The 279,833-nt window shown below is 36.0% G+C and overlaps 33 protein-coding genes, 1 long non-coding RNA gene, 1 other non-coding gene and 1 pseudogene across 51 annotated transcripts; 15 read left to right on the top strand and 21 right to left on the bottom strand.

The window, feature by feature from the left end:
* Positions 1-15,411: 15,411 nt before the first annotated feature.
* LOC130739922 (TORTIFOLIA1-like protein 4) lies at positions 15,412-19,403 on the bottom strand. Its single transcript, XM_057592394.1, has 5 exons — positions 18,409-19,403; positions 18,165-18,273; positions 17,191-17,759; positions 15,902-16,419; positions 15,412-15,808 (listed from the first exon to the last, which is right to left on the bottom strand). Exons 1-5 carry the CDS (start codon positions 19,240-19,242, stop codon positions 15,796-15,798), a joined length of 2,043 nt encoding a protein of 680 aa, XP_057448377.1. The 5' UTR covers positions 19,243-19,403; the 3' UTR covers positions 15,412-15,795.
* Positions 19,404-29,832: 10,429 nt separating this feature from the next.
* Positions 29,833-32,548, bottom strand: LOC130739921 (CLAVATA3/ESR (CLE)-related protein 25-like). Its single transcript, XM_057592392.1, has 2 exons — positions 31,969-32,548; positions 29,833-30,544 (listed from the first exon to the last, which is right to left on the bottom strand). The coding sequence occupies exons 1-2, from the start codon at positions 32,223-32,225 to the stop codon at positions 30,505-30,507; spliced, it is 297 nt and encodes a 98-aa protein (XP_057448375.1). The 5' UTR covers positions 32,226-32,548; the 3' UTR covers positions 29,833-30,504.
* A 6,827-nt stretch (positions 32,549-39,375) lies between these two features.
* On the top strand, positions 39,376-46,484 carry LOC130739920 (disease resistance protein RPV1-like). 2 transcript variants are annotated; one of them, XM_057592391.1, is made up of 5 exons: positions 39,376-40,201; positions 40,581-41,688; positions 42,971-43,288; positions 43,748-45,364; positions 45,670-46,484. In XM_057592391.1, exons 1-5 carry the CDS (start codon positions 39,714-39,716, stop codon positions 46,198-46,200), a joined length of 4,062 nt encoding a protein of 1,353 aa, XP_057448374.1. In that variant the 5' UTR covers positions 39,376-39,713; the 3' UTR covers positions 46,201-46,484. The 2 variants fall into 2 exon arrangements, with proteins under 2 accessions (XP_057448374.1, XP_057448373.1); XM_057592390.1 differs by having other exon boundaries at positions 39,381-40,201; positions 42,869-43,288.
* Positions 46,485-47,275: 791 nt separating this feature from the next.
* On the bottom strand, positions 47,276-63,300 carry LOC130739918 (phospholipid-transporting ATPase 3-like). The gene is made up of 27 exons (XM_057592389.1): positions 62,955-63,300; positions 62,262-62,327; positions 61,151-61,212; positions 60,366-60,447; positions 59,783-59,893; positions 59,416-59,493; positions 59,226-59,322; positions 58,249-58,355; positions 57,990-58,055; positions 56,789-56,910; positions 56,480-56,570; positions 56,307-56,384; positions 56,108-56,224; positions 54,827-54,973; positions 54,653-54,757; positions 53,329-53,471; positions 52,953-53,054; positions 52,813-52,876; positions 52,514-52,726; positions 50,248-50,413; positions 50,060-50,139; positions 49,725-49,964; positions 49,353-49,574; positions 49,104-49,271; positions 48,539-48,901; positions 48,336-48,442; positions 47,276-47,791 (listed from the first exon to the last, which is right to left on the bottom strand). Exons 1-27 carry the CDS (start codon positions 63,132-63,134, stop codon positions 47,485-47,487), a joined length of 3,684 nt encoding a protein of 1,227 aa, XP_057448372.1. The 5' UTR covers positions 63,135-63,300; the 3' UTR covers positions 47,276-47,484.
* A 1,616-nt stretch (positions 63,301-64,916) lies between these two features.
* LOC130739917 (disease resistance protein RPV1-like) lies at positions 64,917-72,064 on the bottom strand. Its single transcript, XM_057592388.1, has 5 exons — positions 71,237-72,064; positions 69,692-70,814; positions 67,678-68,094; positions 65,948-67,552; positions 64,917-65,743 (listed from the first exon to the last, which is right to left on the bottom strand). The coding sequence occupies exons 1-5, from the start codon at positions 71,737-71,739 to the stop codon at positions 65,090-65,092; spliced, it is 4,302 nt and encodes a 1,433-aa protein (XP_057448371.1). The 5' UTR covers positions 71,740-72,064; the 3' UTR covers positions 64,917-65,089.
* A 4,064-nt stretch (positions 72,065-76,128) lies between these two features.
* On the top strand, positions 76,129-79,122 carry LOC130739916 (protein SHORT HYPOCOTYL IN WHITE LIGHT 1-like). Of its 2 annotated transcripts, none has more exons than XM_057592387.1 (5): positions 76,129-76,373; positions 76,460-76,672; positions 77,119-77,184; positions 77,910-78,010; positions 78,774-79,122. In XM_057592387.1, the coding sequence occupies exons 1-4, from the start codon at positions 76,209-76,211 to the stop codon at positions 77,970-77,972; spliced, it is 507 nt and encodes a 168-aa protein (XP_057448370.1). In that variant the 5' UTR covers positions 76,129-76,208; the 3' UTR covers positions 77,973-78,010; positions 78,774-79,122. The 2 variants fall into 2 exon arrangements, with proteins under 2 accessions (XP_057448370.1, XP_057448369.1); XM_057592386.1 differs by having other exon boundaries at positions 76,148-76,373; positions 77,843-78,010.
* Positions 79,123-80,624: 1,502 nt separating this feature from the next.
* LOC130739915 (transcription factor BHLH089) lies at positions 80,625-83,915 on the bottom strand. Its single transcript, XM_057592385.1, has 6 exons — positions 83,381-83,915; positions 83,008-83,208; positions 82,357-82,422; positions 81,865-81,933; positions 81,705-81,776; positions 80,625-81,090 (listed from the first exon to the last, which is right to left on the bottom strand). Exons 1-6 carry the CDS (start codon positions 83,681-83,683, stop codon positions 80,962-80,964), a joined length of 840 nt encoding a protein of 279 aa, XP_057448368.1. The 5' UTR covers positions 83,684-83,915; the 3' UTR covers positions 80,625-80,961.
* Positions 83,916-86,338: 2,423 nt separating this feature from the next.
* Positions 86,339-87,846, bottom strand: LOC130737075 (uncharacterized). The gene is made up of 2 exons (XM_057588845.1): positions 87,780-87,846; positions 86,339-86,724 (listed from the first exon to the last, which is right to left on the bottom strand). Exons 1-2 carry the CDS (start codon positions 87,844-87,846, stop codon positions 86,339-86,341), a joined length of 453 nt encoding a protein of 150 aa, XP_057444828.1.
* Positions 87,847-95,314: 7,468 nt separating this feature from the next.
* LOC130739914 (uncharacterized) lies at positions 95,315-99,559 on the top strand. 2 transcript variants are annotated; one of them, XM_057592384.1, is made up of 13 exons: positions 95,315-95,333; positions 95,889-95,973; positions 96,049-96,093; positions 96,172-96,270; positions 96,348-96,458; positions 97,061-97,235; positions 97,346-97,402; positions 97,537-97,673; positions 97,769-97,828; positions 97,915-97,992; positions 98,650-98,723; positions 99,020-99,099; positions 99,221-99,559. In XM_057592384.1, the coding sequence occupies exons 2-12, from the start codon at positions 95,902-95,904 to the stop codon at positions 99,069-99,071; spliced, it is 960 nt and encodes a 319-aa protein (XP_057448367.1). In that variant the 5' UTR covers positions 95,315-95,333; positions 95,889-95,901; the 3' UTR covers positions 99,072-99,099; positions 99,221-99,559. The 2 variants fall into 2 exon arrangements, with proteins under 2 accessions (XP_057448367.1, XP_057448366.1); XM_057592383.1 differs by lacking the exon at positions 95,315-95,333 and having other exon boundaries at positions 95,649-95,973.
* Positions 99,560-105,283: 5,724 nt separating this feature from the next.
* Positions 105,284-110,047, top strand: LOC130739913 (uncharacterized). 3 transcript variants are annotated; one of them, XM_057592382.1, is made up of 10 exons: positions 105,284-105,413; positions 105,523-105,788; positions 106,501-106,587; positions 106,769-107,224; positions 107,494-107,629; positions 107,740-107,902; positions 108,116-108,244; positions 108,529-108,723; positions 109,644-109,766; positions 109,865-110,047. In XM_057592382.1, exons 2-10 carry the CDS (start codon positions 105,593-105,595, stop codon positions 109,973-109,975), a joined length of 1,596 nt encoding a protein of 531 aa, XP_057448365.1. In that variant the 5' UTR covers positions 105,284-105,413; positions 105,523-105,592; the 3' UTR covers positions 109,976-110,047. The 3 variants fall into 3 exon arrangements, with proteins under 3 accessions (XP_057448365.1, XP_057448362.1, XP_057448363.1); XM_057592379.1 differs by having other exon boundaries at positions 105,290-105,413; positions 105,518-105,788; XM_057592380.1 differs by having other exon boundaries at positions 105,297-105,413; positions 105,515-105,788.
* A 928-nt stretch (positions 110,048-110,975) lies between these two features.
* Positions 110,976-113,206, bottom strand: LOC130739912 (LRR receptor-like serine/threonine-protein kinase FLS2). The gene has a single exon (XM_057592378.1). The coding sequence runs from the start codon at positions 112,998-113,000 to the stop codon at positions 111,075-111,077; it is 1,926 nt and encodes a 641-aa protein (XP_057448361.1). The 5' UTR covers positions 113,001-113,206; the 3' UTR covers positions 110,976-111,074.
* A 711-nt stretch (positions 113,207-113,917) lies between these two features.
* On the bottom strand, positions 113,918-119,462 carry LOC130739910 (exocyst complex component EXO84A). The gene is made up of 7 exons (XM_057592377.1): positions 119,212-119,462; positions 118,395-118,492; positions 116,601-117,654; positions 115,651-116,154; positions 115,285-115,473; positions 114,733-114,869; positions 113,918-114,577 (listed from the first exon to the last, which is right to left on the bottom strand). Exons 1-7 carry the CDS (start codon positions 119,380-119,382, stop codon positions 114,457-114,459), a joined length of 2,274 nt encoding a protein of 757 aa, XP_057448360.1. The 5' UTR covers positions 119,383-119,462; the 3' UTR covers positions 113,918-114,456.
* Positions 119,463-122,685: 3,223 nt separating this feature from the next.
* LOC130739908 (hydroxyproline O-galactosyltransferase GALT6-like) lies at positions 122,686-127,479 on the top strand. The gene is made up of 7 exons (XM_057592375.1): positions 122,686-123,889; positions 124,489-124,721; positions 124,803-125,093; positions 125,194-125,322; positions 125,440-125,613; positions 126,372-126,479; positions 126,805-127,479. The coding sequence occupies exons 1-7, from the start codon at positions 123,118-123,120 to the stop codon at positions 127,012-127,014; spliced, it is 1,917 nt and encodes a 638-aa protein (XP_057448358.1). The 5' UTR covers positions 122,686-123,117; the 3' UTR covers positions 127,015-127,479.
* Positions 127,480-129,025: 1,546 nt separating this feature from the next.
* Positions 129,026-130,402, bottom strand: LOC130739909 (uncharacterized). Its single transcript, XM_057592376.1, has 2 exons — positions 129,462-130,402; positions 129,026-129,245 (listed from the first exon to the last, which is right to left on the bottom strand). The coding sequence occupies exons 1-2, from the start codon at positions 130,288-130,290 to the stop codon at positions 129,190-129,192; spliced, it is 885 nt and encodes a 294-aa protein (XP_057448359.1). The 5' UTR covers positions 130,291-130,402; the 3' UTR covers positions 129,026-129,189.
* A 1,439-nt stretch (positions 130,403-131,841) lies between these two features.
* On the top strand, positions 131,842-131,912 carry TRNAG-GCC (transfer RNA glycine (anticodon GCC)). The gene has a single exon. It is a non-coding gene; the product is annotated as a tRNA-Gly (tRNA).
* A 1,788-nt stretch (positions 131,913-133,700) lies between these two features.
* Positions 133,701-137,068, top strand: LOC130739907 (glutathione S-transferase U17-like). Its single transcript, XM_057592374.1, has 2 exons — positions 133,701-134,100; positions 136,468-137,068. Exons 1-2 carry the CDS (start codon positions 133,780-133,782, stop codon positions 136,846-136,848), a joined length of 702 nt encoding a protein of 233 aa, XP_057448357.1. The 5' UTR covers positions 133,701-133,779; the 3' UTR covers positions 136,849-137,068.
* A 753-nt stretch (positions 137,069-137,821) lies between these two features.
* On the top strand, positions 137,822-143,328 carry LOC130739906 (uncharacterized). Of its 2 annotated transcripts, none has more exons than XM_057592373.1 (15): positions 137,822-137,987; positions 138,085-138,205; positions 138,328-138,480; positions 138,593-138,691; positions 140,205-140,306; positions 140,825-140,968; positions 141,358-141,452; positions 141,528-141,657; positions 141,749-141,853; positions 142,186-142,292; positions 142,370-142,421; positions 142,531-142,620; positions 142,697-142,781; positions 142,863-142,927; positions 143,037-143,328. In XM_057592373.1, the coding sequence occupies exons 2-15, from the start codon at positions 138,098-138,100 to the stop codon at positions 143,121-143,123; spliced, it is 1,422 nt and encodes a 473-aa protein (XP_057448356.1). In that variant the 5' UTR covers positions 137,822-137,987; positions 138,085-138,097; the 3' UTR covers positions 143,124-143,328. The 2 variants fall into 2 exon arrangements, with proteins under 2 accessions (XP_057448356.1, XP_057448355.1); XM_057592372.1 differs by having other exon boundaries at positions 137,823-137,987; positions 138,074-138,205.
* Positions 143,329-143,791: 463 nt separating this feature from the next.
* LOC130739905 (LEAF RUST 10 DISEASE-RESISTANCE LOCUS RECEPTOR-LIKE PROTEIN KINASE-like 1.5) lies at positions 143,792-146,254 on the bottom strand. Its single transcript, XM_057592371.1, has one exon. The coding sequence runs from the start codon at positions 146,081-146,083 to the stop codon at positions 144,176-144,178; it is 1,908 nt and encodes a 635-aa protein (XP_057448354.1). The 5' UTR covers positions 146,084-146,254; the 3' UTR covers positions 143,792-144,175.
* Positions 146,255-150,684: 4,430 nt separating this feature from the next.
* On the top strand, positions 150,685-156,451 carry LOC130739904 (uncharacterized). The gene is made up of 4 exons (XM_057592370.1): positions 150,685-151,434; positions 154,953-155,543; positions 155,667-155,961; positions 156,092-156,451. Exons 1-4 carry the CDS (start codon positions 150,844-150,846, stop codon positions 156,124-156,126), a joined length of 1,512 nt encoding a protein of 503 aa, XP_057448353.1. The 5' UTR covers positions 150,685-150,843; the 3' UTR covers positions 156,127-156,451.
* Positions 156,452-158,718: 2,267 nt separating this feature from the next.
* On the top strand, positions 158,719-160,610 carry LOC130739899 (uncharacterized). Its single transcript, XM_057592365.1, has 2 exons — positions 158,719-159,626; positions 160,134-160,610. Exons 1-2 carry the CDS (start codon positions 159,091-159,093, stop codon positions 160,546-160,548), a joined length of 951 nt encoding a protein of 316 aa, XP_057448348.1. The 5' UTR covers positions 158,719-159,090; the 3' UTR covers positions 160,549-160,610.
* Positions 160,611-162,258: 1,648 nt separating this feature from the next.
* LOC130739901 (TMV resistance protein N-like) lies at positions 162,259-164,462 on the bottom strand. Its single transcript, XM_057592366.1, has 2 exons — positions 163,284-164,462; positions 162,259-162,662 (listed from the first exon to the last, which is right to left on the bottom strand). The coding sequence occupies exons 1-2, from the start codon at positions 163,778-163,780 to the stop codon at positions 162,368-162,370; spliced, it is 792 nt and encodes a 263-aa protein (XP_057448349.1). The 5' UTR covers positions 163,781-164,462; the 3' UTR covers positions 162,259-162,367.
* A 129-nt stretch (positions 164,463-164,591) lies between these two features.
* LOC130739902 (TMV resistance protein N-like) lies at positions 164,592-168,031 on the bottom strand. Its single transcript, XM_057592367.1, has 2 exons — positions 167,323-168,031; positions 164,592-166,991 (listed from the first exon to the last, which is right to left on the bottom strand). Exons 1-2 carry the CDS (start codon positions 167,820-167,822, stop codon positions 166,712-166,714), a joined length of 780 nt encoding a protein of 259 aa, XP_057448350.1. The 5' UTR covers positions 167,823-168,031; the 3' UTR covers positions 164,592-166,711.
* Positions 164,880-165,859, top strand: LOC130739903 (disease resistance protein RPV1-like). The gene is made up of 2 exons (XM_057592368.1): positions 164,880-165,346; positions 165,495-165,859. The coding sequence occupies exons 1-2, from the start codon at positions 164,880-164,882 to the stop codon at positions 165,775-165,777; spliced, it is 750 nt and encodes a 249-aa protein (XP_057448351.1). The 3' UTR covers positions 165,778-165,859.
* A 1,731-nt stretch (positions 168,032-169,762) lies between the features above and the next one.
* LOC130739897 (disease resistance protein RPV1-like) lies at positions 169,763-170,866 on the bottom strand. Its single transcript, XM_057592363.1, has 2 exons — positions 170,330-170,866; positions 169,763-170,129 (listed from the first exon to the last, which is right to left on the bottom strand). The coding sequence occupies exons 1-2, from the start codon at positions 170,797-170,799 to the stop codon at positions 169,856-169,858; spliced, it is 744 nt and encodes a 247-aa protein (XP_057448346.1). The 5' UTR covers positions 170,800-170,866; the 3' UTR covers positions 169,763-169,855.
* Positions 170,867-175,165: 4,299 nt separating this feature from the next.
* On the top strand, positions 175,166-176,582 carry LOC130739896 (uncharacterized). The gene is made up of 2 exons (XM_057592362.1): positions 175,166-175,680; positions 175,863-176,582. The coding sequence occupies exons 1-2, from the start codon at positions 175,286-175,288 to the stop codon at positions 176,308-176,310; spliced, it is 843 nt and encodes a 280-aa protein (XP_057448345.1). The 5' UTR covers positions 175,166-175,285; the 3' UTR covers positions 176,311-176,582.
* A 205-nt stretch (positions 176,583-176,787) lies between these two features.
* LOC130739898 (thioredoxin H2-like) lies at positions 176,788-177,797 on the bottom strand. The gene is made up of 3 exons (XM_057592364.1): positions 177,577-177,797; positions 177,374-177,496; positions 176,788-177,240 (listed from the first exon to the last, which is right to left on the bottom strand). Exons 1-3 carry the CDS (start codon positions 177,700-177,702, stop codon positions 177,001-177,003), a joined length of 489 nt encoding a protein of 162 aa, XP_057448347.1. The 5' UTR covers positions 177,703-177,797; the 3' UTR covers positions 176,788-177,000.
* A 1,729-nt stretch (positions 177,798-179,526) lies between these two features.
* LOC130739894 (thioredoxin H2-like) lies at positions 179,527-180,711 on the bottom strand. Its single transcript, XM_057592360.1, has 3 exons — positions 180,477-180,711; positions 180,262-180,384; positions 179,527-180,154 (listed from the first exon to the last, which is right to left on the bottom strand). Exons 1-3 carry the CDS (start codon positions 180,600-180,602, stop codon positions 179,915-179,917), a joined length of 489 nt encoding a protein of 162 aa, XP_057448343.1. The 5' UTR covers positions 180,603-180,711; the 3' UTR covers positions 179,527-179,914.
* A 3,196-nt stretch (positions 180,712-183,907) lies between these two features.
* Positions 183,908-184,919, bottom strand: LOC130739895 (thioredoxin H2-like). The gene is made up of 3 exons (XM_057592361.1): positions 184,695-184,919; positions 184,488-184,610; positions 183,908-184,389 (listed from the first exon to the last, which is right to left on the bottom strand). The coding sequence occupies exons 1-3, from the start codon at positions 184,818-184,820 to the stop codon at positions 184,258-184,260; spliced, it is 381 nt and encodes a 126-aa protein (XP_057448344.1). The 5' UTR covers positions 184,821-184,919; the 3' UTR covers positions 183,908-184,257.
* Positions 184,920-199,034: 14,115 nt separating this feature from the next.
* LOC130739892 (uncharacterized) lies at positions 199,035-204,326 on the top strand. Of its 8 annotated transcripts, none has more exons than XR_009019976.1 (9): positions 199,035-199,483; positions 199,700-199,837; positions 199,998-200,097; positions 200,285-200,341; positions 201,114-201,159; positions 201,263-201,379; positions 201,726-201,950; positions 202,252-202,367; positions 203,972-204,326. It is a non-coding gene; the product is annotated as an uncharacterized LOC130739892 (long non-coding RNA). The 8 variants fall into 8 exon arrangements; XR_009019974.1 differs by lacking the exon at positions 201,726-201,950 and adding an exon at positions 200,700-200,835 and having other exon boundaries at positions 199,040-199,483; XR_009019977.1 differs by lacking the exon at positions 201,726-201,950 and adding an exon at positions 200,700-200,835 and having other exon boundaries at positions 199,038-199,483; positions 199,998-200,072; positions 201,114-201,379.
* Positions 204,327-206,157: 1,831 nt separating this feature from the next.
* On the bottom strand, positions 206,158-207,030 carry LOC130735723 (thioredoxin H2-like). Its single transcript, XM_057587629.1, has 3 exons — positions 206,816-207,030; positions 206,577-206,699; positions 206,158-206,465 (listed from the first exon to the last, which is right to left on the bottom strand). The coding sequence occupies exons 1-3, from the start codon at positions 206,942-206,944 to the stop codon at positions 206,334-206,336; spliced, it is 384 nt and encodes a 127-aa protein (XP_057443612.1). The 5' UTR covers positions 206,945-207,030; the 3' UTR covers positions 206,158-206,333.
* Positions 207,031-208,870: 1,840 nt separating this feature from the next.
* Positions 208,871-214,287, bottom strand: LOC130739891 (uncharacterized). The gene is made up of 4 exons (XM_057592359.1): positions 213,482-214,287; positions 213,221-213,408; positions 209,531-209,605; positions 208,871-209,457 (listed from the first exon to the last, which is right to left on the bottom strand). The coding sequence occupies exons 1-4, from the start codon at positions 214,107-214,109 to the stop codon at positions 209,083-209,085; spliced, it is 1,266 nt and encodes a 421-aa protein (XP_057448342.1). The 5' UTR covers positions 214,110-214,287; the 3' UTR covers positions 208,871-209,082.
* Positions 214,288-223,942: 9,655 nt separating this feature from the next.
* On the bottom strand, positions 223,943-227,696 carry LOC130739890 (protein NRT1/ PTR FAMILY 2.13-like). The gene is made up of 5 exons (XM_057592358.1): positions 227,356-227,696; positions 226,849-227,066; positions 226,115-226,271; positions 225,613-226,030; positions 223,943-224,975 (listed from the first exon to the last, which is right to left on the bottom strand). The coding sequence occupies exons 1-5, from the start codon at positions 227,561-227,563 to the stop codon at positions 224,069-224,071; spliced, it is 1,908 nt and encodes a 635-aa protein (XP_057448341.1). The 5' UTR covers positions 227,564-227,696; the 3' UTR covers positions 223,943-224,068.
* A 4,946-nt stretch (positions 227,697-232,642) lies between these two features.
* On the top strand, positions 232,643-237,163 carry LOC130739888 (protein PTST homolog 2, chloroplastic). 2 transcript variants are annotated; one of them, XM_057592355.1, is made up of 8 exons: positions 232,643-233,443; positions 233,707-233,869; positions 234,460-234,580; positions 234,670-234,914; positions 235,782-235,921; positions 236,010-236,157; positions 236,597-236,665; positions 236,761-237,163. In XM_057592355.1, exons 1-8 carry the CDS (start codon positions 232,905-232,907, stop codon positions 236,869-236,871), a joined length of 1,536 nt encoding a protein of 511 aa, XP_057448338.1. In that variant the 5' UTR covers positions 232,643-232,904; the 3' UTR covers positions 236,872-237,163. The 2 variants fall into 2 exon arrangements, with proteins under 2 accessions (XP_057448338.1, XP_057448337.1); XM_057592354.1 differs by having other exon boundaries at positions 232,645-233,443; positions 235,776-235,921.
* A 138-nt stretch (positions 237,164-237,301) lies between these two features.
* LOC130739889 (ultraviolet-B receptor UVR8) lies at positions 237,302-239,807 on the bottom strand. 2 transcript variants are annotated; one of them, XM_057592357.1, is made up of 7 exons: positions 239,379-239,807; positions 239,134-239,292; positions 238,871-239,038; positions 238,629-238,760; positions 238,439-238,525; positions 238,124-238,219; positions 237,302-238,039 (listed from the first exon to the last, which is right to left on the bottom strand). In XM_057592357.1, exons 1-7 carry the CDS (start codon positions 239,746-239,748, stop codon positions 237,867-237,869), a joined length of 1,185 nt encoding a protein of 394 aa, XP_057448340.1. In that variant the 5' UTR covers positions 239,749-239,807; the 3' UTR covers positions 237,302-237,866. The 2 variants fall into 2 exon arrangements, with proteins under 2 accessions (XP_057448340.1, XP_057448339.1); XM_057592356.1 differs by having other exon boundaries at positions 238,124-238,222; positions 239,379-239,806.
* An 11,513-nt stretch (positions 239,808-251,320) lies between these two features.
* On the bottom strand, positions 251,321-253,489 carry LOC130739887 (homeobox-leucine zipper protein HAT5-like; annotated as a pseudogene). The gene is made up of 3 exons (XR_009019969.1): positions 252,882-253,489; positions 252,189-252,583; positions 251,321-252,032 (listed from the first exon to the last, which is right to left on the bottom strand). The product of XR_009019969.1 is annotated as a homeobox-leucine zipper protein HAT5-like (transcript).
* A 19,351-nt stretch (positions 253,490-272,840) lies between these two features.
* On the top strand, positions 272,841-273,617 carry LOC130737074 (uncharacterized). The gene has a single exon (XM_057588844.1). The coding sequence runs from the start codon at positions 272,841-272,843 to the stop codon at positions 273,615-273,617; it is 777 nt and encodes a 258-aa protein (XP_057444827.1).
* Positions 273,618-279,833: the final 6,216 nt, after the last annotated feature.

Genomic DNA, 279,833 nt, shown 5'->3' with positions numbered 1-279,833 from the left:
CCTAAGGTGAATCATTAGCTCACATCTTGTTTCAATTTGCTTCCTTTTCCTCTTTCTCAATCATTTTTACTTTGATTCTTCAGAGGGTTGGCATGTCTAAAATGGCTGTACCTCGGGCCACGTGGTTTTCTTCTAAACCTCCACCAATTGCCCTATCTAGTTCTTCGAGCGGTTTAGAGTCCTCTAGCTCGAGTTTAGACTCTACTGAGTCAGACCCTGTGTGGGACAAACTGACATTCTATTTTAACTCGAAACCAATTGCTTGGCAACATCCTGGTTGTGAACCCTATTATACCAAAGAATGTCGAGATAACCTTTCTAATTTTCCTCCACAGGATATGCAGAACCTGCCTTCCCCTGCTCGTGAAGAAAGCATGCCGCATGATGAAGTGCAGGGTGGTGAGGATCCAATCATTCAGCCTGACCAAGTGATTGGCGTAATGCCCCCACCCAAGGCTGATGTTCTGGCCTCTACTCATTCCGAACCTTCTCCTCGACAGCTTCAAACTTCCCCTCAACAGCCTCGACTTTCTCCTCAGCGATTTCAACAAGATGCTAGAGCCGCTTTGATCTCACCTCATGCTAAGGGAGGTTCAGCTTCTTCTAAGACGGCTGCTTCTTCTCATACTTCTAGTGAAAGGCTCAGTGCTCTTTTGGTCGAGGATCCTCTTTCTATCTTCCAGAGCTTCTTTGATGGTACTTTGGATCTCGAGTCTCCGCCGCGCCAAGCTAAAATTGCTGAGACTGCTCAGTCTGGTGGAGTGCCCGATGATAGCCGGATTGAAGCGGCTCTTGTTAAGTTAAAAGGGCTGGTTTTCGATACTGGCTTTATTGGCAGTGTCCGAGTCACTCCTCAATTAGGCCAAGAAGTGAAAGAACTGCTTGCCTTCCTCTTAAGCCAACAACTTGATCAAATTCAGGCAGATGCTCTCGTCGAATTGCAAACTCTCGTGGTCGATGTTGTGGCCACGCTTGACAAAGCCATTGCAGTGGAGCAATCTATTGAAACTAAAAAGGCACAAGTGGTTTCCAATACCAATGGCCTATTGCCCGCAAAAGAAGAGGCTCTCAAGCTGACTGCTAGGAGGACTCTCATTGCAGCTGAGTTGTCGAGTGTTGATGCTCGACTGGATGAGCTTCACAGGGAGGTAGCCAGACTCGAGAAGCAAAAGGCTATGTTGATTGATGAAGGCCCAGCTGTGAATTCTCGACTGAATGCGCTGGCTGCTGAGTGCATGGGCGTGATGCTCTCGACATCTCAACTTTCTAAAGAAGTAGCAGCGGAACAGCGTATGAAGCAAAGCTTGGATTGTAGGATTGCTGCTGCTGGGGTTCAGCTTGAAGCCTTCAAGTCGAGAATTTAGGCTTCATAATTGTTGCTTTATTGTAATGGCCATGGATCTATTATGGCCTTTGTTGCCAACTTTATCATTCCCGTCTTGTAACTCTATTCGATTCTAATTAATGAATGACTTTGTATTGGCAATGCTCGACATGCTTTATTTCTCGATTTGCATTTTATCGTTGAATCAGCTTTCGCTACATTACTCCTTGCATTGAATTGCTAAGCCTCACCTTTTAACTTGGTGCTTAATCTAACCTTTCAGCTTCCAAGTTTCTTGGGAAACCACGATAATTTATAACGCTTTTATCACGTTTCTGTTCAACGACTCAAGAACTTCCTTCACTTGTGGTAGTGGTTGACGTGGCTTGCCGTGTTTGGCTGACGCTTTGGTAACTGCATGCTTGCATTAATACGTCTGTTTGTTACTTCCCTACTATAAATGAAGCAGTTTTCTACTCGTCTTTCAACAGCAACTCTTTTCTTTCCATTCTTCCCTTCTTTCTGCGATCCAAGAACCTTTCATTCTTCACCATGGATAGCAGACTAATTCTTCGTCGTATCAAGGACTTGGCTTTCCAAGAGAACCTTTTCCAGAACCTGTATGACTCCTCTGCTGGCCTTGATGAGCTTTTAGGGCTCATTGATCAACTACTTCATAGGCCAATCGTTGCGCGCGTTAGAATTCCTCTTCAGGAGTTCCAGGGGCTTCTCTTGGAGGCCAAGCCTCTGTTTGAAGAGTTCCGGGAACTTTCAGTAATGGTGTTCTTTCAAGAACACCAAATAGATGAGTGGAGGGATAAATTCGATTTTCTCCAGACCTCTTTGGATCAGCAAGATCCTGAAGGTCTTGTTCAGTCAGTTGTCGCGATTCTTGCAGCCTCCCTTGAAGACCTGGTTGCTCGTCAAAAGAAGGCTCGACTTGAGGGCCAGATGGTGGCGCTGGTGGGTCGATTAGCACCCATGCAAGCTAAATATGACGGATACAGAGCCATTTTTCCTTTTTAGGTTTCTAGTTTTACTTGTATTTTGCCATACTTGTAACGTTTTTCGATTAATGAATATAATTTGGCAATTTTATCGTTCATGTTTCATTCGATTTTACATTCGTGCAACATTGGCTTATATGCTTTTAAATACTTGCCATTTATCGTAACACATTGACTCTGATTGCCCAATTCCTTGATCACGTAAGCATTATTGGGTAACGTTTTCTCGACTGTAAATGGCCCTTCCCAACTGGGGGTCCATTTTCCATAAACTCTATCCTTTTTATCCATTGGGAGAATAACTTTCCACACATAATCCCCTGTAATAAAAGATCGATCTCTAACCTTTTTGTTGTATGCTTTAGCTATGCGATCCTTTTGCCTTGTTAAGACGTCTAGTGCCAAGAGCCTTTCTTCGTCGAGGTTGACCATTTCATCTAGCATCATATTCCAGTAAACGTCGCTTGGGATTTCTTCTTGCCTTTGAATTCGACATGATTGCAAGTATACCTCTGCGGGCAATACGGCTTCTTGGCCATAGGCCAGTCGAAAAGGCGTCGTTCCTGTCGCTTCCCTTGGTGAATTCCGGTAAGCCCATAGGACTTGGCTTAAAGATTCATGCCAGCTTTTTGGTTTTCGACCCACATGCTTCTTGATCAAGCTTATTAGGACTTTGTTGGCTGCTTCTACTTGGCCATTAGCCTGAGCGTAGTAAGGGGTCGAGGTCAAAAGCTTGATGCCCCAAGATTCTGCGAAGGCTGCCACTTTGCGTCCCACAAACACCGTGCCTTGGTCCGTTGTAATGGACTCTGGCAATCCAAATCAATATACAATGTGGTTTTGTATGAACTCGATCACCGTTTCCTGTGTTACGTTTTGTAGTGGGATGGCTTCGACCCATTTAGTGAAATAGTCGACTGCCACAATGATATACTTGTGCTGCTTTGATGAAGCTGGGTGAATTTCGCCAATTAAGTCTATTGCCCATCCCCTAAAAGGCCATGGCTTGATAATAGAGTGCAATTCACTAGCTGGCACATGCTGGATTCCTGAGTGTTTTTGGCAATCTTGACAACCTTTTGCGTACTCGATGCAATTTTTCATGATAGTTGGCCAATACAAACCTTGTCTAAATAGAATCCATTTCATTTTGGCCCTTGCTTGGTGAGCACCACACAGGCCATCGTGAGCAGCTGATACTGCTATAAATGCGTCGTCTTCGCTTAAGCATTTCAACAGTGTGCCGTCGACGTTCTTTTTAAACAACTCGTTGCCTAAAATGGTGTAACTTAGAGCTCTATACTTGACTTTTCTATCAGTTGACCCCACTGGGTTCTGCAGGTATTCGACAATTGGCTTTCTCCAATCGTCAGGAGTTAGATTATCAATGACCATAATGTCGAGATCTGAAGGACTCAGTTTTTCTTTGATCTTGATTAACTCTGTTAACTTTAGTCTATCTATCATATACCCAGAAGCAATCTGCGCCAATTCATTGGCTTCTTGGTTCTCTATTCTAGGAACGTGTCCTATTCCAGCTTCGTCGAATTTAGCCAACAAATTGCTTGCTTTCACATAATATTTGGCTAGATGCTCACTAACGCACTTGTATTCTTTGGTAAGCTGCTTTACTACCAACTCAGAATCCCCTTTCACGACAACATTCTTTGCCCCGAGAGCTAGCAAGATCTCGAGGCCTGATATCAGTGCCTCATACTCGACCTCATTGTTCGAGCAATTACTCTTGATCCTAAATTTGAATTTAGTGGGGATGCCCTGCGGGGACATGATAAACATCCCGATTCCAGTTCCATTCTTATGGCTGGAACCGTCGAAATATAACTTCCAAGGCTGTATGCCCACATAGGTTATGATCTCTCTAGGCATGGTGTGATCTGCCAAGAAATCAGCAACCGCCTGCCCTTTAATCGCTTTTAATGGGGTGTAAGTTAATGAATATTCGGTTAGGGCCAAAGCCCATTTACCAATTCGACTATGCAAGATTGGTTTGGATAACATGTGCTTTATTATATCATAATGAGAAAAAACCATTACATCGATTGGCTTTATATAATATTTCAACTTTACACAAGAGAAGTACAGGCATAGACACAATTTCTCGATCATAGTGTATCGAGTTTCTGCGCTATTTAACACCCTACTTAAATAAAATATGGCTCTTTCGTTGCCATCTTCATCTTCCTGAGCCAGCATGCTCCCGATGGTTTCATCTGTGGCAGAAATATACAGCTTCATTGGCCTCCCCTTGATGGGTGGTACCATTACAGGTGGATTGGACAAGTACTTCTTGAGTTCATCGAATGCCTTTTGGTGCTCTGCCTCCCAGCGGAACACATCTTCCTTTTTTAGTCGAAGAAGCGGAGAAAATGACTTGGTCTTTTCACTGAGGTTGGTAATGAATCTCCTTAGGAAGTTAATCTTCCCCAATAACGATTGTAGTTGCTTCTTGCTGGTTGGTGGACTTGTGTCGAGAATGGCTTTAGCTTTATTTTTGTTGATTTCGATGCCCTTTTTGTGCACCACAAAACCCAAAAAATCACCTGCAATAACACCAAAAGCACATTTAAGGGGATTCATCTTTAAGCCATATTTCCTCATCCTCTCAAAGGATTTCCTCAGATGAGATAAATGGTCATCCCTTGATGGGGACTTTACCACAATATCATCAATGTAAACCTGCATGAAAGTTTCAATAAAATCATGAAAAATGGTATTCATTACCCTTTGGTAGGTCGCGCCAGCGTTTTTCAATCCGAATGGCATGACCACCTTCTCGTATGTCCCTAAGGCACCAGGACATCGAAAAGCTGTTTTCGACACATCCTCTTCTGCTATGAAGATTTGATTGTAGCCTGAGTAACCATCCAGCAAGCTTAAGTATTCATGACCAGCAGCTGAATCCACCATCATTTCAGCAATAGGCATGTGATACTCGTCTTTTGGAGTGACAGCGTTAAGATCTCGAAAATCAATGCAAACTCTCATCTTGCCGTTCTTTTTTATCACTGGAACCACGTTGGCTAACCAGTCCACATATCGAGCCGTTCTGATAAACTTACACCTAAGGAGCCTTTCAATTTCTCCCTTGATTTTTACCAACACATCTGGATGGAACCTCCTGGGTAATTGCTTGACTGGTTTCTTGTCTTCTTTGATGGGTAACTTCAATTCCACCAATTCTCGACTGAGGCCAGGCATTTCATCGTAATCCCAAGCGAAACAGTCTTTGAATTCCTTGAGTAATTTCACCATCTTATCCTTTAATTCTGGGTCAATAAGAGCACTGATGTATGTTGGCCTCTTTTCTGAGCCATCACCCAGGTCCACTTCTTCTAAAGGGTCTTGTGCTTCCATTTTCTTGGACATGTCGACCACTGGCTTTTCGAAGCCTAATGGGCCGTCATCGTAGATGCAATCTAGCCTCAAATTGCAAAGGTCCTCGAATTCGCATTCATCGACACTCTGCTCGTTTTTCCTTATGCACGTGTTATCCTTCTGTGCTTTTGCCTCCTCCTGAGATGTCATTTCGACAGGAAGAATTGAGGCCTTGGCTTCGTCAGTAGCCATTTCTTTGGCTATTCTTGCGGCCTCTAAGGCCGTCCTTATTCTGTTTTCGGCTGCGTAAGCCGAAATTCGAGCTAGGCTCGAATTAATCATCTTTAACCTCATTTTGCCACTCAGTTGTGGCATCCTTTTCTTCATCGCTGTGCCATCCACTCATGGCATCAGGTTTGTACGCTTCAACGTCACCGAGTACTCCGAATACGGGTTGAAATATTGAGAGGCCACTGTGTCTAGAGGAGCAATTGTGGCTAAACTCTTTTCGAAATTTTTCTTGCTGACGTAACCTGTCTCCGCTAAGTAGTAGCTCTGATCTGCTTGCACGTTCTCGACGACTCCATCTGCTTTCCAAATGGAAATACGTTGGTGCAGAGTTGAGGGCACTGCCCCCACGCCGTGGATCCATTCTCTCCCCAATAGCAGGTTGTAGTTGGCTTTTGAGGGCACCACGATGAACAATGTGGAACGGGCCACCGTTCCTACGGTTATGTTCATCATAATTGCTCCTAAAGAAGAACCTGTCTTCCCTTCATAGTCGGAAAGGACCATGTCGTGAGGGATTAAGTCTGCTTCAGTTTTGCCTAGCTTCTTGAGCATAAACTTAGGCATTAAATTGATCGTGGCCCCTCCATCGACAAGAACTTTATTGACTCCTTTTTCGTCGACTTTGGCCCAAACGAATAACGGCTTCAAGTGGCTTTTCATCTGCTCCGTTGGCCTCTGGAAAATAGCTCTTTCGTCTTCGACGGATCCTTTTTGCATCACGTAGTAGCACAAGGGGTTGTCATCTGGCTCCTCCTCGTCGTAGTAGTCTTCTTCATTCTCGGTGACCTCCGAGATCCTGTCGAATTCAGCGGGTAAGATAGACACTATGCAGATGATGTTGAGATCTTCCCCATCGCTATCATCGAAATCGTCGAGCATGTCTTCATCCTCGTCCTCAGCCACATCTTTCCCTTTTTCTTTGGCCGGGTTTGGGGGCACAACTGTTCCCTGTTTGATAGCATGGTCGAGCTGGTTGATGATTGACCCCACACTAGGTTCCTTGTGAGGGTTGTCTTCTGGCTTTATGTCCCATAATGAACGGAACTTACCGCCTCTTTCTCTCTCAGCTTTTCTTTTCCTCAGGAAACGTCTGAATTGAGTTCTAGTCATTTGCTCAGGAGCATAATAATTCCCAGAGCCATAGGAATAGTTCCGCGACACACGGGAATTGTTGATGTAAGATGACACCTGGCCTAAGTCGATTTTCTGCCACTTGGGGTATGGTTTTGGTCTTGGGGGTGCTGGCCTAAACCATTGATTCTTTGGCAAACCAGCATCAGGGACATAAGTCTTGTCCTTGATTCTTGACCTCTGGCCTTTGTGGCCATCGAGTTCTTGATCCCTCTCAACCCACTCCTCGTGGGGATACTTCAACCTTCTAGACACAGGCATTTTGCTCTGGTAATGCCTCTTCATCTCAGAATCTTGATAAGCTTTAGCTGCTGACTTGTCGAAAACGGCACTACATCGAGGACAAAGCATGACCTCTTTCTCGCTATCTTTGCTTCGTGACAAAAACTCGACAAGAGTTTCCCCTGCCTTGGGGTAAACCTCCTCTAGGCTCACCTCTTTCACGACGTCTGGTTCTTCGACAGCCGTATTTTCCTCCTTTGCCTCCTCGAGTGTCAGGCCCAGATTCAGCTTCTCAGAAATGTCAACCATGCCAATGTAGAAAGGTTCCACGTAATTGGCTTCAGCTACCTGCAGTGGGTCGGAGTCAATCTTCATTTGGCCTTTGGCTTTTTCGTCATACTTGAGCCTTCCCGAGTCCAATGCCCCCTGCACAAGATCCCTGAAACGAACACATTGTGAGGTCCAATGACCAAAAAAGTTGTGATATTTGCAATATTTCTTCCCCTTCCTTTGTTCAGGAGAAGGAAGTTTTTGGTCTTTAGGGACCACAAGCAAACCATCAGACACAAGTATATCATAGATTGCATCACATTTGGTCACATCAAAAGTATAAGTTTTCACAGCAGGAATCGTGTTCTTGGGGTTTTCCTCCCCAAGTTTGTTTTCACGTGGTTTCAATGCTTTACAAACATAAGGATCCCCTGGCTGAAGTTCAGCCAGATTGACATCATTTAAATCGACGTCTGCAGGGACTTCTCGATAGACACATGGATTTTGACATACTGAATCCGCGTCTATGTACGCTACCTTCTCCTTCTTTGGCCACTTAGTAGTCTTGGCCCTTTCCTCGGACTTTTCGGCCTTTAGTAATTCGATGTGCCTCACTCTATCTGCGAGTAAAGACATATCTCGAATATACTGAGTGTCGATTTTCTTTCTAATGGAATACTCTAGACCACCAGCGGCTAAGACAACTAGCTCGTGTTCAGGGACATGGGTGAAACATCGAGATTTAAGCATCCTAAACCTGTTTAGGTAATCATCAATAGACTCTGCTGGCTTTCTTTTAACACTAGCCAGATCCTTCAAACTTACTTTGCACTCTCCCCTAAAGAACTGTTCATGGAAAATTCTTTCCAACTGAGCCCATGTATGGACTGACCTAGGAGCGAGGGTGGTGAACCAGGTAAATGCATTCTTGGTTAAAGAACTCGGGAAGTACTTCATTTTTAAATTTTCATTGATGGCTAGGTCTCCTACTTCGATTTGGTACCTGGCTATGTGTTCTACAGTGGACTCTCCTGAATCCCCCGAGAACTTAGTGAATTTGGGGACCTTCCAGCCTCGAGGAAGTTCTGATTCGAGAACCTCCTCTGTAAAGGCTGACACAAAATGGGGTCTATTCGCGAAACCCACGTTGAAACCATGTTGGTTCAACAGTTGCTCCACCACAGCAGCAACATTTTGTTGCCCCCCAGCGTTCTGGTGTCGAATTCTTTCTAGCACACCATCAGCGTGTTCTTCCCTGTTTACCATATATACATTTTGCAATGGCGGCTGCACTGCCTCGTACAAAGGGTTTGCCCTCATCTCTTGGTGTTGCGGCACCTGATAGCGCACAGGGGCAGGGACATGGTTAGGCAACGGGATTTGGTTGATCCCTGGTGCCGATTGGATCTCGACTGGTGCCCCCAGGGCTGTCGCCAAACGATCCATCTGTCGTGCCAAATGCTGATTATTGGCATTATTATTTTGGAGCACAGGGTTGATTAGCTCACCTATCTGTCGAGATAACATGTTAACCATTTCATGGTTACTATCATCTACTTGCTGCCTAATGGCTTGAAGTGAACCAGTGTTCATACCTGTAGATAAATAAATTTGTGAACTAGATCCAGGAATAGAAGGGCTAACTCGACTCCCCAAATTTAGCATTGTTCCATTTGCCCCAAAAGGGGGTATACCGAATGGAGGAACATTTTCAGGGAACGTCGAATACGTGCCTTGTATGCCTTGCATCATAGACGTAGGCATACCATAAGGCATGTTTTCCCTCGTAACTGTTGGAACAATTTGTGCCTGTACTGATGTAGATACAGGCATTTCTGCAACTGCAGAAATTGCTACATTCTGGGTTGACATAGTGGTGCCATGCCCCATTCCAGTAGACACTTCTTCATTATTATTACCACTACTTCCCCCGGGACTACCCTGATTGCCCACGTTAGACCCTTGGGGGGAAGTCCTCCCTCGATTGCTTGCCATACTTATAGTCTTACCACTTCTCAGGCGCATATAAATCACAATCAAGGCAAGTAGCAAATACCAAATAGCATGCAGCAAACAAAACACACAAAACGCTTCTGTAAAACTTAGTTTTCACAAAAATGGTCCCACTGGGTGTGCCAATTTGTTTACACGGATTTTTGGTAAACAAATATCCTCTTAGTTCGACTAAAGGAAGTTTAGATTTCAGGGTCCTTTTGAGAAAACGCTTTGCCAAAGTGTTGTGTGTACATGAATGTGTTTTAGACAATAACAAGCAGCTCAGATGAAACTGGAATTTATTGAATACGAGTCGATTACAAAACAGTCAAACAAACTAAAATAACATGAAAACTACATGAACTGCAGATTTCGACAAACAAACTGCACAGAAGAACTGGAAATCAACAAACTGAAATGCGGGGAAACTAAAGTGTTGGTTCTGCAACGTACTCCTTCATCATCACGTTTTGCTCCTTGAGTCTCATTGATGCGGACATTAGAGCTTTCTGGTGAATTTTTCAGAGTTTGAGTTGGGAACCTTCTTTCTGAATTGGATTCTCCTATTTATAGAGTTTCGTGTTCTGCGTGTTAGTGGGTCTGGTTTCTCCCACGATCTGATGCTTGCTCCGGAAGTTCTGCGCATGGTGGTGGAGATCGTGTGCTTCAACTGCTCCAACCGTTTCCTGGCCATGTTTTCGACCATCGTGGGGGGAATTTGACTTGGTCAGTGTGGCACGTGTTACATGTGCCTGTGTTTAGCAGTAATTGTTGTTGTCGAGTTTTGCCGCCCCATTAACTTGGTGCAACTTCCTCTTCCTTTCTTTAGTCAGAATTCGACTTCCTCGAGAGTTTTGGGCTGAATGCGTTTTTCTTTCTTGGGCCAAAATATTGGGCCAACAGACATGTTATCAGAAATGGATAAAGCCTATATTAGAATTTGGATATATTTGGAGTGCAGAGTTTATCATCAAAATATCCATAATTACATCGTGCGTACGTAAGATCGATATATATATCTAGCACAATCTAAGATCAAAAGAATTTGGGCTAGATTAATGGATTAACTTAATTTACTTCGAAAGCTAACTCATGAAAAAGAATTATACCTTCTGCTATAAGTAATTCATTAGTCTTATCTAGATAACGTATGATTTATTAATAGCCTATGATAAAACTATTTTCCTCGTTCAAAAGGAATGCCGGTTATGAAACATTAGCAATCAATATCATCATTTTCTTGTGAAATTCTCAACAAATAAGCACTTGGTGGCAATATGTTCTCATCCGGTAAAGAATTGCTTGCCACTTCTCCTTGTGTTTATATAGTGCGCTATTATTATGATTTAGAAATAATGATTTTTAATACTTTTTGTGAAAACTAAGTTACCTTTGCCTACCTTGCAGAAACATGAAATGTCTAATAGGTGAGTTGGAATGTATCACACAATAGCATTAATAGTACTATTTTAACCAAATTAACAAAAGGATGGTTTTGTAGTTGATCACACGTTAGATTAGCTACTTTTTTAATAGGGAATATACAAGAAAGACAATAAGGAATGTCATGCGGCGGTGTCCGTTTTGTTGATACCAAAAATGCAAGTTGTGGCCATGTGCTCTTTTCCCTTTACTAATACACGCATAGATTCTGTAGTGACTATCATCACCAGTTCACCACAATATTACATTTCATTAGGGATTATAATATTAGTTAAAAATATATCATATAACTCAATACAAATAGATTTAAATAGCCATATAATTTAAAACATTATCAACACTTCATTATATATTTAACTTCATTGATATAAAATGATATAATTATGTATATGAGTGGGTAAGTATATGAAACTCAAAAATATGATTTGGTGAAATCTACGTATACTTTCATTTTATGTTGTATCATAAATTCATAATGACAAATATTTCTCATGAAAATATATATATTAAAAAAGAATGTTAGATCAGATCTCAAATACCTTTTCTTTTTACGTCTCAAATACCTTATCATATCATGAATATGAAACAAACTTACGAAAGAAAAGTGGAGCTACCACTACGAGTTTAACTCGTGGCAACTTTTATGTGTGATCCACTTTAATTGAACTTGCTTTTCTTTACTTTTTTTTTTTATAGAGTCAGCTAGGCTTTTGCTTTGTTAGTTTTTAGCAACTAGATTTTTTAAGTGCGGTTGAAGGGATATGACATAGGAGAATGCTAAAAAATGCTGAATTATTTGAAATTTCAACATTTCTAAATATTCTCATGGCCTCCAAAATACAAGATCGAGACTCATAAACAGGTAAAGATAAATTCAGTAATACATTTAAGAAGATTGATGAAGGGAAGAAAAGATAGTGAAAGAAATGACTCCATATTCTCTTGTCCACATGCACTAACCAAAGATATACGTATAGATAATGAATTAATGACATATAGCGACTAAGCGACATAAAGTTGTTATTAAAAAGATTGTACTTATAGTATACTAATCACAACAACTTTCTTAAAAACAAAATTCATAAGCTTTATTGCAGAACAACCAATTAATATTTTGACAGCAAATAGGGATTTTCAGAAACCTTATTGATCCTTAAAAAAAAAACATTTTTTTAAAAGCAAAAATATATTGATAGGATAAGTCAATGGAATATAGATGCATGGTGTGATATATTGGAATAGAAGAGATAGATAGAAATAGAATGTCAGTGAAAATGAAATAAAAGAGAAAATAAAGTGTGAATGAATAAGTACTCCCGCCTTCCAAACCAATTATACAAAAACTATCTCAAAAGATAACGAAACTCGGCAAAAAAAAGTCTAGCAAAAGAGAAAACAACCAAACACCAACAAGGATAAGAAAAAGTAAAATCCTAAAAACAAGCAGAACAAACCAAACCAGCAACAACCCAAAAAAGAGCTAAATACGCACACAACCAAAGTCAGCAAGCGACAAAATGGCTTCCTCATCTGAACAAATGCAGGTTACACCAATTATTTGCTTCCAAACCAAAAAGTGTGCTTAGCTCTAGTCATGACGCTATTAGAATAATGAGCCTCCGACAAGATCAAGGGATTGTGCACAACAGAAAGAGCATATATGTCATCGAAAACTCTGAAACCTCTACGTACTTGCGTGGAGTTTGAAACCTTCTTTAAATGATCTCTAGAGGTAGAACTCATCTCCTAGGAGTTTGTAAGTCCAAACCCTAGAAAGAGAGGTGGAGCATTTTTTTTTTGACCATATTTTCATATTACTAGCTCGCCGTCTTAAACTCCCATAAAGTGGTGGTTTTGACTCTTAGAAATAATTTAATGGAAAAAATCTCTATTTTCACCACCTCATTTTTTTTCTCAATTTTTATAACATCAAACAACTTACTAAATACATTATAGTTCTCACATCTTTCTCTCAACTCATCTTACCTCTTCCTTTCTTCTCTCTTTCTCTCATCAACCAAACAAAGCAGTACGAAACCGAAGAGATAAAAAGTTAAAAGCTTACAAATACACATCACCAAATTTAGGGTTCCTTTGATTACGATTTGTAACACAATTTTCAATTTTTTGAAATAGAAGAAATATGTCGCCCAAACTGTTTTTATTTTTATATTCTAAAAAGTAGATTTTAAATTTTGTTTCTGAAAAACAATTTTTAAACTCATAAAATTGAAAAGACAACCCAAAAAAAAAAAGCGCTTAGTTTCTACCCGTTCATAGTTTTCCAACAACTCACATCCATGATCCATGTTTTTCAATAGACAGCAATTTAATTGGCTCAGAAGTCAGATCGCGATAACTAGCATCACACTGTGGAAAGTTTAATTGTAATGAAACTGTCCTCATAACTCACTTAATTGGGACATGTACTTGAATTTTTTTGAGTAAGAGTTCAATACTTTGAAAGCAATAGAACATCATATATCCTTCTCCTTTTCTTTCCATAGGACAAAGTCACAAAACTCAATTATATCTTATTTTAACTTATTTTAAAAAATTGATCGAGAATTAATCAACGCAAAGGCGACATTTCTCCTTCCTCGTGCCTTTCAACTTTTCAAACACCACAACCAATAAAAAAACGTAGAAATCTTTCACTTCTATCATGGTAGGATTATTTTTCATTAGGCATGGAACGATCGATTATTTGATGATTGTAACTATGAACTTTAAAGATTCAATGAACTACTTGATGAGGATTGGATTTATACTGTTCATCTCTTACTGAAAGCCGAAAGGTACTGAAAATGAGAGTAGATTAATTTGGCCAAACAACTTAATTATTTCTCTCAAGAAATCAAAATCAAAATTTCCAATATGGAAGGTGGTCACGAAGTCAGCTTTCAAATCAAATATGTGATACACAAACATATACAACCGCAACATTCATACAACACTCATACAACACACACTATAGTTGCAGTTTGTAACCTTCGCAAATATTAGTGGTGGTTAAAAATCGTCACTAATGTGTGTGTTGCATTAATGTTAGAAAAATCTTATCCGATCACCTCAAAGAAAGGAAGAGAATTTCCAACCTAAAGATGTGGAACTAGCTAGAGATTGGATACTATACCTATTTTGTTGCTTCAAACTTACGAGTGGATGAGCTTTGTTTTTTGGTGAGTCTTTTTCCAACTCCTACGCAAATGTATATGATTTATCTCATATTCTCATCTGTTTTAATACATTTCATTTTTGTTTCTAATCCCTTTTGGTTGTGAATCCTTTTGCTTTCATCTGAATAAACGATTGTGTTGACTGCACTATTGAAGAGTGCTCATAGATCTAAAGTAGTGCAAATAAATTAAATTAAATATGAATAATTGTGGATAGAATTTATAATCAAGCCCTCCTTATAAAAATAGACTGTCACTACTTGCTTTTTTTTTTTGTGGTCAAAACTGTCACTACTTGCTGAACTATAAAATCTTCAAGTATCTCCAATAAGTGTCTTTTGTTTTGGCGATCCAATGTGTCAAAAAAGAGAATTTTATTTTGGGCTTTCAGATTGTCATCTTTATAGGCCTTTTCAACTCAATGTAATGATCCATCAATTGTTATTGGCCTCTTTATAGAATATCTGACCAGAATCAATAAGAACTGAGATTTGTCCCAAAAAAAGAAAAGATTGTCATCTAAATTTTATCAAATCCCTCCTCTTATATGAGATTTTCCTCCTCAGTGTGGAGACTGGAGTACTACAATGTCTATGTTTATGGCCCATGTATTTTTTTTTACTTTGTTAATACCTCGGGGCTTTTAGTCTATATTACTCTAAATTGATTATTTTGAAAGGGAATTACACTAGATTGGTAAAAAACAAAAGTCATATAGTCCTTAGCCAGCTTAGTCCCATTTATTTATCCCTTCACCCCTTTTAGATTGAATTACCTATTTTGTGCCCGGTGTCGCACAATGGATCTAGCAAAGTCATATGCGAGTACTTGAATTTTTGTTGAATTCAACGTACTTTGTCTTTTCCAATTCATGTTAAACTTAATATGGTAAAATTTAACTTCGTAGTTAAAACCTTTTGATATGTTAAATCACGTTTGCGTTTGCTTCAACATCAAATCAAACATGCATGAAGAAAGTTACAAATTTAGATATCGGCACTGATGAGAAATTATCTCTAAGAATATTTAATGAGTGAAGTCCCTGAGGAATGTTATGGGTTTTCTTTATTATTATACTCCTAAAAAGTGACCTTAAATAAGTTAAACTTTGATTTTCACCCTTGTGGCTACAATAACGAGCTTCCCCTGGATATGCTCAACATGCCAAATACCTCAAAGATTATTTTCAGCGCGCGCACCCCATATGCTCAAATTCAACCAACATAAAGAGGCTTAGAACTCTACTAATATCACAGCACAAGCATTCTTTTCTATTTCTAAAGACGATGGCAAAGACAATATAATTATGATACATATCAAGAAAACTCCTTCGCCTGGAACACATTTCCTCCTTTAAGCTACACATCAAGAAAATTCCTGCGCCTGTTTTACCATCCGAATCCAAACGCTGCTGACTCTGCCTTCATGTGGACAATTTCGGACAAAGTAGCCTGTTCTAATAAGTGCTTTAAAGCAAACAACTCTACTGCATTGAGACCTTGGCCAACAGGCAAGAATATTGATTTTTGTGGGTTCATCTACAAAGAGCCTTTGATGCTTTCTGCAATTAAATAGCCATTGAGACATGCAATCTTCCCTACACGGATGACCTGAATAAAAGTACAACAAAATTGTCAGATTGTCTCTTACATAAACAATTCAGAGTGTTATAATACAAACAATTACTAAATCACACATGTTACCTGATATTCTGGTTCCTCAGTGCTCCACTAGTTGAAGAAATGCCACCAAATCTGCAGGCACTGTTAACTTGTGGTCTCTCGGCATCTTGAACCATGTTTGTAGACATTTTGTACGAATGCTGCCCTAGATGCTCCTTCAAATCGCTCTGAACTTCTGCCAATGGATTTACCAAAAATCTACCCCCGCCCCTACGGTGCTGATTTTTTTTGTTATTTGCAGTTAATACTTCTCTGCTTCCATTTCCATCAGTTGCATTATGCACAGCAGTTGGTGATGCTGAGCTTCCCAAAGAGAACCTCCGTGATGTGGAATACCGACCTTCATTCCTTTTCCAGAATTTAGAACTCAGAAAATCAGTCCCAGGTAGCTTACAACATGTGTCTTCTATGGCATCAGTATTGGGAATCCTGCCACTTGATAATGCCAAATCATGTGATATTTCATCTAGGGCCATCTCTAGACCATATACACGTGTCTCCAGAGAATTCATCCCAGTCTGGGAGCTTCCAATAAATCTCTATTTATTCAAATATGAGGATATAAGTCAGAAATATAAACTTCCACGACTTTCTTTTAATTTTTAGGAGAAAGTAGAAACATCTAACAGATAAGGTTTTAACACCGTAGGGAATTTATCACAATTTGCTAATTGCACTGTTTCTTAGATTTCGGGTCCGGTCTATGTTAGCTCAGGGGTGAGGAATGCTCTACACTTCATAAGAACTTAACATCCCCGTCACGCCCGCGGATGGACACCTAGAGCGTGAAGATTACATGACTGGACATCTGTGGGTGGTCCAATAAACAAGTCTATGATAGACTCTGATACCATCTTACAAATAACAATTCAGGTTATGCCTAAGTTTACCCCAAAAGCTAGCTCAGGGGTCAGGATTGTTATACACTTTCTAAGGACTTAACTTTGTGTGCCCAAAAACACAAGGGGGGGGGGGGGGGGGGGGGTTGAAAAGGACTATATGAGATGGTGAACATATATGGAAATAGCATGTCATCCCTCATATTAAGAGAAAGTAAGAGATGAGCCTTGTTCGTCATATCTTCAAACAGTTAAGCAATGTCTTGTTCATTACACAGGTTATAAATGCCAGAACTAACAAAACGGGGACCAGGGGGAGTATCAATAAATCAAGCATGTCAGACTGTCAGAAAATTAGGAACAGAGAATAGTAGAAAAACACGATATGAATACTTCCAAATTCAAATTACACAGGAACATTACTGGCCTAAAGATGTTGTCATAAAAAAGAAAAGATTCAAGACAATATACCTGGAGGAGTTCTAATAGATTTGATTGCTGGTTTTCAATTTGAATTAGCTGTTCACGGATCAAAGACAAATCCTCAACATCTTGTGAGCTCTCACAAGCTTCACTTACATTGCTGACTCTGACATCTGTGTCAAGATCATCATCGTCATAACATGGAACCACACGCGGTTTCGAACCACCAAATTTCCTCACTTTCTCATCAGACATCTTGCTAAAGAGAACACACTTGATATCTACCCTTGAATTTACCCCATTTTGATATGGAGCTGGCTTAGAAGCTTCAAAATCACACCTTTTAATATCATCTTCCAAAGAGATGTTTGAGGGGGGCAGCTTTAATACTGGAGTATCAAGTTTCTCATCAGAGATTTCACTGTGATTCTGCTGATGCATTGCCCTCACTCGCAAATCCTTGTTGTTACTCTTTAGAGCCCCCTCTCTTTTGATGGAGGATACAAATGAAGCTGTAGATGGAGGGGACCTGCTGGAAGGGACTGTTTTCTTCGATTGAGAAGATTTAGGCCCAATACAAGGTGAACTTTTAGCGACACACTGACCTTTACCATCCTCTGTGCCAATAAGAAAAAGCCAACACAAAGAATCAATAACATTACTTCACCAGCACTTACAAAAGCTTCATTCCTTCAACGGTGAACATATAAACAAAATATAGAAACAATTACATGAAAGAGATGTTAACTTCAAGATTGGAAATGTAAACACTTTTGATCAGCTAGATGTTTTAACAAAGTGAAAAATGCGTTGTAAATAAAATTTACCAACATTCTTAAATCTGGATTCCCAAGTCACAACTATGATAATAATAAGGGGATACCCGATACCGAACTGATTCCCAAGTCACAACTATGATAATTCTCATATCATGAACATTCTTAAATCTAAATCTAAATTCAGCCAAACTGGAACAGTGATACTAATGGTAATGGAATCCCAACATGGATAAAGAACCTTACCAACTGAAGCACATGCGGACTTAACCGGAGCAGGAACATCCTCAGATACATTAGTCACCTCCTTCCACATTTCCAAAGTAAGATTCATAGTCTCCCGAACCACTTTAACCTGCAACAATAGTACCACTATTCATATCAAATTTCAACACTATTACTACTTTTCATGTTTTTCTTGTTCGGTTTCACCATCTTCAGAACTGTATAATCTAACATTGAAAAACTCAGCAAAGGAAGATCAACCCACCTTATCAAACCTTCGATTCTGCAATGAATCCACGCACAGAACCTTATGCTGCGACGCCAAGCCTTTCTCTACAGAAGCCACCTTCCCCAATGCCTCCGCCGAGGCCTTTCTCACCGTCCAATCCTCACTGCTCAGGAACTCAACGAGGGACGGCACCAACCACTCCAATACTCCACGGCTCGCAGCGCCTCCGGCGGCAACCACGCTTCCGACCAGCACCAGCAGCGCCGCCCTCGCCTTACACGTGTCTTTCTTCAAGAGCTTCCCCAGCCTCGGCAGCGCGCTCCGCCGGAGAGACTCAACATCCGGGTCCGGCGCAGCCTCAACCGCCGCAGCAAGGCAGAGCGCGGCACCGATCTGAGAGTTACCGTCCTGCTCCTGCGCCAGGGCGTCCATGAAAGGCTTCAGGAACGAAACGGAGAACGACGGCCGGGTGATCCGCGACGACATGGCGGAGACGGCGTCGACGCATGCGGATCGGACGGCGGAATCGGTGTCCCGGAGGCGGAGGAGGACGGTGGAGATCATCTTGGAGAGGAACGGTGAGAGCGCGTCACCGTGGAAACGCGAGAGGAGGGTCAAGAGGTGAACGCATTGCTTCCGAACCGGCGATTTGGAAGAGGAATCCGTGTTGTGAATGCAGGAGAGGAAGGAGGAGAACGAGTCATGGGTTAGCGTTCGAGCGATGGATTCAAGCTCCGCGGTGGCGCAGGCGAGAGTGTCGCGGTCGGAGAGCTTGTTGAGGCACGCGGTGACTCGTTGCCGGAGCTCCTGAGTCGACCCGGAGCTGATGAGTTGAGGTGGGCCGCTGAGGGAGTGACGCCGGTAGGACATTGTGGTGTTTGAGTTCTGCGGCGGCGAGTCAGTGACTCAGCATTCGCGACACGGCGGTGAAGGAGACGGAAGAGGCTAAACGGTGCGTTTGAGGGTGGATTTTTTGGCGGCAGAGTTTGGAAGAGTTGTTTGGCGTGAAAACGAGTTATCGTTATCAGTGGGTTTTTATATCGAGACGAGACGACACAAGCTATGCGGTGCACATGCTTATTGGATTTATTTATTTATCATTAAGTACTTTCTATTATATATTTAACCAAAATTATTCTCGTTCCCGCTTAGTGCACTGATTGTGTGACCGACAACAGGTTGATCGAATATCTGCGGACATGAGCAGCCAACAAAGAAAATGTCTAGGTGTGTCCCCTCTCTCCTCATTGCTAGGTCACGAACATCGTGTCGAATCATGCAGCCAATGACCAAGTAGGCATTGACTTGAGTGGAACACATGTGGGATGAGTTCAAGCTTATCCCCGACACGACAATAAATATCAGTTAAGGGGATTAATCAAATCTCTCGCCTCATTAATATAATGTACTCGGTAGGATCCTTTTAAGTTTTAATCCCCTGTTATTTCCTTATGTACACTCGTAATCATCACCTCCACGATTGTAAGAATAATTGAACGATACCTCAACTTTATGAGAGGACCTTCTATACTTAATAAGATCATGTTCATCTGCTAAAAAATCTAAAGGCATTGCTTTGTGTTCGACTTACTTATCTTGTTTTAGGATTTCTTTGTAAACAAATTTTCTTTTTAAGGTTTGAAAAAGCAAACTAACAAAACTCTTGTTCACCTGCATCATGATCAGTATGGTTTGCTTGTCTACTTCCGTATGGTGATGGTTCATTTTCTTGTGTTCTCCGGGTTTATATGTCTTTGCGTGTCTACTTCAATTTCTGCATAGTAACATGCCTCAAACGCAAGTAATGGAAGTGGAATAATTAGCAAGAAGTCATATGAAGCTACGTACACATTTAATCTTAATTAACTTTGATAGGTATTTCCCCAACACTAGGGATTGACAATATACCTTCTAATTTATTCTATAATCATATACTAACAATGGTCAGCATGTACAAGAGAATAGGATCACATGTCAAACCACATGTAATGCAAGCCATTGCAGAAGAGCATATATTGCTTCATGTGGGAGTCAAAGATTACTTGGCAGCAAAATGTAAAATAAAAACACTCATTCTTTTTTATAATAATTTTTGTTATATTATAATCAGGAAAGTATCTAGCAATTAATCTAATTAAGGAGGCATAAATGTGGAGCATGTGAAGGATTCAACTTGTGTAGTACTACACGTGACCCTTGAATATGGATATTCACTGAATTGTTCCCATCTTTGTCCTTAATTATAAAAAGCAAAACATTTAATTTGGATTGATTATGGGGGGAAGTGTTTTTTTTCTCCAATTAGTTTCATATAGTAAGTAACTTTGTTGATGCTTCACAGTAAGAGAAAGGGAAAAACTTTTTCTTTGTCTCCATAATAGATTCCTTATGCTTAATATTCACCAATTGAACCGTTATCTTTATCATTAGGGATTGGTAGAACTAGTTTCCAAGTCACACACACTCTGACACTTGTAGTTTGTGGCAATTTATAATACTCACAAATTGTAGAGTTTTTTCTTTATAGTTTGTAGCCATTAGAAACAACCACAAATTACAAGTGTTATGAGTGTCTCAGGCAAATCAGCATCCACAAATCAATTTTTATCTCTGTATAAGCAAGGACCCAGCTCAAGAATTGTTGTGGTGCTGGTGACTAATCAAACCATCCAAAAATTAAGCCAGAGTTATGAAAGGGTGAAAGAAGAATCAGGAAAACCAGTAAAAAGAGGAGGAGGAATCAAGAAGGAGAAAATTAAGAAAAAGGCCAAAAGTGTTATGATTCTATCTACCATCCTAGCTACTTGTAGTGGAAAAGGACTAATTAAAGAGGTCATGCTGCATCTACTAGTCCGTGATTTAAGTTAAGATGCAAGAGTAATAGTTTTTAAAGCATGAAGAGTGACCACAAATAACTCGATTGGTATCTGCTAGAACCTACAAGGACTCTCTCATCATTTTACACAAATTGTGTCAATATCACATACCCCTTAGTCCATGGAATAAGAAAATTGACAAAGATAGGCTGATGAATCCATGTGACCCTTTGTATTAATTTCCATTTTGGTGACAAAGACTTGCCAGTTCTTGGTCTTGTGCTGTAGTTATCACATTGCGGCCACCCTGTTTGGATTATAAAATTAACCATATATAGATTAAGAAGAATATGGCCATCTTAGTTGTTGTTTTAAATTATCAACAACAGTTTTCTGCTCTGTCGGCTGGATTTAATCAGGGGATAAGAATGAAATTTGGTTAAAGAACAGAGGTTCAATGTCCTATAAATCAGAACTACAATTTGCATCTCCTTTGGATTAAATATATTCAAGTTGTGGATTAGGAAGTTGTTATGTGAAAATTCTCTCATATTACCTCAAGTTGAAATTTTAACTGTATCTCAATCCATAGGTATGCATTATATAATTTAAATGTTTGTGAAGAGATAAACATAATATATCTCAACATAGGAAACTTAAGAAAATTTGTCACATGAGAGGATCATGATTCCTAAATTGTTGTTGTTCTTGGTAGATGTTAGTAAATTTCATCCACAATTTATTTTAAAATTAAGGCTTAATTCCATTTTGGGCCCCTGATCTTTCACAAATGAGCGATCGGGGCCCCCCGTGTTTAAACGTAGCGGTCAGACACCCAAACGTTTCAAAAAAGTGCGATCGGGGCCCTTCTGTTATGTTCCGTTAGTTTGACCAAACGGAGCAGTGATGTGGATTTTCTTTTTCATTTTAAGATTAAATTTTTCACCCAAAAATTCCCCCTAATTCACAAACACGCTTCCCCTCAATTTTTTACCCTAATTTCACCCTAATTTAGCAAGAGAAAGAGAAGAGGAGAAGAGGGTGAGTCGTCGGAAATCGCCTCCGGCGGCGGCGCACGGCGGTTCACGGCGGAGGTCATCGGAATCGGAAATTTCTTTGTGGGTTTTGTTGCGGACGAGGAGAGGAGCACAGCGGTGGTGTTGGTTTGTCGAGATCGTGAGCGGTTCGCCGTAGATCGAACTTTGAAGGCGACGGTCCTAGGTTTTCATGGTGGTGATGGCTTCCACGTGGTGGCCATGGTGGCTGCCCTTTAGGTTCGCGCGAGGATGATGAGGAGGTGATGGTGTGACCGGCGGTGGCTCTCATGGAAGAAGAAGAAGGAGGAGGCGCAGTGATGGTGGTGTGGCCAGCGGCGGTGGCTCTCATGGAAGAAGAAGAAGAAGAAGAATGAGGCCCAGTGATGGTGGTGTGGCCAGCGGCGAGCTCGCGTGAGGAAGCTCGCGGTGGTGGCGGCTTGGCCGAAGAGCAGTGGCGGCGACCATGAAGAAGAAGATGAAGTGAGAAAAATGGAGAAGAATGGAGAAGAAAGTGAGAAAGGGAGAGATGTCGAGAGATTGAGAGAGAATTGGGGGGGGGGGATTTTTGGGTAAAAAAATAATTTTAAAATGAAAAACAAAATCCACGTCACTAGTTCCGTTAGTCAAACTAACGACACTTAACAGAAGGGCTTGAAACGCACGTTTTTGAAATGTTGGGGTGCCTGACCGCTACGTTTAAACACGGGGGGCCCCGATCGCTCATTTGTGAAAGATCAGGGGCCCAAAGTGGAATTAAGCCTAAAATTAAAATTAATTTTGGAGAGAAGATTCAATTAGTACATGTTAGAATCGTTTATGAAGAATTTTTTTTACTCCAAAGCATATTTATAATCTGGTTTGAAGATCATTTTTGAAAATCAACCTAATTCAGCATTTGAGCTACGTTGGAACAAACTTTGCATTCCTACTTTTTTTTTTTTTGCTTAAAAGAAGTATTAATTAAACAACTCATTTTGCATATAGATTCAAAGAAAGAAAAATATAACGAAAGCTTCAAAGAATAAAATCTTGTGTGCCCTGCCTTTAGTTTAAATAAAAGTCCTGGAATTGTTGTACGAGGTCAGTGAATATTTGTTTAGTTAAAGCTATTCCCTAGTCCAAAATCTTTCAAAATTTGAAAGGAGAAGGTAGATATGAATTGCTAGGACAAAAATGTCTCTTTCAAGAGATGATAATTAAGGGGATATGGGCCAACAGGAGGGGGTGGATAAACATTAACTACGATGCAATTTGAAGTAAGTGTGTTAATGAGGATGGATCATTGTATTGGTCCATGATGTCAATGTTATTTGACTGAGAGGCAGAGACCCCATCAATAGAACTTGTCCTTGGATTGCAATTGTCCTTAGTTCACATGGGGGGAGGCCAAATTTTAGACCAAAACCATGGAACACATTTCATATCATTGGGTATGCTTCATACTTGAGGCGACACCTCCACATGCAAACTCTGGTTGTGGAGGAAGAAAATTTAACACTGGCCGGCATGGGGTGATGGTACATTATTGCCATTGGATGAAGAGTTTATATATTTTTCATATTCCATATTCATGATCTACAATTCATTTACACTCAGTTTTTTCTTTATAAGAAAATTTTGACAAAATCACACAAACCAAGAAAATTAATATTTTTTATAAAATAAATTATCATGCTTAATTTCAATGATGTCTTTTCCTTTTGACAAGAGCAATCATGCTGATTATCATAAATGTTGACAATACCTATTAGGTGTTTGCAATTTCCTTCTAAATTTTTATATGAGGAATATGTTTCTTTGTATTGGAATAAATTATTTGACTTAATTTTATAAGAGTGTTTCATATAAAAAAGACAAAAAAAATTCCCAAAGTATTTTTTATAAAAATGACTAGAGGGAATATTTTCTATCATACCATATATCATATTACTCAATTTTTTTTTATTTCTATATCTATCTAAAGGTGTAAAATGAAGAAATATCAACAAAATTTTGATGAATCATGAATTGGGGATAGAAATTTGGTGCCAAGGGAGCATCTCCCTCAAAACATTCCCTTGCTTTCACAATGCCCTTTGGACACGTGACAGTTGGCATGTGCCCCATATTATTGGAAAATGTGTCCTTATCACCAACGCTACCTGCTTAAAATTGCACTGGCACAACTTAACACATTCATTAAAATAAATGTTCAATTGTTTATTGATGTTTTCTCATAATTCACAAATAAGTGATTATCTCCTGTAATAATGACATCTATACAAATCAGAGAAGACATGGAAGGGACAATTTTTTTTATAAGCATGGAACAGCTACACTTAGAGCATCTCCAATGCTAGTTCTTATTTCTTAGTTCTTAGCACTATTTATGTGGGTCCGTATTGCCGCATGTGTTTAAGCAACTCTTAAGTAATTTTGCTCCAACCATGAGTTCTTTTAGTTCTTAGTTCTTACCACTATTCATTTGGTCCCACCAACCACATTATTTATACTTTTTATTTTCATAAAGTAATAAAACAAAACTCATAAAGTAATAAAGTAATTTGGATGAGAGAGAAATATTTAATATTTTAAGCTAAGAACTCAAAAAGCAAAACTTCTTATATAAGAACTCAGTTCTTATTTTTAAGAACTAAGGAGTCCATGTCAGCACCTCCAATGGTAAAGTTCTTAGTTCTTAGTTCTTAACTCCAAAATAAGAACTAAGAACCTTGCATTGGAGATGCTCTTATATAGCATCTTTGTTTTGATAAATTTTAAGAGAATCTCAAAGGTTGGGGATTAAGATTGTCTCATGTCATAAAAAAATGTCAGGTGAAACATTTTATTTATATCTCTATTTATAAACATTTAAAGTCTCATTTATTTAATAATATGAAAATAGAGAGAAATGCAAAATTTCAACATGAAACATGAAAGAGTTTCACATGAGATAATACAAGGTCACCATAATACAAAATTCCTTGTATCCAATAGAGAAGTTTAGTAAACTTCTGACATAACCCAGTAAAGTACGAGTAGTGCAACACTCTTTTGAATTATATGGGACATTTGTTTAAAACTATTTACATTAAACTCATTCACACACATATATTTAAAATAGGGTGCCCACTAGGGTGGGCACTTTGCATTTTGGTCCACCCATGGACCATGATTTATAACCATTAGATTTTAGCATCTTGGAATATTCTCTAGTTGAATGGTCAGGATTTAATAGATGAAAAAAGGGTAAAAATGTAAGTATAACCCTTCTTCCCCACCCCTTCCCCTCCTTGCCTGAACTGAATCACATCTCCTTCCCTTCATGTTCACTTTCATAAGAGCACTTCTTCTCGTTCTTGCAATTCTGAGTTTATGGGAAACAGATTACACTATTTAAGAAATTTTCTTTTCTACTGATGAAGAAAAACAACTGAAGTTGAAATTGTCAAGATAGAAAGGTAACCCCAAGTTCCAAAACCCATCTCTCTCCCTCCACCTGACCCGAAATCTCTTCCTCACTCGTCTGGGACACCTTCAAGCGCGATCTCTCCAGGATCGTCGCACAAGAACACGACAACACCACGAATCGCTCTCTTTCTTACCAACAACGAGAAAGGCAAAATCGAAGCCATAAGCAGTGTTGTGTTTTTCTTGCCATTACTGAAAGTGGGTATGGTCCCGTCACCGATGTCGACATCGCCGGAGAGGATGGAGGATTTGGATCTGGTGTGCATAAGGGGGATAAGATCCATATCTGGTGAAGGATCTCTTTCTCCTTGAGCACCTTGGAAGGTTTACGTGCTGGCGCTGCTGTTTGAACTTTGAATAGGTTACACACCATTCTGTAGTAGCTGTTGCTCCTCCAAAGACCCGTAACTCCCAGAAGAACGAATACCCAATGACCCACCACCATTCATACCCACTTCAGCATTTGACACCAAAATCACACAGAATTGAAGTTCTCTGCAATTGAATTGCACTTGAGCAATGCCACTCTCACTTCCAACTCAACCAATATTGAAATCTCTTTTTTTTTTGAAAAGTAATATTGAAATTTCTATGCATGTGTGATATGTGTTTGAACAGAAACGAGAGAAATGAAATTGCAGAAGCAGATTACAAAAAAAAATTAGGGTTTAATTTTTTTAATAAGTAAATTACTAAAGGGGCCCTTGGTCCATGGGTGGACCAAAATGCAAAGTGCCCACCCTAGTGGGCACCTTAAAGTAGTCCAACCTCTTATATTTCGTGGTTGTATTTTAAAACCAAAAAATATTTGTCAAAATTTTATACTATTACTCTAATTACAAGTACATTGGATCATGTTATAATGTAACAAAACCCTGCTTTCACATTTCAATGCACATATGCAATGCTTAATTTATAATTTGTGCGAGTTTACTCTTTGGAAAGTAATTTTCAGATCGAGTATAGTGTAATATTCTTCAGACATACATATCTTGTTAACGTTTATATATCATAATAAATTACTAAGTAAGAAAACATAAGACATAGATATAATTGTGAGGATTCAAAACGTTACAATCGTGTTTTATGATTTTTTCTTACTTCACTGTTTGTGAAGGTTAAAAACCGTGACTGTTGTGTCATTTTGTACTAATTGTTTACTCTTAGTTATTAACTCTTATTCCTTCCACACATAGTCCTATAAATGCTCCATATGGTGTACGGTGTAACAAATCGTTTTCATATAATAAGAACAGAGGAAAATTACAAAGCCTTATTTAGGAAGAGGAGGCATGATGTTTAATGAGCCATGCAAGGTGGAGGCCATAGCTTTGCTTGATTTATACGAGAAAATCAAACTTCTTGCTTGAGTTTGATATACAAACCATTTTAAGTCTTGAAATTGTCCTTTAAAAATGGGAGGAAAAACCTCACTAGCTATGGTAAGAATCAATGTGATCTACTGCTGTCCTTGTGTGTTTTTTTTTTCTCTTCAATAATGCAATGTGATTCTTAAGCTAGATTGTTATACATAAGACTTGGAATGGTTGTAATTTAAAAACAGAATAATGAAATTTGTGGATCACTTGCATCTTTGGAGCTAAGTATTGGTGGTCCTTGGTCTGTCTTACTTAGGTGTTAGCTCTGTCCTTGTTCTGCCAAGAAACATATGATGCTGAATAATTAGTTAGCTAGTATATATTTTATATGTTACGTTATATATCATGCTAACCTTCATAGTTCCACATGGAAGCAGCTGCAATGAAAACAATCATAGGCTTGGCTTTTGTCGTCATCTTTAACCTATAGATGTTTTCGAAATTCAAATCCAGATTGAAAAATATATCATATGTGAGTAGCAATTTTTCTCTATCATTGCTACTCGTAAAGCTGTACACATGATAAGGAAGACAAGCTAATCATTGTATTATTGTTCATGATTGTTTTGGCAGTTGAAAGAATATTAGCCAGCAACAAGCTAGATACTTGTCAACACAAAAATATTGAATCTTGTTTTTTTTTTGGTACATCGGAAAATGTTATTGAATATTGTTTGATGTCTTTATTTATAATAAATTTATTTTAAAATTTGAAATTTTTATAAAAAAATTATTTTGAAATTTTGAATTTAATTAAATTAAATATTTATTTATTAAAAATAATGGTTTTAAAGTAAAATAATGAGATTTCACAAATCATTACAAAAATATTTTCGAATTTAATGATTTTTCACTAACCAATGCAAAAAAAAAAAATTCAAGAAAGTATTGAATGAATTTTCCAATATCGCCGGTGCAAAATATTATCAAGGTTAACGATGAGTTTTCACAAACCATTGCAAAATCATTTTCAAGAAAAAAAATGAAAACAAAGGCCAAACATTTTCAAATAATAAATAATGAGGTTTTAATAGGCAATGCAAAAAAATTTCAAAGAAAAGAATAAGTTTTCAAAACTTTTCAGGGTGAGGAAAGCAAGTATTTCTTCCCCATTTTGGAGAACATTCAAGAGCTGTTGCGGCGTAGTTGGTTGGTGACGCTGGAAAGCATTGGTCGAGAGTGTAACGAACCGGCAAATTAGTTAGCAAAAAGAGGGGCTTCTTCACCGTCTCTTGCTTGGTCTCTGGTGAAAGACCCACCCTGGGAACCGGAGATCCTCATCCTTAGGGATTGTTTAGCTTTTCTGTAGTTTCCCTCCTTTTAGTTTTCCGATATATCAAAAAAGCAAGGCAATAATATTTTTAAGGAAAAATAAAATAGTTTCCATAAATCAATGTAAAAATAGCTTCAAATAAAAAATTGAGTTTTCAAAAACAAACACTAAAATATTTTCAAAGACAAGAATGGTTTTCCACAAAACAATGCAAAAAAAATTTAAGCGTGGGTCAAGCCCAACCCAACCCAACCCAACCAAATTTCAACCAAGTCTGATAGGAACTAGAAATGTCCCTCTATTCCTCTGCCTCACTTCTAGTCTCAATATACAACAAAAATTTCAGACTGAAACCCTAATTGTTTCTCCCAAAAGAGTAATTCTAGTAGTTCTGACAATTTGGGCCAAGCATTTATAATGGGTGATTCCGATAGTCACTTTACAACAATGGCAGTTATATTATTGGTCTTGTTCGTAATGGAGACCATGACCAACGCAACAGGAACATCCAAACTCACAAAGTAAGCACCTTTCTTGGTACTACTAGCATTATATGTAGGCTTTTCTTGTATACATTTCCCATATAAACAGAAAGAAAAATTGCGAGCAATTTTATTCTATAAGCTAGTTGTTAGTAAATTAGTACAATTCTCTCATTTTAGGATTCAAACCCTGGCCTTTCACCTATATGCAATTGGGTTTGTCTGAGTTGTGGGCATAAAAGCCAATGTACTTCTACTTAAAAGCTACGCTATGAAGCTTCTTGCTAACATTTATTTACGCCCAAACAACTCTAAGTTGGTCGAGTGAAACGTGATAGAGTATTTGATGATAGATAAGTTGCAGGTTCGAGTCTCACTCATTCTCTTAGAGTCAAATAACCATAAATCTATTGTAAATGTTCTTTGAGTTCAACAATTTTTTTTTTGCCTTACACTAGTGGATCATCCTCATACCATAAATTTCATTAAACCGAAAAAAACTAAGCCAAACACTTATACATGTGGCTGTTTACTCATCTTCACTCCCAAGAATAAAGGCACAATTTTAAAATTATTTCCTCTTTTTTTCTTTCCCTTTTTGGTACATGACCCATTTGATGCAGTCTCAGTTGCTTTGCGCACATTATTTGCTTCTCAATCCAATCAAAGCAAAATGACAAGAGAAAAAAGATCATAGAAATGCATGAGTTGTGGGCATCCTTTAATTTTCACTTTCAAGGCATTGAGGACAGTATGTTTATTTGTTTCCTACTTTTTCATTTAATTTTATAAGCCATTCTTTTCTTATAAGAATCTAATGCAGTTCAAAATGTTCGAATGGACCAAAGACCAACCAGTTTCTTCACCACCCCCACCAAAGAATCCAGTGAAAAAGACTAACAAAATGCAAACACCCTTCTTTTTACAGGTGCGCCAACACCTTTAAAATGGTGGAATTTACTTTTACTTTAGGAACTCATGCTTAATCTTTTCAATATAGGATCAAAAAAGGAAATTCCAAACTTAGGAGTGAGCAAGCCAAAACCCGAACTAGACTTGTATATAGTGTTTGGATTCAATTTGAGATCAACTTGAAAGCACATTCAATCCAACGAAAGTAAGAAATTCATTTCACGTTTACTACATTGTAATTTGTGTTTTTTCTGTGTAAGTTGTCTTGTAACACATGTGAACTGGAAACCAAACATACATTATAGTCTTCCAAAAGCATGCATTGTTTGTTGCTGCTGTTGCTACAACATCCTGTACATATGTCTTCCTGGCTTTCAGACTTTAAAGTTAAGTTAATTGCTTTACATGCAAGCACTAATTTCCACTCCATTAAGATTTGTAACACTCTCCCTTTCCACCCCATCATCACAAGATAAGTTCAAAATAAATGTATACACTCACTAAATTGAAGCTGTTTCTATAGAAACTGATATTTTTCTTTTGAACTTATTCTCAGTGGGACAAGCTTCCTTTCTCTTTTCCCTCTTTAGGCCATGACTCTTCCCTTAACAAAAATCAATTTCCGCAAGTGACATTAGTCGTTGCATATATGCAAGCTGGAATTCTAAGAAGCTTTGGGATAAATAGGATCACACTCCCAGTTCTCAGAAGTACATGACTAATTAACATCCTCTGCCATCTTCTGCAAGGTTGCTGAGGCTTGTCTCTAACTTTTATAGTTGGCTAAGTCTGGCCAGGAGGTCTACCAGAATTTCCAGCTCTCCTGAATAATAGAGGATTCAAATAATCACATTTTAAGGGTAATCCAAGTTGGTTTAGCTGAATAAAATTGGAAGCAAATACAATATAAATGGGGATGAAAGTCTCTTGTCCCCAATTTATGTTCATTTCCTCGTCCACCAGTTAAATTTCGACATGTCAACTAAATACACACCTGATATAGATGCATGTGGCGGTTACACATTTAGATAGGTGGTTTTTAACTGACTTGACACGATTTAATTGCGGGACAGGAAAATGATACGCCAATTGAGACAAAAGATTTCTATACCACAATGAATATCTAAGCTACCAACAATATTTTTGAAATAGTTTCATAGCAGGACAGTCTTCATGCATGCTTGTGTCTCGTTCTAAAAGAACTAAAGTAAGATTTAAAGAAAGACACCAAGAAAAAGCTTAAAAGCTTCTTAAGGCAGAGAACTGAATGGCACAAGTAACTTTAATTGCTCATGGTTAATTAAGAAGTGAAATAAAGTTGTTAGCTGCATAGTTTATCTTTTTTGTAGCTTTATCTATCCCTGTTAAAAGAACTTAAATGGACAATTCAATGTAACAGTTAAAAGATTGATAATCAGCCGTTGTAGTTGGCTTTTTGTCCTTTTTGGTCAAAGTTCCATTATTGCAGGAACCACTAAACTTGAAATTGATGATCAGTAAGAGGCATAGTACCTGTTTGATGCAAACCAAAGATTATTTATTGAAGCTTATTTAGTGTTTTTTTTTCTAGTAGTTAAGCTTCAATGAGTTCTGATAAGCCTGTTTCCAAACTGATTCATAGTACATTTGAAAATAATCTAATGCAACTTTTAGGTTATGAGTGTTATGCTCTGAGAAGGAAGATCTCATATTCACATGTACACACCAAAAATCAACACCTAATGAGCCAGGAGAGGAGCATAGATAGTTTGACATTAAATTTTGACCCAAAACTTGGTTTTATGGTCTTCCCATTCATATATTCCTTACTTGGTATAATATTTTCTAAGGTGGGTTTCCTCATTTCTTGTTCAATTTTCCTGTCCCACCAGCAGAATTTTGACATATCAATTAAAAAAAAACATGTGTAGATTGCTTACAAACTTACAAGGGTAGTTTTTAATTGACATGATAAAATCTTATTAGTGAGACTAGAGTTGGGGACAGAGGATCTTGATCCATCCTCAACATGTCACTCAAACTTTGAGTTCCCAATAAAAAGAACTTTGAACTATGTTCATATTTCTACACTTGCTATATGACTTGTTCATGTTTACTATAGCAAATTAGCAATGCATACCATGAAAAGTAACACACATCCAACACATGAAAAGTGACATTAATTGAAATTAAAAAGGCATGTAAGACCACAGAACAACATGTACAATTTGCTTATCCTCTTTGAGTTGAGATAAGAGCTAGACAAACCTGTTGTGGATAGGATCTGGCCCATTGGGAACTCTTCTTTTGCTCATATAATTGAAATCCAATTCTGCATGGTTCACAGGCATGTCTCTACCAACCACTTGCTCATGCTTGAGTCCTTCTGAAGACCATTGTGTAGCTAGTTCTCTTGTTGCTCCACCACTACCTAAGCTTCCCAAAACCAGAACACAAACAAGCCACACCACCACGAGTACCCGAAAGAAGAATCTTGGAAGGAAAGAACTACTACTAGTACCCATATGTGAATTTTTTTTTCCCTAGTTATATATAACTTTGTAGGTTTTTATGGCATAGGTCGAACTATGACATATAGATGAAGAGAAAAACAGAAAAGCATATCATTGCATCATGATTGAAGTGGAAACATTGGCGTGCAAGAAGACAAGAGAAAAGGAGAAAACAGAGGAAGGTATAGAAGGGATAGTGAGTGAGGTAAGGCAAGAATTTTTTTTACTACAAAGGATGAAGGGTGTGGTTGGTTTTCTTTATAGGTTGGAGGGAATTATGTTGCACTTTCTCGAACTCAGAGAGAAGAGAGAGAGAGAGGTGTGGTTTCGAGCGTGATATGGAGGCAACACTTTGCTTTATACGGAGAAAGGTTCCATTCCAATACGACACAATTCTTTTGCTTTGATGTGTGTATTTTCATGCAGCTACGGTGTGCCCAAAGAGTACTCCTTATCCTCTCATTCTTTACGTACATGGGTGTAAAAGGAAAATAATAGGTTGCCTTGCCTCTGCTGTCATACTCCTCATGCCTCTGGAATCTTATTCGAGTCGGGAACATCCACTTCAGGACATGCTGATGTCATGTCACCTAAGCTTTCCAATTTTGTTTCTTACATGTGATACATATGTACGTGAGTTGTAGAAACCATTTTGGGCATATCACCTTCTTTGATCTTGCCCCCCACCCTCCTTTGATTTTGGCCCCTAGTCTTAAATTTCTGCGTCTGCCATTGATCCACATCATGGTGAGCCTAGCTCTCACAACTAGAATCTTTTGAAGTGTTTGTGTACACAAATGTGTTAACTTCTTCACTAATTCATCCTTCCATCTTCACAAATTAATCCTTCCTTCAACTACCGATGATAATGTGCGATCGAATAGATGATGTTGCGCGTTAATTACACACCTAAAATGATAAGATGTGTACTAATTATTGAGAAGTCTCACATTGACTAAAGCTATGACCTAATAAGTCTTCATGAATAAGAGGAAAATCCTCACCCTTAAGCTAACTTTTGGGGTAAAGTTAGATCATACTCGAATTTTGATTTAGGATAAGATGTTGTTCACATGTGGATATGAGATAGTGTTCTGAAAAGTCGCATATTTACTAGATATGACCATTTAAATGAACGAAAGTTTGTATTAACTCAAATATTATACTAAAAAAAGCATTCTGAATAAATAAAATAGAGGGAAAAGAAGAATACTAGTAACCAAAGCTGCAATTGGAATATTTGGTTCTCTGTCTTGGACTGAAGTTTGTTAGGCCACACCAAAGTACACTAAAACATGAACATGGGATTGAAAAAGAAGCAATGTATCTATGTCTATTCTAATTTGACTAGTAAAGTAAAGCTAAAAAAAGCAAATTAAGAATAAAACAGTACATAAAACATAAAGGAAATAAATTAGATCATACTGTTAGATTGTGCGGGCATTCAATATTCTTGTCCATGACTGACTAGTTATAAATTTTAGGACTCAAGTCATGGTTTCATTGTGCCTTTCATCCCGTGTACTGATCTTTAATTTTTCTTTAATTTTCTCATAAAACAGAATAGAGACAGTAGGTCTTGGGGCAACCGTAAGATTGCTACCATGGGCGGTATTGCGGTAAGATGTTTGGGTCATTGACTCAGTCTCTTGCAAAAATGTAAGGTAAGGTTGCCTATATCAGATCCACTAAGCGGGGGCTTTATGGCACCAAGTTTGCCCTTTGCCCCTTTTTCTCATAAAACAGAATATTTTCATATTAGGCTAATAATAACATATATCTGATCTTCATTACAATACAAGTACAATGTTTAAGTATTTTAATAAATCCCCTGGTATTCTGTTGGTGATAGTAGCCTGCACAAAAGAATAAAATATTGTCTTCTTTCTCTCAAATTCTCTCACTCTCCCTCTATTTCACTTTTTTCTCCAATCCTGTACTTTGAACATTTCTTCTCAAAGTATGTTGCCATCTTTAATTCCATAAATGCTCTTAGTTTGTTCCTATGCTTTAATATATCTTGTGAACCACTCTTAGCTGCGGCTGCAAATTCTATACGCCTTTGTACTCTCCCAAAGGGTACCAACTTATGGAATCTCTCTACCCAAAATTAAATAGGAAAAGATGAACATATATGAGAGTTGTGATCAAGGGAATATATGAAGCACATTGGCACATCTTAAAACTCTATATGGCCAAAGCATAAGGCACAATTTGTCTTATCCATTGTGCATGAATCTTGCAATAATTAAAAGCCAAAAGTGACATTTTTGGTTGGAGAATCCAATGCTTTTTACTGTAATGGCTTCACCTTGAAGTTACATGGATAACTTTGTTATTCGTAGCAGTGAGAATGTGAGATGCATTGCTCTATGAAGCTTTAGGAATTGATGCCTTGCCTATGGCACATGTTTGGAGTGTGGAATATTACACATATATATTGACACTTGACAGTGATTTATATTTTGAGGCATCTACTGAGCTAATCAGTTCGAGAGTTAATTATAAGCAAGCCGCCATAAGCTTTTTTTTGGTGTTATAATCTACTCTCGCAATTCGACCAAGGTGGGGTGAAGGTCAAAAGTCTCTCTAAGAGTGCGACTCCTAAGGATCGAACTATCGACCTAGGGGTTGAAACAACGATCGACACCTACTGAGTCAAGTTGCATAAGCTGATTTGCCCATTGGAGAGAACTTTTTGGACTGTTTAACAACAGATGGCTAAACTTTATATGGCTTTTCTTCTTTCCACATATGTTTTTGTTAGTATTGATTTGTGACAAATAACTACTAATTCATCTAGAAGATGGGCACATAATATCTGACAAATATTCTTTTTAAAAGGTTTATGAATTAGGATTTGGGTTAGGCAATGCTAGGTTTACTACGTAGTAGCTATTTTATGAATTAGCATTTAGCATTTTCTCTATATCAGGGGATCTTAGGGACTATTTATACTCCTATTCAGGAAAAATGGTTATTTTTAATTTAAAACCAATCAAGTCAAGGAAACTTTTCAATTGATTAAATCATACATTTTACTATGCCTTCTATACGAATCTTTCAGTGTATCTGTTAATGTCAGTAGAACTAGCCACTGATGATATATTGGTCTAACTCTAAAGGAAAATGAATACGTAAGTTATTCGGTGTACAAGTTTCTAGTGACTTAATGTTTATGTATATCCTATATATATAGCAGAGCTACTCTTAATGTCTCCTCTTCTACATGAATATTCACCTCTAAATGCAAGGTTTCCTGTAATATAAGGTTTCATATTCTACTTGTACATATCAGTTTGAATGGAAAAAAAACCTCTAGGGGAGAGCTAGTCCCCCACTATGATATGAATATTCCTGATTCGAACAAGATTTTCTCTTATGTTGCTCCAGGTATGTTCGCAAGTAGCATTAAATGTGATTACTATCTGTGTGAGTTTCTCGTGATAGCATAATGTATGTGATTGTGCGCTATATTTAATAGAACTTAATGTCTTGGAAATTATCTCATCCATACCATAAGCAAGTTTCAAACTTCTACTGCTGTTGAAAACATACATACCCACATTCGTGGAATTGATATTCTATAATGCTATAGGAGTAGGACACATGCCTGAAACATAAATTTGGCTTTACAAAAAGCATGTAGCCTAATTACAAAGCCTCATGGAAAATAGGATCGATGGAAAATGATGTTAAAGAAACAAAGAATAACAAGACCATCCATGAAGTCATATCATAATGAAATGTGAAGCTTCATACATTATAAATTACTATGTGCCTAATCAATACCGTATTAGCATCAAATCAGTTAAACAGTTGCAGGAGGTCGTGCAACTAAAACAAATCAATGCTTTTCTTTTGGAATAGAATCTATCCTGCAAAGGGATATGAAATATATTATATGCAAATCTCAGTTGGTAAACATATGTAAGTAGTGGAAGCGAAAATTTATCATTATGTTTCTGGATTGGTTATGAAAAAGCTAATCATTTTGCATCTATAGCCATATTATTGACAGTGCTGAGTGATAAATCATTGCTTTTATTCTAATGCTTGGATTTGTTAAATGGAACAAATTTGAGTATCCAGCTTCATACTTTTATTTTGTGCAGAAATCTTTATATTTTTTTGCATTTTTAATCTGAAGTAGCTAGGTACTACTATAGGGCTTTATATCCTCTGCATTTGACTTTGCTAAGGGCACATCACATCCTCTGCTTACAAAAGATAGAAGAAAGGAAGGAAAGAATTCCAAATTAATGTGATTGGTCCCTTAAAAATAGTTAATTCTTTCTGTTTTCTTTCACATAGTGATATATATTGTAAACAATAGTCTCATCTAGCATTTTGTTAAGCTTGTTTTTTTTTAACTTTGGGCAATGCTCTTTTTTAATTGGGGAGATAAAGAAGATAAAGGATACAACAGAGTCACAGAGATGTAATTTTTCAAGAATAAATATAACGGTGTAGATGTAAGTGAATATAAAAAGAAGCTTGTAAGAGAATGATGTTCCCAAGTGCTACTTTAGCAATGTAAGCATATTTGAACAAGGGACCATGGAGCGAGATTAAGGACTGAATGCATGCTTTTGCACCCAAAATCTAGTGGTTACTTTACACAGAATCATGCATTTGAGTTCCTTAACAAAATTATTAATGAGATCAAACTGTTGGGAAGCACTCGACAAAGTTGTAGTGTACGAATCCATGAAAGAAGACAAGATTTATCTATGATGTGGAAGATCTGTAGCCTTTCTTTGATTTATTAATGCTGTATAATTGGCAAAAAAAATGTAGAATTGTCAGCTCAAACAGTATTGCTTCCCCTTGAGATACTTGAATGTATTACACTATTTAAAAACAATAAAGATTTGTGAATTGCACAATTTTAAATGACACATGAAACACCAACAGTTCGTGATAGTCTAGAACCTCCACAAAAGATGTCACCTAAATCATGTAGACATGTGGTACATGAATCGCCTTTGATTAAAAATTGCATAGGGTTGTATTACTACTATTATTCTTTTAGTTTAGTTTATTTTTGTTAGACAAGCTTTCCTTTGATCTCATGCACTGTATAGTCAGTCCCCCAGACCCAAAGAAAGAAGAAGGATTGTGTTAACTGTTAACCAATTAATCAACAATTAACCAGGGTAAGGTTAGCTCCTTTATAGTTTAACACTGAGATTGCCTCAAAAGTAAGCAAGTAAAGTTAAAGTAAAGCATCCTAGTCTTAACTCAGAAATTACACCTCCTTACTTTCTTATTTTGCAGACAATTTCAATCTGGAGGAGCTTTTTCTCTGAGGTAAAATATTGATGAATTTTCCGGGGGTGGATAGAACTGTCCCAAGGTAGAGTTAGTAAGATAAAGACTTGTTTTTTTTTTTTTGGTTACAGGAGGAAAAGAGTAAGATAAAGACTTTAAACTCTCCTATACAATATCTTAATTTTGAATCACCAAAAAAAAATTACAAGATCTTAATTTTTATTCAAATGTTATATTTACATGCTAAAATATAAGAGAGTTTAAATAAAACATTTATTATGACTATCTTCTAAAACTAAATCTCAATCAAATAGTTCCTTTATATCTTAATTTAATTAGCTTAATCTCTTAGTAAATTAAGTTCACTTTTGACCTTAATATACATTAAACCATTGAGTTAGACCCAGTTTGGAAGAGCTTATTTGAGCTTATCTGACAGTATAAGCTCTTATGCCAGTGTTTGGGAGAGCTTATGCAAACAGCTTATGGCCTGCCATAAGCTATTTTCAGCTTATTTTCATAAGCTACTCATGACAGCTTATGAAAAACAGCTTATGCTTATATACAGCTTATTTTTAATTTATTTCAATAAATTTTTAAAAGTAGCTTATGTCATAAGCGCTTATGTCATAAGCGCTTATGACCATAAGCGCTTAATTAAACTGTTTTTTCAAACGGGGCCTTAGTCAGGTCAGCTCAACTTATGGATAGATCAACAATATATGATAATCTTTATCTTCTCCACCACAAATATTTCATTTTCAACCCTTGAATATATTGATTTTACCTCGAATGAATATCAGAGAATGATTGATTATAACGTACATTATCCAATTTGACTGAGGCAGACATACAAGAGTGTAATGTTAAAATCTTCTTTCACGATTAATTTTTTGGAAAGCGAGATTGTGAATTTTCATAAATCAAACGTAACTTATACTGATATACAATTATAATCCAAATCTAAGTAGCGTTCGTGCACTCGATCCAAAGAGCATCTCCAATGTAAGGTTCTTAGTTCTTATTTTGGAGTTAAGAACTAAGAACTTTACCATTGGAGGTGCTGACATGGACTCCTTAGTTCTTAAAAATGTTAGATAACTGGTTGTGATAATCCTGGATAAAGTCAAGAATCGTGAGCGTTCACTTTCCGAACAAATTATTTCGACCCTATAATTGCCTGGGTTCACGAAATCTTTGTTGGGATAATACTTGACAATCAATTTGTTTCTTGGCACAAGATAACAGATAAAGAAAGTAGAGATGTTCTGTTTTTCGTATTACTGTTTCTGGTTTTCTGTGTAGATTCCTTAGGCTGCAAGTAACCTTATATAAGAGGTTGTGTTTGCACGAATGATCACAACCGTTCGAAAATAAGTCACAATTTTTCAAACAATTTCAAACTAGGGTCACAACCGTTCAGGAAAAATTTCGAACGGGGCGCTGCCCCGCACTCCGCCCCTTGGACCCCGGTTCGTATTCGCAGTCAATTATGCGTTGACTCACCGAGCGTGCACTCCGCACTAACCTGACTCGATTCCGAGCCTAACGCGTAATTGCATCAGCCTATAGTAGATCACATTACTACTAAAATACATTGATGATTCTAAAATCACCAACAAAAAATAAGAACTCAGTTCTTATATAAGGAGTTTTGCTTTTTGAGTTCTTAGCTTAAAATATTAATTATTTCTCTCTCATTCAAATTACTTTATTACTTTATGAGTTTTGTTTTATTATTTTATGAAAATAAAAAGTATAAATAATGGGGTTGGTGAGACCAAATGAATAGTGGTAAGAAGTAAGAACTAAGAACTCATGGTTTGAGCAAAATTGCTTGAGAGTTGCTTAAACACATTTTTCAATACGAACACACATAAATAGTGTTAAGAACTAAGAAATAAGAACTAGCATTGGAAATGGTATAATAGGCTAAGCCTTTGCGAATTGGCTATTTGTTCATACTTCATATGTTGAATTTACGTGTTTATGAATGATAGTAGAAAAATTAACATAAAAGCAATGAGAGTCAATTAGTGCATAACAACAATGTTCTAAACAAACAAGTTACAAACACACTTGCATTATGAAAGAAAACCCAAGACTCAAGTCAAAGCCTATTCTTCTTCTCTGTGCTCTCCTTCACCACAACGTCTGCATGTGCAGAGCACTGAAGGACCCACGACCGACAAACTGAACCTCAAGTCAAAACAAAGAAACATTGCAATGCCGCCGGAAACTGACGTCACGCCATCGTCGCCACCGCCGGCTTCTTTCAGGCTCCGTTGGGACGTGTTCCTGAGCTTCAGGGGAACCGACACGCGCCACACCTTCACGAAGGACCTCTACAACGCGCTCCACGCCCGCGGGGTTCGGGTCTTCCGTGACGACGACGGGTTGGGCCGCGGCGATGAGATAAAAGCGAGCCTTCTGGAGGCCATTGACGACTCTGCGGCTTCTGTCATCGTTCTCTCGGAGGACTACGCCTCCTCTCGGTGGTGCCTGGAGGAGTTGGCCAAGATTTGCGACTGTGGGAGGTTAATCCTGCCCGTTTTCTACCGGGTTGACCCGTCGGATGTCCGAAAGCAAAAGGGTCCATTTGAAGGGTCTTTCAAGTCCCATGCAGAGAGGTTTGAGGCAGAGAAGGTTCAGCTCTGGAGGGATGCCATGGCCAAAGTGGGTGGAATCGCTGGTTGGGTTTGTCAAGAAAACAGGTGGTTTTTCTTTTACATAGAGAAAAACCAGAACTCGTTTAAATTTCTCTAGATAATTGGTTGGATCACATAACAGAACTCGTTTAGGTTATGCTTTTGAAACAGGAAACTTAATTCTTTCAAATAGATTATCAAAGGTTCAATATAATATTAAATTAACTTTAGCACATGTCTCTTTTGCTGTTTTTTATAATTTATCTTTGTGTTTTTTAGTGATTGTGTATATGTATAATGTACTTCAGATTAAACTATTGGGATTGTTTCTGTTTTCTTTGTTTCTGAGTTATGTTATGGAATATTTGGTTTGTTGTTTTTTGGTTTTGATTTGTGTGATTTACTAATTTTCTATTAATGGTTTGTTTATTGATTTACTTTGCAGTGACAGTGATAAGCTCATTCGAGTTTTGGTGGAAACAGTTATGAAGCAGATGAGGAACACTCCACTGAGTGTGGCTCAGTATACAGTGGGGGTTGATGATAAAGTGGAAGAGTTAAAAAAGTTGCTTGATGTGAAAATCAATGATGTGAGGGTTCTGGGGTTGTATGGGATGGGTGGTGTTGGTAAAACAACTCTGGCCAAGAGCCTCTTCAACACCCTTGTAGTTCATTTTGAGCGCCGCAGCTTCATTTCAAATGTCAGAGAAGTTTCAAGACATGGTGATGGTGGTGGTTTGGTTTCTCTTCAAAACAGAATTCTTGGTGATCTTTCCTCTGGTGGAACAGTCAATGATGTTAATGATGGTGTTTCGGCTATCAAAAGAGTATTACAAGGAAACAAAGTTCTGCTAATCTTGGATGATGTTGATGAGATACAGCAGCTTGATTTTTTGATGGGTAATAGGGAATGGTTTCATAAAGGAAGCCGAGTTGTGATAACAACAAGGAATACACAAGTTTTACCTGAAAGTTATGTTGATATGTTCTATGAGGTGAGGGAATTGGAATTATCTGCAGCTCTAGCATTATTCTGTCACCATGCAATGAGAAGAAAAAAGCCTGCAGAAGGTTTTTCGAATCTATCAAAACAAATTGTAAAAAAAACTGGAGGGTTGCCTTTGGCTTTGGAAGTTATTGGCTCTTTTCTGTTTGATAAGAGGACGAGTAAGGAGTGGAAAGATGCTTTGGAGAGGCTGAAGCAGATTCCTCATCCAGGTGTTCAGGATGTGTTGAAGATCAGTTATGATGCGTTGGATGAACAGGAGCAGTGCATATTCCTTGACATTGCTTGTTTATTTGTGCAAATGGAAATGGAAAGAGATGATGTGGTTGATATATTGAATGGGTGCAATTTTAATGGAGAGATAGCAATAACAGTCCTTACTGCTAAATGTCTGATCAAAATCACTACCCGTAATGTTGTGTGGATGCATGATCAAGTTAGGGACATGGGGAGGCAAATTGTTCAGAATGAAAGCCTTACAGATTATGGTCTGCATAGCAGGCTCTGGGACCGTGATCAAATATTGACTGTTTTGAAGAGTAACAAGGTAAATGTTGTAGGAGGCCTTCCCAATTCATCCCTTGTGATGCTGCTACCAAGAGAGAAACTGAATCAGATTAATATTTCTTCTGGTGTCTTGTTTGTTTCTGGCCTTTTGTATTTGCAACCATATTTCTGTTGCCATCTATTTAGCAAGATGCTTGGAAATATAAGAATATATTTTTCTTATCATAAAGACATAAAATTTCATACCTTCTTATCATCTAAATTTTTTGTGTTGATCTCTTTTTTGGTAATCTTTCACAAAATTCAATAGAGTTCCACCTAAAAAATGTGTGGAGTTTTCAAAATGTAAACTAATCACAGTGAGTGTGTTGGAGTGTGTCTTTAAAAGTGTTTTGGTAGCATTTCTCTTAATATTTATGAAAGTAGAGACAATTATAATTTCTTTTAAATATAATGTTATGTGGAATTTTCACATATTTAATTTCGAGTCTTTTGTATGGAAAATGAAGAGCTAGCCCCACAAGGATGTGGATGTCTAGGGCTTGAACAAGAATGTCTCCAGTGGAGGAGACCTGTATTAGATAAAAAAAAATGTTATGTGAAGTTTTCACATGAGAGAAACTTAAGCATTAATGTAGGATTTTTCCTCTTGCTTGATGCATCATATGTGAGTCTGTATTTGTGTGTGTGTATATCTTGAGTAGGTGTGTTTGGAAGAACTTATTTGAATTTATCGTATAACATAAATAAAGTGTTTGGTTAAGTTTATAAAAGTAGTTTATGAACTACCTATAAGATATTTTGAGTTTATTTTCATAAACTTCTCAAATTAGCGTATGAACAAGCACTTATGTTTACCTATAAGATATTTTGACTTTTTTTAAAATCTTTTTTCAACAAGATTATAAAGAAGCGCTTATTACCTTAAGTACTTATACTTAATTAAGCTATTTATCCCTAGTGAAATTCCCATGAGTCCCATCAGATATAGAATGAGACTCACATAATTAACATGAATTTCATTCAATACTAAAATCATTCCTGATTATTGATTTGAAGAAGCTGGACAGCATTTTGTGGAGACTTCTTGCAATCTGTGTGGAATAAGTTTGCTTTGTGAAATACTGAAGAACCTTAATCCTTCCAAAATAATCACAGTAGTAGTTATAAATTTATTCATTTAGCTCCTTGGAAATTTAATAATGAAACAATACATGTAGGGAACTAGAAGTACTCAAGGGATTGTCCTAGATTGTGTGAAGAAAAACAGCTCAAATCCTAGAAATCGCTCTGCTGATGAAATTACTTGGGATCACTTTCAGCAAAAGCCCAGTTGTAAATCTGCATCAGCATTTATCAAAGAGAAGTGTAAAAAGTATATGCAGGACAGAGAAGAGAAAGCAAAAGAGGTTGTCCTTCAGACAAAGCACTTTCAACCAATGGTTTCCTTGAGATTGCTTCAAATAAATTATTCCAGATTGGAAGGACAATTCAAATGTCTGCCTCCTGGACTAAAGTGGTTGCAGTGGAAACAATGTCCATTAAGGAATTTGCCTTCAAGCTATAATCCTTTGGAGCTTGCTGTGATTGATCTCTCAGAAAGTAAGATTGGAAGGTTATGGGGCAGGCGCAGTAACAAGGTGTGCTTTCTTATTAACTAATGAACTCACTGTTTATTTTTACATCAATGAGTTCTAGAACAGGGCATTTTCTATTTAAATGTAATAGTTATATTGTTTTCTTATAAAGTAACATTCAGTTGAGTCATTTAACAATATATGTGAGATCAATTTGGTCATCCAAATAAAGTTGATATCTATTTAATTCTCCATAAGAAAAAGACTTAAATATCATCTTTGAACATATGGGTTGCAAGATTGAGGAACAAAAGATTAAATTTTGATCAAAGAATTTAAATAAATGCCAACTTTCAACTTTTTTTGAAAGATCAAGTTAAGATTGTTTATGATTGAGAGTTTGAATTAATATAAAAAAGACTAAATTGGTGTCACCTGTATATTTTATTTAAAGAATTTAAATGGATATTTGTCTTTTCTGCATTTATCAATGATTTCAAAACTTGGATGTTTCTTTCCCAGGTGGCTAAGCACTTGATGGTTTTAAAACTCTCCAGATGCCACAGATTGACAGCAACTCCGGATTTAAGTGGCTATCTATCTCTGAAAAAAATAGTTTTGGAAGAATGCTCTCATTTAACTAGGATCCATGAATCACTTGGAAACCTAAGTACCTTGATTCACTTGAACTTGCACCAGTGCTATAACCTTGTTGAAGTACCTGCTGATGTCTCTGGTCTGAAACATCTTGAGGACCTTATTCTTTCTGGCTGCTGGAAGCTGAAAGCATTGCCGACAGACATAAGCTGCATGATTTCTTTAAAACAACTTGTTCTTGATGAAACTGCTATAACTGAGCTACCTGGTTCCATCTTCCACCTGACAAAGCTTGAAAAGCTGAGTGCAGATAAATGCCAGTTTTTGAAGAGGTTACCTACCTGCATTGGGAATCTCTGCTCACTGCAGGAATTGTCTCTTAACAACACAGCATTGGAGGAATTACCTGATTCTGTTGGTTGCTTGGAGAATCTTGAGCTGCTTGGTTTGGTGGGGTGCAGGTCCCTCTCTTTGATTCCTAACTCTGTTGGGAAACTAATTTCATTGAAAAGATTACATTTTGATGTCACTGGAATTAAAGAATTGCCTGATTCTATTGGTTCTTTATCATATTTAAGGAAACTCTCTGTTGCAGGCTGTAGTTCTCTTGACAGGTTGCCTCTGTCAATAGAAGCTTTAGTTTCTATTGCTGAGCTTCAGTTAGATGGCACATCAATCACCAATTTGCCAGATCAAGTTAGGGCCATGAAAATGCTTAAAAAGCTTGAGATGAGAAACTGTCAGCATCTCAGGTTTCTACCAGCATCAATTGGCTTCCTGTCAGCTCTTACGACTTTGGACATGTATAACACTAACATAACTGAATTACCAGACTCAATTGGAATGTTAGAAAATCTTACCAGGTTGAGATTAGACATGTGCAAACAGCTCCAAATGCTTCCAGCTTCCATGGGAAATTTGAAATCCTTGCAAAGGTTACTCATGAAGGAAACAGCAGTTACCCATCTACCTGATAGCTTTCGAATGCTTTCAAGCCTGGTTGAACTACAAATGGAAAGAAGGCCTTATCTTAATGCGGTTGGAAACAACGTGCCTCCAATAGACATAATTTCTAACAAGCAAGAAGAACCTAATTCAGAGTCGATCTTAACCTCTTTCTGCAATCTAACCATGCTGGAACAGCTAAACTTTCATGGATGGAGTATATTTGGAAAAATTCCAGACAATTTTGAAAATCTGTCATCACTGGAAACCTTAAGTTTAGGGCACAACAATATTTGCAGTCTTCCAGCAAGCATGAGAGGCCTCTCCTATCTCAAAAAGCTTTATTTGCAAGATTGCAGGGAGCTGATGCTTCTGCCTCCTCTTCCTTCTAGCTTAGAGGAGCTTAACATTGCAAACTGTACAGCAGTAGAGTACATATCTGATATTTCAAACTTGGACAGGTTAGAGGAGTTCAACCTTATGAATTGCGAAAAGGTGGTGGATATACCAGGCCTTGAACACTTGAAGTCCTTAAGAAGGTTGTACATGAATGGTTGCATTGGATGCTCCCTTGCTGTGAAGAGAAGATTTTCCAAGGTATGTCATTTTTCTATCTAACTTATATTTCCGTCCTCCCCACCCCTTTCAAAGGCTTTTGCAATATGACCAAAATAGTTCTTATATAGGGTAGAGCAGTCCTCACCCCTGATGTAGCTTTCAGGGTAGAGTTATGCCTAATGAACTTGAATTTCAATATGGTATCAAAGATCCCGTAGATGTTCAGTCTTGATAGAAACACTTGTAAATTTTGTATTAGATTTATTATGTCTGGTTCTGTTTATCTTAGATTTGTTTTGTACTTCTTTTCTATATTGTAAGACCACTTGTAAATTTTGTTCCAGGTTCTACTAAAAAAGTTAAAGATTTTGATTATGCCTGGAAGCAGAATTCCAGATTGGTTCTCAGGGGAATCAGTTGTGTTTTCGAAGCGAAGAAACCGTGAGCTTAAAGGTATAATTTGTGCCGGCGTGCTTTCTTTCAACAATATACCAGAAGACCAAAGAGATAAACTGCAGTTAATGGATGTTCAAGGAAAAGTCTTCAATTTGACTGACAATGTTTACAGCACAACGTTTCGCCTTCTAGGAGTACCTAGGACAAATGAACACCACATATTTTTGCGCAGATTTGGAGTTCACACTTCCTTGGTTTTTGAGTTAAAAGATAGGTGTACCTTGCATTTGACAAAGCGAAACCCGCCCTATGTTGAGGGGCTGGAGCTGAAGAATTGTGGAATATATTTAGTGTTTGAAGGTGATGATGATTTTGAGGGAGATGAGGGATCACTAGAAGAAGGTCAATACTCTGTTTCACAAAAATTAGCTAAGTTCTTCAACACTAGTGCAGAAGGTGACCCTGATCTTCGTGTGTGAATAATGGTAATATAATTCTTCATATCAACTCCAAGAGATCGAAAAAAGAATTATATGCACAGTTGGATACCTAGGTGTTAGGTCATCATGCAGATTTCTTACGTGAAATCCTGAGTTTTTAAAACCACAACAAACTCCATACATTATATTTTTCCCTTGATGTTCCATTCTTTCACATTTATCACTTTTTTTCTCTTTGTCATTTGCTTACATTGTCAATGCAATGACTTCCCTATTAAAGCAATGGCACATGGTCTTACAGTTAATTTTTCAAAACAATCAATATTCAAGGTGATGTTCTCTCAAAAAAAAGGTGATGTTAAAAGTATTAAGATTTCGCTTACATTTAAAAGGATTTGTATATTGTTGAACAAACTAAATTAAATATTTTTTAACATTAGATAATATTGTTAATAATATATTAACATAATATATTGATAAATTATGTTAATTGTTAAGTCAAAGTTTTAACTTATATGAAACTATCATTTTGCATATTTTTAAGACAAAAAAAATGAATATTTAACTGACATGAAATCATTAAACTATAGAGGTATCAATAAAAAGATAAGTTATTTATATATGCATTACCTATATTTGAATAAAATAACTTTATTAAATTTTAAAAAAAATTGAATTTTGTTAGGTTCTAACCGGTTTAATATTTTGTTTGGTTACCAACAAGGTCTAACACAACTGATAGATAGCTTGACTTTTTAAGCATCTAGTCCAAGGTTCAACCCCTAGTTGATGTGTATAAAGAATGATTTGTTGAGTGAGACCACCCCACTTAATGTTATCTCTAAGTCTTAAGAGGATTATTCTCAAATAAAAATTATTTTGTTCGGGTTTTACTAGGTTTGACCATTCTTTACCGATTTTCATTGGTTTTAAACCAACTGATTTTTACCTTCAAAAAATCGGTCACATTACTGGTTTCTGGTTGAACATGCCAGTTTGGTCCAGTTTTTATAAGAGAAGGTACTCCATAAACCCTGCTTTTCGCACACACAAAAATCCCTGCTCTACTTGCCCCAGCACAAACAACGGGCTAGGAGGGAAGAAAGACAAAATATGCCTAACTAAAAATTACTAATTTGTACCTAACAGTATTAACAAATATATAATACGGCACACGCTAGCTTTACAAATTTCCTAGGGCTGGCTCTCAAATGAAAAGTTAAAACTAAGTCTATGTACACGATCATCTAATCCAAATTACTTCAACTACTTTCTTGTTAGCTGAACAAAGAAAAAAAATACATTCTCCTGGTTTGAACCAAATTACTTTTTCTGTACAATCTTTGGCCGAGATCTCATACTTGCTCGTCTTGCAACATCCCAGGCCCTTTGTGGGGCATGTACACCAAACTGTGCGGCAAAAAATGACTCATAACCAGGTGAGTCAAAAGTGAACCCAGTGTGCTTTGTTGTCTCACGTGATAGTTGAGATAGGGCATAGCTCCTTCCCTCAGATGGAGAAAGCCGGTCCCCTGTCTCTAGCAGTTGTGCCCTGCCGGTGTCATCATTCTCATGTTTGTGCATCTCTTGAATTATCTGATAATCATAAGGGAAGAACCATCTCTGAACCCTGTAACCAGAGAAACTAAACTGAATAAACATAAACAGGGACCACAAAAACATAGTTATCAATGAATTACATTAATTTTTACACTCATCCTGTCTTCCAAGCTATCTGTTGCAACCATACATGCAGTTATGACATAAGATTCTCATTTAAGAGGCATGCTTCGGTCGCATGTTCATAAAATAAATTGATTATGGCGTTAAAGTGCAAAACATATTATGATTGACGTGAAAGATCATAATACAGCAACAATATTAGCAGTTAAACATCCATGTTAAAAATTAACAAGTTCTTGAAGGTTGAAACTAAGACACTTTTTCTTTTTTAACAAGCTGACTTCCAAAACATGACTCAAGTTGAATATTTAATAAAACGCTTCATGTAAATTCCATACAAAAGTGATTCATCCTTTTCTATGTTCGACCTAATGTCCCATAGAGCGTAATGATATCTCCATAACTAACAAGCAAGGACATAAGAACGAGCCAAGAGTTCATCAAGCGTAGACAAAAAATATTAGCCAAGAGATCTTAAATTTGAACCTCACCCTTGGTACACAAAGTCACCAAAAAGTGCCGCGGCAGGGACAAGAATTAGTGTGAGGTAGAAATATAATGTGTTCATCAAGACATATATGACAAAATACACATTCTCCTGCAGGTAAATGTAATACAGCTCAAGTTAACAGAGTTTCTAAGGCGTAATAAGGAAAGTACTGAAGATTATTTTCGATAGAGAGAGAGAATTCACCTGTCGATCATAAGGAGTGCTGATCACTGAATCTATTAAAACAAAAATAAACCACGCTAATATACTTCCACCAACACTAATGTAGTGCCATCTTGTGATTGAATTACTAATCATAAGAACTCGCAAGTTGACTGTTACTACAACACATGTGAAGGCCATTGTGCTGACATCCCAGAGTCCAAATGTCTTGCCTGCTGAATTTTTAGCACTTAAACTGGACGAACTCACAAAATAGAAGAATATTAAAGACTGGTAGACAGAAAAGAAGGCCCATATAGCCACAATTTTCCATTTGAAAAATACATTTCTTATTCCCTCCCTGTATAGTTCAGGATACTTCTTGGATAGAGATGCATTGACATCCTAGCAAAGGTACAAGCAAATAATTAAAACATGTAATCATCATCTGAAATAAACATCTACTGTAACAAGTGAAGCACTAAAGGGAAATGGTCACAAGTAAATTGTATGTGTTCCCGTCCCGTAGAAAGCAATAAAATCCCTTCTCCCCCTTCCCCCCCAAAAAAAAAGTCGCAAATCCAGATTATTGGAGATAATGTGATACCTTGTCAAATAGTCCAACAATGACCACAGGAAGTGCTGTGAAGATAACATTATATAATGACTGAAACCAATCATCATAAAATCTCTGGCCAGAAAACCCAGTTTGAAAGGTAAACCAAAACTGAGTAAGAGTGAATGTGAGATTCTTGTAAAAGAAGTAAGTCACCACCTGCAATAAATAATTTTAAAGGATGATACAACCAAAAACGGAAGCAATGAAATAATTGTACAGTTCAAAAAAACATGACACCTTGCATATTCGAAGATATGACCACCGGCCATGAACAAGCAGCAAATCTGCAAGGTAACGAAACTGTGCAATGGCAAAATCACTTGCCATCACAGCTTGCATCCCCTCCAATCCACTTATCCCAACGCCAACATGAGCAGCTTGGATCATGCTAACATCATTGGCTCCATCACCAATACTAAGTGTTATTTTTTGTGCACCTTTCTTGACCAAACGCGTGACCTATAAGCATAAGAAGTTATAAGGCAAATAAACCCAAGCACCCCCATCAAAGTAGGCCAAAAATTGATTCAAAATTAGCTTTTTGCTTAACAAATGTCTACATATCAACAAGAATAATAAGGTTAGCAGACAATGGTGCATGAGTTTTACCTGTGCTTTCTGTAAAGGAGAAACGCGGCAGCAAACAACTGTATGACAATTCAAACTCAAATTCAGCAGCATGACTCGCAAACTAGGATCCAATGCATACATTAGACATTTTCCATCAATTACAAGTGCTAATTTTGGTCCAGATAGAGAGCTAAAATGGCTTTTTGCTTCTTCAAAGCACTTCTTCAGTTCTTTCTTCACTTCTTCTTTAATAAACCGTGCAATTTCTACTTGGTCCCCCTAATGAAATTATAGAACAGTAAAACTGTAACAGTCAGAAATAAAAGAATTAAGAATTATGTCAGCAAAACGTGAAAGCTAAAAATGGAGCTCACCCTGTCTTCAACTTCTCTAATTGCATCAGTTTCTGAACTGATAATAAACTGTTTCATCTTATTGTTTATTAAATTGCATGCTGCAGGCAAATAGCAGAAACATTAATTTAAAATGAATGGTAATTTTTCTTATTCTGCACAAGGTTATCAATATACAGAAAAAATGGCTCCATTCAAAGCAGACTCACCACAGGCAATATTAATTGCTGTTTCAATCTTGTCCCCTGTGAGCACCCAAATTTTAATGCCAGCTCTTTGAAGAATATCTATGCAGGCTGGTACTCCATCTTGAAGCTTGTCCTCTATGGCAGTGCTACCAATTAAAATGAGATCAGTTTCTATAAGTTCTGCCACCTGTATTATTTCGGTATGAGTAAGAATACAACATTTCACATTTAGTGAAATAATACAGGTAATCTTACATTTTTTGTACCAAAAAATTATGATTTAGTGCCTAACCTTTGATTAGATCAAGTATGTCTAGTTAGTTTCTTTCATGCAACTCAAGAAAGGAAACCATTGGCATGGAAACTATAATTTCAAAGTTAAATATAGAGTTAAAGCTAACAAGAATAACCTAGTTGTTTTATTGTTTATTTCTGATCTTTATATCATTCTCCACCGTCTAGCTGAGCATGTAATCTAGTGAACAATGAGATGAAAAAGTTATTATCAGCTAGGGAGCAGGTGCAACTATAGAAGTTAAAGACAAGACAAGCTGAATATTGTTGCTTACATGTTTTACTGAAGTATTTTTTAATGCTTTGTTAATTTGTTATCATCATAGACTCTTATGTAACTTTTAGCGAAGCCCAGCAGAAACTGCACAAATCGTTAAGTGGAAAAATTTCTGAACAAGTTCCTTGAGGAAGAAAGGCTATTTTCATGCTCTTCCTGTACTAAGTAGCAAACTAGAAATTGTAATTGATAGGAAGTATCTAATGATTGTAGGCACAGATTACAGTTTAGGAATGAAGCTGATAAACATGAGTTAAACTTGTCATGCTGTTTCTATTGGCTGAAATAGCAGAGCTATTTCTTTCTAACCTTCAGGTTACATCACTCCAGTGAGGCTAGGTTGCAACTTGCAAATATAAATTTAAAGCTAAGATTAATAAATCAGCACAGTTGTATCTATCTACAGCTCTAGATTCCCGTTAGAATTGGTTAACATTTTATTGTTGAAACTTTATTGTCTTACTTGCAATTGTATTCCCAATTTATCACCAAGTTCCAACAAGGAGTAAAGGGAATTTATTTTATAGTTCACGAAATTTACTAACCCACCCAGTCTAGTTGGAGAAAAAATCCCTAAAATTCATCGCAACAAAGAGTTCTTCATCAATGAGACAGGAAACATGTGTCGAAAACTTGGTACCAAACTTCAACACATTAACTAGCTAGTTTAATATAATTCTCAATACATTATTATCAAGAAATTATAGCAAAGTTCAGAAGGAACTATAGTAGCAAATTTAACTAGCTACTAACACCGGAAATTGACATAAGTGTTTAAATGCTGATGTTTGCTTCAGTTAGTTGCTTTCTGTTGAATTATGAAGTGAGTCCTTAAAGTTTAGACTTTAGAGATCTGATTTATTAATATCAATTGATGTTTCCTTGCGTAAGTAGTTTTCTTATTTTGTCGGGAGATTATGAAAGCTGTTTCCTAAAATCTCTCTTGGTTGATTAGTTCTTTGTGTTGTAAATAAGGAATTAATATAAGAATTATTATTAGAAGATTATATTCAGTATTAGGAGATTTATTCTTTTATTAGGAGATTATGTACATAATTAGTTATTTCCTTATGTAGGATTAGTCTTCTTCTATATAATGTAATTACCCTTTGTATTCTGATTAAGAAATAATAATACAATTTCTCCTATTCAAGTCTTTGATTTAGGAGATCTGTTTCTGGTATCAAGGAGATTCACTGGCAGACCCATTGCCACTTTTTCTCCAAATATAAGTGTACATATTTCTCTGTTTTTTATGATCAATTGAAATACGAGAATATCACAATCTTCTTCTCTGAAAAACAATGCTGTCTATGACAAAAAATATACTCCCTCCGTTCCTATTTAACTGTCCATTTTGAAGAAATTTTTTTGTTCCTATTTAACTGTCCACTTAGCATTTCAAGAGAGCATTAAATGATGTTTTTACAACAAACGCCCTTGTCAGTACAATAAATGAGGAGAGATAACACATACTTTAAAGGGTAAAATAGAAAAATAATCCTCACTTTTTCTAAAAATCAACAAAATTAATCACACCCTTAATATGTGTGCCTCCACTCAAAGTGGACAGTTAAATAGGAACGGAGGGAGTATTGGCAAAAAATTGGACTAGTGATGCAAACCAAACACTTACATTTACAAATTTTACCTTGAAAGAAAACTAATTTGATGGTAAATATGCACATAAAGGCCACCAAAGTAGGATAAATGTACCTCATCTAACTTCTTTTCCCGATCACGTAGAGAAGATTTGGCCTGGATGAACTTCTCATTCCAGCTTTCATAAACATCAGGATGTAATTCTTTGTAAGCCAGGCATAATGTGCGTAGTCCAGAAGATCCAAATTGTTCCAAATACTCCCTAGTCACTTTTTTAATATCATTATAACCATCTGCTAATCTTTCATAGATTACAGAATCAGCACCCTGTGAAAAGCAAGTTCCATTAAGGATATTAACTTAGACAAAGTTGTGCAATTTCAATGTCATGGACAAGTCTCAAGAAATTTTACCTTACAGTACAATACAAGCCTCCCATTTGGATAACGGCATAAAACAGATTGACGCTTCCTTGTACTATTAATCGAACAAAGATTACAATTGTCATCCAAAACCTTGAAAATATGTACCAAAAAGGGGGACAAATGGTTACCTGTTAAACTCAAGCACATTCAAAATCTCATACGAGACTTCTTGAATTTTACCAATTTTCTCAACATGAGATTCACGAACATATATCATCGTAGGCGTGCGTCTGGCAAGTAATAATGCTGATTAGAATCAACTCAGACAGCAATTACCTTAAAACTTAGTATCTCTATCAACAAACTGGTAGCAGAACCAAGAGAAAATGAGCATGTTCATGGGTTATAAAGGAATCAGGTAGAACAAATTTTGCTTCAGAGGATAGGGCATTTAAAACTCATACCCTTTTAAATGATAGAATAAATTTTGTTTCATAAAGATAGGTGAGGCACAATGATACAACCATTATACAGAAAACTAGAACATTGTAAAGAAGTCTGAACCTGTAAAAGAAAAAACCGAAGTTCTTCGCAGCAATTACCAAAGCAGACTCATCAGGTGATGCAGCTTGATAGCAGATCTTCTCAGGGGACTCATCCCCCTGGGGAAGCACAGTATGGCATATAGCAAGGCATCTGAAGAATTCCTGCATAGCCATTAACTCCAAATGTTACTTTGGGTTATGTAACAAACTAAACCATAACATAATATTATACCTACACTCCTACAGAATTCAACGTATAAGCATAGTACAAGAAAGCAGCTCAACTGCTTAACTAAAATAGGTAAGCAAGCAAAAGACAAACAAAGGTTACACAAAATGAACCAACTTCTCTTCCAATAACAAAATTCTAAACCCCCTTCTAGGCAGTGGCAACTGTAATTAAAATGTGGCTGCAAATGAACAGAGAGCCTGATTTTGACAAAGCAAGCAGCCCTGTGCTTATTCCTTGTTTTAACAATTAAACAAAAGAAGATCAAAAGATTGTTCAGACACATAAAATTCAGAACAACCTAGAATAGAAATCTAACAAAAATGAACAATAGAAATATGAATGATAAACTATGTATTATTCTTTGTCTAATGATTAAAAGTAAGCTATATTTGTAGCTTGGGTAAGCTTCACCTAGAAGCTTCTAACTGGTATGACTAACGGCCAGCTCAGCATAACAACTTAGCAGACTAGTCACTCGAACAGCATAACTGATTAGCCGGTTCAGCTCTAGCAGCATAACAGCCTAACTTTCACAGGTTTAACAAACTAGCATCCAGTTTACTGGTGCGAGTTTTATCATGAAGTTGTAGGGTATTATGATCATTTACTTCGTGAAAACCATATTAAGAAATCTCCAAGTAAAGAAGTCACAGAGGAAATACACAATGTTTATTGAGATTGAAATTGCACACAAATAACAATATAGAGCCACATAAATGTTGGCATCATGAAACATTATGCATTTATTAAAATCTCAACTGCCTACAGACACTTTTGGGCCTTTGGCCCCCGTATTCAATAAAAAAAAAAACTGCCTACAGCTGCCCATTTCTAGGTACGCAGTCGAGTCATACAAACTTGCATTGAAGTCACTGTACATGGGTGGTGGCAGTAGAGAAATCTTGTTTGTTTAAAGGATACACATGAACCAAAAACTTTTTATATTGTAATGAGAAGCAAACAAGAATATAGTCAACTGATCTGTGTCAACAAACAAAACACATTAAGAAAAGCACATAGATGTAAATAAGATAAAGATCCTTCTAACATAGCTAGATTGAAGCTAGAAATAGATCTCTGCTACTAATTCATGTCAAGAAATATGATTTACCTTGCAGCTATCAGGATTCGGCTCATTCCTCCAAGCTCCTCTCATAAGCCTAGCATCATCAAAATTAAAACCCCTCTCTCGCACTGCATTTGGTGAGACATTTTCCTGCAGAGAAAGAACATTTCTTTTATAAGCATGATCTTTTTATTACTTTCTATTCAACATGTGCTTTACCTTAATTTTAATGCCACTACGCTCTGCTATTCCCTTCTCAATTTCGGTCACGCCATTACCATAGATCTCTCCCCCAATTGAACACTTGAAGAAATCCATTAAGTTTCTTGTTAAAGTTCCAGTCTTGTCAGAGAAAATGTATTCCACCTACTCAAATCAGAAAGTAAAACTTCATAATGCAACTCAGAAGTGACAAAAATAATGCACACAAGCACTTGCAAAATGATAGATTTCAATAGTATCCTTCAGAAATATATATGTAACACCTTTTATAAGATACCACTTCATTACTAGCTTTATTTATATTGAAAACTATATCTATAAAAATTGGTAAGAGTGGAGGATGAGGAAAAAAGAGAAAACAGAAAGAATCAAGCACAGCCATTCCTAACCACCTTAGTTAGAAATGTAGTAGGAGATAATTCAGGAAAGGACAGGATGTAGTAGGAGATAATTCTGGAAAGGACAGGATTAATATATTAAAAACTACTTGAACCAATATGATTTTATGAAATTGATTCTCCAATGTACTAAAAAGGAAGACACCTTAGGATAAAAGTAAGAAGATTCCATACGAAGAAGTAAAATCTTATGCTATTAGGCAATTAAAGTAGTAGTACACAATACACAAAGTTTCATGATTAATTATGCTCAAAATCTTATGACCAATCAAGTAAATTCCGCTGTAGTACACAATACACAAAGTTTCATGATTAATTATGCTCAAAACCATTTGTTCCCTCAGGGAAAGATGTTCAAGACGAATTTTCTCCAAAGAAGGATAGTAGTAAAATGAAGGAAACAGAATATCAGATTTTATTGAATAGAGCAGGGGAAATAATTCTTTTCTGACCAATCAAGTTTTCAGATGGCTTTTGTTAAGTAAAGTAGGTTTTGAAAGGGTTGCGTCAGCCATATTTAGGAGTGTTTCTTCATTATTTCAGAAAGATAAAATTTACTGATCATGGATGAAATTGTGCTTGACTTCGTAGTGATGTCACAGTGCACTAGACAACTTTTTGCTTTTGGTTTTTGAATTTTGAGAAGATCACTCTTCCAGTTTTAGAATCTTCTTTATATTGATTTATTCAGTTTTTTACCAGCAATGACCCACCGAGTGGACCCTAGGAATGCTGAAACTGCGCTCCACAAGGAGGGTGGAAAGGAGGGCTGAGTTCTTTGTGGGAATTTAAATTTCCATGCAATCCTTGCATGTCCCACATCACTACCGAGTTGTCTCAAGTTTCTTTCTGTTAAAAACAAAATATGGTAAGAAATTACCTGCCCAAGCTCTTCATTCAGATTTGATGTTCTGGCCAATGCTGGGGTATTGGTTTCATAATGGTACATGTGCAAGTCCTTGTTAATATATTGAGTGGACTGAATAAATTTGATCATCTGATACAATAACCACAAATAAGATATCCCCTTCAACAAGATGATGGAATTTATAGGACATGTAAATGGCTGAGACACAAACCTCTATCGATACATAAAGTGAAATAGGGATGATTGTTGAGTATAAAGTGAGGAGGGTAAACATAGTCAGAAGGAAAACCTGAAAATATGGTAAGCAGAACCAACAGGCAATAAGTCAACAGGAAATGAGAGAAAGGAGATGGCTATTCATCTCAATAAAGAAATCTGCAGTACCAAAAATCTGTTTCTGGGGTCAAACTGTGCTGAGCCCTCCTCTGATGATTCAAGATGTAAATAAAAGTACTTCTTGTTTACAAAAATAGCACTGCAATTTACAGAAATCCGAAACATATTCACAATCACAATTCAGGACAACAATAGTAGTAGTCATAATAATGTCAATAAATCCAATGTAGTACGCAAATAAAACAAGCCTCATTCTCCTACTAAGACAAGCAGGAGTGCAGGACTACATAGCCCGTAAAATATTAGCATCAATCCAACGGGGTCCACAAAAAGCCAACTACTTTTTTACTCACACACCTGCCTATGGCTCCTATAAAACACATCACAAAGAGAGTTGCAAAAAGAGTGAGTATGAGCTTGTCAAGCTTCCTCTCCAATGTACTTCTTTTGGAAGGAACATTCATAGAATTCATCATCACCTGCAATGTATTCCAAATGTACGTAAAACAGTGTACACAAACAAGCACAGATGTTAAAAATCTTGCAACAAGAGGGGAAAAAAGTAAAACAAAAATTTCTGGGAAATAAATACAGCCCAAAGTAATTTCATACAACTTAATCGAAGAACCTAAGTTAAACCAACTTCCACAAGTATACAACTTTGATGTACTCTCTTGGTCAAAGAAGGATTCTGACACTATCCAGATCTCCTTCGCAGTTGAATAAATCACATTATAACCAACCCACTTTGACAACTATGTTTTGCTAACCCACATTTACGCAAACTCTGTTTTGCAAACTGAAATCCAAACATACACTTTAGCTTTTGGGGTACTTGGTTCATTACATGTATCAAAGCCTTTATAACTAAGTGGTCTAGAGTTCGATCCTTGTTGCCTCCATTATTCTAATTAAAAAAAGTTGAATTTCAGCACAAGGGCCTGTGTGTTGTTCTTGCTTCAAGTCCAATGGACTGTTGCGTGAGGAAGCATGTTAGAAGTATAATATAAACCTATTCATGTATCTTCACCCAACAACTTAAGCACACTTTTAAGTTGTATAATTACTAAAAAGTGACAATTAATGCCCCTAACGGACCCAACTGAACATAGAAGTGACAATTTGGGTGAGTTGAGATGAAAGTTGGTGGGTTGGGTGAATGTGCTCTATAATTTGCCAACCATAATGACACAAAGTTACACAAGACCCAAATGTACTTTTGGAGGTCCAAACTGAAAAACAAACATACTTCTAACATAAACTGTTTGTTAAAGTAATTCCTATATAAGAATACCCCACTAATTCCTAATTAAATTGCAATAACTGTTAATTGATTCTGATTAATTTATCAGAATCAGTATAATCTTCAATGACAAATATGATCACATCAAAAAGCAACCAAAGAATAGGAATATGTCATTGAAACAAATTTCAGCAATCAATGCATTATTGCAATTGAATGTTTCATAACTATATTTGGACTAAATGCAAGACCAAAGACTAGAAAATTGAAAGAGGTATCTATGTATTATCACTAGGCAAAATTTATAGTAGAAACCTTTGTTTCATGTCCTGTAAAAATAACAACCCCAACAATATATTCTGTATTCCTGAGACTGCATCCCTGAATAGGCAAGAAATTTCAATATGTCAATACCAGTCTGGTTGCATCAAAAGGAGCACAAAACATCAGTATCTATCAATGGTAACAAGCAATAAACGATTTTTAAAGCAAATCAACAAAAATCACAAGAAATGTCAACTGCAACAGATATGACTACTTTATGAATGTCAAAGGGAGGAGGAAAATGATATACTCGCAACAACAGTTGATTTGGATTGACAGGAAGAGTTTGGTTTTGAATTATAAGATTCCCAGTGAAGGTATATAATGAGTTGTTTGGTTGTTCACACTGAATTTCACCTGCAAGTAGTGAAAACAACTAGATGTCATGACTTAGTGATAAATGAGCAATAAATCAAATTTTGCTAAAATCGTTAGAGTTGACACCTATCAGCTGATATTGACTGTGCCCTACACAGACACAGCAATAAATCCCTAAAGAAAAAGGAAAGACAACATTTTTGAAAAGTCATACATAAGTTCTAAAAAAATTCTACAGAGCATAGACAATCACAATTCAGGAGTTTCTAATAAAATAGGAAATATGAACCAGGATACTATACAAGTCAATATAAATACTAAATAGTAGGGGGGAACTAGGGTTTTGGCAGCGGAGATGGTGCTAAGCCAATGGGAGGACAGACACCAAGAGAGAGAGTTTCTAGAGAACATGGTTGTACCACAATGATAACATGTTGAAATAAGAATTTGAGAGAAACTGTTTCTCTAAGCTGCAAACTGTTCTCTTTTTTATATTGTGATGGTTATCAATTAAAGAGATTATTAGGAGCAAATCCGTAGCTAACTACATCCAAATTATCACCTAACAATCAGCAATCATAATAATTACAGTTGACAGTATGATAATATTTTAAACATAAAGGGCTAATAATCTAGCAAATTGACAATACTGGTACACCTATACACAAACTAGATCCCACACAAATTAATTGGGAAGCAGAACCAATCAAATCTATAGGTAGTCCATAGTAATGAACGAACGATTCATGCTATGGACTGATTTAAAGGGAACCTTGTACTAAACTGCTCAAATAGATGAGCAATCAAGAATGCTAAAACTTGAATAAAAAATAAATGCACGATGTGAAATCACAGCACACTTAAAAAAGAACATTGACGAGCTGAGAATCGATCAATAAAAAACTAAACCTTTGAACTCAGATGCCTTCTCTGGAGTAAAGTAATCCCAAGTCTTTTCCAATGCTTTCCTAATCTTCAAATTGGTTTCCCCGTCCAAATTAGCTGTCTATCACCCAAAACCCAGGATTAATAAATGGCAAAGACTTCCCTGAGAATGTTAAGACAACACTCATTTTCAGATTGAAATTAATGAATAAACCTCAATGTAGCAGACACCATCAACATTTGTACTAGCCAGGAAAAGCAGATCTGCAGGAAAGAATTCATCCTGCTTAACCTGCAACAATGACCAGAGTTGCACTACAGTAAGTGTCTGCATTGTAAATAGAAACACCCACCAGACCACAATTAAACCATCACAAGCAGCTCAAGAAAACAAATCTCAGAAGATCCCTAGATTAAATGCATCTGCAAACCAAAGTATCAATTATAACCTACAGTTAAAAACAGACTGACAACGGATTTGAAAACTTACAATCCATTTCCAATTTACCATTACAGACACCCTTGTAAGAACCAGTTCAAATGTACGTGTCAAAATTAAATCTCAACATATAGCACATTACCTTGACTAGGTCACCAACTTGCAACTTTTTCCAGGGTATAGACACCCATTCTCGATCTCGCAGTACATCTATCGTACCATTGTTTATTGCCATGTCATTTTGAAAACGCTTCTGTTTTACTCATTCTCAGATAGGTAAGTAAATCAATAAGAGGAATAGGCATACAATACTACAGCCATGATTAAATAAAAAAAGGGTTGATAATATCCAATTAAGAATGCCATCAGAAAATTTTAAGATATGAAACAATAACCAAAATAAAATCACATGAAAAATTTTGGAGGATAAGGGATACCACAAAATGAAAAAAGGGAAAGAAAAATAAAAAGATGACCAAACTAGCAAAGCCACTCCCTCTGCATCTGTTAAGGAAAAGGTTTAATCTTTTACAAACTTTAAAGTAAACATAATAAAATGTTTATTTCTACTTTATAACTATCAATATTCTCCTATAAGATACTCGTTTGGAATTTCCGAAGAAAAACCAATGGAAAGACAAAACTTGAATCTAAGGCTCCCTAAGATTTATGGGAAACATTAGGGAAAAAAAGGAACGTGCAAGGATAATAAATAGCGTTCTCACCCAGTCCTCAAAAGCTTCCTTAATAAGAGAGAGGAGAAGCACCAGAGATAGAGGAAGCACATTAGTTATTGGAGAGACAGGGCTACAACATCAGAAAATATGTAAATACTAATTAGACATTCACTTCTTGATTCAGTAATTAGACTTATGCTTGGTATAAAATTATTAAAAAAACTGTTGAAAAAATTTATATGAATGGTGACCAGCATATCTGTTACATATCACTGATTGTCATCGTCATCGTCACAATAATTAAAGCAAGGAAGAAATGCATAAAGCAAGTCCATGAAAAACAGGATAAAGTAACAAATCATACAAGGGAGGTTTTAATTTGTGGTCTGCAACCGCAATTGCGGCCACAACGTAGAGGCCTTTCAAGTGCCCGTAATGGCATCACGACTGCAAGTGCGGCCATTTCCAACAGCATATGTCCACATTTCCACAATTCAAAACTACAGTATGATAAACTCAAAGTGCAAAGTATGATAAAAATAAATTCAAGCTTAATAGTTGCTAAAAGTTCAATATTTACATGACATCAAGCAAGGCTTCTTATAGAGAATATTTCATTTAGTATGACTTTAGCTGAATTAATAATTAAGGAGCCAGAGTACTCAAGTAAATATTTAGAAACAAAAATAAAAAATAAAAAACAAAAAATGAAGCACATATATGATAAAACCCTTGATGCAGACTGTACTGGCATCAAGAAAGCCCAAGTTTAAAATAAAATGCCTTAATAAAGTGGTTCTTTCTGATAACAACAAACTAACTGGAAAAGCTACCTGATGGGTGTGGTAGACAAGACTGAGATTGTAAGAAAGTAGATATTAGCAACCCTCCTGAACTGCAAAAATAAAAGCAAGATAAGTTGGCAATCAATTGAACTCATCGGCTCATATACAAATATGATTTGCTGATAGGTCTAAGGATAAGCCAGCTATTAAACATGTGTATAAAAGAAGGGCTCAAATGGCTAATTAGATATTGTAAAAGGGCTTAAATGTAATTAGTAATAATTAGGCCAGAGGCAGTTATAAGCCAGCTGGCAATTACAGCTATTACAGGCTGTTAGTATAGTTAGAGCAGTTAGCCTATAAATAGGACTGTATTTGCATTAGAAGCTATCTTTGGAGAATTGAGTGTTTGGCTGGTTGAGGAACCAGAGCTGTTCGTGGGAACAGGCATGTAAATCCTAGATTCTCTGTTCTTCCCCAATTCTATAATTCAATACAATCTCTGTCTAGAATCCTTTGATTCTGCAGAAGTAGTTTCAGTTTCTTCCTAATTCTCTACTCAATTGCATACCAGTGTTATCATTTGCCTTAGATAGGCATAAATTAATTTAAAGACAAAATAGTAATAAATAATTTTGAGCACGTATTTCTCTAACTACACGTGATTGAAAACAAAGACACAAACCATTTTCTCTGAGCACAAAGCAAAAATCAAATAACCATTCGACTTCAGCACCGTGATTTTAGACCAATGTTGATGGGAAGAATGCTAATTTAAGAGCAATGATTAGTTTAATGATGTAATCAGCAATGAATAGAATGCCTTAAAAAAAATTGTCACCATAAAAATGATACTCCTCAACCTGGGTGGTATCCTTAATACACATATCTACTTAGACCCAACCAGATTGATTAAATAATTAAAAAAAAAAATTGTGTAAAGTGCTCAAATATATGATACCATAAAGACAAAAAAAACATGTTATCTGCAAGAATTATCATGCGTACTCCGAAAAAACTTGTTAGGAATACAGGTTCCAAACAGTGACAATTCATATAATGGCAGGTAAAGGTCATATTGTTTAAAAAAAATATGGAAACTAAATGCATCTCACACACTCTCAATTCTCAAGAATCAAAAAGCTTAGAAGTAAGTTACCTGTTCAAACAATCCTTTTGGGAGAAAAGTGAAAACGTTGTACTTTGTAGTCGATATTGAGTTCCCCTAACATAAAGGACATCCATTGATCAAAAACTCAAACTTCTTAAATCAAGCTATGTGACATGTATAATATGAATTCCAATATCTGGAATCATGCAAACAGAATACTAAGGAACCTAGGTGTATATACTCCTTAGACAATTTGTAAGCACAGTGCTAGGCCATCTTCTTTCAATGTATAAGTTCAGTAAAACACAGAAATACTAAAGATGCAAAATATTTCATACAGAATGCCATTACTGTTCAATCATGTTGGTGATCACTAGGAACTTGTTTAATTCATACTTGATAGACATAAAATGGCCTTTGATTCTCACATACAACAATTGATCAGCAATTCAGCATCATCAACAGCATAGTTAGGGTGAGAAATTGTTAAACTCAAGTAACCATGATTTCCTTACACAATAGCATTCCTCAATTTCAAACAAACAGTAAACTTACTTCAATCATCCAGTGATAAACAAATTTCTAGTGAACAGTTGCAGAAACTAAATCATTCGAGATTCAGGAACTAAAATCGAAAATTAAAAACGCAGTGGAGAAACTATCTAGAGTTGCAAGGGTTTTGCTGGTTCGAAAATGGAAGAATGAATAGAAACCAGGAGAGAGGAATGTGAGAGAGCGAACCGTTAATCGGACGGGAAGATTGGCGAGGCGATCGTTGCAGAAGATGGTGCGGTGGCCAGGGGCTTGAGGCTGGACTCGGCCGAGTCGAAACGTTCGAGATGAAGGAACGCTCTGGTCCATTCTGGAAGATGAAGATGAAGATGAAGATGAAGATGACGGTTGAGGCTCCTCCAATGTCATGCGTTTTCCGCTGAAAATGAAATGTGAAAAGTGAGAACCAGAGAGAGGGGTTCAGAATTTCAACCTCCCTCTCTCTAATCCAACCCTTGGCGTCATTGCAAATGCAAATTCTTCGTTCCCACGTTTGGCCTTTCGCGTTCGTGGTGTGCATGTACATGGAGCGTGCGTGCTCACCACTCACTAATCTTTCATTACATTAAGTTTAAATTAATCATTACCTTAACCACTCATCGATTAATTGTAATTTTGGATTTGATGCGGTGGGGTCGAGTACTGTTGAAAACGACGCGATAGGAAAGAGCGTGGAAAGAGCTCAATATTATCTGCCACGTCAGATTTCGGAATCAGAATACGATCAGTGTGAGAGTGATATTGAAAGAGACAAAGAAAAGAAGAATGAATGCATGGGAAAATAATTATCAATGGAAGATTAGTTTCGTTGATAATTATACAAGGGCAGTATTATTTTTGTTAGTACTAAAATTAAAAATAAGACAAGAAACAAAGGATAATTAAGATATACTTCTTCTATCTGAAAAAAGCATAGGCAACAGATTTTGAAAAGAGAGAGATCATTGAAAGAAATCACATTAGTATGCACAAATTCAAAGCAGCTAAATAATCAAGTACAAAATTGTATCTCACGACGAATGTGCTTGAAATAAACTTTCAGGGGCGAATGACAATTAAGATAACCTTTTACAAGACATCAAACAAGCGATAAGACATGGTATGGGCTTAGGCAAACGAATGACATCCAAGAAATTTAGAAAACCTGTCTTCCCCTCAGAGGATGAGTTTCAAATAATGTCTCCATCACCCTGGCAAACGAATGACATCCAAGAAATTTGGAAAACTTGTCTTCCACTCAGATGATGAGTTTCAAGTAATGTCTCCATCACCCATGTAGGGCCATGAGATGCTTAAAACTCACATAGATCTCCACAGTAAAATAAAGGGCAACAAACAAGTGGATCCGGCACCACATTTTTCACCCAAAACCTTAAGACATTTGATGTTTGAGTTACCTCACTTATAAAGTATTCAACACTGTCATTTTCTTCCAATATGAGACTTACTCCTACTTGATATTCCAACAATCTTCCCCTCAAGTGTGAGTCAATCTCAAACGATAACCTCTAAATACTTGTACTGTCGGTGAGATATTTATAAAGGTTTTGCGAATGGCTGAGAAAAGAGTGATAAATCGTGGACCGGTCATCCTGCGTTGCTGCACTTTCAATTCATTCATGTTTCTGAACATGTTTGGAACATAGACCGGAATAAAGTTCTTAAAGGTGATACAAGGAATAAAGTTCTTAAAGGTGATACAAGCACGGGATTCTCATGAGGAAAAACTTATAAACACTGTTCTTGATGGTTGTTTGGTTTCTTGACCTAGCCCATGTTCAAGATGTTCACCCTGATCAACTTGGCAGAGATGCGACAGTTGGTTGGAACGTGATTTGTAAATGGCTCACAAATTAGTTTAAAAAATTAAAACTCCTAAATGTATACAAAAAACCGAAAGTCACCTCAATTGTTCGGGAATCACCAAATCACCTTACTTGGTAACACATACAATTAGACTTGGCCCATTACATTAGCCTAAGAAACAATAACCAAAGAAGCAACAAGTGTAGAAGAACATTATGGAAAAGCGATGTTAAGCAGCACAGAAAGGCGAAAAAACACGATGAAACGGACTGAGACACAATACATTGTTACTTTGCCTAGGATGCCTTAGCAAAGCGAGAATGTAAGGAACCTAAGTAACTTAATTGAGGTTCAATTCCTATTTGGAGCATTTTTCACTTTTTAGTTCAAAAAATAATAATTTAAATGGTGGTGTAAACAGGATTCAAACCTAAGACTAGTGAGGAAGTTATTCATGTACGTACCGCTGTGCCATATAGTGTTATATAATATTGGTTACATGATAATATATATTAAGTTTACCACAGGGGCCAAAAGAAAAATATACATAGTATCCAAATGAAAGTAAAAAAGATGAGGGGCGTGGCGGCACCGGTGAGCCACCCCGATCCCTCCGCCCCTACACAAGGGTCAGGGTTATCTTCCGCACAAGGATCAGGGTTATCTTCTGCAGTAGTGTTGAAGAACTTAGCTAATTTTTGTGAAACAGAATATTGTCCTTCTTCCAGTGATTCTTCATCTCCCTCATAATCATCATCACCTTCAAACACTAAATTTACTCCACAGTCTTTCAGCTTCAGCCCCTCAACATAAGGCGGGTTTCGCTTTGTCAAATGTAAGGTATACTTATCTTTTAACTGATGGACTAAGGAAGTATGAACTCCAAATCTGCGCAAAAAGATGTGGTGTTCGTTTGTCCTAGGTACTCCTAGAAGGCGAAACGTTGTGCTGTAAACATTGTCAGTCAAATTGAAGACTTTTCCTTGAACATCCACTAACTGCAGTTTATCTCTTTGGTCTTCTGGTATTTTGTTGAAAGAAAGCACACCAGCACAAATAATACCTTTAAGCTCACGGTTTCTTTGCTTTGAAAACACAACTGATTCCCCTGAGAACCAGTCTGGAACTCTGCTTCCAGGCATAATCAAAATCTCTAATTTTTTAAGTAGAACCTGAAACAAAATTTGCAAGTGTTCTGACAATTATAGAACTGGACATAATAAATCTAATACAAAAATTCAAGTTAGGCCTAACTCTATTCCGAAAGCTACATGAGGGGTGAGAACTGCTCTACCATGTATAAGAACTATTTTGGCCATATCGCAAAAGGCTTTGAAAGGGAAGGAAGAAAATATATAGATAGAGAAATGACTAACCTTGGAAAATCTTCTCTTCACAGCAAGGGAACATCCAATGCAACCACTCATGTACAACCTTCTTAAGGACTTCAAGTGTTCAAGACCTGGAATATCCTTCACTTTTTCACAATTTGTGAGGTTGAACTCCTCTAACCTGTCCAAGTTTGAAATATCAGATATGTACTCTACTGCTGTGCAGTTTGCAATGTTAAGCTCCTCCAAGCTAGAGGGAAGAGGAGGCAGAAACATGAGCTCCCTGCAATCTTCCAAATAAAGCTTTTTGAGATAGGAGAGGCCTGTCATGCTTGCTGGAAGCTTGCAAATATTGTTGTGGCCTAAACTTAAAGTTTCCAGTGAAGATATCTTTTCAAAATCGTCTGGAATTTTTCCAATTATTCTCCATCCATGAAAATTTAGGTGTTCCAGCATAGTGAGGTTGCAGAAAGAGGTTAAGATTGACTCTGAATTAGGTTCCTCCTGCTCGTTAGCAATTATGTCTGTTGTAGGCATGTTGTTTAGATAAGGCCTTCTTTCCATTTGTAGTTCTACCAGGCTTGAAAGCATTCCAAAGCTATCAGGTAGATGAGTAACTGCTGTTCCTTTCATCATTAACCATTGCAAAGATTTCAATCCTCCCATGGAATTTGGAAGCCTATGGAGCTGTCTACACATGTCTAATCTCAACCGGGTAAGGTTTTCCAACATTCCTATTGACTCTGGCAATTCAGTGATGTTAGTGTTGTACATGTCCAAAGTTGTGAGAGCTGATAGGAGGCCGATTGATGGTGGTAGACATGTTAGGTGCTTACAATTTCCCATGTCAAGCTTTTTAAGCATTTTCATGCCCATAATTTGGTCTGGCAAATTGGTAATTGGTGTCCCATCTAACCGAAGCTCAGCAATACAAACTAAAGCTTCTATTGACACAGGCAACTTGTGAAGAGAAATACAGCCTCCAACAGAGAGTTCCCTTAAATATGATAAAGAACCAATAGAATCAGGCAACTCTTCAATTCCACTGACATTAAGATGTAACCTTTTCAATAAAATTAGTTTCTCAACAGAGTTAGGAATCACAGAGAGTGACTTGCACCCCACCAAACTAAGCAGCTCAAGATTCTCCAAACAACCAACAGAATCAGGCAATTCAGCCAATGCTTTATTGTGGTTGAGAGACAATTCCTCCAGTGAGCACAGTTTCCCAATGCAGGAAGGTAACCTCTTCAATTGACATGAATTTGCACTCAACTTTTTAAGTTTTGTCAGGTGGAAGATGGATTCAGGTAGCTCAGTTATAGCAGTTTCATCAAGAACAAGTTGCCTTAAGGAAACCATGCAGCTTATGCTTATCGGCAATGCTTTCAATTTCCTGCAGCCAGAAAGGATAAGGTCCTCGAGATGTTTCAGCCCGGAGACATCAGCAGGTAATTCGATAAGGTTATTGCACTGATGAAAGTTCAAGTGAACCAAGGTACTTAGATTTCCAAGTGATTCATGAATCCTAGTTAAATGAGAGCATTCCTCCAAAACAATTTTCCTCAGACATAGATAATCAGCTAAATCCGGAATTACAGCTAATTTGTGGCATTTTGAGAGCTTTAAAATCATCAAGTTCTTAGCCACCTAGCAATGAAACATCCATGTTTTGAAATCATTGATAATTATAAAAAAGGCCAATATCCATTTTAGTTATTTAAAAAAATATAAAGGAGATATTGGCTAGTTCATTATGTAATAAGAAAGCAAACCTTGTTACTGCGCCTGCCCCACAATGTTTCAATTTTACTTTCTGAGAGGTCAATCACAGCAAGCTCCAAAGGATTATAACCTGAAGGAAAATTCCTTAATGGACATTGTTTCCACTGCAACCACTTTAGTCCTGGAGGCAGACATCTAAATTGTCCTTCCAATCTTGAATAATTAATTTGAAGCAATCTTAGGGAAACCATTGGTTGAAAGTGGTCTGTCTGAAGGACAACCTCTTTTGCTTTCTCTTCTCTGTCCTGCATATACTTTTTACACTTCTCTTTGATAAATGCTGATGCAGATTTAAAACTGGGCTTTTGATGAAAGTGATCCCATGTAATTTCAGCCGCAGACCGATCTCTAGGTAAATGGTTTCTCTTCACACAATCTAGGACGATCCCTTGAATACTTCTTGTTCCCTGCATGTATTATTCATTGTTAAATTTTCAAGGAATTCTAAATGGACAATTTATAACTACTAATATTATTTTGGAAGACGTTTCTTCAATATTTCACAATGCCAACTTATTCCACATTGATTGCAGAAGTCTCTACAAAATACTGTCTTTGCTTCTTCAAATGAAACAAACGGGGAGGATCATATTATTGAATGAAATTCATGCAGTGTCCCCAAATTATGTACATCTCATTCTATTTTAATGCAACCCATGTGAATTTTACTCAATATTAAAAGAAGTGTGTTGCTCATCCGGAGTGTGTACTTGTTTGATATGGTTTTGGACTTGCTAATGAGTGATACAAAGAAAAACATTCCAAACTACATTTTATTTCCGGATGATCTAGTTCTTATTGAAGAATTAATGGAAGCGATTAAGTCTAAAATTGAGATTTGAAGTAAGACTTTGGAATCAACGTTTTAGATTAAGTAGAAGTAAGAGAGAGTATATGCATTGCAAATTAGTAAGACTAATGTTGGAAGTAGAAAAAATGGAAATGACATTGTGTGCCACAAGTTTCACAGTTTAAGTACCTTGGTTGATTATACAAATGATGAGAAAATTGACAAAGTGGTACACACATAATTCAAGTTGGGTGGTTAAAATTGAGAAAAATATTTATTTGTGACCACATGAGATCCTCTATGATAGCGAATGTTGACTTTAACAGGATAACATGAGAAAAAAGTTGGAGAAACATAAATGAAAATGGTAAGATGAATAGGTGACCACACTAGAAAGGATGAGATACGCAATGAGCGGATAAGAAAAGATAATGGAGTAACACCTATCCATCGTGGAGAAGCAGACTGAAAATAGGTTAAGGTGGTATAGACATGTACAAAGAAGACATTTGGAAATACTAAAGGTAAGAGTTGATAACATGATATTTAGTAATGTAAAAATAGGTAGAAGGATACCGAAAAGAACTTACAAAGATATTGTTAAAAATAATCTCATCATTAATTATATCATCATAATCTAGTTTTTTGAGGTTTTGTTAAAATCTAACCGGTTCAAGAGCACTTCTTATTTTCACCAATTTTGACTTAGTTCAGGCATTTGTCATGTTTTGAGATTTACTTGTTTTTTCATTTAAATGGACCGGTCACTTGATTAGTTCTACAGTTGAACCGATCTAATTTTCAAAACTAATTCTATTTTGGTAAAATAAAGAGTGTGTTTCTTTAAGATTATATAAAAAAACAATTAGTTTTAACTCTCTAAAAAAAGAAAATAATTTTTAAAGATTTTTATGAAAAATATAAATGGGTTTGTGTTTGGTTGCACTAATAAAAAACATTTTTTTATTTTCTCTCACTTTTACATCACAATAGCTTTTTTCATAGACTAATCAAAGTAGCTTATTCAAATAATTCATTTTTCGTTTTTTTTTAATAATAATTATTTATAAAAATGAGACAAACACCTTAAAAGTTAAAAAAATTAAAAAAGTGATTTTTTTAAAGATACCCAAATTCTTTAAACTTTTCAAGGCTATATGAACAAGTTTCAGAAATCGCAAGGGATGACCAGGAATGTCTCCTACAATATTTACCTTCTTACTCATCAAAACAGTCAATATCTGATCTCGATCCCATAGCCTGCTACGCAGACCATAATCTGTAAGGCTTTCATTCTGAACAATTTGTCTTCCCATGTCTCTAACTTGATCATGCATCCACACCACATTACGTGTAGTGATTTTGATCAAACATTTTGCAGCAAGGACTGACATTGCTATCCCTCCATTGAAATTGCACCCATTCAATATATCAACCATATCATCTCTTTCCATTTCCATTTGCACAAACAAACAAGCAATGTCAAGGAAAATGCACTGCTCTTGTTTATCCAATGCATCATAACTGATCTTCAACACATCCTGAACACCTGGATGAGGATCCTGTTTCAGCTTCTCCACCGCATATTCCCACTCCTTGTTGTTCTTCTTATCAGATAGAAGAGAGCCAATAACTTCCAAAGACAAGGGCAATCCTCCAGTTATTTCTACAATCTGTTTTGACAGATTCGAAAAATCCTTTCCTGGCTCCTTTCTTCCCATTGCATGGTGACAGAATAATTCCATTGCTGGAGAGAATTCCAATTCCCTCACCTCATAGAACATATCAACATAACTTTCAGGTAAAACTTGTCTATCCCTTGTGGTTATCACAATACGGCTTCCATTATGAAACCATTCCCTATTACCCATCAAGAAATCAAGCTGCTTTACCTCATCAACATCATCCAAGATTAGCAGAACTTTGCTTCCATTTAATGCTCTTTTGATAGCAGAAACACCACCATTAACATCATTGAAGGGATCCCCTGTTCCACCAGAGGAAAGATCACCAAGAACTCTGTTTTGAAGAGAAACCAAACCACCATCATCGCCATGTCTTGAATTAACTTCTGATCTGACATTTGAAATGAAGCTGCGACGTTCAAAATGAACTACAAGGTTGTTGAAGAGGCTCTTGGCCAGAGTTGTCTTACCAATACCACCCATCCCATACAACCCCAGAACCCTCACATCATTGATTTTCACATCAAGCAACTTTTTTAACTCTTCCACTTTATCATCAACCCCCACTGTGTACTGAGCCACACTCAGTGGAGTGTTCTTCATCTGCTTCATAACTGTTTCCACCAAAACTCGAATCAGCTTATCACTGTCACTGCAAAGTAAATCAATAAACAAACCATTAATAGAAAATTAGTAAATCACACAAAGCAAAACCACAAAACAACAAACCAAATATTCCATAACATAACTCAGAAACAAAGAAAACAGAAACAATTAATCCCTATAGTTTAATCTGCATAAACTGGTGTGATCTTCTGAGTAATTTCTGCATGAATACAGTAAACATATGCACAATCACTAAAAAACAAACACAAGATATATTAAAAAAACAGCAAAAGAGGCATGGGCTAAAGTTATTCTAATATTATATTGAACATTTGATAATCTATGTGAAAGAATCAAGTTTCCTGTTTCAAAAGCTTAATCTAAACAAGTTCTGTTCACGTGATCCAACCAAATATCTAGAGAAATTTAAACAGGTTCTGGTTTTTCTCTATGTATAAGAAAAACCACCTGTTTTCATGGCAAACCCAACCAGCGATTCCACCCACTTTTGCCATAGCATCCCTCCAGAGCTGAACCTTCTCTGGCTCTGCCTCAAACCTCACTGCATGGGACATGAAAGACTCTTCAAAGGGACCCTTTTGTTTTCGGACATCCGACGGGTCAACCCGGTAGAAAACGGGCAGGATTAACCTCCCACAGTCGCAAATCTTGGCCAACTCCTCCAGGCACCACCGAGAGGAGGCATAGTCCTCCGAGAGAACGATGACAGAAGCCGCAGAGTCATCAATGGCCTCCAGAAGGCTCGCGTTTATCTCGTCGCCGCGGCCCAACCCGTCGTCGTCGCGGAAGACACGAACACCGCGGGCGTGGAGCGCGTTGTAGAGGTCATTCGTGAAGGTGTGGCGCGTGTCAGTGCCCCTGAAGCTCAGGAACACGTCCCACTTGAACCTGAAAGAAGCTGGCGGCGGCGGCGGCTTCGACGATGACGTGGCGTCAGTTTCCGGCGTCATTGCAATGCTTCTTTGTTGATGAATGGTTGGTGTTTTTGATGTGGTGGGCAATGGAGAATCTTGTCTTTGCGCTCTTGACTTTTAACTTGAGGTTCTTGCTTGTCGGTGGATCCTGCACTGCTCTGATCTGCACATGCACACGTCTGAACAAAGAAGAAGAAGAAGAAGCATTAATGGCTTTGGAGTCAATGAGTAATGCTGTCTGTGTTTGCTCCCTACGTTTAAAAATGAATATTAGTTGGAATGCATTTAGTAGGGGTTAGTGTATAGTTACATAAGACTACCTGCAATGGTTTTTTCATTCCAACACCCTACTTTTCACTTTTTACACTCCACATCATTTTCTTTCTTTTTCACTTAATTATTCAACACACATTCAACTTTTACTCACTGTTTAATAAAATTCAACACCCTATCTCACCACTTTTATTTCATATTCTTTACTTTTTTGTGAGGGGTTGTCTAAATGACCCATGATAAAGTTTGGGTTAAATAACTCATCATCCAATCACATTGGAGATAAATGAGTTGGAAATAAATTAATAAAATGTATTAATTTATTTCCAACTCACCTATCTCCAATATGATTGGATGATGGGTTATTTAACCCAAACTTTATCATGGGTCATTTAGACAACCCTTTTTGTGATTATATATTAATAATAATTATCAATTTAAATTAAATTAAAATAATTTAGAGTTGATTTTTTTTTTCTTTCTAGTTTAGTAATTTAATATTCTTAATTAATTTTTTCTTAAAAAAACACGAAAGGGAGATTGGTTGAGTTTTGGGGGTTAAAAGGGTTATTGTTGGGATCCATTTCACTTAAAATATGTTTAGAGTTACAAACAAGAGTTTATGGGAGGCTAAATAGAAAAACTAGAGGGAAAAAATGTCGTTTTTTTTCTGTGTCCAAATCAAATGAACCAAGTCTTTATTTTTATAAACAAACAAAAATGATGAGTTTTGGTGAAAAAAAATTAATTTACTACGAAATAATTGACCCCAAATAATTAAGATAAGATAAGAATCGGGAAATTACAATGACCAATGAGATTTTGCCATGTGTGCTGAGTGGGTTCAAGTTACTATTCATTCACCATGTTGAATTTATTCAACATGTTGAACCTTCAACACTCATTTCAACTGGTCCACTGGAGTAGTTCAAGTGTTGAATTGGGTTTTCAACACCCATTGAAGAGGCTCACAGCTCACTAGTCTAACCCGTACTAGATTCTTCTAGCTCCTTTATAGTTTCTGATCTTTCACTATCTAGTAGGGGTTACATCATAATGTGTAGTAGGGGTTACATAGCTAGTAGAGGTTATGTAGATGCTGATAAAAAAAAAAAGTAGAGGTTATGTAGGCTCTAGCTTGGAGGGTTATATGGGGTCGTGTACCAACAAGAGATAAGTTGAGACAACGACATGTTTTACCAGCTGAAGCAGATATCCGATGTCCTCTTTGCTTGCAAACCGAGGAGAGTATCCCCCACCTTTTTCTTGTCAGTTCTCTTGGAGGGTCTGGACAGAGGTTTATAACTGGTGCGGTGTTAGTACAGCTCTACCAATGGAGGTCTCAGTTAATTTTTTACAGTTCATGCAGGGGTGGGGCAACTTGAGAAGAAGGCGTGGAGCTTGGTCCATTTGGGTAGCAGCAATAGGCTAAATTTGGTACAGTAGGAACTCTTTGATTTTCAGAGGAGAGGTGCTTGATTTTCAAAAGCTGGTGGATCAAATTCAAACTAAGTGTCTTGGTCATGGCTCAAAGCAAAGACTAAAGGATTTTCCTATTCCTTAATTGAATGGAAATCGCAGCCTTTGTCTTGCTTGGATATAATATGAAGTTTTGAATTTTTGCTGGTTACTTTGTACTGTTATTTGCTGAGAAAAAGCTCTATCTCCTTGCATCTAGTAGGGGTTACATGTTTAGTAGGTATTATTATGGTTAGTAAATCACAATAAAAACTCATAAAATCTTGAATTAATTAAAAATCTGAAAATTCAATAAAAAATACCATAAAATTTTCAAAATCCACATGTGTTCTTTAATTTCTCCTTTTCATTACTCTTGTTTTCTATCATAATTAATTCAAGTGCCTGTAGAAAAATTCCATTGACATTTGTGTGAATTTAATTGTAACTTTCATTTTTCATATATACGATTGTTACTTTGTTAGAACATTGTTATTGTTATACAGTAATTAGCTAGCTGAGGCCTGAGTGCATGCTTTGATGTCTCAGAATCTGGAAGCTAATTCATTTGACCCATGGGGTATTTTTTTTAAATGGTTGTGTTCAAGAAAAAAAGTATGCAGGTCTCTATTTGACACTCATATTTATAACGGTTTTAGACCGCAAAAAAATGTACTTACAATTTAAAACTGCCACAAAAGTGAGGTATCTCAGAATGGTCGGTATTATTTTAATTTTATTCATGTGAATCATCACTCATCAAATTTTTCCTTTAGCTTTTAACGTTTTTATCCCACAAATTAGCAATGAGAAGATTCACATCAGAAATATGCACCAAATGCATGGTCACAAATTCTCTCTGTCCTCGTAGCAAAGCGCAAAAATTTCATCCACAAATGTACTCTAAACTCATCTTGAAGGACATTCTAGCCCTTCATGATACTCTTACAAACATGTGTCTCTTCTTTACATACATTTTATCTACTATATTTTTTTCTTCAATCTCTCACCTCCATTAGTAGCTCATTTAAATAAATTAAATATAACGACGACAACAACAAAAAACAAATAGTGCACTCATTAACTAGTTTCTAAACAACTTATTCATAAATAATTAATTCGTCCCTCCAACAAGTTAGTTATTCTAAACAACAACTTTTTATTCACATCTTTCATATGCCTACCCCAAAGTAAAAAAAAAAGAGAGAATAAAATGTAATAAAAATTAAGAGAGAAATAAAAAGAGAAAAGAAGTGGAAATAAAATAAAAGAGAAAAATAAGTGCAAATGAATCATAATTTTATTTTAAAATTTAATAAAGATCTGGCATTTGAATTATCACCTACGTAAACTAAGATATTGTCAACTCATGAACGAGGTTTGTATATATGCGTATAATCAACTTGCTGATATTTTTAAACAAGAAAGTTGCATTTGTAAATTCTTTGTCAGTTGCGTCGCTTTCAAGAACTATAGCTTTGATTATGTTCTAAGTTCTAAATAATTATAGTGGGGATTTGATCTCTTTCCACATTCAAAAGTAATTGACCCATCAACTTATCAACTTGAGACAGTGACCCCTTTTTTTTTTAAGATTTCCACTATGAGAAGCTTAATTTTGGATGAGCGTCAAAAAAGATTTGTTAGGAATAACCTACTCATTTAATGTGATCTCAAGGTCTTTAAGTGATCAATGTCATAGTTGTCGATTGTGAAATACGTTAGATTAACAAAGGAATTAGATAGAATGAGTGATTCCAAATAACTAGTGTTTTGAAAACCGGACTGGTTAGTTCATTTCAACTTGGAACCGTTGTGATAGATTGTTTGATGTGTTAAGAAAACCCGGCTAAGACAAAACCAGTTGTTTATGGTCAGAACCGTTGCAGGCACCATGCTTCCCTTCAGGTGACTGAAAGTCACCTACAACTATCTTCAACTCTGGTCTTTCGTTGTTAGATTATGTTGAGGAACCACCTACGTTCACTGATGCTTGTACCTCAAATGATGTTGAAAGGCATGGCAACCTCCTTGTTAGTTGTGACGTGCGCAACTTCTTTGATAACGTAACAAAGATATTCAGGGGAAAGAGAGATTACAAAAGATTGTGTCATGAAAAGTTGAAAAACCATGCCCAAATCTCAGTGTTTTTAAAATCGGTCCGATGATAGAATCGATCGAGGCACTAATTGAAGATGTACACATTTGTTTAGTTGCTAATAGTCAATCGTTATCCTACGTGGCAAAACTAAAAGCCCACATGACATTTCAACTTAACCTTTTTCTAACAGCTTAACTATGCGGTTAAGTCCGCTGGCTAAAGCAATGTAAACAGTAAGCTTAGTTTTCCTTTGCCTACCCTGCAGCTTAATCAAGAAGTTTCGACTTTTGTCTTCCTATGCCCGCCTCATGCCCTCGGCCATGTTTGTTACCAAGTTCAGGCAAGGACTACATAGCTTAAGGACTTTTTCTAAGAGGACCAACATGCAACAACACAACTTTACCAAATTATAATTTCCTATGTAGGTTACAAAGTTTAATCTCTTGTGTACCCTTAAAAGAATGATGTGTGCTTCTAATCCTCTTACAAAAAATTGGTCAAAAATCAAATTATCCATACTCAGGCCCAAACAACAAAGATCCATAAAGAAATAAACTAATTAACTAAGGTTTTGGACAAAAAAAAAACATGAGGTTCATGTTTATGCTCCTCTTCCTGTCTTCTACCACGATAATAACCGAATCCTAAAGACCTTCTTCATGTTTTGTTCCAAATGGCAGGAGCTGCTGCCACTGCTGCAGCACCGTTCATCAATCTCACGCGCCACCCACGCTCCAACCTTCGCCACTTCTCACCAAACAATGTTCCTTGTCTTCGTCACCAACCCTTCCCTTCCGGATTCTACCACAACCATCGTTCAAATCCCTTAATCAGCAAGGTATTCATGTTTTTCTCGTTCAGGTAAACGGTGACACAGTTGATTTTCTGATTCGGCTAACCTTGTTGACTGTCTCTGTTGTGAAGGTGAATAGCTCAATTGGTGGAGAACCCTATGAGATGGATCAAGCTGCTTTCGATGGCTATGGTGGGATTGAAGAAGAGTGTGATGATGACGACGCTGAGAGTAGTGTTGATTTGTTGATCAGATTCTTGCAGAGCATGTTTAGGAAAGTGTCTAAGCGAGCCAAGAAGGCCTCTCGCTCTGTTTTACCTGGTGGAGTAATACCGCCCCAGCTTGTAAGTTCAAAGCTTAATTCATAAGCGAATTTGAGAAATTTATTGAAATAAGCTGAAAATATGTTAGATAAGCATAAACTTTTATTCATAAGCTAATATGAATGGCTTACGAAAATAAGCTCAAAACACTTGCATAAACACTTATAAGTGGGTCATAAACTATTTATATAAGCTGTCCAAAACACTTGCGTAAACGCTTATGCTATAAGTTAAGCTCAAATAAGCTCTTCCAAACAAGGCCTATTAATATCACCAATACTTGGTTGATTAATTTAAGCTAAACCGAACGTGCATTAATCTTGTGGCCTGGTTTCCTTTTGAGTGTTAGATACATAAGCAAGGTAGAATTTGAATGTGTCGCCTGCTACCTTTCTGAAAGTTTATGTGGTTACATTTATCTTTGGCTGCTTTCTCTTATTGCTTTCCATGTGAATGGGATAATTCAGGTTTCTTTTGCTGTTGATGGGACTCTGCTGCTTGCTTCACTTTCTGTTCTCAAAGCATTTCTTGAGGTATTGCTTCCCCTTACTGTGTGGCTTAATGTAGAGTTCATGGCTAGTTGAAACCTTACCTCAGTTTGTTTTACTTCACATTTCTAGTTATCTTTTCAACCACTTTCTCTCCTTATAAACACTACTGGAATTGAATCAAGCCTTTTTCTGAGGTGTAAATGAGAGATGTGAGGAAGGTTTTCCAAATACGTGTGTGCAAATAATATATCTCCTACTCTTTCCAGGAAAACAGATGCATTTCTTTGTTTGGTACACAATTTACTATTCATTTTTGCAGAATTCATGTATTGAAATGCTATTTGCACACTCTAAATGCACAATGCAACCTTCCATGCTCCTATTATTTGCATCGTTTAATTACTACCAACCAATGATATTGATGATGTAACTTGTACGACTATAGGTCGATTAGGTTTTAGATCATTCTTATATTTTGGCTCTTGGAACATATACCTTCAAACTGTGAAAATACCAATTCTGAAGCGTTGTTCGAAACATATCACATGAATTTCTGATCATAGAAGCTACACTCACGCATAGCTGAACTAGGTTCTGTCATATTTCTAATTTCTTCACAATATTTCTTTGCTTTATATTGGAAAATACATTATCAAGTAATAGATAACAGCTGTTGGTGAATATTGACTATGAATCATAGGTCATCTGCACACTTGGGGGCACTGTATTTGCTGCGATTCTAATCCTGCGTGTGATTTGGGCAGCAGTTGCTTACTTCCAGTCAAGTGGGAATAGTTTCAATCAAGGAGGAAATTCCTTTGGTGCTGTAGCCTAGACCTCTCTTCAAGTTTTAACAAAAATGGCTTATGTAAGTTTAGTTTGATGGTAGTTTGCATATGAAGTGGAATTTTCTTGAGGTATATAACTGATTCATACATTTATTCAGAGGATTGGTGGTATTTTCTTAGTTTGCACATAATCCTCCAGCTCTACCACTTGAGCTGTAGGAGGGTGTCATGATTTTTAGTGTTGTGATGCTTCTATCTAGTAACACTGACGACCAAACATGCCATGGGAGATCACTATGCAACATGGGAGGATGTTAAGCGTATCCCAGGGCAGGTCGGGTCGACTTGATCTGGCCCGACCTTCCAGATCCAAAAATGGAGTTATGGAACCTGGCCTTTGAGAGGGCCCTATTAGGCCTTATTGGGTAGGGACAAAAGCATTTTACATTTGATGGTGCTACAAGTCCCACATAAAAGTTTTGTTATTTTATCACCCTCACATTGCTCAAGTGATAGAGTTCGGAGGTCATAAGCTTTAGGTGCATTGTTCTAAACCTATAATCTAGGAAAATACCACCACTTCATTGACAACAGGAAGGCCTTGTTATTTGTAATGTGTTTGGTAAAACAAGAGTTGCTAATGTTCACCAAAAACTTATACTCATAGAAGAACATAAAAACTTAAAGCTGTTGTGACTATGTGTGTGTACATATTTCGGGAGATTGGACCTTATATCCATTGTATGTTAGAACCTGTTTAATATGATATCATATTTTGTATTTTTATTCTGTTTTCAGTAAAATTTACAAAAACATTGTATGATTTGTTGTTTTTCAAAACAGAAATGCTCAGTGGCACAAGAAACTGCAGCACTGACGAATACAAGGAAGACCTTCATCCTTCTTAGCAACAAATTCTTCTACTGTATTATTATCACTTCCTGTATTTACTACACAAGCCATAGACGGTCAATTATATTCATGAGTTTTGCATTGGAGTCGTGACATGTTGGCTACAGTTCTTGTTAAAATTCTGTATAGGTGTTGTTAAACTACAGCACTAGCAGTTCTTGTTGTATGTACATTTCTTTATAAACATACCAAAAAATAGTGATAAATCATAATATATTATATATTCTAAGATTATCATACACAAGGACATGTTATTTGGATTTAATGCATTCTTTGGAAATTCTGATATCCATCAAATGGAATTTTTTATAGAAATTGTTAGCAATTCTCCATGGGCTATTTGACTTATTTCAGATTCGCTTCAATTTGTTTCCATAATTGAGAATGCTCATTCTCACTATCAGGAATTAGGAAGTATGCTACTCTCATTCAGAATATGAAAGAGTTATTAGCAAGATAATGGTTAGCCATTGTTAGTCACATTTTATGGAAAAACGGCTTGTACGGTTTTTTTGGTGAAATTTGGTGCTTAGTGTGATGTATTGTTTGACATATGGTAGGATCCACCGAGTGTGTTAGCAGCTGCCTATTTTTTGTTCGGAGTTTGTATCCATTTTTCCCTTTTTTCTTTTGTCCTTTTTATGTCTTGTACCAAAAAAAATAAGGCATGTCAAACAAGTTATAAGTCTCATTAGTCATTAACATACTTCTTCGTTTAAAAATGGGTGGTAGTTCTCTTGGAAACCCTGGAACAACAGGGGTTGGAGGTCTTGTGAGGGATGTATCTGGCAGTTGGCTTTTGGGGTTTTATGGACGCATTGGTTATTCTGGAATTTTGGAGGCGGAATTAATGACAATTCTTTAGGGGCTTTTACTTTGCAAGGAAGTTGGTTTTAGTAACATTATTGTCTTCTCATGATTCTATGTTAGCTATCAAACTCATTACTAAGGAGGTGGTATAGTATTATTTTGAGACAGATTGAGTCTTTGGTTCAGCATCATTGGGATTTGGGAGTTATCCTTTAAACACACTGTTTGTAAAGGGAATCCTTCGGGCGGAAGATGCTTACTAAGTTAGGAGCCCAAGGAACTTATGAGCTTGTGGGGTTCTTTGAGGCCTTAGACTATTTTGTCTTTTAGCTTTTGCACCCAAAAAAAAAAACTCTTGCCTAACTTGTCTAGTTGACATGCAAATGGCTGCGAAACTAAGTATCATATAAAGCAAAACACTTTAGGAAATTAAAGTTTTCCATCCATGAATATGATATAGATTATAATAACCATAGCATAGTTAGATGAAAACATAACTGATGCCAATTTATCTAGCTCACATGTATGACACTCCTTAGGCTATGTTTGGATATCCATTGACATCAATGCAAATGGACATTAACACTTACTTCAAGATAAAAAGTGAACGATACTCTTATAATTTAGGATAATAGTCCATTCACGCTGATATTCAATTATACAGTTAATCCCTAGCAGAAAGTTACCAAAGAGTATGTCCGTCCCCGAGGGTTAGCTCAAGTGGTAAGAGCTAGGGGAGATAAGAGTTGGGGAGGGGAAGGTCCAATGTTCGAATCCTGGAAGGGAAATTTGAAGGGATTTTCTAACTTACTAACAACTAACCACTAACATTTGCCTATAAAAAAAAACCAAAGAGTATGCCCAACGAATTGTGCTTAAAGAGACTAACTAATCAATTTAACAATACCACGTGAACTTAATTTATTTAACATAGTTTCATCAACAAACATCAATGTTGAGGCCATTACACAATATATAAGCATTATGTATTCAGGACAAGCAACATTCTTTTACAACAATAATAACCATTTTCAAGGTTATGAGTATCCGCATAGAGAGCCTATAGTCCAGTTCAATAAGTTACATATTGGGTAAATGAATTCATTTTCCAACAGACTAACAAATGGAGTTGCTTAAATACTAGATGAAGCAAACCTGTGTAAACAAATAACAGCTCCATGCCTCGTGTAGAAAACTTGATGAAGCGTCCTTTGGACTTTAAAACCAGGAGTATATGATTTTGGAGAGCACAGAAGGAGAAACTACAGATCCTATATGCATTTATTATAATTTGATGGGATTTCATAGACTACGTTGCTCTTTCAAAACCACCTCCAACCTGCATATGTAACCACTCTGGTGATGAACCCCGGCTATACTCTCTGGTAGCTTGTGAAGGGAACGGCATGGCGGCTGTATCAAATGTTTGCTGATCAAACTGAAACACAAGTTGATGTTTCATTAGACTCAAGGTTTTGCTACAATAATGTAAAGCTTCACTTCACCAATCACTCTGAATCTTTTGGACCCAAATTTTAACTTCAGGGTGAATTTTTACACACTTATTTATTTACCCTTTTTTACATAGAATAATGTTTCATGCCTGCTGCTATCATCTACTATAAAATATATTTAATTTAAAACCCGTTTTCACTTAAGTATCCAATCATGAAAAGCACCCTCAAGAATCTGATTTATTTGAGGAAGAAAGGAATTGAAGACTCCACCAACAATTTGCAAAAGTGTGTACAAACACGTGCAAATCAACCACCAGTGTGGTCCCCCCAGGGTCTAATATATAATTCCTTCTTAGTATAAAAAACAAAGCAAATTCAATATTGATTCTTGCTTTATATGATGAATTATTAGATATTAAAACCTTTTATGCTTAAAAAGGTTGAGTTTGTGGCACAAATAGTGTGTATAAAGAAGTTTCTACCCAGATATCCTCACAATATCACATGAGCGGTTATAAAGTGGATAAAATCAGCTTTCAAATTATTTGGACTAAATAGTTCACATGAAAAACTAAGAATGCAATTCAATACTTACATCTTTAGGAGGAAACACTTCAATGCCAGGGGTCAGTCTTGAATTTACTGCTTCAAGCTTCATTGACAAGAACTGTGACAAAAAAAAATCAAGACTCATTATCAACAACAAAGCATATACAAATTTTAGAAACTCAGATAATGAGATAAAGGATCAATACCTCAACTTGGCGCTGAAGTGATTGAATATAATTGATTATCTCATCGAGGACCAATGCTTTCCCGATAACCTGAATCAAAGAACGTTCCTCTATTGTAATTTACACAAAAACACAGCACATAAACTAACCATGAGGATTGAGAAATGATTTTCAGCTGTGTTACCAACAAGATCATTCTTAGCAGATGTGTCTTTTCTTTTCATCCAACAAGTAACCTTTTTAATTTCTTCCTTCATGCTTATTTACTCTCGTTTTTTACATATATACAAAGGATCAAGATTCTCTCAATTGTAAAAAACTTGACCGTCAATTTTCATCATCTAACCATTGATATCATTTTCTTTTCTCTCTTTAATTATTAAAGACAAAAATCAATGGTGAGATGGTGGAACTTGACATGGTCAAGTTTTTTTTTACAATTGAGATGATCCGTTTCCATATACAAATGTGGAGAGAGTAGACAAAAAAACTAAGCAGGCAGTAAAACCATACCTTATTACAACCAGGAACTAAATCCTGAAGAATTTTCATCCTTTCACTAATCTTTTCCCTTCTAGCCTGTCCCACAGCATCCATCAACATTCCATTAGAAAACCAAGTGAAAAACTACTATCTCAAAATATCCAACAATTCAATATTTCCTTATATTTCCATAAAGATACAAGTAGTTTAAACAGTTTCATTTTTCTTAAACCAACTTTCTCAGGCAAATTTCCACATGGCATCACATTTCACATGTGCTCTAGCTGAGCCTGCCTGCAGCTAAATTACTGTTATCGTGGTTAAGAAAACGATCTTTGCAAATAGTTAAGCAAAAACTTACCTAAAACAACAACATAAAAAATATAGAATTCAATCCATGAAAGATCTTACTTGTGTTGCTAATCCCAGAAAGTTTCCACCTATACACATAGGTCCCTGAAGTTGTCAACTTGTTAACAAGTTCACCCAATTGAAGTTTCCAACTTACTAACAACTTCATCCCTTCCCTTCCAAGACCAACTTCCATAGATTCAATTTTCAAAAGCCAAAGCAACACAAGTAACATTTCTCACAGACCAAATTCTATATATTTATTCTAACAAAATTACACAACACAATTTAAAGGGATTACTAGTAGGAACTTGTAAGGGTGAAAATTACTCTTTCAGCAAGACTGTGACTATCAGTAGCTTGACCCCTTCTAGCTCGGACATGGATATAGTCTTGCTTAGGAGGCTCAGGTGGTGCCTTACTAGTTTGCTCCGCAGGCTTTCCTGAACTGACTTCTGCTTCTCCTCCTTTACTGCTCTCATTCCTGTTCCCTGATATCTTCATCCTCTTCCCATCACCACCACCATCATTCTGCACAATCCAAATTCAAATAACAAAACTTGAATCATCAATCAAATAGTACTAGTTACATAAAAAAAATCAACAATTTCAGATCCATTTTTCCATATTTTAATACCCAATTGCACATTGAACTAAATTCATACTCAACATCATTTCTTTAACAAATTTTAGATGCAAATACCACGCCATTGCCACCGCCATTGCTGGTGGAGACACCCTTAACAGATTCCTCCTCGGAGTCGCGCCGCTTCCGGCCAAGGCTCACCGTTAAAGCTTGCCTGTGATCCGAACTAACCGGGTCAGAACCCGGATCCTCCCGGGTCGGACACGTAGTAAAATCACCAAACCCGTGTCCGAACTGCGGCCTTCTCAGCCCCAACCCGCCGCCGGAATCACCAGCAACCGGATGCGGAAACTGCCAGATCTCCGCCAGGTGATACGACGCCGTGTTGGCGCCTCCGTTCATCATCGCCGCCGGATCCATTGAACGATCCGAGAATCTCAAATCTCACAGTTCAACAAGAGCACAGTAGCATAACCATTCAAGCAGTTCAAGATGAAGATAGAGAGAGCAAGAGAGAGAGAGAGGGAAATGCAGGTTTGGTGTTTGCTTGTGTTGATCTCCTTGGACAGTGGAGGGTGATGCGCACAGTGTTTATATTTCTCTGTCTCTCTCTCTCTCTCACTGTTATAGAGACACACCCACCTTGGGACTCTCAAACCCAACTCACTTCCTTCCACTCTCCTCTTCCCTTTTTCTATATTTCTTTAGCTTCGAGTTTTCACCGCTGACAGCAGTAACTAAACTCATCACTGTAGAAGGTAGATGTTCGCACTAAACTGTAAGCAGATAACAAGTCGCAAAAAGAGCTCAATTTCCATGTGACTAAACTCATCACTGCAGATGCTCGCACTAAACAATAAGCGGGCGACTGGTCAAGAAAACAGCTCAATTTACATCGGCGAGCATCAGACATTCTAATATGAGCTGACTAAGTATACCGCGTATAGTAAAAATAGTAAAAGCCTTTCAAAATTTGTCAACACTCCTTTTGTATAGTCTTGTGGTTGGTTGAGGGGGCTTGAAAGCTTTGATTAGTTGTTGTTACTATAATTAACATATGATTAAGGAAAAGTTTTTGGAATAAAACAAGGTTTGATATCATGGACTTGTCTTGACTATGTGTTGAGATTTTGGGAGTTGAGAGTGATAGGTCACTTTGTGGTAGTACTATATTTATTTTAAGCCTATGAGTAATGATGTTTAGGATTTGATTAGGAATTAGGAATTAGGAATGATGATGATGCTGTATTTTTTTTTTTGTCAGAAGATGTGTGTGTTTTGAGGCCCACAGGTTAATTAGTCCAGTATGGACCTAGTTTGATGTGACACTAAACTTGTCCACTTACCTTTATCCCGTTTTGTTTTTTTTTGGGTCATCTAATTAAGTTTTAATGAAGTGTGTTGTACCCTGGATGTCCCCCCTCTTTTGTGTAATAATTGAAGGTCCCATTTGATAATTGACAATTGTTGAGTAAGGTATGAGAGTGAGAGGAAAGTTAATGAAAACAAAAAGTGACACCTTATGATAGCTATAGTTTTAAAGATATAGGTTTGGAAAGCCTTTAGTGTAAATGATTAAATGATTAAATCACAATTTTATTGTCATATTGATTTTTAACTATTTTTTAATAATCAAAACTATAAACTGAATGAATAATTGATCAATATCAAGGATTGTTTTTCCTTCTATCCCGACTGTGTGTGGAAAATTACACCACAACCGTGTCTATTCACAATTATGTGAAATTGAAGCATGAAATAGTTATTTTTGAATTATATGCGATTTTATTCACCACACGCGTCGAACCTATTATAGTGATAGTTTCTTAACATGTTGCACATTAAATTGTATAATTTGACTTTTTTATATTTGAATTTCAATTGAACTCAACTAAATGTTAATAGATTAAACATTCTAATACATCAAAAATGGTTTTCAATTGAAAACTAAACATGCATGTGCGTTTGAAATTGCATCACAATATTGATTTGATGGTCTTAAGCTATGTGATTGAAAATATTGTATGCATAAAAACACATCTTTTAGATTGACTCAAACGAAAATCTAAATTACTCTTTTAGATTTTCTCATAGGTACATAGAAGGATGGAAGAGTAGCATTAGGCAATATTCTGTGGAGGAGGCTTGATCCAATTAGACATAAGCACGTGATGAAGACTGAAGAGCATCTAATAAGATTGATATAAATATTATTCAACTATTAATATTGCTCTGCTCCTAAATTTGAACATTATTGTGTTGGTTTGGTTGCACTTGAATCTGCATGATCTAGGAAACTAGAGCACGGAACAGAGTTGTATTGGGGGAGAAGGAGAACATAAAGTACTAGTTTCAGACACTTTTGAATTTCTTTTTTTGACGGGTACTTCTGAAATTAATAAATTATTATGATGATGACCCATACGCATATATAATTAGTGGTAGTGAACAATATATTTAATTATATTATTAAAATTTTAAATCAATTTTTTATTTAAAATTAACTTTCATGTTCATTTAAGGATATTTGTTATTTAATAAAAAAGAAAAAATATATTTAGTTATATTAAAATTATGTTATTAAAAATTAACTTTCATTTTCATTTAAGGATATTTATTATTTAATAAAAATCCATTCTTCTCATACGGAACAACTTTAAAAAGCCTCGTTTTCAAGTAATTTTTTTTTTCTGTTTCCTTTCTTCCTTTTTCCTTTCTTTCTTCTTACATTTCTTTTTTAACCAAGCACGTGTATATATTACTTTTCTTTCTTCCCTTGGTTTTTTTCTTTTTTTGAAGAGTTATAAAAGTTTCAAACATCTTTTTATTTTTAATAAACATTTCAACATAATTTATGCAAACCGTTTATATTTGTTTGTCTTAATATTTTTCATTGATGGGTGTCGTAATATGTTGTTTGTGAAGATCTTAGCCCTCCCTCAATGCTCTTGTGTTGCAGTGTTGTTTCCTTTGAGGGCTTTGCACCACCATGTTATAAAAAAAAGTTGTGTGACAATTATTAAAATAACATTTTTTTTTGTACAAAACAGCTTAAAGAAAGAAAAAGACCACACACTAGCGCCTCATAAAGAGAGTGTCACGATAGTCATCCGCAAGCATAGGAGTTACTTCTGTCGGAGGTGTATCCAAACAGCGCATCCGACAAGTCCCACGAGCACCATCCTTCGCCAAATAATCCACAACCGAATTGCCCTCACGAAGAATGTGATCAAACCTCACAACCCAATCCTTACCCAGCAGCTCACGAACCAAGCCGAGAACCGCAGCATAAGCATGAAACCTCCCACACCCATGCTCCAAGAGTGATAAGGCATGCTTGGAATCAGAGAAAATCACAATTCGACGGAACCCACGCTCCCAACAAAGATGAAGCCCATAGAGAATGGCCAACAACTCTGTCTTCAGAATCTCTAAGACGCCAACAAAATAGCATTTAAAACCTGAAAACACAAAAAAAAACTTATTAGGGAACTAAATTATAAAAAGCATGAAATAAAGCAATATTTTTATAATTAAAAAAGAAGTTTCTTTTTGTTCTTTGGCCACCAGTCTACACGGGGGAAAGAGATCACACGTGACTAATCCGGCTCGGGATACGGTAGTGATATCTCTGGCCACAAAGGTATTAAGTGTTGTGAAAACTGAAAGTATTTTCTCAAAAAGAAAAAGATTTTGTCTCAATTTATTCTTTTTTATTTATTGTGATACAAAGCTTGCATTCAAGTGTGATTACTCACCCAAATTTTTGTTTAGAATCTCAATTTTTAGATACATAATAAAGCGTAATGACACCCTATATGTATGCATTATATTTTTCACTCTATCCCACTCTCTTACTATTATATTATATAATAGTATTTTGTTAATTCTTACATTAATAAGAGATTTAATTAAATAAAATTTTATAAGTGTGCACCGATCAACGATCAGTACCATTCTTGAGGTATAATATAATATTAAAGTCAAATTGAGACTTGTCTATTTTAAATTACTCATATACGCGCAAATGTTTATTCTTGCAAATTTCACGTTTAAGATGTTCATCCCTAGGTATGAGAGATGGTGCTAAGCTTCCACATCGACTGCTAATACGACTAAATGTGCCTTTATATGGTAGAACAATCATCACCCTCGAGCTAGTTTGAAGAGTTTGACCTAATCCAAATTCTAAGATATATCCACTACAAGAAAAGCGTGAATTTGCATTGGGCGTTAACTGACGCTATAACCAATTTAGTGTGGCACTAGAACTGGTTTTAAACGGATCAAAGTTAACACTTAGCATCGGTCTCGATGATCGACGCTATGTTTAGTGGCAGATCAGACGATTCTAAACTAACGCTACTATTATCTTATTAGCGTCATATAGTGTTCAAATTATTTTCATCACTTCACCAGCGAAATCGAGTTCACATTAATAAGTCTCAAATTTCACAACTTGTTTATTTTTAGTTATTTCTTGAGGTGTCCTCTATTTGTCATCGAATACATGTACAGTCATCGAATGCCTTAAATTCAGCCATGTAGCTTACTTCTATAATCATTTCCAATTCCCAATCCATTATACGAGAAACAAGAAATGGGGGGAAGAGTAGAGAAATGAAAGTGACCAAAGAGCCAAACTACATGATCGAATTTAAAGCCTTCCATAATGCACAATACTTCATGACTAGTGGTGGAAGGAAGAAAGACCCCTTATTAATGTATGAAAAGTCCTAAATGCTCTTAATGAAAAAAAATATAAAAAAGTCCTCACTCTCTTCACATTCTTTCTCTCTCCACTCTCCTTACCTCTTTTCTCTTTCTTCCACCCCCACCACCCACCGCCACCTCCGCCGCAGCCGCCACCACTGCCCCCACCACCACCGCTGCCACCACCACCACCACCACAACTTTCCCTTCTGTCGTTTTTGAAAATATCCAACTTTAGGGAGTTGTTTCTGTCGTTTTTTATTTTTTTCTGCAAATGAACTCACTTTAGAAGTGCGTTACGCACACACTTTAGAAGTGCGTTTTGCTGCAAATTTGTACATAACTATTATTAGATGGTTTTTAAAAATCGTGAGACTACTAGAAGGTGTAGGAATTTGGAGATTCTAATTGCATATTTGAGTTTAGAATGATCCTATTATCTTAACTAATAAGTGACAGTCCAAAATTCCTTCCGGAAATTATACAGAGAAAAAAAGAAATATCTGTGTTGCCTCGCACTTTGAAAGTGTGTGACTATCGCACTTTGAAAGTGCGATAGTCACACACTTTCAAAGTGCGAGCGAAAAAAAATTATAAAGAACTTTTTTGGATTTTACAAATCTATCAGGGTCGAAATAGCTGTGGGGGGTCTAAATAACAATTCTCATATATATATATATATGTGTGTGTGAGTTGTAGAAAAAATGATAAGCATGTCATATTCTTTGATGTCAAAATAACTCAACCAGAGAAACAACTATAATTAAGAAGAGATAGAATTCAATAATTATCCATCTGAATAAAATTGGATGTTGTCACAATAAAAATAATTTGAACATATTTATAATCTATATCTATATATATATGTAAAGCTCACTTGAGCTTTTGCATTAAACTCATTAGCAAAGAGTATTAAATGCATTAAACCATATAATTCTCAAATTAAAAACTAAAAAAATTATTGTCAATATTAAAAATTAATTTTGATAAAAAAAACTGAAATTTTCTTTAGTTTTGCATTTGACAAATATTGAAAATTAAAATTAGTTAATAATAAAATAATATTTTTAATAAATAATGTAGATAAATAGTTTTAAAATTAAAAAGCGCCGCTAAAATGAATTTAAATTTAACTATAACATATATGTGCATTATTGAAAAAATATCTAATAATAATTTTGATCTATGATATATTAGTAAAAATTACTTATCCATGAGAGGATTGTTCTCATGAATCATTTGCTATTAATAATATTCATCTTTTGTTGTAAAAAAAAAATTACTTAAGGAAGCATAATAGAGAAAAATAATAATGGTCAAAGTTGAATAAATGTTCGTTGTGAGAGGCATATCCATTTAATGTGATCGTAAAACCTCGAGAGATTATAAGTCTCTTGGTTATCGGCTTTGAGAAAACATTCGGAAAAAATTAAATTCAATAAGAAAATAATACTTACTAATAGATAATTTAGAAAAAATAGTTTAAAAATTAAAAAATTTATATTTATATGTAAATGAGACTTGAGTTTTACATTAAAGACATTAAATCATAAAACTCTCATACCTTTGTATTAAAATACATTAAGAAATAATAAATTTTCTTTGTAATAATATATGAAAAATAATTAAAAACTGAAAAAAAATTGTATTGTCAATTTTTTTTTTTGAAAGCGAAAGTAATATTATTAATAAAGCAACCATGAGAAAAAGTTCTCAAGGCTGAAAAAAGTACAAGATACAAGTCACATAAAATATTCAAATTGTCAAAAAATATTCAACTACTTACATTAAATAGCAACATTCAACAACTTAAAAAACATGAGATTATCTTTAATTAGGTTTGAATTTGACAAATATTAAAAATATAAGTTATTTAATAATAAATAATATGGATAAAAAATTTAAAATTGAAAAACAAATGCCGCTAAAAGATATTTAATATTAACTATAACATATATCTGCATTATTAAAAAAAATTAAATATATTTTAATTTCTATATATGATATATTAGTAAAAATTACTCGAGGAAGTATAATAGAGAAAAATAATAATGGTCAAAGTCGAATAAATTTTTGTTGTGAGAGATCTGACATATTCACTTAACGTGATCGTATAGCCTCAAGGATTAGTATCATGGCTATTTCCTGTGAGAAAACATTCGCAAACTAAATAAGTTGAAAAAAATTAAATTCATAAGATAATATTTTAGGCTATTTTTTTTTTATCAAAAGGCTATTTAAGTTATCACTTCTTGGTCTTGACATGTCAGAGTAAATGATTTTTCAGGTAAAAAATATAAAAAATGATTTAAAACTTATTTTATGAAATTAAACATTTATTACCTAACATTTCTTACGAAATTTAAATATTTCAAATTAAATTAATTATTTTTCATATTATTAAATAAATAAATAATTTAATTGTTAAAATGATTTCTATGTTAATAGTTAAATTGGAGTAATATTAATTATTTATACAAAAGAAATTATATTATTATTAAAAGATAGATGTACAAGAGAACAATCCTCTCATGAAAAATAGGGGTTAAATCAATACAAGAATATCCCCTGCAGCCTTGCCAATTTATTAAATATTTTGGTGCTTAAAACAACTTATGCCTGAGCCTCATTAAAACATTAATAGAAAAAATTCAGTGGAAAAAACCCTAGGGAAGGAAAAAGAGTACTCAAAACACAAGCGAGCAACCAATATGTCAATAACAACTGCAAATATATAACCTCATGCTACCATAAAAAATTTCTATAATAATTCAAAAATACTTAACACAACTTTTTTATTTATAATTAAAAAATATTTTAATTTTAATTTAATTAAACTATAATAATTGTTATATAATGTTAAAAAATATTGTAAGTAAACCCGTGCAACGCACAGGTATAATATCTAGTAAGTAGTATTTACAACCAATTGTAATATATAAAGAGCAATAAGTTATTGCTTTAATTTTAAGCGTATGAATCACTCCTTCAATCTTCAAAATATGTTCTTCAAGAGCATATGTGATATGTCTTCTGCTTGTCTCCTTCGATCTTCTTTGTCTCTTGATATTCCCTAACATCATTTTCTTTTTTAACATTTTCCATGACTATCTAAGGTACTCTTTCTCAGTGTCTTTTTTAAAATCTAAGCTACTACTAACAAAATGCTAAGAAGGCACATAGAAGAAACCTCAAGCAATCCCTAGAACTCGCTCACAAGTACCAAGCAAAAATTTCTATTTCACATAAACAGCGTAGGAGATATACACATAATAAAACAAAACTGATATAGACCCAGCACAGTTTTGTTTCAATTGTCAAGTTAGAGGTATCTAAGGATTATTATGTCAAATTTTTTAGGGATGGCAAAAGGTTAAAGAATAATTAAATTGTAAAATGGGTATTAACACCCAAAGTGGGTATCTATATATGAAGCATCCACACCATAACCCCTCCATAAACTTGGTTTTCATGTGATCGAATTTGCATCAAGTAATATATATATATATAGTACTGTTTAAGCAGAATACTACTAGCATTTGCATATAATTCTGTCATGTTAGAATAATTTCTCCCTTCATAAAGCTAAACTACCCTTTTACCTTCTTTCAAAATCAACTCTCTCTCAAACGTGAAATTAATCTTCTAAGTTTTCAAGCACACTGTAATTTGACTAATTATTTCTCATATCATGCACAACTTTCACGTGTTTAAAAGTGGCACTACTGGCTCTACGAAGACTCCCTTACATATATTACTGTAAGAAGAAAAAAGATGGCTTTGTCAAATGAAAGAGTACCTAGCTTTAACCAAACAGTGAAAAAGACATACCAAGGATGAGCATCCTACGAAGTCAACATCTGGACACACAACACTCCTATGCTCACCTTTGAGACACGTTTCTAATCTATCTTCCTCTGATTTATGTGTTACCTTCCATCTAATCCAATAGTAGAATGATGATATATGCCACCCCCCTTTGTATCCTTTTCTTTTTCCTTTTAATGTTTTGTGTGTGTTAATTAGTTTACATTATTGGGCCTCACCTAATTTGATGCCTCTAGAGTTAAATGCAAAAGTACTATTATTTATCAAAGTGCCAAACAAGTTTGCCATATTCGATATCAAATTCGGTTAGGCATAGATCATAGCTAGAAAGTTACCTTATTCCCTGCTTTATATAACACTTCTGAAATCATACTCGTGTACTTAACCTGTTCCTGCACATGATTTTTTCCAATCCAATGGCTAGCTTTTGTTGCAGCTGCATTTTGAGCACGTTTTCACCGTGATTCTTTTTGCTTTTCTAATACAGCATGTGCCAATATACATCACATTTTAACAGTGGGGAACTGCCACCATGTGCTTGTTATCATCAGAAGGCAATTTAGGCACAGTGGCTCACTGATTACGATCGATTTGGTTCTCACATTTTGTGTCATTTTACATCATCGATGGAAAAGATTCTAACAGGTCCAATGGTTGAAACATATCAAAAACTTAAAGTACATCGAACAATTTATAGTTAGGCACCATCGATCTATATTGAGCTCCTCCCAGTGGAAGTTTCCCCAAAATGATCAAGCAAGTATATGTACGTGAACCAGTCGTGGTAATCTTTTCTCTTTATTTGAAAATTCAATGGGAGGGGATGACACATCTCTGTTTAAGGCAGACAAAACTGTTGAGCTCCGTGTAAGGTAAATGTACCTTACTCTGAAGGGATGAGTATGAGCTCGAATCTGCAACATATCTTATACGAGACATTATCATGTTCCACTCAACTAACCTTTTGCTATTAGACAATCCTAATTTGATTATATGGATTCACCAATTACTTTAGTCCTTTCATTTTTCATTAATGAAGTTGCAAACTGTAGGCTAAAGCAGAATTTGTGTCTTATTGAAATAAAGGTTTAGTGAGGCTAATCTTGTCTGCTCTGGTTCACCAACTATGTTTTAGGTTGTTCTGTAAAGGGAGAATTGCAATAACTTTATCTGAGATTTCTTTTATTTGTTGTATATCTTGTGTTATGCTATCATCCAATCAAAATTGAGTAATTTTTAACATAAAATAAGAGATACTTATAATTTTAAAAATAAAAATTTCATGACAGCTAAAGAATAATACTTAAAGCAAAGAAGGTACTAATTTTATCAAATGTTATGAAGAATTGTGTCCAATTTTAAACGACTAATCAAACAGTAACAAGGTCTAACAACCAACAAAAACAGTTACAAGATCTAACAATCCAAAAAAAACAGTAACAACATCTTACACATAATTATGTGAGCTGATATAGTTGTTCAATATTTTGTTACTTAAGTAAGTGGTTGAGGGTATGATTCCCAACTATTAAGAATGGACAAAATTCATTGTTCAACCTCCTACCGATTAATGCGACAATAGAGCAATAAATTAGTTCCATAATTATCGATTGTGCGATAGGTTATACGCTGACACCGAAACAACATCTTCGAATCCTGAAAGAGAACTTTGAAAAAAATTTCTACCTTACTAACAACTAACCACTAACATTTGCTTATAAAAAAAACATTCTACTGTTTTTATAATTATCCCTTTCTTTCTATAACACATAGTGAAATCATACTGTTTTTTGTTACTCATTTCTCTTCCTAAAGTGACTACACCCAAAGTGGCGACGTACTGGCGAGTATACTCTTAGACATTTTCACATATATACCAGCTAATTTGTATTTTATGGTCCAGTAATAACCATATAGATTGAATGATTCAGTGCTTGACAGGATTGGAAAGTGATGTAACAAGGGTGGAAATTTTGTGTCCTTTGTAAAGTACAGTAGTTAGGCGGGGAGTGATGTTAATGAATGAGATTTTAGGCCTTAAAAGAAAGATTGAACTGCCAATTTGCCAGCCACTATCTATCTCGTCTTCAATGATAATGAACAAAAGTTTTCTGAGCTTTGAGTTAGCTGGCAACTGTCCTACAAACTAACTGGAGGAACACCAAGGATAGGATGTCAATAGCAGATGTGACTTGTTTATTGATTTATATTTAGTAAAATTAAATTATTTACCAAATACAATAAGTTTTTTAATATGTTATTTTTCAAAATTATTAATTCAAATCTGGTTCCTCTAAAAAGTAAAGTAAAGTAAGTCTTCACTTCATTGATTAAGTTAATTTTAATTGGCTTTTAAAATTAGATAATCATTATTAATAATGAGTTCAATCATTTTAGATGAGACAAATCCAATTTTCTCCTATAAACAGAACACATAATCAAACCTTACTAGCACAAAAAAGAAACCATTCTCAATTCAAAACGTTATGCAACCAAACTAAACAATGGCCCCGAAAGATAAATCATCGATTACACTTTTAAAACCATGTACTCCTCTTCTCATTTATAAGATCACTTTAGCTTTTCACTAGCATTAAAAATAAGTAGTTAAAACTAGTTGTTGCTATTATTTTTAAATTTATAGAAAGTTGTAAAACTAGGTATTTATGATGTTTGCCAACTTTCCAAACCTTTTTTATTTCTAAGAGATGAGCCTTCAACGGTTACCCACTCTTAGGGCCTGTTTGATAGCAGTTTTAGTTTTCAGTTTTTAAAATAGTTTTCAGAAACAATTCTTAAAAACAGTTTTCAGAAAAAAAAAAAAAAAAAAAACAGTTTGAATGACATGTTTTCGAACATTTAGAAAACTGATATCTGAAAACTAAAAACTAAAAACTGATCGAAAATATCTTTTACCTGTTTTGGTTTTTTAGTTTTAAAAACTAAAAATGAGAACTGTTTTAAAAAACTATTTTTGAAAACAGGTCTTACCAAACAAGTTTTCAGTTTTTAAAAACTGAAAACTGTTTTGGAAACAGTTATCAAACATGCCCTTAATGAGTTGTTTTTACATACACACAATAAGAAGTTAGAATATTGGGTGAACATACAATTCGAGGGTACATATATAAATATTTCCTATTCATCATGTTTTCCTTTGTGCTAGTAATTAGTAAGGACTAACTTAGTTATGTTTTATTTTTATTAGACTCAGTATTAGAAGAAGGCGAAGGAGTCTAAGACTTAGACTAGGACACCACCCCTGAGGTCCACGACGTAGATGAAGCTACCAAACTTCAGTTATGGAAGGACGTTCTTCGGGGCAAGACTCGTGGTTGATATTACGACACATGAAACTTGTCCTCCAACATAAAAGCTAGTGTGACTTCACCGACTGAAGTCCTCAGTTTCTTTCAACGCTAATAATGGAGGGTTGTCTAAGGAGGCAACAAGATGGAGGGCTAAGACTGAGATGGCTAGAGCCATTGTTGTGGCTTCCACAGAGAATTACGTGACATCCAGTCAGGAGGTAAAATATTTCGATGAGTAATTATAATTTGTAGCAAAGTAAAATGGTCTCTGGTTCAGATTTGATTATTCTAAAGTGATTGAGACATTGATTTGAATTTTTCTAAGTCAATCCCTTAAATAGGTAATTGTTCAATATCTTGTTCATAATTCATAATATATATAAAGATGCAACTCCATAACACAAAACGAACAAAGATGCATCTTCCCATTAACATTGATACCATCATACATTCTTAGCCTCTTTTTGGTCAATAAAGAGAGTCTTATACATTCTTGGTCAATAAGACTCATACATTCTTAGGCTGAATCAATATTTTTGGTCATTACAAAGAAGACATGGGCTAATGATATTTTTGGTCAACAACACGGGCTCATAGTTTATCTTCCATACCTGGCCCAGTAACATCTTTTCTTAGGCCCAAGCCCTCGCAACTAAAAACACCATCCACGTAATTTTGCACAACGAAACCCGGGTCACACACTCACAAACCGCGAAACGGCGCCGTTTTAAACTGGACTCAGGATATAAAAAACTGGTGCATTCGAAATGCAGAAGAAAAACGGTAATGGAATTGCTCAAGTTTTCCAAGTTCAAGCTCCAACTTCAATCTCTCATCACCGAAGTTCGAGATCTCAGGGTAACAATCTCCGTCTCCGATAACCGCCATGGCTGTTTCCTCCGTTTATTCTTCCACTAACTTCAACCCTTTCAGGACAGAGAACGCTCCACCACCGAGCAGAATGACCACCTAATCCAGGTTTTCAATTTTCTCCATTTCCGTCGTGAATTCTTTTCAATTCCTTTTATGCTGATTCCATTTGCGATGTGCGAGCAGAAGCATAAGCGGATTGAGGAAGAGTGTAGCCGAAAGATACAGGAATTGCAGGACGAGTTGGGTTCTGTCAGAGAAGAGCGGCAGAAATTGGAGAGAAAGGTTTGGGGAATTTAGGGTTTGTGCAATCGTTGAAGGGTTTTTTTGTTATGTGAAGACATTTGTATTTGGTAATGCAGGTGAATTACCTTCAGAATGACAATGTGCTGCTTGAAAACAAGCACAAAGAGTTGAACGAAACCCTAAATGGCTTACTTCAGTCTAGGGAAAGCTTTGTGAATGCTTACGAGGTTAGTGTGTATGATTTCCACTTTTATGATTGGTTATTAAATCTTATTATATAAGCTGAGGGGTTAAAGTTAAACCATGGAATTGATAGTTACTAAATTCAAAAGGATAATGTTAAATTGCTAAACGGCGAGAGGAAGAGAGGCTTTTCTTTTTTAACCCCTCTTGGTTCAATATTTTCAATTACCTTTCATGGTTCAATTTTCCAATTAAACAATATGTGTCTGGATTTGAGCATAGCTGAAATTGGTATGCTTTGTGACCTTTGTCGGATGATCATGTAAAGTCAATAAGCTTAAGCCATTTAAAAAAGTACATATATTGTTAGTCTTCTATTAGCTATTAGTCGTATAAACCACATGTTTGAGCTCAAGTGAACCTTTTTTTATCTTTGTGGGGGGAGGGATCAAGAGCAAAGTTAGTAGGTTTAGACGACATGATTTGGTAAATGGATTCTCAGTGTTGTTGTGGATATAACTAATAGTCTAACACAATGAAGGGTCATGCTTAATAGGGAAACAGGAAACTAATAACTGTTGGAACACCCCTATTTATCGACTGACATTGATTGTGTTTTCGGGTTTGAAAATAATGGGTTATGCAGGAATCTACTTCTCATATGAAACGTACAATCGAATCTAAAGATAGGATGCTTGGTGTCCTTTCAGAGAAGATAAACTCTCATCTATTATTATTTGATTCTATAGCGAAGGAGGTGTTTTATATCAAGCAGACTGTGGATAAAGTCCAGAACACTGTCAATGATAAAGAAGAAGTTGGTAAGTAGTTTTCCAACTAGTAGTGATTCCAAGGGCACATATGTGGATATTCATACAGACCATAGAAGTTTTATTGCGTATTCACTATTTTCTATATTTCCTCTACTCAGTGATCAGCTTGAAAAACAAAATGGATCGGGTCTCTGCGTTTGAAAATGAGTTTATTGGTAATATGGAAATCCCACTAATCTGTCTTACATATTAAAATATTTCAATATGATATTAGTGATAGTGGTGGTATATATGTTCTGGGTTATATTCCATCTTTTTATCAACTCAAAACCTTCTGTTTTTGTTCCAGGACATATTTCTGACCAAAGGAATAGACTGGAAAATAACGAGGCTGCATTAAGAAGAAAGGATAGAGTCATCTCAGAACTTGAAGCAAAGCTGGATAGAGAAAAACTTAGCAATAATAGCCAATCTCAAATAGAAGATATATCCATACCAGCATTGAAGAGTTATCTATATCAAATACAAAAAAATAAATTCTTTCATCAATTCTTTTTAATTTTTTTCTTAACCAGCCTCACCTTCAGAAAACTTTATCAGCAAAGGATGCAGAGATACATAATTTGATTTCAGACAAAGAGGTTTGATATATGACTTCTTCAAAATGTTTATGACTTCTTATTGGAAGTCCTTACGACTTTCTGACTTTTGTGAGAATAATTCAAAGGCATTACATTATGAAGTTGGAAGCTTAAGACTCATATTACAGAGGATTCGGGACACTGTCACAAATATGAATGAAGAGGTAAATGGAATTCATCAATTTTTGGTAGAAGGATTTGTTTTTTCAACATTCAATTTCTGACTTCACTCTGATATTTCTGTTGTGTATTTAGCTGTTCTCTTCTCTTTTTCGAACTTTATCTATCAATTGTAAATTTCAAAGGTTTATGAAGGCAATGAGGATTACTATATTTCTGGCACTGGAAGCACATTATTCTGATTCGATTTTTTTTCACATGCCTCATTGTTTTGGAGATATGCATGCGTGTTTAAATGAATAGCCGTGGAATTCTGCATCTTTAGACACCATTGCTTCTTATTTATTAGTTTTCATGAATTCTGCATCTTTAGGTGTATATGTTGAGATTTGGATTGTAATGTTGGCATCATTTATTCAATCAAGTCAACTGTTACCACATTAATGATTTTTATCTTGGGTGCCACGTTTTGGTTGAATCCCACACTATGCAATATAATATTCTATCTTTTCATCTCTATTTGACCATTTCTTTAATCTTATGTATTCCTTCTCACTATTACTTACAATTTAATTATTCTTTTACCTTTTGTTTCTCCCCATAAATTTGACATACTAATCCTTAGATACCTCTAACTTGACAATGGTGTGCTGGGTCTATATCTAGTTTTATTACCTCGTACAATGTTTATTTTATTCCAGGACAAAAGGTTATTCTCATCAATTTTGCAACATAAAGAAGCAAGTGAAATGGACATAAAGATTGCAGATAATAGGTAAAACTAATTTACTTAATGGTGCATTTGTTAACTTCTTTTAGAGATTACTGTTTGAAAATATAGGCGTATTCAGTATTTCAGTACAGAAATAAAAAACTCTGTTGGAGACAGACATGTCTTTTCTAGGCAGTTGGTTGATCATTGGCTATTCCTTCATTCTTGTATGCATGAAAATGTGTACTTGACAATGACTTAATAGAAGATGTTGGACTTACTTCATTTCTAATTCGAGGCTTATAGATGAATGATTCAATCATTTCATTCTGATTAAAACAATAACGTCACCTTACTAGGATGGAAGATATTGTTCAAAACAATAAAGTGGAGACTCAAGAACCTTCTTGATCGGTCTCTTACAACTTACAAGGCACAGGTTTGTTTAGTTTTTCATTTATAGGTTTGTAAACTAGTTATAGTGATTGGAACTGTTTATATCAACAACAACCCATGTTGTTTTTATTGTACTTTGAAGTTTGAACTTTGAACCATGGCAGTCAAAAGAGGACTACGCATTTTCCTTGAAGGTTTTCCCCCCTCTCAGGCTTCAGTGTTAGCAATTGGCTGTTCTGTCTGATCTTCAAATAACCAAAGAAACACCTACTTGCAGTTTCCTTAATTGATCTTTGTGAATGATTTTTTTTAGTTTAGCTGTTTGTTTTAGGATTTGTCATTTATTTCCACATTTTCAGCAATAAATTGAAATTCCTCTGACTATTGTTGCAAAGTGATTTCAGTTTCTTAGATTAAATCAAAGACCAAAAAATGAACAGCAACCATGTGCTGAAAACATGTAACCCTGTATATTTATCAAAACATCTAAGAGACATTATGTATGGATAATGGTTGAGGCTGCTTGCAAACTTGTTCAGAAGGTCTTCTCTTGGGTGAGGAGTTCGGGATTGTGTAGTCAACACTGTAACTATTATCTGTATATCTTGTGATGGAGGAAAGGAAACGCAAAAAAGTTTACAATGACAGTGATTAGAAGACTTCTGAGATTACAACCTTCACTTGAAATAAATTTAAACTTGCAAGGTTTGAAGAGTAATTAACGACTAGCTCCATTATGCAAGGCCAAAATTATGTACCCAGCAATTAAACGTAAGAGTCACGGGCGTGAGGTATCATGCTTGACCCCGTGGACTGGTGGACATGTTTAGTTTAAAATTAAGCTTAGCTTATTTCCAGCTTGTTATATTCATTAGTTTATACTAAAACTGTTTTCTTATTCATCAGTTTATACTTTATACCATAGACAGTAAGCTCAACCTCTATTTTGAAGGGAAGTGTGGCATTTGTTTTGATTTTATACTAAAAACTTTTGGTCTAACATGAATTTTGGGACCAAATGAGCTAAAGCCAAAATGTTTGGAAATTTTGGCATTTATTTTGTTGGCTTGCTTCTATTATTCTTTGGCAGATTACAGCCAACTGTGTCTCTGATAACTGACAGAAAGGTATGAGTGAAACACTTATTTTTCTGCTCCCAAAGGCTGTAAAGTAATTTAAAATTGAAATATGTGCTATTCAATTATGTTAATTTTTTAGTACTTCAAATTGTTGTTCATCCCTTACCCGCAATGTCTGACTGTATATTGAATAATTATGCAATAAGTTTTGGTGTTCAATAGTGCAACTTGCAAGAAGTTAAATTACCAGATCATATTTGGTTACTCAGGCATCATAGAGTGCCACTTGAAAACATGGTCCGATTCTCTTGCTTTTATATATTCTCCAAGTATCTTTGGCGTTGTTCACAAATTCCTTCTGTATGCTGTTTTGGACCTTAATTTGGTAGTATCTGATCTTATGTTTGTTTTGCTGTTCAATATTTTATTTATACAAACTTCAGGAAGAGATAAAATTGTAATGGTTTTTGAAAAATGCAGTGAAAACCCCGAAGGGTAATGTAACCGTGTAAGACCCTAATGACACTAGTATTAATGTGTTACTAACAATATCTAGTTTTATTTGGTTTTATTTAAGTACTAGTTGGGATCTTATGGAAAATCCCAAATTAACTGACTTTTTTTTTATCTCTTTCTAACGTAAAACGAGAAGGAATTCCTACATCAAGTTCTCTGCTCATTTGTCTAGTTGCTTATATTATATAATATACATATTTAATTATTTGTATGCCGATATTTTGGAGTTCAATAAGGACGTGTATTTTAAAAAGATTAATCATTCGGTCATGTTTGACGTCAAGTTTGAACCCTTACTCGCCGCTAACTTTACATTATTCAAAGCAGCAGAAAGAAATGTGTGATGAATCGAGTCAAAGCAATTAATGCAGTGACTAATAAACTAAGAATGCATATATTTAAGAGCCACTTTGGTAATGGTGATCGAGCAGGAACCAAGGACGAGAGTTTGCTAAATTGGGAGCGCAGGCGTAGAACTGCAATTACCATGAATGAATTGAATTGGACGCTATATCCATGATTGAATTGAATTTGGTCAGATAGAGACAGTGGCCTTACACACCAAAAATAAAAAACACAGTGGCCTTACACACCAAAAATAAAAAACACAGTGGCCTTACCCCACAAATAATGATGCCAAATAAAGTTTTTAAATCTTAATCATTCTTTGACAAAAAAAAATCATAATCATTCATAATTAAATCTAATGTTTGTGAATAATTATCATGTTTTTTTTTATAATGAATAAATTATCATGTTTTCATATAAAAACACATTTCTCGTAATATAATAAGATACAGTCCCCTAATGATAGCTTAAGTGGTAAGAGTTAGGGGACATATAGGTTGGGTGGGGAGGTCCCAAGATCAATCCCTAACGGGTGCAATATATCTTTCCGATGTAAAAAAAAAATAATAAGATATATCTCATTTATAAATTTCGGATGAGTGACATTTCCTAGTTTATGCTAGAATACGAAAAATCAAAGATTAAGATAAACACTACTCAGCCACCACAGAACCAGATATTTTTATTGGTTAGGTGAAAGTTCATAAGCACATACATTTTAATTAGGACATTACTTGTTCCAACCTTAACCTATATAATTGCCCTTAACATAGTTTTGAAAATGACATAATTGGCACTATCTTTGGAAAAAAACAAAAGGTTGGACATTTCTCTTTCTTGATCACCCAAGCAGCTGTATTTTCTCTCTTGCAGCCAGCGACCAGTAGGCAGTAGCTACCCTCACGACTCATAATTGACAAGTTTTTCTTTTTCTTTTCATCTCAAGCATGCCTCATGAAAAATAAATTATAACTCGAATAATTATTTGTTGTAATACTAACTAGTTATCTACCTCTTTCAAAAAAAAAACTAGTTATCTACCATAACCATAATTAGCAATTCAATTATATATTAACATGTGTATTTTGTATTCGGCGGATCTCCATTAAAATGGATTTCTTTTTTACTGAAAAATAGAATTTGAGGAATGCTCAGTGATAACGAATTTGACCAAATCAAAGTTGGGATAGGTTGGGAGATTAATCAAAAGAAAAGAAAAAGTAATTAAATGAAACAATAAACTTGTGTGGACGACAATTGTCACGTAACTCGTAAGTTTCATATCATACTCAGCATTATTTCCCAAAAGACTACTTGATGGCTTGAAAAATTCTTTCATGAATTGAACGAATCAGAGTTTCAAGCAATCAATTTTCTATAGCTATACAAGAGAGTCAAACAAAGACAAATTTCGTCCGATGCCAAATAGAATTTTCCTTGCTAATTAAAAGAAACTCAAGTTTAATATTAGACACCCCAGTTGATTATAAACAAAATATAAATCGCAATGCATGGGATTCATATTTGATATTTCGCATTCATTTCATTATATAGGACAATATCCACCCACATTTTGTTTTGGGTTATAGCCATCCACATTGATAAATAATTCAAGTTATAAAGAAAAGTGAGTGAAAGGTTGACTAGTTGAGTAGTTTATAATAATTTCATGAGTTTGATGAGAAACATGTGTGGAAGGGGTATGTACTAATATATGATTTTGTATTTGATTGAATTGATTTGCAAGAAAAAACAGGATGAGTCCTCGACTTTGATGTCTAACTACATATATATAGGTTAATCTCTTGTTACTCTGAGAACAAAAACTACTAAGTTTAACACTCCAAGCGATCCCATAAAGGTAAAAAAGATGAAAATACATTGAAGCTAGACTCTGGTTCACTAGGTTTGAGAATTTCAAAAGAAATAAACTCAGGTTAAAAAAAGAAAAAAACGTAAAGTGCATTTTCTTAAAGTTGAGAGTGAAAGTTATTTTTTCTATGGAACTCATAGGTTATTTTGACGTTTTCTCTCAAAATTTGTGTATTTTCCCTTTTATATTGTATTAGATACAGAGGGTAATGTACGTACCAAAAAAAAAAAGATACAGAGGGTAAAATTATTCCAAACACGCTTGATCGCTTGTACTGCATTTGCTTGAAACAGATCTAAATCTGATTTGCATTAAATACATTGAAATTTCAGTCCAAATATGACACAAATTAAATGTAACACAAATCCAGAGAAAGATAAGAATCTAAAAGAGAATTACTCCCTCCGTTCCTATATAACTAATACTTTAAGGTTGTTGCACAAGTATTAAGAAATAACAATTAATGTTCTTGTTTTATTAAAATTGCAATCTAACTTCCTACTATACCTTTTATCTCTCTTATTAATTCTAACTTTTCAATTTTCCTACCACCAATAAATAAAGGGTACAATTGGTAAAGTATAATTAATGCTCTCTTGAACTTTGTAAAGTGGCAAATAATTAGGAACAAAATTCAAATAAAAATAGTGTCAGTTATTGAGGAACGGATAGAGTAAAAGATAAGAAAAAAAAGAGATCAGAACAGAATATGTGTGAAAATGAAACTCATAGAAAAGGGCATGTAAATGTATTAAAATTTAAAACCAAGTACTGAAAAAATAAAAAGATTAATTTCTATGCACTGACGGTGTAAAAAGTTTAACACAATCATTCAATCACAACCTTCCATTTCCTATTTTTAGATATTCTTAAATTCAAAATTAATTGTAAGCTAACAAAATGAAGGGATGTGATTGAATGATGGTGTAAAACTTATTTACACCGCCGGTGCATAGAAATTAATCTAAAAAATAAATGGAATTGAGTCAAACCAAAAGTCAAATAAAACAAAAAATGAAAGATAATTTTTTATTAGATCAATTTGCAGTTTTGAAGCAATTCAATCCAATTTAACTGAATATTAATAAACACATTTAATTTAATTTATAATATATATTATATTACATATTTATATATTTATTATAAAACTAATACTTATCTATAAATATTTAAACCTCCTCTAAATATATAGAGATAAATGTATTTAACTATTTAATACATTCAATTATTTTCTCCTAATATTAGTCAGGATTAAATGCACGTCCATTGTCAGTGTAAAATTTATTTACATAATTATCCAATTGAATTCCGCTAAATCAGAAAATATATATTTATTTTGATTAAACTTTAATATGAAAGTAATTATTCTTCTTTCATGACATGTGGTAATTAGTTGTCAGTGCTAAACTATTTTACAATTATAGTGTATATCCATTAAATTTCATTAAACTATATTAGTTATGTTATAATTTATAAATAATGCATTGATAGCATACATTATTTGTTATTATATTAATAGAACACATTTTAGTTTTTTTTCCCTTTTTATGTACAAAAAAAACATAACAAAATATGAAAAAAAGATAAGAATCCAATTGGGAAATTAGATTTGAATGGTAAACTGTACCAATAGGGAAAATGTACTATCATGATGATATGAATGAATGTAGCAATCTGACAGAGCAGAGAGAGCTGTGGTCATAGAAACACAAATTTGGATTGACTACACACATTATACGGACATGGATATAGATACCCCGTGTGTGTTTGAAACGACGTCAGATTAATGCCAAAAGTACTTGTACAACACTATTCATTATCATTCGCAGGCACCACCATTCACAAACAACGTAGAACTTGGTCCACTTTCTCTGCACCATTTTTCTCACACGTTCACCCAATCACCTCCCTCCACGTGTCACCCTGTCCCCACTTGTTGCCTTACCCTGCTGCCAACTACGACAACTGCCGTCACTGTTCATCATATTTTCATTTTTTCTAAAAATCTATAATTTTGACTTTCATTTTAGAGTTTAATTTCAATATATCAATATATCGACATGTAAAATAAGGGTGGTCTAAATGACTCATGATAAAGTTTGGATTAAATAATCCATCATCCAATCACATTTGAGATAAGTGAGTTGAAATTTCTATATTTTATTTATTAATTTATTTCCAACTCATTTATCTCCAATGTGATTGGATGATGGGTTATTTAACCCAAACTTTATCATGTGTCATTTAGACATCCCCGTAAAATAATTTATTTTACATAGTAAGCAATCAAATTTCACTTATACGAAAAAAAACCAATCAAATTTCAAGAATGTAAGAAAATATGTTTTTTTATTGAATTTTATTGATTGACGAAACACATTCTTAAAATCTATAGGATCTGATTAATTGACGGTGTATTAGAGCATTATATTTTACTCATCATTTTGGTCCCTTTTTTCAATCTTTGTGTTCTGGTGGCTTATTTATTCATGACGGGGGAGTTAAGGATCGAGTCTTTCTAGTAACTACACCATAAAAACGGTAGTTTTATTTATTTATTATATTATCTTTTCTCTTGAATTATATTTGTGTGTGTGGTTCCTTTCTTATATGATTGTTTTGTTGTTGTGTCTACGTGAAAGAAGAACAGAACTACTTTCTGGTTGTTGGTGAGGGATCTGATTGATTCTGAGGAGGAGGAAGAGGTGTTGTTTGATGACATGGGAGCGTGTGTGTCAACTCCACAAGGTTGTGTTGGGGGAAAGTTGAAGAGGAAAAAAAACCGCAAGAGGAGGAGAGGAGATGGGCTCAGGAGAAGAGTTTGTTGTCGGTTGTATAAGAAGGGGAAGGGATCATCATTGGACAAGGTTGATGTGCCCGGTGACCGTTCCTTTGCCAACAACCCCACTTTCCAAGGTTCATGTTTTCTTCTGTTTTTCTTCTTCTCTTCTCTTCTCACTTGCTGCATTTCACACAAAATGATGATTATGGAGTTGAAGATTAATATGAATGAGATGAGACAGCAGAGACATGTTTGGTTCTGTTTATTTTTTTATTTTTTATATTTTGGATTGAATTTTGTTATTTGTGTTTGTTTTTGGAATCCTTTTGAGTGTGTTTGCCAAATTGTGGTGCTTTTGGGGGAATGTTGTAGGTGGACTTGATTCCTTAGTGTGTCATGGATTGGTTATGCTCTGCGGAAATCTGAAGTAACACCAAAAGTAAAGCTATGCAGTTGCTTTTGGAGAATGAAATGGATATAATGCGTGTTGCGTGTTTGGATACACGGTCGAAAAATACAATAAAGTCAAAATTACGGTGGACAGTCACAAAACTATGAGAAGTTTATTCTGTTCACTGTGATTCTGACTCACCGTGTATCCAAACGCGTGCATAAACAAGTGGCACCCATGGCATTGTCAATATTTTGTGTTTGTGCTATTCCATCTTGCTTGTGATTGTTTATATTTTCTTCCTCTCATAGGCATTCTGATTAGCTGGTTATGTAACATCTTGTTTAACTGGAGCCAGTGCAAAAAAGCATTTTTTTCCCCTTTGAAATCCTAGTTTGCTTTTGGAGGACCTTAATGGTTGCTAATGTGTGATTGGAATTTTTAATTTGTGGCAGCTGGAAGTATTATTGAGGAGGCATGGTTTGATTCAGTTGCGGTGTTTGAATCAGACTGTGATGATGATTACCAGAGTGTCCCTGATGGTATGCTTTAGGATACCTTTAAAATTAGCTATAGATCTCGTTTGGATACAGACTAAAAAGCACTAATTGGAGCTTATCCCAATAAGTGTTCTTTGGTCTGTATTTAGACAGTCATATTTTACTTGCTACCTCTTTAATGGAACAAATGCTATTGTCTTAAATTTACAATTGATACCCGCAGATGTTGTATCTCTGAATGGGATAGAATCCATATCAAGTTTTGCATCTTCAAGAGATGGAAACCATAGAGTATCAACTGATCAAGTGCAGAAAACAAAGGAGTTGTTATCTAGAGAATATTCTGGAAATATCTCTGAGGCTGCCAGAATTTCAGATGTTCAACATTCTAGTGTAGATGTCATTGATTCTCAATGTAAATGCGACAGAAATATAGTTGAAGGAAATGAACCTGTGTTCCTTGATGAAATCTCCTCAGTGGATGCAAATTCCATCAAGGAAGATGGAATTTTGGATAACTGTGGGATTCTTCCGAATAATTGTTTGCCTTGTCTTGCATCTACTGTTCCTTCCATTGAAAAGAGAAGATCATCAAGTTCTAGTCCTCCTAGTGCAAGGAAGAAGACTCCTATGAAAATCTCCTCTAAATTGAGGGAAGGACATGGGATTGCTACCCTATGTAAGTTGAAATTTTTGCAACAGCAATCTTTTGACACTATGGTTCTATTTATCTTCAATTAGTGTAATTAACCTTATAGGTTTTATCTAATAGCTGAAAGAAAAAATTGCGCGTTTTCAGCGTGTAGAGTTAATTTATCAATTGCATTCCTAAAAATGAGTATGTAAATTGTAGTTCTTTCAGAGGAATGCAGCTTGTGATGCAGTTCATACTTCAGGGAAAATATAATTGTTGTAATTCTTCTTTCTTTTCCTTTTCATGGTGTTCAGTTTCGTCAAAGGAACTTCTACAAAGACCAATTGCAGGTTCTCAAGTACCCTTTTGTCCAATTGAGAAGAAAATGCTTGATTGTTGGTCACACATTGATCCAAGCACTTTCAAAGTCCGAGGAGTAAATTATTTGAAGTAAGATTAAGATTCTGTCTGCAATTTGTTTCAAAATGCATCCATGGTTAAAATGAGATGTTTTACATATGCAAATGTGTTTTTAATGTGGCTGTTGTTCTTTGTGGCAGGGACAGGAAGAAGGAATTTGCTCCTAACCATTCTGCATATTACCCATTTGGTGTAGATGTTTTCTTATCTCCGCGAAAAGTGGACCATATAGCTAGGTTTGTGGAGCTTCCTGTTATTAGTTCCTCTGGGAAATTTCCACCCATACTTGTTGTGAATGTACAGGTACTTCTACTTTGCTAAAATATAGTTATACTTTTTTAGTCTTCTTTCTAGTCATTGTTTTAACTTTTAATCCCATTGATCTCCTTGGTCCATTCCATTCTGACCCTTGGTTAATTTTTTTTTGCTTTACCTGATTATGGCACATTATCAACAAAAAAATTATTAGCATCTTATTGCTGCATATTCTAAGGCTCTCAGTTTTGTGGATTTCAGATTCCTCTCTACCCTACCGGACTGTTTCAAGGTGAAACTGATGGCGAAGGAATGAGTTTTGTTTTGTATTTTAAACTTTCAGAAAGTTACTCCAAGGAACTTCCACTGCATTTTCAAGAAAGCATGAGGGTAAGTCAGAACCTTCATGTGTCAATTTAGTACTTAATATTATTAGTTTATTACCAATACTAAGATTAGCTCTTCATGATTATTTCTTATAATCCATTAAATTACTGCCAGGTGGTAGATTTATTAATCAACTCTTCTTTGATAGTATCTACTTTTCTGTTCTCTTGTTATATTCCTTAGTTTTTCCTTTGTCCTTTTGTCTCTTCATTTGAGGAAACCTCTATCACTTGTCACTGACTTTTTATAAGTTGCTGTTGAAATAACATCTGTCTGTCTTTCTACAGAGGTTGATGGATGATGAAGTTGAGAAGGTAAAGGGTTTTCCTGTAGATTCAATTGTTCCCTTCCGTGAAAGGTTGAAAATCTTGGGCCGTGTTGTCAATCTGGAAGATCTTCATTTAAGTGCAGCTGAAAGGAAGCTTATGACCGCTTACAATGAGAAACCTGTTCTTTCACGTCCCCAACATGAGTTTTACTCGGTATGTCTCATTCATTGACTGTTAATTTTTCCTCCGATAATGCTGTCCGACTTATTGCATGTTTGGAAATCGTGTGCAGTCCTTAAAATCACTTTAGGCACAGAAGCTACTATGAGTAGTATTTAACAAACTTACACAATTTTGGCTTGTGTGAATGCGCAGGCAAACACACTATGAAAACTCTTCAGCTTGATCATGAGCAACCAATGCTCGAATGATCTTGAAGAATGTGAAAACTAAATTGTTTTTACATGCATTACTATCAGTGACTGCTGCTGTGGTGCTTTTATTTACATTTACTCACCCCAAAATCTTATTTAAAGGATCAAACTTAAGACGATTTTAGTCTTAGAGTACTACGTATGAGGGCTTGTATTCATGCTTCAATACCCTAAAAAGTTCTTGCTACAAGGGGCACGTTAAAATTATGATATGAAAAATTATACATGTATTTTCACCTAATAGCTTAAAGTATACACAAACATGGACAAGACATACTCATTTTACTTGATGGAAATGTCTTGTCCGCGTCCATGTTCATGTTAATCTGTCATTTGTTCAGCTAGTGCGGCTACTGGCTATGATATTTCTTAAATGTTAAGAATTAATCTGTCAGTTAATTCTAAAATGGTTCATCAAACAGAGAAAAAACAAAATATACACCATGAAATGAAGACTCACAAAAGTTAGTGCTGAAACTCAAGTTTTCATATGTGGGCTCCTTCCTAATGTTGATTTATAGTACTTTTTGGTTATATCTTTATGGATTACTTGTGGTACCTTTAGCCTTGGCCCGCAAATTAAAGTGGTGTCATTTCGCAGTAAAAGACACAAGATTTCCACATGCTGCACTTTAATTTGTGATCCTTGTTTATCATCAACTAGCCATTATGATTTGTATTTTTATTGTTCTTTTGCAGGGAGAAAACTACTTTGAGATTGATATAGATATGCATAGATTCAGTTATATCTCCAGGAAAGGGTTTGAAGCTTTCTTGGACAGATTAAAAGTCTGTGTTCTAGATGTTGGTTTAACAATTCAGGCAAGTTTAATTTTCTCTTATCCCAAAAATAAATGTATAATGATTATTTTCTCTGATGCTTATATTAATTTTCGTGTAACATTTTCATCATGTAACAGGGGAACAAACCAGAGGAGCTGCCAGAGCAATTGTTATGTTGTATTAGGCTAAATGCCATTGACTACATGAATTACCAACAACTTGGGCTAACTCAAGAAGAACCCCTGTAATTTTATTAATGGCAAGAAAGCATTTTTCAATCTTGCAATTTATGGTCATTTCAAGATGCGTTTTTATGGCTACCATCATAGTAGAGGTTAGAACATCTTTTCATCAACAATTATAGAGGCAACATGCGTGTGAATTGTGATGTTGGTATGGCCAATGTGTCTTGTTATGGTGGTTCAAGTCAAGAGATGGGGTCACTGGGACAACAATTGTAACATTGACCTACCCACGCCTAAACTTCAATTTATGGACATGGAGGGTCCATACTCCATAGTACTAACGCAATTGCTCATTATTTGAACTAAAATAATTTTTTGACAAAAAACAAATACTAAAATTGATTGTAGGTATGAAACAATGGTAGACAGACATAAATTCAAACGCGTGGGCTCTGAAAAAAATGTCCTTTTCTACTTTGTGGAGTTGATTCCTGATTGGACAAGTACTGCAAGTGAAATGTACTGCCTTACTAGTTGAACAACGTGTGTATAGTGAATGAAAGGAACTTATGGAATATTCCAATCCATAAAATGTTGGGTAGAAAAGATATAAGTAATATATATGATATTTGATGTGATGTGATCAGAATTGAGAGATAGAAAGAAAAATGAGGTGTACGTGAGGTGTTTGTATGGTTTTATGTCTACATATCATAATTGTTCTAATCCCAAAGGCACATGAAAGTTTTGGAATGAGTAATTATCCGCAAACATTTGCACTTAATGACCGTCCCGCTAAACTGTATGTTGATTGAATGTTAATTGGAAGTGTATGTCTAAGCATAATTTTCATTTTGGAATACTGAATATGGTTTTTGACTCCCTGCAGTTCTTAATCAAGCCAGTAATTAAAGTTATTAATCTCAATACTTTTATTATGATCTAGCTTGTGAGCATCGCGCGCATCACATGTTTATTTCTCTGTTAGCATGATTTAACATATTCCAGTGCGCAAATGGAAAAGCAAAATTTTGTAGCGTTGAGTTCAATGTAGATCGGTGTAATGATATGAAACAAAATAATGCACTGCTTTGTTGTTTTGAGTAAAACTACAAATTTTCATTGATATCCTGAGTTTCCAATGATATGACAATTCTCAAAGTTAACAAGGACTGAGAGGCTTCCCACACAAACCTTTGTTTCCAGAATAAGAACTCCCAGGAAAGTCAGTTAGTGGTTTACCCTCTGGGATTTTCCCTTGAAGCACATTGTCTGATAAATCCAATTCCTTCAGCTTTGTCAGCTTGAGAAGTCCCTTGGGTATATTGCCACTGAAATGGTTTCTTTGCAGCTTGAGTCTCTCCAACAATGTCAAGTTTGCCAGCACCTCTGGCAAGTTGGAGACTAACTCATTGAAGCTCAAATCCAAACTGTGAATGGAATTCAGTTTCCCAAGGGAACTTGGCAATGTACCCTTCAGAAGGTTATGAGACAAATTCAGAAACTGAATATGGACCTGCCTTCCTGCACCAATTTCCTCAACTCCAATTGAGAAGTTGTTATCAGAAAGATCAATATATGTTAGTGATCCCCCAGAAGTACCTTGTTCGATATCAAATGCTCCGGTTATGGAGCCTGTTAACTTATTTGAGTGAAGATCAAGAACTCCCAGATCAGACAAGCTTGTAACTGAATCAGGGATGTGTGAATCAAGTGAATTCCTCGAGAGATTTAGCAAGTAGAGCTGACTGAGGGATCCTATCCATGATGGTATGGTTCCAGTGAGAAGGTTCACTGATAAGTCTAGTTCCTGTATTGGACTGAGGGTTGTTTGCAGAATGTCTGGAATTTGTCCCTGGATACCGCATCCTGCGAAGTGAATGCGCGAAAGCGATGGCAGGTTTGTTAGCCACTCTGGAAAGGAAGAGAGGTCCAGAGGGTTGAAAGAAAGATCAAGTGTTTGAAGATTGTGTAGGGGAGAAATCTCTTGAGGCAATGGTCCTTCAATCAAATTGTTGGACATGTTCAGCATCATTAGCTGAGAAAGTTGGCCTATTGATTTTGGTATTTGGCCAGACAATGAGTTGCCACTAAAGTAAAGTTCTGTCAAAGAAAGCAAATTGCCCAAACTAGAAGGCAAAGCTCCTTCAAGCTTGTTGTTTGCTAATGAAACTCTCTGAAGAGAAACCAGGTAACCAAGACTAGGAGGTATATTTCCATTAAGATGGTTATCATGGAGTCTTAAGAAGCCAAGAGATGGCATTTCACCTGATCTTGAGAGAAATGGAATGGTTCCCTCAAGAGAGTTTGTGTCCATATACAAAACTGAAATTGCACTTAAATTGGATAGTGAAGTAGGTATGCTCCCACTTAGTGAATTGCTTGAAAGATCAAGCTTTTCAAGAGCCTTCATCTGACCAATTCTGTTGGGTATATTACCATTAAGAGCATTGTCATGAACATCCAATTCTACCAAATTTGTCAAATTCCCTAGTGAAATGGGTATTGTACCTGAAATTTTATTTGAATAAAGCAGCAAACTTTTGAGGCTTTTTAAGCTTCCAATGCTAGAAGGGATCGACCCGGATATCTTATTTTCATGCAGTGCCAGTTCTTGGAGGTTTGGCAACTCACCAATGCTTTCTGGTATTGGACCAGTTAAATTGTTGCCAAAAAGGTAGAGCTTTTGGAGGTTTGGCAGTTGCACACCAATTGTTTGTGGAATTGTCCCACTGAGACCTACTAAACCACCAAGGTCAAGTATTACAAGAGAGGTGAGGAGTGTTATGGAAGGAGAAATCTTACCAATCATCTGAGTTTGAAACAAATCTTTCTCTATGAACCCTGGAAGATGGATCTGTGTCACTCTAGTGGTTGCATTTTCACAAACAATGCCTTCCCACTCACAACAGCTACTACCAACCCACTTTGCCAAACGACCAGAAGTATCCATCTGAATTCCATTCTTGAAGCCTATCAAACCTTCCAAGTCATTTGAACTGCATGCTTCTGCTGATGTTCTCTTTAGGCCTCCTCCAAATGCTATCACTGTCAGAAATGCCACTATCTGTAGCAGCTGATAATCCATGTTTCTCCAACAAAATGGATTTACTTATCTTATAGAATGTTTTGGTTCTTAAGAATGTTAGCTTGGACTTGGTTTGGATAAATAGTCCACACACTTCAAGGGAGGAGAAGTAGGGTTTCTTTTGAGATCTAACCTTTTTTTCCTTTTGGCACTTTTGCATTTTAAATTTCAAAGCTGGAAAGCACATTTGTCTAGATCATGATGTCCTAAATAGTATTGTGATAGATTCTCATGACTGGCCCATTTGATTATCTCAATAAGCGCCAGAAATCTCGTACTTGTTGCAAACTTTTATGGTATTATACTAAACCATTGTCACTGTGTGCTCAGAAAAATGTAGGGGCTTTGTGTGAGTTGGAACTATATTGTAGCAGTTGGAAACCAACCTGTTGAAGATTGAGAGATTACCAAAAACATAGTATGGATTAATCTTATGATGGTTAGAGTCTGGTTATGGTGCACATTTGGAAGCTTCTCTTTGGGAGTTTATCAACTTCCAGGTTGTCATAAACTATTCCTTTATGCCTTTGTTGTTCAGATTGTTATGCACTTCAAGGACTGATCTCTCTGTGCATAATTTGAAATTTCAAGAAGTTTCTTTAATTTGTGTGCCTTCTTTACTCCTACACTACACACTTCAATATTTTTATGCATATTATAATCCAACCTTGAGTGGATTTATCATAGAAAATGTTACCCTGGAGGCAACAACTTTACAGAAAGAATCACGAATCTACTACATACAAGGCTGCTACTAAATATCAGATCCTAATTTGGATTTCTACAGGGGTCTTGTTAGCTTTTTATTTAAAATGAAAAAGTAAATCCATGTTTATCTCTTAGTGACAATGAATCCAAATCAACCAAATAAATTAAACATTTATTAAGATAAAAGGAACCAAATAAAGGGGGGAAATTACTCAAAAGCAACCAAATAAATTAAACATTAATTAAGATAAAAGTAATGTTAAATTAATCAATTGGCTATGGTTACAGCTTAAAATGTAATATACAAGTAGCTACAATGAATCCAAAACCTGAAGCACCTGGCATTATTTTATAGTTCTAGAAATTCTTGTGGTCTGAATTATCCTAGGCTTCAAATGGGAACCAAGTTTCAACAGATAGTACCGTGGGACTAATGTTAGATCATGATGTCCTGTGTCCTTTAGGATACCTGCAATGTGCAGCATGGGAATGATATCTAGTAATGAATTACACTAATTTTAATGTAATTCGTCGTCAAAAGCTTGAAATGAAACACATTCCTTCTGCCCAGATAACAAGCACCACTTATCAGAGTCAGTTGATTGATCAAGAAGCAGGGTAGATGACAAATATATATTTGTTTCTCTTCAACTTCATCTTTCCCTTCTGCTCTCTATAATATGTCAAGACTGACATGTGAATGAATGTAATCCCTTCCCTGAAAGTGACCTGATGACATTAATTATAATTAGCCGAGTGCGGTGGGGCTATTATCATCTCCCTCTACATTGTCAAAGGCGGCTTTCCCAGTTAACATCTTTATAGCTATTTCGGAAACTTCTACAAACCACTCATCCTCTGGCAAGACACTGCCATTCAAAGGTTCTGAATCAGTATGAAGTAGATAAAAGAGATAGATGATTCCATCATAAATTTACTATATGATATAGCTCTAAGCACAAGTTTCCCGTTCATATTTAAGAATAATATATAACACATGTTCTTTCAATCTAGATAGATGTACCTGTTGGGATCTAGCCCTGTAGCAGCAACAGCATCAATAGCTCTACCAATGATGTTTTTAATAGCTTGATGCAGATGACGAGATAGGTAACGGCCTTGGGATGAAAATATCATCACAAATTGCATGTCCAAATAAAGCTGCACAAATTATCATCTGTGAGTGATATCATTTTAGGTGAGTGATCCACAAACTGCAGTTTAAATATAGCTGTAGTGTATTAAGGAATTCTATTTGAGGATAGTTTTTGAAGCTATGCTTTTGAAATATTAAAACAACTAATTTTTTTCACAAAATAACAATGAATATTGTCGTTATTTATCATTTTTATTTTTACTATTTGCATGTCCTTTGATCAAGCACTCAATTGCTCTCAAGAGCAACTTATAAAATCTTTATACCAAACCTTATTGATTTTTACAGGCTTCTAAAGTCAACTTTTGAAAGAGGTTCTTTCTAATACTCATTGAGCATAGAGAAACTTTAATTAACAGTTAATTGGAATCACTCTCAACTAGTGACTGTGATACTCAATGAACTCATTCAAGTGACTACCTGTTGAAGGCCAAGGGGACCCAAAGGCGTTGGGCCTGTCTCAATCTCTTCCCAAAAGGCTTGGTCCTCTGAAAGCCACAGGACCACTGTTTCCGCGAGTCTCATCAATAAAACAGTGGCAAACCTATCCCTTCCCACAAACACATCAGTTGCAATGTATGCCACTCGTGTAAGCTTTCCAAAAAGCTCCTGAACAATTGTTTAAAGAATGATAAGCCTTAGAATTCAAAAAACACGACCATGCTTATATCAACACATGTATCTGAGTACTAAGGAGAACACATATTTTATACTGCTTCAAAATTTCAAATCAAAGGCATAACAACATATCACCAAAGGAAGTATATTTTGTGTTACAAATATTACCTGAAAAATTGGAGAAGGAAACCATTCAGGTTGCTCCACTTTCCCATCATCCATACTCAAATACATTAGTGCATTCAGAAGTGCGTCCCCTTCTTCTGTGAAGATGAGTTCAAGAGCATGTTGCCTGCAGAAACTGTCTCTCAGACGATCAACTTCGCGCTGTAGCCTTTTCTTCAGCTCACGCTGTTCTGGAGGCCTTTGTTTGTCTGGCCCCCTTCTCTGAGACTCATCACCCCTGGTGCTATGCGAAAGCTTGACAACAGCTCGCGGGAGCAGCTCATCAGCTAGCAATATTGCATTAGCCAGCAATGCTATCTGCTGTTCTTCAGTCTCAGCAATCTTAACGATTTTGTGCCCTGAGCCTTCCAGGTTCTCAGTTACAATTGAAGCTGGCAATGCATCTATTAACAGATTGACATAGAAGCCAAATACTTGTAGAAGGCCTTCTAATGCAAGACCATCCAATTGCAGGCTTTCTAGAGGTCCTACATCTTCGAAAAGCTCCTGTTCAGACCATGGGAAACTGTATTAAGCATCTCAAGCTAAGAGAAATTGAGGAGGAGAGGGGGGTGATGAAGCTTCGTGAACTTTTTTTACAACATTATATTCTCAGTTGGCCTTGCCTGACTTTGATGGTCAACATTAATATTTTTGAAATAATAAAAGCCACTTAGCATTGGTTTTCTACTATTCTTAGAGATTTTATCAAATTCAAAAAATTTGTGAAATCATGCTAAATGGCCTTTATATTTCAAGCCGGGATAACATTGAAAATAGATATAGTCAGTTTGGATGCGAAAGTATGAAAACGGGAAAATAATACATCGATGCACTTTTTGTTGAAATAGTAAGTTGCTACTTGCTACTTCAACAAAAAGTGCCTCGAGATGTGTTATTTTCCATTTTCATACTTTTTAACAGGAACCAAATGGGCTCATAATAGTAATCACCTGCACCATTGTGTTGAATTTGTGAGCGCTGCTTGAAAGCTTTGGCTGGAATGAACTTAAGTTACTATAGGAAGAGGTTGGAGGTAGGCCTGAACTCCTGCTGGTTGGTGCAAAAGCAAGCAACCAATCATCTGCAGCAGCCAGTGCAGCACTACTTTGTTCAATTCTTTTCAAATTTGTGTTCAGTGCTTGCTCAACAAAGGGTTTAAAATGTTTTAGTAAGACAGGGGAAAGGGCCATCCCACTGGCCTCTAACAGATGGCAGTGATTCAAGCAAACATGAACACATTCAGACGCGATTCTCAAACCTCCTGCGGCAGCTGTTGATGCGAGTATACGTTTCTTAAGGAGAAGAGCAAAATGCTCAGATTGTGTAACTGCCCAGCTTACTAGCTCAGAAGTATATGCAGGTTCTTCTTCGGCAAACACTGTCAAAGAATCTGATGCTGCTTGTGAAATGGTTGAAAAAACAAGCTGTGAAAGGGCAGAAGTGTATGCCCCAACTCCGCCGTAACTGGTGGAGTGAATACTCTGCATTCCACGCTGCAACTTTTCTTTGTGAGAGTTAAGTAGTAATGTATGAGCACGGGGACCGTCCCCGAGAATTTTCAATGCTAATGCCGTTGAGCGAATTTCTGCGCTTCGCGTTGATGCCTGGCTGAGAGTTTCTGCTAGCTGACCAGCTAATTTTTGTCTGTGTTCAGTGATGGCATCTTGCAATGCCTTGAATAAACTTGGACTCAAGGTTGTCCTCCCTTCACTAATTTCTTGCGCCATTTTTTCTCCTTCGTCCAAGGCAGCCATTGCTTCATCCACTCTTTTCTCTGCTAATAGAACTTCAAGGGTTTCTAGATATCCTATTAGCCATTTTTCTGTCTTGGATATATCTGTTTTCTCATTTAGTATATTGTCCATGTCTGAATCTTCGTTTCCAGTCATCAAGGAACTAAGCTGACACCCGTCTGCTACACCATGAACCAAAGCAGCCTGAGTGGATAGAAGATTTCTCATGGAAAGAAGCTCCCCCTCAAGATCTGAAATCTCTTTGGATGTACTGCACATAAATAGAAGCTGAAGTTTCTAAGCTTAAACTATAGAAAATACATATAGTTAAATGCAAACAAACAGGATGCACTTCGTTACTAGATCTGGGACAATGCTGTGTTCAAATAGTATGAAACTACGAATAATATCTTTCAAAGTTAACCAGAAGAATAAAAGCCAACTTACTTGTACAAAAGTAACTAGATGAATTAAAGCTCTTAGTCAACATTTTGCCTAATTTCTTCACAGTATCCTATCTTATATATTAAACCAATATAACAGAATCTATATTCCTCTTCCATCCAACTAATTTTCACAGCTAATTTTATATTAGCAGAACAAAAAAGCTGTTCAACAGAATTCCAAGCCAGCTCAGTTTCTTATTCCCTCTCCTCATCTACTTTCTCTTCTGAAACTGTGCCAGGAATAAGTGTCAAATATTTTCAGAATGCATTCCTCATTAAGGACGACACGAAAGCTCCTATCCTATGAGCTTAATACCGGTAGCTTCTAGCCTCAATTTTCATGCAATATACCATGGGAAAGGAGCTAAGGATACCTAAGAAATCCCCACCCAGAAGTTAAATGATGACAGAACTATGTCACAAGTACATGTTTCTAAACTTCCTAGTTCATATAATATAACCACTTGAGATGTGCAAAATAATGCAATCTGTTATCAAATGAGCTTCTGAAACGGAAGACGCTGGATTGATAAATCCCTAAAAACACTTTGGGGTGTACACTCACCGTATGAAGGCAGAGTAATTAGCAAGAACACTTTTGCGCATTTCTTCTGCAGATGCCTTCTTCAGGTCAACAAGATAAGCACACAAGTGTCTTATCTCCTGTAAACATTACAAATATGGATTAAATAAGGCATAAGGTTTTCTTCAATCAAACGGAAAAAACTCAGTAGAACTTCCATAACCACCTGACATTTACCAAGAGTTGGCACTTGGCACTGCCTAACACATTGGCATTGAAATCAAAATCATGATTCATATTTATACTTTTAAAACAAGCAAAATTAGTTGAATTCTTGAGAGTTAGAATTACTGAAACCAGTCTTCTCCTGCACCTTTTGCTAGGATGAACCTTTTTATTTTTTAATTGATGCCTCTAGGATTATGAGTGTATTTAGGCAAATAGCTTAATTAAAGCGCTGCTCATGGGATAAGCATTTATCGCATAAACGCTTATTCATAAACTAATTTGAGAAACTCTCTGAACAAAGGTTATAGATAAGCATGAACTCTTCTTCGCAAGCTAAGATTAACACGTCATGAAAACAAACTCAAAACAACTTATAGGTTAGTCATAACTCATAAGTAATTACATAAACTCTCAGGTACACTTGCATAACCATTTATGCTATAAGATAAGCTCAAATAACGGGATGTTAAGAACTAACATCTAACATAGTTGACATATTAAATGTTTTTTATGTATGAATGTTGCTTATAAGCACAACAACAATTTCATGATCAATCATAAAAAAAATGTTGATTTATCCGATTTGCATGGAAACATGAAATGAAATTTATAGAATGTGTGAGAGAGGGACCTTCTCGTTCATGCTGCGGGATTTGGAGGCGACATAGGCATTGGGATCAAAGGTGGAGCTTTTGAAAACCTTGAGCTTTTCGCTGAGTGTGAGATTGACCTCCAATTCTAAAGGGTCTCCTACGCTTGATGAGATAGACCCTCTTGGAGTGGTGAATGGTGACTGATCCATTATCTTCGTCTCCAAGGCAATGCAAATGTTGAAATCAATTCAATTGCCTCCTATGAAGGAATCATTGATGAAATGAAAGTGATGATAAAGAGAGTGAGATTCATTGATATGATTGATAGGAAATGTTAGTGTATGTGAGACAGAAGAAGAAAAGTGCGACAACCATAACATGTGGTGCAGCCATTTCATTTCCAAGCATACGCATAATACGGATCCTCTCAAGCACTCCAAATCTGTCCAGCCCCTCCAGCAGTGATTTGGACCGTCAGATGCATCATGTGGCTAAGATAATTTACCACAATAAAGCACCTAAAAAATAACTATACATTAAATGGTAACCCTTTGATACATCCAAGGGTTGAAAAAATAAGAGGAGAAAAGTGTTTCATAATATATGTTTCATTCTTATAATTATCGTCGTGGGATATATCATAATATATGTTTCATTCTTATATGCAATGTGTAATGATCAAAAGTTTGATCCGGGGACAGAATAAGCAACTTGATATTTTGTTGACTTATACATTATTGTATACATTACTAGTGCTTTTAGATTGCTATGAGATTACATTGTTTTGGGTTTAAAAACCATATTCCTTAGAAAACCTCCTTTACTCACATATATTTATAAAAAAAACTATGATGAGAAGAAACTATATTCCTAGAAAAAGAATAACAAAAAGTTGACCACCGACCCATGTGGCAACCTGAGGATCTGAGGTGTGTGATTCATGACCACGTGTACCCAGGTAGCTCATTAGAGAAGCTTTTCATGCCACAAGTAAAGTTCTCTCTCACTTTTTTCATGGGAACTATGAATTGATATTTTGATTATTTTTAGTAAAAATGTATTTATTATTTTGATAGTTAAGAGACTTTGACGTCAAAAAATATGTGTACTTTCTACATTTGATTATAGGTCATTTTTAAGTAGCACATGTAATGCTGTGTGGCCCCACAAATGGAGATAAATAGTAAGATGAAATGAACAGAGAGAAGAAGAAAATATGTACTACTACCTCTTTAAGATAATTAATTACAATTGACTTATATATCTATTTATAGCCTAATAATAAAAGCTCGTGGGAGGAGTTAGTGCGGATTTGAGATAAAATAGAAATTGAATCAATGAATATACTAGTAATAAAACCGGACAATGAATATAGCATAAAAAATAATTTCTTAATACATCCATAAAAATGTTAGGCAAAAAAGTCAAAACAAATTATTTTTCATTACATAAAAATAAATGCATTTTTGAACTTGTCTGAATCAGTCGCCCCTAGTAAACTCTATTTCAATAATTCAATTACAGTAAAATTCTATTTTAATTTTAATAGTTGATTAAATTAAATAAAGGAAAAAAGATTCTGATTATGGAATCCATGTCTGCATCAACCGCAAGTGCTGTAATGCTGTGTGGCCCCACAACTCCTTCTCACGATGTCATTTTCACATTCCAACTTGAAGTAATGGAAAATTATGCAACCTCCATCTCCAATTCTCCTACCCATGTAAATAGCAAGTTTTGTAATTTTGTTTCCTACTTTCCCTCACCATTCCATTTCTAATCAAATCATAATCATAATTAACATTAATCTCAAATTAATTAACAAAATCTCAACCTTTACACAAAGACACACACCAAGCTAAGCTACGAAAGATAGATAACTCAGTTGACAACTCAGGTAAAGTATGTGGGGAGAACTCTCGACTTTGATTCTCACAGAGTACACTCTAGAGGAGGGATGATAAGTTTTAACCGTACTGGATCACGAATCTAACGACATCTAAATGGTGACCGACTGACGGGTATCGGAGGTTAATAAAATAAAATAAAGGGTTAATCATCTAATAGGTCCTTGTCTTTGTCTCGCCGTCTGAAATTAGTCCCTCCCCGGAAAATTTGCAAATCTGGGTCCCCTCGTTTGCAATATGTCTGGAGCAGGTCCTCGCCGGAGCCCGGAGCTCCGGCGAGTGATGAATAGACATGCTGACTGGGATAATAATACTTACGTGGATTTTAAAAATAAATAAAAAATAAAAAATAAATTACACATCAGAAAAATAAATTAAATTAAAAAATATAATCAATTAACAAAATAAATTACTCATCTTCATTTTCTTCATCATCTTCTTCAAAAAATTATAACCCCAACAATAAACAATAAAATCCCAAAAACACCAAATCTAATTTCCCAGGGTCTTCATCATCATAACTAAGTCCATAAATAATCAAAATCCAGAAAACAAAACCTCATCCCCACCATAACCGCCCCAAACATAAACAGAACAAGAAAAAGAAACCCATAAGTGCTGGTGGTGGCCAAGAAACCCAGAAATGGTGGTGGTTTTGTTCCTCCTCCTCACTGTAGCACATATCTTCTTTCATTTCCTCTTATTTTCCCCACTGCCTGCAACGTTTGGTATTTGCAATACAGACAAAAATGGAGGTAGCAGAACATAAGTAGTAGTTGCAACACAGACAAGAAGAAACACAACAAAACAGCAACATCATCTTCTCCTTCTCCTTCTCCTTCTCCCAACCGAAACCCCCATCCCCAACCCAACCCAACCTGCAACCGAAACTCCAAAAGCTACCACACCTCCGCCTCAAGCACCACTCCAAATCTGCAAACATATTGGCTTCAACCCCCACCTAGGTTGCGGGTCGGATCTGGGTTGTTTGGCAACCCGGATCTGGAAACGCGGAGCATGTGCGACGCGGCTCGGCTGTGGGGCGTTGGTGTGGCTGGATCTGCACCTGGAGCGTGTGCGACGCGGCTGAGGAGAGGAGCGGTGACACGGCGGCGCGAGGGCGGCAGAAGTTGACTTGCAGCGGCGACGCAAGGATTTGAAGGGCATCGCCATTTCCTTCCTCTTTTTCCTTTTTCTCTCACAAACAATCACTGCCTTTAGAAGAAGAATAAGAAGGTGGTGTTGGGGTGGGGGTTGCAGATGGTGTTTGGGTTTTCATGGGTCCTTTGGTGATGATGAAGAAGAAGAATAAAAAGATGAAGGAGGAGGAAATGAATTTCTGGGTTCTACAGGAATTAGGAAATTAGGTTTTCTAATTGGGGGAAACAATCTTTGTTAATCATATTAGTGTTAGTAAGTTAATTAGGACTAGTTAGTTTTTAGGGTTAATTAGGGGTCAATTAAATAAATATAACTGATTTGTAAATTTTTTTAATTTTTTAATTTTTTTTCCTTGACACGTCAGCCTCATTTATCCAGTCAACATGTCAATTCATCACTCGCCGGAGCTCCGGCCTCCGGCGAGGACCTGCTCCACACACTTTACAAATAAGAGGACCCAGATTTGCAAATTTTCCGGGGAGGGACTAATTTCTGACGGCGAGACAAAGACAGGGACCTATTAGATGATTAACCCTAAAATAAAAGACACACAGCAAGCTTTCATTCTTTTTTTTCCTCTCTTCTATGCATTGATTCGTGTGAGTGGAAGAAGCAAGCTTTTTCCACTATTTTGCCCCAGGTGCATTCCCCCTTCAAGGGTTAACATTCAACAAAAGCTTCCAACTTTGTTCAACAAACCCAGAAAAAAACAACCCCACCCCATTGATTCTGTGCCACTAGGTGGTGAAAAAGCTTGAATCTTTGGGGAAGTTGAAACCTGAAAACCCCACCACACCACACCCCATTGATTCTATTCCACTGGGTGGTGACAAAGCTTGAAACTTTGGGGTGTTGGAAGCAGAAAACTTGAAGAAGATGAAGAGGGGTATCAAGCTAGACCCATTTGGGCTACCCAACAGGCTCACACTGGTTCAAATTTTCATGGTGGTGATGCTTCTCTACATGCTCTTCATGACCTTTGAAATCCCTCTTGCTTTCAGAGCTGGATTAGCCTCTGAGAACAGTGCTTTGGGGCTTCTCACTGATGCATTGCCAGTGACAGTGCCACTGTTGCTAGAAGAGAACCACCAAATTGAAGCTTCTGTGGTTTCCACCTTGAGCTTCAATGGAACCTTCTCAGGGGACTCTGAACTTCACAAGGTGGCTAGTCACGCATGGCTTGCAGGGAAGAAGCTTTGGAGTGAGGTGGAGAGTGGGAAGGTTGAGATGTTTTCTTCCAAGTTGAAGTCTGAGAATGGTTCTGATTCGTGTCTGAATTCTGTTACGCTTTCTGGGTTTGAGTTTCGTGAGAAGTTCAAAGGGGTGATGGTGTTGCCTTGTGGGTTGACCCTTTGGTCTCATGTGACTGTTGTGGGGACTCCGCGGTGGGCTCATGCGGAGCGTGATCCTAAGATAGCGGTGGTGAGGGATGGAGATGAAGCGGTGATGGTGTCGCAGTTCATGTTGGAGTTGCAGGGGTTGAAGGCTGTGGATAAGGAGGAGCCGCCAAGGATACTGCATTTTAATCCGAGGTTGAAAGGGGATTGGAGTGGGAAGCCTGTGATTGAGCAAAACACTTGCTATAGGATGCAGTGGGGTTCTGCTCTTAGGTGTGATGGGTGGAAGTCTCGTGCGGATGAGGAAACTGGTGAGTGTTTGTTCATTGCATGATCATGTTTTTGTGTTTGTTTTTTCAATTGTGTTCAGGATAAATGATGTAGAGATTCTATTAGTTGATTTATGGGGGTTGGAAGTTTATTTTAGGGGGTTTCATTGTAGATGACAATGGGGACTCTCTTTGCAGATATGCATTGTAGTTCTTAAGTTCCATGAACTTGGTTTGTATAGTCTACATTTCACTTTCTGTTCTGTGCTGTGACTGTGAGTTAGGAAAGAGAAAAAAGGATTTAATTTTGATCCAACTTTTGTATGATCTCAAACGATGATTGACTGCCATAACTACTATCTCAAAGGTCTAACTTTTTAAAGTGTGCATGATTGCAAATTCTTCTACAATTATTGATTCTAAATCCAGAATCAATTGTGGGAGGAAGCTTCTTTCAGTAGTTTTTGGGTGCCAGAATTAAGTCCTGAGAAAAAAAGAAGCTGATCCAAATATGGTCAAATTGCACTCCGTCATTATCATTTTCATTCTCTTTGTTGAATCTGTACATTTTGTATGCTTTTTTTTCTTCTTGTTCCAAGCGACATTGTTTGTCTTTGCTGATTTGCTTTGATGTTATGAAGTTGATGGGCAGGTTAAATGTGAAAAGTGGATTCGAGACGATGATAATCATTCTGAAGAGTGGAAGGCAACATGGTGGTTGAACAGACTGATTGGGCGAAAAAAGAAGGTGACTGTGGACTGGCCATATCCTTTTGCAGAGGGGAAATTGTTTGTTCTGACCATAAGTGCTGGCTTAGAAGGCTACCATGTTAGTGTGGATGGGAGGCATGTGACATCCTTTCCCTATCGCACCGTGGGTACACTTATCATATCTCTTTCTGCTGTATGAATGCAGGAATTTCTTTAGTGTTTATGTTATATTCATATTTCACAGGGCTTTACTCTTGAGGATGCTACTGGACTGTCCATAAATGGGGATGTTGATGTGCACTCCATATTCGCTGCTTCCTTACCTTCTTCACATCCTAGCTTCGCTCCGCAGATGCATCTTGAATTGCTTCCTCAGTGGAAAGCTCCTCCTCTTCTCAATGTGAATGTGGAGCTTTTCATTGGCATCCTTTCTGCTGGAAACCATTTTGCTGAAAGGATGGCAGTGAGGAAGTCCTGGATGCAACATAAGCTAATCAAATCTTCAAATGTTGTGGCTCGGTTTTTTGTTGCCTTGGTAAGAGTGACTGCATTCTCCTACCCACAAATTATGATGAAAATAATCAACGAATGCATAATGGTTTTTATCTTACTTTTTTCTATTTCTCGTATGATAGCATGGAAGGAAGGATATGAATGTGGATATAAAGAAAGAAGCAGAGTATTTTGGTGATATTATTATGGTCCCTTACATGGATCATTATGACCTTGTTGTGTTGAAAACTATAGCTATCTGTGAATACGGGGTAAGTGATAGGAGAGGCAAATTGTTGCTTTTTGTATATATATATATACATTTCAAAATTTCACGCACCCTTTGATCTTGCAATATTGTTGGTTGTTATTGACACACTTTGTTGCAGATTCGAGCAGTTGCTGCTAAGTATATTATGAAGTGTGATGATGACACATTTGTCAGAGTGGATTCTATCATAAGCGAAGCAAGACAAGTTCAAAGTGATAAAAGTCTTTACATGGGAAATATGAATTACCACCATAGGCCTCTTCGACATGGAAAATGGGCTGTAACTTATGAGGTACGATTTTACTTTTTGGGTTTCTCTGCATTTGGGACTGCTCAGTTGCTTTTAATTTTCTTTTGATGCCTGTGTTGCTTATCATATGTTGTTGGATTTTGATGCACTTCTCATGTGGTTTCTAGGTTTTAAATACTTGCTTCGATTGGTTTTTTTAGTAGTGCATGGCTGTAAATGTCATGAGATGCTGTAATTGTGGTGGTTGTAATCTAACTAATTTTGCGTTTTCTACTTCTCCATGCTGTGTACTTGGATTTGAACTTTCTATGACTGATTTTAGGTTTATTGTTAGCATTTGAAAAATTTGTTAGTGCTCAAATATCTTTGTATAAAATCAGTTTAGAGGTATTCGGCTTTAATTAATAGTATAAGTCATGTCATTTGCCATTTGTTGTCAGACGAGTTTTGTTAGTTGACTCATTTGAATTGTACATCATTATCTTAAGTACTGTAATTTATTTTTAGTGTGTGCTGGGATATTCTGATTGGATTATTACAGAACATATACTTAACTGAATTCTCCATTCAGGCCTGAGCGGCAGAGTTTCACATAATATGGCTTCGATTGAATGAGCTAAAGTTACAGGCTTTTGGAAATTCTATGCAATAATATTGAATATTGATGACATTGTCATTCATTGTCTTGGTGTTGGTGTTGGTGTTGGTGTTTTAGTTTCGTTTATGAGACTCAGAAGTCATCTCATGTTCTCTGTAAAAGTTGCTGACTTTTTTTCCCAACTTTTTCCCATAAATTTCAGGAATGGGTAGAGGAAGAGTATCCTACCTATGCTAATGGTCCAGGTTATATAGTCTCATCTGATATTGCTCAGTTCATTGTATCTGAATTTGAGAAGCGCAGATTAAAAGTATGTCTGCAATTCATTGTCCCTTTTTTCCTATTCTGTCTATGGTCTCTACCTCTCAATGTGCTTTGTTGTATGTTCACGAATTCATGCATATGATTATCAGTATGTTTGGTTTCATGCTGAAATATTTCATAATCACTTCCCTCCCACCAAAGCTACAAGAAGTAGTTACTAATTTACTAATTACTATCAGAATCACTTCTCTCCTCAGTATGAAAACTAATCAGTTTTCCAAACACACACTGATAACATATTCTAGTTTATGCATATATTTAAGGACCGGACGGTGTTGGATATTAGTTTAACCAATTTCAATGCGGTGCAGTTATTTAAAATGGAGGATGTGAGCATGGGAATGTGGGTGGAGCAGTTCAACATGTCAAGACAAGTAGAGTATGTGCACAGCTTGAAGTTCTGCCAATTTGGGTGCATTGAAGATTACTACACCGCTCATTACCAATCTCCGCGACAGATGACCTGCATGTGGGATAAATTGCAACATCAAGTGAGACCACTATGTTGCAACATGAGATGACAAAAGAGGTTGTAAGTAAAAAAAGATCGAAGCACAGCTAGGCTAGGCAAGTTCTATGGTCATAATATATCTCTGTAAATACGCCCTTTCTTTGAAGGGTTTGTTTTGGGGGGTTACTTTGGTATCATGAAGACTGTTGTGCCTATTGGTTTGTTGTTTTGCCCCACTTTTTGATCCATCCCCCCAGGTATATCACATGTAGAGTTATAGTTGGGAAATGCAGAAACAACAATTGGTGAAGGAACAAATCAATGGTTTGTAAATTTTGTAACATCATAGGAGCAAAATGGCGCACAGGCGCAGAAGCAGAATAAGTTTTTTCTGCATTAACTTCATTTCCCTATGTTCCTTCACGCATGAGTTGTTGCTGCAGAAAGAAGAGGGGTATCAAGTGTCCTATGAACACTGCTATTTTGGAAGGCCAAAGCATGATGGTATCAGTACTCGAAAAACTTTAGTCCCGAAGTTCATTTTTATTTCATAGTTTAGTATATTTGAGATATTCATAGGGAAATTTTAGATTGGTGAAAAGGTAAATTTAGTGCAGAATTAATGTTAAAGGAAAATAAGAAATAAATAGAAGGGTCTCCATCCAAGATGAGGGGCATCGATTGTTCGCAATACTCCCTTTGTAATTTGTTCCTATATATCCTATAAATCTATCTCTCTTTTTTTCCTATTTATCTATCACTTTTATAATTTTAAGAGAGATAAGAAAAATTGAAGAGTTAGAATTCGTAAAAAAGATAAAGGGTATATAAGGAAGTCAGGTAATAATTTTAATTGAAACAATAACATCAATACTACTCTTAATAGATGTGTCAAAATCTTAAAGTGACATATATTAATTAACAGATGAAGTATTAGAAAACACTCAATAGTCATGAGTTGGGTGAGAAAAGTGGAAAAATCTACGAGAAAGTGGTGTTATGAGAAAGTTTACTCAAATAATATCTTAAAATTCAGTCAGATGTAATTCATTGGTTTATGGTTGAATTTGTAGGGAAGACATTTTAAAGCATGTTTAGTTGTAAATCACATTAGCTAGATTGAAATTCGAGAATGTGCGTTATGAGATTTTGTAATGCGTTGTACTTTTGTTGGGGTTCAGTTGGGTTTAACTTAAAATCAAACATTCAGTTAAAAGCAAGCAAATTCAGCTTTGCTCAAAGGAAACTTAAAGTCAAAATTGTCTTGAGTTTTCTAACCTTCACCAATTGATTGAGGTAGATAGATGTTGTGACATGCTTGATGTTCACAATAAACGACACCAACTTCTTCACGGCAGAACTCATCCATGTGGCAGTGGTGGTGTGGTAACGATGATGGTAGCACCTCGTATTCATTGAAAACAAGTTTTTCTTATTTTCTATTTTGATCATATTTTAAAAAAAAATTAAAAATATTTTCTAAATATCACCCAAACATATTTTTACCTTTATTTTTATTTTCTTTGAAATGAAAATTGAAAATGGACAAACCAAATAGGTCCTAAGATGTCATATGTTGTATGTCTATGTTAATACTTATTAAAATAATATGCTTGATGTAAAAGTAATTAAATTTTTATTATTGTGAAGAAACTAATAATTATTAGATACGTAGTTTTAAAGTATATGTGTTTTCCTTGTGAGAAGAATTGAATACTTAAATGTGTTTAGGCCATTTCATTTCATGAAAAGGGATGTGGGGATTGTGCTTCACTCCTTATTTGCAGCTTCTGAGGCACTACTAGAGATAAAAGCAAAAGAAAGAGGTCTTCACAAAGTTAGAGATTCTTTGTTAGCGGCTACATACCAAAGGCTTGGAACCCCATTCCAAATTCCTTATCATTTTCACTTTAAAGATTCACTGTACTAGCTGTATCACAAACTCAATGTTGGTCATGGTTGGCCACAAAGCTTTTAACCTTTGAAAAAAAGTTATGATCAGTTAGCGTTGATTAATTTTTTTTTGGAAAGACAACATTGATTAAAATGAAGCTGAATATAATGTCTATTAGGTTCACACATCATGAAAGGCAATGCATTTAAATTCCACAAAGGGTTTTCTTTTCTGACATTCACCAACTTCAGAATACAAATGAACTAAGAGAAGATTCAAATTACAAGTAGCATTTTGATTGGTTAATTGTTGAATCATGAGCTTGATTGTAGAACCACCATCCATAATAACTTACAAGAAGAAGCTAACCAGAGACCATGCCACAGGATAAATCAACCAAGCAACCCCTGAAAACACAAGGGTCAGAAAAAAATTAACTTTGGCCATAAAAATTTGAAGAACTAAGCTGCAATTGTGTTAAGTCTCACATTGACTAGAAAAATGACTAATGAAGTACTTATCAGTAGAAAGGAATCTTCACCTCTTGAATTAGTTTTTGGGTAGAGTTAGACCTCCCAAATTATAATAACTTGACAAGTAAGATAGAGGGTAATTTCACTTACCATTTCTAAAACCATTGTTATCAGATATGAAGAAACAATCTGTAGTTGTGTTAAACCCATTAGGACAGTTGCAGATAAATGAATTATAAGGTCCACTGTACCCACAGAATCCATTGCTCCTTTCACAAGCAGCACATGAGGGAGGATAATCATTTGTGACACTAAATTTATACTTGAGTGCTATTCCATAGTTCCACTTTTCAGGATCTGACTGCTGATCATTGTAGTTGTAGAATCCTGTGTACGAAGCGCATTGCAGCTTCTGCAGAACCATGTCAAACGAAGGACCAAGGTTAACCGGCGCGTAAACGCAGCACGTGGAGATTGGTAGATTGATAGTACTAATAGGCCTGCAAGAATATAAAAAATCACAAATTGGTGTGCTTTGATCACATTGAAGCTTGGAGTTGCTTCCATCATCATAGCTTCTTGATTTGCATATGGATGATGAGTTCATTGAACAGTCTACGAGAGCAAAGATGGTGCTGTCATCGAATGTGAATGGCGCGTCCCCATCTAAGCCAAAGCCTTTGCTTGGTAGAGTGCAAGAGCAGGTTGACATGGTGGGATCTGAGATGTGTATGAGTTGATTGGTGTAGTCAATTGAGGTAATTGGGTAGGAACCTGTGTGAGTTGTGAAGGTGAGTCTTTGTTCGCTGCAAGTTACATGTGGTTGGAAGCGAGGGTCGCCACAACCGGGGCCACTACCGAATGGGTACTTGAGAGTTTGGCCACAGTTTCTCTGGCAGATTTGAGCAAGGATCAAAGAAGGAAGCAGGAAAAGGAAAATGGAGAGAAGAGGAACTGAAGGAGGATAGCTAAACTCCATTGAGATTCTGAGGGAGGAGATAGAGTAAGAAGAGAAGGGACTAGCTAATAAGTTTGGTGCTAGTACTACTATTTATTGAGTTGTTGAAATCCTCAAGCTGTGAGTAATTCCATTTTTTAGTTGTGGAAATAAAATGAAAGCAATAAGGAACTAGTACTGTTTCTGTTAAAGAAGGATTTTTGGTTTAAACCACAAGTATCCTCCACTGAGACAATCTTGTTCGAGTCGGTTAGGATCTCTATGTGAAACAAAAGAAGGACTTCTTTAATGCTTTTGATGTTAATTCTGTTTCGCTTTTTGTTCTGAATTTTCTTTCACTTGTATTAGATTAATTAAATGATTTGGTTTTTACTAGTCATCATCTCTGTTCTTTATCAGTAGAATACTAGAATGGAGTTTTTCTCTTCTCTACCTTCATCTATAGTGTTGGTTAAATTTAAACTTTAAAATGTAACAAATAGACAAGATGCTGTAACACACATTAAATAATTTCAAATCTTATACTAACATAAATCACTTGATTAGGTAGCCTCTTATTAAGTTTAGATTTCAGTTTATACAAAATTAAATCAGCTTGTATATATGCTTACATACAATTAATAAAAGAAGCAACATATATATACCAACTTTTTCAGTCCCCAAACCAAGGGTTGCCAAACGTTTATGCTTTTGAAGGTTAATGATGAATGCAGACTGGAGAACACTTGCTGCTTATAACAAGCAAAAGGGAATAAAACTATAAGATATGGTTGTTTAGAATAATGTAGTAATGATTACATTTATACTTTTCATCAACTTTTACTCCAATCCCTATGAATTTCTTTGTTATTATTATCCAATTATCATCCACTCCTCAATTACATTGTGCCTTGAGCCATTTTGATTAAAGTTAGTGGAAGGAAGAATATTTAAAACGCAAATCACTTTTAAAGAGAATATATTCATCATCTATAATTCTACTTTTTCACTTTATTTGTTTATTGCACATCTTCCTTTGATTTCACTTCTACCAAACACAATTTAATTATATGAAAATTTCTCATGGAGTGGTGGCACAATTTCAATCTCTAGTATAGTTCACCATGTGAATCTTCTTTACTCTGAACATGCAGATTTTCTATCAACTATATGATAAGTTTTGTTCTAATGAACTAAGTAGTGTATCTTTCAATTGCTCAGATCTAGAACATTAACTGATCAACAAACAAAAAGTCAAAAACATATAATCTGTGCCTGCAATGGAAACAAAGATTAAAAAAAAGAGGGAACATTGTATCTGCAATTAGTAATTAATGTGATTGAGTGCAAGCATGATTCTTCTAAGTTCTAAAGCATGTCAGGGAAAACCTCTTAAATTTGTATTTTTGGTTGAATGAGCTGAACCTATTTATCACAGTATGGTCTGTCGGTTCATAGCAGGCTAGCAAAATCAGAACCATGATTTCATGCGGGGACTTCAAATTCCAAATCCAGTTCCAATCTCCCAATGCATAATCATCTTCAGGTGGAAAACCCGTTATAATAATTTTTCAATCTTAATTTGACATCAAAGCACCAGTGGTCTAGTGGTAGAATAGTACCCTGCCACGGTACAGACCCGGGTTCGATTCCCGGCTGGTGCACTTTTTTTGAAAATTTCTCATTTTCTCACTTATGTGAATCTAACGGAGAAATTAACATCCCTTTAAAAGGGGTTTGTGAAAGTATGTTATTGGCACTTTTTCGAAATAATTTTTTTTATCTTTTCTTTCAAAACATTTTTTCATTTCAGAAATCCAAGATGTAATTAACTTTTTTTCTCATTTATACCTTCATATCAATTTTAAAAAATTAAAACTTTGAATATAACATTCAAGTACAAAAGTTATAACGTCAAAAAAAAAATACAAAAGTATAGAAAGAAAAAAGGAGATACTACTAAAGATTTTTTTTCATGAATTCTACTTAAATCCTTAACTTTTAATCATAGTAAAACATTTTTATGAGATCTGATACTAATATCGTTCAATAACTAGCATAGTCAAATGATGAATTGACAATAAGTTGTTTGTTTGTATAATAACATGGAAATATATAAAATGATAGAGATACAAAACGGATGATAAGTTTTATGAGATTATACTAGATTGTTTGAGTTTTTTGCATTCTAGTTATTTAAATACAAATGAAGTCTAAGCATATAGATCATCTACATCGGTTCAACCATACTTCATGCATTCCTTACATGAGTGCTATCTATTCCTAAATATGAATTCCTCACATAATTAACAAACATCATTATCTTAAAGTTTATGTTTTCTATGACTAACAAATCTTAATTTATTCCTAGACATTAGGTTTATTAGATTACCAACTCTATTTGGGACTCAAAATAATTCGAATCTATGAAAATATCATAGGTGATCAATCTAAAACATAACATAAAGAATAAGAGAAAATCGTTGAATCATAATCAAAGGAACATGCTTTTGTATTAATAGAATCACATAGAATACATAAGTATCAAAATAACTACATCTAACTCAACAAAAGAGAGATTAGCTATCCATTTATATGGAAAGTTACAAATAAATAAAGATGGAGGACTAGAAGAACAGAAACTTCATGATGTCTCATCGCAAAATCCGACCTCTAGAGCTTCTTCTATAGTCTCCCAAGCATCTCTATTGTTTCTCTATATTTAGGTTTTACTAAAAATTAACGCGAAATAGCATCGGCTAAATACCGACATGAAATGACCAAAAACTTGTGCAAAAACCGATTTAGAGTCGACATTGTGCGGGCATTATAAGGCTCAAAACTAATCCTTAAATTGGCTAGAAGACCGACTTTGAATATTAGTATCGTCTAGGCTAACTCAAACCCGACGCAACTTGTTAGAGAAACATACCGACCCTAATTGTGTCCCATTTAGCGTCGGTCGTATAGATCGACTCTAGAACTACCACAATAACAACGGTTTCGACGCTAATAAGGAAATTTTAAAAAATATAAATAATGGTAGCTTAGTGAATTAGATGAATCAATCGTTTCGGTAAGTTTCTTAATTTCATCAGTGAAACTGTACAAGGGATCATTATTTCATATGTGAGTTATGATTCATAATAAGACTTTCATGGACAGATTGTCTTTACTGCTATGTTTGGTTAGGTGGAAGGAAAGGAGAAGGAAAAAAAAAAAACACGGAAACCGATAAATGAATTTAGACTAGCCCGGTTTTATTTCCTTCCCCCTTTCCTTCCACCCAACCAAACAAAACCGTAACAAGCTGCCGGTCCCGCTTGGATTTATTATTGTCTCCATCAGAGTGACAATCACCGCTTCATGTATTAAAAATAACAGTTGTGTCAAAGCAACATCAATCTTGAATTGACCTCGGATGCTGCATACCACAAATCCATTATCCCAACTTTCTTTCCTTCCATTTATAAACTTTCATTGGTAACCCAACAAAACAAACTAAGGAAAAGGGTTGCTCTGTCTTTCACAATGGCGGCTAGCAATGAATTGAAGCTTTTGAGTGGTTGGTTCAGTCCCTTTGCAATGAGGGTTAGAATTGCCCTTAACCTCAAAGGTTTGGATTACGAGGTTCTTGAGGAGACTTTGAATCCAAAAAGTGATCTGCTTCTTCAGTCCAATCCTGTGCACAAGAAAATCCCAGTTCTCATCCATAAAGATAAGCCCATATGTGAATCTGCAATCATAGTTGAGTATATTGATGAGGTTTGGAACGATGGTCCCTCTATTCTTCCTTCTGATGCTTATGAACGAGCCAATGCTCGATTTTGGGGTGCCTACATCGATGACAAGGTATATTCATTTATATTTCTTCAATTGATAATTCTATTACAATTGATTTTAATCCAAAATTAATTCTCAACAAAATTTACCTAAGTAGCATTTGATTATCTAAATTGATTACCGCTTTGTTGCACGAATACTCCTCTCAGATGGAGTGTCTCTTCATTAACACTCACACTCATTAGAATGACATTTGTACTTCCTAAGATGTTAGACTATTTTTGGCAGTGTATGAAAAAAAAATCTTCAGGTCGAACACTTGTAGGCTTGTAGCCCACATCCCTTATTTTACTAGACAATCAGTACTTTTCTTTATTCAAATAATAAAATATTTTTTATATCTTAAATTAACTGTGACATATAGCAGAAGATTAATTTGCTTCACTTGATAACTAGATATAAAACTCGTGCGTTACACGGGTATATATTGTTTTTAGAATATTTATCAACATTATATAAAAATTATGATAGTTTAAATAAAAATAAGAAATAGATATTAAATATTTTTTACTTATAAATTATAATAAAATAAAATAATTGTGTTAAAACATTTTATAATGAGTATTAGAGTTTTCTTTGTGTAAATAATTAATACTATTCAAATTTAATAATTAGCATTGAAATGATTTTAACAATTTAGAAATATATATATTTAATCATACAATAAATTATGAAGTGAATTTAAAATATTTTAAATTAATTAATAAGTTTTAATATCACCAAATAAATGATAAGAACATTTTCTTATGCGTTTTATCAACAATTAATTAACTTTAACTTTGATAATTACAATAAGTTATAGTTTTAATAGTCGAAAATATTATTTAGTAAATTTTTTTCTCCGTTATGCTTCTTTAAGTTGATCTTTTTTACTAATATATAATAGATCAAAAATTATATTTTAATAAACTTCTTTAAAAAATACACACACGTCATACTTAATAATGTTAATTTAAAAAAATTATAAATTATTTATTAATAAATTATAGCGGCATTTTTGAATTTTAAAACTATTTTTCTAAATTTTTTATTAATAAAATTAATTAATTTTAAGTATATATAAATAAAGTTTTCCATATAAAAATTTTATTTAATAAAATGCTATTCTAAAAATATCATCTTGTGTATACTCTATACACTTTTAATGTATATAAAATATTATTCTAAATGACTTAAATAATTATACTATATAAATTTTTTATGTATGTAAATTTATTTTATAAAATAAAACAAAACAACATTATAGTCAATATTAAACAACACATGTAACTATTAAAAATAATTCTAAGTATATCTTTACGGAAATAATTTAATCATTTACTAATTATGATATTTCATATATTTATTTTATATAAAATATATTACTCTATATAAATTTAATTATTTTCTCAACTTGAGGTCAATAATTAATATTTTAACTACATATAGAAATTTATTTTAGCTTTTAATTAAATGTATAGGAAATGAAGATAAATAAGTTTATAAATATATTATTTAATGTTGGTAGTTTAATAGTTTTTGACATTACAATTTATTCAGTTTTAATTTTATTATTTAATATATTTATTGCAAATGAAATTATTTATTTTTAATGTATTTTAATATAGAGGTAGGAATTACTTGATGTATATAATGCAAAAAAGCTCAAATCTCCTTTACATATATATATATATATAGATATAGATATAGATAGTGAGATTCTTTGGCATTTGATGAACCAAAGCTAGAGTTTTTTTTTTTTAAATGATGATTAAGAATGGGGTGGAAGTCGTTAGAGTTAGATAGATTATCTCTTTCTTTTTTTTTAAGAAAATGCTTACTTTGTCAAATGAGACTCATAAATACTCATTCCGACCTCTATTATAAGTCACTTTTTTTGAGTTTTTCTTGTTCCATAATATAAGTCATTTTACATTATCTATGAAGCATTAATTATATTTTTCCATGTTTACTCTCATATTTAATACTCCACATTCAAAGAATTTTTATGGTTCCCAAAATTTTGCTTGATTTTCAAGACCCTAGTTTAAAGGTAGTGGAATATTAATATAGAGATAGAATTTCATATGAGGGTGATTTTGGAAAGTTTTTTAAAAAACTACAAATTTATTGCTCTTAACTAATTTTAACAATTTTTCTTAATCTTAGAGAATTGGTTAAAAGTGACTTATAATAAGGGACGGAGGAAGTATTTTTTTAAGCTAACCCGTGTACTGCTTTTGGATGTTAGCGTTCTTTTTAGATGTTAGGCATTAGACATTAGTCGTGTCAGTGTATTGTATGTGCTTCATTGAAAAAAAAATACAAGATCCAAATAGGCTATTACTCCTTTTGGTTTTGATTGTTCATTTCATTGTTTTCCAACTGGGGGAGTAGTGGTTTCTATCCATGCGAGATATGCTAGGTGCTCAAGATGATGAGGCAAAAGAGCCCCTTTTTGCGCAAATGGAAGAAGTGCTTGGGAGACTGGAAGATGTGTTCAACAAGTGCAGTGAAGGAAAGGCCTTTTTTGGAGGGGAAACTATTGGATTCATTGATATTGCTTTTGGGTGCTATTTGACCTGGTTGAGTGTGACTGAGGAGATGACTGGGAGGAAGGTGTTTGATGAAGCAAAGTTCCCTGCTTTGGTGAAATGGGCTGCAACTTTTGCTGCTGATCCTGCTGTAAAGGGAGTTCTACCAGAGACTGAAAAGCTTATTGGGTTTGCCAAGTTTCTCCAGCAAAAAATGGCTGCTGCTGCAGCTGCTCCAAAGTAGATGGAATTAAATTAAGAGATGAAATTGTTATAAACTAGACTTATTCCCCACAATAATGTCTTGTGCTTTTGGATAGTGATGTTTAAAACAAATTTAGTGTATTTATTTGCACTGGTTTGCTTAAATTGAGTCAATTCGAAATAATTAGATGGACTTGTAAAATGCTTGAAATACTTTTTTTTATCCTATGAATCAAAAGTTTGGATGAGTTCAACTTCAATCACAATTACAGACTAGTACATACTTAGACTAGTACGTACTTCTGGGATTATACGGCACTTACAATGGTACAAATTAGAATTAGCTTTGGTCACCATTTTTCATGTCACATTAGCTCATTTGCTTAGAAATAGTTACGAATTTTGTATTTTAATTAAATGCAAAATTTCCATTCTAGCAATTTAAATAAAGATAAAACTTAGGTATAGAAGTACTTACAAATTATCCACAAACACAATTCTTACATCAATACGAAGAATTAAATACACATTTTTTAGGGAAAGTGATATGTCTTTCCTTACCAACCAAGCCAATGTGTTAACTCTTTAAACAAATAGTGGAACAAGGTGAATATGATGAACATATAGTTTTTCTAGAGTTTTAAATTTCTAGGTTTAAGGATTTGAGTTATGGAGAAAGCGGAAGAAAGTGGAAGAGGAAGAAGATGAAGGTGGAAGAACATGGATAAAAATTGATTAAAATATTTTTCAAGAGACTAGAATTGATGTGAAAAAGTCTACGTGGTCATCATCAGCTAACTAGGTTTGCCACTAGACCATTGACTGGTCAAAATTGATCAAAAATGACTTAATTTGATTAAAAAAAATTCTAAAGATCCCATTTGATGAAAAAAAAAATTAGAGACTCAATTTAATTCCGTTTACAATTTTAAGGACCAAAATGTTATTTAAGCCTAAATTTTATAAACCCACACTATTTTCTCCCTTTTCAGTTTTCACACAAGAATGTGTGTTCTTAAGAAATCCTCTTATTGTTAAGCTGTTTATTTCAGTAGTGAAAGCGACAAAAACCAGACAGCGAGTTCTTACTAGATTTGGGTGTTAGCTTCCGTTCCTATTTGATACACCCAGAAACCATGCCGGCTGATTCCATGGTTCTTCTTCCAACTTCCCATCCAGGTTCTTCTTTGTTGCTGTCATTTGTTTTATCATTTTTTTTATTTGCCTAGTTAGCTATCCTAGTTATTTATGATCTTCACTTTCAGAATTTTGATAGATAGAGCAAAACAATGGAAGAAGAAGGAAAAGTAGGTACTGTCAAATTGGACAGTTGTGGATACGAGATTATAACTTCATCTCAAGCATGTCTTTCAGCAATCAACTCCTACTACCATCAGGTACCAATACCATCATCATTGATCATCTCTCTCTGTTTCTGTGTTGTTTTTTCTTGGTCTTTGTTCAAAAGTCAAAATCCTTTGATTTTCTCTAATGGGATTTCTCTCTTTTATCAATGAAGGTCCTCATCTATGGCAGAAAGAGGTCTGTGATTCTTGAAGCAGTGGGTCATGATCAAAATTGTGTCTTGGCCAACACTCTAGCTGCCCATTTTGTTTACTCTCCTGCTTCTTCTCGAGCTCGCCCTTATCTTGATGCTGCTAATTCCTTCCTGGTAACCCTTCTTTTGTGCTTCCTGCAAATTTGATTTTTTTTGTACTGCCAACCAAAAACTGAAAGAAAAAAGGAAACTTTTCTTATGCCTGATTAGAAAATTGTTTTTACAGGAACATGCTACTTTATATGAGAAACTAGTTTTCGATACGATCAGTTATTTGGTATCCGAAGATAGGGACGATGATGTAGCTATTCAATTGCATTCTAAGGTGAGTCACTCTCACTAGGGGTCCCTTGAATGTTATACAGCAAACAAACACTCATTTTTGTTCTACATTACTATGTGTCATTAGTTTGAGGACCACTTTGATGCAAAAGATGACATTGAGAAATCAAGTTGATGTTAAGATTTTGCACTCAAAGGAACATTTTACTGGAGGGTTTAACTGATGCTACTTGTATCTTTAGGACCACAATGGGTATTTTATCTTTCACAATGGGTCTTATGTGATGGTCATTAATGTGTTATGTGTGAATTGCTTAAACTGGAATTTTGTGGGAAATAGACGAGCATTACAATTGAATGACGTTCCTGCTCACACCTAACTACTACCTACCTTGAGAGGGTGGTGTGAAATGCATGATCACTTTGGAGAGCTTCAAATTGGTTGATAAGAGTGTAGGAAGAGTGCAGGACATGTCTTTCATAGGGAGTGAGGGTTTGATAGTTGGTCACATGAATGTCATTTGGCTCAAGTGTAGTCTACTGGCTCATGGTAGTAGTTTCATTACATAAAGGCTCCAAAAATGGAGTAAGCTTTCATCTTGGCAACTCTTGCATTCTTGGGACCAGAGTGAAAACACCCACAAGAGAGAAGATGCAAACAGTTCCAGTCCACTTGCTCACATTGTTGGCGGCTTCAGCATTGTTTTCAGTCTGATCCCAAAGAAGGCAAGAGTTGCCAAGATATGGAACTTGTGCTGTCTTTCAGGTCATCTTTGTAAAGTAACGCCTTAATTTCTCTCTGAATGATGGACTACCCCCCCACCCTATGCATTAAGAGAGAAATCTACAAACAAAAGCTTTATATGAATCTCAAGTTTTTCTTGCATCTTTTAAATGTTATCCACCTATTGAATCCTCTTATTCCTTTAACATTATTTGGCATGTTTGAATCTTTCATACAAATGTTGTAGTTGGTTCATGTCAATATGTCATAGTTTTTTTTTACCATACTATCCCCACCTAGTAGGTGAGAGATTGATAGGATATTGTCTCTAGTACTAAAGACAGAAGTCCCTCTCAAACTCCAAAATCACTTACTTGAGGGATCTAGCCCTTTCTACTTGAACCAAAAACAAATTAGTGGTTCATGCTATGGAGGCAATGCCAAAAATGATTCCTGAAACTGAAATTCATACAAATTTTAGATGTATCATGTAATAACTGCTGAATATTCTGGTACCAACTGCATGACTCGTATATTACATAATGGGAAAGAGTCCAAAACCAAAATGCATTAGGTGAAGGATAAATAAATTTAATGTTGGCTTTTGCAAATTTGATGTTTTAATAGGACATTTTAATTCTTTGGAATTCATATCTATAGGAATTGAATTTTGAAAGTTTACTTCAGAAAGCTCCATCTGAAGTGGGGAGGGTACAGGATACTGCATACTGCTCTCTTTTTTGCCAACTCTTGTTGCCTGCTTTATGCTTTGAGATTCAACTGTAATTTACTCAAATTCTCATGATTCATGTGACCGGTTTGCATTTTGAAGCTTCTAGAAGAGTTCCCAAGAGATCTGGTTTCTCTAAAGAGAGCACAAGTCTTGTGCTTCTACATGGGTCGGCCTGATCTTTCTTTATCCCTTGTTCATCAGGTTCCTTTTTCAATTACGTTTCATTTCTGCTATAATTTGTTTATGCAACTAAATGTGAACTTTGCCTATTAAGTATACGATTTTACTGGTAAAAAACTTTTGTATCTTGTATATTGTTCGAAGTTGTGACTTGTGCAAAGGTTAATGTATAATTTATATTCCTTATATAAATGGAGGACTAGAAAATTTGCATCTCTGAATCCTATTCAATTGGAGTATAGAAAAGTTGATGTTACTAAGAATGTGCTTCTGTGATGCAATTGGGAATTGGGATTATTTTGCTGCCTAAATTTGTATTTTCCTCAGCAATGGTAATATGTAATCAACCTAAATTCTTAACCCAAAATTCTCGAATGATTTAACAGTTAATGTGTTATTTTTAGTATTTTTTTATTGAACATTTATTTATCCTTCACATATTTAAGATGTTCCAAACACTAGAATCAGCAACAATGTATTGTGCTTATTTATAATCTTACTCTTAAGTTCGAGTACCTTTATTCTTTTAAGTTTTACAGGTTCTACCTCAAAATGAAGGACAAAATTACATATATGGCATGCTTGCTTTTCCTTTGTTGGAGCTTGGACAAATGAAAGATGCTGAGAAAGCTGCCCAAAGGGGATTTGAAATCAACAAGCAAGATATCTGGTCACACCATGGAGTAAGTCAATGAATTTGTTAAATATTGGAATACTCACTCTTCCTTTAAAGTTTAAAGTAGTACTTATGTAATGCAATCTTTTAAGATGTTTTCTTAACTAATAAGATTTCAATTTTTGAATAAACTTCCACCTGTTCTTCTCGTTAATTTTGCAGTATAAATTTAATGTCTTTGAAGTTCCCTGTATTTCATGAGTCAAAAAATGGAAAGAAGCAACGGGGTCGGACAAAGATCAATCAATTAACCATTGATAAGGGGATTGACTCAAGCTTTATTTTCAGACCTTAAAATTTATGAACATAGATAACTATCAGAAATATGCAGTAACAAGAACTTTTCAGAAATTATAACCTAAATAATTAGTGTAATAATTGAATTTTGTTCTGCAGTTATGTCATGTTCTTCAGTATGAGTGCCGTTTTAAAGAAGCTATTCAATTCATGGAAGAATGTTCATCATCATGGAGCTCTTCTTCATCTTTTATGTAAGCATTTGAGTCATTTGACCATCACTTTGTATCACGCTCTATTAGACAGCTAGAGAATTTCCATTCTTTCAGGTTGACACACAATTGGTGGCATGTAGCTCTTTGTTACTTAGAAGGTAATGCTCCATTGCAAAGAGTGCTCGAGATATATGACAATTATATATGGAAGGAGCTAGACAAAACTGATACTGGGTCTGCAGAAGTACGTGATTAGATAAACTTTGTTTCTACTAATAGTTACTAAATACCTTACCTTTGTCATGCTCATGCATTCTAACCTACCCTGAATATAGGTTTACTTAAATGCTGTGGCTCTGCTTTTGCGGCTATGTGTACGTGATGAACTGGACATGCTTGGTGATCGTCTCAAGATTCTTGCAGAGTGTCTAACTGATCAAGTAAGTTAAGATACACACATGTTATATGCATAAAGGTCAAAGGATATGGTGATATGGTGATTTGGTATGTTGCTTAGATTTGCAAGTGGAAATATCAAGTTCTAAACTCTGCTACACTTTGGTTAGAGTTGAAACTATTTACTACCTTTTCCAATGTCTATTGGAGTTCGAATATAATACTGTAAAATGTAATTTTCATGTTTCTTAATGATGATTTTGATGTAGCTTCTGTATACTGCTTTATGTATCAGGGAAAAACTAAACTCTTTTCACAGTTTACAGATATATTTGGTAATTGATATTCATAATTCATGCATGTATGCTCTGTTCAGGCAAACTGGTATATGGAGTGGCACCTTGATGTATTGACAGTGTGGGCTTTGGCAAAGACTGGAGAAATTTACAAAGCAGAAGATCTTTTAAAAGGCTTAAGAGACAGGTGGGAGTGTAATATTTTGCAGAATTATTTCAGGTACAAAAGGGCATGGACCATAATTTCATGTTATCGTGCTGTAGGGTTTCGAGGATGACTAAAAAGAAGCAACAATTAATGCAAAAAGGAATGAAGGTATGATTTATTTAGAATGTATCAATTAGCTATGTTCAGATTCAGATGGACTGATATTTTTTATTTTTCTTTGTTAAAATGCATCCCTCCATTTTGTGTTTTACCTTAGCTTGCGGAAGCACTTTATGCATATGGAAGAGGAAATGACAAGCATGGAGTGGAGTTACTTGGTCCAGATTTTGACGCGAATGACTATAAGGTTTGTATTAATCATACCTTTTGTGTATTGTTGTGCTTATTTTGAAGTCTATGACATGAATGACTCTGCTGTGAAGATCATTGGGGCATCAGATGAGCAAGTGGATGTATTCAACGATGTTTGGTATAACATGTTGCTAAATAGTGGAGAAGCTGAGAATGGTAAAATCTCAAACTCATCTTCAATTTTAAAATCCATTAGTTAGCTACTCATCTTTACTTAATTTCTGAATTTTTACACAGCAATTGAAGTGATTGAAAAGCGAATCAAGAAGCGAGAAGGCATCCCATACACGTGGCGTTTGCTGGTACATCTCACCTTGCCCTTGCACCTTTTAATTTTGGTTTCAGATAAAGATACATAGGATCTGCACTAGCAGAAACTCAGTAGTGTTGTTTCTGCTTCAATTTTTTTAGGAGAGGGGATACAAACTAGCAAACAGGCCAGAAGCTGGAATCGCAAGCAAGCAGGCCAAGGCTTTGGAAAGTGCTTATTTTGATTAGAGAAATGATCCGGTTCACCTTGTATGTACATGTTATCAACACAATAAAAGAAGTAGCATATAAAATAAATGTAACGCGAATGAACAGAAATAAATGTAACTTCATCACAATGAGGCTTAAGTTTGTGATGAAAGGAATGTTTTGTGTTCACAGTCGTGGACACTTTCAAAACTTGCGTGCAATTTGAACTCTGCAAATTTTTATATTGACTTTTGACTGATAAAGCTAGGGAGGGAAGAAACAAGCATTGTGGAGAAAACGATAGTGGGTCACGGAGTCTTCAGCTGTCTAATTTGGAATCGCTAATCACGGGAAGCAAACAAAGAAGTCAATTTTTGTAGCTCCAAGTCATCGTCAAAAAGCTTATTATTAGACTTATTAGCCAACTTGACAACTAGAAATTCCAGTTCACATTTTCATGGAAGTATCCCTAACAGCAACTGCTTTTAACTATAAAATTAAAAGCTATGCCAATCAACCTCACATTATTGGCCTAATACCGCGCATTTCTACTAACCTTTCCCTTCGCCTAGAGAGAAGAACAAAAACTTCAAACTAACTAAGTACAAGCAAGAACACATGGTGGACTCCACAAACCCTTATCATGTAACACACAGGTCGATAAAGACTACAGAGATTCCAAAGAAAAAGCAAAATTGATCCTATAATTGAAAAAGGAAAATGTAATACAGTAATTCACAAAGTAGTTATACAAATATTTACGATGATAGATATTCAAGGTACAAGAATCAGAAGCCCAGTATAGAAGTGTGAATGGTACCACTGACATTGTTTTCCATTGATAACCTACCCGTACTGGTACGGCATCACTGACATATTTTTCACCCTCACGTTACGTAACAAAACCCTCGTGCGTGTGTGTCCCACGTGGTAAAGTAGTATAGTAACAATTTCAAAAAGAAAAAGTAACACATCATCATAGATTCATAGTTTAGTTTTGTTCTGGTTCAGTGGGGTCAACGTTACCTTCCGACAAAACTGAGACCCAAGAGAGTCAAAGTCTACATGTGCGGACCACGCCCCACATCTCCTCAGCCCTTAGCCACGTCATCTCCGCCGTCGCAACTCGCTGACGACCTTGACCCTCCTCCTCCGCGAGCCTTGCTCCGAACCCGCTTCAGCTCCTCCACCACCTCCTTGGAATCAGGCCGGTCATCCTTATCCGGCAAGACACATCTGAACGCCAGCTCCGCCACGGAGGCCACAGAATCAAAAGCGGAGGCGCCGTCGCGGTCCAGTTTCAGAACCGGGTCGAGAACCTGCCGGAGCTGCCCGGTGTGGATTCTTGACACTACCATATCAGCGAGCGCCATTTCGCGCCTGTCCCTGGTTTGATCCACCGCCCTGAGCCCTGAGATGAGCTCTAACAACACCACCCCGAAGCTGTACACGTCGCTCTTCTCGGTTAACCGGAAAGACCGATGGTAATCCGGGTCTAAATACCCGGGTGTACCTTGCGGCCCGGTCCAAACAAACCCGCCGGAACACGTCGTCGTATTGTCATGCTGCTTCAACGCCAGCAATCTCGAGAGTCCGAAGTCACCCACCTTGATTCTCATGTCCGATTCAACGAAGATGTTGGAGGAAGTGATGTCTCTATGCACTATCGGCGGCACCACCGAGAAATGAAGGTACTCCATCGCCAGAGCGGTTTGCAGAGCAATGTCAAGCCTCGTCTGCCACGTCAGCGGCGACCCTCTTCTCCGGCCGTGGAGGTGATCCGCTAGTGTCCCGTTCGGGACGTAATCGTAGACAAGGAGAAGCCCTCTGGGATCGCTGCAGTAGCCATGGAGCTTCACGAGGTTGGGATGGTCGATGGAGGAGAGGATTAAGATCTCGTTGCAGAAGGATTTGGTGGAGAACGCCGCCGGGTGGTGCTGCCGGTGGAGGTGCTTCACCGCAGCTAGCCTCCCGTCGAAGAGGTGGCCTAGGTAGACAGAGCCGAACCCGCCGTCGCCGATCTTCCGCTTGGGGTCGAAGTGGTTGGTTGAAGTATCCAGCTCATCGTAGGTGAACACCGGAGGGAGGAGGCTAGCGGAACGGTGGTTGTGGAGGAAGATTGTAGTCGGGTCTTCCTCTGTTTCCGGTGACGGTTTCAAGCTCCGGGAACGGAGAATGGTGATGGCGACGAGGGTAAGAAGCAGCAGGGACGTGAATGCGATGACGAGGCAGAGAACTGTTCTCCGATTAGGCTTCCCCACGTTCTGAATCCACGGCTGCGAGAGCGACGATTTGGAGCCGAAACAGAGGAAGTGCTTATCCGGGTCTGATGAATTGAACCCGCAGAATCCACCATTGATTCGGCATTCTCTGCAGCTTGAGAAGTAAGGGTCCTGCGATTCGTCCCACTCGACTTCAATCCCGTCTTCGAGGAGCATCTTGTTGAGGTAACCCAGAACATCGCTCTGGCAAGTTCCAGAGTCAGAAGCAGAGTGGTGTGTGGATCTACAATCTGGAAGAATCTCACCCGGGCTTTTGATAACTTTACATTCCCAGGGGCAGTGGCTGCAGTTTGGAAGCGTTGGAGGGGAGCATGGTTGGAGGAAGGAGAGGCGGGAACACGAAGCGTCAGAGACTGTGAAAGGGGAGTGAGAAAGATTGATGGGTTTGTTGGGGATTGAAAGGAAGTGAGAAGAAGGGCAAGTGTTGTTGGAGTGGTGTGGGGAGAGGAAAAGAGAGGAAGAGTTGTAAGAGAGGATGGAGAAAGTGAGGTTGTTAATGGAGATGTGAGAGTGAGGGGAGGAGCAGTTTATGTGGAAAGAAGGGTGGCCGCAGCCAGGTGAAGTGGAGAATGGGTAAGGAAGGTGGTGAGGGAATGGTGGGCATGGGTGAGTAATGGAAGAGCAAGTGTCAGTATGCGTGTGAGTAGAGTTGGAAGTGGGGAAAAAGAGTAGCAGAATGAAGGAGAGAATGGTGGGGAAGGTAGAGGGGTTAGTCATGGAAGAAAGGAAGTAGTGAGTGGAGGAGTGTCATGAATAGAGATTGGTGAGATGGGATCTGGTTTTGAATGGAAGAAGAGGAGGGACAGGGTAGTGTAGTAGTGCGTGTGAGAGGGAGGTATTGGAATTGGAGAAGAGTGGTGAGTGAGTGATTTGATGAGTGAAAGAGAAAGTGAGAAAAAGAGGGTCACGTGTGCCAGTGGCAGAAAAGACAAAGAGTGTGTGGAAAATTGCGCAGAGGGGACCATATACAAGATTTATTGCAGTTCTGGTGCTCATATTTGCTTCTATTTTGCGCGGAAATGACCTTTGAAAAGATTGACTTGGTTTGGCTGTGTGGTGTGGTGTGTGAAAGTGAATGAATCCATCGTAATTCCCTAACCAGATTTTATTTAGTTAACAAGAATGATATATACACACCTCCTTTTTTATACACTTTATTTCCACATATTTTTATTTCTATCTCTCTCCTTTTATCATTTATCACATCTTATACTTTCTCTTTTTTACTTTTTCTTTTCTTCCTATCTCTCTCCTCCTCCACCTCATTCCACCTCATTTTGAGGTGTGAATAAATAATTATTCTTTAGTTAAGGGCTCTATATGCACACTGTCTCTCGCAGCTTCACATGTAAAAAGTTTTGTGGACACCAATTTTCATGTACACTCAGATATGGATAATGGGCTGAATGGGCAATCTGGATTGGAACGCTGAGTTCGGGCCCATTATGAATGTGTGGGGTTAAGACTTAAGAGACTTGAGTTTGTTCTCTTATTTGTTTTTTTTTTCTTTTTTTAAGCAAATATTAGTTGACAAAAAAAAAAGCAAATATTAGTTGTTGATTGTTAGAAAATTAGTTTCTTCGTCAGGATTTGAACCATGACCCTTCACCCAGCAAATCTCTTTATTCTCCTTAGCTCACCAAGTAAGCTAACTCTTCCTCCTTTTAGAAGAGAGGTAAATAAATAAGAGAGAAGATGAGTATAAATAATTGATAAATAAAGTAGAATTTCGGGGATGTCTAAATGACCCATGATAAAACTTGGGTTAAATAACCCATCATCCAATCAGATTGGAGATAAGTGAGGTGAAATTTCTATATTTTATTTATTAATTTATTTCCAACTCATTTATCTCTAATGTGATTGGATGATGGATTATTTAACCCAAACTTTATCATAGGTCATTTAGACAACCCTTAGAATTTCATGTTCTTTGACATGAGGGAGATAGAAGAGATTAAAAAATTACTTTTTTCACATAATATTTTTTCAATTTTATATTAAAAAACAAATAATGGCACTTAAAAGATAGTTTATAGCGGCGTAGGAACACTAGAAATAGTGTTAGAAATTAAAAATTAAAAATAAAAGCTTCGCGTCACCCCTTTCTCCTTAATTTAATTTGGGGATCCAAAAAATTGTAGGGCTCACTCATTCTTCTCTCTTCTCCTCTCTCGTCTACCAAACAAGAGTGAAACATTCACTCTTCTCTAACTCTCTCTTCACAAAACCACTTCTACCAAACATATTGTTAGAGCGGGCGTCGCCGTTTCACAATGGGCGACATGTAATTAATCGACAACATCATTTTGCAAGGTAATGTGGTCTAGTAGTGTAGGCAAATTGTTCATTTCCCCTCATTCAGGGTTCTCTCCATTGAACTCCGAGAGCTGGAGACTTGAATGTGTTTGTGGGTAATAAGATGGGACATTGTGGCAGTAATAAGGTGATGTATTGGTGCGAGATGGGGGACTGTAGAAGATGGATTGAGGATCACGTTTTGCTGAAAGGATGGATGATAATACATCATAGCTGAACACCATGATGCAATGGAAGGAAGAGATCAATGATAGGAAGTTGATTCATATCAAGGAAGAACATTAGAAACCTAAAATCTAAACTAACAAAAAGATAGAAAAGAAAGACTTGATCCATTTTCTTGTTATATCCATTAATCTCAAAGAAATACAATTTATAGCTTCTTAAAATAAAAAGCCCTACATGTGGCATCATCTCACTTCTAGGAATATACTAGTACTGGAATATAAAAAGAACTAAAACATATAAATAAAGTGACTAAACACAAGTTATCCATCTACTTGGCTTAGTAGATCTAGCTGAAGAGAGTCCAATAACTTGGTAGCTATCAACTATCAAGCACCCCTTTAGAAATCAACACATAGCCACATGAGCAAAAGCCGTTATGCAATGAGTTAGGGATTTATTTGTATATAGGGAGACCTCGTCAAAAGAGACTTCATATCCACTTTAATACACATACTCTGTACGTACGCGTTGAATTCTCCTTAGGTTTCAAACTTAGTATTTCTTACGTATACTACGAGGCCTCGGTAAAACTTTTTCTGGTTCTGACCCTGAATGCAGCTACTTGTATATCAGACGGTCCCTTTTCATACCCTCTGTCGCCTTCACAGAAATTTTCTTCACATTTTAAAAAATATTTCTTCAGACTTTCATTTTCAACACGCAACAATAATAACATTTATTCGTCTCAACCGTTTGTATTACCTGGAACTTTCTCCGTCAAACCTATCTATTTGATTCTTTCTAGTACTCTTCTTATATCAAACAGTCCAGAAGGGGTTTCGTTCTAATCTTTTTCTGCTGTCGTGATTTAAATCATATCCATCTAATAAGAAATACAAATATCACTACCACTTTCAAACAAGTTAAGCCCCAACATGATTAACCTTTTCATTAACCTTTCCATTGTGACGAAAAAGTATTTACGTACAAGATCATCATATATATACCAACTTCCCGAATAATAATAATAATAAAATTGCATGGCCGTATTACACACCATAATATTTGATTATATATTTGAACTATTTGTGCCGTGTTGAACATAAGAAAGAAAAATAAAATCTGTCGCCCATTTTTCTTCTAACTTTTTTGAAAATAAAAATTTTAAATGACTTGCGAATATAAATACCGTGTCATACCATCCACATTACATAGTCATAGTCCCTTGACTATTGAATATTGTCATTGATAACTCAGTAACTAGCTAGGCAGAGCCCAGAGGTTCCACGTAGTTGCAGCCCCAATCCCTTGTAGTTTCACGCCTTTGAATATTCTAGAGGCCTATGTGCAGGTATGTATACAAGAAATATTTTTTATAATACATTTCTTTTTCTTTTCATTGTATTAAATTTATTTATTAGGGTATCAACAATGAAGTTTTCACAATATAAGTAATACTATATATATATATATAACTAATAAATTTTTGAAATAATCATCATTCATTTGTTAAAAAGTTAGGTCTTAACAACTTTTATTGTAAAAAATTCTTACTATGTAGATGTTATAAAAACACCAATTATTAGAAAAGACATATCAAATGAAAATATAATTTGTTTTTTTAGTTTCAACTTAGAATTAACTTTTGACAAGTTATTAGTGGAGGACGCGAAGAGGAGAAGTTAGAGAAAGAGAATATTAACTTTATGATTTAAGTAATACTATATCTATATCTATATTTTAAGTCTCGAATAATAGCTTAAGTGGTAAGATGTATGAGATATGTGAGTTATTGGGGTAGGTAGAAAAATTAATCCCATCTTTCTAATGTATCAAAAGAAATAATTTAAATTTAAATATATAGGAGAGTTTTTTTTGTCACGAAAGAAATCAGATATATAGGAGATTTAATTGTAAATAAGATAACTTTTTTCTTTCTTAAAATTACATCTTTTATAATTGTAAATTAAAGATAAATATCAACAAGAAATTTGATTGACTTTTTATCTGATTAAGATAAAATTTATCATTCCACTCTTGAAATTGACATTGAAAGATAAATTTAATCAATCAATTATTTACTTTAAATTTACATTTTATTTTGAAAACAATAAAATTGTAGCAATTGAGAGGCAATATTAAAATTTAAAATCTATAAAAGTATTTGAGAGGCCAAACGAAGAGTTATGAGAGGATATCTGTAATTTTTTTGGGGTCAAACTAAAAAAAAACTCGTATTTATAAAAATATATATGAAAATTAAAATTCTTGGGGCAGCCCATAACAATCCTTTAGATCGACATTTTTTTTTACAGGAATCCTTTAGATCGACATGATCACATGACTCATGTAAAACAAATTAATAAAATTATAAATATCATATCACGCCTTTGATTATTTTAAAATACTTAAGTTAGAGTTGAATTCTTGCTCTCCTATGTGTCCTTTTTTTTTTGAAAGTCTCTCTGTCCCTTTTTTTTTTGGTACATTGAAAAATACTCCTGTGTCCTTGAAATAAAATAAAATATATCAAGTATTTTTGACAGCAAAAGATATTTTATTGGATATATCAAGTTGAGTTGCCTAAATGACCCATGATAAAGTTTGAGTTAAATAACCCATCATCCAATCACATTGGAGATAAGTGAGTTGGAATTTCTATATTTTATTTATTAATTTATTTCCAACTCATTTATCTCTAATGTGATTTGATGATGAATTATTTAACCCAAACTTTATCATAGTTCATTTAGACATCCCCTATCAAGTTATCAACTGAAAAACAATCTATTAAGTCTATGCACTTCAAACTCAGGAGGCGTATAAAACTAACCATTCACTTCTTGTCTTGGCAATTATATTAACCCTTTTCGCCAAAGGTTGCTTAATGATATACACTTGATTTTAGTCACAACTCCTATGAACGCGTGATTGATTTCATAAATACTCTGATTAATTAGTGATTAAGCTTCATCATCAAGTGTTAATTAATGGAGTTTTTCGGAAAAACCAAGGTAGTGAAGCTTCGGAGCCACATGAACAAGTACCTGGTGGCCGACGAAGACGGCGAGAAGGTCCACCAGAGCAGGAGCGGCTCCGGGAGGAGAGCAGCATGGACTGTGGAGCCAGTGAAGAACAACCACCGCGTGAGGTTCAAGAGCTGCCACGGGAAGTACTTAACCGCGACGGAGACGCCGTTTCTGTTGGGGATGACGGGGAAGATGGTGAAACAAACGGAAGGGGGTGTGGATGGGAAGGAAGAGTGGGAACCGATACGGGATGGGTTTGAGGTGAAGCTGAGGAGCTGGTGCGGGAAGTTTCTGAGGGGGAACGGTGGCACGCCGCCGTGGAGGAACACGGTGACGCATGATGAACCACATAGCTCCGCCACGAGGGATTGGGTTCTGTGGGAGGTTGAGGCGGTGGAGGAGGATGAGAATTCGATTGTGGATGAGTTTCCTGAGAGTGTGTTGTCCTCTTTTGCTAATTCTGATGATCTCTCCGTCGCTGGTTCTGATGAACCGTCGTCGCCGATGTCCGTTTTCAGTCTCACTTCTCCGACGCCGGTGCGAAATTTTCAGGTGAGTCTTCCTCTGTTTTTTCCATTGCTTTTCCCCTGTTCTCGTTCATTCACACAAAACCTACTCTCTATCTCTTTTTACCTAGATTTTCTATCGCATTAACTATCACATATTTAGTTTCAAAAAAAATAACTATCATATATTTATATTTTATTATTTTCTTTTCTGTTCATATCTCTAGTGTAAAAAGAGGTCAATTAACAATTGAATTTTCCTTGTTGGTTGAAAAATATGGTTTTTATAACTATTTATTACTTTACATTTCATTAATTTAATGTAGATTTCAGTTCACACTTCACATAGTGGTTGCACGCGGAAAGAAGTTCTTATATTATATATTAATGTGAGGGTGTTGCTCCGGTACCCATTAAAATTAAAAATAAGAGGGTATAATACATTTTAGTTCATTTTTTACCATACAAATGACGTATTTATAAATTTTGAAAAGTTTACTATGGAGAAAACATAACTAAAAAGTATGGAACCCTCCACTTTTGAAAGGGTACCAAAGAAATTAAAGGGTACCAAAGAAATTGCCTGACTCTTATTGTTTTGGTTTTCGGGAAAAGTCTACATAATAACTTTGAATTTTATGCCTTTTAGTTTACATTTGAATTTCTATTTTCTTCGCAATTATTATTAACAGTAAATAAATCCTCAAAACTATTTTTTTAAATAAAATAAATATAAATCAATTGTACGTGGATATGTAGGTCAGAATATGTTCCTTTATAAATCCTTAAATTTATGATTTTTAGGTATGCAAGAAAGGTTTTGGTTAAGGTCCTTATAGTTATAAGTATAAGGAGGGTTTAATTTTAATTATATGAAGGTTTTAGAGTAGAATGATAGGAAGAAATTCCTATGAAAAAGGTTCAGCTAAGAACTAATAATAAGAAGAAAGCTATTAAAATATAAGGAAGAAACAAAATGAGTTATGATACATCCACATCTCTCACCTTTTTTTCACCTTTATTTTCTATCTATTTCTCTCTTCTCTATCAATCAAATCACTTATCACATCTTTACTTTCTCTATCTTTTCTTCTTATCTCTCTCTCATTCTCCACCTCTTTCCACCTCTACTTTGAGGTGTGAACTAAACATTATTCAAACCTTATTCAAATACTCCAAATAAAACTAACACATTAGGTGTTCTTGTCTAAGAACAAGAGAATTTTAAGGAAACTCTAACAGACATATAGTAAAGGAAATAAGTAGCATGTAATAAATGAATTAGTCCTTTTACAATATATGACCTTCCCTTTTATAGTCGGGTGATCCAAAACCCTAATTCTAAGCCTAAATTGACCCTGGCGCCTCATAAATCATCGGCCTAAGAGTCCTTACAAGAGACACAATCCAAGTCTGATTACTAGGGGCATGACCTAACCACTTCACAAGGGTTAGATCGCCATAACCTAGCTAAAGATGTGACAAGTCGCTCTTTTGGGGTTCGAAGGAGGTCTCGCCCTGCCTTTATGTAGTCACGTCAAGCTCTGATTTTGGGCGGGTTCTATCATGACAATTCTCCTCCTTCCCATAAGCCCACAAAACACCGCGCCCAAAGCATGAGAGTAAAATGTGTGTCAATCATCTTGATTTGCCTTTGCCTTCTAATCTCCTCTGAAGACGTGTTCTATCATAGGAGGTCCCGCCAAGTCCAGTGTTCACAAGCCAGTATTTCCTAGCCACTTGAAGGTCACGAGATTCCACTTCCAATTGATTACCACTTTGTTGGATTTCAGATGCTATCTATGTTGATTGACCAAAAATAAATTAAAAGAGAATGCTATATGTTGCTCCATGCCTTCACCAACTCTTCTCCACTAACGAAAATGTGATCACACTCTTTGCACTAAACGCACTATATACATAAAAGATTGATGACACAAAAGTGGTTGATATCAAGAGCTTGTTTTAGAAGATAATCGTGCATCTTTTATTCCCACAAGTAATTAATATTCATGTCTACTCGTGTCTTGTGCATTTTATATGAAAAGTTCTTGATGCATATAGCGTTTCCCTGTCCAAGCTATATTTGATGTAGAGAATGGAGAATATAGCTAACAATAACACATCATTACATTTTTCTAAAATGAAAATGATTCTTACAAAAGTGTCTATTTGTGGAAAACATCTTGTGTAGACGTTAGTTTCATCCTTTTTGGTGGGCATTTGTCGCAATGCGAATCACCCACCATATTCCACAGCTTCCACCTCACATATTGTTTATTTTCCTTCTTTGTATGGGTCTCTATTCCTTTATGCTTTTTTTATTGAATTTTGAATTTTCTATTTCTGTGTATTTTACTTATTTCTAGATGGCTAGATTCAACCTTTATTCTCTTTAATTTCTTTGCTATCCTCCAACACGCACCATTTTATGAAACTTCCATTAGATCCCAGCACATATAATAGCATATCCGATACTCATACTTAATTGACTAGTCCTGAATCTTTATGTATTGAATTAGGCTGACTCAGCAATTCTTATCCAACTTCCACAGTAGGAAAATGATATGGATTAAGCTATTTAATTCAATCAAATAATAACTGCATGTTTAGAAAACGTTTATGTTCAGAACGCGGAATCAATTCTGTTACAAAATTTCTTTGAGTAGTTTTTGAGTTTTAAAATTGATTCCAATAAAACATAAACCGATTCAAACATGCTATAAAAGTCTAAAATCAATTTGGAAATTTTCAATTAATATAATAGTAATTCTTGCTGAGAATTTGAGTAAGAAATAATCAAATAATTTGTTTTACATTTCCGGAATATTTCTAATACTTTTCAACTCATAATTGCCAACAATTCTACCTTTACCTCCTCTTCTTCAAACAGTCTAGATCCTTGATGGCGGCCACACACCACACGCAAGTCTAAGTAGAAGTGATTATATTAGATTAAGTCTAAGTAGTAATTAGATAATTGAGATTCTTAATCACTTAATTTAGAATAATTCTTTTTTGGTACATCGAAAAGATAAATTGTACCCGCCAAGAATTGATCCCTGGACCTCCCCCTACCCAACTCATACGTCTCTTGCTCATACCACTTAAGCTATCATACGGGGACTAATTTAATTCTTGAGCGGTGTGCATGTATAATAATTTGTTGAGAAACATATACTCACCTAATGTAATTTCCGAGTTTTAAGCGGATTAGTCTCGTTCCTGCCTACAACTCCCAAACAGAGGATACAAAAGTGACCGGTTTGTCCACGCAATGCCCGCGTGCACTCAAACGTGTTGCCAGTTGCCACTGCTGACTGCTGTTCTATATTTCACAGTGCACACCAAACCTTTTCAACCTCACCAGTTCCAATCATAATCCCACTAATATATAAATACACCCCTCAAATCCCTTTCATTCAATATCCACCTTAATAATTCTTTCATTTTTTCCCTGAAATCAAAACCAAACTCTCAACAATTCAACTAACCACCCTCCCCTGTTCTGTTCTGTTTCTAAACAAATATTCATCACATTCACATTCATTCACATATATGCAGGCAGTGAGCTCCAACAAATTCAGAACAGGCATGGACTTCTTCCACTTCGCCAAGGCGGTGCGCCTCCGCAGCAACCACGACAAATACCTCCTCGCCGAGGAAGATGAAGAATCCGTCACACAAGACCGAAACGGCTCCTCCAAGTCCGCCAGCTGGCTCGTCGAGTACGTCCCTGAATACGGCAACATCATCCGCCTCAAAAGCTGCTACGGCAAATACCTCACCGCCTCCGACCACCCCTTCCTCCTCGGCATGACCGGCCGCAAGGTGCTCCAGACACTTCCCTCCTCCACGCTTGACTCCGCCGTGGAATGGGAACCCATCAGGGACGGTGGTCGTGTCAAGCTGAAGACCCGCTACGGCAACTTTCTCAGAGCGAATGGCGGCCTTCCGCCGTGGAGGAACACCGTCACTCATGATATCCCCCACCGGACCGCCACGCAGGATTGGATCTTGTGGGATGTTGATATCGTCGAGATTCATGTTAAACAACAACAACAACCTTCTGCTCCACCCCTCTCTGTTCCGGACTCTGTTCCCACAAAGCCTGTGGCGGCTCCCACCATATCTGCTAGCTTTTCACGGCAACAGGTATAAACTTCTTGGAAAAGTTTGCAAGTTTTTATCTGGGTTGCTTTGAGCCTTTGAATATGGTTAAATTTTGACTATTTTTTGGAAATTTGTTTCCTGATTGAGTTTGGTTCTGTTTTGCAGTCGAATGATAGTGTTGGTTATTCACCGAAGAAGACGACGGAGGGGCGAACTATATACTACCATGTTGCTGAAGATGATGGAGAGGTGAGTGATGAAGGTGTACAAGGGTATTCTTTGATTTTCAAAGGGAATGGAGTTGAAGAATTGAAGAGAAAGTTTGAGGAAGAGACAGGGCTAGAGGGAGTGATTGTGTGTAATCGGAGTCCTTTGAGTGGGAAGCTTTATCCTCTTCGCTTGCAGCTTCCTCCCAACAATGTCACCATGCATGTTGTTCTGGTTCTTCCTTTCTCTAAAGGTGAGTTCTGATTCCCATTTGACTGTTTGCATTGCTTATTAGACATCATTTGCTTTTGTTCTGTGTTGTTTCATCATTTGTACGTGCTAGTTTGTGACCTTAACATTTGCCTTCTTTTCTGGTGTTTCAGTGGCAAGAGATTTTGAGGCACAAGGTTTCATATGATCAGAAGAAGCTTAGATTTTTGGAACACAAGGCTCTATGTACATACTGATCCATCCATTGCATTTGTTAAGCAGAATTCATCAAGGTCCTATGGGAATCATGGCAGCAATAATCATTCATTGATTACATCCAATGTATTATATTATAGGGGGCTAATACTTCCAATGTTGGATTTTGTTAAGGCATCTTCTACAGTCACACTACCTATAATATTAGCTGTCTTTCATGTGGATTCTGGAATTTTGTTGTTTCATGATTTTGTAATTTTCTGTGCTTCATTATTTTTCTCCAGACTATAATGATTAGTGAGGCATGTGCATATAAATTTTGTTAGGCAGATTTGTTATCAGAGATAAAATTTCTATTATTCATCAGAAATATTACCAGGCCCAACACGCTTTGTTCTTAATCATAATTTATTTGTGATAAGTTGTTTCTATTCTCAGGCACTTAGGCTTCACCTAAGTAAAAAATTGGTAAATTTTACTTTACTCCATAGAGTTTAAACTTTAAAGGATATATATACACGCGCGATTATAATGATATTAACTTACTTATACTACGCACATATGAATATATTTTTTTCTGTCAAAAAAATACTCACACTACGCAAGCACATATGATCACATTATATGAGCAACTGCATTTATTTTTCATTTTAATTAAAATAAAAATATCAGAAATTAATTAGATGTTTGTGTAAATAAGATTTTCAAACTTCTAATCCTTATTGAAAAAATGCATGAAAGACTAAAATTCTACTAAGTGGTGGATGAATTCCTCGAAAACCTTATTTTAAATAGAGGAGGGCTTACATCATTTCCTCCCCCTCAAAGTCTAGTATACCAAACGAAGGGTAAAAGTCAAAAAGCCAAAAGCTAGTAAGAAAATGTCTACCCTTTCATTTTCTTTTTGTTGGGCTGGTGTTTAGTTTCTTGGGCCTTTGACTATTTCATTATATATGAACATTTGAAAAAGAATAAAGGTGTAGAGCACCACCAGGCCGTTGTGGGACAAAGCACATGCGGCACTCTATTGAAGTTACGGGTGTTAGTTCAAAAACAAAAACAAAGTACGGGGTGTTCATAATTATTCATTTCTATTTCTTATATACTAAAAACATTTCTAATGAATTGACCAAAAAAAAAACATTTCTAACAAGGGTTATATAATCCAGTTAGAATACTTAAGCAACGTTTCTTATTTTGGAACATAATTTGAGCAACATGACATGACAGTTCTGATGGCTTAAATTTTAGCAACGTTACTTATTTAAGCAACGGTTGCTTATTCTCTTTCTACTTGTTTTTTAATTAAAAAATTTATATTTTCGCTTTCATTCATGATGTTGAATAATGTCATAACCTTAAAATAGTATAAATATATGAGATATAGTTGACCCAACCAAAAGTAAAATAACAAATCGTGGTTGGAGCAAAATTTGCATAAGTTGCTTAAATCCTATTTGACAGTTTTAGCCCATGAGAACAGTGCTTAAGCAACTCAACTAGCAGCTTATGGTTGGAGATGCTCTAATATACTAACCTGATGATTTGAACAAACCAACCCAATCTTAATTGGATCGGTTTTGTTTGAATTTGTTGATAATTTTTCAAAAAAATAAAATAAAATAAATTAAATTTGACTAGTTTAAATTTTATTTTATAAAAAAATTCGAACCAACTCTCAAACACATTTAATTGAAGCTATCTTTGTTTGAGCATGAGATCTCAGTTTAAGCTTACCCTATGTTTATGTCAATTGATACACGCGTTTGGTCGTATTACAACATCAATTTGCATGAAATCTTTGAGTTTAGCTACATGTTTAATCGACAATGTTTTAAATTTTTAATTGGTAAATATTGTATATGTTAAACTAACATAGGGCTTGCTCTATTTTTTCTTAAATTGAAGAATAAAATAAAAAAAATCGTTTTCAGGAAATTTACATTTATTTTTCCTACTTGAAAAGACTAATTCTTTATTTTTATTTTAGAGCACCAATATCTTCCTCTAAAAAGACATTACTCACATTAATTTCATTTTCTTTATTTCTATTTTCCCTTAATAAATAAACACAAAAATGAGATACATTCTCTTCATTTTATTCCCGAATGATAACTCCCGAATGATAACTCAAGTGGTAAGGGCGGGTACACATATAAATTAGGGATGAAGAGATTTAGAGACCAATTTATAGTTTATTTTTCTAGTGATCATTTCTTCTCCACTTAATTTCCATGTTTCCACCAACAAATGGTTTCTTGGGGTTTGAGTTTTTCTCCGATAGAATTCAACAATGATATATACACATCTCATTTTTTAAACACTTTATTTCTACCTCTTTTTTTTTTTACCTCTCTCATTTTATCATCTATCACATCTCATACTTTCTCTCTTTTACTTTTCTTTTATTTCTATCTCTCTCCTCATTCCACCTCTTCCACCTCAAATGAGAGGTGTGTAAGTAACATTATTCGATTGAATTAGCCCACCATAATATATACAAGTTTTTGAGTAACCACCACGTGTGAGCACAAAAGATCTGCTTCCACTTCATTTTAATGCAAGGTTTTGCAAATTTTCCGCTTCTCACTCACTCGAAGAGTCAACAACCTCTTCTCTTCTCGCACTATACTATGCATAATTGCATATGGCAAAACAACAAATCAGAAGTCACAACCACTTTGTTAAATCCGTTTTCATGTATATCCTAAACTCCCTTGAGAATTTCGTTTTGTGCCAATCTAAGATCTAACCTCGTTAACTCCTTGTCCATGACTGACAAGTGACACCTATAAAGCTATGATGGATGCTAAGTGCTAACGTGTACCAAAGTTCAAAACTTTGCTAGCTACCAAACCTCACTCACCCATTTTGATAAACCTTGATAATCCTCAGTTATAGCTCACAACTCCATCTTATCAACCAAAAGTTTTCATTCTGACCCTTTTTCTGATTAATGGCTTCCTCTGCTTTGGCATTAGCATCACCATGCTGTTTCAGAAAACCCCACCAACGAAAGATTTCACCTTTCATTGCTCATTCTCTAGTCTCAAATGGCAAGGACTCTCTTCAATTGAAAACCCTTCAATCTTCCTCCCATTTCAGACCCCCTCTTGCAATTTCTCCTTTTTCATTGACCCAAACTAGAGCTTTTTCTGATAGGTGTTTGGAGACTGCTGATGAAACTGAAAGGTTGATGCTTTATGAGGAAAAACCAGTTAAATTTGCTCTCTGGGTTGTTTTCTGGGCCTCTTTGTCACTGGCTTGGTTTGCTTTTTCCAAGGATGCTAATGCTGCTGCTGCTGCTGACTCCATTAAAGCCTCTGGCTTTGGTTTGAAGATTGCCAACTCGTTGAGGAAATTGGGCTTGCCTGATGGGGTTGTGGTTTTCACCCTTGCCACTCTCCCTGTGCTTGAGCTTCGTGGGGCTATACCTGTTGGCTACTGGTTGCAGCTCAGCCCTGCAACTCTAACGGTGTTATCCATTCTTGGGTTAGTCCTTTTCTTCTTTTATGAACACCATTCATTATTCAACTTATGATATTTTTCTAGAAATTTATTGTAATTATGCAATCAATTTTACATTCCATGGCTTTTTAGAATTCCTCATGGGCATGGCTATTGTTTGGGGGAATGTGTTTACTTTGATGTGATACTGATACTATAGGAATCTGCACCTTCACTTGGAACAGTTATGTTAGAGTATATTTTCCTATGTAGTTTTAACTCATATAAAGGGATTGTTGTGTTAAAACATGGTTTTGGCTAATTAGAATTTGTTTCCTTAGTGCCTATTGATGTAAGCATCACCCTCTCAATCAAAGCACCACCCTCATAATCTGGTTTTTGATCAAGCTCAATCGTATAGTGTGATCCATATAGTCGACCTCACTTGTTGTTGTTGTTGTTGTGCACATGTTGATGTAATTTAGTTTAACTTTTGGTAACATTGGGTGTTCTTAGTTGGTTGGATGAACAAGGTTTGAGCAATTGATGTAGGAACATGGTCCCTGTGCCGTTCATCATACTCTACCTGAAAAGGTTTGCATCTTACCTTGCTGCAAGGAACTCTTCTGCCTCACGTTTCCTTGATGCGCTGTTTGAGAATGCTAAAGAGAAGGCTGGACCAGTGGAGGAGTTTCAGTGGCTTGGTCTAATGCTGTTCGTGTCTGTTCCCTTTCCTGGAACGGGGGCATGGTCTGGAGCCATTATAGCATCCATTCTTGATATGCCATTTTGGACTGCTGTATCTGCAAATTTCTTTGGTGTTGTATTTGCTGGGCTGCTGGTAAATTTGCTAGTGAACCTTGGTCTGAAGTATGCTATCATAACCGGTATCATCCTTTTCTTTGTTTCTACATTCATGTGGAGCATCCTTAGAAATCTTAGAAAAGGTCTGAGCTCATCAAATTGATGTGTCTTATTTTCCTTTATCAACGCAAAGACAATTGTTAATTAAAGCTTTCTTACGCATTATCCTCCTTGGTTTTTATGAGCTTATATTTACGTAGCAGAGCATCCTAGTTCAATGATATTAAAGATTGAAATGGCTGACAATTTACACATCTAATTCTCTCTGATTTTTTTTTTTTTGAAAATCATGAAGTTTGGGGAAAGTAAGGGAGTGCACTGACTGATATTTCTTGTTGCAGGACATACTATTCACTAATTTTTTCCCATGTAGATTATGTCTCCACTTAGGAACCTTCATATTTAATCAAATTATAACTTATGGTGCATCTTCTCTTTAAGAATGCATATCTCACGTCCAATACTTGCATCCAGTTGTTTGTATTTTCTGCTTTCGATAGTAAATATTGCTGATTGACTACCCTCATTCGCCAAGTAGAAATTGGTTGAGTACGAATTTGGTCCCATATAGTTTGAAGTTCTTTTACAATTTACACTCATCCAACAATAGTTTAGACAATATCAGAAGTGTTTGATCTTCTTGGTAGTCTTCATGATAGCCTCTTTTAATGATTTGTCAACACATTAGTCATTTATTTGACAATTGTATGAAGAAGTTCTATATTAACATTGGATCATAGTTAAAGCCTAATCGGCTTCTTGTATCTTCTGTGTTTCTTTTCTTTTTGAGCTTGCTGCTGCTGGTCATTCGACAAATAACCTCTAATCTGAATATATTCATGTGTCAATAATTGTCCATTGAATTCTGATTTTCAAGTGGCGACCTACTTTTCTTGTATGACATGTAGTATTTACTATTATGAACAAGCTCCTCCGCTTATTAAAATATCTTTTTTGCAGTATTCCATAAATTGTAAGCTGTTTTTAGATACGTTCATATTTCAAGTGGTTATTCTTTTGTGAAAAAAATAAGCCTAAGATATTTTTCACAAAATGATTATGCTAACTTCATTTGCATTGTGGTTTCTAGTTTGGTTGTATAATAAGGAATGCTCATGTTATAGAATAGATGATGGAACTTGATTTTGTTGATCAGGCACGCGGTCAGAGCCCCGGGCTGGGCTCCTCCCACTGCTTGGGAGCTTACGGTTTCATGTTCTATTTCACTCCCCGATGGGGGTTCTTTTCTCCCTTCCTGTCTTTATCAGCTAGTTTTTGCAGGTCTAGTGAAAGCTGTATTGTTTCAGCTCATTTTTCCTGAATATCCCTCCCCAAAGAAAAACATGCATGTCCATGCATAGCTTTTTTATCTCTGAAATATAAAACTTTACTGTTAGCTCTTAGTAGACAAACTGCTCGTCAAATGTAAATTGAAGACTTAAAGAACAGGGTAATTGAATACATGATGTAGGTGATTTCTGCGTCTTCCCTTTTCCCGTTAGGTATGATTACTTCTGAAGTATTTATTAATTGTTGGTTATTGAGATATATTTGCTTCATAACTTCTACTATGATTGATGAATAAACATTTACTGGTTGTTGATTTGCATTATATATGTGCATGAAATAATCCCTTGGTATGTCACAATTCAGGCATAAATTGCTGCACTTTTAGCTGTGGGTAATAATAGGTTAATTTCTGTTGGATTCTGCTAGAAAGTGTGGAAAGAGAGAAGGAGAAAGACACTATATGAGAGAAGTGAATTTGGTAATCTGAATTGATCTGAATGAGTAGCTTAGAAACACACAGACACATAAAAACCGATGACCATTTATTCAAATTATTTGAAAACATGCAGATTTCTTTAATAAAGTAACATTATCATTGATCATATACATAATACTTAGACAAATAATTTCTATTAAAATGGTGAAAAGTTATTAGCATTCCCTCTTGAATTTTCCATGTGTGCGAGCATATCAGGTGTCAAGTGAAGCAAACGGATACTTCTCTCCATCTTAAGTTCTGTGACACGCTGAACAGTTGCTTGATGATTTTTCCAATTTTCATGGGAAGGTATGCTTTGAAAATATTGATGCTGAAGTTGTGCAAGTTGCTCATACTTTGTAATCTGATGGTCCAGGTCCCCGACGTACACTCCATTCAACTTTTGCAGCACATCCATAGCAATTTCCTCAACAGTTTCATATTCAGTTCTGTACACAGACATCACCCAAAATGACACTTATAAAGTCTCAATTTCTTATTTCTCACAAATCCATACAAGTTTTAAAACCAGAAAAAACAGAGGAACCAAAACATAAAGAAGTTTAAAGTGATGAAACTACAGCATAAACTACAAAGCTTGCCTGTTCAAATGATAGAAAGAGTACCCAATGGTATGCGCGTTTGGATTAGTCTTGTGAAAATAAAGTGAATTGAAAGTGAAGTGATTAATGTTTGAATACGCATGTTATAATTTTTTAGGATAATATCATGATATCAATTAGTCAAATCTCATAATTGATAGCATGCTTAGATCAGTTTCTCTTTATTGGAACCAATTATGGCACACAAAAGTTGCTTAGAGAAGCTGATCCTAAAATTGATTTTGACTTTAGAACTGATTATAGAAGAGTTTTGAAACATGCACTGAATATGTCAATTACAGAAGCTATGTAGTATGATTTTTAGCTTCATCCTACATTGATTTTGAAGCTAGAACTAGTTGTGAAAGTAAATATCAAAATACTAAAAAAAATAATTTTCAAACTAAAGAATCAATTGTAACATTTATAAACATGGAACAAAGATGGTGGTACATGATTTGATGTTACCTGTTGACATTACAATCCCAGCCAGATAAGTTGACAGCTTCTAGCAAGGCCTTCCTCCATTCTTGCACCTTCTCCATCTTTCCTTGAAATTTTCTCTCATGTTTAGCAAATGCGTCTGCATAGCTTTCCCTCTGGTTCCTGACATGGGAAGGATCTATATCATAGAAAATAGGCACTACAATTTGCCCTCTGGTCTTTCCACATTGAAGTATTTTCACAAGCTCATCCAAGCACCATTCAGAAGCTGCATAGTTTTTAGAGAAAACAATCACTGAGAGCTTGGCTTCTTCGATGGCGCTAACAAGGGTTGTTGGTACTTCATCTCCTCTCTCAAGATTGTTGTCTATGTAGGTTCTGAGATCTAACCTTTTCAAAGCAGCATCAAGATGGCTTGTGAAAGTTCTGCGGGTGTCATCACTTCTAAAGCTGATAAACACCTCGTGCTTTTGTGGAGGAGCATTATTAGAGGATGATGATGATGAGTATGACCATGCCATAAGATGTACTATTTTGCTAGCTAAAGACAATAAGTGTGTGACTCAATTTTATCTGTATATGGTATTCTGAATTAGTCCTACCCTTTTGTAGGTTCATGCATCTATGTAACCATTGAATGAAATTAAGAGTAGAAGAGTTAGTAGTTGTGACAACATGGAGTTTGAATTTCATGGTTGCCCCCTGAAAGGGAAGTGATGGAAAAAAACAATAATTTCCGGTGCATTATTCAGGTTAGATGAATGACCAGGGTACAGAAAGTCAAGAATTTCCGTGTCAAAAGAATATAGCTGTTTCGCTCAAAACTCTGCCAATGCAATATTTTAGTGCATCTTAACAGTTGACTCGAAATTAGAGAATATATACTCAAAGTAAGACTAGAAACTCCTCTAAGCATATTTGGTTAGACTAGAAAAATCACACTGAGTCAAAATTTACATTCGACTGAAGCAATTTCTCTTAGCTTTTGTAACTGTTCATTGTGATTTAGGCTTCACTATATCCAAACATGCGTTATCTCTTGCAAGTTGAAATTTGAGCTTCACAGATCAATGGTAAACTAATTCCCAGCAATTATAGCTCTCAAGTCAACCATATTTTATTTTGCACTGTCTGGCTGGCAAACAGTTGCAATCATTGACTGGAAAGTATTACAAAAACAATATATACAAGAAAGTAAAACTTAAATTAAAAAATACCAATATAATGTTTTGGTCTAAGAAAGCACCTCAAGTCAAGTGCACGATAAATGGTTAGAACAACCTACATGTTTAGTATTCTATAAATTCAGTAATTCAATCTAAACCATGCATGAAACATAAGAGAAGTTAATATATTGGTTAAATGCACAACTATCTGAAGGTTGAAGATAAGAATAAGAATTTCCATTTTTTTCTAGTACAACTTGAATTAAAATATAGAAATCAAACCAACGGGCTTGACAACCTACATAGACTTTTCGTTCTTAACCAACGTGCTCTTCAATTTGCTTCAGGGGAAGGTACAAAATAACAATGTTATAAAAGGAACTTCACAGCAGTGATTAGATTCACAGGAAGCTAGAGTACTTAAAAGCTAGCAAATTAGACCCAACTCACAAACATGGCTTGGTCATCATCCTCAAGCACTCCTCAAGAAAAGCATGATGTGTTCCTCAGCTTCAGGGGAGAGGATACACGATACACTTTCACTGGCCATCTTCATGCCACTCTCACCAGATTGCAAGTCAAAACATACATTGACTACAATCTTCTGAGAGGGGATGAGATTTCATCCTCGCTTCTCAAGGCGATCGAGGAGGCCAAGCTCTCGGTTGTTGTTTTCTCCAAAAACTATGGAAACTCAAAGTGGTGTTTGGATGAACTTGTTAAGATACTTGAGTGTAAGAGGACGAGGGGGCAAATTGTGCTGCCCATTTTCTATGATATTGATCCCTCCCATGTCCGCAATCAAACCGGGACTTATGCTGAAGCATTTGTTAAGCATGGTCAAGTGGATAGGGCGCAAAAGTGGAGGGAGGCTTTGAGAGAAGCAGCTAATCTCTCAGGTTGGGATTGTTCTGTCAACAGGTATATTGCATCTTGTGAATCATTTAGTCCATTTTAGTTCACAAATTAAAAGATTTCTGGCATGCAAATTGATTTTAACACATAAATAACATATCATGAATTAATCAATCATTACTTTTAACTAATGATGGTGATTACATGGCTACAGGATGGAATCTGAACTGATAGAGAAAATTGCAAAGGATGTGCTGGAAAAACTGAATCGAGTATATGTTGGCGACTTGGATCAACAGATTGCAAAGTATGAGCAACTAGCACAGCTTCAACATCAGTTTTTTCAAAGCATACCTTCCCATGAAAATTGGAAAAGTCATCAAGCAACAGTTCAACGTGTCACAGAACTTAAAATGGAGAGAAGTGTCCGCATGCTTCGCATGTCACCTGACATGCTTTCACATTTGGGGCAATCAGACAACTATAATTATTTTTAGTCTTATTGTACAAGTTTAATGAGAAATTAATCACTGTTATTATCATGGAGTTTCAATGACACTATATTTCTTAATTTCCAAATTTTAGTTGTTGACAATGTGTAAACATTTTAAATATCAATGCCTAAACATTTTTAATTGCAGACAATGCTTAGAAGTCTCTCAGAAATCAGAATGCTACTGGTTATTCAATAAATAACCTCTAATCTTAAATTCATGTGTCAATCACTGTCCCTTAAATTCTGAGTCTCTTGTCAACCTATTCTTCCTGTATGGCATGCAATGTTATGAACTTTCCTGTGGAAGACATTCAACAGTGGTTTGATGGCTAATTTTAGAAGGGTTCTATGCAACATTGCTGGTTCAGACTTGTGCCCTCTATGTAGTACTTCCCAAGAAACAATTCTGCATCTTGTTAGGGATTGTTGTAATGTTGCCCCTTTTGGAGATCCTTAGTCTATAGGAATTAGCAACAAATGTTTTTCTCAGGTGGCATGCAAGATTGGTGTTTGAAGAATCTTTCAGGGAGGGTGAGGATCAGGTAAGAGGGGAAGTGGCCAAGTGTTTTTGCTTGTTTGGTTTGGGAAATTTGGAACATGAGAAATGCTTTAGTATTCCAACAGTCAGCTCCTTATAAAGCTAACTTCCCAACATTTTGTTCAAGAAATGATTATGCTAACTTCATTGCATTGTAGATGAACATTTCTGTCTAGCTAGTCTCCATCATGATTAGGGATCTTTATCAAGCTATTTCGTTCGAAAACATTCAGGTTTTTTTTTTGTTAAGGCAAGAACGCAGCATAAAATTTATTAATTGAAATCTGACTGAGTACAAGGAAAACCAAATGCCAAGCTTCACTCTGGTAGGTCATTCCACCAACAATTTGGAAATCATTCAGAAAATTGTCTATGAAAATGGCTAGATTTTTCTTTACTAATAATCACTCTTGAAATTTCCATGCACATATGGGAGCATATCAGGTGTCAAGCGAAGCAAACGAACACTTCTCTCCATTTTAAGTTCTGTGATACGTTGAATAGTTGCTCGATGAATATTAAGATTTTCCAGGGTAGGTATGCTTTCATAAAAATCACCTTGAAGCTGTGCTAGTTGCTCAAACTTTGTAATCTGATGATCTAGGTCGCCAACATAAACTCGATCCAGTTTTTCCAGCACATCCTTTGCAATGTTCTCTACCAGTTCAGATTCCACCCTGTAGGCATGTAATCATCACCATTAGCTTAAGAGAAATGCTAGTTTTCTAATGGAATGTTGCGAAATTCTATAATTGATAGCATGTTTGAATCAATTTCTTTTTCCTCAGAATTAATTCTAATATCCACAAGAAGCTAGCTACTCAAAAATTTCTCACATAATTGATTTTGACTCAGAAGCATTTTCAAGCATGCAATGATTATGATTTTAAGCTTCATCCCACATTGATTTTGGAGTAATGACCAATTGTGAAAAGAAACATCTAAATAGAATCAATTATAACATTGATAAACTTGGAATAAAGATGGTGGTACAAGATCTGAAGTTACCTGCTGACATTACAATCCCAGCCTGATAAGTTGGCAGCTTCTAGCAAAGCCTTCCTCCATTCTTGCACCTTCTCCATCTTCCCTTGAAATTTTCTCTCATGTTTAGCAAATGCCTCTGCATAGCTTTCTCTCTGGTTCCTGACATGGGAAGGATCTATATCATAGAAAACAGGCACAACAATTTGCCTTCTGGTCTTTCCACATTCAAGTATCTTCACAAGCTCATCCAAGCACCATTCTGAAGCTGCATAGTTTTCAGAGAAAACAATCACCGAGAGCTTGGCTTCTTCGATGGCGCTAACGAGGGTTGCCGGTATTTCATCTCCGCTCTCAAGATTGTTGTCTATGTATGTGGTGATTTCTAATCTTTTGAAAGCAGAATCAAGATGGCTTGTGAATGTTCTACGGGTGTCCTCGCTTCTAAAGCTAATAAACACCTCATGCTTTTTTGGAAGAGAGTTTTTAGAGGAGGAGGATGAGGATGAGTATGACCTTGCCATAGGATGTACTATTTTCTTCTAGATAAAGACTTTTAATTGTGTATGACTTGAGGTTACCTCACCTGTATAGCTATGAAATTCTGAATTAGTACTACCCTTTTGTAGGTTCTTGCATCTCAGTATAATCCAATGGAAGAAATTAAGTATAGAAGAGGGAGTAGATGTGACAACTTGGAGTAGAATTTCATGGTTACTTCCCAGAAAGGGGAGTGATGGAAAAATTAATAATTTCCGGTGCATTATATTAATATTATTCATGTAAAATGAATGAGCAGGCTACAGAAAGTCAAGAATTTAGTGTGAAAAGGATACAAGTGTATGCTCAAAACTCTGGCAATGCAATATATTAGCGCAACTTGACACTTGACTCTAATTAGAGAAAATATACTCAAAAGGCTGAGACTAGAAACTCATCTATATCTTGCAAATTGGAATTTTGAGATTTTGGCAGATCAATGATGAACTAGTTCACACTTCTAAAGTCAACTATATATGGCTGGCCGATAAATAGTTGAAATCATTGACTACAAAAACATCCAATATATATAAGAAAGTAAAACTTACATTAAAAAAACACCAATAGCACCGGTGCACTGTTTTGGTCAAAGAAGCAACACAAGTGCACGATACCAAATGGTTAGAACAACCTACATGCATGTTCCTATGTGAAGATTAAAGATGAGAACAAGTAATTTTGCATTTTCAAACAACCAATCTGTGGAGAATCAAAACATGTGAGGTTTGCCATTTGCCAGAAGACTAGACACAGTTAAGTTACTTAAGTATACTAAAGTTAGAATGCAATACAATATCCACCGCAGAAAATATAATACTGATATTGTTTTAGCTATTGCTGAAGGCAGTTCATCAGAAAATATAAATTTATCAGAAAGTTTTTGCCCATGGCCAAACTCCTTGTCCAAACATGCTGCTAAAAATATAGTTATAGACTTGTAGTGATACAGTATGATGGCTAAACACTTATTTCCCATCGGACATGTCAATTTGTTTACAACAAATTTATCCACTGTTCAATCTAGGACATAAATATGTGACTTTGATAAAATATGAATAAGAACAAAGATTTAGACCTTTTCCAAAAAACTCATTTAAACACTTAAAGAGAATGTACAAGAGAAGAAGAGAAAATTTAAACAACTTAATTTGGCAATGAACTGAAATGGAAAAGAATACTAAAATTGCACACTCTTAACAGCTAACTCCTAAAAGCCAAGTCAAGATTTAAATGTAGTACAAACAAATTCCAACATTTATTTCGAATTTCATATATTTACTTGTAAATTACAGACTCTCCTGACGAGTGAGAGGTTCCGGTTCCCTAAAACCCCTCATTCAGTTGTTTATATGAGTTCTCTGAAATTGAGAAGTTTTGTGAGATTTTGAACTAGCAGACAATGAGAGGGTTTACTTGAATACTTGCCCTTTCCCCTCTCTTCCTCTTCCCTAATCCTCTATATGCAGCTGTTTGGAAATATAATGGCCTCCCAAGAGTCCAAACCTTTTTGTTGAAGATTGCTCATAAAGATTGATTACCAATGGTGAAAGAGTTACAAGGAATAGGGGAACTGTGAAGAAGAAGAAGGAGTTATTATTCATGCTATTAAAGTTGTGGGAAGCCTTCATTGTAATCTGGATTTATTATAATCTGCAGAAGAATCAGGTTGATAGGAGGGGTATTAGTTGGCCCTTATTATTGCTTGGTTTATTTGGAAAGATAGATGTGAGCTTAGTGTTTAAGAGCTATTCATCCATGCCAAATCATATCATATCTTTCACATTATTGGCTTTTCTATGCAAGTGATTAATAATCTAACTCTCCCTGACTGGGAAATTTCTTTACAAAAACATTAGTAAATGGTTCTGAAACTTAATACATTTGGTTATGTTTTTCAACAGAATGGAAGAGCAGCTTGTGGAGATTTGGTTAGAAATTGTAGTAAGAAAATTAAAATTACAAACTCTCATCTCATTGAAACTTAACAACAACCATTAATCTCTCATAAAACTGAAAATTACATATTGTTTGAATGACCCAAATGTGAAAGCATGTCAGGTGACAAGCGAAGCATGCGGACATTCTTCTCCATTTTAAGTTCTGTGACACGTTGAACAGTTGCTTGATGATAATTAAGATTTTCCAGGGTAGGTATGCTTTCATAAAACTCACGTTGAAGCTGTGCTAGTTGCTCAAACTTTGCAATCTTTTCATCCAGGTCTCCAACATATACTCGGTTCAGTTTTTCCAGCACATCCTTTGCAATTTTCTCTATCACTTCAGATTCCATCCTGTACAGACAGGCATGTAATCACCACCATTAGCTAAAAGTAACGATATGTTGTTCACCATATATTTCTTATGTGTTAAAATCAATTTGCGCAAAACTTTTAATTTGTGAACTAAATTTTACTTAGTCGATAGCAGATAAAGTACAACATAAAAAAGGTAGTTAATCAATGGACTAAAAGATTCACAAGATGCAATATACCTGTTGACAGAGCAATCCCAACCAGAGAGATTAGCTGCTTCTCTCAAAGCCTCCCTCCACTTTTGCACCTTATCTACTTGACCATGCTTGACAAATGCTTCAGCATAAGTCCCGGTCTGGTTGCGGACATGGGAGGGATCAATATCATAGAAAACGGGCAGCACGATTTGCCCCCTCGTCCTCTTACACTCAAGTATCTTGACAAGTTCATCCAAGCACCACTTTGAATTTCCATAGTTTTTGGAGAAAACAATGACAGAGAGCTTTGCCTCCTCGATGGCCCTGAGAAGTGAGGATGAAATCTCATCCCCTCTCTGGAGATCATAGTCTATGTATGTTTTGACTTGCAATCTGGTGAGAGTTGCATGAAGATGGCCTGTGAAAGTGTACCGTGTATCCTCTCCCCTGAAGCTGAGGAACACATCGTGCTTTTGTTGCGGGGTGCTTGAGGATGTTGTTGACCAAGCCATGTGTGTGAATTGGGTTTTGCTAGCTTTTAAGTACTCTAGCTTCTTGTGAATTTTATAACATTGGTTAGCTCCATGTCTCGCATACACTTATTTCTCTTTATATTTCTATTCTTTTTTAATTACATCACATAGACACCTATCATATCTCTTATTTCTTCATTTTTCTCAAAGATGAAGGTGAAAATCAATTATAAACACATAATTATTCAATTTTATGGTTGTTTTGTACTTCCTTTCCCTGAAGCAAATTGAAGTTCAAGTTGGTGAAGAAAGAAAAGTCATGGTTTTGTCATTATGTGTGAAAAATGAAAAGAAAGCAAGCGGTTTTAGGCAACCCCGTTGATTTGATTTCTATATTTTAATTCAAGTTGCCCTAGATAAAAACAAAAAAGATAAATTCCATTATTATATTTGATTAAAAAATATATAAGATATATAATTATTTTGAAAGGATAAGCTTTCTTCTTGTAACCAAAAAAAATTTTGAAAGGATAAAAAGATAAAATAATTGGTGCTTGCTACGATACCACAACACTTGTGTGGGTATGATACACGAAAAGGTTGTGGACCAATCACATCCTCCGTATTTAAAAAGAAAAAAATGAAAATATAAATTATTTTTATTGTGGACCAATCACATCCTTCATGTATGATACATTGTGGGTATCATAGAAACCACCAAAATAATTTATATGCATCGATGTTGATAGCACAGAGTTTTATATCCTCTGCCCCCCACTCCCACTGCGTCGGCTTTGTGTTAGTTGTGTTGATGTTAAAAAGAGAAAATTTAACATTGACATTGGGTTCGACACTAACTTTTTACTCTAAAATGTGTTTTTTTTTTTTATATCAATGAAAAATGTGTGTGTTGAGTTGTTAGTGTTCTAACTTGTGAACCACCAGACTCATAGATACTAATCCTAAACGACGTACTCTAAATTCTCATCTTAAAGTACACCTTAAATTTGGGCATAGCATTTAATGATCTGTTAGTCATAGCTGAATGATGAATGATAGCCATATTCAATGTTTAACATACACTTCAAATTGGAAAATCAGCATTCAAATTGGAAAACATAAAAGATGCGGGAACTCCTGAATAGTGGCAACACCCATCGACACTTAATAAAGTGTTTTTCATTTAATAGCAGTTCAAAAACGCTAAAAAAGTGGATGTCAATTGATGTCACCAACACAAGTACTCCCTCCGGTCCTATTTATAAGTATGAAAGAGAAGAAAAATTTTGGTCCTTTTTATAAGAACCAAATGAAAGTTTGAGCTATATTAATTATTTTTTTCCAATGATGCCCTTATTAATTCTAACTTGTAAAATGTGTCTCATTAATTATTCTCTTTTTCCCACTTTCCAACACTAATAACAAAGGGCAATTTTGGAAGTTTATTTTGATTCAAGACATATTTAATGCATTTTATCTAGTTTAACTACATTTCTTAAACTATGTAAATTTTTTTTTGTTGCTTATAAATAGGACCGGAGGGAGTATTACACAACTATTAGATTAATTCGAAATTTCAAAACTACGCACTACACGGTAGTCTAAGTAACCGAGTACTTTTTTCCATTTTAAGCTGCCCAAGAAGTTGGTTGGTTGCTTGTAAATCATTCCAAAGCTGAGTATTGAACCCGCTCCCCACCATGAGATTATGTGCTTGAAGCTTCGCTAGTTCCTCATACTTAGACCTGCATAAGGTTGTAGTCGATGTAGGCTAGTTCCATGCTGAGTATAGAACTTACCCCTCTCTCAAGGTTGTAGTCGATGTAGGCTTTGATTTGAAACCTGCATAAGCTAGCGTAAAGATGGCTTGTGAAGTTGTGGCGAGTGTCCTCACCTCTAAAGCTCAGGAACACATCGTGCTTTTCACGTGGAGTACAAGTGCTGGAGGAGGATTGCCATGCCATGTGGTTCGTTAATTCTTATCAAGGTTTAGTGATGGAAATTAGAGTTAGAGTAAATTGGATATAGGAACTCAAACTCTCATCTCAAGGTATGAAACTATATCTAAATTCGGAAGCACCTTTTATGGACACAAACACACAATAGTACCTTGTGAAGTAACTTATGATATCATCATTTGATTAATTCTCTATTTTCACACACACAAAAGACGTTGACATTTTAATCCGGGCCTTGATATTCTAGAGAAATAAATGTTATTGAACCCTTAAATGGATTTTTAATTAATGCTGTGAAGATATTAGCTTAACTCAAGTAATGTGGTTAGCTTAACTCACTTGAGTTACTTGAGTTAAGCTAGCTAGACTTAGATTTGAATAGAAAATTTTGAAAGAAAATATTTTAATTGGAATATTACGTTTTCTTTTTTTTTGGCCAATGTATATTACGTTCTTTTTTTTTTTTCAAAATATTACGTTCTATGATAGTAATAATTTCCATTCCTTCGGGTGCACTAGGGTGGGGAAGTTTCAAAATGGTCCACTGGTGGACCAATGGTCATATTAGTAATTTACAAAATAAGAATATAAAAAAAATTAAATTGTAAAAAAAAAACCTCTCTCCTCAGTTCTCACCCACCTCCAGCACCACCGCACCAACAACTAACACCAAGCACAGAAACAATGGAACACCAACACAATACTGATTCATATTCCCCGTCATGGCACGAACACAAGTCAAAACCCAAACCCAAAATCTAAATTTCCATGGTTTGCTTGCAATTTCAAACACTTCTTGTACTGGGAAGAAACAATAATACAGTTCAAAACACCAAAGAACAAGAAACAGAGAAGAGAACAGAGCATGGTGGGGGAGGAAAACACGTAATACACAGAACATCAAAACCGGCCACCGCGTGCCACCCACCCCTCAAGCCCGCGTCTGGTCCATCTGCGAGCCCACCCAGAACCCCCTCAGAGACCAAAGCGCAGGTCGACAAAACCGCCGCCCCAATCGCCGGCGAGCAAGCCACGCTTGGGACCTCCAAATCCATCGCTGATTCGCTCTCCGTGTGAGCAGTATGCCAGCATGGTCGATTCCGTCAAGCTCGTCGCCAAGCGCGATGTCAGCAAGGCGAAGTTCAAGTTCCTCTGTTCTGCTCTTTGAGGTGGCTCGGTGGATCTGTTATGCTATTACTCAATCCCTCCCTCACCCAAAAACCTAACAAAAATACCCAGATTTGAAACTGCAACTGAGGGATATTGTTGAAGGCGTTGTTGTGGTAGGTGAGAAGGGAGAAGATCCGGTGGTGGCGGTGGTTGTGGCGCTGTGGGTCGAAACGGCAGTGGCCACGACGTTGGAGATTGCACGGCGGTGGTGGTTCTGGCTTTTTGGGTCTATTGAGAGAAAGACATGGTTTTTTTTTTTGGTAAGCGAGAGAGAGACATGGTAGTATTACAATCATACCCCTCTAACACTAATTGAATCCTAGCCACTAAATTTAAGAATATTCCTAGATTCTTTCATCCAACGGTTCTAGGCAATGGTCCACCGATTGACCATTTTGAAACTTCCCCACCCTAGTGGGCACCCTTCCTTCTCATGAGTTTTTCAATCTTCTTGAATGCTTTTGAACAAAAAACTAGTGATTAGTGGGTCATTTAGGGCTTCGTGCTAGGATCTGATCATATGTTTGGAATGGGCCTAAATCATTAGTGGGTATACTTTTTGTGTTGAAAATAACCCCAATTCGGAAAAATACTTTCTTTTCTGACAAAAAATAAATAAAAATACTTTCTGATTCATTTTGCAATAAAAGTAAGATACTTATTTTATTTTGATATTTATGACATTGGTATCCATTGAAAAAAAAAGACATTGATATATGTAATTAGTTTTAAGATTTAAATATGTGGGTTGACGCAGCGGTTCAACACTTTATCTCTTAAATAATGATTGAAAGTTTGAATCTCTAACTCATATCAATGGAAAAATCTCTTTGACCAAACCCTTATTACTTAAAAATGAGAGATTGGTAATATACTTTAATCAATAAAAAGAAAATTATAAGATTTTATTTTCTATAAGATATTTGGTCCAACTAAGGTTAGTGTTTTTACTTTTTAAGGATCATGAAACCTATTGGATCATTAGATTTGGCACCCCAATCATTAGAAATGTCACCTCACTTACGGAAACTCAGTTTCCGAAATATTTCGAAAATAAGGTTTTCGAAGCAGTTTTTTACTCAAAAGTGTGGTTTTTTACTCAAAAGTGTGGTGTTAGATGTATTTTGAACTAAAAATCACGAATTAATTTCGGAATCTAAGATATTCCGAAATAATTCGGAACTTGAAAATCCGAAAATTGGAGGTGTGAAATCTAATGGTTGGGGTGGCAAATCTAGCTCTCAACCTATTGACCAAAAAAAAAAAAGGATCATGAAACCTTTGTCATCACTCTGTTTCGGTCTTTAACGTGCGATTTCTGCAACTTCTGCGCCCTTCAAACACTCTTTGCAACCCCTTAAAGGGACCAATTGTCTTCACTCACAATTTTTGCTACCATGGTTGCTAGGGACTACTACAAGATACTCAAGGTGAACCGTGATGCCACGGATGAGGAGCTGAAGAATGCTTACAAGAGGTTAACCATGCAGTGCCACCCAGATAACAACCACCACCAGTGCCCTCTTCGGAAACAAGAGTTTGAAGCCAAGTTCAACAAGATAACTGAAGCCTATGCTGTTCTGAGTGACCCCAAGAAGCGCCAGATCTATGACCTCTACGGCCACTATCCCATTAACCTGAAGAAAAGTGGTGATGGGGATGTTGGGAATAATCTGAATGAAGATGAAGATTCAGGGGTAGTTGTGATCAGGTTGGAATGTACCCTTGTGGAGCTTTACAAAGGTTGCAGGAAGAAATTGAAAATCTTGAGGACTGTTCTTGATGAATTTGGGTAATCCACTGTTGCCCTTTAATTTAATTATGATTTATGCATTGTAGTTTGTTCATTTCTGATAGAAGTTTGTGATTTTTGTGAAAGATTGTAGTATTAATTAAAATTAGGGCTAGTTATAGCAAAATTGGATCATCATAAAATTCCCCTTCATTTGAATTTGCTTAGAATTGCTTTTGCAGAAATTTGAAGACTGTAGAAGAAATCTTGAAGATTGATGTTAAACCTGGTTGGAAGAAGGGCACAAAAATTACTTTTCCTGGGAAGGGAAATGTTGAACCAGGAGCTACTGCAGCTGATTTAATTTTTGTGGTGGATGAGAGACCGCATGGAATTTTCAAGAGATATGGAAATGATTTGGTGGTGACCCAGAAGATATTACTGCTTGATGCCCTGGTGGGAACAACACTCAACTTGACAGCCTTGGATGGAAGAGATATCACGTTCGAAGTGACTGATATTGTGAAACCAGGATACGAGATGGTGGTCCCAAATGAAGGTATGCCCCTTTCAAAGGACCCTAGCAAGAAAGGGAACCTCATATTCAAGTTTGATGTTATGTTTCCATCAAGGCTAACCACACAACAAGAACATGATCTAAAAAGGATTCTTAGTGATGCTGATAGATAAACCCATACTTGCAATTAGTCTAATGGTTGTAACTCTTCAGCAACCCTCTTCCACATGAGAATTTACATAACTAAATATGCAGTTTCACTATCCAATATGAATTTTGTACATGGTATATATGAACTTACCAAGCATATATAGTTGCACCCTTTTTCTACAGCATATATGATGCAACTTAGGAAACAAGTGCTTATCAATATTTTGCATTTTTCGCATTTGTACTCTACTGTACATTGACTGGTTTCAATTAAATAGAGGTGTCTTGTTTATTATGAGGTGCTTGTAATTTAGAATCTTCCTTGCATTATCAATGTTCATTCCTCTTTTAATTTTTGCTATTTATTTTGTACAAGCTTTTCTTCGGCTGATAGTCTGAGAAATGTTTTTTCTTCTAATTCTTGTGAGAGAAATATCAAATATGTTAGTTGGCCAATGATGATATTGAAGTTGTTGAAGATTTTGATTAGCAGAGTCCAATGACTCTAAAGAATCCAGTCATATTGATAGTACTCATTTGATGCCCTTGTATGTCTCCATAAATGGTTAAACTCAGGCACCTACACATTGCATATACTTCCACGATACATTTTTTTTAGGTAAGCACTTCTACGATACATGACATTGCAAACTTGCGATGGTGAAAATGACACCTATTTTTTCTCTTATTTTGGTGAAAATAATGACACAAACTTAATGAAATCTGAGTTGAAGGTATTTTCTTGTTCCCCTGTGATGATCAGGGTTGAACATGCAGCTGCGGACCCTTTCTGAGTTGATCATTGTATCATGACCACAAATTAACTTTCTGTGTTTTTCAATCATACTTTTCAGCTCCTCCTTTCTTACCCCCACCACTTTATCAACGGCTTTGCCTTTCTTGATGAGTATGAAAGCTGGCAGTGCCTGCACCTGGAATTTTTGAGACACTTCCTGTTGCCATTTATATAGTGAACATAAATCAGTTCTCATGTGGTGGAAAGTGTCACTTAAACAAAATAGGATTTATTACATGGTGCTGTTTTTTACATTAAGTAAACTAGTTAAATAGTAATGAGTTACTTACCCATAACTCGTCCACATCAATCTTGATGAACTCAACATCTGTGTATTTTGCTGCAAACTCTTGGATAACTGGGTTCATGAGTTTGCAGGGTCGACACCACTTAGCTGTGAAATCAATCACCATCTGTAGCAAAGAAAGACCATATTAAGAAAACACATGGTTTACGAAACTAGTTAAAGACTATTGTAGGTACTGAAACATACCAGCTTGTCAGTTTGTTTGAAGGCATCAAAATGAGCATTCCATTTAGCTGTGGAATGGAAGGTAAGGATGTTGGATGACTCTGATGATCTATCGACATACACAGAATTGAACATGTTACCTCCCATCTTGGTTCCTTCTTGTGGCTGGAAACGATAAACTGAAATTGATTTAAGAATCTGAGATTTCTTACTTAGTTTGGATGATAGCAAACTGGTTGGGACTTGGGATATATATAGAGACCAACAGAGTAGTATGAAACTTTTATGGTATTTCCTTTGAATTAACGAATCAGATTCTTTTAAGTGGGAGGCTCTAAAATGGACCCTTGAAGGTATTAACTATTATTAAGACAAATTGGGAGCATAAGTACCTTTCATCAGTAGTTAGTCCACTACCATTCACGTTTCTTAAATGGTGGTATGTGAAAAAGCACAAAAATAAAAGCTGTTTGTCATGTTTTTATTATTATTCTTTTTATTAGAAAAAAGTCAAAAAACAATACCTTGTCAACTTGTGATCCTTCAAGTTATAAGGAGTTTAGTTTTATTTAATAGCATGTTTGATGCTACGTTCACAAGTGCCAAAATTGATTATCCATTATCAGAATTAATCTAAGTGTTTAAATGTTTCTTTCATAATTGGTTCTAGTTCTAAGATATATTATGAGATTTTAGAATTTGTACCAGACTAGACTCTATTCCAAAAGCTAACTTAGGGGTGAGGTATGTTGTATCGTCTTATTTTGTCATACCTATAGTCAATGTGGATTTCCTCAGCACCTCTCTCACGCCTATAACTGAAAATCTGGAATATGAAATTTGCTTGAATGAAAATATGTGGGTGACTCATTTATTAGTTGCCCGATAAATGAATCTAAATAGGCATTGATACCATCTTATAATTCGGGATTGGTCTATCTGTACCCGATGAGCTAGCTCAGGGTGGGTGCCCTACCATTTTCAAAGACTTATTCAACCATATCTTTAGTCAATGTGAGATTTCTCAACAAGTTAGGCCTAACCCGTATTCTAAAATTATGCGAGAGATATTGATATTAATTCTTGATTACTAATCTCTTTGATGAAATTAAGAAGTCTAATTCTTTAGGTAATCCTAAATTAAAGAAATATCAAGGACAAAAATTCTAAAACCTCGAACACCAAAGTGTTGCGATTAAAAACAATACACGCCTTTAGAGTAAGTGCACTTTATTGCTCACGTAATATAAGATTGTGAAGTTACAATTATGGAACCCAAGTGACCAAAAAATCAAACTAACTCTTGGATGAGTTCTAGGTAGATATAAATTGAAAGTGGTGTTGTGATTACGCAAATAAACAAATATGAAGATAGAGATTCGTATAAAGAGAAGTCTTGAGATTGCTAAGTAATTGAATCATCTCCTCTGGTTTTATATATGTTATCCTAATAACCTATGTGTCAACTATACTTCTCATGTGTTAGATAAACCGTCAGGTTATAGCTAAACTATTTACTTAAGGACACTACCCATTGCAACTGTCATGTAGACGCAATTGCTTAAATAAGGATTAAAACGGAGAACGAGAGAAGTTGGCTAAGGGGTATTTCACTACCCTATCATTGGCTAGTCGAAAGAATTCAAAATTTTATCCTATTACCTCTGTTAGGTGCGCATCAAAACTAATTCCACACACACTCAATCCTCTTTACTTTTCCATAGGTTAATTCCTCCGCCAGATATAAATTATCCTATTATTGATATGATTAATTACTTCATATAGAATTAAGAATGCAAAGAGAAAACAAAAATATAACTGAATTGAAATAACATATATAAAATACCGGGGTCCAAATCATCTCTTGTAACCTCGTGAAAATTTGAAATAACATGCATAAAAACAGGGGAAAAGAGTATTATACTCAATTTTGACCCCACACCAGAAATATGATCTAAGAAGGCTTCTGAGTGATGCTGATATTTTACATTTTCTGTAACTTGACTCCACTGTCTCTAAGAGAGGAAAAAGGAAAAGAAAAGAAAGGAACTAAGATTGCCTGTTGATTGACTGGTTTCAGTTAAATTGAGGTGTCTTGTTTAATATGAGGTGCTTGTAATTTAGAACTGAAGTGTATCAATGTCCAATTGTCTATTCCTCTTTCAGTTTATTTTTCTTGTAAGAGAGAAATATGCTAGTTGGTCTATAATGATACTGCAAGTTGCTGGAGATTTTGATTAGCAGAGTCCAATTGCATTAAAGAATCCAATATTATTATTGTTAGTAAATTGAGGCCCTTGTATGACCCCATAAATGGTTAAACACGAGCACACGCAACATGGTCTATCTGTACACCAACTTATTGAAATCTGAGTTGTAGGTATTTTCTTGTTCCGTTGTAATGGTCAGGGTAGAATGTTCTGCTGCAGACCCTTTCTGATTTGATCACTGCATCATGATTACAAGTTAACTTTCTGTGATTTTCAATCATCCTTTTCAGCTCCTCCTTTCTTACCCCCACCACTTTATCAACAACTTGTCCTTTCTTAATGAGTATGAAAGCTGGCAGTGCCTGCACTTGGAATCTTTGAGACACTTCCTGTTGCCATTTATATGATGAACATAAATCAGTTTTCAATAGCATTTGTAGATGTTTTTGCTTTACAATAAGTATATATATTAATTATAGAGGAATGAGTGACTTACGAATAACTCCTCCACATCAATCTTGATGAACTCAACATCTGTGTATTTTGCTGCAAAGTCTTGGATAACTGGGTCCATGAGTTTGCAGGGTCCACACCATTTAGCTGTGAAATCAATCACCATCTGTAGCAAAGAAAGACCAAATTAAGTTTACCTATGCTTGCTTTAAGAAAGTAGCCAAAGATGATTGTAGCTACTGAAAGTCTGAAACATACCAGCTTGTCAGTTTGTTTGAAGGCATCAAAATGAGCATTCCATTTAGCAGTGGAATGGAAGGTGATGATGTTGGTTGAGTCTGATGATCTATCAACATTTGCAAAATTAAACATGTTGGATCCCATGTTGATGTTGGTTTCTTCTCCTGGCCGGAAATGATAAACTGAAATCAATTGATTTAAAGTGTCTGGGATTTCTTACTTGGTTTGGATGATGGAAACTGGTTGAGACTTGGTGTATATATTTTATATTTATAGACAGTAACATAGTAGTAGGAAACTGCTGTCATTCGTTTGAAACGAATCAGATTCTTGTAAGTCGCAAGCTGTAAAATGGACGCTTGAAGCTATTAGCCATTATTGTTAACTTTTTTTTATTAAAATGTAAGAATAACATGAGAATAAATTTCTCAAAGTAGGAGATTTAAATACAATTGCACCAATCCAATAATAGGCACCCACAATAAAGGACAATTATGATTAGCCATGTTTTTTTTACTGTTATTGCTTTAATTTTATTAGAAAAAAATGAACATATATCCTCATCAACTTGTGATCCTTATTGTTCTTCCAGAAAACAAGCTTTGGATCTCTTTGGTTTTCTTGCTTTGGCCTTGAGCTCTGCACACGGTGGTGAGTTGGTTGTCCACAGCAGAGTGAACTAAGATTCAATAAGAGCATAATGAGGAAAATGAAAATAATGCTTATGTAATTAAACGATTAAACTTGTATTTATAGAGTGTGATTTGAGTTATAACACAAGCACTTAGTTTTAGTGAAGTTGTCGTGCAAAACTTATAAGATGATGGCTACATTTGGGCAAAAAGTCTTTAATCATGCCGGCTTTGATTTTGCTCGGCTAACGGCTGAACCTGAAAAAATTCATTTTTTGTTGTCTTGGTCTGGTCGGCCAACACGTGTTTACTCGGCTGTAAATCCTATGAGCCGACCATAACAATATTGGGTCTTATGGTCATTTAAGCCAATTAAGATCGGAGATGCAATTCTTGTCATACAATAATATTCACGCGCTTCATAAAGAGTGTTCTTTCCCCTTGACATGAAGTAAAAGCATGATTTCTACATCAGCCGACAGCATCAAAGCAAGGTTTGTATTGAACTCTTGCAGCATGTCAAAGAAGATTCTGATAACACCAAAATGAGCTTGTCATCTTTATTTTGAAACTATACCTATGAGCTGTTGCAAATCGGATAACTAAAGAGCATCTACTTTATGACAACGCACGGTCTAAATATGCAAAATACAACAAATTGCAGAAAGAAAAAAGAGAAACACGAAATCACAAAGATTAACATACTGATATATAAATAAGAAGTACACATTGAATAAAGAGACAATGGTCCCGAATCTTTTTAACTCCACTACTTTGCCTAACAACAGATTCACATATATATATTCCTTCTGCCACCAAAAGTTTTTGTGCCGTCACTCGTAGAACAGTGAGTCTTTGTTATTTTCTATTCATATCCATAAAGGAAAGCCATATATTAATTCTTACCAATTAAAAAGAAGAAAAAATAGCCATGCATGTGTTGCTTTTTTCATGTAGTTGTCACGCAATGTTTTGCCTACAAAGTGTATGAATACGGAAAACTCATTACTATTATATATACATGACTAAAATAAGCTTAGTAAGCTAAAAAAGAACAAGAAAATATATATATATATATATATATATTTCTTTTATGTTGTGTACACCGAAATTATTCTTACAGCATTTATCTATTGGACTGGACTACATGAAAACACAGATATACACACTGATACATAAATAAGAATCATGCATGTATAATTAACATAATGTGTTTATATGGTGGACCATGGTCACCATAGAATTCAAATGATCAGTAGGTAGTACGTTGTGATGGTTGGACACTTCTTTTATGGTAACACGAACAACACTTGTAATTTGTGATAGTTTCTGAACTTGACAAATTGCCGAGTTTATTTTGGGTAATTACTTCATCTTTCATGAGAATATATCATTTAGAACAACAAAAGAGTGATGAGTGCTATAATAATAAATTTTAGGGGAGGGTCGGTGCAATAATGATAAATCACAAGAGAGGTTAGTGTAATGTTTCCAATAAAATAAGGGTGGTTAGCGTCTTGTTAAATCATAGAAGGGACGTCAAAGCAACAATGACAAAGTTTAGGGGAAATCCATGCAATTTGCCCTTTTTTTTATAAAGGGCTCCCTCCGTTCCAAAATATAAGTTATTTTAGGTTACGCACAATGTTTAAGAGCTCATTAATTGATAATTTTTTTTTATTAAAATACCCCTATTTAAAGTTGTGTTATATTAATCAGAGGGAAATGTTATTATTGGTTAAGTGGATAGTGAGAGTTGTAATATGTGAAAATTGAAGTTGATAATTAAGATATGTAATATTAAATGAGGGTATATAAGGAAGAAGAGAAAAAAAATGCATTGATTTTGCAAAACAACTTATATTTTGGAACGGAGAGAGTATACAGTAAAAAGTTAGCATATATTGTATGTTATGATGATGATGTCACTAAAGTGGTATTCAATGATTTTCGGCAAGTGGTAAAGTTTTATATTTTCATTTTTCTCATTTAAAAAACTAATTATAAAAGTGAAAATGATTGTGTTAACGAAAGAACAGAGAGAAAAATTAAATCGTCCGATTACAATTAACCTCTCTTGTTAGGGCATAATTTAGTGTGTTCGTACATTTGAAATTACATTTTTCTCATTTAAAAAACTAATTATAAAAGTGAAAATGATTGTGTTAACGAAAGAACAGAGAGAAAGATCGTCTGATTACAATAAACCTCTCTTACTAGGGTATAATTTAATGTGTTTGTACATTAGAGATTACATTTTTCTATATACGCCTAAAATTAGGGTATTTTTCCTCGAGACCCAACCCTTATCATAATCTCGATTGTTGCTTACCAAGCGAGATCTTCAAAATTACGTTTAACTGGATTTGTGTTTAACGCACTCTTTATGGCAGTCCAACACGAGATCATCATCCATTATGGGGTGGCCTGACCGAAGGCATTATACTATAAAACGGAATAAAATATGGAAGTCATTTCATCAAATAAAAAGTTTGACATTAAGTTGGTAGGAGGGGCCACATTAAAACTTAACAATGACTAATTAAAAGAGACAATATACATTTTTTTACGAGGGTGAACTAACATTTGAATACTATTTTATTAAGTAAAATTTTCTTTTAAGGCGTCATTTCTCTACTTCTTTACATGTTAGGTCTTTGATTTTTTTTCATAAGAAAAAAAATATTTTAAAGTGAAGTACAAGAGGTATTTTGATAGGTCTTTGATGACATAACTTAATTGGTGTGACTGGAAATAAATTCAAATTAGGTATAGAGATTTGGGGATTGAGATTTGAGTCCCACGGGTTATGAAAGTAAGTGACATTGCAAATGATTTGAGATAGGTAACAAAAAAGTAAATTATCACTCCGACCATTCAAGTGGCAGCGTATGATGATTTTGAAATCAACAACAGAGTATCTCTTGCATTAAGGCCTCCTAAGTAGATGACATTTTTTTCTTTCACTCACAAGAAATGCTTGGCACACATAAAAACCTAGTAAAATAATTTCAACATAAATTAGCTACACATATCATCAGATACCACACCCCAACATGAAAATGTGGTATCACAGGAGATATAGAATATATAATCTCCCCTGAATTATTCCCGTTCCTTTCTAATGGTCTATATAGCTTTGGCCATGTGCAAGATCATACTCTTAATTAGCTTTGATGCTTCTCAATCAGCTTTTGCAGTTCTTCTTTTTTTGCTCCCACCACCTTGCCAACAACTTTGTCTTTCTTCATCAATATGAATGTTGGCATTGCCTGCACCTGGAATTCTTGAGTAACCTCCTGTTTGCAATTAAAAATGCATGAGCATGTAGTTTAAGTTTCTCGGAGACTATGAGAAATATGAGTAGTAATGTTGAAATGAAATAAATGAGTAATACCATTAATTCATCCACATCAATCTTGATGAATTCAACTTTTGTATATTTTGCAACAAACTCTTGGATAATTGGCTCCATGGATTTGCAAGGTCCGCACCATTTAGCCGTAAAATCGATCACCATCTTTAGCCCCGGAAAAAGGAAAAAGAACAAAAATTAAAAGGAAAGACTCCAAGTTAGTTTAGATATAAATCTATAATAACATACCAGTTTGTTAGTTTCTTTAGATGCATCAAGGTGAGCCTTCCATTTAGCAGTGAAATGGAAGGTGAGAATGTGAGGTGAATTTGTTGATGCATGAGCAGACTCCATGTTGGATAAGTTGGCACCCATGTTAATTGATTCTTCCTTTTGGGGACTGAAACCAAAAATTTATTTGTAGACTCTGTATTTAGAATGGTCTTGCTAGTTTCAATCTTGTTGCATGAAAGTATTGCGTAGAAAAGCCTCATTTATAGGACTAACAAAGTAGAAGGGAATTGCTTTAAAAATTACGTATCAGATTCTTTCTAAATGACATGCTAGTATATAAGTACTAGAATGGACATTTCACGGTAAATTAGGCAGAGTTTATGTGATCAGAGAACAAGTACTGATTTACTTGACAACATTCTGTTGGGGTTTTTGGGCTCCCTTCCTATGTGGAGAAAGGCCCAAATATGTAAGCCCACTTTGTCTCACTTAAACAAGTGGAGAGGGGTCAGCTAGGGTTGAGAGAGAGGTCTAATTTGGCAAGAGAAGCAAAGAGAAAAGTGAGAGAGAAGAGAAGAAAAAGGATTTTCGCACAAAGTCTGAGCAGCGTTTTTAGATCTGCCGCCACGCCTTCGTTCACCGTCCGATCGAGCTGAAATTTGGACAGAAGGTTCGTGACTCGTGGTTCTTCAATCTGAACGGTGTGATTGGCGAGATGATTCATGTGTTGGGAGAAAACTGCGTCGGACAGTAGCTGCAAAATCTGGTTTTTCTGGTTTTCTTGGTTCTCTATTTCATACTTGTTGCTTTGTTGTTTGGCCAATTATTGTGCACGAATTGTGCTGTGTATTAAGACTCTCTTGTAACCTGATTTGACAATAGTGGAGCTCTATTACTGGCTTGGTCCCGTGGATGTTTCCCTTCTCACATTGAGAAGGTTTTTACCACGTTAAAAAATTATTGGTGTCTCTTTATTTGTGATTTTTTAGTTGCTGCATTATTTGTTGTTGCTCCTCACAGATTCAGCAAGTTGGGGAAATTATTATCCGTTGTGCATTGCTTGTTAGAGTTGTTATTGTTATTTGTGTTGAATTTCCCATCAGAGTGGCATCAGAGCTCTTTGGTTAAGGGGCTGTTTGACTTGTTTGAATGATGGAGGCAAATACGAATAGGATGATCTGTTTGAATGACACTAATTATCACTTGTGGAAGGGCAAGATGAAGGATCTGTTATTTGTGAAGAAGTTGCATCGTCCTGTGTTTTCTACTGAGAAGCCAGAAGATATGTCTGATGAGGAATGGAATTTTGAACATCAGCAGGTTTGTGGTTTCATTCGGCAGTTTGTAGAAGACAATGTTTACAATCACATTGCTAGTGAGGAACATGCAAGATCCTTGTGGCAGAAGATTGAATCTTTGTATGCTTCTAAATCAGGGAATAATAAATTGTATTTGTTGAATTCCTTGATGAATTTGAGGTACAAGGAGGGCACTTCTATTTCAGATCACTTGAATGATTTTCAGGGGCTCCGAGATCAATTATCAGGAATGAGCATCAAGTTTGATGATGAAGTGTTGGGGCTATGGCTACTGAATACTCTACCAGACTCTTGGGAAACTTTTCGGGTTTCAATTACTAATTCATCCCTAGATGGTGTTGTCTCTTTTGAAAATGTGAGGGGCAGCATTCTTAATGAGGAGATGAGAAGGAAGGCACATGGTACTTCATCTCATTCCGAGGTACTTGTTACTGAGAATAGGGGGAGAAGTCAGAAAAAGGAACCGAAAGAGAATAGAGAGAAAAGCAGAAGTGCAAGTAGAGAGAACAACAGAAGTAAGTCCAAGTCCAGATACAAGAATGTAGAGTGCAATTATTGTCACAAAATGGGGCACATACAGAAGAACTGTTTTATATGGAAACGGGAGAGCAAAGGCAACAAGGGCAAGCAGAGAGAGAAGGATCATGATGATGATGACCGTGTTACTACTGCTACTTGTGATGATTTGATTATTCTCCGTGACCATGATTTAGTCAATCTTGTATCAGATGAGAGCATGTCGATAATTGATAGTGGTGCTACACTGCATGTTACACCAAGGAAGGATTTCTTCACATCTTACACTTCTGGTGATTTTGGAGTGTTGAAGATGGGTAATGATGGTGTGTCTAAGGTAGTTGGCATTGGAGATATTTGCTTGCAGACCAACATGGGAGTGCAGTTGTTGCTTAGAGGAGTCAAACATGCTCCAGATGTTCGCTTTAATTTGATATCTGTGCATATGCTTGATGAAGGTGGTTATGATAATCACTTTGGTTCTGGAAAATGGAAACTCACCAGAGGTAACTTGGTTATGGCCAGAGGGGAGAAAATTAATAAACTGTATTGGACTAAAGCAATGGTTGCTAGAGACAGTGTGAACGCCATGGATATGGAGGCTTCTTTGTGGCACCGTAGGCTTAGTCATATCAGTGAAAAGGGGCTGAATTGTTTAGCTAAAAATGATGTGCTTCCATGATTGAAGAGTGCAGAGTTGGAGAAATGTTCTCATTGCATGGCTGGCAAGCAGACTAGAGTATCCTTCAAGAAGCATCCTCCCTCAAGGAAGTCAGAGCTGCTTGAATTGGTGCATTCTGATGTTTGTGGCCCGTTGAAGGTAAAGTCTTTTAGTCGTGCACTTTACTTTGTAACATTTATTGATGATTGTTCCAGGAAGCTTTGGGTCTATGCTTTGAAGACAAAAGACCAAGTTCTGGAGAAATTCAAAGAGTTCCATGTTATGGTGGAGAGACAGTCAGGCAAGAAGCTGAAATGCATTCGTACTGACAATGGTGGTGAGTATTGTGGTCCATTTGATGTTTATTGCAAGCAGCAAGGTATCAGACATGAAAAGACTCCTCCTAAAACTCCTCAGCTGAATGGTTTAGCGGAGAGGATGAACATGACTTTGATTGAGAGAGTTAGGTGTATACTTTCTGAAGCAAAGTTACCTAAGCACTTTTGGGGTGAAGCATTGTACACGGCAGTGCATGTTATTAATCTCAGTCCTGCAGTTGCTTTGAATGCAGATGTGCCAGACAAAATCTGGTTTGGCAAGAATGTCAGGTATGATCATTTGCGTGTCTTTGGTTGCAAGGCATATGTGCATGTTCCAAAGGATGAAAGATCCAAGTTGGTTGCGAAGACAAGGCAGTGTATCTTTATCGGTTATGGTCAAGATGAATTTGGCTACAAGCTGTATGATCCTATTGAGAAGAAGTCAGTTAGAAGCCGTGATGTGAAGTTCATGGAAAACCAAATCATTGAAGACATCGATAAGATGGAGAAGACTACACCAGAGAGAGATAACAGTTTGTCTGATGTTGATCCAGTTAGGACACCTGTTCATGATTTGGGTACTGCTGAGAATAATGTTCAGAATGATGAACAACATGATGATGTTGATGATCAGCAGCAGCTTGGAGATTATGTAGATGTTCCTGTTGATGATGTTGAAGAGGAACATGAGATGTCACAAGATGGGAATCTTGGTGAAGCTCCTGAACCACCACAAGTTCAACCTTGGAGGTCTAATAGGCAGAGGAAACCATCTACCAGGTATTCTTCTAATGACTATGTTACCTTGACAGATGGTGGTGAACCTGAGTGTTTTCAAGAGGCCATGGAGAGTGATGAAAAGAAGAAGTGGCTGGATGCTATGCAAGATGAAATGAAGTCTTTGCATGATAATCACACTTTTGATTTGGTGAAATTGCCAAAAGGCAAGAAGGCTTTGGAAAACAGGTGGATTTACAGGGTGAAGCAAGAGAGTAATTCTACATCTCCGAGGTATAAAGCCAGATTGGTGGTGAAAGGTTTCATACAAAGAAAGGGTGTTGATTTCAATGAGATTTTTTCTCCTGTGGTGAAGATGTCATCCATTAGAACCGTGTTGAGTTTGGCTGCTACTCTTGACTTGGAGGTAGAGCAAATTGATGTAAAAACTGCTTTCCTTCATGGTGATTTGGAGGAAGAGATTTACATGAAGCAACCTGATGGTTTTCTTGTTGAAGGCAAGGAGGACTATGTTTGCAGGTTGAGGAAGAGCTTATATGGCTTGAAGCAGGCTCCGCGCCAGTGGTACAAGAAGTTTGAGTCTGTTATGTGTGAGCAAGGCTACAAGAAAACTACTTCTGATCACTGTGTCTTTATTAAAAAGTTTGCTGATGATGATTTCATTATCATGTTATTGTATGTTGATGACATGCTTATTGTTGGGAAAAATATTTCCATGATTGACAGGTTAAAGAAGCAATTGGGCAAGTCATTTGCCATGAAAGACATGGGAGCTGCTAAGCAGATTCTTGGTATAAGAATCATGCGTGATAGAAAAGAGAAGAAACTTTGGTTGTCACAGGAACACTATGTTAAAAGGGTGCTACAGAGGTTCCATATGCAAAAGCCTAAGGCGGTAAGCACTCCTCTTGCTCCTCATTTTAAATTGAGTGCTAAACAAAGTCCTTCAAATGAAGCTGAAAAATCAGATATGCAACGGGTTCCTTATGCATCTGTTGTGGGTAGTTTGATGTATGCAATGGTGTGCACAAGACCAGATATAGCGCATGCTGTTGGTACAGTCAGTAGATTTCTGTCTAATCTAGGTAGAGAACATTGGAATGCTGTGAAATGGATTTTGAGGTATCTTTATGGCACTAGTAGTATGAGGCTTTGTTTTGGAGGTGATAAGCCTACCCTTGTGGGCTATACTGATTCTGATATGGCTGGAGACATTGATTCCAGAAAGTCCACTTCAGGCTACTTGATTAAGTTTGCAGGGGGAGCTGTAGCATGGCAATCCAGATTGCAGAGGTGTGTTGCATTGTCCACTACTGAGGCAGAGTTCATTGCCATTACAGAAGCATGCAAGGAATTGATTTGGTTGAAGAAATTCTTGCAGGAGCTTGGTTTTGTGCAGGACAAATACTTGTTGTTTTGTGATAGTCAAAGTGTTATTCATCTTGGTAAGAATTCAACTTTTCATTCTAGGTCCAAGCACATTGATGTGAGGTATCATTGGATTCGCGATGCTTTGGATGCTGGGTTGTTGGAATTGGCCAAAGTTCATACAGATGATAATGGTGCTGATATGATGACAAAGGCATTACCGAGAAGCAAGTTTGAAACTTGCTGTGAGATCGCCGGTTTGGCGGTTCTCTCCACATAGTTGTGAGGGGGAGATTTGTTGGGGTTTTTGGGCTCCCTTCCTATGTGGAGAAAGGCCCAAATATGTAAGCCCACTTTGTCTCACTTAAACAAGTGGAGAGAGGTCAGCTAGGGTTGAGAGAGAGGTCTAATTTGGCAAGAGAAGCAAAGAGAAAAGTGAGAGAGAAGAGAAGAAAAAGGATTTTCGCACAAAGTCTGAGCAGCGTTTTTAGATCTGCCGCCACGCCTTCGTTCACCGTCCGATCGGGCTGAAATTTGGACAGAAGGTTCGTGACTCGTGGTTCTTCAATCTGAACGGTGTGATTGGCGAGATGATTCATGTGTTGGGAGAAAACTGCGTCGGACAGTAGCTGCAAAATCTGGTTTTTCTGGTTTTCTTGGTTCTCTATTTCATACTTGTTGCTTTGTTGTTTGGCCAATTATTGTGCACGAATTGTGCTGTGTATTAAGACTCTCTTGTAACCTGATTTGACAATAGTGGAGCTCTATTACTGGCTTGGTCCCGTGGATGTTTTCCTTCTCACATTGAGAAGGTTTTTACCACGTTAAAAAATTCTTGGTGTCTCTTTATTTGTGATTTTTTAGTTGCTGCATTATTTGTTGTTGCTCCTCACAGATTCAGCAAGTTGGGGAAATTATTATCCGCTGTGCATTGCTTGTTAGAGTTGCTATTGTTATTTGTGTTGAATTTCCCATCACATTCACCCTACTGAACATGGTTATTCTATTGTTCTGTTCCCACGATATTGGATCATGATCATGTGCGTTAATTGATCACGATTTCAACTTTGATATCAGGAACTGCCAAACTAACGTACCATTCCATGTGTTTAGATTGTTAACAGAATTAGATCGGATCATAATGGATTTGGTCGGAATTGGATCGGGTAAGGTGAATTTAAGTGACGTGATTTATATTTGGATATATTTACCTAGAATTGATTTTCGTAGTTGAATTATAGTACAAATACACAAAATTGAATCAGCTAGATGGAGAAGCTAGCCCAAGTCAATTCTTAAAATTGGTTCCCTAACATCTTCAAAACGATGGAGATCTACATTTGAGACTCAAATCCACGTGCGAATCAGTTCGTTTCGTGTGAATCATATTGTTTAGGCTTAATTCCAGTTTGGGCCCCTGATGTTTCAAGAATGGGCGATCCGCACCCCCCGTGTATAAAAGTTGCGGTCAAGCTCCCCTTTGTTACAAAACTGTGCTAACGAAGCCCTTCCGTTAGCTTCCGTCTGTTGACCAAACGGAAGTGGCTTCATTAATTGACGTGGCGGCCACGTGTTATTATATTTTCTTTAAACAATTATTTTTTCATGAAAATCACCCCCCCCCCCCCCCCCCCCAATTCATAAGACCCGATCCCCCAAATTGAACCCAACTTGAACCCTAATTTCACCATTGTTGAAGAGAAAAGAAAGGGAGAAGAAGATAGCAGTAGTTTGAAGAACCGGTGCGAGGGAGAAGACGATAGCAGTAGCTTGAAGAACCGATTCCCCCCAGGAAGTCGCTGCTGCGATAGATGGAAAGAGGAAGCCAAATGTCAAGTGGAAGCTCCATGACCCATGGGTCTGTTCGAGGAACGACAAGGGTTTGCGATTGTGGGGCTGAGTCGAAACTAGTTACATGTTGGGTGGGTGAAAATGCTGGCCGGCGATTCTATGGATGTGGAAAATATCAAGTAAGTTTTGACAATCGAAACTGGGTTTCCTTTTCATCATAGTTTGGAAAATATCATTGACAATGTTTGTAATATTTATGGGTTTCCTTTTCGGGTTTATGGGAGGAGGTTGTGCTCATATTTTCATTGGTATGATGGGGAAGGCAATGTACGTGATAGGAAGGTTATTTCTGGGCTAATCCGCAAGCTTGAAGTGCATAAGAAGAAGGAGATCTATTTGACTAGGTGTTGTGTCATTGGGTGGGGACTTAGTGCAGTTTTTCTGCTTGTGATTGTAATGTTGTTGCTGAAAATTTACCTTAGGAAATAGGGCTCATGTCATGTACTGGTTAGGAATTAAGCCTACTTGGTTATGATGGAATGTAATTGGTAGCCTAATTGCTACTTGATATTCTAATGCAATGAGAATTCTCACAGTTTAGTCTAAAGTCTATGTTTCTATGTTGCTATATTACCTTAATTTTGCTATGGCTTGCTATCTATCCTGATGCATGTTACAAAACAAGGAAACCACATCATCCTTAATTAACACAAAAACCAAATCATGTTCACAGAAACCAAATCATGTCCACAGAAACCAAATCATACTTAATTAACACAACATTTGAAGCTCCAAAGGTATCATGCTTAATTAAAACACCACAAAATACATAATTTAGGTTCATAACCTTCAAAGGTAAGTTAGGAACATAACAAATTACATAATTAAGGTTCCCACAACATCATAACTAAGGTTCACAAAACATCATAATTAAAGGGACCAAAACATCAAAATATGCCTAACTAGTTCTCACTTAATCAAAACACATAATGTTGCAGCCTTCTTCAAGTGAGACTGTCTTAAGTTTCCACAACACTCAATGATGCTCTTGACCTCTTTTTGGTCCTTGATGTAGTTCCCACTTCATTTCTTGAGCTTCCTCCCTGTGATGGAACTTCTTGAGTCAAGACACCAACATTGAATTGTGCTCCTTGAGGTGGTTGCTGAGATGCTCCCTGGGGTTGTTGCTGAGATGCTCCATTAGTTGGGTTTAGGGGTGGTTGCTGAGTTGTTGCTCCCTCAGTTGTTCCACTGCCACTTGCCTCTTTAGTCTTCTTCTTCTTCTGTTTCTGTTAGTTCCAAACATGAAATAACCAGAGCTGAAATAAAAAAAGTTGGAAAGGAAAATAAATTTAAAACAAATTAATAAGTTAGTTGTTGCAAATCATTACCTTATTCCCTCCTGGTGGAATAACAATATCAGCAGCTGTTTTTGCCTTGCATGATCTGATGTTGTGGCCTGCCCTTCTACAGTTGCCACAAAAGACAGTTGATTGAAACCTTTGCAGCTTATGTGGATCTCTGGGCTCATCAGCAGCCTTCACCCTTTTTTTTCTTTGGTCTTCCAGGAGCCCTCCTCATTGCTGGTGGGATGATTGGCAATACATTATTCCCAGGATTAGGCCACAAGTCAGGACCATTTGATGGTAGTATGATATTTTCATATGTCCTCAAAAACGTACTTTTCCTAAACACATAAATGAGATGATATCAGTAATACAAGATATGCAACATACAATTTCAGTAATACAAGATACAACATTAACACAATTACCAGTAATAAGGGTCTACAAAATCCTCAGGCCTGGTGTTGTTGTACCATATGCAAGCTACAACATGGCAGCAAGGGATACCAGTTAGGTCCCACCTTCTACATGCACAAGATTTAGCATCCAAGTTCACTGCATACTTCCAAGTCCCATTAGTTACTTCAAAAAGTGAATTCCTAGGGTCTCCAGCAGATAAAGGAAGCCATGCAGCAGCGTCTCTCTTAGACACCTCTAATTTCTTCTGAATGGTTGGACATAGATCACCCTGGTACCTAATAACCATATCCCTTTGCTTCACAATCCTGTTGGTAAGATAGAACTTCAATCCTTCAAGCATGTTGATTATAGGTTTATCCCTATACTCTAGGATTGCTCTGTTGAAGGCCTCACACATGTTATTAACTTGCAAGTCACATTTTGGGTATGTGCTATAGCCAGCTCTGCTCCATTGTTTGATAGGTATCTGCTTCATGTCATTCCAAGCCTCCTCATTCAATTCTTTCAACTTATCCATTGTCTTCTCCCAATGTGACATAGTATTTGCTCTTGCAGCAGACCAAAGTGCTCCTTTCATTTCCTGTCCAGGGTATTTCTTCCTCCAATTTCCATAGAGATGTTTAACACAGAATCTGTGATCAACATTCTCATCCATTGCTGCCAGTGTAGGAACAAGCCCCTGTAATTCAAGACATTCAAGTACCAACAAGTAAGAATGTAATTAAAATTAGTCTTAAAATTAAAACAACAGCTCAACCAACATGTAAGAATGTAATTAAAATGCAGTAATATATACCTTCTGCTGGTCAGATATAAAGCACCATCTCTTGCTCTCTATACTGTCTAAATCTGCCAGTAACAAGTCCACAAACCACTCCCAAGAATATTTTGTTTCAGCCTCTACAACTGCATATGCTATAGGATACATCTGATTATTACCATCCTTTCCAACAGCAGTCAAGAGTTGCCCCCCATAAACTCCTTTGAGGAAGCACCCATCTAAACCAATGAGAGGTCTACATGTGGTGGCAAAGGCTCTTTTGCATGCAGCTAGGCATACATATATCCTCTCAAATACTGCTACACCAGCACCTGCCATGGTTTTGATTTTGACAGTGGTTCCTGGATTGCTTCTTCTAAGCTCTTCACCATAACTCCTGAGATGCTTATATTGCTCCAAGGTTGCCCCTTCAATCATAGCTAAAGCCTTCACTCTAGCTCTAGATACTTGATATCTGCTCAACCTCACACTCCACCTATGTCTAGCTTCCTCAGCTAAAGCTTTCAGTTTCATATGAGGGGTGTGCCTTAGAAGGTGCACAAACTTCTTAGCAAGAAAACTGGGCCTTGCTTGTCGGTTTCTATTACTCAAATAGCATGTGTGCTCATCCTTAAATGTGACAATCTGAAAATAATTATTTTGTTTATACTTGGAAGCCCTCAAGTAAAATGGACACTTTTCAGTGCATTTTATCACAATCCTCTTTGTATCATTCTTATCAAACACAAGATCCTTCTTATTCTGCAAAGCATAGTTCCTCACAGCATTTCTAAACAGATCAGCATTTGTGAATATCTGGCCAACCTCAAATTTGATCACAGAATCATCATCTCCAGCCTTGAACTTTGGAAACTTCCTCTTTACATTGTCAATTTCTTCATCACTATCCTCTACTGGACTTTCTAGGTCTTCAGAACTCCCATTATCATCCACAAAATCTTCAAAATAGGCAACAATTGGGCTTTTGCAAACAGCATTAGGGACTTTGTAATCTACTGGAAGAACTTGACTCCAGTCAAAGGCTTCATCATAGTCACTGTCATCAAGGCTCACGTCACTGTCATCTTCAACTTCTTCAGAACCGCCATCATAATCTTCATCTTCGCTTGAAACCTCAGGTTCAGACCTTCTCACAAAACTAGCATCAATAACAACTTCAGCAGTTTCAGGTTGACTAACCTTCTTAGTTTCAGGTTGAGTAACCTCAGCAGTGTCAGGTTGAGAAACCTCAACACTTTCAGGTTGAGTAACCTTAGCAGCAACACTTTCAGGTGGAGTGACAAACTCCTCTTGAGTAACCTCAGGTGGAGTGACAACCTCAAGTTCAGGTCCAGTGAGAAGCTCAACTTCAGTGACCTCTGGTGGAGTGACAACCTCAGTTTCAGTTCCAGTGAGAAGCTCAGGTTGAGTAACCTCAGGTCCAGGGACTATCTGAACCTCATCATCATCATCAATTACCAAGCCTGATAGAGATCCAGGAACATCTGTCAATGTCTCAATGTAGAATGTAATTTCATCAGCCCCAATGTGCTCATCCAAGAACCTCACCACATCACTATCATTTGAAAAGTGTCTGCACCCATGTTGAAGGGAAAACCCAGGTTGAAGGTACCACACTTTGAAGGACCTGTAACCTAGACCTCTGGCTAATTTTACCAACTCAATTGAGTTTATGGTATCAACATCACACTTCTCAACACTTTCACAGACCCCATCAATATAGTCATACGTAGGGTGAGTCACAAACTTTTCCCCATGCCAAATATGTACAGTTGCCAATCTAGATTCCAACAACCACAGTAAATTGCAATAAATTAAACACCCTGAACCATAAAATATACAGGAAACGACAGAGAGGAAGGGAAAAGGTACCTCGAATGGCCAGCAGTGTGGACCACATGCGGAGCTTCACTGTTCGACAGCGAAGGGGTTTGCCTCGGATTCCTTGCTCCAGCCGATCCACGCCGTCCACGACCTCTCCCTCTCCTTGCCATGCACGAATCTTGGTCTGCAACCGTTCGATTCAGAGATAGAAACCCAGGAACTTGAGGGATTGAAGGCGCACACTTTCTCTTTGTTCTAATGGTGAATTTAGGGTTCAATTTGGGAAAAATTTGGGGGGAATCGGGTTTGGTCAATTTAGAGGGAATGTTTTTGAAAAAAAATAAAGGTTTAAAGAAATTAAAAATACACGTAAGCCACTTCCGTTTGGTCAACAGACAGAAGCTAACGGAAGGGCTTCGTTAGCACAGTTTTGTAACAAAGGGGAGTTTGACCACAACTTTTATACACGGGGGGTGCGGATCGCCCATTCTTGAAATATCAGGGGCCCAAATTGGAATTAAGCCTATTGTTTAATAAGGTAAGTAATCACTTTTGTTAAATATGGAAAACACATACTTCATTTGAAATTCATTTCATTACGTTTACGTTTCATGATGTTTACCTTTGAGTAAAATACACTCACCCCCCTCAAGATTTGCAAGAATGACACTCCACCCCATTCTTTTTAAAAATCTACACTCCACCCCATTTTTTATAAAGGCAAATTTTAGTGACGAAAACAAATTCCTCACTACTAAAAACTAATTACTAATTAGTAAAAATTTAAATAAATTTAATGCATATACACTATCATACATTAATTTATGAAAATAATTTTACTGAATTAAATTTAAAAAAACCATCCACTCTGTCTGTTAAGTCCACGTCCCATCTATCTCCAAATCATATTTCTCACCACAAACGGCCACCACCAAGCCTTTACTCCCTTTAACACGGCTCCACTGTCCCACAATGTGAAACCCCATGGCACCTCCATGCCTCAAAGTTTTGTTGCGACCTGAACCCCAGAACGTGAATCGCACATCCCTAAAGCCACTTGTTCAACTACTTCTTGTGAATTTCACCCCTTTAAGTTGTGAGCGAACGCTCTGTTGGTCTTAGATATTGTTGGATTTTGTTAAAAACGATGCTCCACCGCCTCGTTGGGCTCTAATAACCTCAGATCCACTTCATATTTTCATAATTTTGTTTCTCTATTTTCTTCACCCATTTGTGTTGCTTTTTTGGCCCACAACCCAATTTTGAAAATTGGAGGTATAAAGAGATTATTTTGATTAAAATTGAATTATTACCAAATATGAAAACACAAGCATGTTTCACTATGTTCGAGATATGGTTTGTAAATCGGGCAGGTGTGCTATTGCATAATTTGCATTATGAATTTACGGAGGAAAAACGCGATTGAGAGAATGAGGAGGATTGTGATGTTTTCATTTTTAAATTTATTGGATTATATTGATTTTTTTTTGAAATTATTGATTAACAATTTAAATAATAACTAATTATTAATGAAAAATATTTTTCGTCACTAAATTTGCCTCTATATAAAATGGGGTGGGATGTAGATTTTAGATAAGAATGAGGTGGAGTGTAATTCTAACAAACCTTAAGGGGGTGAGTGTACTTTACTCTTTACCTTTTCTCTTTACACATATCCATTCATAACTGAGCATGCATTCACTTTTATGATAGTTTTTTTAATTTATTTAAAACACGGTTGATGATAATTTTTAATTGAATGTTTGATTAAAACTTTCTTTAGACTGTCATAGTTGTTGAACTCAAAAAGAAAATGCAAGATTTAGTAATACCACAAAAAAATAGATTGGAAGCCCATATGACGCAAGAAAATGCAAGATTTAGCAAGATTTAGGATCTTTAATTTGTTTTTTGTCTGTCAAAAGTTAAACTGGTGGACGTTTTTCTTACAAACGAATTGAGGCAGCCCACCAACTTCATTGGTGAAGAGAAATTTTAGGGGATAAAAAAACAAAAAATAAAAAGAAAAGGGATTAAAAACAATAAAGAAAAGAAAAGAAAAACTAAAAGAATTTCTAAATGAATAAATTCTGGACTGATAACATTGACTCAATGATTCCCACATATTTATAATGTTAATATATGTAGAACTCCTAATTGCACAACCATTAGTTTCACTAATAATATATTCTGATTCTTCTTTGCACTAAAACCAGCAGTTTGAGCCACTAATAATATATGTAGTCATGAAATTTTGAGCCACAGGATTAAAAATTAGGTGGTACATATTCTGAGTATATATTTTACATTTGATTTGCCAAAATCAAATCTAAGTTACGTTATCCGATACTAATTTATAAATTGCTAGGATTGAATGACTGATTGCATCATAAAGTGACCACCGCCGCAAAGCAAATGTATTTCTGTGTGGTTATTAGGTGTTTTTTTCTTTTAAGCCCCTAATCAGTGTTTAGTACTGTGTTTATTATACACTTAAAAGAAGATCAACCCAGAAATAACATATCTCTGTTATCCATTGTCACAGGGTAAATAGACATTAGGACTTATTTTAAAATAATAAATAAATGAGACTCTTCTTGATAAATTGAAAAATGAAAATTGTACATGTTACACTTAACTAGTTGAGGAAAATTAAAGCTGAAGTCAAGTGTTTTCTGAAAGTTCTGACAGATTTGCAAGTCAAAGATCAGTCATGTGTGGAGAATATGTCTTGAAATTAATTAACTAATGGAAATGCTTTCACTTTATTTGAATCAATATTAAGAAAAATAAACTCTGCTTTTCCTTTCACAATTGTCATATTCGTTGGCCCGTTTATGGCTTCTTCGAGAAGATGTTAATGATAGGTTGGACATGTATCAAAACAGAAATTCATTGGGAAAAAAAAATGTTATCTATACAAATAAAATAGGAAAATGTTATCTAAACATTTATGGATATCCATTCAATAGATAAATTTTGTGGTCAATTTTAACTATTAAAAAACTGTATTTGTTAAAGGATGTCGAACATGATTGCGAGAGTTTGAAATGACTAACGAGATGAACCTTAATGTGATAATTTCAAACAGTCACAATTATTTTTATTTTCTTTTTTAAACAAAAAGTTTGTGATTATTAAAATAAAAGTGTGTCGCTTAAATCTACTACTTCTTATTCTCAAGTTTGCATTTTACTATTTCTACAAAACCTCCAATAGCGTTTTGCCACGTGTCCTTCTTTTGTTTCCTTTTGTTTTATTTTTTTTACCGGATCTCCCAAAACTACCCCTTCTCTCTCTTTTCCAACAGACCTCCAATAGCAACCTCTTCCAGCGCTGTCGCACGGCCACCTCCACTCTTCCAGCGCCACCACCACCTCCTCTCTTCCCATCACCACCAACCACCAAATCATCTACCACCGTATCAACCCGGTTCCTTCCCCTCAAACCCACCACCACCGCCCACCTCTTCACCGTTAGAATTGCACCGCCACCTTCACCACAACCTAATTCAAGCACCACTGCTATCGCTCCCTCTCTTTCCAGATGGCGCCACCGCCGCCGCCATTTCCTTCTTTTTTCACGATTTCTTGCTTCATCGACTATATCGACGTCACCGATGCCACAGATTTCCCATTTCCAGCGATTTCCGACGTCACTCGGCGCAGAACATTATTCTCCGGTGATGCCCATCACGTTACCCTGTCAACCCTTACGTGGGTAAGCTATCATAACAGTTCTTTTCTGAACTGGTGCATTGCACTTTTCATACGTTTCCTCCTAATTCTGTTCTTTTTATGAATTTTTATCTAATATTGTTGATAAGATGTGCATTTTTGGGGGAGATTTGGTACTTGGTTTAGCACTTCTCATACGTTTCCTCCTAATTTTGTACTTTTTATGATTTTTTCATCTGATATTGTTGACTACATGCAGTTTCCTGAAAGATTTGCCCTAGATTTCATCTCACTGATTTTTGGGGGATTTGGTATGGAAGCATGCTGAGTTGTCTATCTTATCCCCAACTCTTGGATTTTTACAACTTGTGTCATGTCCATCTTCAGTTGAAATTTGGTATAAATACTCTCACAATTGTTTGATTATCTCACTCATTCCACTACACTGCATGTATTTCTTAGAATGCTCCTACCACAACTACTCAATTTGGCCTGACCCCCTTACCTTCTTCTCATCGTTAGAAAGGGTCTGATGCTTATAAGTTGTTTTTTTGCAGGATGGGACAAAATGAGGATATCCATTGCTTTGTAGAGAAGGTGGTAGCTTGGTCTTGAGCAAGAGGGAGCAGAAGGTAGAGAATTTGCTATTCTTCACTGGTATGTATTTTGTTATTGTTCTAACTCACTGTTTCTTATGTTTTCTTTTGTGTTTTTCGTTTCCCCGTTCACTTATTATGGTTTTTCTTCTTACTTATCTCCCATATATATGGTTTTTTTCCCTTATATATCTCTCATATATGTAAAAGTGAATTAAGATTAATATGTAAAAATCCTTTGTGTGCAGGATAGAGATGGTCAAGCAACAATAGTTGTCTTTAGATCCATTTATAAAGGAGAAGAGGTTGGTTGATGCATATATCTAATAGTCCAATAGTATCTTTAACTGATTGAATTTAGTGAATTGTTTGTTGTCACCTACCAATGATTGTTGATATTGATGAAACTAAGGTTCAAAGAGACCATCTATGGAAAGTTACCATATTTATTTTCTGATGTTCTTAATATATTTCCCTGGATTTAAGATTTCTATACCATTGATGGTTCATTTGTTAATTTAGTGTCAATAAGTTACACTTTAAATTTTATTTGGCAATTTGCTATTGAGGTTCAGATCAAATCCTTAAAAGTTATGATTTTAAAACTGAAAGCTAAAAGATGTGGCTTTATAGAATGCCTAATGATGAAGAGAACATGTGTAGGTTGCAAGATAAGCTTTTTAGCAACTGTGTAAGCCTAAGTACATACTTTTTAGAGGGTTGTTAGGCTTAAGGAGCAGAAGATCCAACTCAAGAATGACTGATGTAATGTAACGATGATAAGAAATTTATGAAAGAGGTAAGTTTGTAATCCATGATTTAAAACTTTCCTCATGCTATAACAAATGATTTGTGATTCTGATTCAGGTTTCTGTGTTTGTGTCTGTGTATTGCCTTTATTACTCACAATCTGTATTATAAAATGTCTTTTATTATTGAATCCGATTTCATTTTCAAGCATAGCTTCCTTTTTTATTTTATATTGCATGTTGTTAAGTGGTCCTTCCTTCACTGATTTTACTAATTATCCGTAGTTCGAGTATTTGTTTCTCCCTAATTCCTTTTGTAAATGTTCAGGCGTTTTCAAAAATCATCATTTCTTAATTGTTCAAAGTTCAAACTGGTAGGTTCTCCTGCTGATTGCATCCTTCTACCAAGTAAGTCATAGAATGCCTTATATTGTTGGTTCGAGTCTAAATAGGTATGTCATGTTTTCTATATTTCAGCTACATACTTGGTAGGGCTCCCCGAATGAGAGAGGCCAACTGAGGATTTGGTGGCTGGTCTTAAGCAGCTTGGTCTTCGTGTAGATGTTGATTGTTCTATTGGTACAAACTGTCCAGGTATTTCACCTACTTATATTTAATGCTTTGGGGCTATATCTACTACTTCTTATTCATGAGTTTGGATTTCACTATTCCTACAAAACAACCAATCACATTACGCCATCTGTCCTCCTTTTTGTTACTTTTTCAAATTTTGTTTTTCATCTCCACCGTTCATCTGATCTTCTTCTTTTTACTGATTTTCAGTTTTTTTTCCTTTGCATTCTTTTATTGATCTGAAGCCCTACGACCTACACTAAGGAATATTAACCTTATTATTTTAACCTACGATCTTCTTCTACGTCATATGAGTGTATTCTCACCCATCTTCGTTCGCCGGCTCCATCTTTTGCTTGCTCATCAGTCATCCATGACGTTTACAACTCAATTTCTCATATGCTCCCGTCAAATCGCGTCTCTGCTTCCTTCAATTGCATCATCGCCGACGCTCGCTTTCCCTCGCCGAAAATGGTGGAACCAGCCATATTTTGACAGCTCCCTGCATTCACTGTAATTTGGTCATCCTTCTTTCTAAATTCCAGATCTGAGTGCATTCCCAAGGAGTAAATCGTGGATAAGCAATCCTTTGGTCAGTTTCCAGTCTAAATCGTTTTAAATGTTGCTGATTTTCCTTGATTTTTTCGTACTTCTGATTCATCTTTATCTGTGTTCACTTTATATTTTCACTTAATTTGGTTTTTGGAGTAAACATTTTAGATTAACCTACAGCTCTATCAGTTGTAGGTATGTCAGTTAATTTATGCAATTTCTCTATAAATACTCCCTATGTGAGGATTTTCATTCATCCTGCTTTCCCATATCCCATTTGCACCTTTGTTCAACCATTTGTATATTTTCACTGATTTCTCCAATGTCTGGTCCTGCTTCAGCAAATTCGAAGCTTATGCCCTGGAAGAGAAGCATGAAAGATCAGAGCAAGGAGCTCCATAGTTGGCAATTATGATCTTGAATTTGTTGAAATTTGTTGAAGGAATGTCTGCCACTGGTAAATTAGCATTTTCCTCTTTTTTAAGTTGTAGTATTTAGTAGTTTTTCTTGTTTTTAATTTTATTGATTTTAAAAAAGGAATATGAAGAAGTAAATTCTCCTCACTGAAGAAGGATACATGATATGCCTAAAGTTCCTTTTACAATTGTCATTGACATAATGAGCTGGTATAGATTGAAGCAATAAGTAAGGAATGAAGAGTGATCAGAATTTAGACTTGGTGCTGATTTTATGTTTGATCGCTTGAAGGATGCTCAAGGATTCTCAGTTCTCTATATGGATTATAACTCTTCATCATTTATTTTTCTTAACTTCCTTGCCTCTTTTACATGTGTTATGTTAAATGTCCCCCTTAAAAGTTGTAAACTTTATTTGTAAGGGGAATGTTTAATTTTTAGGTGTTTCTTGGTTAAATTTTTCTTAACTTCAATGCATGATTTATTGAGTTTGTTTGCTGGAACATAGAAGGACTTTGCAGAACTGTTCAGCCAAAACAGTGTTGAAGGGTATCAAGATAGTCTGTCATGTTTGCAGCTTATTTATGTTTTCATGTTCTTTCAAGTTTAATTCTTTTAAACTTGATTGGGTAGGACAAGTATCTCTTATCCTTTGTGCCCCTCTGATATGAAATGATTTGATATCTCTCTTCAAAGTTCAAACCCATCTGTGATTATTTTTTTGTCGGGAAAGACACCTTTCAGAAATAAGATTTAACATTTTATTATCATGCTTTAGTGGTTTAATGTCTAGGATACTTTATTTCTGCAAAGAAAGAAAGAAACAAGGATGTAAAAATCAGCAGAGATTAATATATGATGTATTGGTGTTCACAAGTTTCTTAGTGGTTCAATGCCTCTTGCTAAAGATAGAGCTTGCACTTATGATTTTGAACTTTAAACTGTTTGCAGTCAATGAAATGCATGATGCAATAATGAGTACAATTCTGCTTTGTGTGATTTAGTTTTCTAGACTTAGATGCAAGTGCAGTTCATGATTGAGGGAGCCACTTCAAATTATCCACATGTTTTATTCTAATCTTTGTGTTGTAAATCTTTCATCAAGAGAAACATGTGAGAAATTGTGCTATTAAGATTATTTTCGTTTGATCTTCAATGGTTAAGATTCCCGCCTACCCGGTTTCCATTTGTATTTAGTTGGTTACATTACACTCGCAATAACTCCTGTTAGACATGTATTTACAGTTTTTTAGAATAACCTTTGAGAGATATATTGTGAAAGAAACTCAGGTTAGCATGTTAAATTTTGAATTTTATGTTACCCTAAGCTGTTTGTAAATTGGACTGCATCATATCAATTTTAAACTAGCTTATTGGAGTGAAATGTACCCTGGCAGTTGGTCGTATATGTTTTTCTTATTTCGCATATGTTTGGATGCGGGTTGAGTGCAATGTCAACATTCTTTCATCCTAATCCAAAGGAAAAGTTCTGTGTTCACTTTTGTCTCGAAATAAGTGTTGGCGTTCGTTTGCACTGATCCAAACATAGCTGAATGATTTGTATCTTATATGTTTATTTCAAATTTAGTGAAGTTGTACTAATTTATGTAAATACTGACATGGTACTTTATGGGATGTGTGTCAGCTACCTAGAATGCAGGTGAGTGATCCTGTTGCAAAGTATTATGGGCTTAAGCGTGGACAAATCGTGAAGATAATTCGGCCAAGTGAGATTGCAGGCAGATATGTCACCTACTGATTTGTTGTTTGATAACTTCCTTGAATATACTGACCTTACTATCCTTACTATGCTACTGTGTTCCGTTATCAATTGATATTGATACGAAGCTTGGACAAGGATGCAAAGCCTTTTGGAATAGGGTGACCTCTTTCTGTTTATACTTTATAATAGATAAATATTTGTGTTACTATTGGAGCTTTGGAATCAAAAGCGAGCATGATCTTATCATATAAAAATGTGTTGAAAGGCATTTTCTCTAGATTGATCTTATCGTATGATAGTCTGATCTTATCGCTCACAATGGCTAAACTCATTTCCGGTTCCTGATTTGAATCACCATTTTCTGGTATTTGCTGTAGTTTTTTTTAATGGTACTATATTTCTATTCCAATCAATTTGGGTATTGTTCTTTTTATTCTTACGCAATTGAAACATGAAGGATTCATGGGCAGGAGTGAAAAAAGAAAGGTTATTGAGTCAAATCCACAGTCACAAGCTATGTGCTTATTTGATGCTTCATACTAACCATAAAGGGCAAACCAAACTTAATATTGCAGAGTTATCCAATTAATGTCTATAAATAAGATGAAACATTGAGACATAAAGAAGATAATAACAACATATAAGTGTTTTACTAATTTAAATTGTATTTTAGTAAATATATCATTGTATTATTCCATATATATCAATATTCAATGATTATAATTAACAATTGATTCGGTAAAAAATTACCCGTGCATCACCGGGCAAACGGGCTCTATTCTAGTGTTACTATATGAGAGAGTCTTGTATATGAAAGAGTAAAATACTGAACATTTGAACATGTGGATGTTTGAAGTTGATGGTCAGGTTCCGCCTTTGAGAAAGAAAAAAAAAACTTGCTTTATGGCTCTCTAAACACATTTTATTTTAGAGCATAATAGAATTATATGAAATTAGAAATATTGAGCATGTAATTGAAGGATAAAATTGTTAATTTTTTTTGTAACTACTTTTAATTGATAGCATGAAAGCAGTATTGGAATTGTATACAAAATTATATATGAAGATTGAGCATTTAATTGAATGATTAGGATTATATGATAGTTAGTTATTTTTAATTGTGAGTGTATATGTGATTAGAGAGCATGTATACATGGTTATAATTTGAACATTGAGCATGTTAATTTTTTTTGGGCAGGTCATATGATAGTTAGTTACTTTTAATTGAGCATATTAATTAATTGAGCATGCATACTGCAGATGCAGCAGGCTAGTGCTTCTCCTAGTCACCCAGTGTTGTTGGTATTTTAGTTGGTGATGTTATTTCTGCTACTCCTCCCCCTGCTCAATCACGTTACCAGCAGGATTATCAGGAAGATAAGGATAACTCAGAGGGTGTAGAGTAATATGAATAGAGTAGTTTTAAGGGCTAGCCCCTAATATATATTGTATTTTTTTAATTACATGGTTTACATTTATTTGTAATAAATAATTGTTATTTTTTACTATATATATATTATTATTATTATTATTATTATTTGAAACCAAAATAGCTCAATCTACATTGCCATAGTGATAACAATACAATCAAGCACCATGCAATGGAACCAATCAATTCTTAAGAAAAAATAAGTCCATTCAGCATCAAATATCCAAATGCTTGATCTCAAAAGCAAAACGAGTGAAGCACTATGAAAAACATTACATAAAATTACCCTAAAATCTCCCTCTTCCCCTGAAACCACCACCCCGTCCACCACCTCTAGGAGGACCACCTCTCCCACCCCTTGGGCCACCCCTTCCACGAAATCCACCACCTCCACGGCCACCTCTGCCTCCACCACGTCCTCCGCCTCTACCGGCGCTTGCTGATCCCTTTGGTTATTATTATTATTATTATTATTATTATTATTATTATTACTATTATTATTATTATTATTATTATTATTATTATTATTATTATTATTATTACCTTTTATGACCTGCCCAAAATGTTTTTTGTTTTTTGTAATTATGTTACATGAAATGCATGATCTGTTTTTTTTAAGAAGGAAACAATGTATAAATAGTAGTGTACGTGTGCATTTACCGTGCCTCAAGACCTTTAATTAATTTCTAACTTTAGAGGGAATTATTTCCTGCATATATATTACATTATCATGGTCATGGCTGGTAGAGACCAACTTAGTATATAGTTGGACGTCTTATTTTCTCTACATTGATTGGTATATTACAAAGCCATCCTGACTTTATTATAGTTCTAAATGATCAGTACGTGCACACTCTAATTCCTGCGTTTCTCAATCAACTTCTGCAACTCCTCCTTTTTAGCTCCCACCATCTTTTCAACTACTTTGCCTTTCTTGATTAATATAAATGTTGGCATCGCTTGCACCTGGAATGCCTGAGCCACATCCTGTTTCCATTTGTATCAAGATGTATGTGTTAAACAAAATGTTTACACGTTTTGTCAAAAAAAAAAGGGTTAAAGATCAAGGTGAAATCATAGGAATCACATGCACCATACCATTAACACATCCACATCAATCTTAATGAACTCAACATTTGTGTACTTTGCAGCAAACTCTTTGATAATTGGATCCATGTATTTGCAAGGCCCACACCAGTTAGCCGTGAAGTCAATAACCATCTATAGTAAAGTTATAAAGACAATTCCATCATCTCATAAAAATCCAAATTAAAATTTCAGCGATTGAATATTTATATATAATTGGGAAGTTTCCAGCTAAATTATATCAAACTTACCAGCTTGTTTGTTTCTTTGGAGGCATCAAAGTGAGCCTTCCATTTAGCAGTGGAATGGAAGGTGAGGATCCGTGGTGATGACTTTGAAGATCTATCAACAGACTCTAAATTGGAAAGGTTGGCTCCCATAATGTAATTGGTTCCTTTTGAGGAATGAAGAACCAAAATTGATCAGAGAGGCTATGTGAGAATTGTTGTGATGAGTGAGTTATGGATTTTAGTTAAAGAGTTTGGGCTTTATATAGAGTGATAAAGGATATTAAGAGCGTGAAATATTATTATCATATTCTAAATTAAACCCGCTAGTTAAAAAAAAGTATATGATTCTTTTACTTTAAAGTGATCAGAGCTATTACTAACGATTTTGGTTCAAGTGGCTATCTCATTAATCTTAAGCGATGACTTCAGTTTGAGTCTTATGAATGGAAAAAAGAAAAAAAATCTTTACTAAAAGAGCAAACTTCACCAAGAACCACCAAAATGCGAATATTGCTTGCTCGAATAAGATTGCCCACGGTAAATATATTTGTGCTAAGACAAAAAAGTGACTTGTAGCTAATAAGCACCCCTGCAGCCGATTTTTGGGAGCATAATTGCTTTGTAATCTGGTGAGGATTAGTGTGTTTTCTTTTGTCCCTCCAATTACTTCCATCCAATTTGTGAGAAATTATTCTCTAGAAAAAGTCTTCAGAAACTAAAGATCCGTGTGCCAAAAAGGTCTAAAGGAACTCAAAATTTTCGGCTCAATGCACATTTGTCTAAGCATTAGTACCATAATATGCATCTCATCATTTGCCAATATAGTGTGTCTTTTAATATACTTTTTACCAACGAAATTTAGTCTCGTGATGCATTTTTGCTTTCTTAAAGGAGTGTCATAGCTCTTTTCATCAAATCTTCGGCTGCAAGGTTTGCGAAATGTGAATAGGAGAAAATTTATATCCCAAAGCAAAACAAAAAAGATGATTCAAAAAAAGCAGGTAGGTTAAGAGAATGAAGCTAGAAATGAAGAAAGTTCGATTGACATTCTGCGTGAAAATTTGATTCCTAAATTTGTTGGTGGAGTTCTCCAAATATATCATATGGAATCTCATTCCTGTCTGCATCAACTTGAGATTCTAAAGAACAATAGCAGTAATACGTTCTCATTGATGTATGTATGATGTCAGTGTATGTGTTAAAAATTTCATCGGTCAATTCATATTAAACTCAGCACTTCAAAATCTTGTTAACGTCAAATTGATATTTTAAAATATGTGGAAATAAACATTAATTCATTATAAACCTATAGTTTTTCAAAATTTACAAGATTTACCACAAGTGATACAGATGGTGAAATTATATTTCAACGGTTGGATTGACAAAAATACATATTCGATCTATAATTATTAAGTTACTGATTGAAAAAAAAGTACATATTTGATTACAGTTATTAAGGTGTAAAATTACTAATGTGATAAAGTTGGCTAAGTGAATTATTTCCCTATATATGTGTGGGTGTCATAAGTTTCCCGTATCTATGAGTTTCATATTTCATTGACTTTGTTGTATGGGATTAAATTAAGTGCCTTCTATTGAGGATTTACCAATTACGTGACGTGAACGCTTTTGTTTATATAAAATATTAGTGGGAATTGAATCCATCTTATTTTATGATTGAAAAAAGCTTCCTTGTAGTCCTCTCCTCTCCTCTTGACGCTATCTTGGTTGCCTTTCTTAGATGTATTCTAAAAGGGTGTCATACATCCATTCCAAAAACCACCTTTGTTCCTTAAGTTTTACTGCTTTCACAGTAAATTCTTAACTGAATTTGTGCAAAGGTTGCACTCTTCATGGAACTCAGCAGCAGAACACTAAGGGTGGAGTAAGATGATCAACAATCCCTACACTGAATGCAGTCTTAAATTTTCTACCAAGGCACTGCTTATGCAATTCGTGCTTAAGAAACCCTAAGACCACCCTCTAAAATTTCCCTTTGCGCATTATGGTATTCTACCTGCCAATGAAAGGACAAGGACACTGATGCAAACCATTTGCAGGCTTACGCAGAAAATCTAAGAGCAACATTGCAGATCATCATAAGTCAGCAAATAAGTTTCTTCCTGTAAGATTTCAGATAAAGGTCCATACTAGCTACTGGACTACAAAATGGTGGAACGGGATGTTGGAAGTGTCAAACAAAATCATTCAAAACATGTTTCATGCTAGGCGAATAAAAAGTTCAACACCAACCAGAGACAGTAACAAACACTATGAACACCACATAGTTACGATTGCACCCCCACATCACCTGCAACATTATTAACAAAACCACCTGAACCATTGTTGCCATATGAGCCTCTGCCACCTCTTCCTCTATTGTTATAATTGTTCCTAGGATAGTAATTCCCGGGCTGGTCAGCGTATTGATTGCGGCCATTTTGGTAGTAGCCTCCTCTGCTTCCACCACGACCCCGTCCATTTGAGTAACCCCTTCGACCACCTCCACCACGACCACCGCGTTGGTTCTGATAACCCCTCCTCGGGTAATGTTGATCCTTTGCATCTACATCTGGTTGATTGAGCTCTCCAGCCACCTGGGGATTGGTCTGTTCATGTTCAACATACTCCACCTCAACTGCATTTTCTGCTTCTACATCTTCCTGCAAGGGAAAAAGCTCTGGCATCAGATCAAGTTCAATGTCAGCAAAGGTACACAGCCAAAATTATAAATACCTTCTGAAGCTCCCGTTCAGGATCAGACTGATCATCTGTAGATCCATGTCCTTGGAAATTAATGGTTCCCTGATCCTACAAAACACATAAAACTTGTAAAGCTAAAAGTGCAAAGCATCAGATTTTACATTGGCTGAAACCAAAGAAGATATAAACTTCAGCTATCAAACTTAGATGTTCTTTACCAAAACCAATCAAACAGTGAAAACTTGAAGAGTAGACACTTATCTAATAGAAATCATATGCAAGAACAAATAAAAGACCAGAGATCATATGAAAGAATGTTTAACTATTCTTAAACTTCTGGGATATTGGGAAAAGAATATCTTCAAATAGCCATATTTGCACAGAACAAAAATGAAACAGGAGGAAAGAACCAGAGAAATGCAACTATAATACTAAACAAGCTAACCAGAATTGAAACATCGAAAAAACATGTAAAAAAATGGAAGTTAATTTACTGTTTATAATAAGTGATGAAACTCAAGGTATGTAACAATAAACATTGCCGAATGAGGGAACACGGACAGCAGCAACTAGCAAAGACAATAAGTGTACACAATCAGTTTATGTAAAAAAACTGTCATTTATTTTCATCACCTCACTTCTGTCCTCCCTGAATGATAATTTTCAATAGGACTTTTATTAGAAAGTGAAGCATAGTTTGTGCTAAATGATGGAATTATATTTAGTATTTGTATTCACATGAACTTTATGAAATATTGCCCGTAAAGTTGTAAAATATATTTGTAACTCTCTGACACTATTACATGCAGCAACAGCTACAATACAATGACTGCCCCAAACTGCAATAGCAATTTCATTTATCATACTTGGTTATGCACTAGAAATCTAGAATGGAGTCTGGACAAAAGATCATGGGATTGAAAAGCCTATAAGCAATTTTCTTTAAGGTGTGAGGATTGTTGTACAACTCTTTGGAATCAACAATAATCAAACACAAAGCAGTTTTTCTTTAAAGAAATTATTTTCCAGAAGGCTTCAAGAAAAATCCTCAAATAAGTAACAAAAAACATTTTAGATTAACAAGCAGGAATAAATGTAGAACTAAGATCTAAACAGAAATTAACCTATATCCAAGGTGAAATGTCATTATTCACTTCCTTGGAATTCTAATGTCAACAAATATAACTTTGGAATTGGTCCCCAAATAATAGCATGGCCTACAAGTTGATAACATATTTTAAACAAGTATCTTTAGGTAGTTAACAGCACCAGACTTTCGGTTAACAATGATTAAAACTTTTGATAGGTGTCATTCTATGTTATGACATGGGTTAGAGAGGAAAATTGATATGGTACAGGCAAAGACAGACAGGAAAATCCCCACCGATCATTATATGTAGTTGAAATTATCAATAAGAAAAGCTCAGAACAAAGGAAGTTTAACAGGGCCAGCTCTGCTTTATTATCTGTTCGACGCTAATGACAACTTTAAGTCCGGTTCTGAACTTCTGATAGAACTCAAGAAGAAAACATAGACTCCTCTACTAATAGAATGGGTAACACTAACTAATATACTGATTGTACCTCCCCAGAGCCTCAGCTCTTATTACAGATGTTCCCTCTCCCAGAGAAAAACCTCTACTATTACTATAATACTTTCACTTGATTCCTTCCTCTCTTTCCCATCATACCCTATAAACTCGGCTCACTGCTAACCCCGACGTGTTTGGTTGTGGAGCAATAAAATTGTCGCTAGCTTAACTGCCCATAGGAACCATTACTAAAAAAGTACTGACTCTACCTTCAAATGTCATTGTCTTTGTATCTGTATACACCAAACTAGCGAGAGCCCAAACATACACTCCAGGTACTCATCCAATGTGCCTCCCTCACCTTGAACAACAATAATTTCGCCTTCCTCATTCCGCCACTCCCCCTCTCAAAATTATCATCATCAACGTCTTTTCTCAAGGTGTTGGGTTAAGGGTGACATTTCAAGCCACATAAAAACCACAAGTTTTCTTCCACCCCGTGAACCCTCATCAATTGGGTGTTTCAAGCCTGTGGATTGTTCTCTATTCTTTGGGTCTCCATTCTAACAGCATGCAGTTGAAATGTCAGGATCACTACCACGTTGCTGTGAAGAAATATTATTGGGTCAGAATTAAGCCAAAACCCGATTTGAATTAGAAGGGGTCAGGGCATGGGATAGCAAGTTCGGTCATCCATATCCCTAAGGATCGGGATCGCTTTACTTGTCTTCATTTACAAGGTCTGTTACTAGGTACGACTACACGTGGGTAATGATGTATTCGCCAAAGGAGTCTCGCAGACTCAGCTTCAATGTACTAGCTTCATCATCAGCCATCAAGGAGTTGGGTTAAAGGTCCTAACCCATCTACGGATATCACAATGCAAACCTACAAGTAAATAACTGATATATTGCTCCTCAAGCAGTCTAGGAATATGAGATGATAGAACCTCAAACAGCTCAATATACTCATCCATCGTACCTTACTGCTCCAAATCAGTGAGTTCTTCTAAGAGATAACACACCTTTGAGCGCCATACTTCACAAAAAGGGCCTGTTTCTATCTATCCCGAGTTATATTATCCTCTTGATGGTGCTCCCTTCCATTCCATACTCATCCGAGAGACATTGCTTCCATGTTAGCCAAGCGTGCATCAATCCTATCTACTCTGTCAGACATCTTGGGGTGGCATGGAAGTGATCCAGCATGTCGGAGTTCAGACCAATTGATAGAACACAAAAAGAAAAGAAAATTCTACTATCAACAGAGTGGGTTGCAGTCAGTGATTTTACCTCCCCAAAGCCATATCTACAATTACAAATGTTCCCTCTCCTTGAGAAAAACCTCTACTCTAACTAAGATACTTCCACCTGACTCCTTCCTCTCTCTCTCTTCCCACCTTCTCCTATATACTCAACTCACCACTAATAAAATATTATCCTTTTCTAACTAACTGATATACTGGCAGATTTCTTCCATTTCCTAGAATATAGCTTCACTGCCCTCTTTGGACCTGGGTCACGCAAATGACCTTTCTCAAATTCTGCAGGTCTATCATGTTCATAGTGCAGAAACATTTTAGAAGAAACATACTGGTTTTCTTCAAAACTCAGATCCACAATGAGATTCTGAGTGATTTAACCCTAACCTAGTGTATGTAGCAGAAGAATTATAGAAAGAAACAGCAAACATTCTTCTCCCATCCCTCCCCTCATACTTGTACTATCAAAATTCACAAACAAGAGTCACATTTTAATAAAAGTTCTATCGCTCTCAAACTACAATTTATACAACAAGGGTAATGTTGATAGATAGTGTGCCTCTATCATGAGTCATGAAACAGTCCAAAAAATATACTACAGAACAACTATGTTTGGATTGATGAAAATAAATCGAACGGAATGATACTATGTTCAATATTTCATCAAGTTTAAAACATGATGAAATGGCAGACTTAATGGAAAGTACTACATTCGATCTAGTATCCCTAATTGATTAGCCTGCAATGACATGGAACCAGCCTCCTTCTTCAATCCATCATAAAAATATCCAAACAATAGAAGGGTATCCTTATTCTATTCCACACTGATTCATTTCATGTAATCTAACAAGGCATTCAATCATAAACTTAACTCATATGCAAGTGACAAAATTTCAAAAAACAACAATTCCAGCAGGCATTGTATTATACCTTCTCCTGAGGCTGAGAATCAGAACCCTCGACTTCCACGTGAACCGGAGAGTCATGCACCGGCACCTGGAAAGATCCATAACTTCCAGCAGCGGCAGCAGCAACTTCACCCGGAGCTTTCATCTCAGGTGTGGTGGTGAAGTACTCCGACGACATAATCTTATTCAACTTGTCCCTCAAACCAGCATCTACAAAACAAAAATTGCTCAACATCAGTCTAATTCCACAACAAAACATGCAAGCCACAAGCAAAAACCATACATGTAACACCAGCATTGGGCTCAATGGGCTGTTCAGCCTTAGACAGCCAGAGCTTCGCGTGCTCAATGCACCGTTGCAGCGCGTTCTTGTGGGAGAAGCTCGAATCGGCGGGGCGCGAGATCAACAAACCCCGCAGGTCGGAAATCGAGTCCAGGTCCTTCTCCCCGAGCAGATCGGTGGCGTCGTCGGTGACATAGTCATAAGTCAAGCAGCAACCACGCTCGAGCGTCCTGGTAAGCATCGTCGATGTGAAGTCGTTCTGCGACTTCACCTCAAAGAGCGAGCCTAAGTAGAGCAAGTTGAGAATGTCCTCGACGACGTCGCTTCCGGTCGAGTTCGGGCGCTGCTGCGTCGTCTCAGGTAGGGTTCCACCGCGATTTTGGAGAGCCAGGTCGAGTTCTTCGGCTAGGGCAGAGGAGAGAGGCTGGCGAAGCTTCTCGAGCTCGTCGATGAGGGCGAGGACGGAGGGTTTGGAACGGAGGACTTCCTCTTGCTCCTTGTTCAAGGGCTTTCCCTGAGCGAGTGACTCTTCCATGGCGGTGATGCGGTTCTGCTTCTTGCGGAGGGCGCGGAGGCGCTTGTTGATAAGGTTCAGGACGGGGCCGTCGTTTGCTGCGGTGGCCGCCATTAGCAACCTAGCGCCTCCGGGAAGGAAATTTGAAAGTGATTGAAGCGGTGTACGGCGGAGGGTGCCGCGGGGTGCGGCGGTGGAATGCAGTGAGAGGGTGTGAGTGAGAGAGTGAGGGGTTTTGGTGTTGGTGGCTTGTTGTGGGAGTTTATAAAGAGAGAGGATTTTGGCTAAGGGGAGATGGAGGGATAGGTGTGACTTTTGGATGAAATGAAATCATATCAAAGTAACCCAAACCCATTGGGCTTGTTGGCCTTCTTCTGTTTTTGGACCCAATCAAGGTTTCTTCATCATTTTTAATAAACTTGTTGAATCAAAATAATTGATAGTCACCCGCATTTCGGGATATTTTTGTTTTACGGGAAGATGTAGTTTTCATTAAAAATGTTCGACTGAATGTCAAAAAGAACACAGGATTGGATATATGGTGGAACACCGAATTCAACCAAGATTCATCCTTATGAGATTGAGAATGCTGAGTCAACTTGTTCGACGCGTAATTTGCATGTCTAAACGTTGCGGGACTAGAACATGGGGAAATTTTCTTTATCTCCAGCATAACGCTTTCAAGGCGTGTGTTAACCGAGCTAGCTTGCATCAGATGGGTGGATATTATGGGATAAAAAAAAAGCTTTTGGATAATGCACTTATCACTTGATTACCACATTAAGTATTTAGCCGCTTCTTTAGAGCCTCGAAATTCTTCCCTCATATGGAGTGTCATCCGCAATGTTGTACCAACCAAATTGAGACTTTGGAATAGAGGGGTAACTTGACCTCTTGGTGCCCTATGTGTGATGAGTGGAGGAGAGCTTGGATCATACGATGAAGAGTTGTGCTTGGAGTAGAATTTTCTGATCTGGATCAACGTTGGGCATCTCTTGGGATAACTCTCGTCGACAGCGTTTCATTCTGTGGTTGAAGGAGATTGTCCTTAATGCTATAAAGGAGATCATATAATGGGATGTGTTCATCACTTCTTTACTATGTTCTTGCTCTCAAGTAATTCTTGTTCCTGGTTCTAGTCCTTTTTTCTCTTTCATTGTATTTGGGTTAGCACCCCTTGTGTTGTTTTGAATGCAATGCCTTGGCTTATAAAAAAATGTAATGGGATATATGCTCTTTGCTATGGCTTATGACGTGATAGAAATCATATATGTTTTGATGGAAAATTGATGGATGTGAGGACATCTGTTTCAGCTACGTTATAATAGTTGAAAGATTACCATGAAGCTCAGATTATTCTTTGTTAGGGTGTTGCCTTTGTGCACGCTGTTTTTAGATCGTAGATGGGCTCCTTCAGGGCATGGCAAGGTGAAGCCTAATGTTGATGTTGCGCAAGCTCCGACTGGGTGGACGAATGGGGTTGTGCTTTGTGATCTTGAAGCCATTGTTTTGTTTGCTGCCTCTTCCAAATGTTGTGTTGATCTTGGTGTGGATCATGAAGAAGTTATGACCGTAAAATCTGACATGGAGCTAGCTCTAGAACATGGTTTCCTGACCATTTTCGTGGAGTCTAATTCTACAAGGGTTACGAGAGCTATCAATGCGGTAGAAGCTCACAATTCTTATCTAGCTTCGGTGGTGTAGAAATTCAGAGACTTGTTAGGTTTTTTAGTTCTTTCTCTTTCTCTCATATTTATAGAGACTAATAACGTAGCTCATAGTCTAGTTAAGAACTCTCTTATTCATCCAGATGAGGTTTGAGTTGATAATCTCATGATTTATTTCAATGCTGGTATCCGTACGGATTTGTTCCATATTTTATTTCAATGAAAGTTTAAATTGAACGTAAAAAAAACTTTAGCCGCTTATAAATAAAAATTATGAACAAAAATATACAAATGAAACTTTTAATTATTTAAAAAATAAATTATGTGATTTTTTTTGAAACCAAGTTATGTGAAATACGGTCATTACGTTTATTTGGTATTATGCATCAAAATTCAAATTTACTTTTGATATTGACCATTAAATTGTAGAGAAATAAAATAGGTACAAAAATATTTAAAAAATGATATAAATAAAGTCACTTGACATTACAAATGAAAATATAGTGCCAAAAGTATCAACATTTGCAAATTAGTTGTTTTTCAACAAAAAAGTATCTACATTTTTTGCTAGAAAATGTGAATGGACTAAGCCCAACCTATTCCATTTGGACTTAGAAATGTGTATGAAATCAACTAAAAAGAAAAGTACGATTACAAAGGAACTGGGCTTTGTCCGTCAAAAAACTATGAAGTGGCCCCTCAACTCAAATTAACTCAAGTGTTAGAGCCAATGAACAGTTTTGAAAGTGCTGTTTGGCTTTAGTTTAACTCTCAATATGTTCTGTTTGACAAAAAAAAAGAGTTTTTTTTTAATGAAACGAAATTATATTAAGCAAAAATACCAGGGTCATGCCCAATACATCTGCTTGAAGGTAAGCAAATAAGCCTGGGGGAGCATCCTCCACCCAGATAACATCCCGATAATCATAAACCAACTTTGATACGAAGTGTACGGCCTGATTACCTGACCTCCTAATAAATGACAACGAAAAGAAATAAAAAAACTAACAATAAGGTCTTAAAAAAGAGAGTTAATTGACTAAAATTCTAAATATGAAAATCAAACACTGAAATAGGACAAAAAAGATTGGTGCAAATTGCCATTAACACTAAGGGTCATTACATTAAAGCAGGCAAACTAACGCACACATAGATGATGTATCATATGAGAATACAAGTTTTATGTGAGAGTAAAAGAAGTCATTATGAGTCATTAGATCTAATCATGAACGATCAAGATCTTGAACGTGTGCCCTTAATACTATTGCAGAATTTGTCTCCATAATAATGTGATCCATCTCCAGACTTTGTGCTTAAGCCAAACTCCATCGCATAGCTGATGCTTCCGCTACCAAAGGGCCCATGCGTGGCGTTTCCAACTTAGAAGCCACAAATAACAACATTGCATCCTTGGCACGCACCACCAGTCCTAGACCTGTTGCGTCTTGGCTAGACTATTGATAAGTACCAAAAATACCTGATTTTCTCTACTAATTTGGGTACTTTTCTGTTCTAGATGTGTACATTATCTTCCAAATTATCCCTCAATAGGTTAATTTAGTAAGTAGATAGTTTTTATATAGAAAATACATAGATATGTTAGTTTTATCATTTAAGCTCTTTTGTTTTATTGTAGGAGAAAAGTCAAGAGATCCAAACAATTTCAAATGAAAAGGGCTACAAATGTTGATCTTCGCTTAAGCCAAATGTAACCTCGCTTAAGCCAAATTACAGGGCAGTAGCAGTGGTTCTGGAAGACAATTTGGCTTAAGCGAGAAATGGTCTCGCTTAAGCTGAAAGGCCTTACCTGAACATGAAGAAATCTCCTCGCTTAAGCGGAACCTTTTTCAGCTTAAGCGAAACTGTGCCCTGTTTATAAAAGGCTCGACCAAGATCAGAAAGACATCATCTTTTGACCTATTTTGGACTTTTGAGAGAGAAAACTTCAGAGAGAAGAAGGGAGGAACTTTGGGAGCTTTGATTCACCATCCATCAAGCTGGAATCATCACCGAGGACGGCACGGATCATAACTTTCGTCTTAGTTCTTCTTGTAAGCATAGCATCCATGTCTATGGATAGCTAAACTTCTCTTTGTTGGGATTGGGTGTAATACTTGACTTAAATGTATCCATCTTAGTTCTCTTTCATATGAATCTAGTTTATCTCTTGATTTCAATGATATGATCTTGATTTTAATGCTTGTTTTAGCTTGATCAACTAGAACATGATTTGAGATTTGATATGTGAGTGAAAGCTACATATTTGAATTAGATTTAGGTTGTATCATCTAATTTACCTGATTGCTAGACATAGGGTTAGGTTTATTAGTCGCTTAACATCTGAACTCATTACGTTTTGCTTCGTTAGTTATGCGAGACATCGATAATTAGAGAAGTGAATCGTTAATCTACTCATGTAAGAAATTAATGAGATAGATAAGAACTGATGTGATGAAATCAAGGATAGAATAGGTTGTATGTGTTGAATTATAGGATATATGAGAGTTGATGTGTGAACCCCAATCCCAACAGCTTTCTCAATCTGTTTTTAAACCCGTTTTTATTACTGTTTTATGTCCACAACATTTCTCAAAACAATCAACCAAACGCTTCTTGAACTATTTGCTTAAGTAATTTAGCTAAAGAACGGCGTTGTATTTCCAATTCCCTGAGGACGATAAAAACCCTTTACTATACTACAATTGAATCTTGAAAGGGATTTGAAAGTAGTTGTGGTAAAAACCTTTCAACAACTATCCAGCATCCACATTAATTTTGACATATCCTTCAGATGGAGGCAACTAGCGTTCGAGGCTTCGTTCTATCTTGTGGGTGGGTGTGATTGTGTTTTCCTCGGAGGTTCGTCCATTGAGCCAATACCTCCATAGCCTTGGCCATAGCACCTACTAGATCGAGAGTTACTCTGACCGTACCTTGGTAGCTCACAAATTTAAAGCTCCACGGAAGCCAAAACCTTTTAGGGCATTAGAGCTTTGTAGCCCACGATTGTATACATTTTCTACGGTTTTGTCTATTGTGGTTCAGTGAAAAAATTAACCATGATGGTTCACTTTCATAAACACCATCTGATATATTATTAAACAATTCAATGACTTAGCTTTAAAAATACATTTCCAATAATGCCATTTTCCTCCATGCTCTATGAGTTACTTCCTTTTGGTTTCATGTTTGACGCCACTAGGACTAGAAGTTATCAGACGACACCTCCTCTAAGATCTCTGGCGTGACGTCATCATATTGGGTCCCTCCATGCCATTAACTCCAGCAATGACCCCAACCAAGTTCACGCCATGAGCACAAACAAGCTCAACATCGGTGTCGTGGTTCATATGGATCTTTTGATCCCAGCGTTGAGCAATCCAATCTCAACGTTAAGGCTTGCGATTATTAGATCAGTAATCTCTTAGAAAACAGTAAAGAAATATCACTCTTCACTTTTTCAAGCAACAAAAAGTAAATCTGGAAAAAAAAATCATGGTGGCTCTTCCTTTTTCTTTTGGAGTTTCACGGTCGAAGCTACCAACACCGCCCGATGTTGAGGTATATTTTTTAATTTAATTTGATTTTGTATTGGTTCTCTCTTCTCGAGCCAGTTTCCCTGGATGGCTGTAAATCGGCGCACTGAGATCCAATGCGAAGTAGATCTAGCTATTTCTTTTCGCCATACAATCAACTATTACACATTTATGCATGTGAATTGAGCAAAAAGACTAGACTTAACTAAAAAAAAAATCATGTTGAATGTTGATATTGTTGTGTGTGTCGTGGACTTCCTCAAATCTATAGTTTATCTATCTATCTATATATCTATAATCTATCTATAATCTATCTATCTATCTATCTATAATCTATAATTTATAATCTATCTATCTATAATCTATAATCTATCTATAATCTATCTATCTATAATCTATAATCTATCTATAATCTATCTATCCATAATATATATAAAGGAAGAGTTTATGCACCTTGGGGGAAAATCTGTCATTCAACAAATAATTTTACAAATTGTGAAAGATGAGCATGGATATTTTAGTAAATATGCATTTTATTTTGCTTAGATTGAATCTCAGTCGTTCATTCCATATAAACTTAAAAAGAACAATTGATCCAACTTCAAAGTGTCTAATAATGTCATAAGAACCTTTCAAATTCTACAATCATATTCACATAAGAAAAGTAATATAAAATTTAACGTTTTAAATTTAAACATTAATTAATGTGTGGTTTTTAATAACATTGATTTTACATATTCCATTTGGTTAATCAACAATTCTTTAACAATCATGCATACTTTTTTTAAAAAATATTTTTATTTATTATGTGATTTTGTGAGTGATATACAAATATGTTATTTTGTTAGCACATAGCTTTTTAGTTTTTTATTTATTCTAAATTTTTAGAATTTATGTAGTTTTATTTCTCTTTTAATTTCGCCATTTGTCCAATCAAATATTTATATTTTTTATACATTTTCTAAAAAATATAATTTTTTTAATTCATCTCTTATGAAATTGATTTTAAAATTTGAGACCACTTTAATGATTTTAATACTTTAAAAGAATTCTTGATCTTTCAATATTCTAATTGTTTCAACTTTTTTAAATTAATGATTCATGACTTTTCATTATCCAAAACTTCTCCTTCAGTTTTAATTGATTCTAAAATGAATATTATTCAATGAATGGAATGGGGAAGTGAATTGTTGGGGCTTTTCATATCCTTCATGGTTGAGTATTTAGGTATAAATACTCTTCATTTGTTTGATTTGTCTACATCTTTCCATTAACCTCATCTACATTTTTTGGCTCTAGAGTTGTCAGTGACTACAAATCATAACTCTATGTAGGGTTTCTTTGTTGCTGTGAAATTGGTGAGTTACTAGCTTATGTTTTAGGTTTCAAGTTTTGTAAATCCTGCACCGAAAATCAATGCGGTTTATAGACAGTGTACATGTTCTGTTTTGTTCTTTATTTTTTCTTTAGATTTTTCTAGAAGGATGTAAGATCAAGATTTCCTGAACAATGACTTCATGTTTATCGATTTCATTTTTGTGTGATTTATTTTTCTATTTTTGTGTCAGTATGTTTCCAATATGCATTCTTCTTGGTTAGCTTTTTGTTTCTACTAATCCCCCTGGAGGTGTAAGCGGATACTACCCAATCCGCGAATCCGATCAAACCGATATGAACACTTTATGGTGGGTCGGATTGGATCATCAGTTCGGTTCGGATTTTTTTTACTGCATCCGATTACCATCGGTTCGGGTATCGGATTTGAGGATTGAAAAACCGATCAATCCGAACCAACCCAATGAATTTAGAATTGTTATTTACATTTAGCTCAAACACTTCAGCCCATTACATTGCATATTTATATTTGCATTGGAGATGTTGGTTTTACTTGGATTATATGGATTATGTCATTATCGAATGTTTTATTATTTGAAAATGTTGGATTCTTCTATATTTTTATAATTTTTCACATTTTTTATGACAATTTTCGTGCAAATTTCTAAATAATATTTTTTTATTCTCAATCCGAAAATCCGATCCGAACCAATCCAATTGAGATCGAGTTGGTTTGGTTCGGGTTTAGAAGCAAACATTAGGAAATCCAAACCGAACATGGTTGATTGGTTCGGACATTTAAACACCCTAAATCCGAACCAATCCGGTCCGATTACACCCTTAAATCACCCCCTTGCTTTGTCTCTTTTTTAGCTTTGTTTTTCAAAGCTGTGAATAATACACTATTTTGCTTTCTAAAAAAAATGCATTCTTCTTGTTTCAAAAACCAATCCAAGATTTGAAGTCAACATCTTCTTATCTGAGGTCAATTGTTGCGGTTGATCTACTCTCTAAGGTATAATGTAACCGATGTTAAGTTTCTCATGCTAGGCCTGGTGTTTAAAATGTTGTACATGTCAAGGTAGCCAACTAACTAAACTTTATAAACTCTCATCTTATATATCGTTTATTTATATCATTCTTCTTAGTTTGATTCAATCTTCCCATTGCTTATTTGTCATCCTTAAAAAATTTGGTGTATGGCATTGAGAAGTTTTTGTGAACATCCTCAAGAGACTCGAAACACCTGAAAAATTGCTTTCCAGTGGCTCAATTATTCTTTCATATCATTTAACATCTAAATTATCATTGAATAATTTTTTAAAGATTGTTTTGTAGGCTGGCCCACAGCCCAGGGCCTCCAAAATGAAGGGGCCTCAAAAAAAATTCTCAAAGGCTACGGTTTCTAAAGTGTGGCCTAAAGTTTTTATGCAACAGTTTTGAAACTGTTGCCTTTTCTTCTGCTGATCATAACCACAGCAGATGCACCTTATAGCCTGATTCTCCACTCTCCAGCTTTGTCTTGAGTTACTTCCTAAAGTGTGGCCTAAAGTTTTTATGCAACAGCTTAGAAACCGTTGCCTTTTTAGATTTTTAGCCACGGTTTTTTGACTGGAGCACACGTCCGTTGCCTTTTCTCAAAAAACTACCCTACTTTACTAAATAATTTAAATAGATAATGTTCCTTAAAAAAATTATTAAGGGTCCATTTTTATTATTTGCCCAGGGCCTCCAAAATGTCAGGACCGGCCCTGAGTCTATATATACCACATGAAACAATCATCACAGATACATGGTATTTAGTGATGTTCAATTCCATGATAATGCATTACATTATCCTATCCAAATTTGTTACCTTTAATTGATAAGTGGACATATTCAAGTGGGGAAGGAGAATGGGTGATTCTGCTTTCCAGGATTTGATCAGCGTGGGTTGACTGACTCTGGTTGATATGTACTGATGTCCCTTTCAAACATGCAATTTGGAATTTTTTTCATATGGATGATTGTAACAAGAAATGACAAGCAATCTTTCTAGATCATTGCGAGCTTTAAGATTCCCACTTCCACCTACAGGTTCGATCAAGAGAAATATCATAAGTGCCCGGACAAAAATTTAAATAGTTCCCTGGCCGGATATGTTAAAAATTGGTTCAGCACTGATGAATGATGATCATGACAATTAATCTGAACGACCACACCAATAAAATTATTTATAAAAAATAAAATGAAAGTAGTTACGAAATTTTTTACCCACTTATCTTAAATTTTATTAATCCGTACAAGAAGTTTTTTTTGAGATGATATATAAGAAGTTAAATCACTTTCATGAATGATTTAAATAAGGCTTATTTGTTTTCCTCTGTTTTTTTCCTTTTCTTTCTAAAGATAATTAGATTATTTACTTCTTTTTTAATAATTTGTTTATATTTATAAGTAATGTAAAACTTTATAATTTAGTTTTTTTTTTCTATTCAATAAGGTTTTCTCTTAAAAAAAACTAATGTAAAACTTTCCAATTTCTTATAAATTAAATTTAACAATAATATAATTTTAAAATTTAAATTATTATTGTTTAAAAAATATCAAAAAAATTTATTACTATTTTTAACGTAAAAAATGAATTAAGTATTAACGTTAAATATCATGTTAATATATTAAGTATTAAATTTGAGTTAACTTAAAAAAATTGAGTTAACTTTTGTATCAATGAAAAATATTAAGTTAGAATTAATCAATTATAAAATAATATTTATTAATAAACAATATAGATAAAAAAATAAAAAATAAAAATTTTGTTATAAGGTATTAACTATTTAATATAATCTATATGTGTGTATTATGTAACAAAAAATTCTTTAAATATAATTTTTGTATTCATTATATATTAACAAAAATTACTTGAGGAACCACAACAGAGGAAAATATTTATTACAAAAGTTGAAAATTTTAAATTTGATAAATAATATTTTACTCTATTGAATTTATAACTTTTTATAATTTAAAATGTTGAAATTAAATTATTGATTTTGGTATTGACATGTGTATAACTGTTTGAAAAAATGTTGTTGTCACTCCCGATAAATGAATTTCCTGGTATTAAGTATAAAGTACGAAAAAATTATATTATAACTTATCTAATGATACTAAAAACTTATTACTTAATTTAAAATATTAAAAATTAATTGTATGATTTTTAATATTATTAATATTCTAAAATCATATCAATGCTAATTATTAATATTAATAATTAAATTTAGTAATATTAATATTAATTATTTACAAAAGAGAATTCTAATACTACTTATTGAAATGTATTAACACATTTTTTTTAAAAATTATTCTAATTTTTATTTAACCTATAATAACATTCATGTTAAAAATAAATTCGTGCAACACATGAGTATCATATCTAGTTAATATGTATAAAACCAGTAAACTGGACGATTAACCTTATTTCGCGGTTCAAATTACATAGAAAAAAAGATAGGAACCTCTCTATCTCTCTCACACACACACAATTTTGCTCCCTCAATTACTTAGAATCTTCAAACCTAGGACCAGTATAGTAATCTAATTCCCCCTTTGAACCTAACTCCACATCTTCTTTACCTTGGAGTTCCACACTTCCCTTGTAATGATATCCTTGTGCAACATACAGAAAATAAATCAAGTTCAACACTCCAATCCCAGCAATGAGGTAGTAAAAGTAATCAAGCCTCCCAGCATTGATATCATTTGTCAACCAATCTGGATGACTGTGTGTTCTAGTGGCATGATGAACTGTGCTCACTAATATGCTGCTAACATAGCTAGCCAGAGCAAAAGAACATGAGAACAATGCATTAGCAATGCTCCTCATGTGTTCAGGAAATTGCCTGTTAAAGAATTCAATTAGTCCAATTGCATTGAATGCCTCACACAGACCCATCAACACTAGCTGTGGTGCCAGCCACATCACTGACATTGGAGCAATGCCAAGTGGGTTGGGATTAGAATTTGCAACTCCTCTTCTCACTTTCTCCACCAAGCCTGCTACAATCATGGACAGAACAGAGAACACCATGCCAATTCCAATTCTCTGGAGGAGAGTGATGCCCCCTTCATGTTTGGTGATTCTTCTTACTGCTGGGACAAAGAACCTGTCATAGAATGGGACCCACAATCCTATTGTGATGAAGGATATGACTCCAAGTGAACCAGCTGGAATTTGGAATTTGGATCCTATGTGTCTGTCCATTTTCATGGCTTGTGATACAGTGAATGTGCCTTGTTGTGCCATGGCTGTGAAGCCTAGGATACCAGCTGCCCAGATTGGGAAAATTCTTGCTAAGCATTTGATCTCTTCTACTTGCTGGATGCTCACAAGATTCCACTGATTTACTCTGCTCCCATCTGGATTTACCTCACCCTCCATTATCAAAGCTGCTTTATTCAAGATCCTAATAAAATATAACATTTTCATGTAATTAATATGAAAAATGATACACAGAACGGGCAAACTTAGTGCAAACTTACAACTCACTTACACACCGACACCAAACTAACAACACACCCACCCAGAGTGTTAGAAAAAAAGTGAAAAATAATAAATGTGATATATAATAGATAAGTACAAACCTAAAAAAATAGTTAAAATGACGAAATTTTTTTAGGTTACATATATCTTTTTTTGGTTACAAAATGGCGAAAAATCAATACATTAGATAAAGTAAAAAATAACTAATTGAACAAATAATATTTAAATACTATTTTATTAAAGAAATAACATTTGCTAACACCTAGTTTGTTGTTGTGATAAAAAGAGAAAAAAATGAGATGTGCGCTATTTAAGTATGTAAGTATCATATTTGAATAAATGATCTTTCAATGATTGGTATCTTTTACTAATTTACTAGCAAAAAGAATACTAATTCCAAAAGCTGGGTCTAGAAGCAACCGGTGTAGATTTCTTTCAAGCAATTGTTTGTATACCAACTCTAATTACTAATTATTAGTACAATGATATGGCAGAGTGATCAACAAATACAATAATAAAACCACAATATTGGGCACACTTCAATGATAATGATATCTCACCTGAATTGATTGGTAAAGGGGAGTTTTGACAAAGCAGCACTCTCCTTCAGTGGAGGATCATAGAAAACCCCATCTACCTGCTTCTCACTAGGAAGATTAACATTTCTTTTTCTATAAGCAGCCACTAGAACTTGTGCAATGCTGGAAAAAATGCTTCCTTCAGGCTTCACATGAACATAAATCCTTGTCCCCACAAAGAAAAAGATTATGGAACAGAACATGCACAGAGTTGGTATGGCAAAACCAATCTTCCAGCTAACAGAGTCTTGCACATAGACAACCACTGTTTGAGTGATCAACAACACCACTGTGAATGTGGTGTAGTACCAATTAAAGAAGCTGTTGATCCCTTTCTTCCCTTCATCTGTTGTGGGGTCGAATTGATCCACACCAAATGGTATGCTGCATGGCCTTATACCTGTCGTGAACCAATTATTCTAAAAACTTGAATTATTGAATAAATAACACATAAATCATTTTTATATTATATTTCTAACAATACCTGCGGAGCCTATGCTTAAAAAGAAGAGTCCTATACCCAGAGATCCCACATGAGTTGTGCTAGCTTTAACACATTGATTTGATGCTAGTTGCTGAGGAGAACATGGTGGAGGGTGCAATTTTGGTAACCAGGCCGTTAGAGTTATCATGATCATCCCCTGTCACATCAATTTTCCATAGAAAATCTAATTAGCATGTTTGAAAAAGAGTGGTACAATCACAGGGATGAGCAAATTATGAAGCTCACATACAAGAAAATTGATTTCATATTTTCTTTTTAAAGAGACTAACTTATATTCACTTTCAGAATGTCAATATATCTAGTTATCTATCTATCTACAGGTACACGTGTAGGCAGTTTGCATGCGCACACAGTACACACACGTACACATATTTATGTATATAAACAGTGTTCCAAAGTCTTACTTTTTGAATATTAGCTGTGTCAGGGTGTCGGTGTCATGTCGAAGTTGGTGTTTCATAGATGTTAGGTAAAAATAAAATGATAATTTTGTTTTTGTGTAAACTAAAGTTCATATGGTCCACTCCATGACTATTTGAAATAATAAAATAAGTAAAGTGACAACTACAAATCTTCTCCGGATCGAGATTTACATGAAAGTTAGTGAACTGTATTAATGAAGAGAGTTCACTGCTGAGAGAGTCTGAGAGACTGAGACTATGATAAATAAAAGTCTGAATAAACTTAAAGAGTGTATAGAGAGAAATATGTACCAGCAGAGAAGAAAAGGAAGCAAAAGCTATGGTTCGGAAGCGGCCCACGTAGGCATCAGAAATGAAGGCCCCAACCAAGGGGAAAAAATTTGTAATACCAGACCATATGTTGAGAATGTTGGAAGCATCAACTTGGTTTAAATGAAACTCTCTTGTCAAATACACCATAAAGTTTGCAAACAAACCAAATGCTGCTAACCTCTCAAATGTTTCATTCCCTGTAATAACATTAATCCAAAATAAAGTTAAAAATATTTGTAATAAAATGACCGCTAATATTATAAGAAGCACAAAACTCGTAAAATTATATTGACCACCAATGTACACTAACTTTTGTGACAGTTAATAACTGCCACAACAAACCTCCACAAAAGTGAGGCACTCAATAAGGATTTGTAGTGCATCGCGATGTGTGTGCCGTGTGTATCAAAATCATATAATGACATGATATATATAGAATGGAATTATAAAAACAGAATTAATTAGAATAGAGACAGAGTATAAGACCTAAAATAAAAGGCATGGCCTTCCATCCTCCAGGCTTCTTCTTATTAGAAGATTCTGATGAACAATTCTTAGTAAGATTTTCATTGTTTGGTAAATCCTTTTGTGGTGCTGAGCTTGAAGAGTTAAAGCCACTCCTGCAGCACACAAGGGACCAAGAAGAGAAAGGAAAGCCAGAGAGATTTGTTCTCTTATCTCTTGCACCCAACATTTTCTCACTATCTCTATAATTAAACTGAATTGTTTTGATCTCTCTGTACTCTCCTCTCAAGGCATCAATATGAATATCTTTGTACTCTCTAGTCTCTTCTCAAGGCTTTAAGGCATATGTTGGGTTTTTATATAGCTAAGGACAGGACATAAGACCCTGATTTAAACAACACAAAAAGTTGAATGGACGAGGATTAATAATTATTGGGTTGTAGTGTATCATTCGCATTGAATAGTAGAATTCTAATACGACAGAGAGTTTGGACGTGTGTGCTGCGTTTAGCCTTGTGACTCATGCAGCTATTGTAAATGGATTGCGTGCTTTGTTTGCCATGGTCAGTGGGTACGGTGCGTGTGGACCATGTTTTAATGTCGCATGATCTCGATCTCTTTTTTGTGCACAGTAATACCATGAGTATAATCTTTCTCTAGCGCTGATTCACGACCACCTTTTGGTATCAGCTGATATTAATTTGTGGTGGTTTTTAACCGGCACAACATAAAAATTCTAACGAAATATATTTTATGACAGTCTCAAACTGTCAAATAGAAGTGTCGTGGTATAATTTTTATTGTAGTATGGTTCACTTTTTTTTTAATCTTTCTCTAGCATGTAAATTAGCCACAACCCGTAGCATGTGTGTAGATTATTATAGTTAGCATTTAGCAACTTAGGACATGACTTTTAAAAAGTTTTTTTAAGCTTTACTAAATAATTAGACTAATAATGATGTTTCGCCAGTCATCTATATATTATCGAAGAATAACATTTTGTTTGCACAATCCAATCATGTTGCTGGTTGCATTCTGTAAAAAGTGGAAATAAATTAAATTGGGACATTACAATAAAATACATTTATTTTATTATTCTTTATCTAAAGCTTTGTCCGCATGTACTAGAGTGTTCAAGTTGTGTTTGTATTTCATCTGATTTTAGTTATTGTTTGTGCAAGTTTTTAATTTTTTTTTTGAACTCGTGCAAGTTTTTAAATTTAAACACGTATAAAACCGAAGAAATTCGGTAATGTGCGAGTTTAACAAAGATCAAATCATACAATGACGGGTTTGGATTTTTGAATCTCACAACTTCTCATTTCATAAAAATACTAAATTCTAATCATTTTAATGAATTATAAAAGGAAATATACAGTTATTGAATCATTTCCACTAAATGTTATAGGACACAGTGGCCAATCTAACTAACTAATGAGTATATTTCTACATATATAATATTTTACCATCCATATATCATATCATATATGTCATGTTCAGGGCCGGTCCTGACATTTTGGAGGCCCTGGGCAAATAATAAAAATGGACCCTTAATAATTTTTTTAAGGAACATTATCTATTTAAATTATTTAGTAAAGTAGGGTAGTTTTTTGAGAAAAGGCAACGGACGTGTGCTCCAGTCAAAAAACCGTGGCCAAAAATCTAAAAAGGCAACGGTTTCTAAGCTGTTGCATAAAAACTTTAGGCCACACTTTAGGAAGCAACTCAAGACAAAGCTGGAGAGTGGAGAATCAGGCTATAAGGTGCATCTTCTTCGGTTATGATCAGCAGAAGAAAAGGCAACAATTTCAAAACTGTTGCATAAAAACTTTAGGCCACACTTTAGAAACCGTAGCCTTTGAGAATTTTTTTTTGAGGCCCCTTCATTTTGGAGGCCCTGGGCTGTGGGCCTGCTTGCACAGGCCCAGGGCCGGCCCTGGTCATGTTGCTGATGCCTGATGATATAAGTTGGAGCTAATTTGACTTGAAATTGATGCATAAATTGCTAATAACATTAGTTTATGTAACAGGCAAATAAAAAGTGTTGCACAAATCATTGATTGAAAGATTATTTTTAATAATATCTTCTCTCAAGTTCTTTTTCTCCCTCTCCCCTCAAAACATGTCTAAATACTATTTAACCATTATTTTATTATTGACCCTTTTCATCGATACTTTCAAATGTATTTTTTGTACATGTCTATATTATTTTAATCGATTTTCCATCGGCTTCTTTGGTGTGTCAACCCTCTTATATGTTGATTAGGGGTGAACATGGTCGGGTAGATCCAATGAACCCGTCCAACCCAATCCGATCAAATAAAAAAAATGCGGGTTGGATCGAGTAATCAGGTTAATCAGATGAATTTTACTACAACCCAACCAAGTTCGGATCGGATTTCGGATTCAGTTCAAATCCATCTAACCCAACCCAGAATTCATAGATATAATAATAATTTTTTTTTATAATTTTACTCATACTTGGAGTGCTAGTGTTGGAGTGATGACTTTTTGAAACTTTGAGACTTAAGTATTTCTAGTTATTTGTCATATTTAAACTTAGAGTATTTGTTTGTAGTTATTTGTTATATATATATATATATATATATATATATATATATATATATATATATTATTCGGCATGTTGGAGACATCTAAGTTCTAAGTGTCCATTTAGTGTTGCTTTTCACTTTTTAGGTATTATTTATGTTATATTGTTTCATGTCATTTGGTAATGACGTTTATGTTTTCATGATATTTGGTTATATGTCATTTATGTGATATAATTTCATGCTATTTGGTATAACTTTTTGTGTCATTTTCATGTCATTTAGTATTATAACATATTTTTTATAACTTTTTCTGAATTTATAATAATATTTGCAAGATTTTTTAATATTTCAGATATATTATTATTTTAATATAGTGACTCAATTAATCCATCCAACCCAATCCGAACTTCGTCGGGTTGGTTCGGATCGGGTCCGAAGAAGAAATTCGTGAAATCCAACCCAACCCAGACAATTTTGATCAGTTCAGATTTTATTTTGACCAAAATCCATCCAACCCAACCCATGTGCACCCCTAATGTTGATTGTCAATGGCTTATGTTATCTGAAGCCATGATATGTGTAGTGTAGTAAACCCTCTGGTCACTATTATAAGGAAAAAAATAAATTTTTAAATTCATTCAATAAATGATGTATATAATCTATAATAATGACTAGATACATCATTTATTCAATGAATCTAAAATGTTGTTTTTTGCTTATAATAGTGAGCGGATGGTATATGTAGTTATTAGGACGGCATGAGTGACATTAATGGACTGCTCCACTAGTGATGAGAGTGTTCACATTTTTGTTTTGTTTGTTCCATGATAGATGACACATATGCGCTTGGCTATTTTGATTTGGTTTGTACTTTATGTCGAGTAATGATATATACACACCTTTCCACCTCCTTTCCACATTAATTTTTTTCTATTTCTTTCTTCTTTATTAATGAAATTAACTATCACATCTTTATTTCTCTCATTTCTTTCTTTTTTTCTCTTCTTCCTCCTCCCCACACCTCACAAATGAGGTGTGAAGATTATTCCTTTATGTCAGCCAAAACCACACATGCTAATGTTGTTTTGAAGTCAAACTTCACGTCGGCCGGCTTTACTATATACTACCAAAATCATTTTCAATATATCGCGTGGTTTTGGGCTTTGTCTACATCATAACAAAATATAGTTAACAAATTAAAAGACTGTTATAAATTGATTTTAACATATAAGAAATTTTGGTTCAAAAAACACGTTTATCTACCTTTATTAAATTATTGACTCTATTAGAAATATTAAATGTTACATTTATAAATAAGTAAAACATTTTCATCGGTGGGTTGGGCTCATATTGGGCCTAGAGATATCATTATATGAATTCTGAAGATCCCCATTTATTTGGGCCCAATCCAGTCTGATTCATGACTCGAATCCGGGCCCTTGGCGTGGGCTCCATATTGGGCCTCCACTTTAACCAAATGTCACGTGGTAAAAAAGTTGGCAGACATTTCTTAAATACGGGGTTTGATTTTTGTTGACAACAAAATACGGGGTTTGATAGGAATGGAAAAATGACCCTTCCCCAAATGTAAATATTCAAAGTGCGAGCGAAAATTGAAAATAGATGTGTGGGGGGTCTGAATATTAAATGAATGTTTTTTTACGGTTGTTTTTTCACATCCAATTGTGAAATTGCATTTTGTATTGTGAATTTAAAAGAGTGTTGAATTTGGCACTCCATCAACCAATTTAACACTCCACTTAAAAGTAAGGATTGTCGAAAATACCTATAAAAATAGTACTTTTCAGGTTTATAAATCCTGAAATTCCTGACGTGTTTCATTCCGGTCCAAGAATTTAAATCTCGAAAATCATGCATGTAATCTTCTGGGTTTTAAAACCCGGAAATCTCAAAATTACAATATTAAAAGTTTCTGAAAATTAATTACCATAGCCTATTTTATGGCTTCCGAGTTCTAAAAACCTGTTTTTTGAAGAGGGGTGTATTTTGGGGTTTAAAATATTTAGGTGGGTGGAATATTTAACCCCCAATATAAAATGTAGAGAGGGTTTCAAAGTTGATCTTCCTAGTCCAAGTTTCTCTCTTTCCTTTTTGTCACCTTCTTGTAGCAAATATCGAACCCACCAACTTGACCTTTTCATCGACGTTGTGTCAATTTTAAGCGGGCCAACTCACATGCTTTTTCCCTTTTTGTCCAACACCAAACTCAAACCATTTGCCAACACTTCAAAAACCCCCTTATCCTTTTATCTTTACATTTTAACCTTTTCCTTGTTAACCAATCTCACCTTCACCTTCAATGCTTCGCCATTTCAGTGTCAGTGATCTAACCATCTATTGACCAATAAAAGACCAAATTAAAACCCAAGAAGGCTAGCTCAGTTTACAACACAGACCGAGTGTGTGGGAAGAATTCTCGAACTCAATCCCATGCAATACACTATAAGAGAAAGATGATAAGTCTTAACTATGACTATGCTTCGCCATTTTAGTGTCAGTGATCTAACCATCCATTGACCAATAAAAGACCAAATTAGAACTCAAGAAAGCTAGCTCACTTTACAACGCAGACCAAGTGTGTGGGAAGAATTCTCGAATTCAATCTCACGCAATACACTGTAAGAGAAAGATGATAAGTCTTAACTATGACTAAATTTCGAATCTGGCGGCATCCAAAGGAGCTGACCAACTCACCGGGTACCCGATGTGTATAAAAAATGAAAGTAAAGTGAATAACTCAGTGCCAAGTGTGGAATTGAAACTACAAAGTGCAAAGTGTGTTGTTGTTGTTGTGTAATGTAAACAAAAAATAACCACCACTAAGAAGTGTCAAAGATTCAAGAAACTGAGCTAAATTTGGAGGCTAGTATTTGTTCGTTGCTTGGTTCGCGGTTTCACTGTTACTCCCTTTTTCCTTTCTTTCTTCAATTCCCACCGTGCGCACTGCACGTTGCCTCATTGCCTCGCCCAGCAACTGTTCGACGAAATGCCTGAACCATGCATTCGCTCACCGCACGCTCTCCTTCAATGCTCATCCCCCATTTGACTCCTTCTCTCGTTCCCCCGCACTTCGCCTCATTCAGAAGGGTGGAGAGGTTCGCGGCGTTATGCGAACCTGGTTCGGTTCTGTGGCGCGAGGGTCCCTTCAGGAATGGGAGTGTTGGGAGTGTCAGTGTCTACAAGGGTTTGTGCTCCGTGTGGCGGTGCAAGGGTAGGGACGGGAGTGGTGAGGGCGAGGCGTTCTCTTCTCTGGAGGCGGAGATTTTGGAGTTCATGCAGAAATCGGAGAACCCAGGTGCGTTTCCCACTAAGAATGAGCTTGTTGCAGCTGGGAGAGTGGATTTGGTTGAAGCCATTGTTGAAGAAGGAGGCTGGCTCGCGTATGGGTGGGATTTGAATGATGGGTTTCTTGAGAGTCACGATCTTGAAGATGGAAGTGGCAGTGAAATTGAATATAATGCAACTTGGGCTTCTGGGGTTGCTTCTACCTCTTCTACTTCTTCTTCAGCTAACTCTTCTCAACCAGCTAAATCAGTGTGAGAATCCCATTATCTTTTTCCTTTCATTATTCTGAGATTCAATTCTTTCTTGCATTTAAATGGCTAAGGGTTCTAGCATTGGTTTTGAAGTTTTTAACTAGGAACATTCTGATCATTTCTTTAATCTTGCAAACAATGAATTTATGTGTTAGTTTAGTTGAAGTTATAGGTATTTTTCATATTATGGAATGGATGAAGTATATCAGTATATCTAGATGTGACTTTGAGCATTGTCCTGAGTGTTATATGCTGTCTAACAGGGAATTCGAAGCTGAGGAGTCTGGAATTGAGGGAATATTGAATCGGCTGGAGAAATACAGGAGCAATTCTTTTGGAAGTGGCTTCAGAGGGAAAGAAGATAGTACTTCTTCTGAAAACAATGAAGATAGAGATGAATGGGATCATAGAACCCCAACCAATGCTGTGAGTAAATTTTATTCCTTTCAAATGCTTTAGGTTTTTTTGGAGGGGAGTGCAAATTTTCTATTTTTAAATAAAGGATAACAATAGTAAGTTTATGACTTTATGCTAATCTATCATTCAGTGTTTTTTATTTCTAAAATCTATCGAACTAGAAAATATTAATTTAAAATGAAAATAATGACCTCTCTTCTTTTCCCTCCAAAGGAAACTTATTTTTTATTACGATTTGAATAATATGTTAAAAGGGTAAAAGAATGATTAGAACTCTGGAATATTTGAATATTGATTTTTTTTAGCATTCATATTTTAGATGTTTCCTTCTATTATCTATTTCTTCCTATCAATTGAAGAGTTAAAGGTAATTAAGCTACAATTTTACTGTCAGTGAGCTGTTATAGTGTGATGTACTCAGTTGAGAGAATCAAATATGAAATTTTGAAATATTAGCTTTGATGCCCCTCATTACTCTGTTGAAATTTTAAAATGTTACTTTTGGTATCTATTATGTTGTAAAGGTAACTGCCAACCTTGAAAATGATAGTAAATCTTCCTCATTGAACCCTAAAGGTGGTCCTCTTGGTGGTTTCCAGGTCAAACTTGATCAGCACAAATCTCAATTAGGTACTGATAGTTTCAGAAACTCACTTAAGCCAGAGATGTGGAAGAGTTGGGTTATTCAGAGGAATGGTTCTCAGGATGCAGATTTTGAAGGTAATCTATTTTTCATTTTCAGGTTAGGTTGTCTCTTTCTTTGTATTGTAGTTAGGATCAACTGATACCTTTTCAATGATGACATACAGATGCTGAAATTGTTCCGAGTGAAGCTCCGAAAGGTGTGAGTAATGTTTCAGGAAGACCTGATATCCTCAAAACAAACAAGTTTTCTTCTGAGCTTAGAAGCAGAGAAACAGGATGGGATTCTGTTGATGGAATCCGAAATGCAAATCACATTGACATCAAATCTCGTCTCCAGCATCTGGAATCAGAGTTATCCTCTGCACTTCACGTGATGAGGTCTATCACTCCTAAAGCTTCAATGGACTTGGTGAGTGTAATAATATATGAGCTAATAACGTGACTTTCCAGCAAGTTACTCCAATAAAAAGAAAAGAAATAGACACAAGATTTATATACTGCCTATGAGCCTCACTTACCTATCATCATTGCATTTCATGCTGGGAGGAGGATGATCATAATTTATCAGTTATTGGAAATAAATAATTAGGAGTTTCACCATGTCTATTTGGGCGGGGCATAGAAGGCATAGTCTAGTACTTATTATTTTATTTTAATTTGAAGCACCAGTGAAATTAGTTCAGCTTATTTTTAGTACTATCTTTTATACATTGTGATAAGTTAGGGCCTGACTCTTCTTTACAAGGAAAGATAAGAAAAGTAGAATTTTCTGCCACTTCTATATTATATGGTGGAGGGGAGCTATGCCGGGCCCCTTGTTTGGGCTTGAGAGAACCACAAAAAGCCAATGGAATCATCAAAGACCTGTATATTTAGTCTCATAACACCATATATTCAATTAATCTTTCCAATTTGGAAGCCTTTAATTGTGCTAGTTATCTCTCTATCAGGTCTTTGCCCGGACTTGTACACATATGCTGTTGTATATGCATTGACTTTTGTTGGTGAAGAGTTCCGCTGGGCGCTGGCTCTCTGGGTTCATAAGTCTAGAAAAATTAGTGTATTTAAGACATTGAATAGTTTTCATGTGGTTCTATGTGTGGGAGTAGCTACTAACTAACTCAAATATAGTTTTGTTCATTGTAAAGCAGGTAGAAGAATACTCCTTTTTTGATAGTCTAGTCTTTCATTTACTGCCAACATTGGTATGAAGGCCTCTCCGTCAGAATCCTTAATTAGTCCTTATTTGCCTGCTGTGTATTTTTAATAGGAGCAGAAGAGTTCTTCAGATGATCTTGCAAAGCTTTCAGATGCTTTGGAATTCCGGGAAAATGAGATCATGCATGCTCAGGACACACTGCGTTCATTACGTGCTAAGTTGTCCGTGTTGGAAGGAAAGATGGCAATGAAAAAAATGTATCCGCAAGCACCATACAAACACACATACTATTTATTTATTCATTTATATCCCAAAACTTGACTATACTATATTCTTTTTTACCAGGGATGCACAAAAGGCAGCGGAAGAGAAGCAGAAGAAGATTAAGAATGCCAACAAAGCTGTGAATCTTCTGAAGAGTGTTGATATAGTTTGGCCTAAACCTGCTTCAGAAGTATTTTTAGTAGGATCATTTGATGGTTGGTCCTTCAAGGTAAAATCTATTTCTGATAACTACTTAGTTAGGTTATTATAAATATAATATTCTCTACATTCGTGATTTTTAATATAAAAGTCTTCAACAAATTTTAAGATAGTTAGATAAGTTCTTTTGAAATAAGTAAAAAAACCAGAAAAAGCTGTTAAAATGCTTTTCTCATAAGCTAGGAAGTAAAGTTCTGGGGCATAAATCTATTAAAGTAAATCATATCATAATGTGCTTCCAAACTCATCATTGAGAAATTCAGAGTTCCTTTATAGTTTGCAATATTTTTTCTAGGAACTGTTTCACACTGTCATTTATAGCGATAAATATTAGTAGTTTCATGTGACCACTTTTCCTTGAAAATGTTTATATAATTTTGACGATATTATGCCGGTCCCTTGGGTGCTACATATTCACTAGATATTTAACAGTTAGTATTACATTGCAGAGAAAGATGGAGAGGTCAGTCACTGGTGTATTCACTTTGGCCTTGTATCTGTATCCTGGAACATATGAGGTTAGTTTATCAACTATTGATTTCTTAAACATCTAGACGTTGTGCCCTATAAGATATGCCTAGCAGGCATTTTGATCATTTGTTTTCTGTTGCAGATCAAGTTCATTGTTGACGGTGAATGGCAAATTGATCCTTTACTTCCTATTGTTAACAACAATGGCCATGAGAATAATGTTCTAACCGTTCGTGATTGGAGGAGAGCGTGACGTCAGACAGTATCCGTAGAACACAATAGGATGACTCATGTGCATTAGGTTAGGTTAGTCACCCAATTTTTTTCGTATCCATTTTTTTCACTATTGTACAAAATACAGTGAGTTCATTGATTCTTTTACTTAGTCCTTGTAAACTTTTAGATGTAGATATATTGACTGATTGCAAACTTATCCCACTCAGTCATGTTAATACATTCATGTAATATGTGTAAAAATGGTGATACGCCGTATCAAATGATGCAAGTCCCCCATATTCACAAGTTTCAACATTCTTACTTTCTTAGCATGCTATCTAATTAATTGCAGAAGATAAGAAATGGTCTTGTTTATGGTTCTAAAAGTTAAAGTATGCATGCGTTTGAGAGCCAGCTTTGATCTTTTCCTCTTCTTTTGATAAACGACGAGGGTGGAAGAAAACACAGGTTTCCAATTTTTCCTTGTTATTTCACATTCCAAAGTCCCACTCAAATCGAATCAATTACAACAAGAAACGGAAAATTATGACATTGTTTGGTTTTCCTTTCCCTTTCTCTATAAAGAAATGGCAGTATTATGGACTACAATCATTCACCCTCTTAAATTAACGGGTAAAGTCCAGTGCAGAATCTCATCCATGTTCTAGCTCAAACCAGAATTCGGGAAACATGCCTCTAGCTGCCGCCACTCTATACCGCCAAAACTAGTCCATTAAATGGACCTTATTTAGTGTTTTCTTCCCAATAGACAAGCTCTAATAAGCTCCCAAACTGGCTGCATATCTATATCCACATTCCTTCTCCATCCTAGTTTTTGTGAGGGACCATAGGAGCCTATGGCTAGTGCAGTGCAGCTTGTATCCTAAGCAACACTTGAGCAGTATAAAGCCTTCCTTGGGGTGTATCATCATTCTATATACTGCCACTGTAAATGTAGTACTCGAACTAAACTGATGATGACTTCTTTAGATATGCATGCCAAAGTAGTGCATCTTCGAGTTTGAGAAGATTTTATGGCATAGTTAAAGCAAACGTGAAGCCACTTCCGCAGTAAACTCTGATTGATGCAGCTTCATTCAGATCATACCCGATACTTACTGTAACAGGACTGATCCTGTCACAAGTATCTCCCAAGCCAAGTTGACCATGCTCACCCCAACCCCATGTCTTTACTTCTCCATTCTCTATAAATAAGTAAGAAAGACAGAAGTCAGCATGTTAATGTCATTGTAAAATTGCTCAAGAACAAGAAGAGAACTACACATTGCCTGTGACAAGGATGGAATGTTCAGCTCCCGTAGCAATATCAACAACCTTTGCCCCTTCAAGGCCAAGGACTTTATCCAAATTGGCTTCTCTTGAATCTACTACAGAATGACAATGCATAATAAAGATAAGGGTGATGCTATTTAAAATATTTTACACGTTTCCTATATACTAATAATTTACCTTTGGAATTTATGCAGTGTAATATTTTTTTTTTTCACAAATATATTGAAATTGCCGATATTCATAACGATTGGAGATGGAGGCAACAACAGAGTCTATAAAATAAATTGTGATGTCTTTAATAAATGTATTACCAGGTAACTGCTTAGCTGAGCTCACATTCTGAATATCACTAAGCATTCCAAGGTGGTTGCCACCAAGCATATAAACCTCACCCTCACCTATACACAAAATTGATAACAAAATGTACACTTCTTAAATAGGGAAGTGATGAAAGTGAGGGAGGGGATCATAAGAATCCTAGTATAAAGTGTTGGTAAATACCAGTCATAGCTAAACCATGGTTCCATCCCAAAGTGGCTTTGGTAAAACTCATTGTAGAGTCTAAACATTGTGGAAAATGAGAATCTTCACAGCCTTTGAAGCCTCTTCCCCAGGTGTAAAGATGCCCATCAACTGATGAAATAGCAACCAACCAAAAAAAAAAAGAGAGGAAGAATACAATGGAACTATTTAGTTCATCTGATTCACATGTTCTGCAAGGGGAAAGTATGGTAGGGATTTACCAGATAGTGCAGCACTATGATCACCATTTGTAGCAATTTCAACTATCTGCACATCTTCAAATCCACTAACAACTTTAGGAAGATTAATAGATTTGATCCTATCTTTGGAGACACCCAATTGACCACGCTTTCCAGAGCCAAATCCATAAACTTGATTCAATGGACAATCTGCAACTCAACAACTTTTGTCAAAAACTTGATTCCTACTGAAACAGAAACTGAACTAGTCCAGGCAACAACTTCAAGTTCAACCAATCCAATACCTTTCAGCAAAACAAGGGAATGTCTCATACCACAAGCTACCTTCACAACATGCTGATCAACAAAACATGAAACTCTCACAGGAAAGCACTGTGATGCATAATCCCCATGCCCAAGTTGACCAAACGAACCATCCCCACAAGTGAACAAACACCCAGTATCTGAAAACCAACCAATCACTAATCAAAAAGGCAAAAAAATTAAAAAACATTCAACACAACAAACCTCGAGTATTGCTTTGACAAACCTGAAACAAAACCAGAGTGACTCCAACCAGCAGAAACATGGGTTATGAAGTAACCATCCAATGATGTTACAATTTTTGGTTCCAAGGCGTTATTAACAACCTCTCCATGGCCTAGTTGACCAGAACTGCCTCTACCCCATGACAGTACCTTCCCGTCGGAAGTCAAGGCGACGACATGAGCGCCGCCACATGCAAGGGAGGAGATGGAAGACAGAGAGGGTTGGTGAAGGAGTTGAGGGTGGTGCTCGTCTTGAAGCTTCCCTGTTCCTAACTGGCCCTCTGTTCCTGCACCCCAACTCCATATTCGTTGTTCTGGTTGATGCTTGTCGTCTTCGTTGTCTGGTTTCTCCCACTGTTCATGTTCTTCCATCACTCTGGTTAACTCACTTTGTGTTCTGTTGACTGGTTCATCATGTTCTGCACTTTTTCTTTTTTACTATTTTGATGTTTTTTTCTTATGGGCCTTTAATGTTCTTATTGTTGCTCCTTTCAAAGTGAATTTAATTAAAGCCCAAATACATATGATTATTGGACACACAATTTAAGCAGGAAATTGGATTTCAGACTATTGAAAGAAGCCTTTCTTGAACAACAGTGAAAGGCTGCAACCAACAAGATATGTTAAAATTGAGAATGATCTATAGGGCTCCAACTTTGTAGGCCACAAGATCTACATGCTTGCTTTGTGCCCATTGCATAAATCAATCAATCACATTTTAAAAATGTGAGAGAGGTGATTTTTTCTCAATTTAATTTAATTATTTTTAAATTTAGATGATAATATGATAAACTTCCCAAATGTATTTTTTTTTTGTGAATGCTTCCCAAATGTTTTTTTTTTCATCAGAACTCAACTCAGATAAACTTTGGTCTTCCAAGATTAATCCTTGAGTCTCTCATTCCCAATTCATATTGATTGATAAGGTAAAAATCATTACTCTAAAAAAATGTAAAAAAGTCATTTAATATGATTGCATATACTTTATTATTCTATGAAGATAGTGACATGGCAATATAAAAAAAGAGTGAGTGATGTAATAATTTCATAAAAGTAAAGTCTAAAGACTCCAATTTCATACATAGCTATAGATTGGTGGAGTATTAAACTTATAGTATAACAAATTTTCAAAAGGTGAAGAAGACAAGACCTATTGCAATTTGCAATTTGCAATTGCAATTATCTAAACAAAAATTCATTCTTCCGAATCATTTATTATTATCTTTGTGTAGAAAGAAAGAACAATTTACGTCAGGGGGGAACTGGGAAGGTTTACTAGAATGAGTTTGTATTAATTTGTTTTGTGGTGCGAAGTGAGCAGCTAGCAAGCAAAGCATGAGTTGTTGTCAATGTCAGCAGTCAGCGACATGCCATGCCATGCCATCCATCATCTGATCTCCGTCCTCCGCTCACAACCTACCACCGCGTCTGAGAGCACCAAGACGTGGGCTATCACGTGGGCCTGGGGCCCATGACAGCGACCGCACAGAAAGAAAGCCCATCACCATCTCGGGCCCATCCTTATCTGGTGGAAAGCGACCCTTGTCCCCCTCCATCGGGCCCGCACCTTTCACTTCCTACTTTACCCCTGCACTAGACAATTCCCGCCACGTAACCACCCACCCCCACGGACAAAAGCATGATCCCCTACATCGCACGTGGGGAGCCTCGGGAACTGCATGGTGGACACGTGGCTTTACGGTAGTGTCTGATGAAGTGATCGTCGGCAGAGAAATATCTCACGGTGGTTTCTTCATTAATCTGAGTCCGAATCTCTCTTCAGTACAGAAGATGAGGAATCAAAGCATCGTGAATCATGCTTAGCTAGAAGTTAGTTCTTGAACCAGTTAAATTTAGTAATCGAATTCCTGTAGTTTGTGTAGACAGACTCACATTAGTCACTATCTTCCTGTTCCATATCATGCTTTCTTTGCACACGGATTTTTCTTTTCCTTTATATTGTGAATGAGTGTACTCAACGTTTTCCATGGCTTTTTAAATTACTCAAATAATATGCTTTTTTATTTATTTTATTCATAAAATACCTCAATTTTAACCTTATTTCGTAAAATTACTGTGATTTTAATTTACAACTTAGAATTCTCAACATAATAGTATTTAGAGCAGTGGCGGATCCAGACCCTAGGTCAGGGGTTCAAATTTTTAAATGAGCAAATCGATAAAAATATAATTAAAAAAAAACTACATGCACATTTTTTCAGAGCAGTACGGATTTTTTGTGTTTCTATTTCTTCTTCCTTTGAGGTTGCTCCTTTCCTTTGAGAGCAAAAGTTTTTCCTTTTTCCTGTTTCTTGATCTTTCTTATTCAGCTCCATTTCATGCAACTTTAGAGATCTAAGGAGCTCATAAAGTTTCAAGATAGTAAGGCTCTTAGTTTCCTGGATAGTTGTGACAATTGTTGGTCTCTAAATGTTTGGGAAAAAAAACTCTTCATTGGTTGCTTCAATCAACAACGCCTCTTTATCTCAGCTACAACTCCTTCTTCTTCTAAATGACTGTTCAGATCTTCATAATGGCGTAGGCAATGCAGAACTTCTTCAGCAGATTCTTCTAATCATAGGAAGCTTGGATCCTATTGGAACAAGCCTACTTCCAAAAGTGCTCTTATTAGATATTCTTATCATTATAAGCAAGTTTCTCTGATTCATGTGCGTTCCGAACTTAAGGATATAACAATGTGATTGAAATTTCTGGTTGGGGAATTTTGTTCAACAGCTTCTTAAGCTTGGTACAGACGATTAGCTGAACTTAGGCTTCAAAGCATTCTTGAGAATTGGATCTTCCATTTGAATCTTTTCTCTAAAACTCTTCAATGAGTTGCTTACCACTTACCAGTTACCAGCATGATCTTTGTTGATTTCCTCTAGCAAGGCATAAAGATTAGCATCTCTCTCCAGTCTTCCGATGATGTCTTTTGATGATGATATTCTTATGGGTGCCAATAGAATACAAACAACCAACCCAATAAAACAATTAAAACCCAGAAACAATAGCCAGCGTCCAATACAGCCCAAAACCCCTTGAAAACCAGTAGCACAATACAACATAACCAGAAAAAGAGAAGCTAGGCCCTCAATGTAATAAACATCAGCAAACCAGTACCAAGAGAAAGTGCTGACAGCGAGACCTTGAGACATCCTTCTACCATCACTCTAGGCAAAGCAAAGAAGAAAACTCTACCCCATTTCAAAGTGCTAGGGACACACATAAACAATTCTTTATTTTCCTAGCTGCACTATAACATGAGTTAACAAGCACATGGTATAAGGACCATTTTGCAAGCCTTAGGAGTACCATAATTCTACCAATAGAGACTCATAGCCATGGGAGGTGCTGACAGCAAAATCCACAGCTCTGGTTTGAGTCTTCCCCCCATTCTTGAAAATATTTCTGGTTTGAGTTTTTCCCCCAATCTAAGAGTTTTTCCCCAATCAATCAATAGACACCTTACCCAAAAATTAAATTATCAATCAATCATATTCATGGTTGCCTGGAAAAATCAAGCTTGAGAAAGGAAATCAATTTAGGGAAATGTCAAATCAACCATACCTAGGGTTAGAGCCGCAGAGGGGCGGCTAGACTGGTGGACGGTGGTGGCGTGGCGTGGTGGTGGTGCGCGCGTGTGTGCTTGAATCTTGATGACCTAGTGAGAGGGTGAGGGTGAGGGCGTGGTGAGATCGTGAGAGCAGAATTGTGAGAGCGTGAGTCTGTGAGTGTGTGTGAGAGAGAGAGAGAGTGGGGTCTGGGTGCAAATTAAATTTCTCAGGTCTGATGAAGTGATCGTCGGCAGAGAAATATCTCACGGTGGTTTCTTCATTAATTTGAGTCCGAATCTCTCTTCAGTACAGGAGATGAGGAATCAAAGCATCGTGAATCATGCTTAGCTAGAAGTTAGTTCTTGAACCAGTTAAATTTCGTAATCGAATCCCTGTAGTTTGTAGCCAGACTCACATAAGTCACTATCTTCCTGTTCCATTTCATGCTTTGCTTTGCTCACGGATTTTTCTTTTTCTTTATATTGTGAATGAGTGTACTCAACCATGGTAGTCAGTATCACCCAAAGGATTTGCAACTAAGAAAATGCTATAATGGCAGACTGGATGACTGCTCAACACAGAGGAAGACCTCGTCCAAGCTGATGACAAGCATTTACACGATGACATAACATACAAGCAAAATGGTCCAAATCCAACCCTACGCTCAGAAGGTTCTTCACAAAGACTTTTCGTTAACTTGCGAAGGTAATAGCAATGAATCTCGAGACTATATATAAATATAGGGGTGATTGTTCATTTTCTTAACACGCTATTCATTCTTACAATCTCTATGTTCTTCCAAAACTCTTAGATTTTCTCCTAGCTCTCTCACTGACTTGAGCATCAAAGTGTCTTCTACAGGTACCCCGTCGTGGTCAAGTAGCTCTGCTATGCTAACAAAGTCTTTCCAAGCCATACATTGCCATATAAAACAAGGAGAACTCCCAAATTATTCTTCGTGAAAAACAATATGCATGCTACATGCATGTTGCATAACATGATTGTTAAAGATAAGTAAGTTGTGTAAGATGATAATTTTGATTACTGCCAGATATAAATGACATCTCAACAATCGAAGTATCTAATAGTTCTCTTTTCAATTTTACAACAATATTCATGTGAATGCCTCAAATAAGCGAGACAACAATTAGGTATAACCAAATTATGAGTAAGAAAAAGAGACACTCAAACCAACATGCAATATTCAATTAATAATGATCCAGCATCCATAAAACTTCCAAGTGTTACCTAAAGAAAAATTGTATAAATTACTTCCCATTTATGAGAATGACATCTTCACTAATCCATTTTCTATGGACTAAGTTGGGAGGTATTTTCAACCCCGTCCTCAAATTATTTGCATGAACGGTAGAAATTAAGAAGAAAAGCTAATCCAATGCTGACAACTAAATAACCATGAACTAATTATTAAGAGATTTCCAAAACTTAATGAGTTTTTAAAGGAAACAAAATCATTTAAATTTGCACTTAAAATATATTTTGGTCCATCTTACACTTGGTTCCTCGGTTCGTCCTACATGTGTCATGATCGATTAAAGGTTCTTGAAGAATATGATAGGGAAAAAAAGGATAAAGTTGTTAAAGTGTCATTTAGTTGCCATGGTTGTAGTCAATTATTTTTTATTTGTGACAATCACCATAAAGCCTCATTGGCAAAAGTTTATAGAAATATTAAGACTGATGAAATCGAAAGTTCTGAATCAAACAAACTTGACACGTTATATTAGTGAAATGAAGCAAAAGCAAGCAATTACGTAACTAAACAACCATCTCCATTTGAGATTCAAGATTCCCCCTCTTATTTAACGAGTCTCGTTGATCTTTAGGTCACTCTTAGCCGTACGATTAATTGAAGAAGGATAATGAGGTGTCACTTGAGATGTAATAAAAATAAGATATAAGTAGGATAAGATTTAATTAATATTACTTCCTCCGGTTCTATTTATAAGCAACAACAAAAAAATTTACATAGTTTTTTTTTGTGCCTCGGAAAACACATAGTTTAAGAAATGTAGTAAAACTAGATAAAATCCACTTAATTTGTCTTGAATCAAAATGAACTTTCAAAAATACTCCCTCCGTTCCTTTTTAAGTGTCGTTTTAGAATAATTTTTTTTTTCTTATTTAACTGTCGTTTTGATGTTTTAGGTTCTATTTTGTCAATTATACCCTTACTTTTTCAATAACTTCACTTAACATTTTTCATAAAATTCTTCTTTCTTAATAACTATGAATACCTTTATGACTTTATGATTGGGTGAGAGTGGTAGGTGATTTAATGATATGAGAGAATGGGAAAAAAACTAACAATCCACTATCTTGGTTGGAGAGCTTTATGACTTTATGATTGAGATGTGAGAGGGTAGAATGGAAAAAACAACTCTAATAATCCACTATCTTGGTTGGAGAGCTTTATGCTAAAACGACATTTAAAAAGGAACGAAGGGAGTACCATTTGTTATTCGTGTTGGAAAGTTGGAAAGATAGAGAATAATTAATGAGACACATTCTACAAGTTAGAATTAATAAGGGCATCATTTGAAAAAAAATAATTAATATAGCTCAAACTTTTATTTGGTTCTTATAAAAAAGACCATGATTTTTCTTCTCTTTCATGCTTATAATAGGACCGGAGGGAGTAATACGCAATATAAATTAAATTAAAAAATAAAATTATTTAGCTTGAGAATGAAGACAATTCTCACTCGGTCATAGAATACAAGTGATTTTACCTTCTTTTAATACTGACTCCCTCAATAAACATGTTACATCAATAATGAATTAATGACGAAATAATCATTCCCTAATTACATTCGTTCCTACTCATGTCGCGCGCCATTCTAATTTTCGGTCGTATGCTCCAATGATCAGAGATGTTGTCATGTGCCCTCCATTGTTATCGACTAAATCAGCCATGTTTGATTGCACATTTTAATGAAGGTTTAATATGTTTTCAGTTCCTGAATTTAAAACAAATTTTTGACTTTGGTCCCTCTAGTGAGGAGTGTTGCAAATTTTGACTTGGTTTGAGAAGAATAATGGAGGTGAGAAGGTGAGAAGGGCTCAAGCTGAAGAATTCAAATTAGGGATCTGAGAACTGGGGTTCCAAAAATTAGGACTTATTATTTTCAAAATTTTAAATTATTAATTATACACATGTCAATTATATTTTAATTAAAAATCTATTTGTAGGATTCATTAAGTGACGTGTACAATGCCACACAATTCACTCAATGGCGGAGGCAGAATTTTGCTTGAGGGTGACCAAAATTAGAGTGTTGTGACCTCTAAGAATATTTCATTTTTTATGAGAAGAAAAAACATTTAGGTAGATTAAATATAAATGGTACGAATTAGCATATATGTCTCACCCTCACTAGACCGACAACAAAATTAAATGTCAATATAAATTATACACATTTTGGGAGTGATCATGGCATGAGCTAGTCACCCCCTAAGTCCGCCAGTATAAGCACTTATCGGACACGTAAGCATTTTTCTTGAACTTAGTTTCAAGTGATGATTAAACTCAAACAAGTCTGTGATCATGAGATATAAATTGCAATTTCACTATTTTAATGGTCATAATTAATCACGAACAAAACCGATCTTCAAGGTTAATTTGTCATCCGGTCTCCTCTCTTTTCAATCTCTAATTGCATGGTATTATTTGATGCTTGGAAGTGCGGAGGAGGCTGCTCTATTTTGCATGCTTTGATTTCAGATTGTTGTTTATTGCTTTATAGTTTTGATGTTTTTTCCTTTGTGTTTGTCCGGCGAGCTGACAATTCTGTTGTTAATGCCTTAGCTAAACTTTCTTTCTCTTTAGGTAATGTTTGGATTGAGGAGGTTCCTCAAGAACTTCTTAGTTTAGTCCAATCTGATGTAATGACTTCTAAGCCAGCCGTTTCTTATTAATTGAATGAACTACTTTTCAAAAAAATGTCAAATATATTAAGATTTTTTTCATTTATTTAATTAGTTTCTTTTAAAGTTAAAAAAATGTTTCTTTTGGAAATCTGATGGCCATAAATTACATTGGATCTTGATTAATCAAAATTGAATAAGGAAAAAGGGACATAACTCTCAACAAAATTTTCCCCATCTAGAGGAGTGATGACAACGGGTCGGGTTGGGCTCAGGTTTTGCCTATCCCAAACCCAAACTCTCATATAAACTCAAACCCGTCGGGTCCTCGCCTCCTCGAGTTTACCTAAACCCGTTGTAGCCCTCAAATTCATGTCCTAACCTAACTTGATGTATATATATTTTTTCAAAACAAAATACAACTTGTATTATTTTGTTGTGAAAAAACATTTTATATCTTTTTTGCCAAAAAAATATGATATCTTAATGTTCAAATATGATCAAATTGTTAACAAATTAAGTTGTTAACATAAAGAGAAGTTTTGCAATTTTTATATATAATGTTTGGGTGCGAGTTTCATCAATACCAAACCCAAATCCATACCCAATATATCGGGTTTTATCCATAAAATCGGGTTCGGGTTCGGGTGAGACCCACCCGTTCGGGTTTCTTTTCCATCCATATAGGCATTAATAGAGTTTGTTTGGTTTGTAAATACTAAATAGTTAACCCCTCAATGGGTTCCATCCCAATTTATCTAAAGTAAATATCCATCATAAAGCCCAGCTTTTAAGTGATGTGAGATTATTCAAGCTTAACAAGATATTATAAAAATTCTGAGTCCTTATGGGAAAAAAGAGTTTTACAGCTCGTACTTAACCTGAACAAAGGTTATTTCTGAACCAAATTACCTTAAAAGTAGTAGAGATAATGTGATAAAAAAAAGTGAAACAATTTTTAAGGCAAATTTCATTAATCAAATGGCATATACAAGCCTAAAAACAAGCCTAAAGGTCAATCCATCATCACAGATAAAAAGATCAAGCTCTGGATGGACTTCCTCGATGCAAATAGTCTAAGAACAAGAAAATTGTAAAATAGGCTAAAATACAGCGTGGTTTACCCATTATAAGTTGGTGGGAGTAATTAATTAGGCTTTTTAAAACTCATTTTGTCCTCTCACCCTTCCTGGAAAGTCGTCTCTTTTACACTGTGGTTTAGTAAGTTTTTTTTTAACAGTGGTTAAGTAAGTTAAACTGGTGTAATATAATTAATTTTTATAAGTCTTAATTTAATTTAAAAATTTCACTCTCCTCTCTCTTTCGATTCAAAACTCTTCATAAAGGTTAGGCATCCACATAGAGTCCCATGTTCCAGCAGGCTTTGAATTCTTTTATAACAAATTCATATCCATCTAAGTTTTCTTCCTAAGCCACAACCCAGAAAAAAAAAATCAAGTACAACTGGAGACAATGCCCTTACATTGACCCTTTTATGGTACACACTATATTCAGGACAAGGATAATTAATGAACCTTGTGCTTCAACTTAGATCTAAGCTGCAAGAAAGGAAAAGGAAAAAGACACCAATGAGCTCAACTTAACATCACTTTCACCAAAATCAAGTGCCAAACACAGTAGTGTTGTTCCTCTTTTGAGGACCACACAGAAACTTTTGACCTTAGCTGTATAAGCCTACAAAAGCGATGACCTTTGAAAATAAAGACACTACAGCATGACATTTTTGACTCCTCTGTTTTAACTTCTGTGGTACTCTAATTCTTCATATCATAACAAGGAAAGTATGAATTGACAGATAGATTAATTAGAGCATAGATAAGTTTTTTTTTTTTTTTTTTACTTTTTACTCATGTTTAATTTTTTGGCAAACTTTTGGATGTTGTTTGGTGAAGGAGGGTTATAATGCTGTTTCTCTTATAGCAAATAAATGAATGCCAAGTGGATGTTTATGCCATGTCAATCAAACTTATAAAATTCTTAAATTGGTCCTCCAACTATTTGTATTATAAATTTTACAGAAGATGTTTATTTTCTGATTTACAAATTGATATGGGGAAAATCTCTTTAACCTACTCCTTCCTCCACTCCTTTCCTCCTCCGCCGTGTTTCATCTTTCTGCCGTGTTTCATATAAAATTCAACATTATAGATAAAGTGACCATTACGTGAGTGTTCTGGTTAAAAGAATCAATCATGATTAAAATTATTAACCTGATGGTGTTTTTCCATATGCCAAGCGTGAACCTTTTCACATTAATAAATATGAATTAGGAGATGAAATACCATGTTCTTTCAAGTCTGATGCAAAGGGAATTCATAAAACCCGTACAAAAACATGATAACGAGATTCAAATACATAATAACCTGTACAAATTCATCTTTATGATTACGAGATTCATAAACTTGATTACGAGATCATACATGTCAATAAAAAGAATTGAATCAATAGAAGTAATCTACAAAAACAGAACCTGGAATAAAGGTTTTGGGTTAATGAATGTGTGTAGGTTTAATTTGATTTTTTTTAAGTTCAAAAATAATTAAAAATGTAAATAGTTGGAGGATAAAATGTAAGACTTAAGAAGTTTAGGGACCCAAATTAAAAATATTAAAATTACTAGTCAAATGGATGATATGGCAGTCCAGTACACTAGGCATCTTGCTATTGGCCAATAAATGGGGGGCATGGCTGCTGTTTAAAACATAAACAACATTTTTAAGTTTGCCTAATTTTTTTTTTTTTGTATCTTTTAATTTATTTTCATATCACATTTTTTTCTTCTCCTATACATAAACCTCAAGTTTCCACTTTACATAGTTTAGGCGGTTTCTGACGACTTCAAAATGTGAAGTTTGAAAAAAAGAAAAATTATATGATATTGTCAATGTAATGTTGCCACACCGCATTTTGTACGATTTTACACCGCAATATCTCATCTTTCTTCTATATTTATTTTTTAAAATTTCACAACCTGTGTTTATTTATTTTTTAAAATTTCACAACCTGTGTCACAGTTAGAAACCGCCACAGCTTTAATTGAATAGAATTTATATGTTGAAGAGTCATTGTTTAGTGTTGGCTTGGTTCCAATCAAGCATGGAAATATTAATTAAGCTTGAGTGTGTAAAAAATAAACTCTTTTTCACGTGAATAATGTCATGGCACATAAGGGCCATCCCTGAAAGGTGCCTCCATTTATAACTTGTCAATGGGTGATGCAACACATTGAATAAAATATTGATGCAGATAATATTTTAAAGGGTGAGACACTTTATATAGACTTTAATTTTTCCATGGGCGAACCAGAGTTCAACAGCAAACAATATTCTACAACGGACAAATTTTACATGAAGAAACAAAAGCATGGGTTTGATTACAAGAATGAATTTTAAAATTATTTTAAAGCTTCAATTAGACCAAGCTGTATCACCCAACACAAATAAATCAGAACGAAAATGTTATAGTATAAGAAGAGGTCTCATGTTCGAATTATTATAATTGTAAGTGCGTTAAATACTTAATAGAAAAAAGTTTTATTGTTCATAGTTATTCTACCCGACTCGAACATGAATGCTTCGGCGAATCAAATGATACAACTGGTTAAAAAAGAGAGACTAAGGTGTCAACATCATCAATGAGCTAGCATGGCTAAAAAAGTCCTCACATATCCAATTTTCTTCTAGTGAACCACACCAGAAACCTTGACTTCTGTAGCAGGGTTCAGTATTCACAATCTTTTCCATGCCTCTTTTTTCTTTGATTTCAACCTCAGTTTCGCTCACAGACTCACAAGCGCACAGTTACTTGTTGAAGTTAAATTTCACTCGTGGGAATGCTTCTGAGGTGATTCAATTAATCTTTCTTCAGGGACAAGTATCAAACAACTATCACGGCCTTCAATGGATGTCACCTCTGTTCACACAAACATATTATATTTAAATTGAATTCACACAAATTGGATGTGACTTGTAATGTAAGTAACATCTTCTTCTAACTAGTTAATTTTCTAATCAATTAATTATAAAACATGGTTTGCACCCAAGGTTCACGGAATTTACCTTTAAACATATATGCCAAATATTTTATAACATGCATAATCATCAATTCATCATAGGCTAGAAAGTATATAAAATAACAATCCTCTGCAAAGTAGTGAGTACTAATGATTGATAAAGTGTCTTCCACATACAAGAGTAAAACAACGGTGAGATTTTGAGGAATCCAGATAGATAGAAACAGAGCAGCTTCCACTTTCCACATCCAAGAGTAAAACAATTATTTGGTTATGATTTATGAAACCCTATCTGAAATTTTGGGACACTAGACTCATATTGCTAGTTTTGAATTTTAGCTACTAATTAACTTGTACCTTTTCACTGCTAATGATACTTGCTTGTGTATGACACATGGCTTTTTTAAAACCTAATTTTCAAACTTTGGACATGGCAAAGAAGAGTTTTAGTAATGTTCCTTGTCAATTGCATAATGCCTTGTACCTGTTTGATTTTATTCCTTAGTAGAAGTAATACTGTTTTTATTTCCTCTAGTACAGAGTTACAACTAGGAACTTTCTCTAAACATTGTGAAAGTAGCAGGGTTTTAAATTACGGTCACGGAATTACTGATAAGTAGGAGTTGATGCTGCTGCAATTGTGGCTATGATGCTAATGTTGAGAGTCCAAAACGCTTTATGCTGCCGCCACAATTGCGGTTGCGGACTGCAATTTATAACCCTGGGAGCGTAGGGATTCAGTAAGGCCAGAAACAGAAGGTTTGATCTTCAACCGGGAAGCCAAAATTACAAGAGTTATCAGGCAGGTCATCATAACAGACATCTTCAACCTTTGGCAAGCAAGGCAGGTTCAAGAGGTTTTCACCGAGGTTATCCTCTTCATCCTGTGAGAAATCTGAGTGGTCTGGTTCGAAAGCATGAGAGGAATCAGCAGGCTCCATGAAGTGGTTCCCATCAGTGCAATGTGGGCTATCCGAATCAAGCACATCACTTTTAGCTGAATTGGCATCTTCTTGCTTGCAGCATGTTACCATATTAGGGAGTGGCACTTTGGACCCATTTTCAGAATTTGCATTTGAGATTAAATCCATAGGTTCTGCAGCATCAGGGGATGACTTGTCATCTGAATTCTCTTTCTCTTTATCTCTGGGAATCAATTTGTTCTTCAGAGAATTCACCTGTTCAATCATTATCCCATTATGGGGATGATAAATGTTAAGACTTTATTAAAGTAAAGAAGAGCTCATAACTCATATCATAAGTCATAGCAACATAAAGCAGAAAAGCTGAATAGAGAGTGTGTATGTTTGTGAGTGCTATTTTTTTTGCTTTACCTCTTCTTTTAACTTGTCATTCTCTTGAGCAAGATTATCATAGTCACCTTTGAGTCTGTCAAAGCTAGCTTTCAATGTGCCATAGTCCTTTTCTAACTGCTTGGTCTTGTACCTTGCCCTTCGGTTTTGGAACCATATAGCCACTTGTCTTGGCTGCAACCCAAGCTCTTTTGCAAGCTGAACCTTCCTTTCAGGTTCAAGCTTGTTTTCCACCTCAAAGCTCCTTTCAAGGAACTGAACTTGTTCACTAGAGAGCCTTCTCTTCTTCCCTGGTTGATGGAAGCAAGCATCATAATCATCATCACAGTTCTCTTCCTTGTCAAGCTGTTGAAAGAAGGACCTGTCAGTGACCCTGCTGCCACCAACATTCTCAAAATCAACCACCGATTTCGACCCTGAAATCAAAGCAAACAAACACCAACCATGTTAAAATCTCAATCATATTGCATGTTTTACATCAGAATAGTGTTAAAAATCAAATTTTTTTGATGGGTTCTTCATTTCATAATGAAACAAGAGTCCTGAAAAAAAAAACCCCACTTTGGTTTTGTTCATATAGACATATAGTAAAAAAAAAACAAACACATAACAATTAGACACACCACTGAGAAAACTTTGAATTGTGAAATTTCATGACTAAGTGAAGAGATGGACAAAAATTGAAGAAGGAAGAGAATAGAGAATAGAGTTTACCTTGGAAAGAAGCAGGGTTAGAGGTGTGACCCCAGAGAGAGTCAAGAACTTCAGAGGAGCAAGGAAGCCTTTCATTTTGGAGCAGAAGGGCCATGTTGGAACCCCCATAAAGCTTACTACCAGCCATAGTAACTTCACTAGAGAGGGGAATTATGGGAACTTTTTGGAGTAGTAGTACTTTGTGTGGAGCCTTGTTGCAAAGGTGGAGGTATTAGATTAAAAGGTCATATTCACAATCATAGCATACCCCATAAAAGGTGGATCAGGTTTCAGGGGTGTGACTGTGTGGGGTTGTTTGTTTTGATCTAGAATTTATGGCGGAAGAAGCAGGTGATAAGGAGAACTATAATGTGGGAGTTGTGGAAGTGAGGAGAGATCATACCCATCACTCAGTGGAAGAACTGCAAGAGAAAATTAAGAGGTTTGTCAGAAGGTGTTGAATAAATTGCAGGGGCAGAGGAGGGTTATGATGTGAGTTTTTGGAATGGGGACACAAGGACAGAGGTGGAGGGAGGAGAGAACAGAGTTGATGAGAGTTGGAAATATTTGATTTGATGATGAGAAAGAAAGAGAGAGTGAGTGAGAAAGAGATTCTTCTGTGTGGTGGGGAACTTTGATGGGGTTATATTGGGAGCCTTGGTCTGCCTTTGGGATAGGGAAAGCCTTGACATAAGGGTTTTGAGTTACCATATTGCCCCTCTTCTATCCTCATCTTCCTCATCTCATTCTTATCTCTTTTTTATTTACTTAACTTTTAAGTGAATAATTATAATTATTGAATATTGACTTTGAATTATTTTTAATTTTATCAAAAAAATTAACTCTTATAATTTAATTTCTAAATTGTGGAAATCCTAATTTGAAAATTTTAATTTCCAAATTTTGCAAATTAATTTGATTTCAAAAATTCAATATATATAAATAGACATTTTTATTATTTTTTTTTTTCACCAAGAGTTGTTTTTATTTGGTCTTTGAGGATTTTGACAGTTGTTGCCACCCGTCAAGGAATATTGAATGAAAAAGGCTTTTTATTATAAAAAAATCAATTTTAGAAAATGGTCACAATTACAATTTTTCTAAAATCTAGTCAGACTAGACTAACAAAGTTACTGAAAAAGTTAATTTTATATTGTAGTCTGTTATAAAAAAAGTCAAAAGAACAATAAAAGTTCTTAAAAGTAATTTATTAAATATTTATTTTAATAAAAATCTAAATTGGGGATAATGTGACCAATAATTATTTTTAATAAAAATATTAAATTCATTTTTTCATTTAGAAAAATAATTAAACACTTGGAAAATGGGGATAATTCACTAAAGATGAAAAAAGTATATCAAGACATATTTTGAAGGAAAAAAAAGCCTTATTTGCAGTTTGATCACATAGTTTTGACTATTAAAGGTTTTAATTCCTATGCAAATTTAGTTTCTCAACTTTTAAATTTTTTCACATCAAACCCCTATCAATAGTGTTCTACTTAAAACTCCCTTTTTTTAATGTCCCAAATTATTATTTTTTAAATCTTCAAAAATTGAATTAATTTAATCATTGTAGTCATCGTTCCCATCAAAACTCAATGATAAATATTAAATTTTATAAAAAATTCTAATTTTTCCACCTCTTTAAACCTATATCATATCATTCAAAATCCTGTAAAATTTAACATATTTTAACTATTTTTTATTTTATGACTTTCAAAATTGTATCATATATCAACTTTATCATAAAGCCTAAAAATATTAAAAATAAATGAAGATTTGATGAATTGCTTTATGCATATGAAAATTGAGCCATAGACCAAATAAATTTTTATTTTGATTAATATAAAAATAATTTAACAAAATGTGGTCATATATGATGTAAATTAATTCGTTATCAGGATTAAAAAAAATTAAACAAAAAATCCATGAAAATTATACTCTAAAATTTTGGGTAACAATATATGCTAATAAATATTTTAAAATAAATAAACCCGACACCAAAAATCACCTCATTATTTTTCTAAAAGTTTAGTAAAGCTAACGACTCAAAATCAATATCAATATTCCAACGGTAGAAAAGAAAAAAGGATAGCTACAAACGTGATATCATTGGAATGGAATTGTGAATCTCCTGAAATACCGGAGGAAGAGGGGTCCATTTGCTTATCTTGAAATATATTTTCAGTTTTTTTTACTCCACTAAAACATTTTTTACTTTTAATAACATTGGTTTACTTGTCTAAAAATGCATTTTAAGAATCTGTTTATGTACATTGCCATAAAAAGTTAGTTTTTCACAACATTAAATAAATGTTTTTTATTTTATATACGTAATAATTGTTACATGTTTCTCACAATAGATCAGATTTTCTTACAGTGTTATCATGAGAAATCGATCTTTCCGGTGTAACAAAAAAATGTATGAGAAATTGTTACCCAAAAGAATAGGTAATGTTGGAATATGAGACTGTCGAAAACTGTTGCATGAAATTTAGGAAACATTTTTCGTATTTTTTACTACACTTTTGAGTTGTTGCGAAAATTAAAAAGAATAATTATATCTTCACACCTGAGGTGTGGAGAGGTAAAAGAATAAAGAGATAGCAATAAATGAAAAAGAAAATAAAAATGTGATAGGTGATTTGATTGATAAAAAATGGTGAAATAGATAAAAAAATGAAGATATAAATGGGTCTCTCGGCGGCTTCGGTGGACGATGTGGAGTCGACAGCGGGTAAAGAGTTGATGGTTCTTCCTTTGGAGCTGTCAAATCTTTACGGCGTCTTGACTCGTGCGAGGAGTGCTATGTTGATGGGAAAGCGGCTCAGTTTATCGTACGATTGTTCAGATGCGACTGCCGAAAGTGCGATTGCGGCTCAAATCTTGGCTCGAAGGCCTCCCTAGCTAACTGTTTTTTCTGGCTTCGCTGTTGGTGTTGGGCAGGCTTTTTGCGGGCTTGTGCAGTTTTTTTGTGGGTTTTTTAGTGGGCTTGTTAGGTTTTGTGGTCTGTTTGGGTTTGTTTTAGGTTTGGGGCTGTTTCTTAGCAGAGATCTTTTTGTCCCTTTGAGGAGGGTGTATATCCATGTTCCATCTCCTCTCTTTTTTATCAATATATTTTTACTTTCGGAAAAAAAAAATAGATGTAAGTGTGTCATAACTCGAGAGTTTTGGTAACATTTTTTCACTTTATTAATAACTAGATTAATTAGTATTTTAGTCCCCGCCCAAGAAAAGGTATATGAGACAAACATGACAAATGAAAGGAATTTAGAAATGTTGATGCAAGTTTGTGTACCATTGGAGTAATAGGTTAATCCAATATCATATGGCATTGAGTGATCCGATGGTCTGTGTACCAAAATAAATTATACTTTTTTCTGCTGTAAAATAAAGAATGTAACTTAAATAATGAAAAATTGACAAGGATAGACATGGTAAAGCAAGAAGAAGAAGATGACAACGAGGCAGAGGAGAGCGTGGGGGGAGAAAAAGACAAGAGCAACCTGTCTCATGAGTCCCTATCAGAGAGTGCCGCTCGGAATTTAGGGAAGGGAAGGATCACCAGTTACTCCCTAGCTACCCTCCACCACATGTACACCCTTTCAATTTCCTTTCACTAGCTTCATAAAAATTATTTACACAAGATAAAAACTATTCAAAATTTCAAATGGTGACTTTGATGCAAAGGAGTAGGTCCTGCTTGTAAATTCTTGAGACTAGCTTGCATATTTGTAGTGTAAATGCATTTTTTTCCCATTTTCCTTTCTTATTTTTGACACTAACATCCGACATAGAGATCTTTATTTCAAGAGCTCTATCAAATTGAAATTGATAGGAGTACGATCTAGAGTGGTATTTTATCACCGTGGCAGATCTGTACTAGAATACAATAGAAGTTTAGTATTGTAGCCACACACATGTCTACTACATAGTTGATGAGGACAAATCTTCGATCTCAATTGACAGTGTTTCCAAACACAGTCTTTAACTGAATTATGAGACCCTGTTCATTTTGATTTGTCATGTGTCTTATTAGTAACGTTGCTAGAGTGATAAACAAATTGAAGTTTAATTGTTAAGTCCTTTATTTTGGGACTTTCTCATTTACACTTGTCACTCCATCAATTTTTTCAGATTTAGAGTACAAATACAATCATTTTATATAACATTTTCAATTCCAATTTATATGCAACCAATAAAAAATGAATACTCTATGAGAATACTTCTTTCTTCCCCTTAACTTTTTTTTTTTAATTTGCAAAATAACTTTCTTCTTCGCCATCTCTCTTCTCTTCTCAACAATACATTGTGTAAATGGTTCTTGAATTCTCACAGCATAAATTTTGGAAACAAATTTTATTTGAAAACTTAATTAATTTGTGGCTTGCCGTGCAGTAGCCATCATGTTGGGTAAACTTGCCTACACATATTTGTAAGGATCACATGACCTCCTTATCTTTATTAAGACACAATTCGGAATGACAAGGCTATAAACACTATCGAGAACGATCAAATTTTCCTATCATGAACAAGCTGAAATTCCTGGGAAAGGTGATTGATTGGGGAAACCGATCAAGATTATAAGAGAAGGGATAAGAAGAGAACGGTGAAGCAGTGGAGTGAGGAGAGTGTGAAGGGGCGGGGGGGGGGGGGGGTTACGCATGTGGCTGGGATGGTAGGTGGTTGAGTGCGAACGCTGCGGAAGTACCCTGGGGGGTCCTGCAAAGGGGTGAAAAGTCCCTAAGTCTTGGAGTTAGTAAAACCTACCTTGACTCCTGTAGAAGGAGCTTTTTATATCTGGCCGAAGAGCTAGCGTAGCCCGAGGTAAGGTCATGAATACCTAGGTTCTAGGGGATTTGCCACCGTTGAAACTTTATGGGGTTTCTGTAGCACGAAGAGATTCAAGGGTCAGGGGTTCCTAGTAACTTGTAGTTAGACCTTGAGCCTCGCTCACAACCTTCTATGGATGGGGCTTAGGGTCAGCGATGGGATGGTTGAGGTGATTCGCACCCTACCCCCAGATGGCGATGATCGACCCAGATGTGATTGGTTTACTACCCATCCGGACTAGCATGATCGTCCCGGGTCGCTGGTCCCATCATCCCCGAAAACGGCGATTTTAAGAAAAGTTATTAAAAATAGCTTTTAGTTTATGCAAAAATAAATAAATTAAAGAGGGGGTACAGCTTGTTATTTTAAAAACGTTATAAAAAAATTAAAATTTAATTATGTTAAATCTAAAAAATTACACTAGTAATATAATAGAAAATTAATTCATTGGCAATTGATAGATATATCAATTTGTTTTAATATTATCACTGTCATAATTTTTTGTTCATTAAAATAGTCTTCAAATATTTTTCAATATTGTATAGAAATACATGTGTTGGGCAATACTCACTCTATTTGATCCTTTTTTTTTATATAGTGATTATTGATTAATGATATATTAGCCAGGCTACTTTAATATCTTGATCGATACTAATGCATGCGTGTGCTCCTTGAACAGCGACGGGAGGAATACTAGTTAGAGCAGCAATAAATATTACAAACTTCTTTTGTCATATTTTCCGCCGAATCCTTTGGGTGGAAGTACATTAGGTGTCCGGTTAGGGCTCGCGGGCTGGCCCGTCTAGTCCGTAAATGTCATGTCTTAAAATTGGGTACACAACAACTCATAAGCTTTGTGCGCGCTTGACCTATTTTCACCTCTAATTGCTCTATTGTCCTAACTGTATGGGTTCATTGTCATTCAGTCTATTGTTTGATATATTATGATTAGTTTGAGAGAGTTAATTCAATTGGAGAAGGGATCATGATTCAAATCCTGGTGTGAAGAACTAATTTACTAACATTACTAATAATTAACAACTGAAATTGACCTATAAAAAAATGTAAGTTTTATTTACACTAACAAGATGTTTATTGTAGTGGTCAACATTTCATTTCTTAAGTAAATGATTTAGGATTTGATTTGAATTCTTGCAAATAGAAAAAAACTCATTGATCAGCCTACCGCTTAGTATCCTAATCGTGAAGCGGGAGATTAATTTCATGATTATCGTATGTGAGAATACTTGAGTTAAGAAAGAAAAGAATAACATGACATACCCTTCAATACAAAAAAGATTAAAACTCTTTAATTTTCAATACTAGGTTTTTCCAAGGGAGTTTTATCCTAGCAAGGTTTTAATGAGACCCTTTTATAAAGTCTTTTTTGAATGAGGTAGTGGGTGGGTAGCCTTGTCATTTCTAGGATCCTTGTCTTTGTACTTGTCGTCTTAAGTTTCTTGCTTCTTTTCTTCTTTGTATTGGGTTGAAGTACCCCTTGTACTTCACTTCAATATAATTATAATTGCTTATCAAAAAAAAAATCAAGATTTACATTGGATAAAATCACCATATGGTCTTATAACGTAATTTACTCAAGTGAATTGATAATGTCAAGTGAAATACCGAGTTTATCTATTTCTTTATGAGTATTCAAATGATCTCACATATTTAAATATCATTAGTCCATTTATAACTTGAATGTTCTATGTTCTAACTCAAACTTCGCCTATAACTATTTAAATAACCCTTCAATTGAGCGAACTTATAATTGAGAGGATCTGATTTAGATAACTCTATTTTAAATACACACTTCAACACAGTTTTTATGGTTACTTTTAAATAAAATCAGGCTTTGAAAATTGAAAGATTTGGAGTTGGAGATACATGCACATAATGATATCCCTTCTCAGATAACTCAGCCATATCTATTTAACAATAAAGCAAAAATGGTCGAGTTGTTGAGCACATTTAAGTCAAGTGCAGGTATATAAGTAGGTGCCTGCTCTGCTGGGTCTACATATACTCGATTGACCGGAATCAATGAAAATTGAAAACAAACAAACTTGTGTCATTGTATTTTATTTATTTATTTTTAATTCATGTTTCTTTTGCATCGAATTAGGAACTCCCAACTGCTTAGTGAGTGTGTGGTTACTTGTGATATTAATCCAACACAAACTCTTGCTCATCAGAATCGATTGATCAAATTGGCCGTGAAAGAGAAACATCAAGTATAAATATGTACAGCTAGAACTGAGCTTGGTTTTATCTTTCCGAGAGAATAATCACTGTTAGGGGTAGACGAGTAGTGCTTGTCGTTATGCAAGGTAGGACCCAAAATGGACTAGCTATATCTAGCTTTTGATTAGGACTGAAGGCAAAGATTAAATGGCATTGACGTGCTTATAATCAAGAACAGCATTGATTTTGCACATGCTCTGCTCCTCCCATTCGTTTCAAGTTAGAAAACGCAGGGGGAATTCATGTTCATCAGCAGAAACATGGTGAAAAATAAATAAACACATACATGCATGGAGGCTGGAGCTGTCCTTGTTTGAGGAAAATGCCAAACAACTCGTCATCAAGATAGATCAATTTTAATCTTGTTCACTTGATTCTGTCGGGTTATTTATGTTCAAAGTATAATGAGTTATATAACGCACATGAACAGCTATACCATTTCAATAAGTACTGAATTGGAAGAGGGTAAAAGCCTATATAATGTGATCGTGAAAATGGCCCTTCAACTAGTTTTCTTTGTACTGCCTTCAATTAGAAAGTAGTCTTAAGAATATACATAGATTCATTGTAAAAGCTTGATTAAATTGAGTAGTAAATTTCTATTAGTGCACTTGAGTTAAATATATAGAGAGAATTTTGTTGCATGTGGTTTGAGTCTTGTGATTTGAACCACCTAAAAACATTGGCGAGACTAGTGAAAAACAAATTTGCAGGAAAAAATTTGAAAGAAAATTCTCAAATTTGTTAATATATTCATTTTTGAAGAAATTTTGCAAAAAAATATTAAAGCGAAATTTGCTAGAAAATCTACGAGAAATTAAATTAGTTTTATGACAATTTTAGACATCCATAAATTAACTGCCGCTAAATTTTTTGCATCGAGTGTTGAGATGTCTTATTGTTTCATCGTTTGTGAAACATTAATGTACTCGGCTCAGCCCGAACATAAGTATTTTTTCTGTGCGTTAAACTTTGCTTAGCTAGGTATATATAAGTGATCCTAAGAGACCTTAGCTAAAAAAAATGGATTCGCCTTTATATACATCAATAACCATAGTTTCTTGTGTAATCGTCCTCGTGGCTATTGGTGTTACTGTTGGGTAAGGAGGTAGCGCGCCTGTTCCTATTCAAAGATAAAAATATATGAACTACAACGTTCTTCACCAAGCCAGTGATAAAATAGGTAGGTTGACCTTGTTAAACCAGGTTGCCCATCTTGAACTAGGTCACCCACTTTGACATAAGTCACCCACCTTGAGAGAATATATTCAAGCCTTCTGTTTTATCCATTTATTACCAGTCCTAAATTCGACAATTCTTATCCAAGTCGCATATTTCATTTCACAAGCCCACAAAATACCAAACTTAAGTATTGAGGTGAAGTGTACATCTTTTGAACCGCTTCAATCTACGTTTCTTGAACATCCCTAGCTAGTTCCACATACCTCACACTTTCCAATCCTGGCAGTCCAGCTGTGGTTAACACAAAAAGATGGAGAAGTGTGGCTGGTTATATGTGTAAAATTGTCTACATAACAATATTTATTAATAAAATTCCTCATCCAGCATAATACATTTGAGTGTAGATCGAATGAAATGAGAAATCCTTAGCTGGCTTCGCACACATTTGTGTAATTATGGCATCTAAGTTACCAAAAGCAGAAGAATATGGTCTCTTTTGAACCTTTTCTATGCAATTGATTCCAGGCATGCCTTTTTGGGTTGCCTGCCACATGAGTTGTTCCTAGCAAGATAGTTGCATATTTGTAACCAATTCCTCTGAGTCAGAAACCTTTGGTACCTCCCTTTTCTTTTCTGGGAATGATGAATTTATTTCCACATTCTATAATTCACGTGAGGGATTAGTGGTAGTGGGTCCTTTGTGTTGCATCAATTTGGGAAATGTGAGTGAGGAATTGGCACTAGTGAGGAGCACAAGTTTGGCCTTACTCTGAGACTGAGTGCATGCAGAGAGGTCACTTTTATGAAGGCACTTGGGAAAAGGAGAAAAAAAAATTAAAGCTGATCACCATGGACAGGCCAAAAGCTAGCTAGAGACAGTAATTGCCTTATCCTTTCAAAAGGAACACAGCTTATAGAGTGAGGATTGTATTGTATCTCTAATTGGGATCTCAACAAGAACCATTATCTAATTTCTCTGTTTTGTTTAGTTAAAGTTTTACTATAAAAAAAATTATCTTAACAATTCACCTCACTGGATCAAACACTGTTGGACACACCGATTCCCCTAATTGTAGGTGAAATTCACTGCGCAAGTTGGTTCACCAAAACATCACATGGTAGGTAAAAATATTAACAAGACACTCTTTTTCATGCACTAATCATGAGTAATAAAAGCACTCTAAAGAATAAATTAAATAATTGAAAATTTAAGAAATTTATAGTTTCTTTTATTTATATAAACATAAACATATATGTATTTTATCACAACCTTATTGATTAATTTCTTAATTTATCTGTAATCTAGAATGTACTCTATCACATTACGAGTCTAATCATTTTATTTTACACATTTGCATACAAAGTAAGAAGCCCTAAACCACAGCCCGAAGCCCAGAACCGGGTTAAGATCCAAATCTAAACACTTATTTGACCGAAAACAAAAAGTCCAAATGCTTCAACCTCGCGAGTCAAATATATGAAGAGCATCATAAAGCAGTGGCCAATTTATAACTGTATTTTAGTAAATTTATTGGGTGGAAGAATACTCTTGGGAAAAAAAATTAAATTACAACATCATTTTATTCAATTGTATTTTTTTATATACATTATTTACTATACACAATACCTAAATTTTAATTTTTTCAATCAAAACTTTGATTTGTATTAATCTTAATCGGACCATGATTGTTTAAGGTATGTTATAAGACACAACTTGGATTAATCAATCTAGTCAGTCCAGGCGAGAATTGATTAGAGTACTCATATGAGTTGCTAGTTGCATCAACAATGCAAATGAAATGGTTAGAATTGATTAGACTCGGTATAGTTAGCATAAATCGACGACTAGTTGATTATTGAGGAGCTAGATCATCCATCGATCTCCAATACTTGTCAATGGTCACATATTTTCTCAAGTCATCATCTTCATCATGACTTTCTTTTAATTAAGACTATTGGCTTCATCCATTCATTGCGGCTATCATCTCCTCTGTTGTTGCATACCCTATCTATGTTGTGCTTAATGCACCAACCACTTTGTCGGTCATCTGAGAATCATATTTTTTCGCATCACTCCATTAACTAGGCACATATTTACTTGCATGCATGTCACATGCACACTATTTTCATATAAGCTACGCTAAGGAGCTTATGAGCTTATGATAATTTTCATGATAGACGTGTGTTGTCAGCCGATAATGAGTTGGATTTGGATACAACAACAACAATTTCTCAAATTTAGAGGTTCTATCGGGTAAACATTTATAGTTTTCTAATATTAAACAAGTAGAATGTGAAGTTTTTTAGACTTTAGATCATTTGTCTGAGGTTTGAGGGTCAAATGTTATTGTCAATGTTTAACACTAGAATCAATTTAAATTATTCAGGAAAATTTATGAAAAACCTTTTAAAAGAAGTAGCGGATTGACGTGAGGTTGAGCTAATATGAGTCAAATTTAGATTGATATTTATAGTTATCCATTTTTTTTTGTCACAATTATAGTTATCCATTTAAACTTAAATCAAACCCACTTTTTTGTTAGCCCAGTAACCGTGGGCTTTGTTGGCCCATTATTATTAAAAAAAGTTGTATTCGGTATTCCTAATAGAAAAAGTCGTATCTTCTATTTAGGCCGAATAGCCTCTTCTTTTTGGGCTTAGTCCTGTCAATGAATAAACTTTGACAGAAAAATAAATATATTTTCCCATCATTGTTTAATTATCTTAGTCCCATTTGACCAAAAAAAAAAAATTATCTTAGTCCCATCAATATATATGAAGAATACTCATGTTTCTTACTAAAACTTGGATGACAAAATTTGTCATGATGCTCACTAGTTTGGATTGCATATAAAACTGACCATAAATCCCGGGTTCAACTCTCATTTTTTCATAAATGAGGGATCAAATCTCTCTGCGTCCAGTAAAATCTCAGTTATTGGATAATTCTTTTCGAGGAAATCCATCGACAGACACACTAATGCTCCTATTCAAGACATGCTTTCTCTATGTTCTACCATTTTTCTAAGGAGATCGAAAAATTAAAGAAATTGTCATACTGTGCATATTGTGGCAAGTGGTCTAGATTATTTTCAAATTTTGTGGTCACTGTGATATAATCATGTGAAAAAAAGTATGATTTAAAAATGAATCTTATGGGCTTTTGCGGCTGCATCTACCGTGTGTCAGTTTCAAACTGAACTGACACACGGTGCTTCAGTTACTATTTCCCATGTAAATTACAAAATTACCCTTTTTAATTATAAAATTTCTTTCTACCTATTCTCTTGCTTGCTCTCTCCGACGAGCTATGCTGCCGGCTTGATCCAGGTTGCTGACTATCCCCACCATTTGTCCATCTCCTCTTCCTTAGAACCTGCCACCACACTACATCTACCACGGTCATCAACATCAAATCCATATCATGTGGATCCATCATATTAGTGAACCACTGAACAGTTATTAAAATACTTAAAGTTTGATTTTTTAATGTGGATATGCAATTTATGGCTGGAATCTGATTGTTTTGGTTCTTATTGGAAGAAAATTAATTAAAGTTCAGATTTTTTAAATTGTTCATATGCAGAGATCATTTCTTTTGTTTAATTGAATCAACCCTAAATCAAATAATAACAACAACATCAACATCACGTTCGAAAAAAAACAATAACAACTTCATCCAATTCTCAGATCTGAAAATTTTGGTGGTTTAAGATCTACAATGGAAGATATCTGGTTTTTTTTGTATTTTGATGGAGAAGAACAGAAGATGATGTGGTGGTTGTGGACCTGTGGAAGGGGAGAGCTGGTCCCGAGGCCGGTGGGTCTTGCTGGCCGGGAGATTTGGTGGCAGATCTGGATGTTTTGGTGGTAGATCTGGAATTCTTGTTGGTTCTGTTTTTGTGGTTCTGGTTGGGCTCAAAACAGAGGTTGAAGGAGGCTGAGGAGAGGAGGGGCACGGTGTTGGGTCAGAGGAGCGGTGGAGGGGAAGGGGCGAGAAAGAAGGACGATATGAGGAGGAAGATGATGAGAAGGAGGGAGGAGGAAGAGGTGGCGGTGGAGGAGTAGTAGGCCGGAGAGGCAGTGGCTATGGTTTTTCCAAGTAGAACAGTCAGGAGAAATGGGGAAGATAAAGCACGGGTGTTTTAGTCATTGCATAATTTTTATATTTTGAATCTGAACCATTGAATATTTTAATATTATATCAAATGGTTCTAATTAAACTGAAGCACCGTGGGTCAGTTTTGAACTGACCCACGGTAGATGAAACCGCTTTTGCCCTCCAAATTATCAACAAAAAAAAAAATCTTATCTTTGACTGAAGGGAAGCATCTTTTGAGATAAAATTATCTAGCATTGGGTAATTTATAGAGTTTGACGTGTCGCACGCCTAATTTTATTTTAAGAATGTCATGTACAAAGATATTTGAATGTAACCAGCAGCTAGCATAATAAGTACTAAGTAGCACTCTGGTTACTTTATTTTCACGAGTTCCACTTCTAATGTTGACGATGGAAACGCTAATCACGTTCTCGTCAATCTCTTCAACTGCAAGTGTCAATGTCAATGGGATTATGAGACAATAAGGAAAATCTAATTAGATCGATTAATTCAATGAATCTAACTGATCTTTCGAAACTGTGGAGAATAATGACGGGAGAGAAAGAATGGGGAGCAAAGGTGAACGATAATTATAAGCATTTTTACTAAACATGTCGTTAGATTCACTCAATTAATCAAAGATGCCATTAAATTTTATATGTGCGCACCACAGAATAAGAATTTATGTGTGGTTGTTGCAATAGTTGGTTGTGAACACTTTACGTATATGTGTTTTCACACACAGATTTATTGTGGCATTTATTTATGTTGGATAAAACCCTGTGGGCCTCATGCTCAGAATAAATCCTTTATTCTGAATTTGTGTTTATTATCTGACTATCCTTATGATATAGTTGCGTGTGTTTGTTATATTTGTTCAATAACGTGAATAATGTTTGTTTGTTTCTCCACAAGTTGAAACTCCTCATTTCTGATCCTCTGATTTTGCATCTCGACCACCGCCATGTTTCCTGATATGGATTATGATTATTCTTTGTGGAATCTGTTGTTTTCATGTTAATTTTTTGGTATTAAAAAGTTTAGGTGAGTTTAGCTTCAATCACATGGATCAAATATATGCCTATAAATCAATAGATACTTACAAGAGAGCTACATTAAATCGCTTACTAGCACATGGCTCACTAACATGGAAATCGAAAACAACATTTTAAAGAAAAGTGATATGTTTTTACTGGCTGAACTGTCTCTTCATCATACATGCATGTGTTGTTTTCATGTTAGTAGGGAAGCTCAACAGTTATTGTGGTAAACCATGTTTTTTCTTAATTTTATCAGGTGCATTATGGTAGAATGAAATTAGTTGTAACTTGATGAGTTTCTTTTCCTGATTTTGGAATCTGTTGTTTTCATGTCAGAAATTTTTTGGTGTTAAAAAGGTTTTAGTTAGTTGGGTGGGTTAAACATGTCTCCAAAACTACAAATTAGTTTGATTCAGTTTTTGAAAACTATATTTAATTGTTTTTTGAAAATTGAAAACTGTTTAAATTAAATGTTTTCCAACAGAAGAAGAAAATATCTTTTAGTTGTTCTAGGCTTCTAGCATATATTTTAATTTTTAAAATTGAAATTAAAAACTTTTTTCGTAAATAGTTTTTAAAAATAAAATATTTTTCAATTTTTAAAATAGTTATCAAACATACCCTAAATTTCTAAAAAAATAACAGCAAAAAAGTCTAACTAAGAGTGTAAAGATAAACCTGTTAACATCAATCATCAATGTTAACTATAAGTTAACACTCAAACATATCATAAGACTTGGTGTCATGTCTCACGAGCTGGATGGGTAAGTAAACCTCGTTGTCGGAGCCATGTAGTGCATGTGATATACGTGGGTATAATGAGGTAAACATGATCACCATATAGAAGGAACAAGGTAGGAAAGTATTAACAGAGAATCAACATGCTATGAATCAGTAACTTCCATTAATGAGTGAAATGTTACATATATATACAAGTGTAGAATAGCTATCTAACTGAATCACCAGCTGTGACAGACGTAACGTAACAGAAAAATAGAAAGAGTGAAGAAAAAAAAGCCATCAATTTGTTCACATTTGGTCTACTAATTTTCTATGCATTAATATATAAAATTCTTTTGCTAATGTTTTGTTTCGGTCAATTAATAATTAAAAAGAAAAAAACATGCATGTGTGACCCGAATGTCACGGCACCGGCCCTGTTGCTTTCGAACATCGCGCCCTAAACATTGATTGCCAGTGTTGACAAACATAATTAACAAATTAATTAGTATATAAATATATATAATCAGACCATTAACAGGGAGTAATGAAAATCAGAGACTAAGGGTAGGAGGAGTACTAGTACTACCATTATCTTATGACTAATGACTTATATACTCTTTCTGTTCCTATTTAACTGTTTGGGAAGAGAAGAAACACACATATTAAGGAGTGCAGTTAATTTTGTTGGTTTTCATAAAAGTAGTATTTATTTTTCATTTTTACCCATTATATTGTATTTTATATTTCTTCATTTATTTTTCTGATAAGAGTATTAGTTGTAAAAACATCATTTAATGCTCTCTTGAAATGCTAAATGGACGGTTAAATAGGAACAAATCATTTTTCTCAAAGTGGACAGATAAATAGGAACGGACGGAGTACGTTGGAAAATTGCTTACAACGAGGACTTAGTTGTATCCCTCCAATGGAAAAGCTGTGTTTCTCTCTTGCACTCTTTATAGTTCATAGTCAAACAGTTAACGTCTATTTCCGGAAATCTAGTTTTTTTTTATACTATATCAAGATCAGTATAGGTTGCTTCACTTGCTTGAATGCTTCTACCTAAGATAGTTTTATTTTGTCTATTTTAAATTGGCCGGAATGGAAGTAAAAATGCATTAACTAGAAACAAGAGACATAAATGCCAATACATCAAGCAGATTACCAAAATAAGTTCCGACGAAACTTTTTTAATCCAAACAAAGTCTCCAACTAATTAGGACAATTTGACTAAACAATCAAACACGCAGAATTACCTGCTTTTTTGCCAAATAACAAAGTCAAAACCAGAAATTAGATTATATAACATGAACGATATAACAGATAAATAAGAGCGTCAATTTGATATTATTTACATAGATATGTTTTACAAGTTTTTTATATGACAAGAAAAAAAATGAATCAACAATAGTTATTCATCACTTATCAATCAAAAGTAAGATATTTGATGTACATATTTTTGTTTTTAATGTTAAATTTAAAAAATGTAAAAATAGCATATAAATTTTTAATGATATGGGAAACATGTTCAATACCTTTAAATCAGTTCTCCATTTTATCCATTTAGAAGGATATATATATATACCTTTCATTCGTCTTGATGTGATATCTAGATCGCTATTGGGAACCAGTTATTAGTCAAAACTCATAACAATAATTAAACATGTAATCATCAGTATAGATATCTTTATCTTTTGTAGGATTAGAAAAACCCGTGTTCTTTATGTTTACTAGATCTCATACTTGTCTCTATTATGGTGTATTAATGGCATTTGTTCACAATGTGGCATGGATTGGTTTCGCTAGTTTGACTAGATATCAAAGAGATAAGGCAGGTTTGGAATATCACATTTCTGGTTATAAACCACTTTGCAATTCAAATTCAACAATCTCAATACTATTATATTAAATATTAATTCGGATAGGTAAGATTTTATTCTCCATTAACCATTATGATACTATATATATTGATTTGTGTTCCATTTCATGGATCAATACCCCTCATGTTAAAGATTTTATATATATGAAGTTTCTCATCGGTTGACCAAAGCACCCAAATAATTTAAACTAAATGCTCGAATTGAAATAATTCGACTGGTGAATACGTATACCTACAAGTTCATTTTCAATAGAGTTAAGTGGGATGAAGGGTGAAGAGTCATAGGTTCAAAACTGGAAGAGTGATTTATTTATTAACATTTTAACAATTAACATTTGTTTATCTAAAAAAAAAGATAGTCATAAGAGTTCATTAAATAACATACTTATCTGTCATTTTAAGGCTTTGAGAACGTACACTAGACTGAACATTATATATTTAATTTAAGTATCTATGCCAATAAAGATGGGAATAAGTTAAGGTAAGAGTATCTATGACTTAGTTTACATCAGCTCAGACTAAGCTTGACTAAATTTAGAAATAAATAAGGTATAGCTTAAAAAAAATAGTTAAAAAAAAAACTAAATTCTTGCGATTTAAAGAGTCTTATTAACCTAACAAACTAGTTCATTTGAATAAAAGTAATTAATATAAATGCTATAGATTGGCTCATGAAGGAAATAGGTTGCTCGGGAGTGGTTCATACTTTCCGTGAAACAAATGATGAGGCAGATGAACTTGCAAAATCAGGTTGTGATAGAACGTGTCCTCTTTGGGAGAAGCTGTCACTACGCCAGAAATGGGATTCTACAGCGCCTATTCTAAAGCGCTTAATAATGGAAACGCTTTAAAAGATATTGCAAACCAATATTAAATCGCTCTTTTAATTGAGCGCTTTAAAATATTTCACATTTCATAGCGCTTCATACTCCGTAACGCTTTAAGAAAAAATCTCGGACTCTTTACAGCGCTTATTTTAGAAAACGCTTTAAACATTGTCCATTTTACAACGCTTGATATGGAAAAACGCTTTAAGTAGTAATTTAAAACGCTTAAGATATCAAACGCTTTATGAAATATAGTTCATTCTACAACGGTTTCACTGGGAAACGCTTTAAGTGAGGATCTCTCATTCTCTAAAGCGCTTGTGACAGGAAGCGCTTTAAAACATAAAGATCATTTTAGAACGTTTTGCAAAGAAAACGTTTTAAGTAATTAGACATTGATCTTTAAAGCGCTTTATATATTAAAACGCTTTAAAACACACAATTCATTTAAAACAAGTTATCATCCATTTAACTATAGGATTCAAACGCAAAGAGACCTTTTGGAGCCTTTAGGATTCAAAACGCAAAGAGACCTATTGTCCAGTATACTATCACGTTAGGCTATGTTTTTTTTTCTCTGACTCAAGAAGCCTAGGTATATAGCACTAAGTTTTTTCCGCTGACTGTGTATCCTATGTTTTAGTTGTTGCTGTGTGTTGTCTATTCAGGACCTTTCTTAGCTTCCTCCTTTTCTTTTCTTGTTGTATACTATTTACCAGGGGTTGAACCGTTGAAGTACCTTTGGTACTTCTCTTATTATAATTTTACTTATCTAAAAAAATATATAGTATTCAAACACATTTAATGTTTTGATACTGTCCCGTCAAAAAAAAATGTTTTGATACTATGAGTATTCAAACACATTTAATTAAAAATACAATTTTTAAAATAGGTTACATGAAAAGATACTTTAGGGTTTGACTTTTCTCTGTTCTCTCTCCTGTTTGGTTTTCTTTCTTGCTGAATGTCGGCAATCCCTCCGACCAGTTCGGTGCAGGAGACCGATCTCCTACACCGCAGCACAAGTAGGCCAAAACCTTGTGGGCCTCTGGGTGAAGGAACTAGCGGACTAAAGGCTGGGAGCTTTTCTGAGACTCCCAAACAACCCATTTCCTATAAGGAAGCTTGCCTAGGCATCAACGGTGGAGAAGATGACCAGAGCGAGGAGGAAACAAAATGGGAGAACTTTGATGGAGAATATGACTGGTCAGATACTGAGCAAGAATCCATGGAGGACATACCAGAGGGTAGCAATGACCCTTTATGCCCAAGAGTGGTAATCTCGCCAGAAGAGAAGAAAAGGATCTGCAAACCGTGGCGCCAGTCAGTTATCATAAAGGTTCTGGGGATGAAAGTCGGCCTCCGTTACATTACCTCCAGGCTATCTAGGATGTGGAAACCAAAACAGTTCATGGAAGTCATTGATCTGGAAAATGACTATTTCCTAGCCAGATTTGATTGCATGGAAGATTTGAAATGGGTTTTTGAAGGAGGGCCCTGGCTTATAGCAGATCATGTAGGATCACGCGCTTACCACTACGCCAAAACCAATTGGTTTTGGCGTAGTGGTAAGCGCGTGATCCTACAAGTGGTATCAGAGCCAGGTCCCGTGTTCGAATCCCACGGAAGGCATGCTGTGCAGCTAGTTTGGCTGGCAGGTGCTGGGGGGGGGGATTGTTGGGTCCAGGTGGGCCAGCATCCTGCCTGCAGGTAGCATTCGAAACGGGGCGCTGTCTGCTACGCTATAAGAAATAACGTTGCGCCCTCACTAACACCAATTGGTTTTGGCGTAGTGGTAAGCGCGTGATCCTACAGATCACTACTTAGTGATTCAAAGATGGAGACCCCAGTTCTACCCCATGGAAGATGACCTGAAAAGAGTGGCAATCTGGATTCGTATTCCGGGGCTTCCTGTGGAATACTATGACAACAAAGTCCTCTGGGACATTGGTAACAAAGTGGGTAGGTCACTGAAAATTGATAGAAACACTATTAAAGAAAGTGAGGAGGCGAGGAGATCAAATCTTCCCATGAGAGGCAAATTTGCAAGACTATGTGTGGAAGTTGATATAAAGAAAGTGCTGGTGTCCAGAGTGAACGTAGAGGATAAAAGCTTTCCAGTCGAGTATGAAGGGCTCCACCTTGTCTGCTTCCATTGTGGCAGGTATGGCCATAAGATTGGGGCTTGCTCTCTTCTGTCAGGGGATGGTCTGGAACATAAAAGGGACCATGAATCAGGGGGGGGCCAAAGGGAAACAAACTGCGACTACACAAGAACAACCTCCAGATGATTTTGGCCCTTGGATGATTGTGAAGAAAACCAGGAGACCAAAAGGAGCTGGACCTTCCACTTAGGTGATGCAGGGAAACCAACACTCCCCAGGAAATGAGAACCAACACACCCCTGGGAAACAAAACTCGCCACACTCAGGAAAATACAGTGCTCTGAGCACCCTGACCCTGGAGGAGTCTAGTGTTATATGCACGGAAAACACCATAGAAGAGGGGGCCCAACCCGTGGCTGGGGTAAATAGTGAAGGATTCAAAGGAGTGAAAGTTCGCAGTCATGAGCCAAAGAACCAGAAAAGAAAAGCCAAATTCCACTCTAAGGCGGCTGGTGAAGCAGTGGAGGGGGACATCCCCAAAGCCTCAGGTTTGTTTAATGAAAATGGGAGTCCACAAGGCAAAAATATGAAGAAGAAGGACAGAACAAATGTGACTCTTACACAATTTAAGAGAGTAGCTAGATCAGGAGGAAACAAGACTTTGGACAAATCTCTGGTAGAAAAGAACATCTCAGACTTAATTACAGCACCAAACCGAGTTCAAAAGGAAGACCAGAACTTATTAGCTTTCAATGTTAGCCTGGCCAACAGAGACACATTAATGAGGGGAGAGAACCTGAATCCCAACATTGGTGAGTTTCTGGGGGTGAGGAACTCAAGGCCCCCTGATGGAGACCAGACAAAGGCCCCACCCCTTAGCTCCATGGTTTTGCAAGCTGATGGTTTACCAAGCTGCACTGAGATCAACAAAGATAGCTCCCCTGATATGCAGGTGGAAGTCCAAGCTCCTGAAGAAGAGGACCAACTCCTCATGCACTGATTTTAGTGCTTGGTTACCACCTCTCAAACCTTTTCCATGATAATGTGCTGGAACTGCAGAGGTACCAATAGCAGGGGATTTCCCAATCTCATTAGAGACCTAAAGCGGCTTCATAATATGGAAGCTCTTTTCCTAGTTGAAACCCACTCCAGTGGTGAGAAAGCAAGGAAGGTAGCTGCTAGTCTAGGCTTTGATAGCAGTGAAATAGTTGATGGGAACGGCCAAGCAGGGGGAATCTGGTGTTTGTGGGATTCTAACGCAGTCACCATTGTGAAGCTTTTCTCCTCCCCCCAACTCCTGCATTTGTCCATCCAAAGGAAGAACGAGAGTGTTTGGTTTATCACTGCCGTTTATGGCAAACCTCACTATATGGGGCGTAGAGAGCTTTGGAGTCAAATTTTGGCAATTCATGATAATATGAATGACCCCTGGTGCCTTCTTGGGGACTTCAATGCTACTCTTCATGACCATGAAAGAGTGGGTAGCACGAACACTTCTCCGAGAGGGTCTCTTGAATTCAGAGAGACAGTCAACCAGTGTGGCCTTATCGATGCTGGTTATGTAGGCAATCCTTTCACTTGGAAAAAGGGTAGACTGCAAGAGAGACTGGATAGAGTTCTATGCAACCTTGCTTGGAGACTTAAGTTTCCAGCTGGAACTGTTTACCATCTCCATTGTCTTAAGTCTGATCACTCGCCCCTCCTGTTAAAGCTGGATGTGAACCAGAGACATGATCCTTCCCGGAGACCCTTCAGATTTCAGGCGGCTTGGCTCACTCATGGGGACTTCTCCCCTTTCTTGAAGGTGACTGGAGTTTGAGAATGGAGTCACTTCGAAGCCACCTTTCTGAGTGGAACAAACATGTTTTTGGCAACATCTTCTACAAAAAGACAAATATTATGAATAGGCTGAATGGAATTGACAAGTCCATGGGTGGAACCTTGAACCCCTTCCTTATGGACCTTCAAGCTAAACTCTGGAAAGAATATGAGGAGCTTCTTTTCCAGGAAGAAGTCCTCTGGTTCCAGAAGTCTCGCTGCAAGTGGTTAAAGTTTGGAGATAAAAACTCCAAATATTTCCATGGCACTACCATGATAAGGAGGAAGAGAAACCGTATCGAGGCGCTGAAGGATGACGGTGGCCAATGGATCCACTTCAACGACAGCGCGGAAGGTTGCTTTGAACCCTTCTGCCTTTCAGGTGCCTTCCCTCCTTTGTTAGATGATGACCGAGAGTTGCTAGCCTCCCCGGTAACAAATGAGGAGATAAGGACTGCTATTTTCAGCATGGGGGATTACAAAGCCCCAGGATGTGATGGCCTTCAAGCGGTCTTCTACAAAAGCAATTGGCAGATTGTTGGTCTCAGCATCTGTGCGCTCATCAAAAGCATATTTGGGAACCCAGACTCTGTGAGGCAACTTAATGAGACTATGATTGTGCTGATACCTAAGACTGAACCTGCTGAATCCATGAAACAGATGAGACCGATCAGCCTCTGCAACGTTTCTTATAAGATTGTCTCCAAGATTCTGGCCTCCAGACTCCGGACTCTCATGGATCGAATGGTTGGACCAACTCAGTGCAGTTTTGTCCTAGGGCGCCAGAGTAATGACAACATAATCATAACCCAGGAAGTTATTCATTCTATGCGCAGTAAGAAAGGGAAAGTTGGATGGATGGCCATCAAAATAGATCTTGAAAAGGCCTATGACCGAATTAGGTGGGAATTCATTTTGGAAACCCTTAGGGATATGAATCTACCCGAGGAGTTCAACAAACTAGTTCATGCCTGCCTGACAACTGTGACCATGAAGGTGCTATTGAATGGGGAAGCTCTCCAAGGGTTCACCCCCTCTAGAGGCATAAGACAGGGTGACCCCATATCACCCTATCTTTTTGTCCTATGCATGGAGAGACTTTCCCACCTCATTAGCTTGGCGGTTAATCAAGGCCTCTGGAAGCCTATCAAACGGTGTAAAGCTGGCCCTGTCCTCTCTCACTTGTCCTTTGCTGATGACCTGGTTCTCTTTGCAGAAGCTAATATGGAACAAGTGGAGGTTATTAAAAAGGTCTTGGACCTTTTCTGCAACAGCTCGGGACAAAGGCTCAATAAGGACAAAACAAGAATCTTTTTCTCCAAAAATGTTCATCATACTGTGAGGGACCAGTTAAGCTCCATTTTTGGTTTCTCTAGGACTCATGATCTGGGGAAGTACCTTGGAGTCCCCCTCCACCACAAGAGAGTTACCAAACAGACCTTCCAATTCATTGTGGATAAGGCGCAACAAAGGCTATCCCAATGGAAATCCAATTCCCTCTCCTTTGCGGGGAGACTCACCCTAACGAAATCTGTGCTCGCGGCTCTACCAACTTATGTTATGCAATCCTCCAACCTCCCCAGCGCTATCTGCAAGAGCCTCGATAAGAATTGCAGAAGCTTCCTCTGGGGGGATCTGCCAGGTACAAGGAAACCTCACCTCCTTTCTTGGGACAAGGTGTGCACCCCCCCCATCCAAGGGGGTTTGGGTCTCCGTCAGGCCTCCGCCATGAATAGTGCCTGCCTGATGAAGGTCATTTGGGGATTATGCTCCAAACCTGAGAAACTTTGGGTTAAAGTCCTGAAGTCTAAATACAAGTGTGGCCAGGATCTCCTTCCAGTGATAGATAAAGGGAGATCCTCTTCGAACTTGTGGAAAGGGGTCTGCCGTAACTGGGACAAGTTTGAAGGTAAACTCAATTGGAGAATTGGAAATGGGAGCGAAACCCGGTTCTGGCTTGACAACTGGATCCCAGCCTTTGCACCCCTTGCAAATCACAGCACAACCGCCCTCACCGAGAGGGACCTGAACCTGAGGTGCAAGGATTTTGTGAGTCCTAACGGGTCCTGGGATACCCCCACCATTGCCCAATCCCTTCCCCGTATTATCCTGGACCATATTCTCACAATACCTCCCCCCAACCCTGCTAATGGCAGAGATAGCTTAGCTTGGTCGGAAACTGCTGACGGGGACTTCTCGGTAAGCTCTGCGTTCTCTTCCTTTCAAAACCCAGGTGGGCAAAATCACGACAAGAGGATTTACAAGGCTGTTTGGAAATGGAGAGGACCCCAACGAATCAAAATCCTGCTTTGGAAAATTGCAAGAAACATTCTGCTTACAAATGAACAGAGAGTCAGGAGACACTTTGCAGAGATCAGTGAAATTGGGTGCCCCAGATGCCCTTTGATAACTGAGAGCACTACCCATGTGCTGCGTGACTGAGCTTTTGCTACGGAGGTCTGGACGCGGTTCCTACCACCAGGATACAGTAATAGGTTCTTCAGTGGTAACCTGGAAGAGTGGTTCGCTGATAACCTCTTCAATGAGACCCATTCTAGCAACAGCACCCCGTGGAATATTACATTTGGAATAACACTTCAAATGATTTGGCGCGCTAGGAACGAGCTGGTTTTTGAAGGAATTGGCCTTTCAACAGGGGTAATTTGCAGCAGAATAGCAAAGATGATCCAGGACTCCAATCTGGCCTTTGCTGATTCGATGGATGATGCTCTTGCCCACCGTGCGTCCACTGCTAGCTCTCTAAGATGGGTAGCACCTATGGAGGGATGGATTAAAGTCAATACTGATGGCTCTTTCTCTCTAGAGTCCAACCGAGCCGCCTGTGGAGGGGTTTTGAGGGATCACGAAGGTAAATTCATAGTTGGCTTCTCTGTCAACCTTGGTTTCTGCTCGATAAACCTTGCAGAGTTATGGGGGATCCTCCATGGGGCCAGAATTGCCCATGCTAGAGGGTTCAGGAAGATCCTGTTTGAGTCGGATTCTAGCTTTGTTGTCAATCTAATCAACAAAGGCTGCTCTCCCACAAAACCTGCAGCCTCCCTGGTCAAAGATATTAACAGATTGTTCAACACCTTCGACCAAGTCTACATCAAGCATGTGTTCCGAGAAGCCAACTCAGTTGCTGATTCCTTCGCAAAGAATGGGATGGGTCTGTTAATGACTAGCAAGATCTATGACTATATTCCTGCATTTAGTTCTATTGCTGTAATGTTTGATTCCTGTAATACCCTCTATTTTAGAGGTGCTCCTCCTTAGTTTTGGGCTCTAGCCCCGTAAGAAACAAAAAAAAAAAAAAAAAGATCTGATTGATTATTATTGTTCTGAAATCTGTTCTCTATCTTACTATCTTTTCCTATATATTAATTTTTTGAAAGTTTTTCCTATATATTAATAAATCTTAGTATTGTGATTTGTGGAGGTCTTTTTTTTTTTTTGAATACTGTGGAGGTCACATTAATAAAGATATTTTTATGGAGTTATACCAGATTTTTTTCCAATAAAATAAAATGTTCGTGAATCTCTTAACTTTTTTTTTTCAAAACAATCTCTTAACTTTGAAAAACACAACAATATATTACGTTAAAAAAAAATTACGTTAAAAAAAACAATATAACAAAATTTATCTCTCATTTCAAAAATAAAACAAAAGTTATCTCATAAAATAGATTTGTGTTTAAATCCAACTCATATCCCGTAAAAAAAACTAAAGCACAGAATATAACAAAGTTATCTCCTATAAAATATATGTACCAAAAAAATCTCCTATAAAATATAAAATAAAACAAATTTATCCTATAAAACAAATTTTCCCCACTCTTCCACTTTCTTAGAAACCGTATACGGTAAAATAGCACACTCCTGTACTCTCTCATGATCTCATCTCACCTGCCACTGAAAAGCTCCAATTTTCTTTTGCGAGGGATCAGTTTTTGCGAGAATCTCTCTGCGAGAAGGCTCGAGGAGAGGGATTCAGGAAGCTCTAAGCATTACAAGCACCTCTGGCTGTCTTTTGCGTGTGGGAAGTCAAGCTGTGGCAAAGGAACCAGATGTAAGATCAAGTTTTGATCTAGTAGTACAACTCTATGTTTTGATGATTACAAGTTAACCTTTTGATATGAACAATTGTGGTACTCTAACGTGTTTTTCTGAGTGTGCTATTTACAGGCTCTGACCCTGACTCAATTTCACACAAATCAGAAGCACTGTGTATAAAGGGTAACCCAAGCAACGCTTTCGCATTCACCATGTTCAGTATGAACAGTGGAAAAGCTTCAGAAGATCTGAAGCTATACAAACTCTGATGAGGACTCAGTCGCTAGAAGCTCTGATGATCCAGAAGTTATGACAACCAAGAAACACTGAAGGTTCAGATGTTCCGATGGTGTAGAAGACTCTGAAGATCCAGAAGCTGAATAGTGGAAACTCTGAAGTCCAGAAGCAAGAAACTCTGAAGGCCATGTTCTTCCCTCTGAGTTCAGAATCAGAAGATACAATGGTCAGAGGATCTGTGCTTTCCCTCTGACTCTGATCAACCTGCTTCACAAGTTCCAATACGAAGCATTCCTCTGATCAGAAGTCTCCTAGGTTAAAAGGTCAAGTCGCTATCCAAGTACAAAAGCAAGTGTACCTTCCTGACGACCTACCTAACGTTCTCAGCCACAGCAGAAGCTGGATTTTCCAGAACTGCCCTCCAACGGTAGCATTTCCATGCAACGCTCAACCCTAATCCTTGGAGTATATATAGAGGCTGAAGATTGAAAGAAGCGGCTAGAAGAAGAAAAAATATACAAGAAGCAATACACACGCGCAAGACATATTCTAAGCTTTCTTTCATCTTGTAATTTATTTTAGTTTACACTCAGCTTATTCAGAAGCAAACCCTTGTAAACACCAACCTCAAACAGTTGTTTGATTTTTCCTTTAGGAGATCAAGGTTGATCGGATCCTAGAGAAGACTAAGAGAGTGAATCTTAGTGTGAGCTAAGTCAGTGTAATTGTTAGTCACTTGTAGGTTTCAAGTGCAGTTGTAACTCTTACCTGATTAGTGGATTGCCTTCATTCTAAGAAGGAAGAAATCACCTTAACGGGTGGACTGGAGTAGCTTGAGTGATTTATCAAGTGAACCAGGATAAAATCCTTGTGTGCTTTTCTATCTCTATCTTTTGCACTTAGTTCTCGAAAAGATTTGTTAAAATCTTTAAGGTGGTAGTTTTTGTACTGAAAACGTTATTCAAACCCCCCCTTTCTACCGTTTTTCATACCTTCAATTGGTATCAGAGCGCAAGTTCTGATTACCACACCTAACAGTGTTCAGTGATCCGGGCCGGTGTGAAAAACAATGGCTGCCACCACCAGTGAAACTCAAAGAGATGGTTACAACGCAAAGCCTCCTATGTTCGATGGTCAAAGGTTCGAATATTGGAAAGATAGACTGGAAAGTTTCTTTCTGGGTTTCGATGCAGATCTCTGGGATATTATTGTGGATGGCTATGAGCGTCCAGTTGATGCAGATGGCAAAAAGATCCCAAGGTCAGAGATGTCTGCAGATCAAAAGAAGCTGTACTCACAACATCATAAAGCAAGAGCAATTCTTCTAAGTGCTATCTCCTATGAGGAGTACCAGAAGATTACAGATCGTGAGTTTGCTAAAGGCATTTTTGATTCTCTGAAGATGTCTCATGAAGGAAACAAGAAAGTCAAAGAATCAAAGGCATTGTCTTTGATCCAAAAGTATGAATCCTTCATCATGGAGCCAAATGAGTCCATTGAAGAAATGTTCTCCAGATTTCAACTGCTTGTAGCTGGCATACGTCCTCTCAACAAGAGCTACACAACAAAAGATCACGTCATAAGGGTCATCAGGTGTCTTCCTGAAAGTTGGATGCCTTTGGTGACTTCAATAGAGCTCACGAGAGATGTTGAGAATATGAGTTTAGAAGAACTCATCAGCATTTTGAAATGCCATGAGCTGAAGCGCTCAGAGATGCAAGATCTGAGGAAAAAGTCCATAGCCTTGAAATCCAAATCTGAAAAGGCTAAGGTTGAGAAGTCAAAGGCTCTTCAAGCTGAAGAAGAAGAATCTGAAGAAGCATCAGAAGATTCTGATGAAGATGAGCTGACTCTGATCTCCAAGAGACTCAACCGCATCTGGAAGCACAGGCAGAGCAAGTTCAAAGGCTCTGGAAAGGCAAGAGGA

This window comes from Lotus japonicus, chromosome 2, assembly GCF_012489685.1.
Source record: "Lotus japonicus ecotype B-129 chromosome 2, LjGifu_v1.2".
Classification (NCBI taxonomy): Eukaryota; Viridiplantae; Streptophyta; class Magnoliopsida; order Fabales; family Fabaceae; genus Lotus; species Lotus japonicus.
This window is presented reverse-complemented; position numbering and strand designations above follow the sequence as displayed.

What these genes read in the sequence shown, in the direction of transcription:
- LOC130739922 (XM_057592394.1), bottom strand. Translation starts at nt 19,242, where the DNA reads ATGTCCTACCGGCGTCACTCCCTCAGCGGCCCACCTCAACTCATCAGC. An exon ending in AGAATCGAAGGTTTGATAAG is followed by an intron (nt 18,274 to 18,408) that starts GTGGGTTGATCT and finishes CTATTGTTGCAG; the next exon opens with GTTAAAGTGGTTCGGGAGAC. An exon ending in ATCTATTAGAACTCCTCCAG is followed by an intron (nt 16,420 to 17,190) that starts GTATATTGTCTT and finishes TTGAATAAATAG; the next exon opens with AGATTTATTGGAAGCTCCCA.
- LOC130739921 (XM_057592392.1), bottom strand. Translation starts at nt 32,225, where the DNA reads ATGGGTACTAGTAGTAGTTCTTTCCTTCCAAGATTCTTCTTTCGGGTA. An exon ending in CCAGATCCTATCCACAACAG is followed by an intron (nt 30,545 to 31,968) that starts GTTTGTCTAGCT and finishes TCTATTATTCAG; the next exon opens with GAGAGCTGGAAATTCTGGTA.
- LOC130739920 (XM_057592390.1), top strand. Translation starts at nt 39,714, where the DNA reads ATGCCGCCGGAAACTGACGTCACGCCATCGTCGCCACCGCCGGCTTCT. An exon ending in CTGTTTTGAAGAGTAACAAG is followed by an intron (nt 41,689 to 42,868) that starts GTAAATGTTGTA and finishes CAATACATGTAG; the next exon opens with GGAACTAGAAGTACTCAAGG. An exon ending in TGAAGAGAAGATTTTCCAAG is followed by an intron (nt 45,365 to 45,669) that starts GTATGTCATTTT and finishes ATTTTGTTCCAG; the next exon opens with GTTCTACTAAAAAAGTTAAA.
- LOC130739918 (XM_057592389.1), bottom strand. Translation starts at nt 63,134, where the DNA reads ATGACATTGGAGGAGCCTCAACCGTCATCTTCATCTTCATCTTCATCT. An exon ending in CACTTTATGTATCGATAGAG is followed by an intron (nt 56,225 to 56,306) that starts GTTTGTGTCTCA and finishes TTATTGTATCAG; the next exon opens with ATGATCAAATTTATTCAGTC. An exon ending in GGTGACTTTGTGTACCAAGG is followed by an intron (nt 47,792 to 48,335) that starts GTGAGGTTCAAA and finishes CTCTGGTTACAG; the next exon opens with GGTTCAGAGATGGTTCTTCC.
- LOC130739917 (XM_057592388.1), bottom strand. Translation starts at nt 71,739, where the DNA reads ATGACGCCGGAAACTGACGCCACGTCATCGTCGAAGCCGCCGCCGCCG. An exon ending in CTGTTTTGATGAGTAAGAAG is followed by an intron (nt 68,095 to 69,691) that starts GTAAATATTGTA and finishes TAATACATGCAG; the next exon opens with GGAACAAGAAGTATTCAAGG. An exon ending in GGGGCAGGCGCAGTAACAAG is followed by an intron (nt 67,553 to 67,677) that starts GTTTGCTTTCTT and finishes TTTCATTGCTAG; the next exon opens with GTGGCTAAGAACTTGATGAT.
- LOC130739916 (XM_057592386.1), top strand. Translation starts at nt 76,209, where the DNA reads ATGGCAGGAGCTGCTGCCACTGCTGCAGCACCGTTCATCAATCTCACG. An exon ending in GAGTAATACCGCCCCAGCTT is followed by an intron (nt 76,673 to 77,118) that starts GTAAGTTCAAAG and finishes GGGATAATTCAG; the next exon opens with GTTTCTTTTGCTGTTGATGG. An exon ending in TTCTCAAAGCATTTCTTGAG is followed by an intron (nt 77,185 to 77,842) that starts GTATTGCTTCCC and finishes TATGAATCATAG; the next exon opens with GTCATCTGCACACTTGGGGG.
- LOC130739915 (XM_057592385.1), bottom strand. Translation starts at nt 83,683, where the DNA reads ATGGATCCGGCGGCGATGATGAACGGAGGCGCCAACACGGCGTCGTAT. An exon ending in GTCACAGTCTTGCTGAAAGA is followed by an intron (nt 82,423 to 83,007) that starts GTAATTTTCACC and finishes GCTGTGGGACAG; the next exon opens with GCTAGAAGGGAAAAGATTAG. An exon ending in TAGTTCCTGGTTGTAATAAG is followed by an intron (nt 81,934 to 82,356) that starts GTATGGTTTTAC and finishes TCTTTGATTCAG; the next exon opens with GTTATCGGGAAAGCATTGGT.
- LOC130737075 (XM_057588845.1), bottom strand. Translation starts at nt 87,846, where the DNA reads ATGGATTGGGAATTGGAAATGATTATAGAAGTAAGCTACATGGCTGAA. An exon ending in ATTTAAGGCATTCGATGACT is followed by an intron (nt 86,725 to 87,779) that starts GTACATGTATTC and finishes TTGTGTTTTCAG; the next exon opens with GTTTTAAATGCTATTTTGTT.
- LOC130739914 (XM_057592384.1), top strand. Translation starts at nt 95,902, where the DNA reads ATGGAATTGCTCAAGTTTTCCAAGTTCAAGCTCCAACTTCAATCTCTC. An exon ending in GTTTGAAAATGAGTTTATTG is followed by an intron (nt 97,403 to 97,536) that starts GTAATATGGAAA and finishes TTTTTGTTCCAG; the next exon opens with GACATATTTCTGACCAAAGG. An exon ending in ATAAAGATTGCAGATAATAG is followed by an intron (nt 98,724 to 99,019) that starts GTAAAACTAATT and finishes TCACCTTACTAG; the next exon opens with GATGGAAGATATTGTTCAAA.
- LOC130739913 (XM_057592382.1), top strand. Translation starts at nt 105,593, where the DNA reads ATGGGAGCGTGTGTGTCAACTCCACAAGGTTGTGTTGGGGGAAAGTTG. An exon ending in CAACAACCCCACTTTCCAAG is followed by an intron (nt 105,789 to 106,500) that starts GTTCATGTTTTC and finishes AATTTGTGGCAG; the next exon opens with CTGGAAGTATTATTGAGGAG. An exon ending in CGAGGAGTAAATTATTTGAA is followed by an intron (nt 107,630 to 107,739) that starts GTAAGATTAAGA and finishes TCTTTGTGGCAG; the next exon opens with GGACAGGAAGAAGGAATTTG.
- LOC130739912 (XM_057592378.1), bottom strand. Translation starts at nt 113,000, where the DNA reads ATGGATTATCAGCTGCTACAGATAGTGGCATTTCTGACAGTGATAGCA.
- LOC130739910 (XM_057592377.1), bottom strand. Translation starts at nt 119,382, where the DNA reads ATGGATCAGTCACCATTCACCACTCCAAGAGGGTCTATCTCATCAAGC. An exon ending in AATTACTCTGCCTTCATACG is followed by an intron (nt 117,655 to 118,394) that starts GTGAGTGTACAC and finishes ATTTATGTGCAG; the next exon opens with TACATCCAAAGAGATTTCAG. An exon ending in ACAGGGCTAGATCCCAACAG is followed by an intron (nt 114,578 to 114,732) that starts GTACATCTATCT and finishes TTTGAATGGCAG; the next exon opens with TGTCTTGCCAGAGGATGAGT.
- LOC130739908 (XM_057592375.1), top strand. Translation starts at nt 123,118, where the DNA reads ATGAAGAGGGGTATCAAGCTAGACCCATTTGGGCTACCCAACAGGCTC. An exon ending in TCGTGCGGATGAGGAAACTG is followed by an intron (nt 123,890 to 124,488) that starts GTGAGTGTTTGT and finishes GATGTTATGAAG; the next exon opens with TTGATGGGCAGGTTAAATGT. An exon ending in AATGGGCTGTAACTTATGAG is followed by an intron (nt 125,614 to 126,371) that starts GTACGATTTTAC and finishes CATAAATTTCAG; the next exon opens with GAATGGGTAGAGGAAGAGTA.
- LOC130739909 (XM_057592376.1), bottom strand. Translation starts at nt 130,290, where the DNA reads ATGGAGTTTAGCTATCCTCCTTCAGTTCCTCTTCTCTCCATTTTCCTT. An exon ending in TAACAATGGTTTTAGAAATG is followed by an intron (nt 129,246 to 129,461) that starts GTAAGTGAAATT and finishes TTGTGTTTTCAG; the next exon opens with GGGTTGCTTGGTTGATTTAT.
- LOC130739907 (XM_057592374.1), top strand. Translation starts at nt 133,780, where the DNA reads ATGGCGGCTAGCAATGAATTGAAGCTTTTGAGTGGTTGGTTCAGTCCC. An exon ending in GTGCCTACATCGATGACAAG is followed by an intron (nt 134,101 to 136,467) that starts GTATATTCATTT and finishes CTGGGGGAGTAG; the next exon opens with TGGTTTCTATCCATGCGAGA.
- LOC130739906 (XM_057592373.1), top strand. Translation starts at nt 138,098, where the DNA reads ATGGAAGAAGAAGGAAAAGTAGGTACTGTCAAATTGGACAGTTGTGGA. An exon ending in CAGAGTGTCTAACTGATCAA is followed by an intron (nt 141,854 to 142,185) that starts GTAAGTTAAGAT and finishes TGCTCTGTTCAG; the next exon opens with GCAAACTGGTATATGGAGTG. An exon ending in TTAAAAGGCTTAAGAGACAG is followed by an intron (nt 142,293 to 142,369) that starts GTGGGAGTGTAA and finishes ATCGTGCTGTAG; the next exon opens with GGTTTCGAGGATGACTAAAA.
- LOC130739905 (XM_057592371.1), bottom strand. Translation starts at nt 146,083, where the DNA reads ATGACTAACCCCTCTACCTTCCCCACCATTCTCTCCTTCATTCTGCTA.
- LOC130739904 (XM_057592370.1), top strand. Translation starts at nt 150,844, where the DNA reads ATGGAGTTTTTCGGAAAAACCAAGGTAGTGAAGCTTCGGAGCCACATG. An exon ending in CTAGCTTTTCACGGCAACAG is followed by an intron (nt 155,544 to 155,666) that starts GTATAAACTTCT and finishes TCTGTTTTGCAG; the next exon opens with TCGAATGATAGTGTTGGTTA. An exon ending in GGTTCTTCCTTTCTCTAAAG is followed by an intron (nt 155,962 to 156,091) that starts GTGAGTTCTGAT and finishes CTGGTGTTTCAG; the next exon opens with TGGCAAGAGATTTTGAGGCA.
- LOC130739899 (XM_057592365.1), top strand. Translation starts at nt 159,091, where the DNA reads ATGGCTTCCTCTGCTTTGGCATTAGCATCACCATGCTGTTTCAGAAAA. An exon ending in ACGGTGTTATCCATTCTTGG is followed by an intron (nt 159,627 to 160,133) that starts GTTAGTCCTTTT and finishes CAATTGATGTAG; the next exon opens with GAACATGGTCCCTGTGCCGT.
- LOC130739901 (XM_057592366.1), bottom strand. Translation starts at nt 163,780, where the DNA reads ATGGCATGGTCATACTCATCATCATCATCCTCTAATAATGCTCCTCCA. An exon ending in TGGGATTGTAATGTCAACAG is followed by an intron (nt 162,663 to 163,283) that starts GTAACATCAAAT and finishes GTCTGTGTACAG; the next exon opens with AACTGAATATGAAACTGTTG.
- LOC130739903 (XM_057592368.1), top strand. Translation starts at nt 164,880, where the DNA reads ATGGCTTGGTCATCATCCTCAAGCACTCCTCAAGAAAAGCATGATGTG. An exon ending in TGGGATTGTTCTGTCAACAG is followed by an intron (nt 165,347 to 165,494) that starts GTATATTGCATC and finishes ACATGGCTACAG; the next exon opens with GATGGAATCTGAACTGATAG.
- LOC130739902 (XM_057592367.1), bottom strand. Translation starts at nt 167,822, where the DNA reads ATGGCAAGGTCATACTCATCCTCATCCTCCTCCTCTAAAAACTCTCTT. An exon ending in TGGGATTGTAATGTCAGCAG is followed by an intron (nt 166,992 to 167,322) that starts GTAACTTCAGAT and finishes ACATGCCTACAG; the next exon opens with GGTGGAATCTGAACTGGTAG.
- LOC130739897 (XM_057592363.1), bottom strand. Translation starts at nt 170,799, where the DNA reads ATGGCTTGGTCAACAACATCCTCAAGCACCCCGCAACAAAAGCACGAT. An exon ending in TGGGATTGCTCTGTCAACAG is followed by an intron (nt 170,130 to 170,329) that starts GTATATTGCATC and finishes CTGTCTGTACAG; the next exon opens with GATGGAATCTGAAGTGATAG.
- LOC130739896 (XM_057592362.1), top strand. Translation starts at nt 175,286, where the DNA reads ATGGTTGCTAGGGACTACTACAAGATACTCAAGGTGAACCGTGATGCC. An exon ending in ACTGTTCTTGATGAATTTGG is followed by an intron (nt 175,681 to 175,862) that starts GTAATCCACTGT and finishes TTGCTTTTGCAG; the next exon opens with AAATTTGAAGACTGTAGAAG.
- LOC130739898 (XM_057592364.1), bottom strand. Translation starts at nt 177,702, where the DNA reads ATGGGAGGTAACATGTTCAATTCTGTGTATGTCGATAGATCATCAGAG. An exon ending in TCAAACAAACTGACAAGCTG is followed by an intron (nt 177,497 to 177,576) that starts GTATGTTTCAGT and finishes TCTTTGCTACAG; the next exon opens with ATGGTGATTGATTTCACAGC. An exon ending in TTGATGTGGACGAGTTATGG is followed by an intron (nt 177,241 to 177,373) that starts GTAAGTAACTCA and finishes AAATGGCAACAG; the next exon opens with GAAGTGTCTCAAAAATTCCA.
- LOC130739894 (XM_057592360.1), bottom strand. Translation starts at nt 180,602, where the DNA reads ATGGGATCCAACATGTTTAATTTTGCAAATGTTGATAGATCATCAGAC. An exon ending in TCAAACAAACTGACAAGCTG is followed by an intron (nt 180,385 to 180,476) that starts GTATGTTTCAGA and finishes TCTTTGCTACAG; the next exon opens with ATGGTGATTGATTTCACAGC. An exon ending in TTGATGTGGAGGAGTTATTC is followed by an intron (nt 180,155 to 180,261) that starts GTAAGTCACTCA and finishes AAATGGCAACAG; the next exon opens with GAAGTGTCTCAAAGATTCCA.
- LOC130739895 (XM_057592361.1), bottom strand. Translation starts at nt 184,820, where the DNA reads ATGGGTGCCAACTTATCCAACATGGAGTCTGCTCATGCATCAACAAAT. An exon ending in CTAAAGAAACTAACAAACTG is followed by an intron (nt 184,611 to 184,694) that starts GTATGTTATTAT and finishes CCGGGGCTAAAG; the next exon opens with ATGGTGATCGATTTTACGGC. An exon ending in TTGATGTGGATGAATTAATG is followed by an intron (nt 184,390 to 184,487) that starts GTATTACTCATT and finishes AATTGCAAACAG; the next exon opens with GAGGTTACTCAAGAATTCCA.
- LOC130735723 (XM_057587629.1), bottom strand. Translation starts at nt 206,944, where the DNA reads ATGGGAGCCAACCTTTCCAATTTAGAGTCTGTTGATAGATCTTCAAAG. An exon ending in CCAAAGAAACAAACAAGCTG is followed by an intron (nt 206,700 to 206,815) that starts GTAAGTTTGATA and finishes ACTTTACTATAG; the next exon opens with ATGGTTATTGACTTCACGGC. An exon ending in TTGATGTGGATGTGTTAATG is followed by an intron (nt 206,466 to 206,576) that starts GTATGGTGCATG and finishes AAATGGAAACAG; the next exon opens with GATGTGGCTCAGGCATTCCA.
- LOC130739891 (XM_057592359.1), bottom strand. Translation starts at nt 214,109, where the DNA reads ATGGCGGCCACCGCAGCAAACGACGGCCCCGTCCTGAACCTTATCAAC. An exon ending in GCCCAATGCTGGTGTTACAT is followed by an intron (nt 213,409 to 213,481) that starts GTATGGTTTTTG and finishes TTTGTTTTGTAG; the next exon opens with ATGCTGGTTTGAGGGACAAG. An exon ending in CTGAACGGGAGCTTCAGAAG is followed by an intron (nt 209,458 to 209,530) that starts GTATTTATAATT and finishes TTTCCCTTGCAG; the next exon opens with GAAGATGTAGAAGCAGAAAA.
- LOC130739890 (XM_057592358.1), bottom strand. Translation starts at nt 227,563, where the DNA reads ATGTTGGGTGCAAGAGATAAGAGAACAAATCTCTCTGGCTTTCCTTTC. An exon ending in GGCCATGCCTTTTATTTTAG is followed by an intron (nt 227,067 to 227,355) that starts GTCTTATACTCT and finishes ATGTTATTACAG; the next exon opens with GGAATGAAACATTTGAGAGG. An exon ending in TTTAAGCATAGGCTCCGCAG is followed by an intron (nt 226,031 to 226,114) that starts GTATTGTTAGAA and finishes GGTTCACGACAG; the next exon opens with GTATAAGGCCATGCAGCATA.
- LOC130739888 (XM_057592354.1), top strand. Translation starts at nt 232,905, where the DNA reads ATGCATTCGCTCACCGCACGCTCTCCTTCAATGCTCATCCCCCATTTG. An exon ending in ATAGAACCCCAACCAATGCT is followed by an intron (nt 233,870 to 234,459) that starts GTGAGTAAATTT and finishes GGTGGTTTCCAG; the next exon opens with GTCAAACTTGATCAGCACAA. An exon ending in AAGATGGCAATGAAAAAAAT is followed by an intron (nt 235,922 to 236,009) that starts GTATCCGCAAGC and finishes CTTTTTTACCAG; the next exon opens with GGATGCACAAAAGGCAGCGG.
- LOC130739889 (XM_057592356.1), bottom strand. Translation starts at nt 239,748, where the DNA reads ATGGAAGAACATGAACAGTGGGAGAAACCAGACAACGAAGACGACAAG. An exon ending in TCATAGTGCTGCACTATCTG is followed by an intron (nt 238,761 to 238,870) that starts GTAAATCCCTAC and finishes CTATTTCATCAG; the next exon opens with TTGATGGGCATCTTTACACC. An exon ending in ACATTCCATCCTTGTCACAG is followed by an intron (nt 238,040 to 238,123) that starts GCAATGTGTAGT and finishes ACTTATTTATAG; the next exon opens with AGAATGGAGAAGTAAAGACA.
- LOC130737074 (XM_057588844.1), top strand. Translation starts at nt 272,841, where the DNA reads ATGTGCTGGAACTGCAGAGGTACCAATAGCAGGGGATTTCCCAATCTC.